Genomic DNA, 242,265 nt, shown 5'->3' with positions numbered 1-242,265 from the left:
GTGGTCTGACACCGGCTGCCGTGCTGACCTTTCTTGGCGTGGTGTTGCGGACCGGAGAATTGACGCAGCCATTGGATTTGAGCAACATGATCTTGTGCGCAGAGACTCCGTGACAGAAGCATCATGCAACTCTATATTATGGATTTACAGCTGGTGTTGTTTGGGGCTAACTTGAGGTGCGTGTGGTTCGATGGACGGCCGTGCTTTGTGTGTCCATAAGAGGTTGACTGACGACTTGTGGAAGACTCCTGTAGAAGAGGCGTAATTAGTTCTTGTAGACCTTTTCTGATGTTTGACACATGGCATGTACATGTATGTAGGACAGAAGAGATGACACATGCAGTGTCGCCCCAGCGTCGATTCTGACAGGCAAAAAGCAACAGGAGGCGAGCCGAGGGCGTGGCATCGTGGGACTGTGTGGATCGGACAGAGCCAAGCGGCAAGATGAGACTGAATTCGGATACCGCGACTAGCGTATAATGGTATACGATAAAGAACGGTGATGAGGGAAATAAATAAAAGGCAATATTAGCTCCATTGTTAATGGTTGATCGAGGTTGGAAGGTAGATGGTGGATGTTTGAATGGATCATCAGGCTGTGTGCCTGACTATTGACTGGGCGTTTTGGCGTAGAGCGCTAAAAGGCTCGTACCGTGCGGGCCTTGGTTTAGGGACATGGCTAGCGGACCCCACAGCACTGCGCTGAGCAGCTGAGGTGGTGTTGGATTCTGGGTAACTCTGGTTGTAAAGTTGGCACATGGTACATTGGTGCAGCAAGTGACCCATTGGAGAATGCAAAGTGGCATGAGGCACAAGAGGACTCATCAGTTGATGATGAGGGGGAAAAAGCAAGTCAGTAAAACGTGAGGTGCCTGGTATTACTGGACGCAACGATGGTGAGGTAACAGGCGGCTGGAAAAACGGAGGCTCAGGTTGTATTAGTACAAGTAATGTAGGATGGTGCAAAGGCAAGTGCTGTTTGTTGTTACATTTTCTTTATCCCGTTTACTTTATCCCACGCGGAACGTCTCCCGTCTGTTTCTGTCGGTCCTGCCTGTGCTGCTTGTGTGATCCGCAGCCTGCAGGTCACTGGCGTCAGCTGCCTGTGGCGGCTTGCACAGCCGTGTGAGTGTCTCGCTGTCGAAAAAGGGGTGCAAGGTCAGGTCAGGCCAGGCCAGGCCAGCAGCACAAGACAAACAAAGACCAGACAGGCAGCCCGTCAAGCCACAATGCAGCGTGCAGATGGCGCTGGTGGCCTTTTCTCCCCGAGGCATCTTCGCCTTCTTGTATTACGGGGGCTTTGTGTTCAATCTCCGGGACTGCGGGCTGTCGTGTCCTGACCTGTCAGCGTGCGCCGTTTCATTCCTGCGCATCCCGTTGGGTCGAGGACCGTACATGTGTGCGGCGGTGTGGTGGCACCATGGCAATGGTTGTGCGCCGTCTAATTATATCTGTTAATCCAGGAGTTGGATGGTGCACGACAGAAGCCAAGATGCATGCGCATCATGGTCGGTACATTTGAGGTGCTACCGTATCGGGCAGATTATCAGGTTGGACAAGGCAGGGCTCGGGCATTGTTGATGTGTGGTAGCTGAGCAACAAACCGCCAACTTGGCGAATAATAAAAACTAGTTGGGGAAGATCTATTCGCAGATTGACTAGGAGCACTGACCTGACACCGTCCGAACGCAATTATTACCCGTTTAAGGGAATTGATTAGACGCCGCACTGGAGCATCATCAGCATCAACATCAGCAAGCAAGCAGATGTAACTGGGGAGAGTGCTGCCCCTGCAGTACAGTGGGTGCGTGCCTGGCTGGCCGTCTTCAGCGCCGGCCGAGATGCCAGTACACCACACAAGCAGGTGCAGTTACAGGAGGAGCCTCCCTTCAATGCCAGGGTCACATGTACCTGCAACCGGCCGCCTTGCTGGGGCACTGGCGCTGCAGCCCACAAAAAAGAAGGCGATGCAAGTAATTCAAGTACCAGTGCAGTCAGTGCAGTCCCTCTTTGCTCTTTGCCCTTTACCCTTCCTTTCCTTTGCCCTTTCATTGCTGACTCCTTGCCTTGCCAATTGTCTGGGGTTCGTCTGTAGTGGTGGTATTATCGACTGCCGTATAACCACCTAGTTATATTTGTCATGTCTACTGGTGAATATCTGCCCAGCGGCCTCCCTGTATGTAACTATTGGTAGAGCCTGCATTGGCATGCGACTCTCAGTTTCCGGTCGACACAATCTTTCATTCTAGTTGCCATGTTTAACAAGTCATTGTTCAAGTACTAGAGGTACCATCTGCCCTCCCCAGAACGGCTGGTCTGCGCCTAAAGTACAGAGGGGCCTTCTCCTTGAACCAGTTGCCAACCCGGGCAAATCGAAGGAGACGCTCCCCACAATCGTCTCCACTGGCCAACAAACAAACCCGGCCTAGCGCCACATGGCTGCACTTGGTTACTGGAGCCTCCTGGAGGTACACCTGCTTTGGCCTCCCACTGGCCGCCGGCTTCCTGGGCCATCTGTCTTTGGCTTGGCTGTGTGTCTCTGGCTCTCTCACTCACTCACTAATAACTCTCACTCTCGCTCGCTTTCGGCCGCTCCACTCAGCCTGCCTGGCCTCCTAGCCTGCCTGGTCTCTCCCATCCATCCCATTCTTCTTTTTACCCGGCCCCATTTCCCTCTTCCTTCCTCCATTCCGCATCTTCATCTCTTCCCCCCAACTTCAAACGCCTTCGTGCGCCTCTTCAACTCGCCCCTTGGTGCGATTCCAGTTGCTCCTCGAAATTCGAGTCGGCGCTGGTCTTGACCGTCCGCTCCTTTCTTTTTTACCTCATTCGTTTTTCTGCCTTGATTGTCCTGCGCCAGCATTTTGCCCTGTTTGCTTTTCCCAAGGTGCGTACCGACTACAGTGTATGCTGTTGCTGGGACCAGCATCCCCCGCCGTCGCGAGACCGCATTCGACCCATCCTCGTCTGCTGCCCGTCAATTTATCTTTGCTTGTCCTAACTTACCCGCCCGACATCTAGATACATTATTTATGAAGCAGACTTTTCGCCCTCACGACTTTCCCCCTCCGCATCTTACGACTTGGAATCACGACTCTCCCCCATCTCTACGCTCCTCCCCACGCATCTCGCCTCCCGCGTCGTCCTATGACCGTCCAATAGTTCTAGCTTCCATCATTCAACATTTTGCCGCTGCGCGGCCGAAGGAATGATGGCTGCTACCTTCGGCTCTGTCACGGGCCGTGATGAATCGTCCCCGACGCTCCAACCCTTGACCTATGATGCTAGACAAAACTCGCGCTCGCCCGCTTCATCACGGCGAGATGCGCCTCTCGCCATACCCGATTTCGTCTTTCCTACCCAGTCCGCTACCCCCGATTTCGCTCCCGATTTCGAATCACCGATGCAAGCTTCCGCTTTTGCCAACAACCAAGAGTTCAGCTTTCCTTCACGCGACAATCTTCCTCACCGGCCAGCCGCCCTGCCTGACTTTAGCTTCAATCCTGGTGCTTCGATCCCTCATTGTCTCCATTCGCCTGCGCTTCTCAGCCCGCCCACCTCGCCGCATTCCCCCAACCCCACGCCTTCCTCCAGACCTGTTCGCCATGGCCACCGTAGAGGTGGCAGCGAGTTTGTAGGCGGAAGCATACGCGATGGAAATTCTATTGCCGTCATGAGTACAAGCCCAACCAAGGAAGCCGGCTTCCCCCAGTCGCTGCAGCCTCCGCCACGGCGAAGAGGCCATAAAAGAGGCTTGTCTGGTGCTATTTCCACCAACGACCTGCCTATCCTGCAACCCCCCACCATGGATTGGACACCCAAAGGTAGCAGCGCTCCTAACAGCCCAACCAACTTTGACCAAGGAATAAACGCCACAATTCCGCTTGCAGACGACTCTACAATTCTCACTGCTTTGCCCGAACCCGTTCATCAGCCCCCCTCCCCTGCAGCCCCGGCCCCGGAACCAGACGTGTCCATCCCGCCCAGCCCCAGACCTGCGAGAACGACAAACAGGGCCCGCGTCGGCTTCTCAGATACTCTCGAGTTCATTCCTCGGCCACTGTCTTTGGTGTCTAGTGATACATCCAGCACCGTGACCGCGCGACCAGGACACTGCATGTCTGAGAGCATCTCTTCTGTTGTTTCCCCTGCTTCGACGAGTGATGATCATAGCCCTTCCGCTCTCTCACGAAGCCCGACTAGAGAGATGCCGGAATCGAGACCATCGACTGCTGGCGCCATTCTGGAGACTGTTGCTGGCACCGAGCCCGAGCAAACAAACACATCGCCTAGGCGTCGAAACTCCATCCCGGCACTGATTGGCGCTACTGAACCTTCAATAGCCGACTCAGCATTGCCGAGCCCAGCAAGAGCTTCGAAACGATGGTCCTTCTTCGGACTAGAGACCTTCGGCCCCTCGAGCATGTCATCGAGAACCCGGCCTATTAGCTCAAGTTCTTCTGATTCTGTTTCTCGTACCCACACAGTCTCGTCCTCCGATCGAGAATCGGACTCTGACGCTGCCAATCCCTCAAAATCAAAACATAAGAAGAAGAGCAAGAAGTCTCGAACTCGGACTGTGAGGGGTTGGGCAGGCGCAATTTTGCCCATCAAGGGCAAGGGAGAGAAACGCAAATGCAAGCCGAGTGCCGTGCGACCACCCACTCCGCCGCCGTCTGTTACCCCTTTGGACGAGGACGAGGATGACGAGGACGATTGCGCTGGACAAGAGACTTTCCCCGCCCTCTCTGCTCACATTCAACCTCCCCAGTTACCCACATTAGTGACGCAGCAGCCACGCCGACCAGATGAGGTCATGTCACCTATGATTGATCTTGATGCTGCACTTGGCCCCTTCAACACACCACTGCCACATAATCCGGAGTGGGAGGCAGCACAGCGTGCGGCTGGTGGTGCTGGCAGGCGTCGTCTGCACAGTGCTCAGGGGATGAAGGGCTTTGGGGGTCCTGGTATGCACTACCATCGACGAGCCGAATCGGCGCCTGATCTGCCACCGTTTGATGCTGGCCGAGCGGGTATCAATCGATTTAGTAGCAACTCTACAATGGCTGATGTCTTTGAGGAGGAAGAGGAGGAAGATGATGGTGGCAGCAGTGACGGCGGCAACACCACAGCTACGCCGGGGGTGGACGTCCCTTTAGAGTCCAAGATCACAAATGTTTTCTTTAGCGATAGTGGCTCTGAAACCACCAGCCTTCGTGGTCTTGCTATGCGGCGAAAGAGCTCGGGACTTAGCGACAAGGACCAGAGCGGCGCTCGCTCTGTGCGTGCTGAATGCTCGAGGACTTCTCTGCATGAAAGCGTCATCGTCGAGGAGCCGTCTGGGTCGACTTTTGTTTTGCAAAGCCCTGCTATGCTTTCCAGTCGCAGGTATTCGTCAGATTCGGGTGCGCATTCGCCTAAGAGGATTCTGCCCATGGCAAATAGCGAGCCCTTGCCCGTTGATGCGGTTCCTCTGACACTTCCACAAGGCGCCATCATGCCACTTAGCCCCTACTCGATGAGCACTGCGTCCTCACATCCGTCCCCGAGGTCACCCATGTCTGATGCGCAGCGTGTTTCGACCGCTCCCTCCTCCGTGGCTGAAGACAACTCTTTTCAGTCTCTCCTCATGGGCGAACCTGGCCCCGAAGTTCGTATTTCGATGGATTACGATATTCCATCTATTGCATCTAGCACGTCAACCATGCCGGGAGAGGGCAGTTTCAATCCACAAGCTCGCCCTCGGCCGAGCACACTGCGAGATCAGCGACCAGTGTCTGTTTCATCGGCAGCGTTTGGTCGTCGGCGGTCCAGCTTGATCAGTCTCAGTCGACTTATTAGTAGCTCGCATGGAGAGCGTAGTAAGCTGTCGACTGAGCTGACATTTGAAGAGACCGAGACCAGAGCCGCACGCAGTAGCAGGACGAAGAAGTTGGGGCGAATGATACAATTCTGGAAGCCAAGCAAACCCGGGCCATCTACATGAGAGCATTTCAGCATGCATAAAACGACCCAGAAAAGAAGTATCACATCTTTCCCGGCCCGCATAGGCCTCGTGCGCCACTGCAGCTTCTTGCTTTCCCGCTTTGCCGTGTGGCGGGATATTGCACATACTATGCAGGAGGGCGAGTTTTTGACTTATATGCAAGAGGAGGAAATATTACTTTTGACGCAAACACCGATGAGCCGGGCGTCAGAAATGACTGCACAGAGCGGAAATATCTCGTGGCAGCATTGGTGACTTGTGGACGAAGAGAGGAAGAGGAATGTAAGCACTTGCCCATGATGATGTATATAACATTTTCTTTCCAGTCTCCTATTTTTTCTAGTACAGCTCATCGCATGAGGACTTGGGAACGGTTGCCATGTTGATTTTTGCGGTTGTCCTTGCCCAGCCTCGGTTGCTTATTTGCCTTTAGCGGAAGGGTCGAACGTGTTTTGACGGTGGTTTTTTTGTTTAACAGACAGTTTCAGGTTTAACTACGTTTTTTTTCTCTTTCTTGTTTGCAAGAATAAAACAAAGACTTTGCATCAAAGGAAAAAAAGCCCCCTAAGAAAAGGAGGACAATTCAGGTTTGCAGATAGCACATCACATTCAAAGTGTTGTAGAATATACTACATTAGGCATATTTGATTTTGGAGGTAGTGCATGACTTGAATATGGTAATTGATCACGACGAAACTGGCGTCATGTCCATTTCATGCATAGTCATGAAGCATTGGGATGCGGCGCTGAAGCTTGTCCCATCCAACTTGCACAAACTGACCAAGGTTTGCTAGTGATGGGGACCGAGAACGGCTTTACACGACTGTTGCTCAACCCGCTCCGGAAACTCTATTAGCCAACCGTTTTTCTGCCTACATTAGGTTGTTCTGTTCATGGAGAAGGGCGGAGCCAACGACTGCCCTACCCATTATCGGATTTACGCCATCCAGCTAGCACACCTTTATTCCGATGCAGCCATGTCGATCTTTCTCTTCGTCCGACCCGCGCGGGGCTTTGTCATTATCAGAATCTCTGATCTTTCTGGCCTTGTTTCTCGATTCGGATCTAGCAAGGTCAGGATTACCCCGAGGGTGGAGAAGAAGCGAGCGTAAAGTCATGTTGTGGCTGGGCTGAAGGGGAGTAACGGCAACGGAAGCCATTCTGTGGTCATTGCAGAGTCCGAAGGCTTGGTTTTGGGTAGCGAAGAGGAGGAGAGAAGATTCCGTGTAAAGGCTATTTAAACAGCTCCCCCCCCCCTCGCCCCCCTGACCCTGAGTCTCTATTCCCCTGTAAGGAATTTACCTACCTTTCAGCTTCTCGCTTGAAACAACTCTCGCCACCACAAGCCACCAACCAACAGCCCACTCACAGGCATACCAACACACCCACACATCAAAACACTCAAGCAATGTCTCTCAAAGGCAGGGTCGCGCTCGTCACCGGCGGCGCCAAGAATCTCGGGGCCGAGATTGCGCGCGAGCTGGCCGCACAGGGCGCCGACCTGGCGCTGCACTACAACTCGGCCAAGTCCGCGGCGGACGCGGACGCGCTGGGCCGGGAGCTGGCGGCGGCGCACCCCGGCGCGCGGGTCAAGTTCTACCAGGCGGACCTGACCACCGAGGCGGCCGTGGAGGCGCTGTTCCGGTCGGCAAAGTCGGACCTGGGCCGGATCGACATTGTGGTGAACACGGTGGGCAAGGTGCTGAAGAAGCCGATCGGGGATATTACCGAGGCCGAGTACGACTCGATGTTTGCGTACGTTTTTTTCTTCTCTCCCTCCCGTTCTTTCCCTTTGATTGTGTAACTAACGATGGGGTGAAAAAGCATCAACTCCAAGGCGGCCTTCTTCATCCTCAAGGCGGGCAGCAAGTACGTGGAAGACGGGGGCAAGATTGTCACCATCGTGACGGCGCTGCTGGCGGCGTTCACGGGCCTGTACACGTCGTACGCCGGGTCCAAGGCGCCGGTCGAGCACTTCACGCGGGGCGTGGCCAAGGAGTTGCAGCCGCGGCTGGTGAGCGTCAACGCGATCGCACCCGGCCCGATGGATACTCGTAAGTTTCCTCCTCGGTCTCTCCCCGTTTTACAACACCGCGAAACAATCAGCTGATGAATGATGAGCCTTCTTTTACCCGCAAGAGTCGCCCGAGGCGGTGGCGTTTCACAAGAGCCAGGGCCTGGGCGGGCGGCTGACCGAGGTCAAGGACGTTGCGCCGCTGGTGCGTTTCCTCGTCACCGAGGGCGGCTGGATCACGGGCCAGACGCTGTTTGCCAACGGTGGCTACACTACCCGATGAGGGGTTGGGTAGAGAATGGAGATGGTGTTTGTGCCCGACTTGGCCGAGCTCGATAACAATCATAAGCACGCTATTTTGAAAAAGGAATTTTGTGAGGCGATGTGTGAGTGTCATCTGGTGTTGCTGCGTCGTGACGGAGCAGTAGCGCACGGCCGGTGGTTCTATCCATTGCGCCGCATGCCAATATCTGCCCAACGGGACCCGTATTGGTGCCTGGTGATGTTTCCATCTCGATGGATCTCTGTAGAAGCGATGCAGATGTGGATGAAAACCCTAGTTGCTGTTTGTGGCGGTGACTTGATGTCTCCATCTCCACCACCATCTTACAGGCAGGAGATTGGAGGCGACGCGACGCGGCGCTGCTCGTACTCGGTTCGGAGACGCAGCACTTGTTCGCTAAATTGGTCGTGGACTGGAGGTCTGCAAAACCACAACTTCGGGTAGCTGGTGATGATTTCGACTACGTATAGCACGGTGAAGACGAGGCGGTGCGGCAAGTTTCCCGTTTGTGTGACGATGTTGGTTGGTCTCGCAGCTGGCAGTTGGCAGCTGGCAGGCATCTGTCCGGTCGAGGCAAAGAGAAGCCGTTTGTTTGTGTCACACTTTTTGCGCATCACAGAATATAGTTATGTTTTCTATACCTTTATACTATCTGTTCTGAGCTACTTTCAACATGTTTTCACATTTATGCTTTTTATATGCCTGGTTCTGCTTCTCCCTTCCTGTTCCTACAGATTACTATATTTAGCATTTCTAATTTGTACTAACCATCTCTCTTTCCGTAATCTGTTACATGTAATGTATAATTCGGCTCGCTGCACCCACAGGGAAAAGCGACAACCCCTGCAGTAGATTGCATCCCATTCACTAACAGACCACAGTACTCTTGCCCAGCGAAACCTGCTAGTGTCCAGCCTCCCCCGCCCATCCCCATCTCCCAGCCACTCGAATTACGGTATTACCAGTTAGTATCACCTGCAGGTGCTGTTGCTGCACCTCATCACCGAACAAGTCAGCCAAGTCCACTGTCCATCCACTGGCACTGGCCGCTGCCCTCCACTTCTGGGCAGAGAGACACAGACAACTGCCATGGATTGGCCCCGACTCGTACCAACTCCTCTTGCCTGCATCTTGCATCTGCACGACAACCCGTTCTCCATCTCCGACAAGCATCGCACAGGTTTTTTTCTTCTGTTTGAGCAATTGCATCCTCCCTAGCCTGTCTTGCTTGCCCTTTTTTATAACCGAACAAAAAGGCACGGCTTCCGCCTTGCGATACAAAAACGGCCTCCCTTCACATGTCATCGGCAACTACCAAGTCACACACAATCACCCAAGACTTGCCTCACCACCAGCTTCCTTCAGCGGACCAATTCGGTGCGTCTCTGGTGTCGCAAGCTGCAACATCGGAGACTTGACTCTGCTTAACGGCGCATCAACACTCGTCGGCCTTTCCTGAAGCGACGCTCGACCTCCTTCCTCCCTGTTGATCCATCCACAAGTATACACACACACACACATACGCCAAACAGGACCCCCCAAAACACCATGCCCTTCTTCCCTCCCGGCCTCACCGACGCCCTCTCGGTCGCCTCGACCGGCAACCACCGTCGCTCCTCCTCGCGCCATCGCACCAGCAAGCGCCGCCGCTCCCGCTCCAACTCCCGCGATCGCGATCGCGACCGTGACCGCGACCGTGACCGCGGCGCTGGCTCCTTCGTCAGCGACCTCTTTGGCAAGGACTCCTCCTACAGCAAGCACAATGCCTCGCGCAGCTCCTTCTTTGGCATGCCCCTCGGAAACACCTCGCGCAGCAGCTTCTTCTCCTTTGGAGGTAACAGCTCCCCCTCTCCCTCCCCCGCACGCAACCACGTTCACTGACACCAACAAGGCGGCAACTCGCGCTCCTCGTACTACAAGCGCTCCCCGCGCAAGGGCTTCATGCAGCGCGCGTACAAGCAGCTCAAGCGCCTCATCCGAGACCTCATACACTGGTTCAAGCGCCACCCCTGGAAGGTCTTCTTCATGGTCATCATGCCCCTCGTCACCGGCGGCGCCCTGACCGCCCTGCTCGCCCGCTTCGGCCTGCGCATCCCGCCCTCCCTCGAGCGCGCCCTGGGCATGGCATCGCGCGCCGCGTCGGGCGACGGCTTCGGCCTCGTGAGCGACGCCGTCCGCATGGCTGGCGGTGGCGGTAGCGCTGGTAGCTCCCGCGGCGGCTTCGGCGGCGACTCCTACTCCCGCCACGGCGGCAGCGCCTTTGACGCCCTTGAGGGCCTCGGCCGCGCTAGGAGCCACGGTGGCGGCGATGACTGGACTAACGGCTTTGTTAACGGCGTCGCCAAGATGTTTAGATGAAAGCGCTGCCATTTTCATTTCTCTTCATTTCCTCACCCACACACTTAACACAGCCAGCGTACGCTTAGCCGCTTGTTCTGTCTTTAACGTTACGGATACGTTTGATCGATTTACACGATTTTGGAAAGAGCTTGGATATCTTTCTGTCTTTTATACATACTGCACGAGAAAGCCGCCTGTCATTATACACTTGCTTATACCGCATGACTATACACATAAACACCCACGGAGAGACATGTATATAGACACTTACATAGTCATGCCATCACAAATACGTCGGAGTCACGATAGTTTTTGTTTAGCATGCAATGATAAATATGCTTGTCCTCAGCTGCCGCAGTATATTCAAAACATCGTCCCATCTCCCGTCCGCCGCGCAGATGCTCACCCCCATCTACCACTTGCCCTCACCAACCCGACTCTTCAGGACCTCGTCGAGCTCGACGTGCACCCGCAGGCCCTTCGCCGTCATCATGCCGTACACCGACCGCAGCTCCTCCTCCGGCATCTCCGCCGCGAGCGTCCGGAACGCCTCCATGAGCACGGCCTTGGCCCACGGACAGTGCCGCAGCGCGCGGTACAGCACCGCCACCGCGGCGCCGCCGTGCGCGTGCGCGAACCGCACGTACCACGTCCAGAGCGCCGCGCTCGCCCGGCCGGCATCGTCGCTGCGCACCGCCTGCTCAAATGCCTCCCGCGCCGCGTGCGCGCCGCCGCCCCGGCGGAGGAGCTCGTGCTGGACGGCCAGGAGCTGGCCGCCCACGCCGCCGCCTTCGGCTGCGTGGTCGCGGAGGAGCTGCCGGGTCTCGTCCACGACACGCAGCCCAGAGTCGGACCACTCGAGCACGGACAGCAGGATGGCGTTGCCGGGGAAGCTGCGCAGGTGCTTGCGCATCTGTCCCCGAATATAAGCTCGCCGATGCGGTCTGGACGATGAAGAAGAGAGTTAGTTTGTTTCCTTGTTAAGATGTGTGTATGAGCGACAGCTGTCAGAAACGTACCCTCTTGCGGCGTGGAGATACAAAAGATGCGCGCCGAATTGGACGAGCCGCTCGCACGCGGGACTGCCGCCGTGTCCGCGCACCACCAGTTCTTGGCTTGCAGTGTCTAGCGTCTGCATGGCCGCCGATATGCTGCCCTGCGAGAGTGACATGGGCTCCGATGCCTCGCTGCTAGTCAAGTAGCTGTGTAAAACAAGGCACTCTGCCGCCGTTTCTGCAGACTCGACGTCACCGACAGACAAGGATTCCGACATGCCGCCTGAAAACGCTGAGCTCGCTTTGAGCACGTCGGCAAAGGACACCTCCGCCTCCGCCTCCGAACCGTCCCCGGCGCAAAGGGCCTTTTTGGACGAGGCAAGATGTCCGTTTTCTAGTGCCATCCAGGCCGCCGTGTGACGGAGCCGAAGGCGGCTGCTTTGCTTTGAAATCTGCTCTTGTGTTAATATTCGTCAATTCCTATAGTAAAGCACTGGCGGAACTCACCAAGGTGGATGCAAGTGCCGATTCGATGACGTTGGCTGCCACATCACTGTTTCCACGGGAATGCTCCGCGAGTGCATACGCGTTGTACAGAGCGGCATTCTCCGGGCCTCGCCTCAGCAGTTTCTTGGCCGTCTTCTTCACAGAGGACGGATCCCGTGCGGAGGAAACGGCCAGGTAATACTCTGATAGCTCATCGCATCCCGCGGAGAAGATCAACTGCCCGAGCGTGGCCTCTAGCCAGCTACTATCAATCAAAGTGCCGGACAATGGCGACGGGAGATACGAGAACCACTCCTTCCCAGGGAATAGCAAACGTGACGATATCGAAAAGGCGCTGTAGGGCCGACTGAAGAGCGGCGGGCTGCGCACGATGGACTCATCGTCTTGCAACGCTGACGTTGTCCCGGCGCCGATGGCAACGCTTGGTACGTCGCCCCAGACGGGAGCAAGTAGCTGGTCTTTATAGAGCGTTCTAGCCCAGTCGTTCGATGAAGCAGGTGGTAAGCCGCAGAAGATGAGAAACGCATCGAAGAGCGAAGTACCGATGCTCGAGACCAGGGCCAGCGGGATCATGAAGAGGAACGGTTCAACGTCGGTATACGTGACGACTCGAAAGGGGTCTTCTTCCGTGCCATCGTCCATGGTCCTCGCCGGTAGCTTGGCCTCGTTGGAATGTTCGATCTCGAGCTGCGACCAGGCCGTGAACGGGTTCTTCGACCGGGCCGCGGCCGTCGCGGCAATGGACTGTGCTGGTAGCGGCTCGGGCGGCTCGTCTTCTCCGCCAGTCTCGACGTAGTGCTTCCACCCAGACGCGCCCAGATCGCCAATGCGCGCTACCTCGCTTTCCCAAAACTCCTGGAACGAGTCCGGCACAGACACAGCCGCGCCATGGACATCTGGTCGGAAGAAGGTGAGCTCCAGAAGGGCCTGCCACGCCGCAACCGCCAGCTCTTTGTATCCGGAATCGTGCACAAATCTGGTCGCTAGCAGAAAAACCTCAATCACTTGCAGATAGGCTTCGGTGCTCTCAGGGTTGTTGGACAGTACATGGCGCAGACGTTCGACGAACATCGTCTTGACGATGGTATAGTCAAAGTCAGCAATGCTCGTCATGGCAAACTCCAGTCGCACGCGCCATAGGCCGTGCGAGTCTGCTTGGCTGCCGACCTCGGCCCATTTCTTGGCCGCAACCTTGCTGCTCCAGACCTTGGCACCCTCACGCATCAGCGGCACGAGGATGCGCTCTCGGTCCGCGGGGTCTCGCGCATTCTGCAAGGCCTTTTCCAGCATGGAGACCTTGATCTCGCTGTAACTGTGGGATTCGTTGTCCGGAGCCGTGCCTTCTGCGGTGCTGGCGCGCAGCAGTTCGTTCTGGTGCTCAACCAGTTCCAGCCACGAGTTTGTATCCTCCGGGTTCTCCTTGACGCGGCGCGTGAGTTGGATTGACTTCCACTGAAGAGGATTGTTCGATTCTACATAGTCAGCGTCTTCAGAGGCATCCGAGTCCGAGTCCGAGTCCATATCAGTGTCGTCAGTTTTGGGCTTGGCTTTGCCTTCTATGGATCGATACGAGGGCCCTTGGTCGTCATCGGAAGAGTCGTCTTTCCGGCTTTGCTTCTTGGAGATCCTCAGAGATAAGAACCCTTCATCATCATCTTCTTCTTCCTCTTTCGCTGCTGGCGCTACTCGGCGCCTTTTAAGCGAAATGGGGTGCGGGTGAGCCATCGGCCGTTTCGAACGGAGCCCATCTCGGTCTCTGTACCGGGCTATGCCCTCTCCCGGCATACGTAGACTAAAAGTGTCGATGGGACCATCACGATAGATGACGAGTCGACCAGAAGTCCCTAATACTCGCCCATGACCGTCACGATAGTAGGCAGGTACCTTTGACCTGTCTAGCGTTCCGTATCTTCGTATGAGAGGATCGCCTTTTGTGTCAACCACGTACAATTCCGGCCCTGATGCGCGCGCGGCCGATTTATGCGCGACTGGTTCCCTGTCCGTGTAACGTTCGCGCTCATGTGACCGAGGACGCTCTCTTCGTCTCTTGGGCTCTCTGCTGCCATCTCGTCGATGCCGCTCCCGCCTGTCGTCGTGGTGGGACCGCCGTTTCCCGTCGCGGCCTGAGTCTCGCTTCCGACCTTCCTCCGTCTCTTTGGGCTTCTCTTGCGTTTGTTTTGATTTGAACGAGCCAAATTTCGGAACCTGCAGCTCGTCTGCTCCGCCGCTTGCCATGTCGTCGCGTCCCGACTCCAAACTTGCCAAGCTCTTGCGCGGCGTGGAATAACGACGTCAGCGCATTGAAAATTGATGAATTGACGACGTCATCCAGTTCAAAAATCAGTCGTCAGTAGATCAGCCCGCACTGATAGCTCGCCAGGCGATGTGCAGGATGTTATAGTGCGTTGCATTCGTTGTGTTTGAATTCACGTTGAGCAAGGCAGCCGCGCTGCTGGCGGTTTATTTTTAGCGGGGAGCTCTGGCGCGGCCGCTAAATTCGGCAGCTCCAGGCTCCCCTCCAACAAACATCCAACGACAAACCCTCCTCGTTTACACCATCCAGCAAGCAATCACCTCCAATCCGAAATTCTTGCCCTGGATGGCCCTGCTGCAGTCGCCGGTTCTCTGGGTCGCAGTCACGCTGGCCATAACACTGGTCATTGCAAACACAATGGGTCTCTTTGGTGCTAACAGGATGCCAGTGGACGGCAAGGTAAGGGATACCCCATGGACCCTGGATTCTCGCCGTCTACCCGGCTGCAACGCAACAAATGTCCTAACCGCTTCTTCTCCTACAGACTGTCCTGATTACCGGCGGATCAGAGGGCATGGGCCTCGCCGTGGCGACGCAACTCTCTGCCAAGGGCGCCAACCTCATCCTCGTCTCACGCAGCGCGGCCAAGCTCGAAGACGCCATGAAGGCCGTCAAGGTACGCTGTCCCTCCCAATCTTCCTGCAGCGCCCTGTCTGCCGCCATAGCTAACCGATCTGCCCTCTCCTTTCCCCAGGCCGCCGCCAAGAACCCCTCGACGCAGCGATTCCACTACATCCCCGCCGACGTCTCCGTGCCCTCGTACGCCGACACCGTCGTCGCCGCCGCCACGGCCTGGAACGGCGACCGCGCGCCCGACGTCGTCTGGTGCATCGCCGGCGTCGCTGTGCCCAAGCTCTTCATCGAGACCGACGCCGCCGCCCTGCGCCGCCAGATGGACATCAACTTCCACGGGACCGCCGACATGGCGCACGCCATCCTGCGCGCCTGGCTCGCCCCCGGCCCCGACACCACCTCGTCGCCCAAACACCTCGTCATGACCTCCAGCGCCGCCGCGCTCTACACAATCCCCGGGTACGCCGGCTACGCGCCCTCCAAGTGGGCGCTGCGCGGCCTCGCCGACACCCTCTCCCAGGAGGTCCTGCTCTACCCGGGCCGCGACGTTCGCGTCCACGTCGTCTTCCCCGGCACCATCCTCTCCCCCGGCTTCGTCGCCGAGGAGCGCACCAAGCCCGAGGTCACCCGCCAGCTCGAGGCCGCCGACCCCAAGCAGACGCCTGAGGAGGTGGCGCGCGCGGCGATCCGCGGCCTCGAGGCCGGCCAGTTCATGGTCGTGGTCAACTGGCTCGGCCACCTCATGCGCTTCGGCGTCATCGGCGGCTCCCTCCGCAACAGCTGGCTCCTCGACACCCTCGGCGCCTGGCTCGTGCCGCTCATCTGGATTTTCGTGCAGCACGACCAGCTTAGCACCGTGCGCAACTTTGGCAAGAAGCACGGCCATCCGAGCACATACGCCAAGACCCAAGAGTGAAAAAGAAAGACGACTGCAAAACGAAACGGAATCCCTAATTGGCGCAACAAGGGCCATCACACGCGTGTATATATCTATATAACAGTATTTGTATATCATAATGCTTCATGTACATCCCCCTTTTCCCTTCTACTACCACTATTTTTTAAACTCCGCTCCATTTCCCAAACTTGACATATCGCTTGAACATTTCTCGCAAGATGGCTCGCCCGCTCGCGTCCATGGCATCGTTGAGAATCTTGCGCCCCTCCGGCGGCGTGATGTCGAAGATGGAGTTCATCGCCGGCTCCAGCGCCTCGCGCAGCGGCCGCGGCACGTCCTCAGTCAGTTGCAGCTGGACGTACCGCATGAGCACCAGGTGCATGTGGCGGCCCGCCGAGCGCTTGGCCACGTCCGTGGCCGAGTCCAGCGAGCTCTGGTGCTGCGTGCGCGACACGGCGCCGGCCGTGGGCTCGCACACCAGCGTGATGAGGCGCGCGTAGGCGTGCGCCTTGGCCTCCCGCGACGCGTCCCCTGCGCCGCCCGTCTCGCCGACGACGAGCCGCTCCAGCAGCGCTTGCAGCACGGTCAGCAGCAGGTGGTAGTGGCCCTCGAGACGCAGCCGGTGCTTCTTAATGATCACGTCGGTGAGCCTGCACAGCCAGACATACGGCAACCCCCCGGTCCCTTGGACGGGACACAGCTCGCAGATGGTGCTCAGCGTGGCTTCCACGTCCCACTGGCTGACGGCCTGCGGTTTTCGCTCGAGGAGGGAGTGCAGCGTGCGGCACAGACTGACGTTGCCCGGCGCCGGGGCTTTGCTGAGCAGCGTGACAATCTCACTGTAGGCTGCGGCAAGGTCGTAGCCTTCAAACTTGCCCTGATACTCTGGCGAACTAACAAGCTGGCTTACCACTTCTTGTATTGCCAGGGTCTGGCTATCTGTGAAGCAGCCGGCGCGCAGTGCATCGACAAGGTCTCGCAGGTACGCTAATTTCTCTTGTACTCTCAGAGACTTCGTGATTGAGTTTGTCAAGTCGCATAGGAGCCTCGATTGAAGCTTCCGTGGGAGTGGCGAGAGCGCATCGAATGTCTTAGGCGCTGGTAGCTGTAACGCGGCAGGCAATTCATTGCGCAATAGAATCTGGACTTTCCAAGCGAGAACATCTCCCTCTACCATCTTACTGCTGCAGTTGTTGGCAAACGTCTGCAGGGGCGCAGGCTTGCCGTTGTAGAATTGTGCAAGCGGAGCAGCGGAGGGCGCGGCGTCTGTTGCCGCTAGAAGTTCAAGTCTCTCTTTCGAAGAGGCCGCGGATGGAAGCGCCTTGGCCGTAATGAGAGGGTTGATGACAGACATGATGGCCTTGGCCAGCATACTTTGACCTTCAGCAACGAGCTTGGTAAGCTCATCGTTGTTTTGCGTATTTGGTGATCGTGAGACAACGGAAAGCAATGACTTGATTAATGAGTAATGAAGACCATGGAGTTGCTTGAAGTTGCTTGTGGTCGTCGCAGTAATATACTTAGAGCACTCGCCAAAGTATTTTGTACTTCTCTCGTCCACCTGATCCGCCATTTGGCGAATAACGGAAGATGCCATCTGAGAGAAGCGCTCAATCATCTCCAAAGTCTCCTCGTCGCTAGTAGAAGTTTTTGCCATGCAGACAGAAACGGCTTCAGCCAGTATGACAAGATGATCAAACGTCATCCCGTCGTAGAATGTCGCTCGCGCCATCAGTTTGGTTACCAGGCTCAGTATTTGTTTCCAAGAAGCCAGAAGCGTCTTCTCTGGAGACTTGATCATTTTGCCGCTGCTTTTATTCAGCGTGTTGACGATCTTTTCGCGCTGCCACCGATTAAAACTGTCGAGCGGAATGCGACTCAGAATCTGAATAATGAGGGTCGCGTCGCTACCCGGCCAGCCTTTTTCTTTGCCCAACTGATCTAGCGCGTCGATAACTTGATCAACCAGCGTTCTCGCAAGCTTTGCCTCGTTGAGATTTATGTCGTTAGAGAATACTTTTTGCCAAAGAACCCGCTTATCCTTGGTAGCAAGCTCGGAGGTTGTTATCGCATTTTTCAACGGCTCAGGGACAGTGTCATTCGACATTGAGAACAACCGGTTGAATCGACTGCCCCCGGAAAGGAAGACGTCCAAGTAGCAAGCTGCTGGCAGTTGATTGTCAAAGGCATAGACCTCAGCATCAGCCCCATCCAGGATTGTGATTTTCTGGATTGCAGATTCTGACATGACTTTTTTGGCGAGGCGCTCAGAAAAGTTCTGTATCAGCTTGGTTGGCTCCTTGACTGTATCAGCATCTGTCGTTAAAGCATCCCAGGCACTATAGCAGAAGCGGAAACACTCGAACGTATCCTCGGCGTCTAATGAGCCCTTTTTTAGAGTCTGCTTGACCTTGTCCTTCAACGACTGCCATACGACAGTTCTCCCATCTGGTTTTGCCCATGCCATTGTTTTTGAGCTGATGCGCCATCTAGCCGGTAAATCAGCCAACTCGGCGCAAGCCGTCCATGTCATCTGGAAGAGCCGCAGGTCAACCGCGTCGATAAACGTCTCTCGTTTCAAGCCCTTGGATATAGTGTCATTGATTGCACAAAGGGAGTTGGGACTGGATTGTGTGGGTTGTGACTCGAGCCAGGCAACAAATTCGGAAAGCTGAGATGCGCTCAACTCTTTCTCGATCAAGTCGCGCAAGTACTTGCCCTTGTAGTGCTTTGGCCCTTCCCCGAACCAAGGCGATGTCTTCGCTTGCCCCTTTTCTTCGGCCTTCCTTAGCTCTGTGAACCATAGCTGCAGAAACGCTACGAGATCGCGTCGAATTACGAAGCTTTGTCGTATCGCGCCCAGGACCTCAGCGATTGGCTGCTGCGACTCGCTCGAAGTAGACTTTGAAATTTTGTCGCAAATCGACACCAGTAGATCGCTGCCGTCTCCACTGGTTTGAAATACTGCAGGGTCGCACGTCACGATGCTACCAAGCAGTGTCCAGTCTGTTCGCCGCTGCTCCAAAACATACCCGCGGGCAATCTCTCGCAAATTTTTCACGTCGACGGGTGTAGAGTTTCCGATCGCTTGGCGAAGTATGAGTTCGATGAGGGCGTTGCGGTCTGGGTTGTCGTGCACAGCTTTTTCAATCTCTTCAAACACTCGCTTCATCCATTCTACTGCATTTTTGCGCCTCTCGCCTTCAGCGTTTGTGTCTGAGGACCTTGTGGCCAGGAAATACAGTGAAGGTGCCGTAAAGTGAATCTTTTCCTCCGATGCACCCAATGCGACGGTAATGGCGGCAAAATCTTGTCGATTTAGGAACGTCGTTCGACAGGGAAGGATCAAGCTGCGCTGGAGGAACTGCTGCAAGTCCGCGCTCCATTTCGACTTGAGCGTGGTTGGTGCATTGCTGGGGCCCTTTCCCGATAAGTTTTCTAAATCACTCAAAATGGAGGCCGGAGTAGTGAACAGCAGGCCAGCAGCCTTGGACATGTCGTCGTCGCCCTGCATATGCAAGCTCCAAAGCGACGACGCCACCGCAACCCATTCTTCGGCGCCTTCGGTGTCGTACATTTCAGTATCGATAAGGAGCTGACAGACGGAAAACACGGGTACCAGAAGCGCAGCCGTATCTACAGCCGACATGCAGAACAAGGACCTGATATGCTCAGCACCAATGTTGTCTCGGGCGGTCGTAGCCGTCGCGTCGTCGAGACGGTCCAGTAGTGACTTGAGCGTGTTCAACAGTGATTTGGCAGTGGAAAGGCGGCCGTGCGGCTGTCTCGTCTCGTCGCTTCCGAACGGCGCTGGCGACGATCGCTTTCGCTTCTTGGTGGCGGTGTGCTCGGTATTGTCGCCGGCGACGGTCGAGATGTCCTTGAGCGTTTGTTGAAGGACCGCAACGAACTTTCGATCAGCTAGGGATTTGGCGAGAGAGAAAAGGGGGATTCGTGCGAATACGCAGTCGAGCATAGTCCAGGTCAGCGGATGGCGGCGCATGGCTTCGGCGGTGGTCGCATTGCCGTTCATGACCTTGAGCAGCCATCGCAGCGTGCTCTCCTCGGCGGCGTGGAACGATTCATCCGATGACGCGACTAGCTTGGACCATAGGAGATCCAAATTCTTTCCATCCTCGCCTGGACCGCTCTGGTCCAGTCCTCGTACAATCTTGATGAGATCGTCGGCGTCCTATTGAAAAGAGTCTTAGTTTGCTGCTGTTCTATAGCAACAGCTGTAGACGCGACCTACCATTGTCATGATCGCATGGACCCAATCAATACATGCCAATTACTTTCCTCCCCAAAGCACCAAATTTATGCAAGAGAGAGACACAAAAACGCAAAGCTGCAATGCAAAGCTATGAAAATGTTCTGGTAGTTGGAAAACTGCCCCCACATGCGAAAGTCGAAAGCCCAAAATTTCCAAATTCTGCCAGTTCAGGCCGTCCCAGAATGGAAATAGGCTCTGCCCACCGCCTTCGGGTGTGGACGCCAAACAGGCTGCCGGCTGCTTCTCGTCAGGTTTGGCGTCCAAAGTCCCGTCATTGAAACCAAGCTTGTGAGCGAGCTCCCATTGCGCACCCCTTTGCCCAGCTCAATTGCATTACATATAGGTGCGTGACAGCCCAATAAACTCCCTCGTGTTTCCTCTAACGTCTCTCGCGCCCGACTGCAGACCTTCATCCACAATGGCCGAATCCAACACCGCCGCCCCGGCTCCCTCGAGCGCCATTTCCCGACCCGTGAGCGAGACTCTCCTCAACGAAAAGGTACCCAGACCGCACGACCGAGCAGGATCCAAACGGAGGAATTGACGCAGAAACGCTAACATGGTTGTCGCGATGAAAAACCAGTGGGACCGCTGCCTCTCGAACCTCCTTGTCAAGTCCAGCATCGGCCTCGGATTCGGCGTCGTCTTCTCCGTCATCCTGTTCCGCCGCAGAGCTTGGCCCGCCTTCATCGGCGCCGGCTTCGGTGCCGGCCGCGCATACGAGGAGTGCAACTTTAACCTGAAGCAAGCCGCGCGCGACCTCAAGAAGAGCTCATAGACGAACTGGGGGCCGATACGCCGCCTCGGACACCATACATGGCATGTACAAAATTAGAGGTTGGTTAGGGATGGGAAAGGGCCGGCAAGCGATACACACGATCCTCGACATACGGACATTCACGCTGAGCAACGACGCTTGGGGCGACTTTCAACTTCGGTAGTTTTTTTTCTAAATGTACAACAAGACCCTCGAACTTGCACGACCGTCTCCAAATCAATTCAAAACGATGACACAGTGGCTATAACCATTATTCCTTTTCAACTCCTTGCCTTTGCCCCCTTCCAAGTGGTATCAGTCATATCATAACAATTTTCTGGCCAGTTTCTTCATGGCGTGCGTCGTTTGCAGACGACGCAGTTTTCGTCTCTTCGTTGGTCTAGGTGATGGTTACTTGTGTCGGTAGATGGCACAAGCTTGAAGCGCCTCTGCTCCGATTGCGGCTTGACGTCTGGACCGCTGGCTGTCGTGTCGGCCGAAGCGGACAGCGTGGCGCGGCGTGTCAGACTGGCGAGCTCTGTCTTGCCGTTGTCGGCGAGCGAGGCGCTGCGACGGCGGACCGACTCCGCGAAGGTGTCTCCGTGATCGTCAGGCTTCGCCGTCCCGGCCGGGAGCAGGCCGCTCTATGACGACTCCCACTTGTCACTGAACCGGGGCTTTTCATCATAGACGTAGTCATCGTGCCGCCGCTTGGGTTCGTCGTAGGATTTGAAGCGGAGATTGATGAAGACAACGAGGCCGAGCATGGAGACCAGGAACAGGACGCCGATGGCGAGAATCATAATCTCGAGTCTGCTCTCCTCCAATGACCGGTTGATGGCTGACATGATTTGATGTGGAATTGCACAAGAGCAAAGAGTAGGGGAAAAGTTGTATAGAACAAACAAGGGTCCAGTCGCGTGTCTTTATTTTCACGGCGACAAGAAATGTGTGGCCTGGCTCCCCCGGTCGGTCCCTGAAGTCGGTGAAGGAGCTGGTGGCTGGTCGGTAGGTACCTAATACAGATGCTTGTGTAGTAGTAAGTACTAGTTAGGCAAGGGTCTGGGAGAGACAAGCGTAGGAGAGATGTTTCAATTTATAAGGTAAGAAGAAATTCGTAGGATGCGTTGCGGATAGTTCGAAGTATTTCTTGGGGTATCGTTCCTATTTGAATAGAGCCAGGCGGGGAGGAGCGGCGGCATCACTCGTACAAAGTTCGTGAAGCAGGAACCTTTATGGCATTTCTTTACATGTGCCTGCCAGTCTAGCAACCTAGGCAGGCTGTAGCTTTGTCCATGTAACTCTAAAACATTTACTTTTACAGGTACGTATACCGACAAATTAATAAACACTACCTCAGTCGCGAGGTAGATACCCAAATAGTACTTCACGTTCCCCGCCGTCTTGTGTCTAAGAAAGTTTGCCGGTTTTCGCGAGACACATCGGGCAGCGAGCTAGATGTACGAGCACAGTAGTGCGTACAAGAGACAAGCCAATGGTGATACCAATCAGATCGTGCCAAACCGGCAATTGGAAGGGCATTTCTCGCACATGACGAAGCGGGGGAGGAGGAGGCTTGTGAAAGACCGCGAACAATAAAATGCAGCCAGTCCCAAGGTAACACAGCACATCACGGCAAGCCTCGGTATTCGCAGGGCAACAGAGCCATCTGCTACCTATGTATGTACTGTACCTACTTCCCAAGTACTGAACTAGTACTGGCAATGACAGAATCCAGAACCTAGGTAGGCCTGGATACCTGAACTCTACAAGACCTGCCAGAAAAGACGCGAGCTACTGAGAGGCCAGGCCGAACAAGTTGGTCACGCGGTGGATTGAGAAAGAAATAAATGCCATGGGAACATGTCGGACCCTCCATCCCGAACCGATGAGAATCGCCGAAAAAGAAAACTCGTCGAAAAAGAGAAGAAAAATTCCCTTGGTTAGAGAAAGCCCGTTCTTCTGGCACGCAAATATGACCGGCAGCAAGTTGGTGAAGTCACTATCGGTTGATTAATCGTGCGTATAAAAAGTGTAAAGAAGAAGGGGAGAAAAGAGAAAAAAAGGGACAGAACTTTTGGTCAGGCACAAGGTTTCTTTCACTGCGGACCCTCCCGCAAGCCTCCTGAGCATCACGTGCAAGCGACCCACTTCACTGGCTGGGTTTTTGCTGAACGGTTTTTCTTCCTCCTTCTCCCAGACCAGATCTCTTTTCTTCTCTTCCTCACAATCATCACACTCGTTTCCTTTTCCGTGTTGCGCCCCGTCGCCTCGTTGAACTCGTGAGATCCGGTGTGTATCTTTCGCAAGGTGGAATTGCTGTCCAGATCCAGCCGACTCCCTCCTCGTAGCCCAACAGGGATCGTCGAGCGCGATTCTTACCTCGGCTTCCTCTTGCACAAACGGTAAGCAAATGCTCTTTGGTAACACATGTAGCCTCCCTCGTGCCCTTGCAAGCAAACCCACAGAATGCCTACACCTCGCGTTTTCAATGCGCAAGCGTGTCAACTTTACATATTCGTTCGAAAGTGGGAGAACAAACCTCTGGTCTAGACAACCAGTCCGCTCCACCCTGTTGCCATAGAAGTATAGTGTGGCACCAGGACTAAAATCGGACAAACATTTTGTTGTTTCTGTTTCTGTATATATATCGTATCGTATCTATCGTTGCATTCTACATGGCCATGCCGTTGCCAAATGTCTGAAATCTAGGTGGGAAAAAAAGCAAAACAAACGCTCTAGTACACTCTCCCAAACATGCACGCCGTCCCTCCCTCATATCTTTCCGCCGAAGATGCGGTCCTCGTCCAGGAAGGATAGCAAGAATTTCGACACCAGTCTTCCCGTGTAGAGGTGAGCTGTGTCTATACTCGCAGGATTTTCGCCCCTGTTGAGCAGCAGATCGTCGTCTGCCAGGAATTGCATATCTTGCCCTATGCACGCACACAACGATTAGCAAACACAGTCACACCTATTATCGATACCCTCCTCACTTACAGTCCTCGCCTTGATACAGGTCCTGCAGCTGGGCAACCAGTTCCATCGCCGGCCCGTCCAGCTCGCTCTGCGCCGCGAAGCTGTCGTCGAACAGCGGGTTGAACGGCTTCGTGTTGGGGTCCCGCGAGTGCGTCTGGTAGATGTGGTGAAACTGGTACGCGAATTGCTTGAACGGCATGTTCTCCACCTCGCGGCACATGTCGAGCGCGAACGAGCGCTTAAACGACGGCGCGTCGCCGTTCCTCTGATTGACCGCGTTCTGCGAGATGACAAAGTTGTCCGTCGTCGTCTCCACGGCCTCCATGTACAGGCAGAGCACCAGGAACGCCACGAGGCTCGGCGCCCACTCGCGCCGATACTTTGGTTTGAGCGCCTTGGTGAAGAGCTCGAACAGCTGCTGCATCTCACGCGCGCACACCTCGTCCGCCAGCGACTTGACCTGCCGCGCCAGCACCCGCGGCGTCACCCACCGGCTGTTCTGCGGCACCAAGCCGGACGGCTGCAGCGCCCGCACCGTGTCGCTCGTCAGGCACAGGTGCCGCGTCATGACGTAGTGGATCGCGTATATGGACAGCGCCTTCTTCACCATGGCGCAGTCCGTCTTTTGCGCGTACGCCTGCGCGATGGCCAGGATCTTGGCCGGCAGCCGCGTCGACCGCAGCGAGTCCGTCACCTGCTCCGCGAACACGGGCTCCTCGATAAGCTGCCGCACGTACGCCTTGACCTTTTTCCGCACCTCGTCCCTTTGGCCGCCACCGCCACCGCCGTTGCCGCTGCCGCCCGTCATGTCCAGCCCAATCGGCGCGGAGCCGTTCGAGTCCAAGTGGACGCCGTTGCTGCCAGAGTTGAGGTGCCAGTGTTGCAAGACGTCGCACGTCTTGGCTGTGAAGAACTTGGCCTCGATGTCGAGAGTCGTGACAAATCGTGCGCCGGAGAAGAGCTTTACGGAACACGATTGCGGCGCGCCTCCGATGAGGAACCCGTCCACGTTGTCCCGCAAGAACTTGGTCATCTCGTCCTTTCTCAAGTGGGCGCTGATGAAGTCGGGAAATAAAATCGTCAAAAAGTCCTGAAACTGCCAGCAGACCACCTGCGGTACCTGCACCATGAGCTTCTTGCAGTGCTTGCACGGCCGCTCGGTGTCGCACTTGACCTTGCGGCTGCGGCAGCAGAAGCAGGCGCCGCGCCGGCGCACCTGGAGGGCGTCTTCCTTGGTGGCGTTGGCGAGCGGCCCCTTGCGGCCGCGCTGCGTCGTCCGCATCGCCTCGAAGCATTCGTAGGGGTTGGGCCGGCCGGCGCTGGCGGAGATGGAGTTGGGCGTGACGATGTGGAATTTGCCCGCCTGTTCCGCCTTGCTCTTGCCGATCCTCCCAGAGTTGACTTTCAGAATCGCAATGGGTGATGTCTTGCCGCTTCCCTCGGACTTGACCGACACGGTCGAGCGCGGACTGGAAGATCCGACGCTGTGCTGGCTTGGCGACGACATGTACTTGGCCACAGTCATCGAGGGGCCCTCCCCCGGTGACGGGGCCCCAGGCCCATGAGGATCCCATTGTACAAACGTGCCCTCCAGCTGGAATTGCTGGAAGCCGCCCAGCTCCAGGTTCGGCGCGGCCGCAAGCTCGGGGGGCTGATGTTGCGCCTGGCTCATGGCCGGCACAGCATCTATCTGAAAGCCGGACGTGCCGGCGGGCAGTCCCAGCGCCTCCGGCCGCCACTCCGACAGGGCGTCCTGCGCAAAGAGATACTCCTGCGGCGTCATGAACATGCCGTCGGCCATGAAGTCGCCGGCCGTCGTCATCGCAAAGGCACCGGCCTCCATCGCGCCGCCCAAGGGCAGCTCCGTGGCCGGCGGGAGGAACGCCTGGTCGCCCTCCCCGAGCGGTGGCGGTCCAGGCGACATTGAGTGCAGCGAGGGAGACGTTGTCGTGGTGGTGGTGGTGTTGTGGCCAATGATGGCGAATCCGTTCAGGCTGCCGCTCGCGGGGCTGGGCAGGAACCCGACAGATCCTGGCGCGGAACCGCTGCTGGTGTAGTCAATGTACTGCCATGATTCGTCGGTGTCGCCGTTGGAGTCGAAGTCATAGGGCGACGGATGCGATGAGCCGTTGTGGGAGGAAACGGACGCCATTCTGGAGCGTTGCCTGGTCGACGCGGAAGGCAAAGGCAAGTCGATGCGAGACGCTCTAGCACCCCAGCTTGAAGTTGTTTGCGAAAATACTTGTTTTCCAGGGACGACTGCGTCAACCGGGAGACAGCAAACGCTGGTCGTGTCGTGTAATCAGCCAATAGTGGACTCTGCCAGTCGTTACTCTAGTCGTCGTCGTAGTGATGATGATGACTGCGCTGCGTCGATGCAACCACGTATAGTAAGATGCCGCTCCTGGATGCGATGGAAAAGGCCAAAAGCCATTAAAAGGGTCGGTTCAGCACGCGACATTGTGTCCCAGGCAGCAGCGCCTCAGAAAGTGCCTTCGGCCAGAGAAAATGAGCATGCAAGTGACAGTGGACGCTAACCAGAAAGAAACACCGAATGGCACGGCTGCCCACTAACAAGCCGTTATACGCCCACATGCACCCGCGCCGTTGGCGTTCCTCTGGCCAAAGAGATACCGAGCGCTCCAGCAGCTGAGGCGGTCCTGGAACTCGGCTTGTTGCCATTTCGGGATTGCATTTATAGTTAGTTAACTATTTGCTTCTTCGCGAAGCGATCGTACCTATTCAGACGCCGAGGCGGGGGCTAGTGAGGCATACTCGGCAGACATACGCTACACTATCTACCTATACGTTCAACCTGGACAAGCATCATAGGTGGTAAACTGACGGGCATTATCCTATTGACTCTTCCTACCGAAGCAGTAAGAGCCGTCGCTCCCATCAGACCATTGATCAGTTCATTTGTCACCCCATCATTGGGCTGGCTCTACAGGTACAGTTGGGCTCCAGCTGCTACTTTAATACTGTATATTCGCAAAGCTATCAACAAGATAGACAAGATTGAAAACACAAAAACCGCTCGACTCTAGCCCGGTTAACGCCATAAACAACTCGCGGGAAAAAATATAGGCCCAATGCCAGACTTGCTTCCCTCCCATGCCCCAAACACGGTACAACGTTGCCATCTTATGCTCGTGAAAGGGTCTTTTCTGTGATAGTTTGCTCTGTGTTGCATTCATTGTATTCATCATGGCCATTCAAATAAAACGCTGGTCGTAGTAAAGAAGTCCTCGGCAGGAAGAGGGTGCGACGGATGAAGGTGAAGAAAGAAAAATTGCAAAGGGGCTCGAGGCAGAAGTAGAGCCCAACGCTGTGTCAAAGATGCCGCAGGTAAAGTGTGGCTCGGGCAGCCACAGAATGTCATTTCGCTCATCGGGATTTCGCAAGACGTTGAATCCCACCTCGACAGCCGATGGAGACTCCTCTGATGATTTGCGCCGGTCGGCACCTCATTCCGTAACAGCGGCGCTTGTTTAAACGTATTGTCTGTCAAAAGTTTTGCCTGTATGTTTCCAAGGCAAGATTATAAAAAACGTGAATAATTTGGCCGTGTCAGGTTTCCCAGTGGCCGTGGTCGTTGGCATCGACGTACTAAGGTCGAAACCTCGACGCAGTACGTTCCTGGATCTGCTTCTCGGTCGAAATGTACAGACGGTCAAGATAGTCCATTGCCGATGCATCTCGCAGTATCTTGGCAACTTGAATGCCCGCTGAAATGAGCTGCAGAATGTTCCTGTCGTCCTTGAGTGGTCGGCTTTGGTGTTTCGAGGCGTGTCTCATTTCCAGGGAATTTTCCAATATGGTCACAAACTGCTTAATTTGACCATTATACAAGACGCGAGCAGGAATCCGTCGCTTAGTTGCGAGTCTCTTAAGCAGATAAACCCACTCGGTCCATTCTCGATCCTGCGGCCGTTCGACCGGTCGCATGTTCTGCGACAGAGGAATAGGGAACTGGTATTTGGCGACAAAGTCGTAGGCGCATTGTGATAAGCGATCGTTGACCTGGCCCAGCACCATGTCTTGCTCCTGCACATGGAGGTTTGTCGGAAGATGAGGCAGCTCCCGCTCCTGCATGGCAATGACCTCTGGAGGAGGGCGCTGAAGAAATTGATGAGGCCCGTCAAATTCATCACGGTTAGAGGGACGACGCTGGGGCCGGCTCCTAGGGTTGGCGTTCGCGTTGGCATTATTTGGCTTGGATCGTCGTCCGGTATAGGCGGAATCGGCTCCGTTCTCCAGCGAGTACTCGGACAGGTTCGGCGATGCCAGGATATCATCCACGGATTCTGTCGGGGAATGTTTCTCTTGCGCCTCCCATGAAGCCTTGGAGCTCTGGTAAGATCCGTATGCGGGCAATTGGTTCGTATTCAGCCCACTCTGTGGTGGTGGCATGAAGCCTGGCAGGCCCATCGACGGCGTTTCCGTGCGAGGAGCATACGTGTTGCCGGCGCCAAAGCTATTCATACTTGAGGATCCGGAAAGACAGTGTTACCATCGGCTGCGCGAAATTTGCATATCCAGGCGAGAAGGCAAAGGAGAGAGAGCAGCAAGCTTACCTCGAAGTCGAGTACATTTCATCCCGGGGCCAGTCGTGCGGATTCGAGTTGGGCAAGTTGCTTTGGGGGCGAGGGTCAGTCAGGGAAGGCGCATGGCAATTGCACGCGAAGTGTTGTGGCATCTCGGGAAGCTCCTACCTCCGTCTTGGGTTCCACGGTCCAGAGTCGGGACCCGAGCCAGAATACATCATAGTCGGCCGAGCCATCTGTGCAGGATCCATGCTTGCAGAGCTCAATCGGTAAAGAGCGACCACCGGAGCAGCACGGGAAAAAGCAAAAAAGGAGCAAAAAGAAACGTGAATAGCAACAGGGAAAGCCAGGATCCGGACGGCCAAGTCAAGAAATGGTGGTTTTCACTGAGTCCAGGAGCTTGGAGATGATGCAACTGCCAAAAAGTCCGCGGGGAGCGCCCGCCACGTCGGGCATTGACCACAAAAACAATGTGAGAGGAATAACTCGACCTTTCACAGAGCTTGAAGGGCAGAGATGACTCCTGGACGGCCGAGATCCTTCGCCAGACGATGTCGTCGAGTTATAATTTGAGTGTGCCGGATGGCGGTGTGGTGCTCTTGGGCAGGTGACCGAGAGAAGCCAGCTTTAAGTTAGGCCGACTTATACAACTCGACGAGTGAGCGGTAACAATCACACACTATCTTTTAGTGCCGGTCGGCTAGTGGCCCAATGGGCCAGTAAAGAAACTCAAGGCGCTCGTTGATGGAACAATGTGCGGAAGGAAGATGGAAGCAGCGGCAGATTGCGTCTGAGGGCGAGATGTGAGAGCCCCTTTCCCCCTATACGATGCGAGATGCATTCTCAACCTTGGACGTCGTCGACGAGCATTTCCTTGAGATTGTTTTACATGCCTGGCGAGGCAGGATGGTGGATCAAAGCGGGCGATGTAACTCGTTTTAAAACTGCCCTTTTGGCAGTCGACACGTCGCTGGTGGCACGACTCAGGGCTAGCATTTCTGGCCAAATGACAGATGTGATGGGCTGGCCAGCCCTGCCCTGGGTCCTTGCGCCCCCAGAACTGTTTAGCAGTGAGAGAGAAAGTCAGAGATGTTGTGCGAGCGAGGGGCATTGCGGAGATTTGCAGGTGGGACACGGCGCAGGGGATAGGCTCAGCAATGTCGAGGCAATCTCAAGCGCTGGTAGGGAAGTGCAATGGACCATGGACCATTCCCTTGGATCAGACCAAGAGTCGCTGGTGGGAACTTTGCCACAGCAGAGTCTCAACGATCCACTTGTTCATAGGCATCGTCGTGGGGGCTATGAGCTGGTCTCATTCAACAGGCCGTTGATACGAGCCCTGACAAAATGGCGAGATTGACTTTTTTTTTTGCAAGCGAGGCTGGCACACAGTCTCAAGTGAGTATGGCGGGCGTGGCAAGTTGTTCCGAGATAGCAGACAGCAGCCCGTTGCCGGCCGCCGCGAGAGGAAAGGAACTGAGCTCTTGGAAACGACGCCGTTGAACCTGGCCAAGGTAAAATGAGCATGACCACGGTATTTTTCCTGCTTGGTGGCGTCGAGGCGTCCCTCTCTCTGGAGCGCGTGGGGAGGACTGCGGGCATAGCGTGAAAGGCGGTGTACCACATGAAGATGTGCCGAGGAGGGGGGAAAAGGGTTTGCTTGGGCAGCAAGGGGCCAGAGGGCCTCACAGTCCCACCAAGAGCCGAGATATGGCGAGCTAGCGAGAAGCGAAAGCGGATTAGAATGCGTAATTACGTAGCAGGAGATGGCGTCTGAAGAGCTTGTGTTGTCATATCCATAATCAGCGCCGATCTGGGATTGGCTCTCAATGACGACGGTTTGCCTGGTGCATCATCTGGCGGCGCGAGCGCAGGCTGTCGTGGTGCGTGGTGCGCGATGCCAACGCCCGTCGGCGGGATGGTTCGGGTGATCTGACTGGCTACGCGACGAGTGCTCTGTCCACACAGGTCCAGTTTGACACTGTTCTAGCCTGGAGCAATCTCGGGTTTCGCAACGATGCGAGGGCTGCAGTGTGACGTCTGGTGAGCGTAGCTAGATGGGTGAGTTTGGGGATATGATTAGAATGATGATGGCAGTGGCAGCCCAAGGAGCGAACAGCCCAGGGAAGTGCGATGTGACGAGACGTTTCTTTTCCGCGAGCAGTAGGTCTCAGATTCCGGCACTCAGGTGAGAATGCTGGCATCCGGGTATCCTGCCGGCCTGCACGCGCAGGGTCGATATAATAAATGGCGCGTCACGACAATTGGGAGATGGGAGATGGACGTTGTCGCAAGACACAGGGTGACACCAATAATGCACACCACTGTCTGTTTTGCGTTCGAGCTTTGAAACGAGACCTGAGATATTTTCCGTTCAAACGGGCAAGGGTTCTGCGACAGCCTCGGGCTATTACCATGCTGTGTATATGCCGGCGTGACCTGCGATTGAGCATTGTCCGGTTGACGAGCCATGGCGATAGGCGGCACGGTGAGCGTTTACAACTTGTCCGAAGTCCTGGATGCCCCAGGCATGTACCGATTGGATGGTACCTGGCCTACCCAAGCGGACAGAAAGACGACGCATGTACCTGAGCTTATTACGGATAGTAGCTAACAAGCGAGCGAGGGTTGGTTACCTGTCCAAGTGTAAACGGCCTACCCGGGAGTCTCCAGCCAGCCTATCCTCCAGTCAGGCAAGGCACATCTGCAGTTGACCCTGGCAAACGCCGTCTAGACTCTCCCTTCCCGCTCAACATCGCACATCACGGCATTTCCCGCAGCCGCAGCATTCATCACCCACACCCGTCGTTGTCCCTTTCCTCCGAGGCACGTTTCAATTAACAACACGCATGCCACCACACCTCGGTATCCCATCACCGCATGCTCCGGTAGAAGATACCCTCTGCATCCATCCGCATCCAGCTGTCGGAAGCCGCCGTACATGTAACGCATGCCATCTGCCTGATTCCCATTCTCCCCAACGAGACAAAGTGATGGGGACAACATCATGATCATGGCGTGGGAAACCGAAACGCGGGATTGGCTCGCAGCAAAGCACAGCAATCACGAGCTCATCCTGTATACTGATGAAGAGTGCGTCGACGTGGACATTGCTCCGACATCAGCTTGCGAGAGACTGAGCACCAACTATGCTGCCAAGAGCCTCTTGGCTGACTGGCTAATAATAATGGTGGCCACATCATCCACACCACCACACCCTGGCGTCTTACCGAAAAATCAAAAACGACATCAAAAACGACAGCAAAAATAGGAGGAAACAAGCACCCCAACAAAAGATCCCAAAAATGAGGCTGCGAGAAAGAATGCTCGGCTTCTGCACCATCCCGCAGCCGGCAGGTCAACTGACCACGCGCCCAACTCTCGCATCTTGAAGCAGCGTGACAGCTGCCGTATCGGCCCGCGCACCTTTGGTCCAGACTGCCCCCTTGGCCAGCTGTCCTGTCGAGCTGTCGACGTGGCTGATGGACGGATGTGCAAGCTCATCGCCGACGATGCTGACTTGCTGATGGTGTTGCAGCCATGTCACAACCTTCTCGTCTCTTCCCGCAAGCCATTCTTCCGCGCTCTGGGGCATGATTGGCTCAGCCTTCCTCCTGCTAGCCACCAGCTAATGAGCGGCCCGCAGGCGACCGGCGCGGGCGCTCCCGTATGGACAGTCCAGTATCACCGCTCTTCCGGTCCACCACCTTCTGGTGTGGTTGTGTGGCTACATGGCGCTGCACTGATGAGTTGTCCTGCAGCAGACACTCTTTCTCGTCACGTCGTCACCGTCTTTGAGTGCTCGCTTGCTCCACCAAGCCAAGCCATGATACCCTGCTGCAGCCATCCTGTGTCCGCCCTCCCTGCCCCGGCAGCCTATCACAGCCTCTCAGCCAGCTCCCACTGCGCACTAGAACTTCATGCAGCCCCTGCCTGCGTCGGAACCTGGTTCTCTCGACGCACATTGATTGGCAAAGGCAAAATGTGACTTGCCGTGTTGACAAAGCCATGTCTCTTTCAATACAGCCATGACTCCTTCAGAATGTGTTAAAAAAGCGCATGCCCCCCCTTCACCCTGCTGCCCAACTCTTTCTTCTCTTTCCCTCTCAGATTCATGCCCAACTATACACTGCCACACACAACCAAGTTTTGCCTACAAAACCTGCTTCTCTTCTCTCATTATCCACCACACTTCTCACTCTTCTTTCCTGCAAGCACTTCCTCACCAAGGCCGTGCTACAGTTGACTAAGAGAGACTGCACTGTACATCGCGAGTCAAGGTCCGCAATACTTGTGGAAACTCGTGTAACCATTTCTCTATCCTTGCCCTTGGATATAATGACAGTTGCTTTTGTGTCGCGCTCGGCAGCCATGCCTCGCTTCATCAAATCTGAGCTGGAAGACGCTCAGTCGCTTGTCAGGTACTGTTTTCTTTTCTAAATTTCCGGGATCCATTTTGCTTTTGCGTTTGCTCCTTCACTTGCTTTCATTTCCTTTTGGCCTGCACGCGCTTGCGTATATGCCTCTCTTGCACTCTCGGATCATTTCAGTTTCTGCGCCTCTGGATACCATGGATACCTTGAACCACACTGGATTTCTCCCACCTGGATAAACAAACAAACATTCTGGATCAGGCCTTGTCCGAGCCGGACAAGGGATTCAAAATCAATGAAATCTTTCTTTACACTGGCTTTTGCCTACGGTGAGTCTTCTTTTTTGAGCGAACGAGTGATCTCATCTTAGCCCGCGAGCTCCTCGCTTGGTTTTTGCGTTCATCTACGCGTTCATCCTGGACATTCTTAAGGACTTGGATTTTTACCGGATATGGACTACCTGGACTATGATCGGGATTTCTTTTGCATTTGCATTTCTCCTGGACACTGTTTTATCAAGCCATTTGGGATTGGACATGAACCAGCACTCGGACTCTTTTGGACCATTTTCTTTTCTTTGCACAAGGACCGTTTTCATCTGGAGAAGCCCATTGCTCCTTCGCCGCTGAAGCATCGGGTCATCCAATCCGTGACCACGGATAGGGACTCGCAGTTTGACTACTTCTGAATATTATCACTGTATCAACTGCTCAAAGGTAAATGATCTCGCGCTTCCGAGATGGACACTGCTTTGAAATCGCCACGTCACCCGACATCATGGATCACCTGGAGATCGTTGCACTGCTACTCAAAAGAACCCCAAAATGGAGCCACATGCAACCGAATCATCACACTACCACGGACTGCTCTCTGCCACGACAACTTGTAGCGTTCGTTGCCGCTTGTTTGCCACCACTGGATTTTGCACCCCGACTCATTTCACTGCATGACCACCATTCATACATGACGGCTGCCTCAAACCTGCACTGGATCTCTGAAATTGCGCTGCCACTGATCGCCTCCCTGATACGCACCTTTGGACTTCGCTTTCTTTTCATTGCTTTTTTCTCTTTTGCTTGTTGGCGTTTTTGCTTTCCTATACCGAGTAAGGCTTTACTCAACCGCATGGTTTGTATTCACCCTCACCCCTACAGCTGAGATTAAAAAACTAACGACGAAGTAGATCCAAAGTTGGATTTTGCGACTTGAACGCCTCTCCTTTCGTTTCACTTCAGGCGCTGGACATCCGAACTAACCCAATACAGCGACTACAGCTTCCCTACCACATCTGCCTCATCAGCAGCCGCCCTCTTTGCCTTTTCCCAAGGCGAAAGCTCCACAGATCTCCTCACAAGCCCGTCGTGGTGCCTGCCAGGAGATGGCTCACAGTACCTTACCGAGATCCACGATGGATCAATAAACCATGCGGACATTGAGGAATCCATGTTTACTTCCGGACACACCACACCCAAGGGAGCCAGGATCGCTCACGCCCACCAGCCGGTGGAAACAACATGGAATACTGTCAGACCAGTTCCAACCTCCAAGAGCCAGGCTATGTCTCGGATGAGCTCAAGCACATCAGGCTGCTCTTCTGCCTCAGCCAGATCCCATCTCGTGCAGCCTACTCCCATTATTACCGCAGCCCAAGGTTTCCAGGATGACACAGTCCAGGTCATGGGTGCCATGCACAGCATGACCGGATGCCAAATGTCAGAGCCTGTAGGCTCACCTATCTGCTGGCCCGGCTATGGGCTTGATATTGGCCTGAACGGCGACTGCACCCTTTCCGTGGAGGAAATAAACTCGATGAACGTTGCCCCTTCCCAGGTCAGCATTGGATTGGACGGACTACCAGCCCATTCTCCCTCCAGCTCTTGGGACGTCTCAAGTTCCATTTCCCGCACATCGTCACCGAACACGATCGATGAGCCGTGGCGGGTAGCCGCAATGGCAAACTCACCAATGACTTTTATGGGTGAACCCACAAGGTATGTGACGAACTGCCGTCGTATATGCTTTGCAGACGTCAATTCTCACAGTCTTGGCAGCCCCGAAAACAAGCCTCTTCATCTCATCACTGATGTTCAAGACACCATGGTGCCCTTTGGCGGTGACTTGGGCATGTCTGCCAACTACCAGCAGCGCAGCAGTGTTGAGTCGGACTCGCCTCGTGAAGACCACCGTTACAAGAATGCCGTGCGAGGGGCGGACGGCCTATTTCACTGCCCCTGGGAGGGCCAGGCAGGTTGTAGCCACAAACCCGAGAAACTTAAATGCAACTATGAGTAAGACCTCCTTGATTGGGCTACTATTACCACAGTACTAACATTTCAATTTAGCAAATACGTCGACTCTCATCTGAAGCCATACAAGTGCAAGGTCCCCAGCTGTGAGGACGCTCGCTTTTCCTCCACTGCTTGCCGTCTGCGCCATGAGCGGGAGGCACATGGTCTACATGGGCACGGAAACAAACCATTCCTCTGCACCCATGAAGGCTGCGAGCGAGCCCAGGAAGGAAACGGGTTCCCCAGACAGTGGAACCTTCGCGATCACATGAAGCGAGTTCACAACGATGTCGGCGATGTTCCCGCACCCGCCCCCGCCCCCGCTGTTAACCCTGCCAAGGGCCGCAAGCGCAAGAACGAGGTCCAGGAGCCTGTCGTTGTTGAGCGCAAGGCGCCAACAAAGCCAACCCAGCAGCAGAGTGCTCGCAAGAACTCGACCAAGCCGCTTCTGGATGAGTGGCAGGACCACTACCAGGCCCTCAAGGGCATTCTCCAGGGAATGGGTGGGCCAAGTGACCAGAGAAACATCAGCCAGCTCACCGAAGTGCAGAACCGCTCCGTTGAGATGTCGAAGATCACTTCTCAGCTCGTGTCTGCCTCCAACAAGCTGCCGCGGGATGCCGACTCCAAGAAGATCTACAACTCTGGCGACTGAGTAAAGCGGCAACTGGACCACTCAACCTGTGTGGAAGTACCCTCTCTTACCCAATACCGTATTGCACAATCATCAGGACGCCGACCTAAAGCTGGACTACAGTGAGAATAAAGCCAATTCACTTTTCCTGGTCATGGCATGGTCAATTTTTTTGGATGTTATTGCAGAGGCGTGTGGATCCATTCTGATCGTTTCATACTTCTCTGCTTACTTCTGGAGGAGTCCGAGGTCTCCTATGTGCACGGTTTGCTGAGAATGCCCGGTGTCTTTTATCTCACGGCTTCCGAGGATGGAAGCGGTGACGCGAATGACTTTTGCAGAGTGTTTTTGCAACTCCACGAGGTGGACAGCAACACTGCAGAGTAAGAAAGAGATGGAATTGCGTGACAGTTCTATGACTGGGGGGTTTCTTTCTTTTTGACAAAGTTCCTTTGTGTGAATCGATGGGAGAGTCAAGTCAGCGCCGTACTTTCATGGCAGCGCGGCACCAGTGCTCGTACTCTCCCTTCATGAAGTGCGACGCTCCTTTGTCTATTTCAAATTTGTATTTTAATGACCTTGCTTGAATAACGTTTGCCAATGTCTGGATGCGCCATTTCTGGTGAAGTGTTTGTGAATTAAATATCCAAAGGGAGTAAGACGAAGCCGCCGAACAAGTCACAGCCACCCCGAGTAGGATTTAATCGTAGTTGACTTGGTAGGGTAGAGATGCACAAGGATAGCAGGCACTGACTCAGGATACCTGAAGGGCCTCGACAGCACAAGTCGGTCAGAACTGCCGGAGCGCTTTGATTCAAGCACAGAATTGCCGATAATGACGGTGATGATTGTAGAGATGAGGACTTTGACTGTGTTAGCTCGACACTTTCTCGATTTTCCAAATCCCTTGCTTGATTTACAGTCAACTTACGAGGTAGTTGTAAGGTTACCCTCCAGTGGTGCAGTGGGAAGAGCTTAACCCCTCCAAGGCTCAACGCGCGACTTTTGGCTGCCCCTCCCCACCTCTTCCGCCATAACTCGAGCTCTTATCATCGCTGCCGCTTTTTCTTCTATCATCCTATCCGCCATTCTTGTACTGTTTATCTTCTAGTCTAGACCTTCTCAACCTCTTTCAAAATACTCGCCTCAAGACCAATCGCAAACATGGCTCGCAAGTTCTTCGTCGGCGGCAACTTTAAGATGTACGAGGCCTAGCTCGGCTGCCCGCCCATCTGCTACCCTTATGGAGGAGTAGTCGGATTCCGTTGATGAAATGCTAACCGCTGGCTTCTTCGATGTAGGAACGGCTCCGTGTCGTCCATCAAGGAGATTGTCCACAACCTGAACAAGGCCAACCTCGACCCCTCCGTCGGTACGTCGACGTCGACTCTCCTGCTACCTCCCCCTCCCCCCGCGTCCGTCCGCCGCCGAGCCTAACCACGCAAGTGCCGCAGAGGTCGTCGTCTCCCCCAGCGCCATCCACCTGGTGCTCGTCCGCGACTCGCTGCGCCCCGAGATCGGCGTCGCCGCGCAAAACGTCTACGACAAGCCCAACGGCGCCTTCACTGGCGAGCTGTCCGTCTCGCAGCTGCTCGACAGCAAGGTCGAGTGGGCCATCCTCGGCCACTCGGAGCGCCGCACCATCCTGAAGGAGGCCGACGAGCTCGTCGCCTCCAAGACCAAGTACGCCACCGAGAACGGCGTGAGCGTCATCTGGTGCTGCGGCGAGTCGCTCGAGGAGCGCGAGGCCGGCAAGACCATCGCCGTCGTCAGCAAGCAGCTCGCGGCCCTCAAGGCCAAGGTCGCCGACTGGTCCAAGATCGTCATCGCCTACGAGCCCATCTGGGCCATCGGCACCGGCAAGGTCGCCACCACCGAGCAGGCCCAGGAGGTACACAAGGCCATCCGCGAGTGGCTCAAGGCCAACGTCAGCGACAAGGTCGCCGACGAGACCCGCATCCTGTACGGCGGTAGCGTCAACGAGAAGAACTGCGCCGAGCTCGGCAAGCAGGCTGACATTGACGGCTTCCTCGTCGGCGGTGCTTCTCTCAAGCCCGCCTGTAAGTTTCTTCTGCTTCCAAAGGTGGAAAGCACTGCTAACTGTTCTCGTAGTCGTCGACATCATCAACTCCAGCAAGTTGTAAATTGCACACACATGTGGACTGCTAAATAACTGCCTACCTACATGTCAAGATCACGGCCGCATTGAATAAAAAAAAGTTCATGTTATTTGTTGTTGATTGAAAAGTGATATGGAAATTCATTGCTAAATGTGTAGATGTGAACAGTCGTTCGACCCTATATAATTAGGGGATATCCCAATGCTCCAGTGACGCACGTCGAAAACCGCTTGATCATGCGCACAATAAGTCTCAATACAAGTTAAAAATATACACGGCACGAAGCCTCTCCAGCCCCGTCCCTTCTTGGTAGGGCTGTCTCCTCACCTCCCTATACAACCATGCCCTTGCCGTGGTACGGCGACCAGATGCCTCTAACGCTGGGCTTGGTGCTGACAACGGCCTTGTTCGTGCGGCGGTTCTTGTTGCCGCTGGCGTCGCGCAGCAGCTCGACCTTTTGCAGGATCTCGTACGGCGACAGGTTCCGCACGCAGATGGGCTTCGTGCGGCCGTTGATATAGTGGCCGATGATGACGGGGTGTCGTCCGGGGCGCGGCGAGACGGCGAACTCGACCTGAGGGTTGGAGGCGGCGATCTTGGGGAGTAATGACTTGATGAAGCCGCTGCAGTAATTGCGTTAGAAAGGAGGAGTGGTCGGGGGTGTCGGACTGGATGCAACGTACTTCATTCCCTTGGAGCTACCGGCCCAGTCGCAGTAGTGAAAGTCCATCTTCTTGCATTGGAGGATGAAGGCGCCGACGCCGTTCTGCGTGCCATGTTAGCGGGCCGCCGAGCTGCGCGGTGTTTCGTCGGCTGGGTGTTGCAATGCTTACATGCGCCCTCGCGATTGACTTGATTCCCTTGATGGTCATGGTGGGCTGAGCTGTGTGTGTGCATGTACATGAAAGTTTGTCTCTTTTCCGCAGCCGTCGCTCGCGTGGACCATTCATCGTCACACGAAAAATCAGGCCTGCGAGCATCCGCCACAGGGGCGCCCGAAGCAGACTAGCGCAAAATGCGGCACAGTATCGGCAAAATTACTTCTGCCAGCTCACAGCAGTTGCCGCGCTGTGTCACCCACTGAAACCATTAAAACGGAAAGGCCTGGAGGGCAAGTAATTTCGCCAGGCAACCGCCCTCTTCAGCCCTTTCCCATCCAAGTTTGCGCCGACGCGTATCTTGTCGACCTTCATCACCCAACAGCCTCATTTCATACTAGCCTGTTGCCTGTTACGGTCGAGCCCCTTTTTCATCAGCGGTTTCTTCTGTTCTGCTGCTTCGCGTCAAGCCATGACGGACAAGCTCCCACCGAATTTGCTGGCGCTGTTTGCGCCGCGGCCGCCGCTGCGATGGGTTGAGCCCCCCGACCATGCCCCCGAGAAGCGCAAAACGGCACACATCGACGGACTGGCTGCTTTCCTGCCTGACCTGGAGGCATACAAGGAGAACGATACCAGCGTTCCGACAGAGAGCTGGCTGGAAGCGCGCGATCGCAAGAAGCTCGAGAAGAAGGAGGCTGCCGAGGAGCTATCCGCAAACGCGCCCAAATACTGTATGTGGCGATAGTTGTATCGTAGTTGTTCTCACTAGAGAAGTGCTAACTTGTTTTCTGCACAGATAAACCCAATGAGGATCCTCTGATTCGCGGTGATGCGTTCAAGACCCTTATTGTTGCGCGCCTAAGCTACGAAGCTGACGAGCGTGATTTGGAGCGCGAATTCGGCCGCTTCGGACCCATCGAGCGCGTAAGTATTGTGGTAGTGCTGTTGCCGGATCAATGAATACTGACTGACTTGTTCTATAGACTCGCATTGTCGTCGACACGCACGCGGCCGAAAAGGGAAACAAGAAGAAGAAGCCACACCGTGGCTATGCATTTGTTGTCTTTGAACGCGAAAAAGACATGAGAGGTAATTTTCCCCATTGCTTTCATCCTTTAGGACCATTATATCGGCATTTCCCAGAGCTGTGGCCCTCAAGTCTGCCCTCTCTACCCTGTGTGCGCGACGAGACTTTCACGGCCCTCAAGCTTGCCTGTCTCAGCGCACATTCTGTTTCCCATCCTTCAAGTACTATATTTCGCTGGTAAGCATTGCTAACAATTGCGCTCTGTTGCGCGATGCTGAATAGCGGCCCTGGATGCTTGTGATGGAATCCGCATCAAAGATCGACGGATCAAGGTAGACGTCGAGCGTGGCCGAACTGTCAAGGGCTGGAAGCCAAGACGACTGGGTGGTGGTCTGGGAGGCCGAGGGTATACGAAAGCTCTACCCGCTCGCCCTGGTGGTCCTGGCGGCTTTGGTGGTGGTTTCCGCGGCGGTAGAGGCGGCTTCGAAGGCGGTCGCGGCCGGGGCGGCTTCCGTGGTGGTTTCGGTGGTCGTGGTGGGGGCTTCCGAGGCGGCGATCGCGACTTTGGCGGTCCTCGTGGTGACCGCGGTGACCGCGGTGACAGAAACGGATTCGCGCCCAGAGACGCGCCATCTGGCCCTGGCGGTTTTGATAGGCGCAATGGCGACCGCGACCGCGGATTCGACCGGGGCAGCCGCTACGATGACCGGCGCGGAGACCGGGATCGCGACCGTAACCGCGACCGCGACCACCACGACAGAGGCGACAGACCGCCCCGCGATGGCGGCCGATTCGGTGATCGTGACGGTGGCCGTCGTACCGGGAGCAACAACGAGCCAATCGGCCGACGCGACGGTGGGTTTCGCGAGCGGGACAGAGACTTCGACCGGCCTCGTGACGAAGACAACCGGAAGCGAGGATATGACGGCGGCGGCTACGAGGATCCCCGGAAGATCCGCAGATACTAAACGGCCTCGTATTCTTATAGGCTACTTCGATACGACACCGCTTGCATCCATTCGTCCTTGTTTGGTAGGCGAGGAAGCGATGCGTGTTCATGGCGGCCCGGTGGTATCATGGGAAGGTAACCGTTCCTTATCTTGTCTCTATATCTCTGTTCCATAATATGCATTTCAAACCACGGCGTCTAAGGGGAAGTATCAAGAGAAAATTACTGTCTTAGGAAAAAAAAAGAATCAAAACGTATCACGGAACCGGCTTTCCTTTGAAGGGTTTCAGGTAAGGCAGAGAGGTAAGCAGACTCTGGCCTCGAGTGTACAGAAAAAGTTGGCAAAGTGCTTCTCCGACCCGAAGCTGGATGAGAGAGAATTTAAGGGAGGTTTATTAAAATTCCAGGTAGTAAGCAGGTAGTTAGCTCTTCCTTGGGCTGTCCGGGCAGTGTTGTATAATTAAGCATGATATAAAAGTGTCACACGTAGACTCGACGAGGGTGATGCTTTACTTATTGGAAGTGGCGTATTCGCTTTTTCTCTCTTGACTGTGAAGAGAGAATGTCTTGTACTCCCCCCCCTTCAATCATCAATCACCACCAATACAATCGGAAAACCATGAGCGTCGTGCCTCAGACCGGAATAGTCCGCAAGTACTGCGAACTTGTCTCGGAGAACATCGAGTACGGGGCATCCGCCTTCTGGCAGGTGTGGCTGCAGCGAGAGTTTGTGCAGAACGACTACGAGCGCGAGACATACGCCGTCACGAGCGAGATGTCGCCGGACGGCAGCCTGAGGAGGGTCGACCACGTCGTGAAGCGATACGAGCCAAACCATCACAATCTCTCGTCCATGGTCTGGAACGAGTGCAAGCGTCCAAAGGGAAGCGCAAGAGCGGCCGAAGATCAAGCTCTCGACGCCGCCATTCGGTGCATCGACAGGGAGAAGCTAATATATATATATACGTTGACAACTGTCGGCACCACGTTTCGCGTGTGGGAAGTCACCCGCCGGGACCGGAAGCCCAGGCCGTTTACACCAGAAACAACAACGGGCACGCCTTTCACACCGAGCGGGTTCGTGGATGTTGACTCGGGGTTGGGATATTCCCTGCGGGACGCTATCCAGTATATGAAGGAGAAGGTCCCGCTGGGAGAGGCGCCCATCGTCCCAAGCCAACCTCACCTGCTACAGCAAATGGTCCGGGTTTTACGCCGGAGACGACGGCCAGAGTAGCGTGCAGGAAACGCAGCAAGGGATGCATGCCCTACCTCTCAGAGGTCATGTCCCAGCAAGCCGCGCAATCTTCCACGTCCCTTGGAAGTCACGGCCAGCCGAATATGCCGCCGGTCTCTTTCCCCGCAGACAGGGGACATGACGGGACGATGACGCCTCCTGTGGAGGGCTTGGAGAGCAACGAGCAACGAGCATGGGCAGGGCTATGGCCAGGAGCAGGACTGTGGCGAGGAGGATGGAGGATCAACCGCGGCCCAGAAGAAGCCTGAGAGATGGGAAAAGACCTAGTTTCGCAAGAGTATCCATGTGTTCCGGCCGAATTAGTAGGAGATCCAGACGGAAAGGGGCCTCAAGACTATCGAGCACGGCGATTGGAAAACCGCCCAGTACAAAGGAAAGCTAGCCTGGTACTATCGTCATCGAGGCGTCTATTATTATACTCGTGAGAAGCTAAATTAGCTATACTACATATACTCGAGTTTGACGCAGTGAGGAAAACCATTCCAGGCTTCCACTCTCGCGAATCTCTATCCAAGATACGTCACCCTCGTTGTTCGTCGGGCGAGCTATCGTAATCTTCGTTGCACAAGGGAGTCCCAGCTTGTTCCTCTAGCTACCTAGATAGAAGACCGTGGCTCCTTCAACTTGAATCGTTTCAATGAGTTTGTCAAAGCGAAACCCGCCTACGCATGCCCCGTGACCCCCTCCGTACCGAAGTTGCATTCCCAGGATATGTTTGTGGTCATCAACCGACGCATTCCTGCAAATAATAAGCTCCATGACATATCCATGTCGCAGCAAAAAAATGCAATGGTTCAGTTGGTCCAGTACCAGGAAATGGAGTAACCGGTACGAGTGAGTTGGATGGGACCGGCCAAGAACAGGCTGTGGACAGTGATCAAATGCAATGTATCTTACATCCCTGCTTGGTATCGAGTCCCATTGGTTGAACCAGAGGCGCAATCTTGTAATTGAGGCAGACATACGGTCCGAAGGTTTAAAAAAACACTAGAGCATAACATGCAGACCTGGTGTTCCGCCCGCGGTTTGTAGTAAATTGTCATCTGTAAGAAAGGCTATTTCACAGCAAAGATACAACTTACCATGGTGTCAAACATATCCCCCCCACCATAGTAACCACTCCATGTACTGATCTCTGTCAAGAGCTCTCCGTCGTCCACCGGAATATAGATCCATCTAAAGGACTGATGGACATCCTCGTAAGCCGGATTGTTGCCCTGTATGTGTGCATTTATCATGAGAATATCGATGCCATCGGTGACCATAGAATACCCTGTGGTGCCGGGAGCATTGCAGTCGAAGTAACTCATACGGAGCGTGCTTGGATGGCAACTCGATCCACGAAGCGTCTTCAGATTGTAAACCCCTATCGGGGGGGGGGATAGATTCTGCCCCTTATGGTCAAGCAATGACAGGACTTGCACCTCTATCTTTGATGGTGAGTACTTGACCAGCGAATGTCGGCATTCCTATCTTCGTCTAGACCAACAATGTCTCTTGGTTTAACCGACTGATAGCAGTTAGATGCGGCCAAAGAAGGAGAGTACTCCCTTTACATCTGTCAATACTGCAACCCTTGCAAGAAGCATTGGCTGTGGAAGAGGAGCGCGCGGACTTCGCTGATTTTGCAACCCGAGCCGCATCTGTGAAAGCGGACGTCAATGTCTACGTCGTGATAGAAGATGATGGATTCAAAAATGAAACGGACTGGCGCCGCCCATCAGGTAGATAGACCTTTACATGTTTGCGAAGAGAGAGAGAGCGATAGAAGTCATACAATAGCAGACATGCTATAACTGAGCTTTCATCTTCTATCTCGATTTGGCATAACAGACAGTGATTTAGCTGGACGCAGCAACATAAAATCGTCAGGGCTGCTCTGGGGTGAAGGTTCTGGTCTGTAAGGCGGTGATGCTGAGGCCAACGGCCGACTGACGCCATTTCCGCCAGTTCTAGAGGTACGTGATATGAATACCTACCCTATAGCCAACTTACCTACAAGTACCTACCGAGTAACTCACCAGTTAGTTAGCGGGGTCGGACCCCAGTGCAATTTTTGCGTGGCCAGAAAAATCACCACCCCGAATTTTTTTCCTGCCTTATCTTATCAGTCGACTTTTTGCCCATTACTTTTTTCTTGCCATTCGCCATCAACACCGCCATTGTAACGACGACGACAAGGGGAAGTATTTTACTTGATCCCACAGCTCCCTTTTCCGAATCAGGACATACGACCAAACAACACAAACCGCCAAGATGCCCAAGTCGAAACGCTCCAAAACCTTCAACCTGACGCAGGTCAGCAAGAAGGGCCGCGGCCAAAAGGACCTGCTCTTCCAGAACATCCGCGCCGCCGTCCCCGAGTACCAACACTGCATCGTGTTTAACGTCGACAACATGCGCAACAACAACCTCAAGGCCGTCCGCCGCGAGCTGTCGCGCGCAGACTCTTCTTCGGCAAGACCAAGCTCATGGCCAAGGCCCTCGGCCAGACGCCCGAGACGGCCGTCGCGCCGGGCATCGACCCCCTCGCGCGGCTCCTCGCCGGTAGCGTCGGCCTCGTCTTCACCAACCGCGACGCCGCCTCCGTGCTCGCCTACCTCGGCGACGTCGCGCCCGTCGACTTTGCGCGCGCCGGCGCCATCGCCCCGCGCGCCTTCTCCATCCCCCCGGGCGTCGTCTACGCCACCGCCGGTGAGGTCCCCGCGGAGGACGACGTGCTCGTGCCGCACACCCTCGAGCCGGAGCTGCGCCGCCTCGGCGTGCCCGTGCGCATGGTCAAGGGCCGCGTCGTGCTCGGCAGCGACGAGGAGGGCGAGCAGGCCGGCGAGCCGTATGTGGTTTGCAAGAAGGGGGATGTCCTGGACTCGAGGCAGACGAGGCTGCTCAAAATGTTCGACGTCTGCCTGAGCAAGTTCCAGATCAAGGTCCTGGGGTGAGTGCTAACCCCCCCCCCGCCCCTTTCCCCGCCCCCGGTCCTCTCCTTTTGACTTTACACCGTTCATTGGCAATGCTGTGATGGTGCAAGTTTGGCTAACGTGGGGTTTCGCAGGTACTGGAGTGCGGCCACTGGCGAAGTCACCGAGGTGGAGGAGCCTGCTGAGGAATCTGCCATGGAAGAGGACTAAGAAGCTCGACATGCTAAGGGGAAAAGGCAGGCAATTAAAAAGTTAGAAAACTTCTCGCGAGATGATAAATCACTGCATCATCGCTGGCATGACATTCATGTGGGGGTCAAAATTTCTTTGTATCGGCGTTGGCTTGGATGGTTTCTTTTTTTTTTTTTCAACGTCATGGGCATCTACAGGGTGATGTATACAAATAGCGAATGTCGCAGGAAAAAGACTCAAAAATATATATACTTGAAAAGTCACGCGACTAAACTCGTCCAGCTCAGGACTGGCTGGCAATGTCGGCGACCAAGGTCTCCCAAGAACCGCCGTACCCATCGTTCCCTCCGTTGCCGAACTGGCTGCCGTTGGGCAGGCGCATAATCTCCTTGACGTTGGGCCCCGCGCAGAAGCCGTGCAGGTGGGCGTCGCCGACCGCGTCGCGGATGACGTTCATGATGCCCTGGTCGACGCCCGTCAGCGACTTGAAGTTCCAGCTTCCCGCCGCGTAGTGGTGCACCGCCGTGTTCTTGCCCGAGTAGAACTGGCCGAGGCTCATGCGGCAGGTGCCGTCCCCCCCTCCGCACCAGGAAAAGTCCGGGTCGGAGGCGGCGAGGGTCGAGTAGGGCTGCGGGTTGACGGGGGCGCCGTGGGTGGCCTGGTTGTAGCTGGTCTCGCTCTGGAGCATGCCGACGAGGACGTTGGCGGCGTCGCGGTAGGAGACCTGGTAGAGCCAGTTGTGCTCGGAGCCGAGGCCGGCGAGCCAGGTGCCGGCGGCGGACTCGACGAGCACGCCGCCCTTGACGGCCGCGCGGGTGCCCTTGCCGCTGTCGTCGACGGCGTGGTCGGCGACCCACGACCAGAAGTTGTCGACGTAGGCGGACGAGCCGGCCGCCAGGTGCAGCCCGAGGTAGGCGGCCTTGCAGTTGGCCTCGCTGCTGCAGTCGACGTTGGTGTCGCGGGTGCCGCCGATGGTGTTGAGGGAGTTGAAGATGGCGACGTCGCCGGGGCTGTTGCCGGCCATGTTGACGCGCAGGAGGATGGCGCCGGCGAGGGCCTCGTGGACGGTGAGGCGGACGTCCTGCACGCGGGCGGTGCCGCGCTGGCCGGGCGTGCTGCCGATCTGCACGACGGGGGTCGGGTTGGACTCGGAGGCGAAGGCGCTCCCGGAGCCGGAGATGGTCGACCAGGCCTCGCCGTACAGCTCGGTGCCGGGCGGGATGGTGATGGTCGATGTCACCTTGTAGATGCCAAAGGGGAGGTAGGCGATCTTGCCATTGCTGGCGGCCGTGTCGAGGGCGCCCTGCAGGGCCTTGGTGTCGTCGACGCTGCCGTCGCCGTGTAGGTTGAAGCCGCCGTTCTGGTTGACGTCCTTGAGGTTGACGACGTCGGAGATCTTCTTGTCGGCGTACTGGGGCGCGCTGAGGGACGGGTACCTGCCGCGGGGGGCCAGCGCGGCGGGCCTATTGGGCGCCCTCTCCGTCGGGTTGCTCTGGTAGATGGGGTTGGCGCCGCGGGTGTTTCCGTAGATGTAGGTGCCGAGACTGCTCTTGCCGCCGACCTTGACGGTACCGCTGACGGTGACGAGGTTGATGTTGCCGTTGTCGTTGGAGATGTTCTCGAGCATGAAGTTGGGGTACTGGACCCTGCTGGTGAAGAAGTCGCCCGAGTTGGTGTTCTGGCCGTCGATGACGGCGACCCAGGGGTTGCCCGAGTTGAGGACGATACAGTTGCCGACGGTGCTGCAGGACGGGGCGAGGACGCTGATGGTGTTGCCACCGTCGATCAGGATGCCCGTGGTGCACTTGTCGAAGCGCATGCCCTTGAGCTGGCCCTGCTGGTGGCCGGACCAGTGCAGGCCGACGTTGCCGTAGGTGAAGGAGACGTCCGAGGCGGAGATGGTCGACCCGGGGCCCATGATCATGCCCGTGTGGACGCCCTGGGGCATGTTGATCTTGACGTTGACCAGGGCGCAGTTCTGTGCGACGGCCCAGCTGAGCGCGGTGAAGCTGTTCTTGCCGGCGTTGGACGTGGTGTCGAGGACGACGTTCTTGATCATGATGGAGAAGTGCGTCTCTCCGCCGAAACCACCGCAGGGACGGTCAGGGCCATCGCCCTGGCCGCCGACGATGAGGTAGTCGCCGTTGAAGCCAGAGGCGGCCTTGATGACGGGCGGGTTGGAGGCGTCGCCGATGATGACGGTGTCGGTGTACATGTAGAGAGTAGACGAGAGCGTGTATGTGCCTGGTAGGGTGGGTGCCGGTCAGCATGACAGACATGACTGAAACAAGACAATTCGTTATAGAGACGACTTACCCGGAGCGAGGTAGATGACACGAGGCTGGCCCGCGAGCCAGCAGTTGTTGCGGTTACCGCTGGGGCCGTCGGCAGTAATGGCATTGGCGAGACCCTGAGAGTCGCCAGACTTGACAGCCTTGTAGACAGGATAGTCGTAGGTCGGCAGGTTGGGCACGTAGCCTCGGACCGGACCCGAGGTATGATCGAGGTTGGGCAGGAACCAGGACGAGGCGGATTGACTCTCCTCGAGGGAGGCAGACTCTCCAGCAGCAGGAAGAGCAGCAGCCAAGGAGGCCAGCAGGGAGGCCGAGCAGGCCAGGAGGGTAGATATCTTGATCATCTTGTCACGACAGTGAGATCTCGGAGATGTTGACAGGCAGCCAGGACAGTGGGCTAGGGGGGGACTTTTATTATCATGGTATTATCATGGTGTCTTGTACGGGCCGGACCGTTAATTCCTGGGGATCCTCATGAGCGTCCACATAGCCATCAGCTAAAGACTATCGACATTATCGGCGCCGGCATCTCGCCGCAGAAGCACCGGAATAGACCTGCATGGCTGCCTGGGTATACCTGGACCGGGGGCGCCTTTCCGGCTTCTCCACAGGCAGCATCATGCCAAGGCCACGATCCGAGGGGAATTGGAAAGGCATTGACGGAATAATTAGCCTGTAAATGGTGCGGCTCTATCTTGCTACCCGATCTGTCCATGGTACCTAGTCGTGGTATCCCGGTAGTTGACGAATGGAGGCCGCCGATGTGGCAGATGATGGCAGTGTCCAACATTACAGACACATGCTTACCCTCCTCACCTCGCAGCAGTCAGATGCTTCTTCCCGACATGACATGGCTTGCCCCTGGCAAGAAGCGAAACGCCAGCGCGGGATCGGGCTTATTAGCGGCAGCGCTGACCTGCCCGTTGCAGTATAGCGAGTAAGCAGTGAGGTATCATGCCCCGGCAGGTGCCTGGTTTACTAAACTGCAGCGGGCCTAGAGACCAGTAAAAATATGCCCGAGCTGGGGGCTTGTGAGATTTCGGGGTTATTAAATCCTCGAATCGCTCGATGCGATTCAAGGGTGGTGAATGATGGGTGGCGCACCAGCCGGGCCGGAAATGTGGGAGTCACAGGTCATTATTATTCATTGTCAAGGGGCTTAAGAAATCTCAAATATTTCCGAGACAAAGTATCAGTGATTTATTCGGTACTGAGTAACTCACAGCCAGCTTGAAGTAGTGCTCGCCATCTCTCCTCCCATCTCCATCTAGGTCTCCTCCAGCCTACCCTGTACCGGCCATGCTTACACCCCCGACCAGCATCGTTTAGTATGCCTACCGCTTTAGGATATCTGATGATATGCCGTTTAACATCGACAAAGATGACCTGTAGAAAATCCCATAATCACTGCTGCCAAAAACATATTTTAAATGTACTGCGTATAGTCTGATACATTCGTTCTCTTCTGCTCGTATATCTTGCCAGCCCTTGGCCGGGTGCACGTACATGCGTACATCAACTACGCCTCAACATATCATACATCTAGACCGTTAACTTTCCCTAAACCCCTACTTTTACTCGAGTCCAATTCATCCTACAACATCTACAAGCCACCCTAATGCCCAAATACAACTTCAAAGTCGTCGTCGTCGGCGGTGGCCCTACCGGCCTGGCCCTCGCTAACATGCTCGAGCAGCTGGAGATCGACTACATCCTCCTCGAAGCCCACGCCGACATCACCCCGCGCATCGGCACCGGCATCTTCCTGTCCAACTCTCTCCGTGTCCTAGATCAGCTCGGCTGCCTCGACGCCTTCTACGCCGGCGCCGACGAGGTTGACGATCTGAGCGTCACCGTTGATGCTGTAACCATGTTTTCGCCCGCGACCGCCGAGCACTTTAACCAGAGGTACAGACACCTTCACATTCTCTATTTTTGCTTCTACCTTGATGAAGTTCAAAAGAAAAAAAAAACTAAACAAGAAGTTATCTAGATATGGCTACGTGACGTGTAGTTGCCACAGACAACACTTGCTCAACGTGCTCTTCAACAATCTCAGAGATCAGTCCAAGATCCTTACGAATAAACGAGTCGGCCAAATTGTCGAGACTGAGACCGGCGTGGATGTTATCACCACAGATGGTGACGTCTATTCAGGGCACATCGTCATCGGCGCCGACGGCGTCCACAGCATCGTGCGCAAGGAAATGCGACGCATGGCCGCCAAGGCATCTCCGAATCATCCACTCGTCACTGAGGAAGACGGTAGGTAGTCCCTCCTTTTGCTCCATAGGCAGTAGCTCTTCTCTCTCTTTCTCTATTTACCTCTCTCTACTAACGGACGCACAGATGTCGAGATCCAATATGCAACCTTGTTCGGCATAGCATACATTGACAAACCCTTCCCGCCTCGCCTGCTCGCAATGGCAGCCAACCAAGGCCGGTCGTACCTCACATACGGGAATGCCGAGGGCCGTATATTTTGGGGTCTGATGGAGAGACTTCCAGAGCCCATCAAGGGAAGCAAGGCGCCTCGATACACCCAGGCCGAGATGGACGCGCTCGTAGAAAAGCGCTTCGACGACGAGGTGGTAACCGGCGTCACCCTCGGCGACTTATGGAAGGGCAGCAGCGAGACCAACGGCATGCTGCCGCTGCAGAACTGGGTATTCGACACATGGCACTTTGGCCGACTGGTCACCGTGGGAGACTCTGCGCATAAGGTATACATCTTTATCCCCCCTTGCCGAGTTCCGCTTTAAATATTGAGACTGAATCCAAATCTCTCCTAGATGGTTCCCATCACAGGTCAGGGGTGCAACATGGCCATCCAGGACGCCGCCGCCCTGGTAAACGCCCTCAGCCGACGGCTGGACCAGCTCGGCGACCGGATTTCAAAGTCGGAGCTCGAGTCCGCCTTCCGCGAGACCGAGACCGCTCGCCAGACACACGTCGAGTACTCGCGGAGCGACGCCTTCGAGATGCAGGAGTCGCAGGCGATGCAGAACGGCGTCTTCAACCGCCTCTTCCCGCTCCTGGCCGGGTCCCTCTCTCTTGACGCCAAGCACGAGGTGAACCGCGCCATCATGTTCAACACGGCGCGGCTGGACAAGCTCCCGCTGCCGCACCGGCCACACTTTATACCGTTCGCCGACGAGCTGCCGGCAAAGAACATCGACAGCGGCCTTTGGAACGCCGGTGCGATGGCGGCGTATGCGGGACTGTGGGTTGCTGCGAGGATGCTCTGCACGACGGATGACGCGCCGGCCTCGTTCACGAGAAGTATTCTGCAGCATCTGACAGGAAGCGGACAAGATGCGTGGTTAGGTTCTAGGGGCACCGCAACATCCACCCTGTACAGCACCTCCCTCCTCACCACAGTGACCATCTACTGGACACTCGAGAGATACCGCCGTTGCAACAGACAGGCCATGCTCGGCCCGCTGATGAAATAGTAAGTCGGCCTGCATATCCGAGGCATCCTTCGTATTTCACCTTGGATCCCCTAACTCCTGTACAGCACTGGACTCTACTCCGTGGCCACCGACGTCCTCGGCGCCACCGCCGTGGTCCCGGCCTACCTCGGTCTCACCGAGCTCAAGAACACCGGCGCTGTCGCCAACATCATGGTCGGGCGTCCCGTGCGGCCAGCCGTCATCAAGTCCCTCGCGCCCGCCGTCGTCATCAGCTTCGCCGTCGCCGCGGCTGCCTTTTGCGTCGCCGCGCGGACCCAACACCCGGCCTCGGCGGCGAGTCTCTGGAGACTCGCGCCGCTCCTGGTCGCACCCGTCACGCAAGCCCTCTACGCGCGGACCAAGGACGAGCAGGCCCTGAAGAACGATAAGGAGGGCTTCCTGGACGTCCACAACGGCGACCTCCCGTCGCTCAAGGCCCTGTACGCCGTCGTCACGGCCGCCGCGGCCGCCGCACACGTGGGCTTGGTCGTGCTGCCGTGGCTGAGAGGCTCGGCGCAGGCGAGCGAGGTTTTGGATCTGTTTAGGGCCCGCGAGGCACTCGTCTTGGCCGGCAGTCTCGTCGGCGGCGCTCTGACAAGCATCGTGAGCACCCGGGCGCAGGGCTACGCGACGACGTGGAGTGCAGTCCGCGCGGGACTCGCGTCCTTGATCTCAGTTGCGATGTTCGGACCTGCCGCTGTCTTTACGGCGGCTCGCTACTGGAAAGAAGTCACCACGGCCAGGTACTGCTTCTGGAAGCATGAGAAGGATGGCTCTGGGGCATAAACGGGATTTGTTGGACCTTTTCTAACTTGTTTGTTTTTGCGAAACCAGAGAGAGCGACTAGATTATGATTTAGAGCATTAAAAATAGCAAGAAATACAAGAGCAAAAAGAAAGATGACAAGTATAAACATACGGCAAAAAGTATTTTCAATGATTGCCCCGCGAGAGGAGGCCATCAGGGTTCTAGCGCCGCGAACATATACACACGCAAATCTACTACCAGCTTACGTTTACTTTTTGCCTAAGAACGTCAACGCACCGAGGACGTAACCGTCGAGTCCCGTCTGCAATGTCGGCATTATGGCAGGCGCAAACATCGGCGAGTGATTGGCCGGGATGTCCTTGGCAATAGTGCCCTGGGCCTCGATCCTGTCCCACCTCGACTCCTCGATGCTGCCGTACATGAAGAAGCAGTACGGCCTGTCCACCGCGGTGGCCAGTATGGAAAAGTCCTCGCTGCCACCTAGGCGCGGCATGTTCCTGTCGTACTCGCCCCTCCCCTCCCCAAAGTGCACTGAGAACGTCTCCTCGATCCTCCGCGTCGTCTCCTCGTCGTTGACCGTCAGCGGGAAGGACCTTGTCGTCCTGAACTCGGGCCCCCGGGGGGCCTCGGCGCAGGCGCACTCCGCCTCGACGACCGCCTTGATGCGGCGCATCATGCGCTCCCTCGTCGCGGCGGTGGTGGAGCGCGTGTCGATGCCGAGCACCGCCTCGTCGGCGATGACGTTCTCCGCGTCGCCGGCTTGCACCGTCGCCACCGTCACCACGCTCGCGTCCGCCGGGTCCGTCTCGCGGCTGACCAGCGTCTGCAGCTTCATGATCGTGCTGGCCGCCACCACGACCGGGTCGACCGCCGTGTGCGGCATGCTCGCGTGCGACCCGCGCCCGTGGATCGTCACCTCCAGGCTGTCCGCGCTCGTGGCCACCACCCCGCGGCCGGTGCCGACGGCGCCGGCGCGGAACGGCATCACGTGCGCGCCGAGTACCACGTCCGGCACGGGCACGCCGTGGCGGGTGTACAGGCCGTCGTCGACCATGGCCTGCGCGCCGGTGCCGCGCTCCTCGGCGGGCTGGAAGAGGAGCACGAGGGTGCCGGCCCAGGTGGCGCGGGAGGAGAAGAGCGCGGCGGCGGCGCCGAGGAGGCAGGTGATGTGCATGTCGTGGCCGCAGGCGTGCATCACGGGCTTCTCGAGGCCGGTGGCGGCGTGCACCATGCGCTTGGTGCTGGCGTAGGGGAGCCCGGTGCGCTCCTCGACGGGGAGCGCGTCAATGTCGGCGCGAAGGAGGACGGTCGGCCCGTCGCCGTTGGGGAGCACGGCGGCGAGCCCGTGACCGCCTATGTCGGTTTTGACGACGAGGTCCTCGGGCCCGGTGGTCCTGAGCTTCTCCGCGATCAGGGCCGCCGTTTCCGACTCTTGGTTGGAGAGCTCCGGGTTCTGGTGTAGGTACTTGTACAGCTCCTGCAGAGGACCCAGGTCTGGCCTGTGTTGAGCCACGATTTGAGATAGCTTGGACGCCATTGGGTGACTGCCTTTTGGTGAATGAGGTATTGCTATGTGTTTAATCTCTAGTTTCTGATTGTGAGGACGCGGGAGATGACGGCCACCGGCGATGTCATGGTTCTAGTACATCCATCCATCCCCGCCTTCAACGTGGGGACAAGATAACAAGTAGCGTGCGCCCTACCGGAAACATCACGAACGGTGCGGAACTGGGAATAAGCAGAGTTAATAGGTAGGAATTGAGATGATGACGGAATCGGCATTTTGTATTTTCCGTCTTCAACTTTGCCCACCTAGTCCGAGATGGCCCTGGCTGACAATATCATCAGCCTAACTGGTGGTGATAAGTTGAGGGTTCGTGGCGGTGCGGCCGTGGCGGTGCGGCCGTGGCGGCGTGGCTAATGCAAGCCTGGGGTAGCTGTATGCTGTGCAATTGTAATTGGTGCCGAAGAAGATGGATTCGGATGATGTCACAGGTTAATCAAAACCGACGCCTCTTGGTCCAACGTGGCGACTGAAAATGGATTTGGTGACTTGACAAAGTTGGACAAAGTTTCAGCGCAGAGGAGGTGCGACGATGATGGCGCCAGTTGTGCAGCGAGAATTGCTCATTGCCTTGGTAAAATAATATTTGCGAAGAATACCGTAGCACCGCATAATCCAATACTGGTCTTTGTCAAACCAATATATGTGCTTGCAATCCGTATCAAGATGTTTGCTCTTTGGTCCATGGTTGTTCAAGGCAGCCAAGGTGCAACGTCTGTGACTACTAAATAAAGTGGCAACGCACGGACCAACCCTCCCTCACAGTGATCAAGTTGCCTTCCTTTTTTTTTTCTTGCCGCCCAAAACTTGTACTTCCTTTACCACCTTACCTAATAAAGTAAACCTAGAAAACCCACCCTCTCCTCTCTCCTCTTGCCCACCAAAAACCCCAAGATCTTTCTCGACGACACACTTCATCAACCAAACGAAGCTTTTGTTTCCATCTCCCTTCCTCCTCGTTCTATCCTTCACACGAATCCACCCTCGATTCACCCCTATCACGCAAAAGTTTAACTACTTTTTCCTCACCCCAAACCCTCTCTCTCCTCTCGAAAACCTCCCTCTGGTCTTGCTTCTCTCAAGCCGACTCTTTTTTTCCTGTTTGGCATCCCAGGCAGAAGCATTCATCACCCCATTCGACACTGTGTCAAGAATCCATCTAGGCCCAGCCTGCGACCAACTTCTCTCGACTCACCTCCAAATTTGCACCCAACTTGGGATCCTTGTTTTGCGCATTCCCCCTTCGTGCCGATATCGCCGTCCTCCACACAACCGCAGTGCATCCCCTTCGCACCACACACACACGCACATCACCATGGCTACCAACGGCAGCTTCGCTCAGCAGGACCAGCACAAGGTCGCTGCTGACCAGATCACCTCCTCAAACGACAACAGCAACCTGGCCAAAGACGAGGTTGGCTGGTACTTCGTCGAACAGTACTACACAACTCTGAGCAAGTCTCCTGAGAAGCTTCACGTGAGTCCATCTGGCTACGCTGCCCAAAGCGAACCGAGCTAACCCCCGGCACACAGCTCTTCTACAGCAAGCGATCCCAGTTGGTTTGTGGCAAGGAGGCCGAGGTTTCCAACGTCTCTGTTGGTCGTCAGGTACTGCAGCCTCTCGCCGTCGTAATTCGATCTCAACGAACAATGGCACTAATTTAGCGTTGCGTCCATAGGCTATTCAAGAGCGTCTCAAGTCCCTCGATTTCCAGGACTGCAAGGTTCGCGTCTCCAACGTCGATTCCCAGGCTTCCGACGAGAGCATTGTCATCCAGGTCATTGGCGAGACCTCCAACAAGGGTGCCGAGCCCAGAAAGTTTGTCCAAACTTTTGTCCTCGCCCAGCAGCCCTCTGGATATTTCGTTCTCAACGACATGCTGCGATACATTGACGAGCAAGATGAGCCGGAGACTCAGGAGGCTGAGGAGCAACCCGCCCCTCCCGCCGCCGAGGCTCCCGAGACGGCTCCCGAACCTGTCGTCGAGGCTGCCCCTGTTGAGCAGAAGCTCATCTCCGAGGTCGCTGAAAAGGCCCCTATCAATGGCCAGCATACCGAGGCCGAGCCCGTTGTCGAGGCTCCTGCTGCCCCCGCCGTTGAACCTGTTGTGGAGCAGGTCGCCGAGGAAGTGATCAAGGAGGAGGAGAAGCCCAAGGAGCCAGCCCCGACCCCGGCCAAGGTTGAAACTCCTGCGCCTGAGCCTACTGGCCCTCCTAAGCCCATGACTTGGGCCAGCCGTGCTGCCGCTGCTGCCGCTGCTGCAGGACCCCGTCCCGTCGTCCCTCTGCCCAAGACCGCAACGCCTCCCGCCACCACCCAGAGCCGAGCTCCCGCTCCTGCTGCTGCTCCTGCTGCTGCTCCCGCGCCTGCTCCTGCTGCTGCTGCTACCCCGGCTCCTGCAGTCGCTGCTCCTGCCCCCGCTGCTCCTGCCCCCGCTGAGGCCGCTCCCAAGGAGACCTCCGGCTGGCAGACAGCTGGCGCCGACTCGAAGCGCCAGCACCGACCCCAGGCCACTGCTACCGGAGGTGAGAAGGAGGGCACTATGGGCTATGTCAAGTATGTGACGGATAAGGTTCTCGATGCTGACCTTCGTGCCGCCTTGACTGCTCACGGCGAGCTGACCTACTTTGACATCAATCGCCAGAAGGTATGTCGTGATTTCGCAGCGGCATACCATGCAACTCAAAGTTACTAACTGTTACAGAATTGTGCATTTGTCGAATACAAGACGCTTGAGGGATACCATGCTGCTGTTTCCAGCAACCCCCACGTTGTGAATGGCGAGAACATCGTCGTTGAGCCTCGTCGCCCCAAGGCCCCCGGCCACAATGGTGGTGCCAGCTTCGGCGCCGGTCGCGGCAATGGCGCCCCTCGTGGACGCGGTGGCTATGAAGGTCACCGCAACAGCCAAGGCACTCGTGGCAATTTCGGCCAGAACCGTGGCCGTGGCGGCGCTGCTCGAGGTCGTGGCGGCGCCCAGGTCGCCAGCAATGCCTAAATGGGCACCAAACGTGCCCGTCTTCCCGAAGATTGTTGGCAACAGCAATAGCTCCGCAAAAATGCGAGCATACTGTACTTACAGAAAGATCGTGGTGATGCTTGCGTTTCAACTGGGGACGTAATGAAAGGGCTAGCATCGAAATACATAGTGCACCGTGCAGCTAGATCGGCTGCGTGGATGCACTGGAGTCTGGTTGGGAGCGAATCGATTTTTAATTTGGACCGGGAGGACAACTCCCTGCAGCAAGGCAGCATCTATCTGTCTGGTGGTCGCACGTGTCACCCGGGGATGATTTTGGCTTGTTTTGTTTTTTACTTCACTGCATTGCGGGCGGAAAAAAAAAGCTGCATCTATATACCATGACGGACATGTATGAAGCCGGAGAGGAATGCTCTGAACCGGGATAATATGTTTTCTACAGAAAGAAGTACGAGTATATGGGCGCGTGCATGGAGGGAGCCGGATGGGACTGTGGTCTATGACGAGAACTCATAATTCAAGCGGTGTATCACAATTGGGAGGAGAATGGACGGGGGCACAGGGACATAGAAACGGGGGAGGAGGCAAAGGGAGCTGTACAATACAATTACCAAAACGACTTCTCAAGGGCTACATATGAGTCGAATAACAATAACCATGACGATCCAAGTTCGGGATGTCACTTGCTTGTTATCGTGACTTGATCTGAAGCCCTGCGGGTTGAAGCGATGCCGCTGCCGAGTCCGGGCGGCCATTCCGCGGCTGGTGGCTTCGGATCCGCCGCTTTACTTGATAATAAGAGAGTTTTGGAAGAGGAAAGCTACTGGACATGGTAGTGGAATAGGAAGCCGCCCGAAGGTCTCTAAAAGGTTTCATTCCAGCCTTTTCCTCTGTCTGTAATCTCTTCGGATTCGTCTCACCTCTTCACTTTCCTGATTTTTCGCTCTACGTTACATCCTGACAGCACGAAAATGGGAAACAGCAGCCTTTGCAGAGGCCGAGTTAGCCATGGCCGTCGAGGAGCTGCCTCATCGGACCAGAAAAACGAGTTCGTCGGCTTCCCTCCCCCACTAGAGCCGGACACCTTCCATATTCGGGTGATGCATTACTCCCTGACCTTTTTTTTTTTTCTTTTGGCTCACAACCAAGCCCATCCGCATACGAACTCCATGCGGTACATCTTTCGCAATCGGCGTCGGGGCGTGGCGTAGCAGTCGATCGTCAACAACGGGTGTCTCCTACGTGTAGGGCCGAGGCCATACCCGGTCGCTCACACACTCCTTTGCTCGCGCGAATCACGGGTCGTTGGCTAATCTCCAATAGGCAGGTTGACCGCGCAAGAGTCCAATCTTGCGTCGACAGCTACTGACCTTCCTCTATGTAGCACTCGTTTTATTGCCAGGATGGCGGGCTGGCGGTGATCATCTACACACCATGGGCTTCTCGATCTGCGTTTTGTTGTCGGCAAAGCCCACCGGACGGGACACACAGGTTATGGCTCCGTCGTTCAGTGGTCAGCGATGCGACAAGATCCTTGATACGATACAACATGGGCCGGCAAGGATATAAAAAGTCGTGGCTCCCTTACCGTCGCCTCCGCTGCACGTTCTTCTGCCTCAATCATCGTCTTCGGCGTCTTGTCCTTGTCGCGCCCTAAACAACCCTCGCGATGAAGGTTACAGCCCTCTTCGTCAGCGCCTTCGTGGCCGCGTCCCTGGGCATGCCGCTGGAGACGCTCGTCCAGCACGAGAGGCGCTCCGACGCCCACGGCGGTGCCGGGATGGTCAAGCTTCGCGCCGCGGAGCCCTCCGCCGCCGTGCCTGTCCGTATCGCGCTCGCCCAGCGCAACCTGGACCGTGGCATGGAGCTGTTGCTCGCCGTGGCCGACCCGGACTCGCCCACGTACGGCCGCCACTACACGCAGCAGCAGGTCGCCGACACGTTTGCGCCGACGCAGGAGTCGATCGACGCTGTCCGACAGTGGCTCGTGTCCGCCGGCATCCCCGATCGCAACGTCCAGCTTTCCCAGAACCGCGGCTTCCTCGACTTCGAGACGACCGTCGGCGGCCTCGAGGCGCTGCTGCAGACGTCGTACCACGTCTACGAGGACAAGCGGACGGCTTCACAGCACCTCGGCGCCGACGACTACCACCTGCCCGCCAGCATCGCTGCCCACGTCGACTACGTCTGGCCGGCCGTGGCCTCGCGCAGAGTCAAGTCCGCGCCGGCGGCCGCCGTCTCGCCCAAGGACGGCACCGGGTCGCTGACCCCGGAGGAGATCAAGGCGATTAAGGCTGACCCGCTGACTGACTGCACCAAGTACGTGACGCCTGCCTGCATCGCGGCCATGTACAACATTCCGCCCGCCCCCAGGACGGTCAGCCCCAAGAACGCGCTCGGCGTCTTCGAGATTGACTACGAGATGTACAAGCAATCCGACCTCGACCTGTTTTACGAGACGGTCGCCCCGGACATCCCAAAGGGCACCGGTCCCAAGGTGGACCTGATCGACCTGGCCAGCGCCCCGTCGCCCGACCAAGCCGGAGGCGAGGCGGCCATGGACTTTGACATGGCCATCCCGATCATCTACCCGCAGGCCACTGAGCTGTACCAAGTCAAGGAAGGGTTCCATCAATTTCTCGAGGCCGTCGACAGCAGTTACTGCGACAAAGGCACGTCGGATGACTGCGGCACCTTCACGCCGACCACTGTCATTTCTTTCTCGTGGGGAGGCGAGGAGGACCCCAGAACCGTACCCGAGACCAAGGCAAGTTAGACAATAACAATAGGAGAATTGTAAAGAGCCTGCGGCTAATCTCTTAGCAGCGTCAGTGCAACGAGTTCATGAAGCTTGGCCTCCAAGGCACCACGGTCGTGTGGTCCTCGGGCGACACCGGCGTCACCCCTGAAGGCCAGGCGTGCCTCGGCGACTCGCAGCAAATCTTCAGCGTCGACGACCCGGCCGGCTGCCCGTACGCGCTCTCCGTCGGCGCCACCATCCTGCCAAAGGGGCGGAAGCCGGGCGATGCCGAGGCCGTCACTGAGTCTTTCTCCCCCGGCGGCGGCTTCTCCAACATCTTCCCCGCGCCCGACTACCAGGCCGCCGCCCTCGACACCTTCTTCACCGCGCACGACCCGGGCTTCCCCTCGTACAACGCGACCGACCTCAACATCCCGCTCTCCGGCGACGGCGTCTACAACCGCGCCGGCCGCGGCTACCCGGATGTCTCCGCCGTCGGCGACTTTGGCGTCTTTGCGTTCAACGGCCAGGTCGGGCTCAACGCCGGCACATCCATGTCAGCGCCCATCATCGCCGCTATGCTCACGCGCGTCAACGAGGAGCGCCTTGCCGCGGGCAAGACTCCCGTGGGGTTCGTCAACCCGGCGCTGTACAAGAAGCCGGACGCCCTCCGAGATGTCACCGAGGGTCGCATGCGCACCGACGCGCCGTACTCCTGCCACGGCAAGAGTTATTCGGCGACGCCTGGGTGGGATCCCGTCACCGGGCTGGGTGTGCCCGACTACAAGGCCATGTCTGCGTACCTGAACGGGCTTCCTTGAGCGCCCAGCGGGCCAGGTGCGATCATTTTGAAATTTTCCCTCCCCTTTGTTGCATTTTCCGACAAATATACAAAGTCACCGATTCGCTCCTTTGTTTCGTACTCCGTACCTTATCACAAAATGAAGAAGACGTTGGCCGAGGAAGCGCAAAACAACTGTGAGACATGCAGAGAACCCCTGCCCAGTAACGACGCCTCTTTCGAACCAGGCTCTGGGCAAATCGCTTGGGATTTCGGCTCCGATGTGCCGCTGTTAAAGAGAAGAAAGCCTTTGAAAGACGCCACCGCCAGAAAGAAGGACGCTGACAGGGGAGAGACGAGACATGCAGATGGAATCCATTCATGTGTATGTAGGGCGGCAATAAGACGCCTCTTATTCGTAAAATCAGACCAGTTCGTTTAGTCGATGCATATACCCGTATATTGGAAGATCTCTCACCATGATTGGAGTGCTCTTTGTTCTTCTCGATCGTCTTATTCCCTTGCATCCGTACGTCCCTTGGAATTGTTTGGAAAGCCTCACCGTACGTGACGGGCTTCGGACCCCCCACTATCCGCCCTGGCAGCCCTGTTGCTGCCCGCTTTGCATTCTGGTCTTATTCCCTTGTGGCAAGTAAGTCCCTTGGCCATGGGACGCGCGCAAGAGCCTAATTACTTCGTACTGGTACATGATATGTGACCAGCGCCAGCCTTGTAGAGATGTGTTCGAGACCCCCAAGTGTTGCGCGTGGTGGCCGAGATGGCCGAGCCGGGTCTCATCAGCGCTGCCAGGAAAGGAAAAATAACCGAATGCGCACTTGCGTGGACGGTGATCAGCGCTAGGATTTGTGCAATTACGCCCGCCACACGGCTTCCATGGGGCATTTGGGAACCTTGCTGGTTATTATGACAAGAGCGCTCTCATGTTCGGCACTTTGTGCTCAGGCCGAGTTGCGAGACCTTGCTTGTTGTCTTACGATGTGTGCAGGTGGCATGTTTTTGGCCAATGCATTTGTGCGTCACAAAAAGTCCCTCGCGGAATTCAACGCTGTATTCTTCCCTTGGCGACTGCTCTCTTGAGGTGATTCTGACGGCCATGCGACTCTGCAATTGCACAATAGGGGTGAGCACGAGTCTTATTAGCTGATGTTTCTATTTTCGTCACCTGCCCTCCGTGAGATTCCAGGCTAGAATGAAAAGACCGAGATAACAAAGCTTCTTGTTCTGGGGACGGCCAGCGCCGGTAATGGCGCACTCTACTTGACACAGCGCCCGAGGACGGTTGCAGCGCCGGAGGGGAAGGTAGGATCGTCGCTGAGAGCAGCACACCACCGCAGGTCGTGTTTGGTGATTTATGTACCGCCGTAGTCGTTGCTGTTTCGTTCCGGCACTGTGACGGCCTGTGAGTGATATTCGCATCCATGACTGCGTCTCCTGGAAGCGTCTCGGTATGCTTGCTGCTTTCATCACCATGAGAGATTTTGAGGCAAGCAACCCGAGGGACAGCGGGGATGCCTCGGTCAACTTTCATGACGGCCCGGGGTAATTAACGAATGAGCAAGTTCATGGGCTCGGTCGCAAGGACAGAGGGTTTGCAAAAGTCCCAGTGGGTGAGTGGATTTTGCAGGCGAGTGGAGGCACTCAGCATTGTGGCACTTGCTGGAAACTTGCCCAAAGTGGCAATGCAAAGTTGCTTGAATGAAAATGACCGTCTCAGATGCCTTTCCTTGTAGGAGGTATATGGTTTGTTGTCGTGCCAGGCACTATGGTCTTTCCTGTGTGGCTGAATGATCTCAGTTCAAGAGACTTTCGGCCAAATGTGACTTTGGTGTGTAGTTGCCATACATGGGAGGGCAGAAGATGGCTGCCTCGGCGGCTCGATGACTGTCGATACGCTGAGCGACTTCATCGTGGTGGCTGTAGATTCGCTGCATCATCAGATGACGCCCAGTTACGATGTCGTTGCCAAAAGGGCAGTTCACGGATAACTAAGGAGTGAGTGATCACATCTTGCGACGTAGGGCAGCGGAAGCAGCCAGCGCCCCCACGACGCCACCAGCAATAAAAAGCTCGTTATTCAGGGCAGCCAGGCCAATTGGGTGACAGTGTGTAAGCCAGGGAGCACCCCCCTTGAAAGAGCCTCGTCAGTTGGCGGCACTTGGACGGTGAGGCTAGGCTGTTGTGTGTGCATTTGTAATTGGCTGATTGTTTGTGAGTCGCCTTCTCGGGACCTATTCGGCGCTCTCATAAACGAGCCCAGTAGGGAGTAGTGTGGTTGAGCCCTTCGGATTTCTGCCCGTAACGACAATGCGCTCGGGAACAAGTAACTGCACCTGGTATTTGCCCGTGTTAGTGTGTAGTTGGATTATCGTTGCAGGTTACTAACCCAGGGGAGCGAACATCCATCTATTCTTGGCCAACAGATATCAGATCAGTAATTTGCGGCCTTGGCGATACATATCCCACTTGGCTACCACGGGCCGCACTTGGAAAATGGTTAGCTTGTGTAATTGGGGTGACTAACTTGTTGCTTCGAGCTAAACAATTGTCAGTAGAACGGACTAGTCGAGCCAGAAGCCATCTATCGCTCCGTCGCTTGGGCAGAGAGAGAAGATGGCGCAGACGTCGTCACCCAATGCGCAGACACAGCACATCACCAATCCCATCACCTACCGCTGCGGGCCTAGCGCCACGCCGATGGTGTAGCTTGAGGCATCGGACTCATGGTCATGGGCGCCCCGGAGATGCATGGCTAGCTCGTGGAGGAGGGGGGATACGCTGGCTGGTCTGACTGGCTTTGCTTGGCCCCTCGACGATGGACGATTGAGGAAGGCGTTTACTTTGTCGGCGCAGTCCGATGTGAGGGGAAGACAGGGGGGATCTGAGGTGAGGGTTGGGTTACTGGCAAGTGGTCTGGCGAGGATGCGACAATGATGACAAACGGAGGCTTGCTTGCCTATAAGCATGAGGGTATCGCGCGATTGTTTGATGTACAGTGGGAAGCTGCAAACCTGGGTGAGCCACAAGGGGTGGACAGTGCGAGATTTTACGCACAAGCAGGCGCCTGCCCTGGAAGTTGCACCCGACAGACCGACAGCTGCTCGACTCAGGCACATACAGGCGGCGACCCCGTAACTGGTGGGTTGATGCTGCGCAAGCATGACATGCGAGATTTTCGAATATGCATACAGCATGAAATCCCGCCCCTTGCTATAATTCAAATACACTGTTCAATGCCAAGAATGGTGGACTTCGGTCCAGACCCGAGCCGTTGGCCTTGTTGGCCGCTGGCAAGGCGCGTCAACTTTGCTTCTGGCGGGAGGGTATCTGTGGCAGCAGCAGCCACCAAGAGGCCACGCACTGTAACCTCTGGCAAGTCAACTGCAGTTTCTAAGCAGGCTGTGTGTGTGTGTGTGGCTGGTGCGACAGACAGCCTGGCAAGCAAAGGTTCCCAAAGGTTCCCACCACGGGGCCAAAGGTCCCCCCCAGGGGCCTCCGCAGTCCCAGCTTTTTAGCGGACTTCGGAGCCTTTTTCTGGCACTTCTTTCAGCCGCCTCCAGCGTCTTGCGGCACCGAAAGGGGCCCTGTGGCCGCTAAAGTCTTGGTCCCACAGCCAGTGCCATCATCAACGGGAGTTTGTAGACGAGTCTTGTCACGAAGGCCTGGAAGTACATACATGGCAGCGACGTGGCTGTCTATAATCTGATCATCACAATTGTCTCTCACATCTATCTACGAGTTAGTCTTGTTAAAAGATCTTCTTTACCTAGTTGATCCTTATTTTCCCCTAGTCCGACCCATTCCGGTTCCAGCGCTGATTGCCCTCGCCAGCCCCAGACTCCCAGACAGGTAGACCCGGCCGGACCTAACAAAAAGTACCTGGGTACTTTACTTTTCTAACCAAAACCCACCCTGCAAAAGGTCCATCATCCACTCTCGCTGCTCCGTTATGACCGGTTCGCTGTCTCCATACTAAACTAACCCTCCCAATACCCCCTCCAAGCCCGTCCATTCGCCATCCAAGCCATGCCAACCCAGCCTTTGCCATCTCGGCCGCTCGCCCAGCCCAGATCCAGGCATCCTTGGCAGTCCTGCCCGTCTTCGTCAACAGACGGCCCCCAAAAATTTCCAGCTGCCCTTTGTACTGGAACTAACGCTTATTAACAACCAACCGTTCTTCTGAGCCATCTCGCCCGGCATCCTTCTCCCGTTAACAAACGCCATCCTCTCGCCCACGTTCAAAACGCCAACCTCGACCCTCATCTCACCATCACCGAGCGCTGCTCTCTACATCCAAAAATAGCAGACCGGAATACACCTCTGGCTTCTACTTTTTACTGGCTGACGTCGCTGCAACCCCCACTATCATCTGCCGGACGACTCGCTCTACCAAAAGGTCCCTGCGGCTCCACCAGGTGCCCATCATCAACCACCACTCCTCCCACTGCGACGCACACCACAGAGAGAGACACAACTAGAAAAGTCTCTCCCCAGTTCAAATCTCGTCCTACTCGCTGCAGCTGCTGCTCTCACCTGCTTTCTTTCCGTCATCCCCTGTCGACGACCATCGACATACGCCCGGCTCTACGTCCGCAGCCTTACCACCGACTGCCTCTACTCATACTCGGCTTCTGCACGACTGCGCTTTATCCGGCCATCCGGCCATACCCCAGACGACAAATCTCGACTGTCCATTCCGCTGGTCATCTTGTACTTGCCAACTTGCCCCCTCAAACGTCACCTGCGCCAGTCCCCGCGCTTTCCGGCCCTTCCAAATCTAACTACCTCCAACGACACTAAGGCTACCGACGAGTCCTTGTTCACTGCAACACTGCCCACAGCTCTTGGTCCGCCTGTTATTACCTTTGATACGCCCCTCCCGTCTGCGATCGGCGCCTCCCAGCTTCTTTTGCTGGCCCTCCCCCTTGGCATCAACTCACCCGGTCCTTCCTTTGACTCACCACCTCCTTCAACCTGTCAACCTCACCATGCTCCAGTGCGGGTCGCTATGAGCAGACTTTGGCCCGACCAAACCTGAACAACCTCTTCGCAACTCTCAACGTCCAGTGTCCACTGCCTGACGCTATTCGACTGGACGTCTACTGGCCCGCGCCGCCGAGTGACGTCTCGGGCGTTGCTGCCGTCTATCCGTCCTCGTCCATAGCCGGGCATATAAGCCCAACCAAATCACCATGGACGAATCACAAGAGCCTCCGGCGGACGACGGCCATGCTTCTCGCGAAGGCTCACCGCCGCCAGGGCGCCGTCTATCCATAGACGAAGATTTGTTTTACCACCGCATCATGTCAGCTCCGCCACGCCGCTCGTCACTACCTCCGCCTTATGTGCCCAGCGAGTCTTCCCTCTATAACGCTGTCGACTCTGTACAAAGGAAAGCCAAGGGCAAGTCTAGATGTACCTCCGACGGCGAATCTGAAGAGCTGCCCGCCTATTCCAATTCTCTTTACATGGAAGGAATCTTTACCAAGAAGCATGAGATCGAGAATACGACAAAAAGAGCGGAAGATCGCCGGTGGCACAACGCTTTCGTGGTTCTCGACGGAACCGCTCTTCACGTCCATCACGTAAAGAAAGACTGGGGATGGGGAAAGGCGAGAGACGGCCCAAGTATATGTCCGGATAATCCTCCGTGGGTGAGGAAGGGCAAGTTGGAGAAAACCTACAGTTTGCTACATGCAGATGCGGGCATTGCTGCTGATTATAAAAAGTGAGTTGAAATCTGCACATTTGAGCCAACCGCGCTAACCTCTCTTCTAGACGACGCTACGTGATCCGTATACGAGCAGAAACAGACCAGTTTCTTCTTTCGTGCATCGAGCTAGGCACTTTTGTGAGGTGGCTAGAGGCGTTATTCGCTGCTATTGACATTGCAGCACCTATCGATGAACGCGACTTCCCCCGGGACATGTCCATCCCCCGAGTTCAACGTATACGTTGGTTCCGTGGGCAATCCCCAGTACGGATGCCAAGTCCCTCAAGAACGCAAGATGCAGAAGAGACGACCGAAGCGGCGTCTTCTACTTCAGGGCGACGCAACTCATCTCCGCGACGGCCACGGAGTAGCTGTTCTCGCAACGAAGAAACAGAAACGCTTGCACCACACACGCCGGTGTTTCCTGACCACGAAATCGAACACGCCCAAAACGCCATCGACTCAGATTCTGAGGAATCCGAAGATGAAGACGACGGTGGCTTTACCAGAGGACCCCGGCTGGCACACCGATTAAGCACAACATCGTATCACAACGCCTCGGTAGATCCATTCTCCGGCAAATGGTTTCCAGAGCACAAGTGGTCAGAGGCTCACGACATGCTTTACGCCAAGCTATGCTACAGCAATCTGCTATTCCGAAGCCCGAGAAGATCAAACTACATTATCAGCAAGGGAAAGCAGTGGTTCGTCGACTGGGCCACCGGGCGCATGGTACGAGTGCTGCCACCACCCTACGGCGAAGATCACTTTGGACCATGGCAGGTTGTCCACACGGAAAACCCGCGCATTTAAGGGGTCGATTTCAAGCCACTTCTATTACGAACATTTACGACGGGGGAATTTACATACATTTGAAGCCAAGGTGGACATTTATCGATTCGATACCCACCTGGAGCAGTATCTGCATCTCGGGTGCAGAAGGGGGACTTGTACACGATTATGGTTGCATTGGTTGGGGGGTCTTGGCAGACTGGGCGTTTTGGTTTTGGTTTATATGCCTTTGCGACATGTCGCAGGGCCTTGCATCGGTGGCTGGCGTGATTTATAAAAGCTATCAGATGGCAGCGCAGATGGACGCACGTTTGCTGCGCCTAGCTGCTGCTGACAGGAGTACGTGCGCCGTCCGCTTTGGATAAGATGCGAACGCTACTTTTTTTTATTGTACATAGCATTTCAGTTTCCTACAGAAACGAAACACACCATCTTGGACATATCACACACGCTTTGCTCGGCTTCGGTTCCCGTTCCCGGTGACTCACACCGTAGATTGACATGTTAAAGTGTGGATGCCAGATGCCGTTGATCTTTGCTGGCAGGCTCGGGTATTGGAGCCGTTGGCGGGCAAGTGCCGTGCTTGTTCAAATGGACTAACTACCTAACCAATAACTTCCCGAAAGAAGTGTAGCGATTCACGGGGCGACGTCTTCCATGCCGTTCCGTCTAGCGCGCCACCAAGACTCGGAACGTGAAGAGCCCTGGCCTCGACATCCTCTCCCCGCGGCATCAAAAGCTGCACCTGAGACACGTCCATCATCTCAAAAATACGGTGTTTATTTATTCTTTTGCTGATTTGGTGTTCGTCTGCATTGCTGCGCATCTGTCGCTGCTTCTCTGCCGTTCCCTCTCCGCACCATGTTTGCCCTCTCCTCCTCCACCTCTTCAGCTGCGGTGGGTTAAATATAGCAGAAGCCCGTTCCGCCCTGTTGTGGCTGGCGTTGTGTGTGCCTCGTCACGGAGCTGAACACCGCAAGGGAGAAAACCCAAACGACACGAAGAAGCGCCACAAGTGTGTTCGGTGGGCGGCGTGGCCGGGGGGGGAGTTGACTAGACATTTCGGCTCAACTGTTCTGAACCCTCAGGGGAAGCCCCATGTGGCGTCCGCTGTCCAATGCGTGCGCGCCCTCTCTGAGTTGTTCGAGTTGCGTTTTCGCACGTCCAGGGTGTGCGCGCTACCGCGCACCGCGTGGCGGAAAAAAATCTCTTTTGCCACGCAGGGCCTAGTTCCGGTGTGAAGGCTTGTTCTCTTCCGCGCGCGGAGGAGGGGGATGATGCCAGGTTAGGGCGGCGGCCATTTTGCTGCTGCCAGAATTCGTATGGGCATTCGGCTTGCCGCTTCCAGCAGGGGGGGGGGGGGGGGGGGTCGTTCCCAGCTCCCAGCGTCAACGTCCGGTTCCTCTTTTCGCTGTTCCTCTTCTTGCTGTTCCCTCCCTGTCCCTTTCCGTGACTTGCTCAGACATGCTCCGCGTCCAGGCGCGTCTCCTCCGCGACCGCGTCCGCCACGCCCGCCAGCGCCTCGTTGGCCGCGCGCACGTCCGCCGCCGCGCGCGCGCTGCCGGCGCACCTCGTCCGCCAGCAGCGCGTTCTGGCTCTGCGTCGCCTGCAGCCGGGCGTGCAGCTGCGACTGGTGCCGCGCGAGCGCCGGGTGCGTGTGCGCCGCGAGGATGGCCTGCGGCGGGAGCGTGTGCGGGCTGCATACCTGTGTTAGCTGTAACTGCTCCGTAGAAGGGGAGAGACCGGGAAAAAAAGCAAAACTCACGGCGTAGGTTCCTTCGTCTCGCCCGCCTTGAGCGCGTCCTCCCTCGCGCGCTCCGCCTCGCCCACCAACACCTCCAGCTCGTTGAGCTTGGCCACCACCTGCCTGCTCTCCATGATCTTTTCAAATTCCTTCTACGAGACGTCATTAGCACACATTCCCCCCTTCTCTCTTTTGGTTCCTCAACGTACCTCGCATCGACTCTGCAGCTGGCTCGCCATCTGCTGCTGCAACGTCCGCAGCACCCCCTCCGCGCGCCGTGCCACCGTCGGGTAGCAACCCGCCACGTTGACCCAGCTCAGCTTCTTCAGCGTGCCGCCGAGGGCCTTGGCGTAGATGTCCTGCAGGCGCTCCGCGCGCGCGCCCGGCACCAGCTGCTGGTCGCCTTGCCCTTCGGCGTGCGTCGTCGTCGTCGTCGTCGTCCCGTTTCCTGGTGCTGCTGCTATGGCGGACGGCGCGCCGCCTTGCTGTGTTTGTTCCGCCATGGCAGGGGGGCCGGCGCGGGCAAAGGCTTCTCCTTGTAGATGCTGAAAAAGATCTAAAACAGGAGTTGCGGGGGGAGGGGGGTCTTTGATTCGCGATTCGTATCCCCTTGTTTTTGTGGAGGTTGTGCCGTTGAAACCGACGTTCAAATGCCAGTTCGGTCTGGATTGACGTTGGGAAAGACGCGACGGGAGACGCGATGGCGCGGCCCACCACGTGATGGACTCTAACTGCAACTCTACAGTTGCAGCCCGCCTACCAGATATGTTATTAGTAGCTATGAGAAATAAAAAACATCTCCTTACTCTACTCATTCTTCTAGAAAGTCATCTACATTTACTTGAGCCAATTACAAGGTAATAATGAGTTGAGATTTATGCACCCATCAACCGCTATGTTGAGTATATCCAAAGTAGGGAATTGTATTACATAGTCTATCAGGGTATCACGGTTTCTCCTCTTTCCCTTATCCTCTAATTGGCCGACAAGCTTTCTACATCGTCTACTGCCTCGGCCGCCGGGCTGCCGTCGCCGGCACTGCCACGTGGGCCGGAGCGCCGGAGCTCCTCCTCGTCCTCCTGGCGCTGCAGCTCCTGCGCCTCCCGCCGGCGCTTCTCCTCCTCCTTGCGGGCGTCCTCCTCCTCCTTGCGGCGCCGGTCCTCCTCCCTGCGTCGCTGCCGGTCCTCCTCGCGACGCTGCTTGGCCTCCTCGGCGCGTCGCTGAGCCTCTTCCGCCTTGCGCACGCGCTCCTCTTCCTGCTTGCGCTGCTTCTCGTACGTGGCGAGGCGCAGCGTGCCCAGGGTGAGGAACGCCATGAAGATGATGCCGAGAACCGAGCGCCAGATGAGCACCCATCGGACACCCTCGATCTCCGTCTTGGCGTCAGACGTCAGGTCGATGCTAATCTTGTAGCTAATCTTTTGAATCTGTTCCCGCGTTAGACGTCATCCGTCACAGCCAGCACGCTGAGAGCGACTTACAGCACTGTCCATGGCCTTTTGTTCCTCGCGCACAGCCTGCTTGCGATCGTTGTACATGCCCTTCACTGTGTCGTTCAGCGTCGCAACCTCTTGATTGAGCGACTGCGTCAAAATGTCCACTTCATGCTGAAGATGTGTCCGCTGCTGACGCAGTTCCTCTTCCGCGATGCGCCTGTTATTCTTGACCTCGGTGTTGAGCTCCGAGCAGGCGGCTGAAAATAAGTACGTCTCCTACGAGGCTAGTCAGCATAACGAGCAACGCTCTTCTGAATAAATGCAGAACTTACGTTCTCAACGTCGCTTTTGCTCACGAGGCTCTGCTGCGCCACGTGCAAGTTCTTTGCCAGCAACTTTCGGATGGCCTTCATCGAGATCACCGCCTGCTGCGTCGTGTACCCGCCCTCCTCGAGCTGCTTCACGAGCGAGTAGCTGTCGAAATGATGCTCATACGGCGGCGGCGACATGGAGGGATGCTGCTGCGCAATGTGCTCCGGCGGCTGCATGTGCAGGACAGCCTCGAGAGGCCCGCTCGATTTCGCCGCCTCCTTGGCCTGCGCAGCCTTGGTCTCCTCGGCCGTGGGTTCTCTGGTGCTCGTTGAGGTCTGTGATTGTTTCGTCGATTCGCCACTGTCATTCTTGGTCTCGCTCATCGTCGGTGTCGTGTCCTCTGCTGGCGGTGCTTGGGGCGCCGCCGCCAGGATCACGTCAGGAGGTGCACCGCCCTCTTCGCTCCCTGTCTTTGGCGCCGCTGTCCCTGGTGGCCTCTTGGCCACCGTGTCGGCCTGCGCAGGTTGCTCATTTCCAGCGGCATCCTGATTAATTTCCGCAGTTTTCTTCTCGGCGACGGCAGCGCTGTCCTCGGCAACGGCAGCGCTGTCGAGCTGGGCAGCGGCAGTACCTGCTTCGTCCTTTTCCTTTTGCTGCTCGTCCCATTCCTCTGGCGCCACGCCTTTTCCATGCCTCGGCGCAAACGAGCTCTTGCCCCGTCGCATGACATGCGCAGACCGTTTCGAGTTGACGGCGGCCCAGGTGGCGCGGTTGCCCGCGGTCGCAGACCATTGCTGCGGTTGGGCCCTCGAAGCTGCCCGCAGCAGATGCGGATACAGGAACGTCAACCGCGTCGCAGCCGACATCTTGGACGTCGAACGCACAGTCCCTTGGGCTCCTCTTATTCAAATCGATTCATGGACCGTCTCAGCTTCGGGAGCGATTGTCGCTGTTACTGTCGCCTTCGTGTCGGGCAGGAAGAGTAGAGTTTCAGGTGGGCAGGGGAGTGTTGGGGGGTTCCCTTGTTAGCCCGTTTCTTGCCGAAGTTCGACGGAGCGTCTTCGTTGTCCAAGTGAAAGATTGACAGGCGAGAACGCTAAACAAAACTGACAAGACACAAATGAAATGAGATGAAAGAGTGGAATGTGAAAACGTCTTATTTGTTGAGGATTGTGTTGAGAAGGAAGGAAGAAGGTCGTCGTGTCATGGCGGTGGAGGGGGAAGCGCTGGAGGCTAAGTAATTATTAGGTAACCAGACGAGACCTTCTTGAGGGTCCAGCTTCTGTGGTGCCCGCGGGAAGCCTAACCTCAACTAGTATCCAGAGCGAAAAGCAGATGACTTCGAAGTCATGGCCTGGTAGATCAGACACAAGATATAGAGATACCAAGCATATTTCCATCTTGGTATTGATGAAATCACTTGAAAAGACAATGATGCATAACTTATATGGCCTCTTGGTTCACTGTGGCTGCTCTGTTCAAGTCATTCTCACCCGGCAAGCACATTCAAACTTGACTCGCAAGACAAGTTGCCCAAAACCAATAGAATTCATGGAAATCACTACATAGCAAACTATATAAAGCAAACCCCATGCTGCCATTTAAAGAGACCGAAAGCCAATCCACATTAAGCCCGCTTTCCTCCCGCAACACCAAAGCATATCCAAGCCCCGTACAGCCAACTCATCCCCCTCCTCCCGAAACGCTGAAGCCCCATCAAAAGAATTTGTTCCAGTCAGCAAAACACGTCTTTCAAGCGCAAAAGAATACCAAAACGCTTGGCTTGTATTCCAGGCTGACATTATCTGCAAAATCGCTGCTCGCGCTTGTACAGCAAAACTAGCTAAGCGCGGGCTGGTAAAGTAGTGTGACACATAGAAGGTCTTGGTAAGACAAAAGTAACGAAAACGCCCCTGTACACTGTGACAATAAGAGAAAGAACCCAGCAAAAATTGTACGAGAAGAAGAGAACAAGGCAAGAGCCGACGTGTCGTTCAGTGGCCCTTTCCCAGCAAAAAGAAATTCTTTCTTCCATGGCATCAAGACTGGTTCTCGTTAAACCGCCATTCCCATCTAAAGCCATAGCAATATTGCGAAAAGAATATCCTAAATTTACCCATATGAATGATCTGAAAAAATGTGCAGTTGTGAAATCGGCAAGAGGGTATGGACTTGAGCGAGCTTCTTTCCCTCTGCCCTTGGCGTATTAAAATGTCGTAGACGTGTACCATCAAGTGAACTTCTTCCAAGGGGTATAAAGTCGGTCGTGAATCTATGCGTATTCCTTATGCTTCCTCATCGTGCACCTGGACGGCCCCCGGGGCTGCGATAGATGCCTTGTTGGGTGCATCCGCCGCGGCCAGGCTCACGGCACTAACGTGGGTGCTTGGCGGGCTGCTCGTCCGAGGGCTGCCGGTTTCATTGGTCAAGGCAGGAGTAAGTGTGTCGTGGTGATCACCCTGGTCCCGGCCTCCCGTGTCGGTGTGATCATCCTGGTCCCGGCCTCCCGTGTCGGTGTGGTCACCCTGTTCCCGGCCTCCCAGGCCCAAGAGCTCCTCGAGGGATTGAAGCTGGCGCATGTTGCCATTCTTCTTGAGAGCATAAAACTGAGGCTTGACCAGTTCAACAAGATTATCCTTCTCGGTGCCCGACAGGTAAGCCAAGAGTTTTTCTAAACAAAAAAAAAGGAAGGTGTTAGCTTGTGTTGAGTAGAGACAAATGAAAAAGATGAGACTGCTTACGGATAACATAGTTCCCGTACTGGTCGCGGATCATAACCGGTAGCGGGTTGGTGCCGTCAGAGCCAGGAGTGGTGAGCTGTAGGCGGATGGCGGTACGCTGCTCAGCAGTGCCGAACTGAATGCACTTCTCTACAACGTTGGAGGCAAACTTGTGCTTGGAGAATGTGTGCAGTTGAGACATGACAAGCTGAATGAGCTTCTTACGGTCCTCGGGCTTGCCATTGCGGATGACGTGTTGGGTGACGTAGTTGCCGAACTGATCGGTGAACAGGATCTGCGCAGATGCGTGCAGCTCGGTCATAACCGCCAGCTTGTCAGCTTCGGTGCCATTTTCAAGCACACGCTGGATAATTCGGCAACCGAAGTTGTGAGAGGAGAGACCGGTAACCTGACCGCGTAGGGCCTCATTGATGAAGCCAATGTACGGTCTGGGAACGAGCTCGATAACCTTCTGGACGACGTGGTTTCCATTCGCGTCGCGAATGACGCGAAGAATTTCAGGGGCGAGCTCCTGGGCGAGCTCAGCTTGTTGCTCAACAAGAATATGCTCAAGAGCCTTCTGTACGACTCGGCAGGCGTAGACTTGAAGGGAGAGGTCGACGACCTTGCCGCGCATCTTCTCGGCCAAGATCTTCTTCTGAACCTGGTTGCCATGCTCAAAGAATTTTTGGACAACATAATTGCCAAAAACATCCTTCATGAGTTGAACGGCATTTTGCTCAATTTCGCGGAAAACCTGCTCCTTCTCGTCGCTGTTGGCGGTCTCAAGCTTTGACTGAATGAATCGGGAGCCGTGTTGGTCGCCGCTAAACTCTACAACATGGTCGTAAATATCCTTGATCTCGTATCGCCTATTGGACTTGTTGCTCTGGCGGAACTCCTCAAGAAGATAGCTGCGAACAGCCTTGGAGGGGTCTTGGTCGCGCGAGGATCGCAGAGAGGGGCTGCCGTTGTTGTGAGGGTACGTAGCGGGCACTGGAGGAAGGCCGTAGTTCTGGATCAGGGATTGGCGAAAGTGCTGCTGCGCATAGTTCGGCTGGGCATAGTGGTCGACAAAGTTGGGAGCGTACTGCGGTGGCATCATGCCGTAGCCATACTGGTTGTATAAGTTTTGAGGATAGGCCAACTGAAAATGTTGATGTTGGGCCTGAGAGCGACGGTCACTGTCGGCTGTGCGAGGATCGCGCGAGGAAGGACGAGCGGCCCAGATGCCAGAATTGACGGCTTGGCTAAGGCGAGGGCTGTTGTTAGAGTCCAATCCGTTGTAGGTGGGCGAGGGAGTGATTCTATCAAGGGAGCCACGCCTAATGGCAGAGACGTGGGATCCAATAGCCTCGGCCGGTGGGTAGTCAAGTCTGGCAGGTAAACGCGAGCCGTCAGCCATCCAAGAAGAATCCGGGTTGATCTGGAATGGCTGCGAGGCAGGGTTGAACGAAGAAGTGGCGGGGTACTCGTCCAGGCTCATACGTTGAGAAAACTGGGCTGAAATATCTTCGTCGAGCCTGGTGTTGAATTGACGCTGGTGGGCGGTAGCCACAGAAGCGGCATGACTCGGGAGACCACGCTGGGAGTGGACAGAGTTGCTGTGCCCATGGGGTTGGTAGGTGCCGGCGAATGAGCTCGATCCCTGATGCTGGCGCATGGCAGGCAGATTCTGGTCGCGCGAGGCGAATGCTCCGATGGTATCGAAGGGGGCATCGTGGGTCGCGCGGTTCTGAGTCGGGTAGGCGTCGGCATCGAAGGAGGACCTCTGAAGGCCAAGGGCGCCGTGTGCCTGAGAGTGCTCAAGGAATGAGGCGCTATTAGCAAGAGTGGCCTCGTGGACTCGGTTGGGAGAGTTGTTGACGGAGCGAGCAGGATGGCCATTGCTCCAAGGACGGCCAGACCAGACGGGTTCGGAGTTTGCGTTGAGAGCGCTGGATCCTGCGGCTGTGGGACTGTGTTCGGATTCTGCGATGGAAGGTTAATCAGTGTGACGATGTTGCGGCGGCAAAGTGGCGGGAGATGCAGGATCTTTTCTTCATGCTTGCCTATTTTCCAAGAAAGAAAAGAGGGACAGAGAGGAGAGCGAAGGGATGAAGAAAGCAGGGCAAAGAAAATCAGAGTGATGGCATACCTTGATTGGAGACTGCAGCGGGACGGTCCCTGGAAATAGAGGCGTTCCAGATGTTGCTGTTCGGGTAAAGATTTGAGGCTGGAAAGCCAGAGCCAAGAGGCTGCTGAGCCTTGTCGTTAGGCCCGGTCGGCGGCATGTTCAAAGGTGAGAAGATGTTCGTCCGCGCCTGTATATGTGATGTTAGAGGGGGTGATATAGAATAAAAGAAGGCGAAAGATGATGGAGGGGAAAGAAGGGGAGCGAGACAAGGAAGAAGAGGAAGAAGAAGGGAAGGAAAAAAGGTAGGCGATGATTCAAGTGCAAGACTTGCGCTGGCTGCGTCAAGCGTGCGTGGGGAGGCGAGGGAGGTCCAGGCCACCCTAGGCGTACTTGCTGGTGGTGGGATCTGGCGCTGGCAAGACTGAGAATGGAGGATGCAAAGCCAAAAAAAAATGGAGGCCACAGCGCTGCGCGAACTCTGTCAAGAGTGCACTGTACCTGTACCTTTAGCGGTGCTAGACACTAAACGTCCGGGTACAGGTACTACCTTAAGGGCACCGAAAAGAGGGCAAGGGCGAGGGCGTGCCAGCGAGGTTGGAGCCACCGTTGATCAGTGAGTGAGCCACTGGGACGGGTCCAGTCCAGCGAGACAGGACGGACAGCCACACGAGCCCCCTCAATGCGATGCAGTGGGCAGCGAAAAAGGGCAAGAAAACAAAGTAGAAGGAAAGAAAAATTTGCAGAGAATTGGGGAATTGGAATCTTTGGATTCTTTTTTTTTTGGCTGTTTTTTTTTCTTATTCTTGGGTAAATGAAGCGAGGAGAAAGAAAATATATAAAAATCAAAACTTACCTTTGTCATGATGTTGCTCGGAGAGTCGAAGTGAACACTTCAACAAACAGCAAGCACAATGTTGATCAGTGGAAGCGATAGACACACGACAGCCTGACAAGGGTGAGAGTGATGTCAATAATTGAAAGAAAAGAGAGCTGGCTCGTAATAAGCAGGGCCGCTGGTAGGTATGCGCTAAGCGGATTTGCGCCCTCAAAGTGGCCTGGCCTAAGTTGGCGCCCTAGAACAGTGGATTGGGGAGGGAAGAGAGCCGAACTAGTGACGATCTGTCAGACGATGGGTTTTGGATACGCAGCAAGTTGCATCGGCAGAGCAGTTTCGAGGTTGTGACGGGGGACGGGGAGAAGCAGAGGCCAGTGTGAAACAAGATGAAGACGAGCATGAAGCGGGCGGAGCAGGACAGGGGAGGTGCGTGCGGCAATCGATGCGTGGCGGAGGGGGAAAAAAAAAAAAAAAAAAAAAAAAAAAAAGAGTCATAGAAAGGCAAGGAAACTACCGAAGCCACGAGGGGACATCGAATTGACAGCCAGGCCGGGGGAAGGGGGGAGGGAAGAGGAGGAGGGGGTGATGGGATGTCGTAAACGGAGACGCGATGCTGCTGCGATGCAGGGTGGCGCGGGAGAAGGATAACTCTACTCAGATATGGCGGTGGCGCGCGCCAAGTGGAAGGGGAAGTAGGGGTGCGAGATGGCGTAGGTGATGAGGAATAGGCAGAGCCAGGAAAATGAGTCGAGTACAGAGGACACGATTCTTCTAGAGGGAGATTCTCTTTGAACCGAGTCTGTCTGCAAATTGACTCTTGCAATCGACTCGACTTCTCTTGATCCCCGAGAACTTGGGATTCCAAGACTTTTTGGAGGACTTCCTTCAGTGGGCAGAGATAAAAATAAAAGAGGGGCCGTATGCAGTGAAAGAGTGAAAGCAGTAAGGCTGATCGCCCTGACTGCAGCACGCTGGCAAGGATCTGGGGGCTGTATTCTCATTGTAATCGTCACAGCGCTTTCTCGTGCAGTCGACGCCGACTCTGGGATTCTTTTTATTTTTTTTTTTCGAGTTTTCCCACTGAATAAACGCCACCGAGGCAACCAAAAGTTACTTTTTTTTTTCTTGGTGGCGGCTTCGAGCTTCGACGCGACTTCGACGCCAACACCTTCAGTGGATAAGGTACCGATGAGGCGGCGACGCTTGTTTTGCTGGTGGAGGCTTGGGGGGACCAGGGAAGGAGATGGATGGCTGCAGTAGATGGATGGACGGCAAGGAAACAAGGAGACGGGCAGGGCAGGGGAGAGAAGGGGGGCCGCAGGGAACAAGAAGCAGCTGCTTCCGATTGGTGACAGCCAAGAGAATGAAGATCAAGATATAACACGTACCTGGAAACAGTTCAAGTGTTTCGTCGAGAGTGTGTTGAAGGAGGAAGTTTTTGGAATTTTGTTGTGCGGTTGCAGAAGATGGGTTGAATGTATGTATGTATGTATTTGTCTCCTTTCGTCTTTGGCCGATGGCGACGATATAAACTTTCCTTAGCTAAGGAAAGTGACTGGGCAGAATGTACCTTGTGATGCGTTGTTGTGTATGCTTGGATGGTGGTAGAATAAGTACAAGCTATAACGGCATGTACTAAAAAAAAGCCGGGTCGAGTAGGTAGATGATAAATAATAAAAACCGTAATTTGCAAGGGAAAAATTATAATGATAAATTCGATGACAATATATACCAGATGGTGGTGAAGCACAGGTGGTGTTGGATCGGGAGGTGGTGGGCAGTGAGTGAATCAGTCAGTCGGTCTTGCGGTTGTCGATGCCGTGTATCTTGCCGTCCGATGTCGTCGCACTCGGTTCCGATTCGGTGCAAAAGGCAACAAAGGATAGAGAAGAGAAGGAATCGATCCAAGAATGAAGAGTTGCGGCGGGAGGGTATTATAACAGGAACTCGCGCAAGACAAGGCAAGGTTCCCACAAGGGGGATGCGACGTTGGCCTGTGTTGCCTTGATCCTTTTTTTTCTGCCCTCTGTCTTCCTGAAGCAAATGGCAAAGTGCAGCAGCGACGAGCCGGCCTATGGAGCCAATAAAATATTTCGCCTGGCGAGGGATTGCGGAATGTTGGCGCAGGCGACTTGAGGCGAGGGATAATATCACATAGGAATGAGATGGGAGACGGGCGAGACAAGATTAACAAGACGCCAGGGAGGTGGGGGAGCCAGAAACAAAAAAAAAAGCCCTCGCTGCAGAAAATCAGAAAATACACAAGGGAAGCCCGGGACCCGGGGGGCCAGTCGTGGGAACTAGACGGGTGTCGGGGGTTGGACAGCAATATAATACTAACCGGGCTTTTGCTCTTGCTTGCTTGCTTGGAGATGAAGCAAAGGGCAAACTCTGGCTTCTCCATACAGAGCTGCTGCACGACAGGTTCGAGGGACACAGAAGGGGGGAGTACAAGGGTGGGAGTGTTAGAATGTCTGACACCAGTACAGATGGTTACAGATTCACAAGCCACAAGGATGAGAAACCATCCAATCTACAGCCAAGACTTGGAAGAGGTAAAAAAAAAAAAAAAAAAGTATTCGCATTGTTATCCCCCAAGACGATGATGGATGTGACCGAAATCTCGGATTGTGGTAAAGACGTCACCACGGCCCGAGGGGAGGGACGGGAGGCCACTGCACAACCAGGACAGGGGAGAGAGGGGTTGTATCAAATGGGCTTGTGACTTGGATCAGTTCAAGAGTTCTTCGCCCGGCAGTTTGGGGGGGGGGGGGGGGGGGCGGAGGCGAGAGTGAGCAGGGTTGCAGCAGCAGCATAGTGCAACCACACATGTGCTCGATCAACAAATGTCTCTCCCTCTCTCCCATCTGGGGGCCGACGGTTGTAGGGTGTAAGTAATGCAGCTGCAAAGTCCAAGGGAGAGCTCAGGGGGAGGGGAGCGAGCGGTTCGGTCATCCGAGGCGAGGAGGCGGGGAGGCGGGGAGGGATTACTGCATTTCGATAAATCATTTCTCTTACTCCAGCCGAACCGCGAGCGACTTTGACAGGAAACGAGAATTGGGGGATACTCTACCAAGGGTATGGCAGCATATTCGGACTTGCCGCGCAGAGGGGAGGGTTGTTTGCCTCCATGTAACCAGTAGACAGGGCAGCTTGGCTGGTTCACTGAGGCAGGACCGACCAAAAGGGCCGACAAGCAAACAAGAGGGAAAAGAAATAACCAGGTAAATTGACTAAATAAATACAAATCGAAATTGGCAACTTGCCTGGATAAAAGGCAGTAATTACATGGAAAATAATAAAGAAGAATCAGAATAACCGAGCAGGCCCGCTATGCGTAACCCAGGCTCGGCCACTATTCAATCGACATATAGCGAACCTGTTAATATTAGTAGGCAAGGACTAGTGAATAAACATAAACATCAAGATATAGTATTCTCTGGATTTGCAAAACTTTCCACATGCCATTTGCAGGAGATGCTTTGATTAAATCTTTCTCTTTTCCCACACGCTTCATTATAATCACCTGTATATACCTCTCCCCGCGATAGAATGTCCGATGCAACTCTTTGGTCCCTATAAATAACAGCATCAATCAGTTCGTGCCTAGGCGCATTGCAAATCGCCCTTGTGACCACACCCCACGAGACAATGTGCCTGACAAGCCCTTGGCTCCCTGCCAACCCAATCTAATTTAATACTAATTAATAGCATCATCCGGCGCTCTATACCTACCTGGAAGTAGCCCTCCCTCCTCCATCACCGCCTCTCCCGTCATCCGGCCGCCGAATGCGACACATCCCTTGCTATCCTCCAGACGCTAATGCTTAATTAATCGCCCTCTCGATAGAAAAAGGGCCTGCTTACCTGCATCACTAGCTACCGTCTCCCATCATTCCCTCAGACCAAATACGAGGTCGGTCATGCTCGCCCTTTCTTGCTTTCTTCCAGCAGGAGGCTTACTCGGGAGGTCGTCACATACTCTCGCACCTCGTTTACATTTTTCTTTTCCATCATCCTCCTCTTCACGATCCATCGTCACCTCCTTCTCCCTCTCCACCCGTCACATCCTCCAGGTGAGACCAGACAGTCTTGTCCCCGTGCCGCCTAGCTCTCCCGACCCCGGATCCCGCGTCTTCCTACATAGCACATTGACTTTCTCGTACGTATGACTGGTGCTCAAATGGCATCACGCGCCAGGACTATCAGCTCAAGCTTCACCCCTTCCCCTTCTCTTCTGGTCAGTATGGAGGTTATGCTCTGACGGCTCTGCATGTTAGTCCTTGCCACCTTGGCATAGTGACAAAGGCTTCTCATCGACGACCCCTTCCGGCCTCCCTCTCTGCCGTCGGTATACCGTCCCGCCTATTCAATTAAACCCTTGTCTCACCCATCCCGCCGTTCATCTCACCCACAATGGCTGTCAAAGGAACCGACTACCAGATCCAGCGACAACTAACGAAAGTGACTACATAACAACAAACACCCCAACGCGCCCATCCTCGACGCCAATTGTCCACGTCTTACAATATGCAAGCTTTACTCGCCGTGCCATTTCCCCTCATGCTACATCTCCCGTCTATGCATTTCTTACTGCATAGTTCAAAGCGACGTCCCGTACCTTGAGAGTTGCGCGGCCATCCATCCACCCATCTAATCTGCAACTGAATCGTCAACCCTTCCCGGGGAACTCGACCGGCCCCATTTCGTGCCCGCGGCCCTTGTCTCTCCTTTGTTTCTCCCCTTTGCATTACCTTGTTTCGTGTTTTCAACTGTTTTGGCGGGCTGCTAATAAGCTCTCACTGTCCCGCATAACGTCGCCTGGAATGCATTGCTTGGCGTGATGCAACAAGTCCTGCCTGTCACGGCTTGGAATGCGACCCTGGACGCCACCCTCATTGCCCAAATACCACTTGCACCTCTTCAGAAGACGTGTCGTCGCTTTTTACTCTCGCTATTTGACTGCCGATCGTCATCTTTTCTTCATCGCCTCCCCCCTTGCAGTCGCCCGTCTGAACTCCAATCGGCACCTATCCCGTCGCCTTGCCGAATCGTGGCTTGCGAAATGGCATGTGCCAAAGTGAAAAGGAAAAAAAATCACTCGTGAAGCCGCTGCTACACAGGCTAGAGAGCTGCGCGGCGCGGGCTTGAGTTGTCATGTTCTGCGATATGATGTGTGCGTGGCTGTTGGTGCTCAGCCTAGGCCTTGTTCAATTTGGTCGCGTGCCTCGATGTGACTCACTGAACCTGGCTGTGTGTGTTTTCCTTCGGATAAGGTTGATGCTTAAATCACTCGATTGTTGCCTCAACTCACACAAACCATGCTTCTGCAAAAGCTTCCGCTAGTCGTCAGGCCCAAACACCGTGGACAAGTACAGTACATAGGTCAGTCGCTACGTAGGGGCCAAGAGGTATGTATGTAAATGATAAGCGATATTCGGCAACGTAGCGCGCGCACACGCACAAACGCACTTTCAGAGAAAAGGGAAAAGACGGAATAAATCTAAAAATGGCTCACCAAGAAAAAAGACAAAGCACAGGCTCACAAAGTGGTGTTGGTCGTCCAGACAGCACAAGCTCCAGGGTAGGAATCAGCATCCAGCTTGATCGTCGCTGTTGCAGCAACAGCCAAGCCAAGAGCCACCAATATGCAGGGACAGAATAGCCGTACGCCATGGTAAATGCCACCTGTTGTCTACTGTGATATGTAATTTATTCAGATTGTATTACACATTCGTGTATGTTCTTTTTTTCTTTGCGGAGAACCCCTGTTTTGGGCTTTATTTACAGCTAGTCAATAACGATGGCGACGGCGACGGCGATTTCGATGAGCCAGATTGGCCGTTCAGTGAACATCCATGCGACCCCGAAAGTCAAGTCGAGCCCCGAACAAACCACTTGAAACGGGTGGCATACGTGTACTTTTTATGTGATTGTCATTTTCTCGGAGCACGGGGCTCGGCCGATCCGGCTCGTCCCTGACACGCACGCCGAAGATGGGGAGGGGGTCGGTGCATTGTCAAACGGGACGGAGGTGAAACGCTTTATGGGACGAACGTGGCTGATGGGGCAGCTTAGTAGTCTGATATCATGCTTTGAATCTTGTACGTGAACGGTTTCTTGTTCTTTGTTGCCGTCGTATTTTTTGCGCTTTCGACTCCTACCGTGGAGACTTTGGCCTTGGTCGTCGCGTCTGTGTGGTTCCGGCGTCGTGGCTGTGATGTAAACACGAGTTTTGATGGGGAGTTATCCGTTCCGGAACTCGCAGCGGACTCGTTGGATGGGCCGCAAAAGTGTATCAAATGGCCACCGCAGACGAGCATGGCTTCTCGATCTCTTCTACGGAGTTGCTGCTATCAAACTGGCAAGCGGGCTCGAAGACCTGGTCGTCCGCAACTCATGCGCTGACGACAGCCGCTTAGACTAAGGGAAGGGCAATAACAATGCATCACAGTTCGATATCGAGAGATGGAATGCCAGGCAGTGCGTCGTGTGTTTCGGTAGCATGAAATTCCATGGCCCGGCTATGTAGGGACGCATTGATGAAAGAAGGGCCGAGAAGCTTGAGTCGCAGTTGGGATGCAGTCAACAGCCAGCCGATGCAGGATCATGGAGAGAAGAATAAATGCAATGACATCCCGTTCCCCCATCCCCCTAGTTACACGAGATTCTACACAGGGGTCGCACTTTGTCTCTGGGCCAGGTTGGCTTGGCCGCCACGCAACCGTTGCCAAGTGGTTACTCAGGGTGTGGCTCACGTCCACGACAGATTTGCGGCGCAGCTGGAGACTCGAGACTCAAGACGCAGCATCATCTGACAGAAGCCACTGGCGACAAGGTGGTGTCGACAGAGCGGTTAGGTGCCGCATGCCTGCATGTACACAATAAGCGCCCTGAGTCTGTAACGAGGCTCTATGCTACTTTGGGCAAAATAGAATGGGGAGAAATCTGGGGAAAGCAGGCAACTGGCAGGAAGAAGCGAAAGAAAAAAGCAAGGGACAATTGCAAGGGACAATTGCAAGGGACAAGCGCGTGGCGGTGCGGTGTATGAGCTGCATGGTTAATGGTTCGATTGGTTGGTGCTTCGTATGCTGGTATGGATGGATGCACGTCATGCTGGTGGGATGGGGAAAGAGGTGGGCGAGTGGATTGAAAGCCTCGGCTGGGATAATGAAATCAGGTGTGAGTTGGATAAATTTGGTGATTTTGGGTGGGATGCGGCGGTAAAGTGAGGGGCTCATGATATGCGTCAAGTGTCTGTGTGCTGCTTCCAGAGCTTGGTCGATGGCTGACGCTGGTGAAGTGTCAGCGTGTAAAATGTGAAGCATCCTCTGTTGAATGGTGGTTGGCCCTTGAACATCAAGAGGCTCGCTCTACTAGGAAGTAATAATAGTTTGTCTTTGATTCTTGATAGTCAATAGCTCATGTTATGTACCTACTGCAGATTAGGTTGGCGAAACAAAAGGGGCCAACATCGCTCAAGCCCCTGCATCGCCCCTCAGCTCCAGTAGTGTAGCCAATGATGAACGGTTGCGCCCAGTTTTCCAACGACCATGCTCATTTCCCATGGACCGGCGCCAGAACAATCCGGGGCCTTGTATTGTTTTTCATTGTTCTTTTTTCCTGCGTTTCTCTTCAATCCACCAATGCTGCCGTTCAAGGATCTGCCCAGGTCATGCACAAAAATAAATTGGGTTGTGGAGAGGGCAGCTTTTGTTATACATACGCGGCCCGGTGCGTCGGGAGCGTTGTGTGATCAGTTTTCGTTTATTTTCTGGGTATGCTAGGGTAGGAGGACAAAGAACCATCCGTTCCATACCAGCCTATCCGTAATCGATGGCGGAAGGATTCTAGGCAAGCACACAAGCACACAAGCACACAAGCAACATGCAAAGTCGAGCCAAGTTTTCGGCCCCCTTGTTCACTCTTTCTGCTAAGACCAGGGGAACGGACGGCCGGGCCCCATCGATGACCAGGGGGATCAGCCAATCGAGCCGCGGCGGGTTCCTACGCTAAGCCTGTTCCTGTCAAACGGTGGCCGTCAGGTGGCTGCAAGTTGGGAGCTTGGCAGTAAACAAGCGCCCAACAGGAGCCAGACAGACAGCAAGGAAAAGCACGAAGCCGCCTGCAAGGAAAGAGGCACCACTCACACCAAATCGCTCTACTACCTGGAACAGTTAGTCTGCACGGCAAACTACCAGTAATAATTCGCTGTTGCAGTTCACTTGCCCTGCCTCACCCAAGCCTGCCCCGTTTCCCTTCACCGTTCCCTTCCATCCACTCATTCTCATTCTCATTCCCTCTTCCCTTCCCTCCTCCCTCCTCCTCACGCCTCCTCAACGGGCAATCTCGACCAGACAAATAACCCTCGTTCTTTTTCGCACCCAAAAAAGGCCATCACTCATTTTTGCGCCTTTCTTCTTTTCTGCTATGCTTTTCTAACTCCATATTCACTCACTCCCTCCTTCAAACTGGACGTTCGTTGATCTGAACTCCAACCACTCCTTTGGTGCTGCTCAGCTTCATTCCTTCAGCTGGCGCCCGTCCTATCCTTCCTGCCACCCGCTGGCTTTCTGAACTAACCACGACGCTCATTCAATCCGAAAAGACCGAAAAAATCTATCCCGCTCCGAATACTTGACGTACGTCTTCCAATCCATCGCACGTCCCTTTTTTTTTTCTTCTTCGTTTTAGCCCGCGGGTCCTTGTTCTGCTGTCGCTCGTCCCGCCTAACCACCGACTCCCTCCGCCTCGCGCGTGGGCAGGAATGCCTCAAGAATGCAGCTTCCAATATATTCGTGAATGTCTCTCGATTCTCCCGCGTTTCGCCACCACACTCGCTGTTCGCCTATCTACGATTCTTGTTCCTTCAACTAACCCCGCGCTTTTACTCAATAGCCTCTTGAAACTATCTGTCTCTCATTTATAACATTGAGCACATCTCGTCTCGATAATATCGACGCCAAAATCATGGCACCTACTGTCCGCCTCAACGACTTGGCCACGCGTGTCACCACCAGAGCTGAGGCTGCTCTGGCTCTTCGCCCCATTATCCTTGATCGCGATGAGACGTCTGGCCCGGGGCCCCTCCGTCGCCTCGTCTCCCGCGCCTCTGGCTCCGAAGATGGCTCCGATAACATGATCAATGCTCTCATCGCCATCCTCGTCCTCGTCTTCGTCTCCATGATCCTCACTTCTACCCTCTACTTCTTCCGCCGCTCCCGTCGCATGCAAAAGCTTCGCGACCAGTCCCTGCCTACCTACAACGACGCCAGCAAAGAGCCCATGCTTCAGCACAGCCTTACCATTGAGACCAAGCACAACGGTCGCTCCAGCGTCGTCGTCATTGGTCGTGATGGCCAGCCCATGCTGCAGAACCCCAATTCGCCTCCCGACTCCCCCGACAATGTCCCAGAGATTCACATCACCTTCCCCGACGAACAGGGCGACGATGGCCGTCGCAAGAGCGGCCGCGTCCTCATTGTTAGGGTGGGCGACAATGCCGCTGTTGGTCTCGAGCCGGTACGGGAAGAGCAGCTCCCTGCGTATGAGAAGGAAGCCAAGGGCCAGTTCCAGTCCATTGACATGGACAAGATTGGTGGACTCAAGGAGAAGGATCGCAACATGTTTCAATAGATGACGACAAATCATCGCTTGATCAGCCAACAAACAACCATCCTGTCCCAGTTACTTTCAACACCACGACCTTTTTGACGACCTTTTTCTTTTTTAGGATACAACAGCCACATGGGCGGCAGCACATACTATCCTCATCATTCTTTCCCCCTTTGAAATGCCTCTTTTTCTTCTTAACCAACAAACAGCAGGGTTACTTTTTCCACTAGCCCGACGGAGCGGGAGGGCAGCCCATGAGCCTGGCCCTCGATTTACAGCCTGCGTTTTTATTTTTTGTTTTTCCTGCGAGACTTGGGCTCTGGCTGTGGCAAATCCGTGATCAGAGCTGTATATTTGGCATAGTGTATAATACATAGTACAAGTACGTTGATGCATGTTTGATTGCCTTCGGTTGCGTGACTTACATCACCACTATGCCACTTTGGCTGTTTAAATCGGCAAACTCCACTATTGTGTTTTAGCAAAGTGTGCAGGAACCCAGTTATTCCCTGTTTTAGTCACAAGCACTCTCTTTCCCCTCAATTTATTGGTGCCGATGACAGGTCGGGGTTGCTGGATAGCATTCCAGTCGCCATTAGCGCGCTCAGACACGACGCGCGGATGCAACACGCGTTGTGCAACTCCCACGGCTCGGCTTCAATAGTAGGTAGGTATGGAAGGAAAAAACGCGGTCACATTCACAGCACTAGCGAAGGAATTCCTGGATCGAGACACTGCTTGTTGGTACATGTTTTCATTGACAACAGCCTATCTAGACTTGTAGAACTAGAGAGAAACAGACGGCCCAGGTTAGCACTCTTCTCGGCCTTGCAAGGGGAGAATTGGATGGGATCGGATGAGATTGGATGGGCTCTTACCTCTTCGGCCTCTTCGGCCGTGACCGTGGACACCTCCGACTGACCGGCCTCGACCAGGCCGAGGCGCGCCCAGCGGACCTTGAGCCAAAAGTCGCGGCGGTCGCCGCCGAGCGCCCCGGACAGCAGCCGGCCCTTGAAGCCGCGCACGAACGCGTCGTACAGGCCCGGCTCCTCCATGGCGACGAGCTCCTCGCGCAGCACCCCGAGGCACTCGATCGCGCGCGCGTACCGGCTGTCGGCGAAGCTGTCAGCGACGAGCGACTCGACGATGTCGCCCATCTGCCGCGCGGCGGCCTGGATGTCCGACATTTCGCGCGACGTGGCCATGGCGCGCTTGAACTCGGGCACGGCGTTCTCGAGTGTGATGGGCCGGGGCTGGTCCGCGGTGTTGCTGCCAGCGTCCTGGCTGAGGAGGAGGGCGTCGACGTCGAGGCCGGACATGGGCTTGACGGCTTCCCTGCGTCTTCCTTTGGCTTTTGGAGGTACTGAATTTTCATTATTAGCGTGGGCCAGTTTGCGAGTGAGAAAAAAAGTCAAAAGCATACCTTTCTTGACATCCGCTTCCTTGATGAGATCTTCTATGCGATCTTGTACTCGGCCAATCAATTCTTGCGGCGGTTTAGCATATCGTAGTAGTACTGCAGGAATGTCTTGAACCGGCTGGTCCGAATGGACGGCCCGCTGCTTGACGGCGTTGTTTATGCGATGGATGGTTGGGTTGTATGTTTCGTCTACAGGGGCGAATTCTGTGTGTTTCCTACCGTCTTTTAGCATGGTGCTGCTGCGGGGTTACCGCATGAGTTTGCGACTTACCCTTCATCATCCATGCCATACGAGTCGAGGTCCATGGCATCAACGTATTCACCCATCGCCTCGGTCAGCTCTTCCGTCGGCAGCAGACGGTGGGAGGTCAAGGTCTGGCCCGTCACGGTGACGACCTTGTCGAGCGGCGGAAACTTGTACGCCCTGACGTCCTCGGCAAAGGGAAGCGGAATGTCGTAGAGGCACTCGAGCTCGGGTTCGAGGCCCGGGGCGAGGAGCACCAGGGCCGGGTCCTTTCCGTCCTTGGCGACCAGCCGGGCGACCGCGTACGACTCGAGCTCGTACAGGCCCCAGACCAGCGACGACATGGCCAGCTCCGACTTCTCGTCAAACTTGCGGGCGGTGGTGATGCAGACCTCGCCCATGCCGAGGAAGGGCTCGTATCGGGTCCACGGGATGAAGCCGACTATGGAGAAGCTCTTGGTCGTCTCCAGCTTCGTGATGTTGTGCTCCGACTCGCTGATGTGGACGGCGGTGCGGCCGTACTCGAAGCCCTTGGCCAGGGCTTCGAACTCGACGTCCTTCTTGCCGCCCGGGGCGTCGGGCGCGTTGACCTTGTACGTTCTCGCCTGCTTGACGGCCGAGAACTCGACGCCGTCCGCGGCCTCGTCGTCCAGCGTCTGCGTCGACTGCGTGCCCCCTTGCTCGGATTTGAGCACCACGGTGCTGGCGGCGAGTTGCCGGGCGGTATGCGTCTTGAAGTAGCGCTCGACGTTGATATTCAGGGCGTGCGGGAACTTTTCTGGGTCGCCTAGCGTCAGGGTGCCCTCGTAGCTTTTATACGGCTTGACTTGCTTCACACGCGGGGTGTCAATCTCGTCAATGGCCTCTACAATGGATGCGAAGACGCCGTCGGTGCATTGATCCGTCAACGCCTTGAGGGTCTTTTCATTTTCGGCCTAGAGACGGTAAGTGAGTGCGAATTTTGACAAATTGTGGCTTGCTTCCTACCTTGGTTGGAGACTTGTTTTCCTCCTTGAAGCCATATTCGGGATCATCAAAATCAACGCCACTAGCCAATTAGATTCCGTCGCTACCATGTTGATGGAACACTTACAGAACAGTCAGATTAATATTGGCGTCGTTGATCTTGTGAGCGATATCTGTAATGTCATCGGGGTCAGTAGCGCTTTGCGCGTCCGTGATCATGACAATCTTGCGGTTCCACTTGAGCTTCTTGGTGAAGATGTCAATCATGTCAACGGCGACGACGATGGCGGATATCGCATCGCCCGAAAACGTCTTGCTCGGCTTGATGTTCGTCCGCAGGGCCTTGAGCGACGACATGGTCATCGGGCCCAGCTCCTGCAGGACCGAGATGTTCTCGTAGCCGTCCTCCTCCGACAGCCTGTTCGCGGTCTCGTCGGTCCGCAGGCCGACGACGCCGACGCAGAGCGTCTTGCGATTCGCGGACACAATGTCGGTGACCTTGTCCCAGACGTAGCGCATGCTCCAGTCCATATCAGACTCGCTGCGGCCGCACTCGGCCTTGGTCTCGCCCATGGACGCGCCAAGGTCTAGGATGAAGACGGTGGCCTCCTTCTCCGCCATGATGAAAGAAGACAAGGCGACTAGATGAAGCAAATGACCAGACCGGTAGCCAAGAATCTAAAGGACGTTTGGCTCTTTTATAAAGGCGGAATGTGAGCAAGGTTATGGAGGGCCTGTATTAGGCAGACGTGGGGGGGCAACAGGGTGCGCGCAGGCACTGCCATTGGTGCCTCTGCTGCACTCCAAACGCGCAGGCGTCGCGACTGCACGTGATGCACTCCTCGGTATCATCGTCACCTCATCTTTTGAAACCTGCCCTGAGCATCAAAGTTGCCCGTTCTTGCCATATTTCCATCAAAGTCTGTCTTTGCAACCAATTTGTTCATCATGGCCGGCTCAATCATTGCGTCTCCCGCGCCCTATCACATCCTTGCGTAAGCCCGCCGCCGCCGCCGGTTCCGACGACCGCTCCGTTATTAATGGTTCTACTACAGCTACGGCACTCTTGTTGGCACATCATTTTTCCACGTATGTCATCATACGTAGCCCCGAGAAACTCACGAATTGGAGCTTACATGGCCGCCTTCTATAGACCTTTGTGAACAGCCCGATCCTGTTCAAAAACACCGAGCGGCCCGTCTTCTCCGCCATCCAGGCCAAGGCGTTCCCCGTCTACTTTGGCCTGCAGACCGCGCTGCCCGCCATCCTCGCGCTCACCTTCCCCGGGAACGCCCTGCTCGCCACGCCCGGCGGCGTCTCCGCGCTCCTCGCCGAGTCCAACCGCTGGGGCTCGCTGGTGCCCATCGTCGCCATGTTCGTCTCGGGCGCGCTCAACCTGTTCGTGCTGTTGCCGGCGTCCAGGGAGGTCATGAAGCAGCGTCAAGGTCAAGGTTTGTGTTTCGAACCCTTTTAAAGCGGAAGAAGAAGAGAAAAGCAAAAAGATTGCTAATTATGCTGTATAGCCAAGCGCGACGGCAAGCAGTGGCACGAGGAGGGTCCTCACTCGGAGGAGATGAAGGCTCTGAGCAAGCGTTTCGGCATGCTCCACGGCATCTCGTCCCTGCTTAACCTGGCAACCTTCATCGGCGCCGTCACATATAGTTTCACGCTCGGGGCACGCTTGTGAGGGTATGGGTTTTGAATTAAGTTGCATTCGATGTAGCGTGCCAGGGCTCGTCTTGGTGGCTAGTGCTATCTAATATGACAACTGTTCCCAACTCCTGCCTAGTCCTCGTTCGTCACCGCCTCAGCGGGGGTATCATTCGCGCATCGAATGGAGAAAAAAAAATGATTGGAAGTAGATTGCCCGGGGGCGTTTCTTGCCGCTATGTGCACCGTCTGTCAAGTTTCTTCACGTTCATCCGCTTCGCGTTCGTCCGCTTCGCGTTCATCCTCTTTGCGATATCGCGGAGCAACTCCTTGGCCATGGCCAATTCCGCCTTGACCTGGGCCTCGGTGAGGATACGAGGGCGAGCCTCCTTCTCCGCGATTGCTTCCCTCTTCAAGTTCGCCTTCAAGGCGACCTGGAAGGTCCACCGGGGCGGCTTGCTGTTGAGGGCCTTCTCGATGTCGACTGGGGAGGTAGGCTCCGGGAAGTTTCGGGCCCAGGCCGGCAGAGGGTGCTGCGGGCTCTGGGAGACGAAGGGGGCGCCGGAAGAAGCCATCGTGGGGGTGCTGGGTGGCTGGATGATCTGGGGCGGCGAGGGCTGGGAAGCTGCAGGCGAGATCGACGAGATGGGGATGTGGATGTGGAGAGGTTCAAAGGTCGACGCCGGCGGAGTGGGCGGCACAGGCGTTGTTATAGCCAGCTCTGAAGTGGTAATTGGAATGATTGCCATGTTGCTTCTCTCTTGTGCGAGTGTGACTGTCCGTGTGGTAGGTTGGATGCTCGTGAGCGGATGTGTTTGCTGTTTTCTTCGGGGTTTGGTGGAAGAGGGCAGACCAGCGAGGCCTTGTTTTATAAAATGACAGGAGGAAGTAACTTTGGAAAAGGACGTCATACTTTGGATTTAAAAGATGACTACGTGCTTGATTCTTGATCACGCGTTGTTGCCACAGTCCGTCTGTCGGTCGGTCGAGAAAAGAGTTTTCTCCAGTTATCTGCTAAGGTGGCCGGCGGCGAGTCGCGTGCGACTTCAAAAGTGGCTTGCAAAGTTTTTGTGCGTAAAACTATGAGAAGTATGGAGAAAATGTAATTTAGTAGACTAGACGTCGGGGTGTCTTTCTGATTCTTTCCAAATTTAAAGAAAAGAGTAATGCTGGCGATAATTGCGTTGGCAGTCATGACAGTCATGATCGTGGTGGTTGGTAGTGGTCGCTAATAAGCCTAGATATAGGCAAGGCATGTGGCTGCGCTTGATTTCCAGATCCCGTGCTTGAACTAGCTGCCTTGCTCGACCATGGCTACCGTATCGCGCAGTAGCATTTGCTTGTTGCAGATGATGGCATGGCGAGCCGCGGCCGAGGCCGGGAGAGCCTTTCCACTGATGCACCGCTGCGGTTCCAACGCCGGGACAGCGTCGCGACCCAGCCGCGGCTCCGTGAGCATGTCCAGGACGTGAAAGTACTCATCATGCTGGTGCGTCTGCCAGGTCCATTTCGCCGTGACGAACGCAGACAGCGCCGTCAGCTTTTGCTGTTTCGCGCAGCCGCACCTGGGAGGCTCCTGGTGCACCGGCAGCCCCGAATCGACGTCCAGCCCGTTCCTCAGCCAAAACTTCAGCCCTTCCGTCGGCGGCAGCCGCTGGTCCGCCTCCCAGGACGTGATCGAGTCCAGGTAGATGTAGACCGGCATCGGGGCGCCGCTGCTGTACATGTTGGTCTGCTTGTCCGACTCGTGCGCGCGGAGCTCGCTGTCCAGCGCGAGGGGTTTGCGCCGGCCGCCGCGCACGGAGACGTCGGCGCAGTGGTTGGCCTTGATGCCGGCGTCGAGGAGGCGCTGCACCACCTCGGTGCCGTGCTCGTGCATCTGGCGCGCCGCGGCGAAGATGGGGATGTGGAACCACTTGAGGCCCAGGTTCCTGGGAATCGCCTTGCCTTCCATGCTCGCACCGTGCTCGCGCAGCAGGTCCACGACCGGGCGGTTCCAGATGACGGCCAGGGCGAGCGGGCACGGGTTGTTGCCGCGCTCGCCCTGCAGCCTGCTCGGGCTGGCGCCGCTCTTGAGCAGACACTCGACCGACTCGACCGAGGCGCCGGATCGCAGCGCGTTCAGCAGGCACTGGTCCAGGAAGGACGTCCCGTCGATGGGCGGCATGGTCCTGGCCGCCCCCGACCGGACAAACACCCGCAGAAGGGCCGCATGCTTCTTCAGGGACAGGGACTTGGCGAGGGAGGCGATCTCGTCGTCCGCGTGCAGGTACTCGTAGCGGTTGTTGTCCGTCACCTCCCTCGGCAGCCGCACATCGGTGGTGGCGCCGAGGTCGAGCAGCGCCGCGAAGGCGCCCAGGCTGCCAAACTTGGCCGCGATGCGCAGCGACAGCGTCCTGTATACCATGGAGTCCCAGGCGTGCCGGTTGATCTTGCGGATGGGCGCCGAGGCGTGCGCGCCGTTGGCGACGGCGCGGCGCACCAGGCTGGGCAGGTCCTTGCGGCAGGCCCAGCGAAGAGCCCGGTCGCGGGCGAGCTCGTCGCGGAACAGGCGCGGCTCGAGCCGCAGGTGCAGCGGCCGGCAGCAGCGCGACAGCGAGAGGATGTCGGCCGTGTCCAGGTCGTCGAGGATCAGGTAGAAGACGTCGTCGATGAGGTCGGTGAAGCGCAACGGCGACGCCATGAGGGAACGAGGCCGCCGGGGGACGAGGCGGGCATGCGTAAGGCTTTGATTTGGGCTTGAATTGAGCCGTGTTTTTATGTGTGTGACTTGCACGATAGAGGAGTTGAAAGGGCAAGGCGTTTGAGGCGGGGGGATGGCGAGATGGCATCTCCCTGTCAGCCTCATGATGGGTGGCTGAGCTGAGTCGGCCTGTTCCTGAGATATCCACCCAAGCCACAGTTGATAGACGCTGATTATGCGAGCAAGAAGGAACAGGTGAGGAAAAAAGAGAGAAAATTCTATCAGCAAAAAGGATGGGTGGTTCTAATGGTAGATCGTCATTAATCTGCCAGCTGATTTTCGTTGTCGCCAGCTACAGCCGTAACAGACCGCCTTACATTCACGACAGGCTGGCTTGCCAGGAAGTTTCGAAATGTTCCATCATACGCAAACGACCTGCATGTTAAAAGGTGAACAGAGAAGTTGAATGCATTTGTGATCGTTCGAGCGCACCGTGTATCGGCGTGGTGTAGTGAGATCAACTCACTCCCGAGCTTCGTCGCTTTCGCTTCTCTTCGACACATGAACGGCGTTCCCTAGATGAAAATCAAACATTAGCCAACGGCAACTCTCCAAGCCTAGCTTTCTATCTTCCAATACATACCGAAATCTGGGACAGTTCATGCAAAGGTTGTGATTACAAAAGCCGTCGCCGTCAAACTCGTTACACTTCTTCAGATAGTCGGGTACTTGGGCCAACTTGTACTTGCAAATCGTGTCCTCGTTGGGCCCCCCGCCGCACTCGCAGCACCGCCAGGGCTCGAATCTGGACTTTTTGGGACACTGGGGTCGGAAGCAGGCGTGGGCTCTCTCGATCTCGGCAGAAGGCAGGGAGATGTCGACGCACGCGACGGCGTACGAAGGGTTGTGGCTGGCAGCGGCCAACGCCGACTCGCAAAAGCAGGTGCCTGTGACTTTGCAGCCACAGCCGTAGGAGATGAGGTGCAAAACGCACATGGGGATTCTGCCGGGTAGGTAGATTTGGAAATATGAAGGGAGATTATGGCCGACGACCTGTAAAGGGAGGGGATGTAGTGTCGATGTACATGCATATGTGATGGTTACATTGGTTAGTGGCTTGCCATAGGACTGTTGCGCTTATATGCTTTGGATTCGCCTCTTCGGTATCCGGGCATTAAATTCTGTTCCCTAGGATTTATTTCCCTAGGACTCGCAAAAGTTTCACCACAGAGCTTGTGCTGCAGCCTCGAATCGGCCTGTCGTCAGCGTCCTCATGACTCGGCCCTCCCTTGGCGTACAGCGGACGGCGCAGGGCGTCAACGAGGACCAACGGGCATCTACCGGGAGCTAGACCACCGGTCTAGCAGTGACAGGTAGCCTGTGCGACGGAATCAAGTGAGCGGTGGGTGAGCTAAGGTTGAGCGACCTTTCAGATGAGCACAAGGTCCGTCTGAGTAGCCGCTGTGGATGCGGCGCGTGGCTCAGCGTATTCCGTCATTTTCTGCGTAACCCGGGGCAAATTTGCATGAGGCTGCATGCCACTGATCGGGTTGGTGTTGCAAGATGAATCAATTCCTGTCGTACAAGATGGCCGGTGCCGTCCCGGTATTGGGTTGTGGTTGATATCGACGGGGTCACGAGGGGGTGAGGCAGGATGCATGCATGGCTGGTCTCAGGATAGCAAACACTTTTGTGAGGTGAATAAGTAGGTGCTCACCTACTCCCTACTGAAGTAAAATATGCTCATGGATTCAGCATGTACGGCCATAGCCGAGTGAAGAGCCTGGATCCCCTCAAGTTCTTGTACATGGCTCAACCGCTGCCAATTTTGGAGCCCCGTTCTTCCGATTCTCGCCCACACTGACCTCTGGAAGCGGGACGAGCCAAGGTCTAGTCGAGGCTGGGGATTTACTAATTACCCTCCCCTGAAGCCCTACACGCGAACAGGGGACTTTTTCCTCTCTTTCTGCAACGTACGCAAAGGCGCTTCAGCAGTTGAATATCTTCTCTCCAGAGGAGTTATTCCAAGTATTGGATGGCCTGGCGCAGGTCGAAAGGGAGTGGGAGGAGGGGACTTTCGTCATTAATCCAAAGTCCGACGAGGATATACATACTGCGAACGAACGACGACTCTCCGAGATCATCGGCCCTGTCGTTGGCAAACTCCACACTGGACGCTCCCGTAATGATCAAATCGCCACAGACCTGCGACTATGGGCTCGAGATCAACTGTCGGATATCACAGCGTCGATGAAGACCTTGCTGGGAGTTTGTGCAGACGTCGCGCAATCTTCCCTCCCTCTCTTGATGCCTGGATATCCACACCTCCAGCGTGCACAGGTAGTCAGGTTCTCGCACTGGCTTCTTTCACATGCAACGTTCTTTGTCGGGGACTTGGAAGGGCTGCAGGGCGTTCAGCAAAGGCTAAACTCGTGCCCTCTTGGCTCTCGCGCCCTGGCTGGCAATCCGTTCAATATTGACCGCGAGTTCCTGGCTGTATTCCTCAGTCGAATTCGGGTTTATCCAGGTTGCCGATGCTTACAGCTCGGGTAGCAGCCTCATGCCCCAGGAGAAAAACCCAGATAGCTTAGAGCTCATCCGGGGTAAAGCTGGTCGTGTTCAAGGACAGGTTTGGCTCGCACAGCTCCAGCTTCTAGACTTGACACTAACACATCACAGGCTTTCGGTGTCTTGACCACTGTCAAAGGACTTCCCACGTCATATAACAAGGATCTGCAGGACACAGTCGAGCCCCTTTTATATTGTGTGAAGACAGTCAACTATTGCTTAGCAATCATGCAAGGCGTTATCGGGTCGATGGAAATAGATGGGGATAAGATGTATGCTACCTTGACAGCAGATATGCTTGCCGCCGACGTTGTAGAATACCTTGTTCGAGAAGGGGTCCCGTTTCGGCAGACACATCATACTGCTGGAGCTGTTGTACGCGCAGCTGAGGATCGGAAGATTTCGATTGCGGAACCGTCACTCGAGGATCTCCAAGAAATCTCGCCATTGTTCGACAAAGACATATCTCAAGTGTTTGGCTTTGAAAAGTCTGTCGAGAGGAGATCCGCCATAGGTGAAACTAGCCAAAGCGTAGTGTGGCACAAATTGAGTCCATCCAGGCTCTCATTTCCTAGCGACAGCACTTGGTCGGCAAGCGCTCTCAGATATTCAAGGCGTGAGAAACTAATAGAGAATCTACCTGCCAGTTGGGTCTTGAGCAGGTAGTTTTGTGTACTTCTCGTGGCGGCTATGCTGAAGGTACCTGGCGATGGTTGGGGGGGTGGGAGCCGAGAGCGTGAAGAAGAGAATACAGGATCGTTTTTGCAGACCTTTTCCAAGGCCTACTAAAGCGACCTTTAACGGCTTGCAACTTGACATGTCTGTAGTATAGTGGTCATGGGGTCTGATATTCTTTATCGTTGTCCCGCGCCAAACCGCTGACCGTCTCCGTAATGAACGACAAGTTATTGCGGCATTATTAAATTTATAAGTTGATGCATTCTCGCAGAATACTACAAATACATACGACCATACCTACCTACATAGCAGAGAACACGGGATCCCGTTTAATCTCCGAGCGACAACCACTTGAGCGCCAGATCACTAAGTGGTTGGGTCGGTGACGACCAGCAAACACCAGGTGCTGCACATTCTGTTTTTTGCCTTTTCTTTTTGCCTTTTCTTTCCTTCGCGGCGGTGCATCTTTTTTGTGTGTCTGCCTCTGTGCAGAGGGGTGAATCTTTTGTCTTGTGAAGCGAACGGATGGATGCGGTGATGACGGATGCACTCGTTTCATCTCGGCCAACTGCATCGAACGATTACACCAAAATAACGAAAACGCAGGCAGGCGGATTGGCTGGCTGGATGGATGGATGGATGGATGGCGATCTAACGGGCCGCGACAGGGTTAATAACAATAAAATCGGGTGCTCTCCATTTCCGCCAATGACCCGGACCAGGAATTACACGACATTCCCGTCGCGACTGGCCTCACTTTTTTTTGTTACATTGGTCAAGCGTGGATGCAACGCGCGCAGGCTGGGCGCATGCGTGCTGCGGCGACCGAGATGATCCGCAGGTGCACAGGGGATACAGGACACAGGGGCGACACAGTGAGCTGCGTAGGGGGATTTCTGGCGCCATCTTGTGTCTGTGTCAATCAAATCAGAGGCAGCCCCAACGGAACGGTGTCTGCTTTCGAAATCGCACTGTGATTTCGGGAGACGGAATACGCGCTCGAAAAGTGGTATGAGCGGCTTCGAGTCGGCTTCCGCTCAAGCCGGGTCCTGGGCAGGGCTGGGCTGGGCAAATGAGCTGGTTACAAACATACGTAGTTACTCCGTAGACTGAGAGTGACGATGAAGGGAAGAGGCGAAGTGGAAAAGTGGGCGCGAGGGTACCAGTAGGTGGAGCGAGAGCAATGAAAGGACGGCTTATTAGCTTAGTCAAAAATTCAAATAAGTTGATCTTATCTAACTTGCACTCCTCGCTTGCCCTCCTTCACAACCACCACACCAACACCAACTTCTTTTTCTGGTTCCGTCTGTCCCTTGCCGTGCTCAAGGCACACCAATCCAGTCGTACAACATGGATACCGCTCTCGAAATCCTCGACCCCCTCGTCTTCGACAAGGCCTACGCCTACCTCTTCCCTGGCCCGTCAGTAGCCTGTGACGCTGTCCGCGCTGCCTCCTGGTCTACCTCGTCGCTACTCGACGCCGTCGCCGCCCACAATGCCACCGTCAAAATTGCCACCTCGGCCGTCGACTCGTGCGTCGTCTCCTTTCTACCCCGCGACGACATCCGCCGACAATGCGCCTCCATCCTCTTCGTCGCTGGCGTAGGTGCCGCCGCCATGTACTTTATCTTCGCCGCCTTTTCCTACTACCTCATCTTCGACCGCCGTCTCGAGTACCACCCGAGATTCCTCAAGAACCAAGTCCGCCAGGAGATCCTGTCCTCGCTCTGGGCCATTCCCGTCATCGACCTGTTGAGTCTGCCCTTCTTCCTCGCCGAGGTCCGCGGCCACAGTCTGCTCTACTCCCGCATCGACGAGTACGGCTGGACCTGGCTCTTCGTCTCGACCCTCATCTACATGGTCTTCAACGACTTCTTCATCTATTGGATTCACCGCCTCGAGCACCACCCCAGCATCTACAAGTACGTCCACAAGCCTCACCACAAGTGGATCGTTCCCACGCCCTGGGCTGCCATCGCCTTCCACCCCGTCGACGGCTTCCTTCAGTCGACCCCTTACCACATTTTCGTCTTCATCTGCCCGATGCACAAATACCTCTACGCCGTGCTCTTCATCCTTGTCCAGCTCTGGACCGTCTTCATCCACGACGGCGACATGATCACCGGCACCTGGACGGAAAAGTTCATCAACAGCCCGGCTCACCACACCCTTCACCACATGTACTTTACGTGCAACTACGGCCAGTACTTTACCTGGGCCGACAACTACTTTGACTCGCATCGCGAGCCGCGCCCTGACCTCGACCCCATCCACGATGCTCTCCGCGTCATGCGCGAGAAAGGCCTCATTGACGAAAAGGGCAACAACATTCCTCAGAAGAAGAAGAGCGACTAAGTTTCGGACAAACACATACTGCAAGGGAGATTTCCCCCTTGATTTACGAGCACTGCGGTTTTTATTTTAATATTGATATTGATGGGAGTCATACTTTTAATGTAATAGACGACGACGCCGAGGGGCAACGCTTTCATTGTTATTCTTTGGGGGGGATACGGCGGGCTTGCACCCCTATTTCAGGACCCCCCCTAGACTGTCGACCGACGAAATCCGAGCAATTGGGCGAGCTCTTGTATTTTTTTTGGCTTTTTTTTTTCCCGCCTTACAAAAAGGATATGGATAGAATGGCTCTGTTTCAAAAGTCAAATATAGTGGGCATTCATTAATGCTGAATTAAACCTACAGACATGCGTACATAGCAATTCAAAACTTGAATGAAATCGAATCGAATCCGGGTCCGGGTCCGAGTACGGGGTGCCCTCCCCGAATACGAGTGCGGACACTGGTTTCGGCCGGAACCCCGCCGTAGCTTGTCAACTTAGCAAGGGACCAGGGGCCGCTCCGTCTTATTCGCGGAAGTAATGAGGACCTACTACTGTAGGTTGGTTGACGCCGTCTATATCCATATCGTATGAGTTTTGATCCTTTATATCCATAGCCGTAGGATTTTCTTCTTCTCAGTCGACACCGGGTTTACGGTGCTCTTTCTCTTTTTAGCAATGGCCGAGGACCTGAAACCAAAGCCTGCCTGCTACGTATTACAACGTAGAATCGGGTGCTGAAGCCGAGCGCTAACAAGCTCGCCCGACTCCGCTCACCATGGCCGGCCAGCCTGCCTCCAGCCTCAGCCTCTTGCGTCTCTGCTCTTCTCCCGTTTCCGCGAGTCCGATTTTCCGCCCGAATCACGCCACAGCAGAGCGAACAACTGCAGGGGAAGGAAAAAAGCGTCCCATCCTTTCGAAATGAGATACGTAACCGCCGCAGGAGTCGCGGCGAGCCTGGCCGGCGCCCTGGCCCAGCAGGTCGCCGCCGCCGCCGCCGGCCCCGCGAGCAGCAGCAGCAGCAGCAGCAGCAGCTTCGACTGGGACCGGTTGCCCCCGTCGACCGTGCTCTCCTACCGCCCGTGCTACGACGGCTACGAGTGCGCGCGCCTCACCGCGCCCATGGACTGGCTCAACGCCACCTCGGACCCGCGCGTCGTCGTCCTCGCCCTCATCCGGCTCCCCGCCGTCGTCCCCGCCTCGGACCCGACCTTTGGCGGCACCGTCATCACCAACCCGGGCGGGCCCGGCGGCTCCCGGCTCCGCGAGACGCTGGACGTGCCCGGCCGCCGCCACTACGAGATCCTCTCGTTCGACCCGCGCGGCGTCGGCAGCAGCTGGCCGCGCGCCGACTGCCTGCCCGGGGACGACCTCGCGCGCGACGCGTTCGCGTACGAGGAGCGCGGCGTCGGCGTCGTGGAAGGGGATGCGGTGCCGCGCTTGCTGGGCTTGTATAGGAGCTTCCTGGGGAGGTGCGCGGAGGGGGACAAGGAGGGCAAGCCGGGGGCGGAGATTATGGGGTACATGAGCACGCCGAGCGTGGCAAGGGACATGGTGCACATCGTGGACAAGATTGACGAGCATCTCAAGGCCGAGGGGGTGAATGTGCAGCAGGAAGAGGAAGGGGAGGCAGATGGGGAGGAGGACCGTCTTGAGCTGCGTAAGAGAGGCCACGGCCACAAAAAGGACGCCCCGCGTCTGCAGTACGTCGGCTACTCCTACGGTACCGTCCTCGGTAACTACTTTGCCTCGCTCTTCCCCGAACGCGTCGGCCGTCTCATCCTCGACGGCGTCGTCGATGCCGAAGACTACTCCTCCGGACCCGTAAGTTGCCCCCCCCCCCCCTTCTCCACATCTCTCCTGCATCGTCACTAATCCCCTTTTCGCAGGGCTGGCTGACGAGCACCGTCGACGCCGACAACATCACCTCCCACTTCTACAGCGGCTGCCACTCAGCCGGCCCCTCCGCGTGCCCCCTCGCGCAGCCCTCCGACACCTCCGGCGCCGCCATCGAAGCCCGCGTCGAGTCCTTCATCGCCTCCCTCGCCGACGCGCCCCTCCCCATCACCATCCCCAGCGGCTCCGGCTCCGGCTCCGGCGGTGGTGGGGGCTTCTCCGCGCTGACGCCCGCCGACGTGCGCGTCGCCGCCGCCATCAGCAGCTACGCGCCCGGCCGCACTTTCCGGCCTCTCGCCTCCGCGCTCGCCGCGCTGCTCGCCGGCAACGCCACCTCCTTCGTCGCGCTTCTCGACAACATGGGCGCCTTCCCGCACCTCCGCGACGCCTGCGCCGCGCCCCACCCCGGCGCGCCCGCCGTGCCGGTGATGCAGCTGACCGTCAACGAGGCCAGCATCGCCACGCGCTGCGCCGACGGCGAGGACGTTGCCGGGCGGGACCCGGACTGGTGGCGCGACTTCGTCACCGCCCAGCGCCGCGCCTCGCGCACGTTTGGCGGCTTCTGGAGCAAGATCCGGCTCCCCTGCGCGGGCTTCCGCTTCCCGCGGCACTGGGCCTTCAAGGGGCCGTTCACCACGCCGCGCGCGGGCCGCGGGCGCGACCCGAAGAGGCCGGCGGCGCCGCTGCTGTTCCTGTCGAGCCGGCTGGATCCGGTGACCCCGCTGAGGTCGGCGCGGCGGATGGCGGCGATGCACCCGGGCGCGGCGCTGGTGGTGCAGGAGTCGATGGGCCACTGCGCGCTGGCGTCGGCGCGGAGCGAGTGCACGGCGCGCGTGGCGAGGGAGTACATGCACACGGGCAAGGTGCCGAAGGCGCGCGAGACCGTCTGCGAGTCCGACTTTGACCCCTGGAAGGAGGAGAAGGAGGGCGAGGCGGAGGCGGCCTTGGTGATTGACACGCCACGCTTCCTGTTTTGAAAGTCTGCGGCTCGCCATGTGCGTAGCGAATTCTTAATTCTTTCTCTCATCATTACCATGCGTCACGTCATTAAATGTACAAGAAGAGAATCATAAAATGAGTAGCATGATTAAATCATAATGCAAAGGATAATACAAACAACCGTGAATGCAAGCTTCTCCAATACGAACCCATAGAAAAAAAGACGAACCCGCCCCAAATCCATGCAAAATGTGCGTGTACAAGAGCGTCAAGAAAAGAAGAAGACCCTAACTCCCAAGGCGCCAGTTCGCAAGGCTTTTGTTGGTATGCTGCTGTGCGCTGTCCGAGTTCTCTCTACCACTCGTTCAATTCCTCTCCGTTATGTCTCGGAACCCACGAATTATGCGCTATGATGTAAAATAGAGGAATAATGAAATAAAACAAGGGCTTGTGCAGAATAAACCCCGTCATGCATCGTCTTGTTTTCGTCTCTGGCCAAGCCTGCGTCGTCATGAGGACGGCGCCTTGGCGATATCATCTTCCGGCGACCAAAGCATGGGTTTTTGGCAGATATTCTCTGCCGCATATGACCGATACCGGTCCAGGATATCTGTTGTGGGCAATTGCTCAGACTGCGGACCAAAGCTGTAATGCGCGACAATGGCTCTACCATCTGCCACGGCAGCGCGGCCCGACCTCTCCGGCATGGTGACGGAAAAGTGCTGCTCGTCGTCCTGGCCGATGGGCTTTGCGCCGTTGATATCTTTGCCCATGACGGCCATGAATTGGATGCCTAGACGCTTCAGCTGGAAGTCCCAGACATTGAACTTGTACTTGTGAAGCTGCTTGTTCTCCAAGTTCTCAAAGAAACTGTAATGCTGCTGGGCAGCAATCTGCCAATGACCAAGGCCCTTGCCAAAGGCACTGTACTCGGTGTTGACAATGGGAGTGCCGTCAAGAATGTGGTCCTTGCGATTGCGAATGGGAAGCCATCGGTGCTTCTTTTTCTCAGGCGAGTTCCACTCGAGTATGTTGAGGTCTTGGGGGCCCTTGTAGTCAGGCAGGGTGGAGGCGCGCCAGTTGACACGCTCGCCGGGCTTGAGCTTGGGGTAAGCACTCTTGGTGTCGGGCAGGTAGGGAAGAACGGCGCCGAGGTTCCAGTGCAGCCAGCTTATCATAGGCTGATTGACGACGTTGGCGGAGACGATGTAGTACTCGGGATGTGTGAGCTTGGTGCAGATGAGGGAGAGGAGGGCGTTGTCATCGATAAAGACCTGCGCATGGTGGTTAGAAGGAAGAGCAAGGGGAGGCGGGCAGGCGCATCAAAGTATCGTCAAGGCGATAGTGCTTACCACGTCATCGTCAATCTTGACGTAGAGCGTGTCGTCGTCCAAGTCATTGTAGGCGCTGGCAAAGCCCGAGGCTTCCGTGCGGTCAACATCTCGTTTGCTGTAGCGAGGCTCGGAGTCGAGGAGTTTTTGGAGAAACTCGAGGTCCTCTTGCTGTTCGGTGCGACGCAACCAGATGACCTCGTCGATGAGACCGCCGTTGCTAGCAAGATTGCGCTATAACGAGTGTTAGTTGGCATTGTCCTCACTACAATTGCGATTCGGATATGTGCGCGCTTGGCACCTGTTGGTGCTGGGACGTGTCTGTCCGTACCTTGAGGTAGCAATCGAGAATGGAGACGGTGCTGCGGCGGCCATAGAATATGAGGACGACGACCTTGGGGACGGCGAGAGTCTGGCCGTGCGTAGTGCTGGAGACGTTGCGGCCGCGAACGACGGGGATGCGCTTCGAGGGGAGCTGCTCGCCAATGGGTCCTGGGCAAGTCACATCGTGCATGCGGACGGCAACGACGGGGACCTGGTCGTGGCCGCCGTGCAGCAGGGGCGCGGGCAGCAGCGATTCGAGATTCAGCGAGTGCCAGGTGTAGATGAGTAGAGCGATGAAGAGGACCGAGGCAAGAGCGGCGGTCCGCTTGTTACGATGGATTTGCGCCAGCATGACGGGTCGGTTCGGTCGGTCGTGGTGGGTGGCGGCGTGGTACGGGATCAGTTCGGTTGGCCCCAGCAGCACCCTTTCGCTGTTCTTCGTTCGATGGGGTGGGGGGTTCTGTCGAACAGGGGAGGAGGACAAAGGCGAAATGTCGCGCTGACGGGAGACGAACGGGGGAAACAACGAGGAGAGAGAGGAATAAAGAACGAGATGGTACCGTCCAAAAAAAGGGGAGGGTGAGATGGTCGCGTTCTTGGGCGGCCGAGGCGGCTAAAGCGAGCGACGGGTGAGACTCCAAAAAAAAAAGAAACCGGCCGCCGGAGGGAAGAGAAGAAACAGAGCTAGAGAGCCATGTAGTTGGTAGTTGTCTGCCCAATGTGTCGAGAGAGGCGAGGAAAAGAGGCGGGATGGAGTCGATGGATGGAACGAGGACGGAAGGACGGAAGGATTTGGCAAGGTACAGGAAATGAAGAAAAAAGCAAAAGCAAAAGCCTGGTTCTGGTTTGGGCGTCGGCGTTGTGGCTGAGAAGGGAAGGAAGGGAGGGGGCTTGACAGGGCAGACCAGAGAGGAGATGGGGCGAAGCATCTGTCAATTTTGTTCTGTCGCTGGCGACTGATTAAGCCACAGGACAGGCTGCGGTCTGCAGGGGAAATGTGATTGATAAGCCTGCATATCTGCACAGACTTGCATCTATTTTATACTTATTTTACATGCATAACCATCAAAGGAAAACTCGTCTCAATGCCCTCGCCTGATCGCCCGCCCGTCCGTCCGTTCACCGGTACCACGGGCGATTGTAGGGCTGTGCTGGGCTGGGCTGGCACAAGGTCCACCCCCGTTTGCCAGTGGCTTTGCCCCTCTACTGACTGGTAATAGCACCACTCGCGCACTGGCTACTGACACTGAGAGGTTTCCAGAGTAAATTAAGAGATGCCCGAGTGCATGGATCCAGATTAATTACATCCCAATTAACTATAACTATCCAAAAATGCCCTGATGCATTACTATTACTTGATTGTTTATTAGATCCCCCGTTGGAATCCGCACGTCTCTGCTGCCGCACAGGTGCCAAGCTGCGCCCACCCCATTGGTCGGGTCCCCTATCGACAGCATTGCCGCGAACTGAAACTTGGATTCTGACACTAGGTAGGCAACAAAACAAAAAAGGAAGCGCAGAAAAAAAAAGGGGCGAAGGGAGATCATGGCCAAGCCGTCTTGCATAACAAACACCTGGTTTTTAGACCATCCGCGTGTACTGGGTATATATGTACACACATACACACCATCATCTCATCTAAAACTTTGAAGCCACCTTGGCAGCGCCGCTTTTGTGCACTGACGCCACATTCGGTAGGCCGGAAGCGCCGCTAATAACATCAGAACATGACACAAAGAATGGGCCGCAATTTTGCCTACAAAACAGCACTGCCATTATTGCCAATAGCGTATTTCTGGGTTTGCACGACTCTTTGGTTTCTATTCTCGCTCACAGTCGTCACAGAACGTGTCAGTTTAAGCTTGGCTCATCCACATTGTATTCCGTCATCCGTCACAATCAATCACGCTGCTAGATCGGCCTGGTAGGAGCACTGCCCCTCGCTAACGCCATAGAACTAATAATTACAACAGTGATAATATTAACTGGTGACAAGAATAATGATCATGATGATAATGATTCAAGAGCCTAGATACAGCTGTGATTGCTTTTCAACGTCCTGCGCTCGATCGAGCAGTCCTCTCCCGACACGCCCTTACACTCATGGGGTATCATCTATTATTACCCAGAGGGTAGAATGTTAGAAACCGAGACCAAAACCAAGAAGGAAGAACAAAGTATACGCCAAGATCCCCCCTTTAAGGATCTTTAACGCCAGTCATCATCGCATCAACTGCATGTCATCCCCACCAGACACGTAACCCAGATTTAAACTTGTGACAAGTTCCCAATTGGGGTTCAACAACCATGTCCCTCAAAACCGTCCTGGATACGGATACCGCGACGGATCCGCATGCCCATTCACATATTCGTTGGAGTATCCATTCACCTGACGCTGCTGATGCCGCAGATACGCTGAAACATCCTTGTCGCTGTACGTGCGCTCCGGCATCGTCGGATGCTGCCAACCGGCTGCCAGCCGCTCGTCTTCTCGAATCACCCTACCCATGTCCCTCGAAAAATCCGAAAGGGGAGAGTGCTCGAACGAGTTGTCGCCGTCGTAAAGGCCCAGTCCGGTGTCCTCCAACGGCGCAATCCGTGCCTGCTCCAAAAACAACGGTACACCCGGCGGTCCGTTCTCCATCTCGAACCCAAGATTCACCGCGTCATACGGTGACCCATCCTCTGGCGAACCCGCGGCCGCGCTCGCACCCCACTGCGTATTGACGGATTGGTCTCCGCTCCCGAGGATGGACCCTCCGGCTGGGCCCGAGGTCATGCTCAACCGCGTCGCCTCGATCAGTGCCGAGTTCGGCGTCTCGTTCAACTTGCCCGTCTTGTAGTAGTGGTCCACCATGACCCTGTTGGCCTCGTATGCCTGCTTGGTGATGCGAGAAATGTGGCTCCATGGCTCCATGACCTTGAATAGGTTGTCAATCATTTCCCTTATGTCAGCCTCCGTCACCACCCGCGAGTTGATGCCCCTCCATGGTGGACTTGTCGTCTTGCCCGCAAGATCATGATACAGGTTGTGGCATAGCGCAACTACCAGCACTCGAATGGCCTGCGTGCACATGTGCGTGATGGAGTAGTCTCCCGTCAATCGCATTGGCAGCAGCGAAGGATGCTTCTCGTGCTCGCGTCGAACCACATCGCAAAACGTGGCGACGCTGATGGAGTGCGCCACGGCCTGCTTTTGTGATGAGAGCACGAATTCCCTCGGCAGTCGCTGCAGAAGGTCTGGCGCAGTACCGTGCACCCCTGGCAGAGCAAAGCGGTACAGGTCTACATGGCTAACACCAATGTGGGAGTGAAGGTAGATGTAACCGTTGCGCTCCTCGGTTCCCATAATGTGTTCAACCACTTGATCCGTCAGTTTGTACTCTTCAGGAAGCGACATGTGGAAGCGTCCTAGCTCATTTTGGAGAGCTCTAATCTCCGACATGACCGTGGATGGTTCCGGTCGCGAAATGTTGACTTGAGGGAGCGTCAATCGCTTGGCCGCTCTACCATCGGTTGTTAGCGCAACTGTATGTAACAGATATCAAGTTACACTTACACTTGAATTCGGTGCCGCAAGTCACATAGCCGAAGCTGCCAAGCATGCAAGCCGGCATTTTCGATGTGTGGAGGTGGATTATCGTGCAGCCGGTCCACTATCACCGGGTGATTTCCGCGATAGGCCGCTTCCTTGCACGGCAGCCGGAGTTTCCAGGTATCGTTGCGATTAGCAAGATACTCATCGTAGCCTCCGGCAAGTAACCGATCCATGTAAAAGTTCTGCCAGACTAGCCGACGTAAGCTCTCTTGCTCGATCCAAGAGCGTCCTTTGTAAATTCCGGAATCCCAATTCGCCTGCAGCCCGACCATGACGCGGGAGCCGATACCAAGACATGTCCAAACTCTGGCATAGGAGCCGAGAAACAGGTTGAAGAGAGTGTTGAGGGTGGTGAGCATGAGAGATTCTTCAGAAAACCGGTCAATGCTTCGAACCAGGTATGCTTCGACCTGGTTACAGCATCTCTGGCCAAAGTCGCGGCCAACTTCGCCCGGGTTGGCAAAAAAACATGTAACCGAGCATATTGCAGCGGCTTTAGCTGGATGAAGGGCCATGTCCTATGGAGGATTTGAGTTAGTTCCCGTGGCATGCATGAACTGAAGGGGATATGGGCGTACGTCTATTTGGCGCCATATTGTGGGAGGGTGGAGGAAGCCCAAGCTGGGCATCCAGTAGAGACAGTACATGTACACTTCGAAATGCCGTGAAATAATGTCTCTCTTGATCATCTTGTCCCTGCAGTGGCAAGTCAGCACGGGGATGGGCGGCTGGATATAAGAAGGAGCAACGTACTCAGCACTTAGAACGTTGGGATCTAAGAGCATGACATGATAGCCTTGAAAATTGTTGGTCGTTGGGCTATTGGCTGACACCTCTTCGATGGATTGGACACTGACGGTGGTCTCGGATGGTGTGGGCGCGCCGTCGGCAGCATTGGCGGCACTGTAGCGAACACTTGTGAATTTCCTTTTGGTGGGTGTATATTCGCAGACGAGGTTGCTAGCCTCGCAGCGTCGACAGCGGGGTAAATCGCCCGAACATTTTGTCTTGTGGGAATGGCATTGGCCGCAGGCTCTCTGTGCGCGTTTGCGTAGGGTACCGGCCTCAGTGTGGCTGGCGCTTGGTGTGGTTCTCGACACGCGGTCTGTGAATCATGAGGGGTCAGTTTTGCAAAAAAAATCCAAGACAGGGACTCTGCGATGGTAGATGTGCGCGTGCACTACAAACCAATGCAGCGCTGGTCGCTCGTTATCAGGAGAGGATGGTCGTACCTTGGGAGTCGCCCGGGTTATCGGCGCTCTGAAAGCTACAGGCCAGCTCGAGCCGTGCGCAGTTGGTGCAAGGCCCGGTAGCCGACTTACCAGTACATTTTACCTACAATAGAACAAGATACAGCATTAGAAAGCGCGCGATAGGTACTGCGTGGCGAGCGGCTGCAAGTCGCGCCGCGGCCGTGCGTTGGGGGTTGAGCGTAACCGTTGCAGCGGCTGGAGACGAGCAACCGGGTGGCGGGCGACGTCTGGGGTGCGTGCCGGCCGTCCGAAAGTTGAACAACGCTGGGAGGCCGCTGCAAGGCGAATGAATGAATTGAGTGGCTACAGGCTGTTGCTTACCTTGCGCAGCCTGCAAGTGCGACAGCAATCAGGAGCAGAATTGGTTGCCCTATAGCGTTTGGAAGCGGGGGAGGCTGCCGACGCCGAGGGGGAAGACTCGCTTGATGATGGCGATGGGTGTTTGCCAGACGACGACTGGCCGTCAGCATCGGTCTGACCCGGAGTATCCATGAAGGGCAGTCGGCCGCAGCATCAGTCGGCAAACGGCCTAAACCAAAACGATGAAAATAAAAAGAAGCAAAGAAGATAAAAGCAGGCGGAACCGCCGTGATGGCCTTGTCTAGGCGCGAAGCTGGCACGACAAGAGAAATAAAGTTGAAAAAAAAAAGGCAGAGGGAGGCGAGCCCGGCAGTCGTCACGGCTCTCGAAGTTTAGGTTTGGCAAAGGCGCTTGTGGTGCGACGTTTGGCGGAGACCGCGGAGAACCGGGGAGAGGACGGATTTAGTTCGAGTTCGTCTTTCCTGCGAGGTCGAGACAGGCAAGCGAGAAGCGGCGAATGTGAAACGTCGGAGAGGGCCGACGAGGACAATCAATGGATGGGACGGATTGCAAAATGGGGGCCGGCGGGAGAGAAGACGAGGGTAAGAAAGGACCTGGGGAGGGGAAGAAAGGAAGAAAGATGGAAGAATCAAACAGAGTTTGGCGGTTGGAGCAACGATGGCTTTTCGCTAGTGAGGTATCCGTCGGGTGGAAATTGATTGGAGGTTAATCCGCACCTTGAGGTAGTCGAAAGAAGAGAGACTGAATCAAGCAGAAAAAAGAAAAAAAGTAGCAAACGAGAGGTCGGGCCGGCTGTCGCGCGCGATGGCCGAGGACTTTCAATTGGGTGGGCGTGTTGTTTTACAGTGGATGGGGGGCAATTTTAGGGGGGGAGGGGGTCTGGGGCTGGCGTTGGCGAGAGCCATACAGCCATGCAAGATGGTAGTAGTAAAGTGCCTGCGCAACGTATCTCACTTACGAAACACCTAACTGGGTAACCAGATGGTAAGTCGACCATTTGAGTTTTGCAAGAGCTTGTTCGCACAAGCACCTTGTATAACCTTACCGGATACTCGACGTACAGAGTACTGGCAGTGGCAACGGGGCGCTGCGCCAACCTGGACGGCGGCATCGCTGATGGCCTTCAAGCAGCGGAAACAAGCCGGCCGGTGGTAGTGCACGATGCATTTTCAGAATCTTTCTGAGTTGACAATTTAAATCCAGCCCTTGATTGTTTCTAGTGAGATACACAGGCGGAGTACCTCTACACATAGGCACTCAGTATACAAATGAGCTACGGACACTTGTGGTAAATTCAAAGGAAGCCACCGCTACCAGTACAGCGAACCTCCACTGCCCCTCTCAGCCTGCTTTGAACCCCTGTCCAAATCGTCTGCCTCCCCCAGCACCATGCATGCACGCTGCAACAACCAGCCATGGCGCTTCGGCGCATCTTGTTGGACTCGTGGCTGGGCTAATAATAAGAGTACGGCCTATATTGATTGAGTTTTGCCTCGCATTACAATGTTCCATTCAAAGGAACACAACATGGGCATTTCTGTAATCCTAGGTGCCTGCCGGTACTGTCTACTTGCGGAGTAACATTGCCCTCTGAACAGGCCAATTTACCCCATTTACCTATTTAGGAAACTCCGTCTGTTCTCTTTCCTCGCCCCATCATGCTCCGCTTCGTGTGGTAGCCCATCACGATGCTCACAAACAACTTCACCTCGTCAATCCGCCTCAACCCTCGTCAACCCACCTCAACCTCCAGTCCTTGGTCCCTTGTTTACTGGAAAAGTTACTAGTGGTGATTACTTCCTTCCCAGTACTACTAACTTGCAGCAAATACCTCTAGCGGGGCCTTGTGCACGACTCAGCCAGTCCTGCAGCCATTTTCCTCTTCTCCTGCACGAAAAACTCTCTGCGGTGTGCACATGCCTCCTCCTCCAGCCGACAGCCGAGCTATTGTGCTTTCTTTTTGCTTTCCCCTCTTTGACCCCTGCATTTTCGGTCGCTGTACATCCTCTCAACGGCCAGCCGTCGCCGCCTTTTCGATTCACCTCCACCAATTCCGTCATCATCCTGCTAATAATTCTCTCCATCGCCTTGCGGTCCACCGAGTCACCACTCCCTCGAAGAGCTCCAGTTAACAGCGTTTCAAAGTCGCCCTAGCATCTTCTCTCGCAGGTCTTCCTTCGGGCTGAACGACAAACATGCAACGGTTTCAAACCTTTGGGGCTGACGACACTCACCCTTATATACTATCCTCTCTGCTCTCAGCAAGATACCAGGACCAATAGCTTTAAACCATGTCTTCTCGCAAGAGAAAACCGTCAGATCGGATATCAATGGCTGCCTCCAAACCGACCTGTAGCGTGGCTGTTGTTGCATCTGCTAATTACCTACCGGTAGTAGCTTTGCCTTTGGCCATCACACTATACTCGAACTGCTATACGGCGCAGGTTTCTTGTAGATCTGTGGTGCATGTTTTTGTCTATGGCTGCCTCAACCAACCCGGCTTCACGGCCAAATGTCACATCAAATGGATTGCCAATAGACATGCTCGTTCTTATCCGCGCCGCACCTGCCAACGTCGCAGAGGTGTGAGCAGGTTCGGGGTAAAAGGAAGTACAGGTGGACTTGAAATCACGACTAGATACAAGACTGGCGAATCGTGGCGGTCGCCAAACGCCCAAGGCGAGCTTACCCTGGCGATTCCCGACTGCCACGCCCGCTCATCACCATCGCCGTTGCAACACAACGGCAAGCGAAAAGTGGCGCTCAGCTACGCCCATCACTACCTTCGATACGCCATCGACGGCTAAGCCGTTCTGCACGAAGTCAGCAATTGCTCAGCTCGGATACGGCCTAGAGACGAAGCGAGCAAAAGATCCATTTCAAGATCAGCTGCTCTATAATACCTGCGTTTGATAAGAAACAGCGGAGCTACCCAAGCCGCCATTGCCGGCTTACCAGCTATTGCCTCTTAAACGATTCGGCATAATGAAACTCAGCCACATATCTATATCCTGCTCGGCCCGAGCGTTTTGATCTGTATAAGGCTCCTGCCACTACTTTCGTGGCCATCTACTTGGCCGCCTCTTTATCACCCCGGCAGACTCCTCGGTGCTCCGAGAGTGTTGCTGTATTTGGAGAAATGTGTGATGGAAAGGCGACGTTCAGCTGCCTGCGACTTTGACTGGGCTTCCATCTCCGTACAGGTGATTGGGCCAAACTCGGCTGTCGCTGCGACGGCTCCATGCATATGCTGCACTCCGTTCCGTCATAATAGCCCATCATTACTTTATTTGAACAGCCATGCAAACTGCAGAGGCCACTCCTCCACGGTGTTGGCCTGGCCTTGGGTAAATGGCAGTTGGCGAAGCTGAACGTGACGCTATTGAAGCTCCCCCCGCATACGCCAATGGTTGCTGCCTATTTTTTTTCTTTTGCCATGCCGCCCTTGAACTGCTATTTCGCGACTTTTTCAAAAGCAGAGAAGAGGCTACGCCCAGCCCGGGTCTCCAATGGCGACCGTTTGCTTGTTATTTGCCACAAGATGGCGACGATCAAGCTCTTGGAAGCTTCCCACGATCCCCCCTCAATATTAGCCAGAACACAGAACAACCTATTAGTGAAGTCCATTGAGCTAGAGAACTAGCGGGAATGCCATTACGGCCAGCTCTCCAGTTATCAGATGTCACCAATGATGGCGTCTCACACATAACGACATGCCGTCTTGGCGGAAATGACACTGGTTGGCCTAGACTGCTCACCAGCGCACTCCCAGATCCAGGCTGCGATTTTCTTGCCCACAAATACAACAAGGACAAGGTAGCGATTTGGCTGATCCCTTGACCCAGCTCGCACCATTGCCCATGTGCCGATAACTATTGCCATTGAAATGCCACGCTAACTAGCCTGCAAACTTTGAAGGCCGCTTTAATAAAGTGTTGAATCTAGCGCATGCGGGCCATGGCGGAAATTGCCGATGCTATTTGCACCCATGCGACAGCCTGCTGCATCTTGACAACACAAAACCAAGACATGCGCGTCATTGAGTTGGAACAAGGGCAAGAGCGGAACATGGTAATAGACAGGTCAACACACAAAGACCAATGTGCAGATACCAGATGCAGCCGCCAAACGGAAGCTGTCAATGCCGCCTGAGTCAGTCCCATACTTTTTACTGTCGCGGTTTCGTCTCCGTCCTTCGTACTTGGCGGAACCCGATTATTCAGCCAGTCCCGCACATGGCCGACTCATCCGGGACTTCGAATTGGAGGGAGAAGAGCTTCGTCGTGCATTTCCTCCCCTTCTGATACTTGTAGTGCGACGACAAAGTCCTGCCCCAACGGGCCAAGTATTTGCTGCAGGCTGCCCCAGAAAGGCCGACAGGGCCGGGCTCGATTGGAGCCCGATAGCCGAGTGAATGGAGCAGAATAAGCTCGTATGACCACCCTTGATGGGCAGAGGTGGGTAGTGAGTTGTCGGTGTGTTGCAGGTACTTTGGTCGAGAAGAGGGGAACGAGCAAAACAAGTTGATTGGGTGAGATATATAACATGTCTGGCTGACGGGGAGGTCGGGGAGAGGGCGGGAAAGCGAACAGCCAATTCAGCCAGCGCGGGGCTCGTCGTTTACTCTCACCCCGCATGGCCGATGCCGAACATTTACTTTGATCGGCTTTGTTCGATGCCGTCTGCGGCAAGACATATGACTACGTAATAGCAGTTTTTACCCAAGCCTTAGAGTACCAAAGTCGTCATGTTGAGCGTTGCAGAGAGCGCACGCAGCCACACTATACCCTTCCCCCGCCGCGAGGGTGGCCCTACGCTCGTTCCAAAAGAGGCAAGGGAAGCCGCCAGGCTCGGTCTTCACTGCTCGTGGCCTTTTCTCTATTTCTCTTCTCTCCATTACCGGGTAAGGTTGCAGTGGGAATAGTAGTCCACAAAGTTCTCCAGATTGAGAATAGGTGACCCCCGTTGTGGTAGTATACCTGGCGTCTCAGTGCCTACTATCTACAAGGCAAGGTAAGGTCACTAGGCCGCGCCGGATTCGGTGCCCCAGCGCGGTCTCTCTAAGACTGCATGTGTGGTGGCCGGTTGGAGACAGGGCCCGGCAAGTCGTCTATCAATGTCTTGTCGTTTGAGCAGTCGCACCACCGTGGTTCTCACAGACAAGAAGGGAGCGGACGGAGCCTTCGTACTACGAGTCTTCCGCAGCAGGTACATATCACCGAGTCGTCAAGATCAAGTAGAAGGTAGGCGGTTGGATGATCAGAGTAAGGATGTGGATTCAAGAAGTAGAGGGCGGCAAATTTACATCGTGGCAGCGCATCTTTCTGGCGCGCTATAACTAACTAGAACTGTCCAGAGTCACAAGATTCAACAGGAAGAATAAAGAGACATGTTCCGGTTCCATAAAACTCCTTATCCCGTTCCCACGCAAAACAAATTTGAGCTGTCCATCCCGCATTAAACGCCAAAAAACCATCAACAAGAAACTACAGAGCCACCGAAGCTCAAGAGCCGGGGACGGGAAGGATGGGATACAGAGAGTTGCCCTCCTTGCCCTTGCCGAGCGCGCGGGGAGGCATCTGAGGGCTCTTGACGTCAACATCCATAGCGTCGCCGCTGGGGCGATTGGGCTCGTCCTGGACGTACTCCCTGCGCTCCAGACGGCCGCGGATGTACTCACGCAGGCCTTCAATGACGCGCATGTTCTCCAACCAGCGGTCGTACTGCTCCTCGCGCTCGCGCGTCGTCTCGCTGGCCTCGGACGAGTCCGAGGAGGGAGACGCCGGGCCCTCGGCGCCGGGAGCGGCCTTGGGGGTGGCGGCTCCGCTGGAGAGGGGCTCGGCGGAGCGCACGGGCAGAGGGCCGCGGGCGCGCTGGAGAAGGCCGCCCGAGTAGCGGCGGCGCTCCGTCATGTCAAAGCTGGGACCGAGTGTGGCCGTGGCCGACTGTCCGTAGCCGTGGCTGGCGGCAGGTAGGCTGGTAGGCAGACTCGGGTACATGACGGCGGCCGGGCTGTGGCGCGACTGCGGGGAGAGGCCGGCGGCAGACATGCCAGAGGCAGACGGGCTGGGGGAGTGACCCGATGTGTAGGACATGGAGCTGGAGGGAGGAGTGACGGCGGGCGTGCCGGTGGAGGAGATGGCGGTGAGCGGCGAGGCCATACTGGCGGCCGAGACGGCGTAGCCGTCGGCCATGTGCGTGGGCGATCCGCGGTGCATGGTGTTGGGCGAAGGTGTGTTGCGGAAGCCGCCGCCGTAGCCGTGGTCGCTGCCGCTGTGAATGTGGACGCCGGCAGTGGCGTGGTTGGCGTTCTCGTAGATGGTGTCCTGCATCTGGCCGAGGAGGTTGTCGATCTGGACGAGGTCCTTCTGGGTGCGGGCGCTGGGCATGGGCAGGTAGTACTGCTGCGCGAGAGGGTTGTGGGAAATGGGAGGGTGGACGCCGGCGCTCATGCCGCCGGAGACATGCGCCGGCTGAGGCATGTAGTGCTGCTCAGCGGCCATCGGGCCGTTGGGGACGGACAGGGAGCCGTGGAGGGGGAGAAGGGAGCGGCCAATGTCGGCATATGACGAGGGGTCAATGTGGCGGCGCTTGGCGCTGCCGAAGAAGTCGTCAACCATGTCGTAGGTGCGCTTGCGGTCGTATCCGCCAGCGGCAGCGGCGCTGTAGCCAATGTGTTCCGCGCGAGGGGTGTTGAGAGGCGGTTGGTTGAAGTACATTCCGTAGCTCGCCGGCTGTTGAGGAGCGTAGTAACTACCGGGGTGGCTCGGCTGAGGGAAGCCGGCATGGCCAGAACGCATCTGGCCGTTGTGGTCATAGTAGCTAGGGGCTGCCGAGTATGTCAGTAGGTTGCTCCGCGTGTGCATAGCGCCGTGATATAGAAGAAACATACCCTTAGACTGGGTTCGGTAGTTAAAGCCGTTATCCTGGCGGGAGAGGACGGAGTCGTCGGCATGCGTCTTGACGTGCTTCTTCAGGTCCTGAGGGCGCTTGAACGACTTGCCACAGAACTCGCACTTGTGGGGCTTGAGAGGGACGTGGACTCGGATATGCGAGGTGATGTGGTCACGCTTAACGGTAGTGGTGCGGCACGAGTTCCATTGGCAGGTGAGGCTCAGGTTGTTGGTGCTTTTGCGGCCAACATGGCGATCGCAGATGTGTTCCTATAGGCGATGGGGTCAGATACAGGCGGGAATAGAGACACAAAATTTGGGCGCGGCATGCATACATAAAGAATCTCGGGGCTGGCGAACTTTTGGTTGCACTGGTTCCAGCGGCATGTGAGGTTGTCTTCGGCCATGAGAGCCAGGGAGGCGGCGCTGGAGCTGGCGCTCGACGGCGCGGGGGTGGCGGATTTGGAGTCGCTGCTGCTGCTGCTGACCCCAGAGGTGACCTGGGAGATATCGGGGAGTTGCGACATTGCAACGGTCGAAGGATAGAGTGAAGCTGTCAAGAGGTCGGCCGGTGCGGTTCCGGGACGGGATCGACTTGTATTAGCGTGCAAGAGACGTTTGTGGCGATTGGTAGGTGAGCTGTTAGCGGATCAAGGTTGTTGAGGAAGTAGGTCCAACGGAGCTGGGGGAGGTTGTAGATTAAATGTCGATTGAGACGAAAATAAGCCAAGGAGGGTCAAGAAGCGAGACTTGGATTTTTTAATAGAAAACAAAAAAGAAAAAAAGAAAAAGATAATGTTGCGGGGAGGGCGGTTGGCTTTAGATGCTGATACTTCGGTAGGTACCAAAGCCAAGTTGCCATGTCTTGGCGCGACGACTGAAGGGGCGAGCGGAAAGTCTTGGCGGCATTGGCATGCCAAGACGAGGTATCTCTTGGCAAGAGTACCTAATATTACTAAGGATTTATGTTGCGGATGAGGTATTGCAGCATGCCTGGACATTGGGATATGCGGCGGAGCAGAGTTTGCCAAGACCGCCAAGAGCTTGGCGGTCTTGGCAGGATACCCATCGACAGCGTTCGATTGGCTGTTGTGGTGACTGTGGGGCGCGGGCTCAGCACTCGCCTTGTACCAATGGGCGTCTTCGGCGGTCCAGGCTCTTCTGTTTCTCCAGCCCAACCTTGGGCAGTGTCCGTTCCTGATCCCCGTTTGCCAATTGCCAATCGAGGCCAGCGGCAGGAATGAGCTCATATCTCTTGATTTCTTGTGCGATGGCATGGCATCATGGTGCTTTTATCGTCATCGGTGATACGAAAGATTCTCAGCTGCTCTCGGCAAGGCGAAAAAGCAAGGGCATCCCTTCGACAGCTCCCTCTCTTAGCAGCCGAAAACGCTGAAGGCGCCGTACCAGTGGAGCGATCGCCTTGTTGCCAAATCCAGCTTCGTCAGAAGCCCCGAAAAGGACCGCATGGCTGGCTTGCCTGCGCAAATTAAAAATACTCTTCGTCGTCTCGTGTGCAGTTCCTGTTTGTTTATCGCTGACTACAACCTGACCACCAGCCAGCCAGTCAACGAGTCAGAATGAAAGTGTCGCACAACTGCCTCATATTGGCATGATCGGCAGTCCGTGGCTGTTTCGCTGCGGCTCCTGTCAAAAGAGGCGACTGACGCTGCCTCACTGCTATTATTGATTCGGCGAATGTCATTCGCTCACTTTTTTATTATGGTCGTCCTCATCAGGGGATACATGACCGTGGCCATGGCTTCCGCCACAGCTGCAAGAGCATACCAAACGGACGTACAGCCTTCGCAGTCTCTGCCATGACAGCACCACTACTCGAAGCCGGACCTGCCGGCTCATGACGCTATCCATCCGAGCCCGACTCTGCCGTATGACCACGCAACTCATCTCCTGTTTTTCGTCCCACGTGAAGTGGCCGCCGGGCCCAAACAACCGGGCCTGCGAACAGCCTGGTGAGGCCATCTCACCCTTCGCCTCGCCAGCAACCCAGCGATCGCCCAGACTGAACAAGAAATGAATCAAGCTTTCCGCTGGGCGCCCAGGCTCTGTGCCCCTCCGCCTCCGCCGCAGACTAAAGCATGCCGCAATCGCTAAATACGTGGGGCTTGGCCGGGGTATGCACGACAAATTGGAGAGTCCAAGACATTTGCTGCAAGACAAGGAAGGCCCTGCCTGCTAACTACGAGGAGCTAGTTTGCCGATGGTGTTGTCTCTGGACTGCACATGGAAGCCAGTAACATTATCTGCCGTCTTTCTCTTGTTTCTTCCAATTTCGCTCTGGCGTGGATGCTGGCTTGGCCTGTGGCTGCTTCCTTTGGCCCGCCATGCATCATTTGCTAAGCTGACGCGGAATCCATTACAGCCATCGTCACACAAACTGACATCCTCTCGCGCCCAAACTTGGACAGGCGACAGGTCTAGGGAAGTATTGGACGAACCACCCAATTAAGCTCGTTTTCATGCGTGGCACATGAGCTGATCCCAGGCAAAACGGCGACGCTACAGCAGGTCAGGTCTCGGCATCGTCTTCAGGGTTTGCGAAGGTGACATGATTAGGGCCACATAGCCACCCATTTGGCTCACGACCGTTTTATTACGAGTAAGTTTAATAGCTCAGCCATGCCACCCTGCGCCATCCCCCTCCACGTGTTGCTTATTTCAACGCGCCGTGGCTCGAAATCCCCGGCCCTGGCCCTAGAAGGCTTGGAGGCCTTTTTCCCTTTTGCTTGGCGCTTGGCGTCGCTACACAATCAATATGCCAAGAAACGCTGCCAAGCTCCCAGCGAGGCGCAATGCCGACTGCCAATGTTGATCAGGACGCGACTCAGTTTTGTCTTTCACACAGGCGAAACCAGACAACGGCGACCACGGCGACCACGGCGACTTCGCCAGCAGTAGTGCCCCTTGGCCAAGCAGTTCCCAGGCAGCGCAGCCAAGATATCTGCCCGTTGCCTGGTTCCCTCCCCGCATTTCGATAAGGGAGCCATTCATTATACTTTCCAGCTGAGGCGACGAGGCGGCATCCCAAGGCTGGGGAGTATCAAGTGAGGCACCCAGCAACCAATCTCGCGGTCGGTTGTAACAAAAGCTATCACCCGTCAATGCTTCGATGCAAATCTACGGGGAATCTCACATCCCGAATCAGGAAGGAGGACAGCACAAGGATGCAGCTCCAGGCCCCTAGTTTTAGGGGCTGGTTAGTGACGACGCCAGCTTTTAATTTAAGCTTGTTCAGGGTGGGTGGCTGCCGCAGATCAATAATACCTCGTCGTGCAATTTTCGGCATTCTCTGTTGGCCCCCGAAGTACACGTACGCGTTCTCCTGATACACACGGAGGTGACTGGCCACGTACGTATCTCGACAGGACGGCAAATCTGACGCCGGTCAAAGCTATACATGCCAAGCCAGGCAGAGTCTGAAGACGGCTTCACATCTGAGCATGCCGCGCATGCGCAAGAAGTCTATCACAAACCCTTGAAATCCCTTGGCGGTAGTGACAGCATTAGCCACGGGGCCAAGACGGCAGTCGTCAGCGACATCCAAGCCCAAGAACTTGGCACCCCTAGATGCGGAGGGCTCAGATGTTTACTCGATTTTTTTTATCGTCGGCAATCTTCCGACCCTCGCTAGGAGCAGCAACTTTGCCAGCACTTCTGCTGCCGCCAAGCCTTCATCTTTTGACGTTTGAAGAAGGGATTTGTAAAGGAAACGAGGACCTGAATAATTGTTTTATGCTGTGACTAAGTGTTCGTGGTTTCGCTTTCGCTTGCATTAGCACATTTAGCGCATGCTGCCTCTGAATGGGGAGCAGTGTTTCTAATAATGGCTCTCCTGCGGCACCGTCAGCTCCAGGCTGCTTCTCTGGCCGAAGTGATTTGAGCAAGGGCTTGAGGCCGCTTCTTCAACCGACACGCGCTCCGAATACTTGGTGACAGTTAGCTTGGGCTGACTAGAATAGGCCTTCTGCAGTACTCCTTACGCTCATCAATGTCCCAAATGTCTGTAGCCGAGCAGCAGATGGGATCTTCCTCACAGTATTGGGAGCAGCTGAGCCTTTGAAATGGGTTCCAGAAGCGTTACAAAAAGAGCTAGAATACGGTATATTGAGGCCCGTCCAGGCGCTGTCCGTCTCTGCTTTGTCTTCTGGGAGCAACAATCCTCACTGCGGGGATGATGACGGCGGGAAACAGTCAGTTACAGGTCAGTGAGAAGCCACGGTGCTGTTCTGGGCATCATTCCACCCCAAACTACGCTGATGACGGCGCTGACTCTTGGTAAAGCGAAGACTGCAGTGTTGCCGCTCCGCGTGCGCGAGCAAGAGGCCGGCTTGGCTTCATCGCATAAGACTCGGCGCGCTTCGATTCACGGCTCCTTCCTATTTCTCCGTGGCACAGGGTAGCAAAGATGACTATGTGTTCGAGATGCTGTCACGAAGCAAGACATGGTGATCAGCAATTCTTGGTCCAAGGCCTTCCTGATCGGTGTGGCTGTTTTCGGAAGTCGGAAGGGGCATCCGGGACACGTCGAATGTGGGCGTCAATCGCATGGTCGTGGGGTGCCAAGGTGAGATTGATCTTGGGCCAGTGATGTTTGTTGCGGTAATGCGAGACATCGAACCCCAGCGACCGACCTTCCAAAGAAGAAGCGCGCATTCGACAAAAAATCGACAATGCAAATTAGTATCGCTGGACAGCATCTATTTATCTCCTTTGTCTCTTCAGCGGAACCCTCTTGCGTCATTCCGCCTGAGACTGAGGCACGGCCCTACACTGCGTCCGCTACGAGTCATTGGAGACTGAGATGCCACCAGCATCTTTTCTTGATGGAAAACGATACCACGGCGTTTTATTACAGGTCCCGAGACATCCAAACGCCGAGTACGTTTTTTTTTATCTATGGCACAGATATCCGTAGGGCGTTCAACCTCAAGGAAGAACTTCTCGCATTGATGCACGACAGGGATGGCGGCTTCAGCTGCCCCGGTTGTCGGATCAGGCTGGCGAATTGAAGAAGGGCTTTGCCTGACAGGGCCGAACAACTCCTGTCAGAGCAGGCTGACAGCCTGGCAGTGAACAAGGGACCTCCAGAGAAAGGGGACAAAGCTGGACAGCGGCGCATGAAATAGTAATCCCAGCCCAGTCGTTCTGGTTCAATCAGGCTGCGATGGTCGTCAATTTCCGCCCCCCTTCTTGACTCCTTTCTTTTTTTTCCCTCCTTTTTGTTCCTCTCATGGCCAGCGAACTACCATGTCACTCCTTTGCTGAGCTCTCTTATTCGATTTTTTTTTGTGCAAATCGCTAGTAAGCGACTTTGTGTTCCATTGATGACCGCCGGGAATAAAGTCATCCAAACACCTGCCGAATTCTCTCTCTACCTAGCCTTGCAGGCCGCTACCCGTAGAATCGATCCTCAGCATGGAAAAGGCGAGCAGCTGGCGCGACCTGCCATCGTCGCTGCTCGGCGGGGGCCGCTCGCGCCTCATCCGCATCGCTGCCTTTGCCTGCCTCTGCCTCGTGCTTACCTTCCTCTACAGCAGCGTCAGCCGCGCCAGCTCCGGCGCCGGTACCTTTGGCGGGCGGCACAAAACATACACTGGGCCGACATCCAAGGCCGGAGTGGCGCGGCCATCGTCGGCAGAGCGACGGCTCATGGACGCTGCAGGCAATGCGACGCTCGGCTTCGGCTCGATCCAGTTCATCAACCTACCGCTGCGGTTCGACCGGCTCGACGCGGCGACGCTGCAGGCGTGGCTGTCGGGTATCGACATGACCGAGGTGCGCGGCGTCTTGGCGGACGAGATCAATGACGTGGGCATGCCCCCGGAGCACCTGACGCGCGTGAAGAAGGGGGAGAAGGGCTGCTGGCGAGCCCATGCTAACGTATGTTCTCCTCTGTATATATGAGTCACCGAACAAGACTCGAAGAGCGGTGCCGCTGATCGCATTACCCACAACTTGTAGATCTGGAGCCAGATGCTCCGCGACAAGACCCCCGCGGTCCTCGTGCTCGAGTCCGACGCCGCCTGGGACGTCGAGGTGCGCGACATCATGCGCAACCTCAACCAGCACTTCACCTATCTCCTCGACGCGCTGCAGTCCAAAACCCTGCGCAACCCCTCCTTCCGCGACCGCGGCGAGTCCGGCGGTCACCCGCTCGCGCTCTCCCCCAACGACCCGTGGCACAGCACACACTGGGACCTGCTCTCCCTGGGCCAGTGCTCCGAGGACCCCGCGCACAAGGACGAGGCCCTGCGCTACCCGGACGAGCACGTCGCGCCCGGCTCCGATTACTGGGGCGCCGAGCTCGGCGCCGAGCGCGTAGTCCGGCGCTCCGGCGGGCCCGTCTGCACCACCGCCTACGCCGTCTCGCAGACCGGCGCCGCCAAGCTGCTGCTGCGCACCGCCGTCGACCTCGACAACCCCGTCGACCTGGTCATGCGCCGCATGACCATGTCCGGCGACCTCGTCGCGTACAGCGTCGCGCCCACCGTCTTTGGCCAGTGGGAGTACGTCGACGGCATCGGCATGCACGAGCGCGGGGCCAACTCGGACATCCACGGCGGCAACAGCGACGGCGAGCGCAACATGACGGGCTGGGACGAGGTCAAGCGCACGGGGAGCATCTGGCGGAGCAGGCAAGACCACGCCAACGTCGTCTCCTTCAAGGACATGGCGCTGCAGAGGGCCTGGGGCCTGATACTGGGCGAGTCGCCTCTGGAGGCGAGCCAGTTCAGCGAGGCGGCCGGCAACTGATCAGGGTGGGAGGCGTGCTGGGGAGGGTGATGGGGGGTCGCATGTGTAAGGATGAAGTTGCATTAGCGATTTTTGGGTTTGTTTATTGTATTTGCGCATTTTCACGGCCGAGTGTAGCGGCAATGGTATGCATTTTCTTTTACCAGACTACATAACATCAATATCAATCTAAACAAGAACAAGACAAACAAATGGACAACGGCTCTAGGTAGACTGGTAGCCCAGGCATAGTGGCAAGGACATCATCCGTCAAGAAGCATGGTCTAATTGTAACCGACCAAGACATCAGTCAGGACATGTAACCAGTCAAGATATCAGTCAGGACACGACGCAGGCATATTGGACGACAGCATTAGGGTCAAGAGTTTCCATTGGATCGAGGCATGGCCTGGGTACGGATACCATAAGGAAGACTACCTAAACAAAGAGCAAGTGCTCCTGACATCCCAAAATAAAAAAAAAGGGTCCTATTTATATCCCCGTCTCTTGCCTTGTTGAAGCGCAAGAGTGTCCTCGCCATTCGAGGACGAGTTCAGAGTCACACCCTCTGAACCAAATATATTCAGCTACTTGTAAAGTAGCCATAACCTAGTGTCCTCCCATTCACATATTCCAGAGCTCCCACGGAGCCACTGCTCAATGTCCTTCTATATAAGTATATGGTTTTCCCTCCCAGTTCGCCCAAGTAGGCGAGTCGGAGGGTGATTATTATCTTGTAGTGTCGTAGATTGTCGAGGCATCCGAAGATTCACTGTTCAACAGCTAAGCCGGAGCAAGATGCCAAGGGTGAAGCCTCAAGCAGATGATTTTCGACGACGATTGAAAAAAAGAAAAATTGTTGAACTGGTTCGAGACGGTTGCCAGCAGAAGGGTATGTGCAAGAAGATAAAAAGTAGCGGAAGCGAACGACAAAAAGCCATTAAAAAGTGTACCAGGAGAAACGTAGAGTGGCAAGAAAGGCCACAAGGGTTCCGCCAGGCAAGGGGTTGAGCTTCGCGCTGCGGGGGTATCTGCCCAAATGCCAGCTATTGCCAGAGACCAGAAAAATGATGCGCAAGAGTTGAGAGAAACGAGGAAGAAAAAACCTCCAAAGCAAATGTTGGAAACCCGTGTCATCGTAAGAACTGGTCATGATGTGATGGTTTCGCAGTCACATCACTCGCGTGTGACACGCAGTCCATTTGGCCCAGCCAAGTTGGCCGAGTGTATGTTGATATCCGGACCCAGTTGCATAAAGCGATAAGGAGAAGAGAAGAGAAGGGTAAAAAGCACCGAAAAAACGCCGCGCATGCATATCGTATTATACAGAACCGAGTCGTAGAAGAGCCTCGACAGCCTCACGCTCCTGAGCGCCAGAGGCACCGGCGAGCGCAGTCATGTCGAAGAGGGATTGAGGGGGACGAGCCATGCCGGACCGGCCGGAAAAGGCACGCATGCCCGTCGCACTATAAGTGTGCGGGATGGGCAGGTTGGGACTGGACAGGGCAGCGGCCATGTTGGGGTAGGACTCGGCACGCAGAGCGGCGGCTCCCATGGCGGCCCAGTCCTCGTCGTCGGTGACGTCCTCGGGGTCGTCATTCATGATGACATCGTCGTCGGGGGCCTCGGAGCATGAAGCCGACTCGTAGCCGTCCATGGACATCTTGTCAGCCTCGTCCTCCATCATGGGGATGTCGTTGTGGTCATCGTGGGAGAAGTGGAAGGACTCGCCACTGGAACCAAACTTGTTTGCCCTGGCCCTCTCCTGGGCTCTCAGGGCATTTCTGGAGATGGGGATGCCGCCGCCGGGCAGGGTCTCGGGGGGCGTGGCCTCGCGGTCACGTCCTGGCAGTCCTCTGCGTCGGGCGTTCCACCGTCCCCAGCCGACCTTTTCAAAATCCACTTCGCTATCGCCGTGCGCGCCGTCTCGGCGGCTCTCGAGGGCACTCACGACCAGCCTGCGGGCCTTGCTCGGAGGGATGCCGGAGAAGCCGGGGACAGACGTCGTCAGGTATCCGATTATGTGTCGTATCGCGAGAGGCCCGTGATTGAGCAGGATCTCTGGGAGGTGATACGTAGCCAGCATGGCGCTGGTGATGGTACCGGACGCATCGTGATGCGGGGAGACGGAGCGCTTGGGGTCGCGGGCGTCTTCGTGGAGGTCCAAGTCGGAGTCGATGGGCTCGAGCTTGGCCGCCTTCTGAAGCTGGGCCTTTAGACCGTGAGCGGGAAGCGCAGGGGAGATGGAGTTGGGAGGAGTCGGGAGGTTGTGAGATCGTGCCACAGTCGCCGGGTCGCTCCGATCCGCTACAACAGTCAAGTTGTCTCGGTTCAAGGAGGCCTGGGGGATGTCACGAGCAGCTGCTGCCTTGGAAGCCATGATGTTATGTACCAGGTGTATAGGAGAGCTTCAGAACAATTCTGGGAGGACAGGCGAGTTAGCGCGGGTGTTCCGTAGGTGTGATGGCAGGTATAGGGCTGAAGTGTCGTTTGAGAAGAAGAAAAGATGAGGGATAAGAGTATGACGAGGCAGAGGAGCGAGGGATGATGTGGAAAGTGCCCGCCGCGAGTCTCGCGATGCAGGAGCTGGTGATGAGGTGCGGTTGAGTCACTGCCTAGGGTACGGAGGTACCTACCTAAATTGTCCCAAAGCGGAAGTTGGCGAAGCTGGTATAACTGAAGCTAGGAGGGAAAGAGATGATGAATAGCTTGGATGGGCAGGCGGGCAGAGCTGGCGCGACTCTCTGGACTGTGACAGATGACTCTCGATGATTATAATAGGATGGGATTCGTCGTTGTTGTTGCTTTGAAGAAGGGAAGAAGGGAGGGTGGGAGGCGCGGCGAGACGGGGAGTTATGTATAGCAGGGGGGGAGGGCGTTGGAGGACGTTGACAGACAAGGTGATTAGAAGGCAGATTAGGCGGGCAAAGTGCCCTGTAGCGTGACGGTGGTCGTGGCGTTTGGGCGTGGCGTTTGCTCTTTGGATTTATCGTCGGTATTGTCTCGCCAAAGTATACTTTACCGTGGTCAGCAGCGAGAGGGGACTTTACGATTTGCCGTTGCCAGTCAGAGCGAGCCCACGCCAGCCCGAGCCCGAGCCCAACTGGAGCGCGGCGAGGAGGTACACGGTAGCGCAGGTACCCTTTGTCCTCGGGAGAGGCGTGGCAGGTGACAAAGACGCCGGTTTTGAGTGGCAGCCTTTTAAGAGCATGTACTTCTTTGTTCCGTATGTCTTTGCTGCAAAACACAAGTACCTCGACGCGACATGGTGTCGTCAGTGTGGAGGGTGTGCGCTGAGAGCCCCGCTATTTCACGCCGATGCAGTGGGCTCGTTGCGACGCGAGATACCTGTGAGGAATGTACCTTTTTTGTCGGTTGCACTTTCTTAGCTGACTCACTCACATGGAAGTCGAGTTATAGGCAGGTATCCCATGACTCCAGCCGCAAAGCTAATAAGCAGCCGGCGCGCGTCGCGAGTTCGGGGAACACCGAGCGCTTTGCAGTGACGCTTCCTTTGTCGAGTCCTTTTTGACGGGTTTCTTGAGCGCGTTGAACAGCTTCAGTAAATGGCCCATCGTTGCCGTCTTGTGCTGCCTCTGCAAACGCTCTGTGGCACCCTCTGTTCCTTTCAGGTAGTGAGGGGGCTGTGACGGGCAAGGGCGTGTCCTGCGGAAACAGCGCAAACGGTCTCTCTTCGCTGACCAGTAAGCTGATCTGATGGCAGCACACTACTTCTACCCGCAGCCTAAATGGCAAAAATGTTCAAGTGACGCGACTTGTAACTTTTGCCCTACTAATTTTCGTGCTTCTCATGTTTTTTCGTTCTGTGCGGTGGGTTTTGACGGAGCCCATCGTTCATCGGGTTCGCGTTGACGTTTTGGCCTTGCTTCCCCGCGCGCGGCGAGATCGGAGCTTCTCGGCCAGCAAAGCGGGCAACGTGGGCGCATCAGTTGATAAGAAGAATCGTGGGGAGACTCGCAAGCCCTAGTGTGAGGCTACAGTTGCAGCTGCATACATACATACATACTAACGACCGCCTACGGTACTACATATTTATTTTAGTGCGCCTTTCGGTTTGCCCGTCTCAAGCATGACAACAGCTGCCAGCCTGTCTTGTACGCATCTAGACCTATGTATGTACAGAGAGTACAGACGCCGTATCATCCAGAAAACCGGCAGTCGGAGTTGGACAAGACCCATCTCTCCGCCTATTTCGAATACACGTCAAGAAAGGTGCGCCCAGGTATCACAAGACAAGCCATGCATTGTGTCTATAAAGAATGAACTTACATCCGCGCATCTTGCGGGTCAAACGGGTGGGCTCGACGCCTCCAGGTACACTCCCGGCCTCCGCTAAAGGCGCTAAATTTACAGTGGGAATGCTGCTACGGAGGTGCCCACCCTAGCAAGTTACAGCGCACTTTACAGCGTCTGGCGCGCCGCCCATTGGTTTGAGCACATGCTCCTCTCGGTTCGCCCACGATACACAAGACCGGACCGTCGTGTTCATTCGCCAATTCCTGTTTTGTCACAGGCCGAAAAAAAAAAATCAAAATGATCGTTTGCGTCATTATACTTTTCGTGCGTTCTGAAAACTTTTGCGCGAGTTCCTGTGCGTCCGCTGCCACACAGATATCGTTCCCCCTTGTCGTGTAAGTCGAGGTTCTCCTTAATAAGTCAAATGAGCCTTCATTTTACTACAGGCCAGGCTGTTCTTTCAGCCGGTCCTCCCTTTGCATTCATTCATTTTCTTCCTTGGGCATTATTATAATAAGTGAATTCTCTACTTATATGCCTAGTATTATGTGTCGGGACTTGACATCGCTTCCTCTCGCAGCCCACTCTTGCCTTTGCCTTCTGCCTGGCCTGACTAAAAACTGACGTGCAGGGAGGATCCTGCTGAAAATAGCACACCCAACGCGTTACCTATGCCAAGTTGATATTATTCCCTGTCCGAGTTAAGGTCAAAGGGGGCGTGTGGCTCGTAATAAATCAAACTCCCCAGTCCCAGCTGCGCCAGTCTTGGCTCCTCCCTCGGAACAGCCCAGCAACTCCATTGCCAACGCGCGTGGCCGCTCCCACTGGCTCATGGCGTTGCCTTGGATTGAATTGGGTCCATCTTTCGTTTACATACACTTGATTGAGGTCATTGCCGGATTGGATGGTGAGACGAGAAAGAACGCCCAACCATCAAATGACTCTCTCTTTTCAAAATCCGTGAGCCATTTTCTGATCCCAAAGCCTGTATTACCCGAAACCCTAGTTTTGGTGCGCGTTGATATCATGGCTGCCTTCTTATCATGTATATACATTGGTTCAATTTACGCCGCGGTCTATCAATGGACTTATCGCGTTCTTGGCCATGACAACAGCTTCCCCAGCCCACTTCCCCGCGCCACCGCCGACCAGGCGAGATAACAACCCGCGCCTGAGCGTCATTTGTTTGTTTCCATTATGCCGGTTTTGTGCGATGACGACAAAAAGCCCTAAACCTATCGCCAAATTTTATCACTCCTTGATTCTGGTCTCATCGCGATCACGATAGGTCATCCGTGAGGTCGCCCACGCGAATCGGGCTATGCCCTCACAGAGCCACACAGCCCCAACACGTGTATTATTTCAAGCCCAATTCCGGCCAGTATTATCATTACCAGTATTATTTCACGATAGTAAATAGGGCAAGTAAAACTTTGTTGCTTCCCAGTTGTCCAGTTCTCCATGTGTGCAAAGCGCCTCTGTACCATCGTGCTGCCTGCTGACCCTTCATTGGCCGGCCGTCTTTGCGACATACAATATTCAACTCCCCGCATTCAGACAATCACGGCAACTCATTCCTCTGTCATTGACGAAATGCATACCCCGCTCTGCAATACACCCTGCTTGCTACCTTGCATTGCAGGTGAACAACGCCGAGCTTGTCCTTCTCCCTCATGCAGCTTGCCCCTCCCCCCTCCCGCTGCCCAACCCGAACAAAGCTGGTTCCGTCCTCCAGCATCGTCACAACCCACGCGAGTCCACCAACCCATGCAATCCAGAATGTTCGGATGGTGGCGTAATTTTCCTTCAGACCTACGTCTATCCATGTCTTTCCAGTCCCAATGGTGACTATAGAGAGAGCGCCCTATACGGGCTGACCAAATACAAACTCTCGACACGCTCGCTTCAACACGTTCAGCCTCTCTTGAGACTGCATAAAGACTTCTCGGTATTGCGAGATGCTCTCCCGTAGCATGACATCCTTGCTGAGCCGGCCATCGCATATCGCCTTCATCTTGAGCTCCATCTCCTTTCGTAGAAACGGCTTACCCAGGCTCGTCTCAAAGTTCATCCGGTCAAAGCCGAGAATCAGCGCGACGCCAAGCTGAGTAGGCACAAACACCTTGACGCCTCCTCTCCTGCCTCGTCCCGTCGCTCTGCCGCCGCCACGTCCAGCTCTTCCGCGGCCGCGGCCACGCCCACGGCCTCGTCCGCCTCTACCCGCCTCCGCGCCGTCCGAGTCGTCCTCGTCATTGTTGCCGGCCTCCGCAGTACCAGAACGGTCAATCGTCGCCACGTATTCCCGGTCCTGGATTTTTTGGATGTGCTCCGCCATTGTTGCGTCTGTGCCAATGCCATTGGCATCCATCAACGCAATGAGATCTGCTTCGGTAAGATATGATGGCGGTCCCGTCTTGCCCTCTGCCATAATAGCCTCTGTTGGCTCGAATTGCTCTCCTACGGTGAATTTAGGCAGCTCTGCCGAGTCATTCCATGTCTCATATATGTAGACGTCGAGGTAGTTTCTCTCAAGCACCCTGACGCCATGAGCGCTAAACAACTCCTCGCCGTACTGCAGGTCGATTTCCGTTGCAGAACCCATGGCATCTTCTGAGCAGCATGCGAGAAACCGTCTCACTACATACTCGTACAGCCGGCCTTCGTCGTAGCTCAACACACTCGGTGCGGCATAAGTGATGGGGTGGATAGGCGGGTGCGCTTTATCATCGTGTCTCCCTTCGCGCGGCTGCTGAAAACCGCCGTTTACGAGGTCTTGCGCAAATCCGCCCCAGCGCTGGTCCGGTGTCTGCTTCTGCACCAATGCTCGCAGGTTCATGCCCTTGTCGAAGCGGTCCGTCTCCGTCCTTGGGTAGCTTATGAATCCTTTGTTGTATAGCGTCTCGGCAATCGTCATAGCCTGCTGACCATTCATTCGGAGCAATCGAGTAGCTGCCTTCTGAAGCTCAACAGTGGTCAGCGGCAGTGGCTTGTACTTGCGTGTTGGCTTTTCCTGAACCCTGGTAATCTTGGCCATTTTGGCATCCAGGCATCTTTCATAGAGAATGACGGTCGTCATACGGTCGAAAAGTCGAGTGCGTGACCAGGTAAAGAGAGCCTGCTTTCCTTCCCTGCTTTCGGTAACTTTGATGCTCCAGAATGGTTCTGGGACAAAGTTCTTAACCCGAAAGTAGCGGTCCACAACGAATCCAAGAGTAGGAAATTGACATGAACCTTAGAAAGCACAAGTAAGCACAAGATGCAATCTTCAAATCAATACAAACAGACTTACCATAACTCAAAGTCAGATTTTCCATCGGTCCACCTAGTGGCCGTAGATTGTTGGTCATGAATCGCGTGAAGGCGTAGCCGATGCGCAAGTCCAGCTCTATTCGTGCTGCGACGGCGTTTACTTGCTTCTCGTCGAGATTTATAAGTCGAGTAGCAGCAGATAAAACGTGTCTGTTCCAAGTCAATCAGTGCATGCTTGGTTAGGAAGGGGTAAAGGTGTGGTATCCTACGCCCTTTCGACATTGCTGAAACGAGCACGCTTGACCTGGATTTGACTGTTGCCTTTTTTCGCAGCATCAACAATTTCCTGGCCAATGTGCTCTCCTTCGCGATCGCAATCCGTCCAGATGACGAGGAGGCGGGCAAACCTGGCTTGTTCGGCCAAATTTTGCGCAATATTCTTCTTGTCCTGGGAACAGTTAGAGCTTGAGTCTCTAGTCAGGTACAGGGAAGTCACATACATCGTATACACTGCTAACGACCGGCGCATTGAAGAGCGACTCTGGCGGCGGGAAGCTCCAATTCTTATGCTCGGCGGTGAACTCGAGATTGGTGAGGTGCCCAGTTACACAAGTCATGGTGACGGGGCATTGGCCGTAGGGTGGCCCAAAATCAAAGTCAAAAGCGTAATTCTTTATGTATTGGTTGCGAGTGTTGTGCTGGAGGGCGCAGCGTGCTGGTGTTAGTCGTTCCCCTGTCTGGTGCAGCTGCGCATGTAGACTCACGGTCTGGAATTGGCCACCGGAGAGATGGCCAGCCACAGCCTTGGAGATGGATGGCTTTTCAGCCACACATAGAACCCGCATATTGAATACATGTGTGTTTGGATATATGTTGAGATTTGTGCGATTTTGTTGGTGTCAGTGGCTGTGACTGGGTAGACTTGCTCATTCACCCCGGCGTAAAACGCGTCGCGTGATGGCAATGGTGCAGCTGTACCGCCCCTGTGGTCCAGCTATCTGGTTCAATTGCATCGTGATGGTTGGAATTTCGGATTTGAGGGCTTTAGGGCTCCATTAGTGGCAAATCCACAGACTTTCTCGTGATCTTTTGCTTCGTGTCAAGGATGTTTGCGATTTGTCTGAGGAGAGATTTGACCATGTCGATAGCAGATTTGGTGGGCAACTGGCAGCTACAGTAGCTTCTGGCGACCCACTCAAGCTCTAGGCATAAGGTCGCTAGCTACCTGTGACGGGGAAGGCAAGCAAGCATTTGCGGCCTAGACAACGACATTATTATTATTTTAGAATTACTACCTAATTGCGCTCAAAATCATAAACTCTTACCTCATCTGTTTAATTGCCATACTTAGTAGCTATTTCTGCTGCCACCCCTAGCAACAGTCCGTTGCGTGTAGCGTCGGATCGTGTCCCACCCGAGCTAGCCAGCACCGCAGTGAACTTGGCCTCTCTCTATGACGCGTGAGCTCTCCTTCTTACCATCAACAACAACTTGCCTTTGGCCACCCAAACGCATTCATCACTCGCCAACGTGCAGCGTGATCTAGGAACCATGATCCCTGCCATCCTGTCCATCGAGGACTGCGCCGACTACACCAAGACGGTGCGGCCCTTCCTCCCACAGCTCTATGCCCTGCCACAGCTACTCATAGCCAACGGCGCCGACCTCGCCGGCCTCAAGGAGATCTACATTCAGACCAACCCGCTCGTCACCGGCTTCTCCGTCTCTGTCCTTCTCGGTGCCGTCTTTCTCGCCGTGTCCGAGCTCAACCGCAACTACTCCCAGGTCGACCGCTTGTGGAGCATCCTGCCCAATCTCTATGTGGTTCACTTCGCCGTCTGGGCCCGTCTGGCTGGTCTCCCGTACCACCGCCTGGATCTTGCCGCCATTGCTACCACCATATGGAGTGTATGTCCTGTTCTCGTGGCCTTCGCCGATCCTTTTTCGCTGACCGCAAACTGCAGGCCCGCCTGACCTTTAACTACTGGCGCAAGGGCGGCTACAACATTGGCTCCGAGGACTACAGATGGTGAGAGACGCTCCCCCTCTGAACTCTATCGTCACAGACCAAGCTGACACTCTTTTAGGTCCATCATCATGAAGCAGGTCCCTAAGCCCGTCTTCTTCCTCTTCAACGTCACCTTCATCTCCTTCATTCAGAGCATCCTGCTCTTTGCCTTCTCTGCCGCCCCCGTCTACAACATTCTTCTCTCCACCCGCTTTGAGCCCCAGATCACCGCCGCCGACTGGATGTACTTTTACATCATTCTCGCCCTGGTTCTTAGCGAATGGATCAGCGACGGCCAGCAGTGGGGTACGCCTTTCTTTTCCAACTCCTCTCACCAAGATTTTCCCTCCTGCTAACCTACGCGCACTTAGACTACCACCAGGCCAAGCATTCATACCTCAAGACGGCCAAGGTCCCCAAGGGCTGGTTCCAGGAAGAGCTCGACCGTGGTTTTGTCACCAGCGGCTTGTGGGCATACAGCCGACATCCCAATTTCTTCGCCGAGCAGGCTATCTGGTTCGTCCTCTACCAGTGGAGCTGCTTCGCCACCAACACCCTCTACAGCTGGGCCGGTGCCGGCTCCTTTGCCCTATTTGCCCTCTTCCAGGGCTCAACCTGGCTCACGGAGCTCATCTCTGCCGGAAAGTACCCCGAATACGCACACTACCAGAAGCAGGTCGGCATGTTCATCCCCACCTCGTTCAAGGGCTATACGCCGCCCGCTGCCAAGACGCCCAAGATAATCCGTACCAGCGAGCTTGCTAAGCGTCAGCAAGAAAAGGAGAAGCAGAAGAAATAGACGAGTAGACTTTTGAAGGCGGACGGGTGCTATTTTTCGTTTTATAGCCAGTGGAACGCATTCTAAATTGCAAAAGTATACACGATGACGACAGAGTCGTTGGCAGTATTGGCAATTTGTTGGAGGAATTTCAAGATACCATTTAAAATCTGTCTATATCTATAAAAGCTTCAGGTCTAGTAAGTAGTCTAGGTTGTTTCTAATGCAAGTAATACCATTTCTATTCACAGTCTCGCAAATCGCTTAGCTTGTCGGCGTAGAACGATGGCACGGCCACTGCGTTCTCGGCCTCCCAGTCGGCCTTGGAGTTGACGCCCGTCAGCACGTGCAGCGTGCCCCCCAGCTTGCCATCAACGCCAAACTTGATGTCCGTGTTCAGCCTATCCCCGACCATGCACGTGCGGGCGCGGTCGAGGCGGAACTTGCCCTCGACCGCGTCCATCATGGCCTGGCTCGGCTTCCCCAGCGACAGCGGCTGCTCGCCCACCGCGCCCACCAGCGGCGCGCTGCACGACCCCGCGCCGAGGAACAGGTCGCGGTGCATCGGCAGGGTCGAGTCCGTGTTGGTCGCGAGGAAGCGCGCGCCGCGGCGCAGGTAGTGCAGGCCGTGCGCGAGCTTGAGGTAGTTGACGTGGAAGTCGAGGCCGCAGAGCACGGCGCCGACGGCCGGGTCGAGCAGCGAGCCGTCGGCGAGGCCCGCGAAGTCGGCGGGCGTGATGTCGCGCCGGAAGGCCGGGTCGGTACCGCCGAGGAAGGGAACGCCCTCGGCGGCGAGCTCCCGCTCCACGCCGGCCTCGCCGATGACGAAGACCTTGTCCTTACCGGGGGGCAGCTGGAGGATGCGCGCGATGTAGACGGCGGCGGAGTAGGAGGAGCCGAAGACGTCGTCGGCGCCGGCCTCGATGCCCATGCCGGCGAGCTTCTCGACGTAGTCTTGCCGCGTCTTGGTGGAGTTGTTCGTCACGAAGACGATTCTCTTGCCTGAAAATTTGTGAGATACGGCTGTCAAATTGCTGGAAGAATGTGCTTCTACCTTTTGACCGGAGGAGCAGGAGGGTCTCCGGGACTCCGTCAAAGACGTGGTCTCCAGACCATAAGACACCTGCATCATAACGGTCAGCCGCCACTGGCCAGTTGCCTCGCAATCAGCGGCAAAATCTCACCATCGCAATCAAACAGAAAGGTCTACAAGTACAGCGCGGTATTCTTGAATTAGCCATACGCAAACAGTGACCCGGTTGCCAAAATAACGCACATCAAACTTGTCGAGAAACTCTTTAATAGCGGTACCATCGCCAGTGAGATATTTCGCCGAGGAAGCCATCCTCGTACCAATTTATGAAAATGAAAAAAAGATGCAGAATATTGGCTATCAAGCCGTGATAAAATTCGATTTGGAAGGATGCTTGGTATGATGATGAAACTGTCAGACTCGTGTTTTGGACACGATGAAGGCTGGTGATTAGTCATGAGTCATTCAATGGTGGGATACCGAACATCGCGGTATCAAGTGTTGGTATAGGGTTGCTTTAATGCATGGTTTTTATTTAAGAAGCTTCTATCTGAAAATTAGCAGATTCATATATTCTGAAAGGTTCACGGGATGAATTATAGCGTCTCGCTACGCTGGCCTGAGCTGAAAACACAGATCCAAGCAGGGTAGGAACGAGGATAATGGAGAGGGTCGCGAAGATGAAGATGTAAATGAAAGTATAGAAATATAGGAAAGTTAAGAAACGGAAGATAAGTAGAGAATAGTAAGAATATATGGGGAATATATGAGACATATAATTCATTGGTTTATTGCATATGTAAAGTATGAAGCATAGGCTCCCGTTTGCACGTCGTGCTCCGCGTGACGGCTGTCATAGTCACACAGTCGGTGCGCCAACAGTAACTTCCAATGTTCCGCAAAGAAAAAAAAACCAAACGCAGATAAATCTTCTTCATCATTCTGTAATATTGAAGTGCCCCTCACGATTCCGTGAAAATGCCTGCCTCTCCGATTGAATCACGCCTGCAGCAGCTCGAGTCCATTCTCGGGCAAATGGTGTTTTTGGCCGACGAAGAGGAGAACCCCGAATGTTTGCCCAAAGACGAAGTAGCGACATGCGTGGTGGTACAGAAGGAGAAGGAAGAGGGGAAGCCGCGTTCATCAACAGAGGCCTCTTCGCTCGTTGGTGTGACTTTGCCGGGAGATGCTCCTCCAGCAACGTCAGAGGTGGACTCGGACGAATACCTCATCGAGATGGCCCGTTTTCGAGACCTCAAGCCGCAGGATCTGAGCGACGAGGATTTGCGTTTCTGCCCGTGGAAGGTGGTCAAGAGCTACGCGGATGCCTACACCGGCAAGGGAAACCGCGAAAGGGCATGTAACCCCATCTCCCCATGGGATCGAACCGTCTGCTAACGAGATCTAGGTCCGACCCTTCTTCGATAACGCGCTGAACAGTCAAGACTGGTATTTGTACGCATACATTTCCCTTCCACCCGCAAGCCCTCACTCATTAACTACGCCCTCGACGAACTAACCGCGAGCTCTCGTAGCTTCTACATCCGAGACACGCACGAGCCAAGGAAGACGCACCTGCTCGTCCCAACCACCGGAGTCGAGCACCTCCTCCGCTACATCAACAACCGTCTGGACACCGCGCTCCGCGTCCCGCACGGCGCGGCCCGTCACACATTTGCCCTGCGCTTCTCCGGGTGCGGCCCATTTCGCCCGCGCTTCCTGATGCACCACCGCCCCCAGCAACGCGGGGCGGGTGACGGCGTCTTCAACATCGAGGACCCGAGCACTTGGCCCCGCGACGATGACGTCGAGGGCGGCGTGTCGTCGCTCGCGGGGGAGGCGGCCGCGCGCCTCAACGCCAACATGACGCTGCTGCGTCGCGACCCCTGCAAGGGCACCGTTAAGGTGTCGGCGGCGGAGCGGGCCGAGAAGCGCAAGGAGCGGCGCAGGAAAGAGATGCGGGCCATGCACAGCTACTTGGGGCTGAAAGACGGCGTGGTGGAGGAGGTGCCGCCGTCGAACGTGGTGCTCTTCTGCGTGGACGTCGAGGCGATCGAGGTGCCGCCGGGGCCGGTGTCCGAGATCGGCATCGCGATCCTCGACATGCGGAGCGTCGGGGAGCAGTCCCCAGGGAACCGCGGCCGGGACTGGTGGCCGCTGATCGAGGGTCACCACTTGCGCATTAAGGAATACAAAAGCCTGACCAACTACCGCTACGTCCGGGGCTGCCCCGAAGACTTCCAATTCGGGTGCGTCCAAAAAGAAAATACTAACCCTCCCACCCTCTCTTCTACTAACACGCCAAAACGTAGTCAGAGCACGTTCCCATCGCGCAGCGACGCCTGCGAGGCCGTCCGCTCCATCCTCCGGCCGTACGTCGACGCGGGGCGGCGCATCGTGCTCGCGGGCCACGACGTCGAGCAGGACGTCAACTACCTGCGTGACGGCGTGGGCGTGGACGTGCGGGGCGAGTACGCCGCCGCGCTGGCCGGCACGGTCGACTCGCAGACGCTGTGCCAGGCGTGGATGGCGACGGACACGGCGCGCTCGCTGGGAGCGTTGCTCGGCGAGCTGGGCTTCGAGCACGCGTACCTGCACAACGCGGGCAACGACGCCATGCACACCCTGCGCGCGGCGATTGGTGCCGCCTTTGCGGACGCGGAGCCGGCGGACTCGCCTGAGTAGAGGGAGGAGGGGGCGGGGATTGGGTGCACCGAGAGTGGAAAGGGAGATGAGGGGCGAGCTTTGAGGAGAGAGAGACTTGGGGAGAGGGAAAATTGCACTGATATTGTCTAAATTGCTTCCTTTAGTAGCAATGTACTGCATGGCTTCATAGAATGGACTTCAGGTCAGTCGTCACTCTTGTGATACATATAGTTCTCCCTCTCCTTGTACTCCTTCTACTTTGTTTAATTATTGATACCGTCATCTTCGTTAAATTCCTTACGATCCCGATAGTTTTATATCATTTTTTTTTCTTCATTTCTCTTTATATACCTGGTCTATATTATGTGAACCCTCGCACCCGTGCGTAAGCCATGCTCTAGTTATACACGTTTTGTTTTTCCCCTTCCTTCGTCTGTAAAATCATGCCAAATGGGACGCTATCGCTTATGAGGGGAGATATAATACAAAGGGGTCGGTCTCGGTCGTCGTAGGCGAGGTTCGGCTCGTCAAAAGTTTGCTCGCTCTCCCAGCGACGTCCTCGTCGCAAACCGCGAGGACCGTCGACTTTCCTTGTTTTTGCTGTTGATGTCTTCTTCGTCGTGTTGCATCTTCAGCATCGGTTGGTGGAAGGAAGCCCACTATGCTTGCTTGTCGAGCAGCTCCTTGGCCTCGTTGACCTTGGTGGCCAGGTACGGGCTGCCGCCCCGATCCGGGTGGTTGAGCAGCATGATCGTGCGGTGCGCCTTGCGCACCTTGTCCTTGGAGAGCGAGCGCTCACTACCCGAGCCTTGTTAGCCGTCCTTCGTTTCCTTCGAGGTCACCGTCGCGAGTCGATATTGGGAAGAGGGGCATACTTGAGAGATAGGATCAGGGTCGCCTCCTTCTTGGTCATCTTCTGCTCGAAGCCGCCTTTGTAAAAGGCCTTGCCCATGGCTCCAACGCCACCGCGCGAGCGGCGCCAGGCGACGAGACCAGCACGGCCCTAGAACAACCCTTCAGTCAGCATTTTTTTTTTTTTTTTCATCAATGCGTGTGTGTGTGCAGAGCGTTTGCGCGCCGGCGCGGCGAGGTTGTGGTTGGTTCGCAAAGTCGAGGGCGGCGCATTGTGGGAGGAGACGTACGAGGAAAGCGGCGACGGCGGCGCCAGCACCGATGGCAAAGACGGAGGCCATTTTTGTTGGATGTCTGGATCGTAAATTGGAAATTGGATAGCGAAGCTGGGTATTGAGGAAAATCGGTCGGCAAGAGCTTGAAGTTGTTCGCGCGCGCGCAAGCAGGGGATTGATCGATTGCCTTTAGCTGGGGCGACTTTTTTTGCCTGGGCTATGGTCGGGGGATGTCGGCGTCTCCGGCGGCCGGAGAAACCGCCTCCGATAATTGGCCAGCATCACCAGGCGCAAGAACATGAACACGCATAGTACTAGAGAAAGAAATAAAATAAAAAATCTTGAAAAAAGAAATTGAACTATGGATATCTCTAAATCTTTCTCGCGCAAACTTCTATGGGGTATTCTTCGCTCTTTTGGGGTGTTTGCCGTAATAAAAAAACTGCACGCAGGATGCTCGCAAGAAACAAGGCCCTCCTGTCACCTTTGTAGGCTGTGAAACCAACTCCGTCTCTCATCTATATCGAAAAATTTCATAACCACATCAACGAGACCTAAATCAAAAAGTTGTTGCGGACAACATTCGAATCGCTCCTCAACGAACGCCGCGTCGCGTACATGATGGCAGACTCGTCCCTGCAAGATTTCTGTCTGCTGTACGGATAGTCTGCAGGCCATCGCCGTGGTCCATCCATCACATTTCAATGACACACGTAACGCGAATGGCGGTCCATGGGGCCGATATGGTGGGCCGCGTTTCGCTGTCGGCTGCGTCGTCGTTGTCAGCGCGACCAGCAGCAATCAGAGGTACCGGTTGAGATGGCGCTCGTTGTCCCGCAATCTGATATACGTCGGTTGCAGTCGGCGCTCGCTGTGCCGCACCCTGGTATGCGTCGGCTCTGGTCTGCGCAGCTCAAAGTTGACGTGAGCTACTATCGCCCTGCGCGCCTCGGCATCCCGCGCCGCATCCTCGTCCTCGTCCTCTCTCGTCGCTCTGGTGTCGCGCCAGTTGCCCGCGCCGCCACGGCCGGCTAGCATATTGTGGTCATGGTTGCTCGCGGCGGCAGTCCCGATGGCCTCGAGGTTATTCAGCCGCTCCTTGCCCTCTGTATGCGCGACGGCGTTGGACCCTGAGAGGATATTTCCTGCGCCTCCACGACCCGTCAGCGCGGGTGCCGAGGCGGGCTGTGTGGCGCCAGCGACTTGGCTCTTGCCGGACGCGTCTTTCTTCTATCCAAGAGCAGTCGTTAGCTACCTCATGATGCATATGCGCTCGCTCCATCATTGTCGTCTTCGGCCGCGCACATTCCAGGTCTAGTCTTCGGGGGCCAGGGGAGCATACATTGACGGGGGCAGAGTGGTAGTTGCCGGCGCCTCCACGGCCTACTCTGACCATGGAATCAGAAGTCATGATTGTGAATACTTTCTTGGCAGCAAAGCGTGAGCGTCGGGATCGGTGTGAATATTTCGTCCTTCGCTTCTATTCTTTGAAGATTTGGGACGCCAGAATCCGAAACTAGGACTGTTTTAATACTTGCCGCAACTCTAAAAGCCTAGCCAAAAGTTTCTTCTTGTTTATGCCACGTAGCGCGTCACAGAAAAAAAAAGCGCTCGCTTGAGAAGGCACTTGCCGCGCATTGACTATTGACTATTCTGCCAGTGGACAGTGGAGTGGCCAATGTGGTGATTCGGTGGCTGACGTGGCAAAGGACTAGAGCGCTTATCAACTGGATTGTGACGATGAAGCCTGCGTGCAACCGCGGTTCTTCAATGATTTGCAATTTTGGCTGTTGGCAAGGTCACGGGCTGGCGTGTGCTGTTCTTGGATGCTTTTGTTAGAGTTTGTGTCCTCAAACAACGAGGAATCGGCGCGTTTCGCAAGAGTTTCGCCTGGCGTCAACGAGCAATTCAGTGATGTTTGTCATGGTGTGGGAGAAGAAAAGAAAAATTGAAAAGAGAGCGTTATAAAAAGCTCGAGATATAGGATGGATGACGAGGACCAGTCCGCAAGTACACAAAATAAATATTATCCAAGGCCATGGCTTTGCAAATGGCAGGTGCAGGTGGTTCCTGAAACGGCTCTCGCCAGATTTGGACATGATCGACTTGGAAGGCAACGCCGTGATGCGTGACGGCCGGGACCAACTTCCACCGTTGCAGCCAATCACGATAGAGATCTTCTGTTGTCATCTTCTGTTGCATCGTCCACTCACTTTTGCCGTGTCGGAAGGTATTGTACATTAAGAGAAGGTTATTGTTGAGTGCTTGCGGCGACGTAGTTGACTGGTAGGGCCTGGCCTCTGTCCAAGTGCTACTATGAACTTTGTCATATCCGCTTACTCATCGTCAGGCGGCTCGGAACTAGTTTACTCGGCCAGCATAAGACAGCCCTCGGTGCCTATACTGTTGTTGTCTGGTCGCTGTCTTGTGACGGCTAATAAGGATCTTAAGCTCCCGTTGTTAGTTACAAGATGAAGGGCTCATTTTCTCGCCAGTATACTTGTCGCGGGGCGCTGTGCGGTTGTCGAAAAGGAAAACGCCGTGACAGGGAGAAGAAAGACAGAAAAAAGAAAAGAAAAGAAGGAAGGAGGCGTGCAGCACTTGGATAAGGCAAAAGGCAGAAGCGAGAGAAGGACACGAAACTTGGGTTGAAGCCCTAACAGGTTGGGAAGGATATTACAGGGTAGGACGTTTATGCGTGGTGTGGTCTTGCCTGCATCAAGGAGGGCTGGGGTTATATCTGCCGGTTTGCAGCACAGAGAGAGGATCAAAGGTCCGAAGCCTAATAAAAAATACAATGCTGGTCGAGTGGTGTATTGCCGCATGAGTGGTCAATTCTCATCCCTCCCTCAGGTCATCCCTCGCTGTCAGCTTGAATTAGTACAAAATGCTCTCAACCCCAAGGCCTCCATCTAGCCCAGCGAGAAGAGTGTGTGTGCCAATGTGAGACCTGATTGGCCAGTTCAGCTGCATTGTTTCATTCCCTGATTTCTTTTGGGTTTCATTCCCAACTTTTTTCTTCTCCCTCCCTCCTCATTCCTTGGCCCCCAAAGAGCCCAATTCGGTCCATGTTTAATGCAATAGTTACAAGAAAGCCCTAACTCGCCGAAAAGTCTTGGAACGACCACACAATGAATATTTGACTCTATGCCGAAGGAATCCGCATCAACGCGGCTGCCTGTACACTTAGGGTTGGGCTAAACAGCCTCCTCAGGCAGTATTTTGACATGTATTGACTCGTTTCAAAGATTTATTTAGACATTTTTGTCTTATTATTTCTTGTTTCACGCCCCGGTTGACCGCGGGTCCTTGTTGCGATCGGCAGTGTCATCGAGATTTGTGACCAGGGCGCATCCGTCTTTCTGCTGGCTGCATCGGGGACAGGGCCAGCAAACGCACATTTGACTTTGTATTCTATATATAGAGAAAAAAAAAAAAAACTCTCTGTGTACTGTTTGACAATGATCGCAGGTTTGGCCGTGCAAATAGTCAACATCATAGTGTCATCTAGAGATGGTTGTAACCAACGCTGGGCCCTTGCGACGTTGGTTGACTGAGATCGGACGGGGATCAGCCCAGATGGAATTGCGAGGCAGCAAGACCGATAAAAAACCCGTAAATTTGGCCCAAATCTTTCGACATACTGGAATTCGCCCATCGTTTCTGGCGATCAGGAATACTGCGATGAGACGAGTCGGCGATCAAACCACGTTCTCATATCCCACGTAGACGTGCCTGGAAGTGATTGACAGGCAGCTCAAGGTCCGCCCCCTAGAGACCCCCCCCCCCTGGCGCAATTATTTGCTGGTCTCCCGACTACCTGTGTTCTAGACTGGTTGATCGACAATGGCAGATGAATAAATCAAGAATCCATGTTGAACGTCGCCCGTCTTACAACGGTCAACAACGGTAGAAATGGGTATGCATTTGTTTAATCCGGCGCAAGCTACTTTTACAATGTCTTTTACTCTGTCGCTTGTCACCAAATTGAAGGGGAAAGACAGCATTGCCGTGTATGCCGAGGGTTGGGAGCAGGACACAGCTTGCCGATTCGTCTCATCTGGGACCGCTTTGACGGGCACGGGGTACAGGCCTGAGCGATCACCGCCGCACCCGAACTTTTGAGGGGAGAATTTATTATCTGTCCGCGGGAAAGGAGACCTGGTGTATGCAAGTCATGTGGTCCCCTCTCAGCAAGGAAAAAAAGGAAAAACCTTAGTTCGGACCTCGTGGCTTAAAGCGCATGGCAGGCTGGGTGGTCGTCCTGGGGAGGGGGTGCGAGAAGCCTATTGCAATAAGCTGTCAACAAAAAGTAAGTTATTGCAGTTAGTTATCCAATCTGGCCTCTCGCTTTTACACGCTTTTTTTTTATCAATAGCCAAAGAAAGCCTCCAGCCTCGGGGCAAGCGTCGGCTGAGGCCTCCGTAGTAAGTTCTCGCCCGTCTTTCTAACTGAAATAGTCAAACTCCGGACGGGAGACCTCCTTCCGCTCCACGCAGTACGGCGAGACGAGTTGTGGGAATTGGTGGGGGAAGGGAAAGGTGACGACGGGCAAGGTCAAGCTACTACATATTTCTGGTGAGGTATGGATGGAGAGACAATAGTGTGATGTACAGAGGATGCCGCGTACTCGTAGTCGAGATACCCCAACTTGTAGGTATAGGTGACTATTGTGCAAAGAGGAACCGCCAATACTTTGCAATGCTACCTTGTAAAAGAGATCACAGGAACAATGATGTGGGGGAGGGAGGCGCCGCCGGCCGGGCGAGCGAGTCTGCATTGGTTCGTGTGGCTTGCGGGATAAAGGCACGAGGCTTCTTCAGCTTGGAGAGGGGTTGCGAGAAGGGGGAAGAGATGTCAGCCATGCAGAAAAAAAAAGAAAAAATAAAAAAAGAAGAAGAAGATGGTTTGAAAGGATTTGAAGCGATCAAGGAGCTGACACGGCGCGATGGCACGTCGCCTGGCACCAGGCTGTGTAAGTGTATGAGAAGAGGCTCGGAAGAGGGGAAGCCGAGGCGGGAGCGCTGTAGCGCTGTTCGCTGCCGTTCTGATGCTAAGGAACTGGCACCGTGGTTGCCGTCTTCTGTATAAGTTCCTGTGACTTTTAGTCTCGACTCTGAAGATAATATACTGTTAGTTCAATTGGTTGATAACTCCTCGCTTGTTAGAAGCAAGCCTCGGAATAATTCGACGGCATGAGTAGCTCTGGCCCCCTGTAACGTGCTGCTAAATTGATTACCCTCCTTTTTTTTTTTTTTTTTTTTTTTTTTTTTTTTTTTTTTTTTTTTTTTTTTTTTTTTTTTTTTTTTTTTTTTTTTTTTTTTTTTTTTTTTTTTTTTTTTTTTTTTTTTTTTTTTTTTTTTTTTTTTTTTTTTTTTTTTTTTTTTTTTTTTTTTTTTTTTTTTTTTTTTTTTTTTTTTTTTTTTTTTTTTTTTTTTTTTTTTTTTTTTTTTTTTTTTTTTTTTTTTTTTTTTTTTTTTTTTTTTTTTTTTTTTTTTTTTTTTTTTTTTTTTTTTTTTTTTTTTTTTTTTTTTTTTTTTTTTTTTTTTTTTTTTTTTTTTTTTTTTTTTTTTTTTTTTTTTTTTTTTTTTTTTTTTTTTTTTTTTTTTTTTTTTTTTTTTTTTTTTTTTTTTTTTTTTTTTTTTTTTTTTTTTTTTTTTTTTTTTTTTTTTTTTTTTTTTTTTTTTTTTTTTTTTTTTTTTTTTTTTTTTTTTTTTTTTTTTTTTCCCCCTTTTTTTTTTTTTTTTTTTTTTTTTTTTTTTTTTTGGAATTTCCCTTCCCCGCTTCGGAAAAAGAAACAATGAAGAACTGGAAGCGAATTGAGTCTTTTCCCCAATTTTCCCGAAAATTGGCGACTTGTTACCCCTGCAACTGAGGGCAAGCCTCGGGCGGGTAACCCCTCACTTGGGAGCAGCCTGTAAATTGGACGACCCAGCAGTCCAGCGATCTGTTTCTGCGGGCGCCCGTCAACGGCAGATTGGAATCGTAGAGCGTCAAGTCAAGCAAGGAAAGAAGGCTGCTGTCGAGTATACGGGAGCATGGACTATCCAAGATCATCATCATGGAGAAATTCAAGGACGGAAGCTCTGCACCTGGCTGGCGACGCAGGCTGAAAAACGCCCCGTAGTTTATGCATCGGCGCAGTCGGTGCGGGGGCGGGGACAGGCTGGCGTGATCTGCTGGACGGAGAGTAGTAGTTATTATTCCAGTTACTTGGGAGTGAGAAGAAGGAGGTTGTGCGAGATTGTACATGTATGTAGATGCACTGTAGCAAGATGTCACGGCTACTGGAGAGATGAATCAAGAATTATAGGAGAGCGGTAAGGACACATGGCTCGTTCTACTATGATTCATTCACATTCTTCTCGGCCGATCCGAAGAGGATGTTCCGGCATCGGCGCCGGCTCGTCACCAACCCAGGAACAGCAAACCCAAATTCTTCGTTGCGGGTTGGGGTTCTGATTATCTGATTAGGGTTTGGGGCTTAATCCTTATGTACCCTTATCCACGGTTACTCAAATTGGCCATGACGGCAACTGCGTGAATGGCAACACTTAGCAGTTTTTCCGAGTTCCTTTACGTCTTTTCGTGGTTCAATGACGAATGATTGATAACCGCGCGTCCTCGTACAATCGTCACGATGCTGTTTCTATTACTGCATCATGTCATCCTAATGGCTAGAAAAGCTAACAAAAGTTTAAATGCTAAGCTGATTGATACCTTTTTTTTCTTGCAAGTAAACATGCCCCCTGCAGTGGTTGTACAGTAAACAGGCCGGCCGGAATGTCGCAGGGATGCATCACGAGACGGGCAAGTTTATACGGCGCGTCCTCTCCTTTTCCAGTGGAGTGAACTATGTATGTACAGAAGCCGCTAATAATGATCTGGCGATGGTACAGGGGGGGGTGGGCGACTGGATTGTGCCACGCAGCGTCAAAAGTCGTGCTTATTGGGCGTGAACCATGCCGAAGCAATTTAATCAGTTACTGATGATTCGCTAAATTTTTACAACTTTTTAGAAGATGGTTTTTATGAAAATTACCGCTAGAACAAGTTCAAGCGACACACCCCCCCTTGTAAAAGGAATTTGGCGGGCTTTCAATGTCCTCCTCCCTTGTGTAATCCGTCCACCGGCCCGCAAAGGCGGTTCGCCCTGCCGCACGCACGCGTGTTTGCTGCAAAGTGACGGCGGCAAGGGAAACGTGAAAGGAGAAAAAGAAGAAGAAATTTTCAACGAGCAGCTTTCGTTAGGAAAATTTTCTGCTCCGCGCTTAGGACAGGGCCCTTTCATGTCCTCTCCTTGGGCATTGACCTTCACCTGCCAATGGCTCAGGCCCGAGGTCTTCGCGACATGGCCCGCCATCGAACTTGAATACATTTTTCACTTAGTACTCGCAAACTTTCTTTTCGGGGTTTTTTTTGTAATAAGATCCGAGGCGAGCAACTAACTAGAAAGTTAGGGCTGTGTTTAGTTATACACGGGACGAATGTTTGACGACTACCAGAAAAAAAGCAACATAAGGTTAGTAGCGCTGAACAGAAAGATGGCCAATTGTCAAACTGTTTTGATGGCATGTATGGTTACCACGGATATTCAACTTGAAACCACCTTACCTACCTACACTCACCTGTAAACCCCAAGGCAGATGACCTCTCTCGCACTTCCTTTCAGGCACGAGAAAGCACGGGTGCCTTGCGCTAATGCTTGGTCACCCCCCTCGTCAGCCTGCTTGGCTCACCAGGGCAAAAGGCGTGTGCGTTGCGTGTGTGTGCTATGACAAGGCAGGGCATCTCTCAGCGCCCCCGAAAGCAAGGCCTCGTACCTACATGCGGCCCATACATGCATAACATGTGTTTTTACCAAGTAGAGTCTAGTAGGCCACCGAAGTTCTATTATTACTTCCCACACATTGTTTCCGTTTCTGTCGGCTGCCTGCTTCCTTGCTTCTTCTTTCTGTAGTCGGCTGTGTCGTGGCCTGGTGATCAAGTTGTCGAGGCCCCCCGCCGTTTACATTCATGCCTGGTACCCAATCACATGCCGGTTTTCTCCTCGGCTCCACCTGCGACCGTTCACCCCGAGCCCAGGCTAGTTACTCACTAAAAAGCGCTGAAAGCGACAATAGAGGAACTGGAGAGATCAATAATTATCAGAACACGCACTTTGTAGAATCACGAACAAAAAAAAAAAAAGAAGCGAGCCCCCGAAAAGGGAGGGGAGGGAAGGAAGAGGGTGTGGCCCCATCAATGGGGTCACTCCAGAATTTATTTTACTCCAGAACAACTCTCCCAGAGAAACCTCGTGGTACGCTCGTGCCGGGCAAAGTGGCCTTTTTGGCGAGAGAGAGGCCCCCTTGCGCTGGAAACTGGTCGATGCTAGAAGAAAGGCCCAACGCATTTGTGGAGGCCACGGTACTTGTCTTTGGGCGGGGACTGGCTGCGGGAAGGCCTGTATCTTTTTGCTTGGTCCTTGTGAGCGGGCTTGCCGTCTTTTTGGCGGCCCCCGCCCCAGCGAGGCCAGGCGCCCTCCTTCCATCCTTCCTAGCGACGCCCAGCTGCGCTTCCTGCTCCGTTGTCGCCACCAGAACACAGTCATCCATCATGCCAGTCAAACTGTCGCCCGTATTTGCTGTCGCGGCGGCTTGCTTCGATGAGTTGAGTTGAAAATGCTGTGTGTACTTACCACATCATGCAGCAATACAAGCACCGCTTCCCATTGTTTGCCCTGGACAGCTCTGCCCCCATACCAAACCCATAATCAAACCGATACCTTTGAGACTCCGTCTCTCGCTCTCTCTTTCTCTTTTCCCGTCCGCCTCTCGTTCTCCGTCAATTGATACGCTCGCGCCCCCCCTCCCCCCCTCCCAATGTTGGGCCCTTCCCCCAGCTTGGTGGTGCTTTGCCTGCTGGGTGGGCAGTGCCACACGCCATACGCCATACGCCATGCGCTATACCACTTTGTCACTCTCCTGCTCTCACTCACTCGCTCGCTCAACTCGTAGGCGCGGACACACACACACCACGTATCTTGGACGAGTCTTGTACCGACAAGGCCTAGCCCTCTACCAGACCAGGACAGGCAGTACCTCTCCCTCGCCTGTTCGGCCCATGTTCACCCATGTACTGGTCGGTCGTGTCTCTTGTCGCCCTCCCACACACTCTCACACACGCCCCTCCTCTTCGTTGCCCTACTGCATTGCTCCTCCCAAAATATTATTTCTCGTCTCAGCCTACTCTTTCTCACGACACATTGCCTTTTTTTCTTCCCAAAACTTTTTTTTTCGTTGCTTGCTTCCACATTCTCCTTTCTTCACTCACTCTCGTCCCTGCCATCTCACACTTGCTCAAACGCCCGATCGATCGTTATTGTCCGGAACTCTCGCTAGCGTCATCGGCCTGACTCCCTCCGCATCGCTGCCTCGGTGCCTCGTCTCGTCAGCCAATTTGCCGCCTCGCCTGGAAACTCGTCCGTTGCCCCTAGTCTCGCGACACGCAAGCAATCCAAAAGTCGTGGGCAATGGCTTCCTCCAAAGTATGAATGGCCATCCTTCCCTCCCACCGCTGTCAACAACTGGATTGTTTATGCCGCTGGGGAGTGACCCCTCTTGCTGACATGGCTCAACCCAAAGGAGATACAGCAATCGTCGAGACCGTTGGCGCACCAGCGTCCCTCGCTTTCCGCTGCCCCTTCGTCATTGCCGACACGCCATACGCACGCGAGGAACTCGTCCCATTCCCTCCTGACCGGAGCTCTCAACCCGAATCACCGAGTAACCCGACGCAAGTCTGTCACCAATCAGACTCACAATGTTGCCGCCCTCACCGCCGCCATTGCCGACAGCGACCCTGCCACCGCAATCCCCATTGCTAACGGCTCCGCCCGACGAAACACCATTTCCAAGGCGGCGAGGATGTCCATAGCAGCTAGCCTGCCCTCCCCTCCTGCTAGCCTGCCGCTGCACCGTTCCCTCGCCGGCGCCAAGATGCACCAAGACAGTGCCATCGACGACGATTCTATGTCGGGAGAGGAAGTCGAAGGGTCCGTAGACGGTAACCGTGCTCGTCGCGCCAGTGATGGGCAGTCCTTGACAAAGGACAGCAAGAAGAGCAACCGCGTGGAGGTGCGATGTGAGACGTGTGGAAAGAGCTACAAGCATAGCAGTTGCTTGACGAAGCACTTGTTAGTCTCTCCCATGCTAAAAATGGGTGCGCTAGCCTTGTACTAACTTGTCGCCTTGTAGGTGGGAACACACTCCGGAGTGGTCGCTGACCTCGAAGCTGCTCATCTCCAAGCACCAGCAAGTCCAGCTTCTCGAGGCTGCCTCGGTTCTGGTGGCCATGAACGGTCCAAACCAGGAACCCGAGGTTGTCACGCCCCCCGACTCTGCCAGGGACTTTACCAGCGAGCCCGAATCCGCCTCCCCGACTGCCTCGGGCTACTCGGAGCACCAAGAGCGACACAGCTCTGCCGACACGACCCCACCTCCGGTTGGCGAACATCTCGGCTTCAATGGCCTGGCATATCGTGAAAAGCGTCTCAGCGGTGGTAGCGGGATTGCTCAAAGTCTCCGATCGCCCCCACTCTACCCCGAACACCTTTCCAGCAGCGTTCCGCATGCGCAATGGAACACCGGCCGTCGACCGTCGCTAGGTCCTGCGGGTACGGGCAACGAAGACCGCGACTTGGCCGCTGCTGTTGAGCTCCTGAGCTGCAGCTTTGGTAGTAATGGTGGACATGATGTTGTTGGTGTGGCTGCTGATGCTCCGCCCGTGCCTCCAGTCCCCGAGCAGTACCGTGATCAGGCGCGATCCTTCTCCACCGCTGGTTTCCTGAACAGTTTCCCCGCAAGACAGCCCGAAAGCTTCACCCGAGGTGAATTTCGACGCGGGAGCCATGACGTCAAGATGGAGGACAGCGGCGAGTCGGCGGCAGACGAAGACGATCTCGAGTCTCGGGCTCGGGCTCGTAGTGACGAGGATGACGACGGCGTCTTTGGCCGTATGGAGGAATAGGCGTAGAGTCGGCAGCCTATTTTGTTTTGTCTTGATTTTGGTTGGAAATGCGCGGAGCATCACGGAAGTTGGGAACTTGGACCTGGGATTGGATTATAATCATTGGGAGGAACGGCGCGAGTGTCTCTTTTGTATAACGATAAACACACAAACCTGTATGAGGTGGTTCAGCTCCGCCCGGACGTTTAGCACCGAAGAGTGGAGGGCCCGTCTGAGCAGTCATCTTGGGCTGGGACGCGATTGCTCCTCCACGAGGTTAAAGTGAAGGTCTGGAGGCGTCGAGCCGACACCCGAATAAGTACCAAACGAAGCGAAGACATTTTGACATGAACAGCCGGGTGTTTTGTTTGATGCCTTTTTGCGATGTGATGATGTAAGAAATGGCGATAGGAATCACGGATGGTCTCGCGTGTGGTGGTGATGGCTGAAGTGCAAACGGGGACACGAGTGTGGAAGGGTGGGTGCTGGCCCTGATAAAGAGGAAGCCGAAGCCATCCGTCCTTTGCCACGCGGATTGGCTCCTCGATCGACAGCTAGGCATGAATGGAAAGTGCTTTGAGATCATCGTAGAAAATCGTCAGTATTGTAAGATTGTGCAACCCAGGCGGGGGTTTCGGGGAACTTTTGGAGTGCAGATCGACCAAGGCAGGACATGGATGGTGGATGACATGGCTGACATGGATGTGATGGTTTAGGGAAATCCTTTGACGGCTGAGGATTCAACGGTGAATCTGCCTTGGTACAGTGTGGAGAAGTAGGGCTTGTATTTGCCTTGACGCGTTTGATTTTCTGTATCCTTACTTCATTGCGCCGCAACTGTGGCTCTGTACTGAGGTGGATAATCGACCGCTGATGGCCTGTTGGTTGTAGCAGCACAATTTGTTCCGAAGCCCCTTGAAAAAATCAAAAGAAAAATTTTCATATTTATGTAGTTGTCTGAGAAGGTGATCTGGGGTGGTTTGAGCTAATAAAGACTGCCGCACAAGTTCTTTGCAAGAACTCGTGACCGCTGAGCCGACCGTATCGCTAAGCGGCCAACAAAGGGTTGGTTCCTCGCTTGTGAAGCGAGCACCAGACTACGTGCAAACCCTAACGGTCAAGAGTGTGTAAGCCTGAGGATGCGAAGCAGATGCACAAATATCTCGACCTTTCCGAGATGGTGCTAAATCTCTAGGCAGTTGCTGCGTATAATCGTGGCGGCGCGCTTTCATACGGTGTATCAACTTGCCGTTTCTCGAGATGGATCAGCCACTTGGCTATTAGTTCGTGCTGAGAGTACTCGGGTGCTTGCAAATGGGTAAAAGATTCATCTCCAACGAGTCACTGTTGATTGAGAGAACTCGGTTCCTAGACTAGGAGAGGGTCGCTGGCCGGGTGTTGAGCCCTCTGCTTGACATTTCCTTGCTCATAAAGGTTGTGGTGGTTTGGTCTGCTGAGACAGCAGCACTATTCGAGAGAGGGAGAGATATCGGCAACCGGGTCATCGGGACCAAATTGTTGTTTCTAAAAAAAAGAACAGAATTAAGAGGGGTCATTTCGTATCTCGATCTTTTTCTAAGGCTCTTGGTTGCATGCGGGGCGTCGCGGCTCTCCTAGTTAATCGCCGTTGAAAATCAAGCACAACAGAGAGCCCATGTCCAACTCGTTTTTGGAGTCATGTACATACTCCGTACACTGCCTACGGAGTACTAACTATAACCATCTACAAGGTAGCTACAAATCTATCAGTGATGTCACTGCAATTGGAACTGATGATACCCACCCTTTTGCCCCATCCCAGCTGTCAAACGCGCCGCAGCCGTTTTCAGCAGCCGAGACGCGCCACCACGCTAACCAGAGCTCTTCATAAACAAACGAGAACCAGCGACGCGCGATCTCATCCACCCCGCCATTGACATTCGCCTGTAAAAGGACCCCAACCTAGCCCTAGTCTTTTACATCGAGTCCTCGCCTTTTTTTCCAAGTCTCCAACAATGGCTCGAAAATCTGTCAAGAGCGAAGCCAGCACGGCCTCGCCCGACCCTGCCGCCGCGCCGACCCCGGTCAAGAAGGTTTCCAAGAGCAAGACCAGCAGCAGCGGTAGCGGCAGCAGCACCCCCGCCAAGAGCGCCTCCAAGAAGAACAAGGACAAGGACGTCGCCGGCACGCCTGCCGGCACCAAGACTCCCAAGATTCCCAAGACTCCCAAGACCCCCAAGACCCCCAAGGACAAGGACGCGCCCGTGAAGCAGCGTCGTCAGAGCATCAAGACGCCCCGCGCGTCCGCTGAGAAGCAAGCCAGCGGCAGCACGGCGCCGCCGCTCGCCAGCCTGCCGCCCGCCGCCAAGCTCGTCGCCGTCGAGGCGGTGACGCTCGCGCTGCTCTTCGCCGGTCGCCTCGCGCTCGCCGCCGCCACCGGCGACGAGCTAGGCGGTCTACGCGCCGCCTTCCCCGCGACCCCCGCCGAGCTCGCGCTGCTGTTCGGCTGGCGCGCCGCCGAGGTCGCCCTCGCCTGGGTCGCCGACCTCGACCTCGTCGACGTCGGGCTGCTTTCCTTCGTCGCGCACGCGCCCGCCCTCTGGCTCGTCGCCACCTTTTACCGCGTCCGCCCCGCCACCGCCCTCGCCTCCGCGCTCGTCGACGTCGTCGCGCCGGCGGCCGCGTTCGCCCTCGCCCGCCCCCGGCGCTCCCTCAAGGGTCCGCGCCTGCACGACCGGGAGCTCGCGGCCGCGCCGTCCCTCCGGCTGCTGGTGGCGGCGCTGGCGACGTGCGTGTACGCGGCGGTGGTGTCGCTGGCGCTGCGGTTCGCGCTGCCGCGCGTGCTGGTGCTGCACTTCCGCGGGGTGCCGACGGTGGCGCCCGCGTACGCGGCGTCCTTTGCGAGCCTGCTGCCGACGGCGGCGCCGTTTGGGCTGGCGGCGGCGGGGTTCCTGTTCGCGCCGTACGCGACGGCGGGCCCGGACGGGAGCGAGCGACAGTTCGACCCGGCGCGGGCGACGCTGGGCGAGACGCTGTGGTGGAACGCGTGGGGGTACACGGCGCGCGGGCGCGTGGTGATTAAGCGCGCGGCGCTGCTGACGGGCGTGACGGCGGTGGGCACGGGGCTGACGTGCGCGCTGGGGGTGGACGGCGTCTCGGGGGTCGGCGCGGCGGCGTACGCGGGGGTTTGGGCGCTGGCGACGGGCCTCACCGGCTTGGCCGTGGGGCTTGTCGGCCAGGAGTGAGATGGGCGGCGGCAATGTTTTACGAGGCACAAGTAATGGGCGGGACGGCTCGCAACAAGCCGTTGGAGGCTCTGGGATGGAAAGAGATGTGCTTGATGATGGATAAGCGGTCGAGCGCTGTCACACCTTGACCTTTGGCACGGGGCTTTCTTGGGACGACGACAAGGTATATTATTATCACGGAAAATGGTGCTACCGGTGTATTTTCTGCGGGCTAATGCAAAGGGCGGAACGAGGAAGGATTATACCCAGAAGTCTATTTCTTTTGCGGTGGAGTAATGGGAATGAATGTGCCTGTACTGGGAATCTTCTTTGCTTCATTCTTGGTTATCGTTTTCTTATTGGTTCTTCTCGAGTATATTGCGCAACACTTTTACGTCTGCCTTCTCTATTATATTCTCAGTCTGTACAACAGTAGTTGCCCGAATTGACAAATCCGAGCTTCTTGTTCCACTGACGTCCCTTTGCCGGATTCGAGAACTCCCAGCTTCTTTTCCCAGCGATGTTCCCTCTGTCAAGCCTGTCCTGTCTGCCCCCCTCAGCCCTATGCCCGTTTATTCTCAGCCCTCCTCGGCTGCAGCAAAATCCCCTGAATAAGCCACCAGAGCAAAGGCCAAGCTTGTTCATGCAACCTTGTCGTTCAGCCTCGCCCAGAGCTGGGCCGCAAGGGGACGGCAGCATGCTCCTATTGGCCCCCTTTGCTAGTGATCTTCTGCATGCTGCATCGAGGAGGAGTCAGACGGCCAGTCCAGCCTGGACCATTTCTTTCCTCTTCTTTCATTTGTTCAAAGCTGATTTACATGGCGAAATCTTCTTTAGCTCGGCCAAGTCAGATTCTGCACAAAAGACCGCCTACCATGCATTTCAAGCACTCCATAGCAGTACACTGCTGGCAAGGGCTACATACGCCGCTCACGGTTGGACAAGTCCAAGTTCAGCTGCCTGCCAGGGGTATCGGAGCCTATTCTGCGACACAAAGCGGGGTGGCGACAGCCGACGATGAGGCTGAAGGGTCGGTTGAGAGATGGATTCCATCGATTGCTGATTGGCTGGAAGCTTGCATGCCATGGGGGGTTTCCTCCGCCCTTTCGTATTTCGCATAGGAGTTGTGCGGTGCGCGATCGAGTAGCGTCGACAAGGGGGGTGGGTTATTTCTGAAATATTTTCCTTCCTTCTTTCCCACAAAGCTAGACGACAACAGGTAAACAAGATCTACAGTTGGGCTGAAGCCATCCCAGACAGATTACATGGGGGGGGACCGTATAATGACTTGGTATCGATTCGTCGGTCAAGACTGCGCGCGTGCTTCCCGGAGAAGCCAAAACCGTTTCGGTGTTGGGGACCGCCGCCCCGGGATAGTTACAGTTAGCCTTGGCTGAAGTGCCGGGCCAAAGAAGAAATTGTAGTTTTGTAAAAGGAAGCAAGACGCCCTTTCGGTTTTAAAGTGGGAATGCAGCATGACAAGACTGTCGTTTTCTCTGACTCGGCAATTTCTCACATTGACTCATCTTCTTCTCTTTCCTTCCTTTCAGTCAGCTCGAAACAGGTCGTCCTTCTTGCCTCGCGCGCTATTCTGCCTAGACAACAGATAACACATGTGACCGGAGTCCAGCCTGAAGCTGTCGTCCGTTGCTCCTTTACATATCTGGACGACTTGAAGAGAAGTCGGGGGTCCTCAGCCAACGTCACCGCGCAGTGTGACTCTACAAGGCAGCTTGGCAGACGTCTTGGCCCTTGACCGTGGTTTCTGTCGTCTTCCATGGGATATTGCAACTTGATGCGGAACCGAGCATAGCGTCGAGGAATCGAGAGCACCCTCCACGATGGACTCTCCAGAGCCAAAGCCATCCTCGCCGCCGAGCCAGCCCAACCCGGCAAAAGCCTACCCGTCACCGACCTCCCTCCCGAGCCCTGAAGTACCGCAATTTCAAGAATTCTCCCGCATACCGCCCCTCGCCCTCGACAGCTACACCAATCCACTGCTGCTGGCCCGGCCGCCGCCGCCGCCACCGCCGCCGCCGCCGTGCACGTGCGCAACGGCGGCGGCGGGGGCTGCAGGCGTCTTTCACCACGCCGGCAGTTCCCGCTCCGGCGCCGTCTACGGGCTGGACTTTGCGCGCTCGCGCAGCGTCCACGACGAGTCGCGCCCCCGCTTGGAGCTGGCCGGCCCGCTGGACGTGGCCGGCAGCGTGCGCGCGCGCAGCGTCTGCTTCAGGGGGGATTTCATCGTCAGCGACGGCATCGACGCGTACGGCGATGTCGAGATCAACGGCAGCATGACCGCAGAGTACGCGCATGGACGTTCTTCCTTAGAGATCTTTCTTCTGGCTAATGCAATGTTTTGGATGTAGAGGCCGGATAAGGGCTTTCGGGGACATTTCGGTCAACGGCAGCTTGACGACCAGGTAGGAGACCCCCGTCTGAAAGGACCTGGCTGGTAGAAAAAAACGGCTCGTCTAACTGGGGAGATGGTAGTGGCAAGGTTCAGGGATCTTCGAGGTTGAAGCTGCGAGGCACCATTCGCGCCGCCGACGTGGAGATATACGGCAACGTCATCCTCCGAGGGCACTTGTAAGTTGATGCCTCCCAGCTGGGAACATGTCGTTTTTCTTCTCTTACCGAAACTGGGAGCAGACATTGTCGTCGGCTCGTCGTCTACGGCTCCCTCCTCTTGATTGGGCCCGACTCTACCTATGACGTGGCAGGTTACGAAATGGTGACTGGTTTACGTACACGGCGTGACCACGAGCCAGATTGGGACATCTGATCCAGTCCCCCCTTTTTTTCTTTTTCGTTTTTTCTTTTTCAAAATTATTTTTCTGGGCTTGTTTAGAGGAGCGTTGCTTTTTCGTTGTCTTCTTTATTTTCTCGTCTTTTATTTGTGCATCCGCTGCCTCGACACTGCAGCGTCCTTTTGCATCACGCCTCGGTTGAGCGTCTTGGAGCCAAGATTCGCCTCTGGAAAGGCTAGCTATAGATTCTATCCGAAACAGTTCCATCCTAGCATTCTTCATAGAATCATCAATACGGAGACCCTGCTGCCTCTGCTAATTCACAATGGGCATTTCATGCCCTAGATAATCTCATTGGGTAGAGCCAAGAGCTGAAGGCTAACACCCGCGCTAGCAAATGCATCTCGTGTTGAAATTTCCAAAAGTAGAATACAGGGGTTATTATGTTCAGCTGAGAGAATGGGTATCAAGGCTAGACCAGTGATCAGCCAGCTCCTAGTTGGCTCGATTACAAATTCGCAACTCTTCTCGCAGACATCTCTGTAGCTGCTCAGCCCAGGCCTTGGCGCTGCGCTCGCGTTCATGTGTCCAGAAGCGGTAGCATCTTTCAACAGGCGACGGGCGTAAAATAGCCGGAGTTAGGCCGTTATGGATACAACGAAATTTGTGAGACTGTCATTTGGCCGCCCTCTCCTCCGAAATCGAATCCGCGTCATCGTCCTTGGGAATCCGAGCTCGAAGCAGGCGGCAAAGAATAGGCACCAGTACGGCCAGCACCATCCCTGCGCCCAGGAAGCCCGCCGTCGCGCCGAACCCGACGTGGTAGCCCGGGGCGTCCGTCTTGGGCCAGATGCGGCTGCCGTAGACGCTGGAGAAGTTGCCAAAGGCGTTGACGAGCGCCAGCACGATGGCGCGCTTCTCCGGCGGCTGGCTCACCGCGCCGCTCGTCCAGGACAGGATCAGCGGCAGCGCGGACCAGATGCCCACCGCGACGAAGCAAATCATGACGTAGCGCACCACGGCGTTCTGCACCGCGACGCAGACGACGCAGCCGACGAAGCCGACGGCCAGGGCGCCGGCGACGTGCCAGCGGCGCTCGACGCGCCGGTCAGACGACCAGGCGACGACGGTGAGGCACACGGCGGCGACGGCGTAGATGGGCACGGTCATGTACTGCGCCTTGACGGTGTCGTAGCCCAGCGAGAGGGTGATGGTCGGGATGAAGTAGGAGATGGTGCCGGCGCCGACATCGAGCATGTACAGCAGAATGAACATGTACGTGCGGGGGTCCGAGACGGCGGCCAGGAAGGCCTGCCAGTGCGACAGTTGAGGCCTGCCGACGGCGCCGTTGGCGACCCCGTCGTGGAGGACGCGCAGGGCCGCCAGCCTGCGCTCCTCGGGCGTCAGCTTCTTTGACGTGGCCGGGTAGTCGAGCAGGACAAAGTACGAGACCAGCGCAACCGCAACCGTCGCGGCGCCCTCGACGATGAACAGCCAGCGCCAGCCGGCGATGCCGCGGGCATCGTGCATGTTCTCGGCGATGGCGCCGGCGAGAATGCCGCCGAGCGCGCCGGAGAGCACGGCGGCGGTGTAGAAGACGGCGAAGCGCTTGCCGAGCTCGGCGCGCGTGTACCAGCAGCTCAGCACGTAGAGGACGCCCGGGAAGAAGCCCGACTCGACGCAGCCGAGGACGAAGCGGAGGGCGAGCAGCGCGGCGTACGAGTGCGCGGCGGCCATGCAGGCGCTCAGCGCGCCCCAGACGAGCATGAGGGTGGGCAGGAAGACGGAGGGCCGGCTGCGGCTGAGGGCCATGTTGGAGGGCACCTCGCACAGCAGGTAGCCAAAGAAGAAGATGGACAGCACCCAGGCGAACCCGTCGTCGGTCAAGCGCAGGTCCCGCTGCATGCCGGCAATCTTGGCATTTCCCTGTGGTCGCACGGGTTAGTGAACGGTGCTGGGGGTGGCTGGATGGGCAAACGGACAATGTTGGTTCTGTCAATGTAGTTGAACACATACTTGATCCAAAGAATTGGCATCAAGTAGAGATCAATCTTGCGAACGAGTCTCTTCTCTTCCGGGGAGCCGGGTACAAAGTGGCGCAGCTGCTCTTCCACGGTGTCGGCCTCGGAGGCATGGGTGAGGTGCGCCGTGTCGACGGCGGGCTCTTTGACAGAATCCATGGCAAAAAAGACAGCGAGCTCATCCGTGCATCGAGGAGCGTGAGATTCGAGCAGCAGCGCCGTTGCCTGGATATAGATAGGATTCCGACAAGGTGAAAATATGCTCCGTGCGGCGGGCGGTGAATAAGTAAGTCAGTCCCATCCACATCCATTTCCCCCCTCTTTGCTTTGCGTTGCTTTGCTTGCATCTGCAGACCCCTGTACGGGGAAACGGCGGCAACCTCTGCGGCCTGGTACGGCCTCCTCTCCCGGACCATTCGCTGCAGAAACGCATGTTGATGCTATACCTAGCCGTGGGCAATTGCTTTGCCAACAGCGGCGGTCATCTGTCCTACGCCGGTGGGAAGCCAAGGAGTAGTAGTTTGTTAGTGTAGATGTCAAAGTCAAAAAGTTGGATTGGCAAACGGCGGCACGTTGACCACCCTCCCTCCCGTCGACCCACAACCGGCAGCTCGAGAGAATTGGGGGCATCCTTGGCCCTCATAAGGCACGGTGTTCTTTCCGTTGGTATACACTTGGTGAGAATTGTTTTTCTTTTCAGACATTTAGAGCTTCTTTGTCGTACTTTGGGCACAAGGTCAACTCGTTAAAGTGTGGCTGGCGCGGCGAGGATTGCGCATGCCATGACTCGTGCGCACTCACGAGGAAATGCGCCAATCCCAGCGGAACGGGTACATGCTCGAGAATGATATTCTCCTGGGCCATCCTATACGGGTTCTCGACGGGATTGTTCCCGTGTAAAGAACTTTACAGATGGTGTAATTTGGGATAGTCAGCTTGGCCGAAACAAGAGTACAATGACACCACACCACCATTCGTGCGGGGAATAAAGAGCCCATGTTATTGCATCCAATAGTGTGACAGTAAACTGCAGATATTGATTTACAATTGTCCAATGAAAGCCTCGCTTTTGTTATATACTTCAAAATCCAGCTATAAAACAGGGCAAAATGTTTCGCAAGCAAAGAGATATACATGGTAATGTTGGAACAAAGATGGCCAACCATTTGTACTCGGCAATTGGTTTCCCGACTATTTAGTTCCTCTGTCCATCACGGCGCCTCCGTGAAGCAAGAGTCGTCCTTTCGTGTCTAGTCGACGACGTGACTACTCCATGGTGGAGAGCCCATGTTGATAGACCCTCTTCCCCTCCTTCCGGAGATCAGATGGAAAAAAGTTTATCAGGCGGACTTCTTCCCGCTCTCGATACCCCGTGGGGTACACGGGGCTCGTTGTCTCGGCAAAGGTCGGTCTGCATAAACTGGTGTGACGTGGCTTGGTGTTGCGGCGCGATAGGCTTCCTTCTGTTATTGAATGTTGCGATTTGCTGCTAAATGCCGGGCTGAGCAAATGCGGCGGGCAACGCAACCCCGCACTCAGCCCGGCATTTGCGAGTTGAGAGCATCCAAAAAGTTTAGCCCAAAATTGTCCTGGTTCAGCGTCGTCTGCTGTGCCAAGTCGCCGCCGCCGCCGGCGTTGCCAAACATCCACGCGTTCCAGTCCGGCCACATCTCGCCCTGCTGCGCCCAGACCTGCTGCGCGGTGGTGGCCGCCGCGGCCGCGGCCTGCTCCCCCTCCTCCATCTTGCGGTTCTCGAGGTGGTGGCGCTCCTTGAACTTGTCCAGCATGCTGCCGAGGCCGGTGCCGAGGTAGTGCGCGACGTGGCGGACGCAAGGCCGGGTGGCGTCGAGGACGGCGATGGCGCCCTCGATGAGCGGCACCACCTCGTCGTAGCTGATGCTCAGGTTGGCCGACTGCCACTGCGCCTGGCACTTCATCAAAAACAGGCACGCGTACGCCATGGTCGTGAGGAGGTAGAGCGGCACGCCGATGATGGAGGCGCGCATGTCCGGGTCGTTGAGGATTAGGTCGAGTGCGGCCGTGGCGCTGCTGATGGCCTTGTTGACGAACTGCCGGCGCTCGGGCGACATGGCGTACACGCCAGAGGGCCGCAAGCCGCGCAGGCAGATGGAGAAGAGCAGGAGCCGGGCGAAGTGGTAGTGCAGATATACCCCCTTGGCCGGATATTGCGACACGTATTTATTTGGCTCTATCGTGATTTTGTTAGTTGGGAGTTGTGTTGGTGTGCAGCTTGAGCATCAACGTACGTAGCTTGTCCTTCCAGCGGTCGCGCCAGAACCCCATGTCGGCATCAAAGCGTCGTAGAGCCTCAAACTCGTCGTTGCCAATCATGCGCGACCGATCGGGACCAAAAGCGTGAAAGACTCGACTGAGGATGATGAAGATGCCAACCTGGCTGTGCAGCCGATAGTCCGACTGCGTCGCGTCCGGGCGCTGCAGAAAGTGCTCATGACAAGTAATGGTCGGCGTCTCGCTGATGACGGGCGGGCGGCCGTACGCGATGCTGAAATGGTGGTCGCACACGTACAAGAAGTACCAGAGGCGGGCCTCGTCGCCGTAGTTGGCGCTGTCGCGCAGCGACTTTGCGCAGAACTGGTGCAGGTTGAGCTCGGTGGCGATGCGGACGGCGAGGCCGGAGAGCTTCCAGCTGAGGTCGGAGAGCCAGAAGGCGCCGATGCAGAGGCCGCGGACGTCGTCGAGGGTGTGGTAGCGGTCGAAGACGGCCTGGCTGACGAGCTGGAGGAAGACGGGGTAGCAGACGTCGAAGGCGCGGCCCTCGTCCTGGGTGTGCAGCGAGGTGACGGCGAGGATGGCCGCGGTGAGGATGGAGGAGGAGGCGCGGGCGGCGTCGAGGGTCTCGTGGACGAGGGCGATGCCGCCCCAGAGGTAGGCGTTGAGGGTGCCGCGAAAGGTGTCGAAGAGGTGCTCGGCGTCGCGAAGGGCGACGCGGCCCTGGGCGATGAAGTCGGCCTCGACGGGCGATGAGGCTGACGATGCGGAGGGGTGCTGGCCGCGGCTACCGCGGTGGTGAGGGGCCTGCTGCTGCTGCTGCTGTTGCTGCTGCTGCTGCTGCTGCTGTTGGCGGCGATGGTGGTGCGTCCAGGGGTCGCTGCGGATGTTGCGCAGCTTGGTCGCCTCAAACAGGCTGGCCATGGGCGCGTTGACGATGGCCTGGGGGTCGCCGCCATCGGGCGCCTCGTCAGGCTCGATGGAGTTTTCCCGGGTCATGGCCGTGGCGGTCCGGTGAAGCGAGGGCGAGAGGCTAGACTGCGTCGCGCCGCCCTGGGAGATGACTGGTGATGGCCCATGTTGCTGCGACAGCTGAGGCTGAGACTGAGACTGCGGCTGATGCTGCTGCTGTGACACAGAGGCGTGACGACTGTCGGCTGCAACCAAGGTCCCGTTGTGATGATGATGATGCTGCTGATTGACGTTGAGGACGCGCTGCACGTCAGCCAATGCCGTTTGCAGGGCCTCGACCTTGGCCTCCATCTGCGTCTTCCACTCATTCTCGCCGTCCAGCAGCGTCTGCAGGCTCTTGTTGACGACGCACTTGAGGTCGAGGCGCGTGCAGCGGCTGCAGCGCTGCTGGCCGTTTTCGAGGTCGCACTTGACCTTGCGATGTTGGCAAGCCTGGCCTGATGAAGCGATGCGCGCGTGATTTATCAGCATGTTGCTTCCCGTTGGTTGTCATCCACCACAACTTCCCGTGTGACAAAGACCCTTGCATCGCGAACGAGCAAAACAGGAAGAAAATTTTTTAAAAAAAAATACACCAAAACACTTACAGGCACGTATCTTGCGCGAAATCTTGGGCTGGTGACCACCGCTCTCGGCAGCATCACCAGCTGGCGGGCTTGTCTCCGGCGACCTCGCCCGCTTCATCGCCGTGGTCGCGTTTCCAACGGCTGTGGAGTCGGCAGAATTGAAGGGATTGATAAGGTGAGTAGATTGGGGGAGGTCATGAGGAGAGGAATAAAGGCCGCCCCTTCGGACTACCTGTCTGTTAGTTAGTTGTTATTATTATGGCGGGGAGAACAAAGAAAAACCCCAGGTCGCATGAGCATTTGCGGGTGCGACGGTGGAGAAGGGCTTATTATTATGGGAGGGACCCCCCCTGTCAAGAACTCCAAACCAGCCTCTCGTAGCCTCGATATTACCTATCGGGATGATCTCCGCGGCCTTGGCTGAACTGCGTGACAACTCGATGAGACTATTGCTCAGTGTGGAAACAAAGTGGCAACGTACTAGGCAGCTAGCTGGCCTAGTCTGGCTATAGTGAAGCCTATCTCGAGCGTGAGAGGGCGACGGCGGCTGCGGCTGATGCCGTGCACTGAATTTTTATAAAGCCAGCGCTGCTCAAGTCGATGGACGCCAGGCATGTACGAGCAAAGTGACTCGGCTCCAAGAGCTCACTCGTTTCTTTTTACTTGGTTGATCCCTTGTTGCGTATACAGCAAGCCACAATGGCTGGTGCTAATACCACTGTCGTCGCCGTCGTAGCAAATCCCAGCACCGACATTACCTGGTACAGTGATGCGCTGCAAAATTCAGCTGTCACAGTTCAGTACCATTCAGCTGCTTCCTTTACGCCCTACGCTGCCTCCAAGACCGAGTTGCACGATACGTTGTCATGTACGAGCACGACCCTGCTTGCTGCCCTGCCTGCCACCGCTGGGTATAAGCTGACCAGGCTCTATCTAGGCCTCCCTCACGACTCTCTAATTCTCGTGGCCGAACCCGTCCCGGACACTCTCTACGAATCCCTGGAGACTGCCTTGACGGACTGCGGTCGAGGCGACTTGCAGCTGATAGCCGCCTCGGTGTCTCAGAGCGACGTCTTTGTGGCTGGACCAAGCCATGCAATCGAGTCCCGATTGGCACTCCTGCAGGGTCCAGGCGCACCCGTTCATCCAGTGTCCTCGAGCTTCGGCTCTTCCGCCGCCAAACTCCGGCTCGTTCACGACCACCTGTTGGGCGTGCATGCCGTCGCCGCGACAGAGGCCATGAGTCTCGCTGCCAGGGCCGGCCTGAACACCAACCAAGTCTACGACATCATCGTCAACGCCGCCGGTAACTCTGCAGCATTCGAAACACGAGCCAGGAAGATCCTCGACGCCGACTCGACTCCGCACTGTACCTTGGGCCATACAAGGGACAAGCTGGCAAGTTTCCCCTCTCTGCCCCCTGCTGTCTGTGTCGCGGTTGTTTTTTGCTCTACTTTTGCTCTACACTTTCAGCTCGCCTCGGTGCTAACATGAATCGGAAATTTTTCAAAAATATAGACCGATGTGGTAGTCAGAGCCCGAGACCTACGTTTCCCCTTACCACTCGCCTCAGCCGCTGAGCAGCTGTTCGTCATGGCGTCCTCCCTGGGCTACGGTGCGCTGGATGACTCCGCGGTGGTGCGCGCCTATCTGCCTCACGGCGGCGGCGACGTCATCAAGGAGGCGACCAGGCGGCCGGCGTGTGCGAACGAGCTCACGCCGACCAGCAGCCCCGGCGAGATCGCCTCGGTCGGCATGGTCGGCCTCGGCGCCATGGGCCAGGGCATGGCCGCGTCGCTGCTACGCGCTGGCTTTACTGTGAGTGGCTTCGATATGAATACCGAAGCCGTCAGCAAGTTCGTGTCCAACAGCGCAGGGGCGCGAGGAGCCTCTTCGGCGGCCGACGCCATGAGCGGCGCGGCCGTGGTCATCCTCATGGTCCAGAACGCGGCGCAAGCTGACGACATCTTGTTCGGCTCGGGCAACGGAGCCGACGCCCTGTCTGACCAGACCGTCGTGGTCCTGAGCTCGACGGTCCCGCCGTCTTTCGTGAGAGAATTAGCAGCCAAGCTGCAAAACCTGGGCCGGGGGCTATCTCTGCTGGATGCTCCCGTAAGCGGAGGCGTCGCACGTGCCACGAATGGCACACTCGCTGTACGTTCTCTCTCTTTTTTTACTACTTGAGTGGTGGTGTACGTCACCTTGTCTTACCTCTCAGCTAACCGGTTGACCGCCTGGACAAACAAAAACAGATCATTTGCTCAGGCGAGGACTCATCCCTAGCCAGGAGCAGGGCTGTCCTGCTGGCCATGGCCGGCCCGGCCACGAACCTGCACGCGGTGCAAGGGGGCGTCGGCGCGGCCTCTTCCGTGAAGCTCGTCAACCAGCTGCTCGCAGGCGTGCACATCGCAGCCGCGGCCGAGGCCATGGCTCTCGCGGCGCGCCTGGGGCTGCCCACCAGAGCCGCGTTCGAGATCCTCGTCCAGACGGGCGCGTGGAGCTGGATGCTTGCGAACCGGACGGGTCAGATGCTCGAAGCCGACTGGACGCCGCACTCGGCGCTGGCCATCTTCGTCAAGGACCTGGGCATCGTCCTCGACGAGGCCCGGCGCCTCGGCTGCTACGTGCCCATCGCCGCGGCCGCGCACACGCTCTACGTCAGCGGCGCGGCGCACGGCTGGGACGGGGATGCCGACGCCGGCGTCGTGCGACTCTGGGAGGAGCTGAGTGGCGTTTCCGTCTCTGACAGCGCCCAGAAGCAGCAGCAGGCTGAGACGGTGCATAGTCAACAACGACAACAACCATCAGACAGAATGAACCCGCCACGTCTGCCGGCAGCTGAAACGCTGCGGGCCCTGCCGCCCGAGTATGACGCCGACGACGTGCTCAGCTCCATCCGACGCGTGGTGAACGGCGGAGGGGTGCCGACGCTAGTAATCCTCGACGACGATCCGACCGGCACGCAGACGTGCCACGACATCAACGTCCTCGCCGTCTGGGACTCCGATACGTTGGCGCGCGAGTTCCGCGACAGCCCCGCCGGCTTCTTCATCCTGACCAACTCGCGCGCACTGCCGTCCGCCGAGGCGCGCCGGCTCATCCACGAGATCTGCGAGGGCGTCCGAGCCGCCGCCGCCGCCGCCGGCAAGCCGTTCGAGATCGTCCTCCGGGGCGACTCCACGCTCCGCGGACACCTGCCGGACGAGCCGGAGGCGGTGGAGGCGGCGCTGGGCCGGTTCGACGGCTGGGTGCTCGCGCCCTTCTTCTCGCAGGGCGGCCGCCTGACCGTCGATGACGTGCACTACGTGCGGGAGGGCGACGAGCTCGTACCGGTGAGCCGCACGCCGTTCGCGCAGGACGCCACGTTCGGGTACCGCAGCTCGAACCTGCGCGAGTACGTGCTCGAGAAGTGCGGCTCCAGGTTCGACGACGGGTCGTTCGTGTCCGTCACGCTCAACGACATCCGCCTCGGCGGCCCGTCCGCGGTGGCGAGAAAGCTTCTCTCGGTGGCGAGCAGCCCGGACCTGGTCGTCATAGTCAACGCTGTCGTTGACGCCGACATGCACGTCTTCGTGGCCGGGCTGCTCGAAGCCGAGCGGCACGGCCGGCGCTACCTGTTCCGAACGGGCGCCGCCTTTGTATCCTCCAGGCTCGGCATCTCGGCGATCCCCCCGCTGACGCCGAAGGACCTGGGCGTTGCCCACCACCCATCTGCAGCGCCGCGCCGCGGCGGGCTCATCCTGGCCGGCTCGTACGTCCCCAAGACGACCGCGCAGCTGCGTCGGCTCCGCGAGCGCCGGGGCCCCGCGCTCCTGCACGTCATCGAGCTCCCCGTTCCGCAGCTCATCGGCCCCGACACCTCTGCCGCGGACGCTCTCGTCGCCGCCGCGGCGCGCGAGGCATCGGCGACGGTGGTCGCCGGCAAGGACGTGCTGGTGATGACGTCGCGGACGCTCATCCGGGGCGAGGATGCGCTCGACTCGCTACAGGTGGGCGCGCGGGTGGCGGCGGCGCTGGTGGCGCTGCTGCGCGGCGTGGAGGCGCGCCCTCGGTACGTCGTGGCCAAGGGCGGCATCACAGCGTCGGACGCGGCGACCAACGCGCTGGGGATGCGCCGCGCTCGCGTTCGGGGCCAGGCCGCGTCGGGCGTGCCGCTCTGGGTCTGCGACGAGGAGACGAGCAGGCACCGCGGCGTGCCGTATGTGGTGTTTCCGGGCAACGTGGGCGATGAGGACGCTCTGGCGGACGTTGTGGAGGCGTGGGCTGTTTGAGAGCAGCGAGGTGAGTTTTGGGGTGGCGGGAAAGAAGCTGGTGGGAGGAATATTGGGATTGCATATATGCTTCAGCGACAGTTCGATAATAATGAGTGCGTTCTTTCTTGACTGGGTGACAAAGTCGACGTATCTTGTCTGTTGATGCCAATGTACAAGAACCAACTCAATCCCTTGCTAAGCCTGGTGGGCATCCATAATCTGTGCAACAGTTAGAACAGGACTCGTCTCGCCCTCTCCATCCCCGACAGCCGGGTATTTTTCCAAGAAAGCCTCCTTATCCCGGTGCATCTCACTCAGCGACTCCTCGAAGCGCCGAAGCGCCTCAATCTTCTCCACGCCGGGCAGCGTCTTTGGCCGCAGGATGTCCCTCGCGACAATTGCCGCATTCCATGACTTGGCAGTGTTCCACTTGGCCTTGTCCTGGTCAGACAAACCCGGCGGCTGCCGCTCAAAGTCATCCGTCATGACACGCGAGTACATGGCCGGGGACAAGGCGCGCAAGCCGCCACCCACATCGCTAAAGCTGGCAAAGTAGTGCTCCTCGATGGGGTGGTTGACGGAGGCAAAATCGAAATCAAGCAGAGCGGTGACTCGCTTGGATCCCCTGTCGAATAACACATTGTTCATCGCTGAGGAGTCGTATGAGTGAGCTGCGACACTTAGCAAGATGCTGTTGCGACTACTCACTAAAGTCAGAGTGGACAAGGCAGCGCTGTGTGGCATCAACGTCGTGAAGAACTTTGGCAACGCCGCCATCACGGAGAAATCTTTGCACACGACTGAGCAACTGCGAACCGTCCTTGTCCGGGGTGCGGAGAAACGAGGTTTCCATCGCGCAATCAACAATAGCTTGCAGCTTCTCGGTCCAGTAATCCGGCAAGTTCGCCCAAGGACCGCCTTTTCTCATGGCTGTCTGGCCGCTAACCATTGTTCCGTGGCTGTCGAAGGTCAGCCCGCCAAATTTATCCGCAGCCGGCGGGATAACCGCTCTCTGCAAAGCGCCATAGATGTCCGCCAGTTGCAGAATCACATTCGTCTGCTCCTCTGCCGACAACTTGGGAAACTCGACATCGAGATCCTTGCCAGTCTTAAATTCACAAATTGTCCACCCAAAGTTTTCTTCTTCAGGCTCTTGCTCCAATGACTTGGGCGGCCTCCAGGCGTAAATCTCTGGGACCACTGGGTCGAGACCGGCCTTCTTGAGGGCGTCCCGCGCCAGGGCAGAGCATGCCACTTCATTTTCCACCCGGTTTGTGTGGTTCAAATCGGAAACCTTCAAATTGCTCATACGAATGATCAAGGCAGTGACACCGGCTGCCGGGGCTTGGGTGGTGCCGGGCTGGGTGCCAGGGAAATGAGCTGGCGATGCTGGGATCTCGAGGTCAACTTTGTAGATGAAGTTGTTAAAGGGCCACGGAAATTGCAAGGAATAAGCAATAGGAGTGACAGCTTCAGACTGTGCAGTAGAGGGTCAGTCAGCTGAGCGTGCCTGTTGGCAGGTAGTTAGTTGTTACCTTGAGCCCAAATTTGCCCAAAATGGTCTGAATCACGGCCAGTCGCCGATCATATCCAACCTGGTTGACATTCATATTGCATGTATATGTCCGTAGCGGTGCTTTTTTTTTTCTGTAGTCTGCAGCTTCGACTGTAAACAACGCCGCTGTGACAGCTATTTATCATTCAGGGACCGACCCCAACTCGCAGCTAGTTTGACGCCAATGTACATTAGTGAATTCCTTCACTCTTCCTGCAAGGCTCGGACACTTTCGAGGATACGGGTCCCTATTTCGGTTTGCTGATGACGGGCCTGCTAGTGCGTCGATCCGAGTTACGCCACACTAACGGTCATGTTCAACCCTTCACAGCGGTACAATGCATCGACACTCACTGTTTTCACGCGCTGTAGAGCTAGGCAGGCCATCATTAGGTAATAGGCTTTGTTTGCTCTGTTTTGTTTTGCTTTCCAACGCCGTCCGCTTCTGCCTCTTGCATAGCAACCAAGCATCACGAATGTCATCGACTTTGACTTTGCGTTGCAGCAGTCACCTCGAGCGCAGTGTGCTATGTGGAAATTCCACAGAATGGCGACGGAGATAGTGAGCAGCGGGAGAGAGGAACGAAAATCAGGCCAGACGTCGTTTCCCTTGCGAAAGTGCATTTTCCACCACAAGGTAGATCCTTGCCAGTAAGTGATTAGCTAAGCCGATGCCTAACCTTAGTACCTTATTAGCACCGTACAATCCAGGATCCAGAGCACAATCTAGGGCGCGACAGCCTACCAGTTACAGGCGAAAGATGGCCCCACTCAGCAAGGGTAGCGCCGCAACGCGACAGCCCATGTCCAACTCGCGAGACAAGCCATCGAGAAGCTAAATCCAGCTGCCAGCCATCCTACGCATGCAGATGGCATCTAATCGGCCGGCTTGCAAAGCGCATCATTACTTCGCGACGCTACCGTGTGCTTGGTAGCCGCGCAGAGCGGCCATGGCCGACGGAGACGATACCGCAGTCGCCAAGGTCGAGGTCGTTTCACCAAAGGACACCTCTGCCATCAGCGACGGGCCTGTCGCATCACTACGTAGCTCGCTCGAGGCACGCGCCGATCCAGACGCCCAAAACACCGTCACCGACTTCATCGACTTTACCGAGTACCTGCCAGCTGATATTGTCCGATCCCTGACCCTAATCGGCAAACTTGACGAAACGTATCACGAAGCCTCGCTTAAGGTCGATGACTTGACAAAAACATGGGCTCGTTTGCCCACGATACCGTCGCCCGAGCGGCCGGCACCCCTTCAACTTCGTGCCGATATTTCAAGGCACCTCAAACATGCTGTGGACTCGCGTACCTTTGCCCATACCGAGGCAGTTCGTATGTCCGAGAGCGTTGATCGCCACTACTTCAAGGCAAAAGTTCTACTTGAAAAGCTGCAAACCATGATGGACAGTTATCCGACCGAAGATCAAAAGAGCAGCCCGACAGAGGCCAAGTCGCCGCAAATGACCCGCGCAAAGCTCGCTGTTCGTCCTACCGGGGAGGACGGCAAGAAGATCAGCCGACGCAGAGTGCCCAGGATCACGGTTCCAGGCGAGGTCCTCGCGCCTTACGATATCGAATACGACACATTCTCTGACGACAGTGACATCAGCACCGACGAGGACTCCGACACCGCCACCAGTCGTAGAACGCCTGGCCCGCCCAAGATCAAACTCATCACCAGTAGAGGGGTGCCCAAAACGATAAGCCGGTCCGCACGATCGCTCTCGTTTTCTTCTCCTGCACTGACTGCCGCGGCTGCTGCGAATGCTGCTGCCTTACTCCATCCTCCACCGCAAAATGCTGTCGTCGGGAGCAAGGATGCGCCTTGGCTACAGCTTACCCAGTACGAGTTAGCTGTGCTCAGGAAGCGCATGAAGAAGAACGCTGCATGGGCTCCCAGCGAGACCATGATCGCGAGGGAGCTCAAAGCACTCGGTCGTGGACCCGAAGCCTACCGGGAAGCCAAGAAGAAAGCCGAGGACGAGGGGCGTGTATTCGACGCCCAAGTCCCAGCTCTTGTGACGGATGATGAATCTGGTTCCCAGCAGCTACCCGCTGGAGCCATCAGTGCCGAGTTGCTCGATGCCACCGAGGTACCCACTAGTAACAAGGGCATGAAGTTGAACGAAGCCAAGAAGCTAAAGCGGGAGGCCTTGGCAAAGCAGGCGGCCGAAGAGGCGGAAGAATCTGAGCGAAAGATGCGCGAGGCTGCTCAACTGTTCCTACACACTGATAAGTCCAGTAGTGAGAAGAACCAAACGAGCAAATCACGGTCCGGCTCACGGAATCAGCCAAAGCGTAAGCGCGATGGCGATGCGGAGGAGGACAAGGAAACATCTGCGCCCGCAGAGACCCCGCGCAACACAAAGCGCACAAAGATTGAAACACCTGTGCTGCCACCAAGGCATCCAAGCTTCAATAACGAGACGTCAACGCCGTCGAGCGTCGCCACACCGTCCAGCAGTCTCCCCCCGCCGGCTACGCAGACACCGGTCCCCATCCCTATTTACACACGATCGGCGTCGGCGGCATCAGCCACGGACCATGCTACTCCTACAGTTACGACATCAGTTCCAGTAAAACCGCCAGCGCAAACACCCGTGCCGCTTCCCAAGACGGAGCAGAGGCATACTGTTACGCCAGTCTATCCACCAGTGCGAGACATCCCTTCGCGAGAAGCCAAAAAGACGCAACTAGTAGCTTTGCAGCCCCAAGCGCAGCCGCAGCCTGAGCTTGGCTCGCGGCGATCCGTATCGCGCGGCGTCACGCCGAGCGCAGAGCCGACCCGGCGCCCTGGATCGCGGGGTAAGACTATGAGTCAAGAGCCGCCGTCTTCCCTGGCATCGGACCGCCCGCGCCGGGCGAGCACAACTAGGAACACGCCGGTGCCGGAGGCCAGGCCGCCGGCACGGCGCGCGAAGCGCCCTGCTCCCGGCATAGTAAGCACCACTAGCAGCGGCGGTAACAGCGCCGTCGGCAAGCGGAAAGCCGCGCCGAAGAAGAAGGCCCGCGCCCTCAAGAAGGACAGGGGCCACGGGCTGGAGACGGAGATTGAGATGGAGGAGGTGGACGACGAGGGGAACCCGATCGACCCCAACGAGCCGCGTTACTGTGTTTGCAACGGGGTTAGCTTTGGTACTATGATTCTATGCGAGAACTCGGAGGTACGTGCTGCGACGCCGACTTGCTCCAGCCTTTCTTCGCCGCCGCCGCATCACTAACACTTGATTTGTCAGAATTGCAAATATGAGTGGTTTCACTTGGGCTGTGTTGGTCTTGACGAAGTCCCCGCGCGAACTACAAAATGGTACTGCCCCGACTGTCGCCGGCTCCTGAACATTGGCGAGAGGGGTGAAGTGAGCGCACGTGGCGTTCGAAAGTAGCTGCAACTGCCAAATTCTGTACGATTATGTACCTTGGAGGGGCCCCAGAGTCTCAGAACAAGACAATCCAGGTCGAGTTCACAGATACTAGTCATTGAGTGCGGCTCGGAATATCTTACCAGCCTCGAGTGCGGTACTTGGAAAGGGCCTCGAGAATTTTCTCTTGAGACGGGACTGAGGGCAATTTCCTCCTATTTTTGCCTCTTTTTTTCTTACTTTATTTCTTATGGATAGGGAACTGGCTGGACGGCGCGGGAGGGGTTGCTGCTTTTTCTATTCTTGCCACCTTCACCTGAGTTTTGGCGTTTTCATTTGCGATTTGTAGGTCTAGTTTTCGTGCAAAGCCACGAAAACAAATTTCAACTTGAATTTCAATTCAGTTCAGGTGTATTATACAAGATTTGCCCCCCCCCCCCGTCGGAATGATGCGGGCGGTCGGATGTGGGGGTGGCGGCCGCGGCGTCGGGTATGGGAGGAGCCCCGCCGATGCTGTCATCCGCCGTGCCGCGCCGAAGCTCTTCTGCCCTCTCTCATCAACCGTGACTTCATCGACATTCACACCAAACGACACGCACTTCTTCTTCCATCTTCCCCCCCTCATCTCCAACCCAACTCCCCTTGAGAAACATGGCGTCCTCGGTGCAGGCCGGCTACTTCCCCGTCTACCCCGTCCAGGACCTCCTCCCGGACCCGGAGATCCGCACCTTCCTCACCAACTTCTACCGCATCTCCGACAACCCGGCCTCGGACGAGCTTTGGGTCAGCCACTTCACCGACGACGCGCACGTCACCATGGGCGCCGACACCGGCCCCCCTTTTTTTTTTCCCTGGGACTTGAGAAACTGACGGTGAAGAAACAGAGATACGGGAGCTTCGCGGGAGGATGTGGAAGGTGGTGGCGGAGAGGAGGCACACAGTGGAAAAGGTGTTCCCGGCAAGGTTCCGGGAGGACGAGCAGGGGGAGTGCGAGTGCATGCTGTTCGGGGAGGTGCGGATCAAGACGAGGGACGACAAGGAGATGGTGGTGCCGTGGGCGGGACATGCGACGTTGACAAAGGTGGTTGTTGATGGGTTGAAGGAGGAGTGGAAGTTTGCGCAGTATCGCGTTTGGCTTCAGAGGTGATTCATTCATGCATTCTGTTTATGTTGCCATAGAGTAGAGTTCACCCTAGTTCCCATGATTCTGCGGAGTTTTTCAAAGTCCACCGATTGTTATACAATATGCAGAAGCTTAAAGGCTTTGTCTCAACGCCTCTAGGCGCTACTCGACCTTCGTGGTCTCTGAGTAGGGCCCTTTTCTGAGCTCTTCAACCGCAAGCCGGTTTTCTGGGCCCTTTTCGAGCAGCTTGAGAATCACAGGCACGTACCGACACTTCGTATCCTCTGGAAGCTCGTTGATAAGATGGTCTTGGCCCGTTCGCAGCTCATCCAGGGCTAGACGCTGCGATGTGGAAGGAGGCCATCTGCAGCTTCCCGGCAGGCCCTGGTCAAGAAACGAAGAAACGTTGCACGATGGGATTGGCCGGCCCGCGTTGTTTTCATCAGGTAAATTTTGGTCATGAGTTGATGCTAGTGTTACAAGTCGTAACGGTTGCCAGGGCTTAAGTGCGTGCCAACCAACCGTCTCTATTGGTCCATAAGTTACTTTGTTCTGCGAGGAAGTTGCTTTGCTGTGTTGTGGAAGTCTATGGTCGCGGGGCTCACGGGTTGGCACTGACAATCCTTCCAGTATTTGGTACTACCTCTATGAGTGTTGTACTTGCTGGTAGTCTGTGTAGAGGTGGTTGTGCTGCGGAAGTCCGTGGTCACGCTGGAATAAATACCTGTGTGTTTGACGGTGGTTATGGTATGAAAGTCTGTGGCCCAAGGTCCACGGCCTGACACAGATAATCCTTCCAGGTAGCCCAAAGGAATCACGGGGATACTTGTATCCAACTACAAGATTTCACAAGCCATGCCTTGTACTTCATGAGGGCGAATGCCGCTCCCAAGTCATTCGTAGAAATCATCTATCCCAACATAACTACGAGACAACGGGCTTCTGTTCCTATCCCGATGCCTTCATTAAATAATCCCACTACATAAGCAGCCCAGGATCAACGTTCCTTCTTTCATCGCCAAAGGTGGCAAGCACATCAGTGTGTATGAGGGGACGCAGTGCGTACCACCGAGCAGGCCTGCTGCGTTGGCAGCCTCATTCATAAATGGCTCCAAGTGGAAGGGGTACGACTTCATTCGCATCCAGACCGCTATTTCCACAGAAAATTCAACCGTTACGCTTATGAGACGAATAAAATTGTCAAGCCTCGCAGACCGGAGTGCTCAATTCTCAAGTACCACACAGTCCACGTCAGCGGTTATTTACCCGTGTCCAACTTCATGGGACACTCAGACAGCGAAGCCCATGTTTCGAACAACGTTGTCCAGTTCGACGCTGATAAACGAAGAAGCACCACCGCCATGGTCCCCTGCTACGATACTGTTGGTGTTATTTGTCTTGAGCGACTGTACAAAGTCTTCAGTCCACCGATGACAGTTCTCCCATGCGCTTCGGTTATTTGGCTTCCTGGAGCTGTATGTCAACCACCAGGCAGACCAACATCATCAAAAAAATTACTGTCAGAAAGATCAACAGCGTCCAGGGCCACAGCACTGCGTTTGGACTCGAGGCAGCGCTGGATCTCGAGTACGGCGTGAAACTTGGCTACCGCCACCTGCTATGCTGCCGCTGCCCACGGACCATCATCAGGCCTGATGGGCCGCTGGTCCGACGCAACGGGTCGGGCAACGAGTTATCTTTAGACTTTGCCAACGGTCTCCGGGTAAGCCTGGATACGAGGTTGCGCACGTCTTATTTATGTCATGTGGAGAGCATCATCAGCGCGTGCCTAAGCAGTGCGAAGCCTGTGTGATGCGTACGGCCTCTTGACGAAGACCGCCACCACTTTCCACGCATGCCCATGGTAGCTCTGCTGCTGGCCACAACGGCAGCTGTCACACCTACCCACGTTGGCAAAAAGAAGAACATGGCCATGCCAACTTGCCCTGCCGGCACTTCCTTGGTCACGACCGTCGGCGGTACTGCCCACAGAACCAAACACCACAGGGCTGCAATCTTCCGCTCTTATGATCTCTCATATTGCTTCAACCATTCCTCATGACAGAGAGACGCGATACGCTCTCGACGGCCGACTTGAGAACGATACTACAACAAGAACATCCTGGACATCTCGGTTGTCGCAAACAGATGGTACATTGCCTTCGACTGCAGGTCTGGACACCTCCCGGAAACCAGCGCTTGCCGCCATGATCGCGGTGGTCAGCGACACCTATCTCCGCAACGGCAAGCAATCCATCGGCCGACTCAACTAGATGCTATATTCCAAAGAGGGCATGGCCGCACTCAGTGATGTCACCAAGAGGACGGGCTGTCGGTGCATGTTTGCCACTCGTGGCTGGCCGGCCACGGAGGGTTGGGACGCCGTGTCTCGCCCGACAGAGGCCAGGGACTTTGGCAAGCCTATGAGATTTCTGTGCGGCGTCGAGGTGCGAGAATGCAGAGGATTACGGACGATGGGTTCATGTTACTCACGACGCGAGACGGTGTTTGCGATATGTCGTCGGTTGAGGGCGATTAGATAGGAGCGAAACACGTGCCTTCTACCGACTAGTCACACGTCTGTCGCTTTTCAAGGTTCGATTGAGCGTTCCGAAAGCACCATACTAACACCCTCCGGTCTGTTACGGCGTGTCGTCATGGCTATAAAGATTTGACCCATGGGATTCGGAGCAGGCAATGTTGATGACAAGAGATGACGGTAGGCAGTACGCGGAAGTGGCTTGGAAGCTAGAAGCTCCACGTGATGGAAGCCAGCTGGAAGGAGGTTAGCGGTTACTCACTGGCCGGTGGCGCTCGCTGACAGATGGGTATACCTGCGCTTGTGTGGGAATGTGGTGATGATAAAAGTACCTGCTGGTACGGCCTCCTTTTCGAGTACCTGGTACATGCATCGAGAGGCCATTTCGGCCAAAGCTGCGCCCCATGTGCTCAGAATCCCTGCCAATGGACGCGCCTCTACTTGGCGACGACATGCAGCAGGCTGCAGCCCAAGGCGGTTGTTGATGAGGTATCCAGTACATGCCCAACCACCAAACCATTCTCATCTTACCCACCCAGTCTTTCAGCAGTCTTCAGGCGGCCCACGCGGCCTCTTCAGCGTGCTCTGGCGTCATCCAGCAGGCCCGAGAGCCTAAACGGCAGCAGGCCAGGCACCTGATAGCCCCCCGTTGAGTGCCATACAGGTGACATCAGTCACGCCCTCGCCCTCGCTCCCGTTTGTTGGCCTGCATCACAGACAGCTCTCTCACTCTCCTCTTGCTTTGTCTCTTATCCCTTGACAACCAACTCTCTGACTGTTTCCAAACGTTTCCAAACCAAACCTCTGGCACTCTTTTACTACGAAAACCGCGTTATTAAATAGATTTCTCCTTACTTGTCCATACTTGTTTCCTTTTTCTCCTTCCTTCCTTACCAACTAATAGACGACTCCTCGCCGCGGCTGCGCCATCTGCCCCGCCATTTCGACTCCTCCAAGCCCGCGCCGTTCCGCAACGCCTACCTCCAAAGGTTCCAATCATTCGCGCAGATCCAATCTTGTATCGCGTACAAGAAGAACAACCTCGAACCGTGTATATAGTTGATCGGGCCCCGTCGACCTCTTTTCGAACACTACACCGCGTCCTCATCCGAGCCGGCCAGAAGCGTCCAGCCTACTCTGCCCCGCCATAGGTACATCGAGGTACGGCTGCATGCCCATTACGCCAGCTAGGTACCGCGTCGCGACACCAGCACGGCCGCCTCGGCCTTGAAGGCCGTCCAGCTTCTGCTCTCTGTGCATAGCCTGCGACAATGGGATCTACCAAAAAGGACAAGAAACGTGCCAGAGCCGCCGCCGGAGGCATCGCCACGTCGATAACCGACGACCTTCGTGCCGCCCAGTTCTCGTGAGCTTGCTTCCCTCTCCTGCCCCCCTCCCTTACCTAGTTCCCCGACACCCCGCCCCGTGACCTCCAGTCTGCCGCCTGCCACCCTGGCTGGGCATCTTCAACCGCAGCATATTCCCTCATGGAAAAGCTTCCCTCTTCGCCATGCTGACTGCAATACCGTCATGAATAGCCTTGATAATGCCAACAGTACTCCTTCGAACCTGAGCCAGCCGACCTCGGACGCGTCGTCACCCCCCATCAACACCCCGGATCTCAATCCCAGCGCCGCCCCAAATGGCCACCCCGAGGTGTCGCCCATGCTCGATGCCATATCCGCAAGCACCGCCCCCAGCATGATGAATGAGTGGGCGCGTGGTGCCATGGCCGGCTCCCCGGGCAATCTCATTAGTCTGATGGGCGAGTCGCCCCCGACGCAGCCCTCCTCCTACGAGGACTCCGGCCGTCTTCACCAGGGCTGGGGCCAACGCAACTTCATGACCCCGTCGCCGGCGTCTCCTTCCCCTCCGAACCGCCGGCCCCTCAGCTACCACATGGATGCCCCCTTCCCCGCCGAAGAGACGCCCCCGCGTGCGGCAGGTCCCGCTGCAAGGCCGACATCCATGTACTCCCCCTTCCCACACAGCCGACGGGTTTCGCAGCCAGCGCTCCCCCACCAACCCCAGGCGCACTTCTACGGAGCCCCAGATATTGACATGAAGTCGACGTCGCAGACTGGACTCAAGGCCGGCGAGGCTGGTCTCTACTTTGGCTTCGACATCCTGCCTCGATTGGACGACGTCTCTGCTGGCTCAGATGACGTGGTACTGGCTGGACACAATGGTGGCTTGGACGTTTATGCCGTTACCAAGCGAGGACTCGAACCTGCTGCATGTCTCAGAGGTCTGCGTGGTACAGTGCATAGCGCCAAAATCTTGCCTTGGACCTTCGGTCCGAGGCAACAGGACACTATCGGACCTTTGATTGCCGTTACTATACATGGACCCGTGCTTCCGGCCCAGAATACCGGTGATGCAGCAACACAGGATGCATCGGAAAATCTCAGGAGAGATGGCACAGCCAGTCCTGCATCAGTAGCAACCTACCAGGATGGCTTCCACCGGACCGGACCAAGCATCGACTTTTACCAGACCACTGTCGAGGTTTATTCCCTCAAAACATCCAAGGTTATTGATGTGCTTCTCGAGGCGCCGAAAATTGCCATCAATGCGGGCGTGTCTATTGCAAGCACTCTCTTCAAGCCCCCATCGCCAAGTGGCGCTTTCACCATCAAGGCAGACGGAGGATCAGTCCTGATCTGCTCCGGTGTCACGGGCGAGTGCTGGACTTACACCCACCTTCCGGAGCCTCAAAACGGACATGCCTTTGCCTGTATTGGAAAATTCTGGACATGCCTACAGCACAGTCATCGGAGTGAAGTTGTCGAGGAGCCGGGTAAGGCCACGCTGTCGACAACCGAAGTTCGCTTCAATCCCCACACTCCCATTGTCGCTCTCAACGGTCGTTGGATTGCCTACTGCCCTGCAGCACCGTCGTCACAGACCTCTCTTCGTGCCCATCTGCCTGTTCCTATCCTTGGCCGCGGGCCTGGCATCGGGACAATGGCGCCGCCCCATGCACCTCAGTCAAGCCTGTCTGTAGAACTGCCAATCTCCGACAGCATGGTAAACAAGATCATGCGTGAGACGACGCAGGAGCTAATTCAAGGTGCGAAATGGGTGGGCAAGCAGGGACTTCAGGCGTGGAATGCGTATTGGAACAAGGGAAACACAGCACAAACTCCGCAGCAACAGGCGCGGTCACCCCCTCAGCAGCAATGGGCCGCCACGCACGATGCGACGCAGTTTCCGCCCACCCACGGTACAAATGGAAATGCAGCCTCCAAAGATCCTGGGCTGGTATCCATCATGGACACCATGTCGCTACCCCTATCCTCTACTGTTCATCCACTGGCCACATTTGCGCCTCCTGGAGGCTGTAGTGTTCTATCGCTGTCCCCCTCGTCTTTGAGTTTGTTCACCGCCAGCAGCAAGGGTGACGTCCAGACTGTTTGGGATCTGCTAAGAATTCAGCACACGCACTCGAGTCCGCTTCAAGCTTCCGTCTCGCCAAGCGCCAACGTCGGAACGCAAGTGAGGCAGGTGGCGCAATTCTCACGCATGACCGTCGCCCGCATCGTTGACGTGTCCTGGACAGGGCCGCAGGAAGATCACATTGCAATGGTGACTGAACGCGGCACTGTGCATCTTCTGGACATGCCGTTTAGTGCATCCATGTGGCCTCCTCCCCGCCGGCGTAAGATTGCCCCAACGGCAGGGGCCGAGTCGTCAGAGCCCGCTAGCTCTGCAGTGTCAATTGCTTCTGGAGCGATTGGTGCTGCCTATCAAGCTGCGAAACCGTTTGTCGCTCGTTCCCGTCGCAGCAGTAGTAACAGTGCTGTGGTGACGACAAGTACATTTAGGGACACAGCTGCGCAGGGCGGTCGAGTCATCGCCGCGAGCATCAGCAGCTCCTTGGGCAAAACTGGCTCTGCCATCAACCAACTCCGGCATACTGGCGAGAACCGGGTATCTCTACCTCCGATTCTGAGTCTCCCGTCTTCGCAATGTGTTAGATGGCACTCGACTCGCAAGTCACAACACCTCTACGCCCTTGGGGGTGGCATCGTGCGAAAGTACCCTAGCCGAAGTCGGCGCGCCACTTCAAAGCGGAACAAGAGATTGTCCCGCACAAGTCGGTACAAGGACATGAATGTACCCATTCTTCCCCACGATAGGCTTGCGCCTATTGTTCGGCGATTCCTAGAGGGTGACACTTCGGAGGACCACTTGGACTTGTCCGATCTGGAGATGGATGCAGGCAACACGATGACTCTCAACCGCCACACTGCAAAGGCCAAGCGAAGCCAGGGTATGATTTCTGCTATTCCGCAGGCCGAGATAGAGACTAGTGCCCCCTATCAACCCTTTCACTCAGACCGCCGAGTTGCTGTGTTTGAGTACGCCAGAGCTGGACAGGTAGAGCCGTTGGCAAACCTTCTCGCGGAGACCAACCTTGGTGATAATCAGTCGTCATCCAAGAAGAAGAGCCGACAGCAGAAGCCAAGCGCGATTAGTAACGCGGACTCCGGCGTCTGGGCATTCGGCCTCGACATACCCGCGAGTATGTTGAACATGGGCATGCTGGCGTCGGCTGACGATGACTTGAACGGCATCGACGACAGCCAGGCGCTACCACCTTCGGCCATGGAGAGACTTATGCAGATAGGTGACCAGGAGCAGATTGTGGTAACAACAAGACGCCGACGAGGTCGCCACGGCGAGCCGGACGAGGACGGGTTCTTTGAGGACGACTGTGAGGTGCTTGATTTTGCCGATCAAAGGGTCTAGTTGAGGGTTTGAATTCCTTGGTGCGGGGATGTTTGGCGTTTTGACACTTTGGTGCATTTGCTGCACTCGTCTTTGGCCGTGCCACTTCTCTCAGCTCTTTTGTTAGTTTGGTATTGCACAGACGTTATACAAACACCATGCACTAGTTCTGAGATGCTATCCTCGTTGCGTGGATTTTGTTCTTAACTTGTTATTCTTGTCGTTTCTATCCTTGAGATCCGTAAGACCTTCGTTTTTTGTCGCCGACTTTCAATCGGCAACCTCTGCGCCCCCCTCATTAACGAATAGAAGCCATATTAGATACCCCGATAGTACCAATTCACCTTGGCCGCCAAAAGAGTAAAAGCCCCCACGTACTTTGTTCTTGACCCCCCTCAGCTCGTCAGGTGTAGCCCCAGCATTCTCTCTCGCGATCGTAGCAAAGGTACTTGTTCAATCGTTGCGTCGGCTTGTCTCTTTACGCCTTCTTCTTGCTGGCGGCGGCGGCCTTGGCCTTGGCGGCCTTCTTGCGATTGCTGCGAATCATGACCATGCCGAGGAACGAGCCGACGACGGCGGAGCCGAGAAGGATGAGGATGACGGGGATGCGAATGGCCCAGACGCGGGGGAGGAAGAAGTTTTGGAGCGGGTGGTCGTCGTCGACAAAGGGCTGTTTTTTTGCGAGGGGGTGTTAGTCGGCAATGCGCTCTGGCGCAGAACTTCAAGAGGGGAGAGGGAGCGTACCATCAACAGCGTCCAGACGGTATAGTACAGGAACACGACGGTGGCGGCCACGAGCATGGCGAGGCCGACGAGTCTGTCAAACTATTTTCGCCAAGGAGTTAGCCTTGAGTGTTTCTCTTGTCCGCGCAAACAAGAAGTGGTTTGGTTCGATCTTGTCGGCGACAAGAGGATTGCGCAGCGCCGACAAGGGCCGCTGGGGGGGAGGGGGGTAAGAGGGAGGAACAGGTTACGAACCATTGTGGTGGGCAGGAGAGAGGAGCAGGGTAGTGCGACTGCGGTCAGTGATTGTATATAGGTGTATAAGAAACGAGTCTCGTTGAAGGGCAAAAAAATGGGAAAATGAGCGTGGTTGAGAGGAGGGAACCCAGGGGTGGAAGGGTCGAATTGGGTGTCGTCTCGCAGCTTTGGTAGCTCTGGCGGGCTTCTTCACACGTAGCACCAAAAGAATGGTCACCACTTGGTAATTTGGGTCAACGCGAACTTTCAGGAGGCGCGTGCGGGAGCTGTGGCGGTGCAGGGTGCAGGAGGGGAGCCACACGTGGCGCACCCAGACTTACAAGATGCAAAGTATGGAACTTGTTGGTTTACTTTAGCAAGCTATACGAAATGCGCCGCAGAAAGGCACAAGAATTGTACAAGAGAGCTGCTTCTTTGCGTTTAGCGTCGGTTTCTTTGCAGATCTGCTCAGCAAGTCGTCCTCGTTTGAGAGGCGGCGTACATCTTTCAGCGAGACTCCCTATGGAGGCGGCGAGTATTCGGGGATTTCCAGGCATCATGGCATTGTGCCGTCGTCTTCCTATTGGCTTTATTTTAAAGGCATGGTTACTTGATTAAAGTTTGTGCATTTAAACTTCACAGCAATAACCGCAAAGCTTGATATTTCCCAAGCACCAGATGTCTGCCTGTGTCCAGGGCGTCTTGGGCCCGCTTTAATTTACTCTGGCGCGTGCGCTCGACTTTTTCCTTGTCTGCCTGCGTATTTCCAGCCTCGCCTCACAGCTTCCCTCTCTCGACACAGACCAAACACCATCACCACTTAACGGGCCCTGCTGCCTTTTCAACACTTGCGTGCGGCTTCCGACTGCCAGTATACTCACCCGCGCGAAAGAGCACTGAGTTTCAGCAGCCGAAAACACAGCTCCACACGCTCCTCCCGAAGATCCCTCCGCATCTGCGGTTCCCCGACACAGCTCAGAACGTCAGCATGGCGTCGGCCGAGGTGGGAATCCCGCGCCGCGAACGTGATCGTGATCGTGGCGATCGCGGCCCGCGCGGCGGCGGCAACCCTCGTCGCGAGGGCGGCGACTCGTACCGTCCCGGCGGCCACGCGCGCTCGCGCGCTCGCACCCCTCCCCCGGTCCCGACCGAGGAGCAGAAGCAGGCGGCCGCCAAGGCCGAGTACGAGAAGCTCCTGACGATGCGCTCCGGAGGCACGTACATCCCGCCCGCGCGCCTGCGCGCCCTGCAGTCGCAAATCACCGACAAGACCAGCAAGGAGTACCAGCGCATGGCGTGGGAGGCGCTCAAGAAGAGCATAAACGGTCTCATCAACAAGGTCCACACGGCCAACATCAAGCACATCGTCCCCGAGCTCTTTGGCGAGAACCTGATTCGCGGCCGTGGCCTGTTCTGCCGCTCAATAATGAAGGCGCAGGCGGCCAGCTTGCCGTTCACACCCATCTACGCGGCCATGGTCGCCATCGTCAACACCAAGCTCCCTCAGGTGGGCGAGCTCCTCGTCAAGCGCTTGGTAATGCAATTCCGCAAGGGCTTCAAGAGAAACGACAAGTCGGTCTGCTTGGCGTCTACGACATTCCTCGCGCACCTGATCAACCAGCAGGTCCAGCACGAGATGCTTGCCGGCCAGATCCTTCTCCTTTTACTTAACAAGCCCACGGATGACAGCGTCGAAATCTCTGTCGGCTTCTGCCGCGAAGTCGGCCAGTTCCTCGAAGACATGCGGCCCACGATTGCCAACGTCATCTTCGACCAATTTCGCAACATCCTGCACGAGGCCGGCATCGACAAGCGAACACAGTACATGATCGAGGTCCTCTTCCAGGTGCGCAAGGACCGCTACAAGGACAACCCGGCCGTCAAGGAGGAGCTCGACCTCGTCGAGGAGGAAGATCAAATCACGCACCAGGTCGAGCTCGACGGCGAAATCAACGTGCAGGACAGCCTGAACATTTTCAAGTTTGACGAGCAATATGAAGAGAATGAAGAGGCATACAAGAAGCTCAAAGCAGAAATCCTGGGCGAGGCCAGCGACGACGAGGACGACGAGGACGATGGCGATGATGACAGCTCCGATGATGAGGAGGACCAGGAAACCAAGGAAATGGAAATCAAGGATCAGTCCAACGCCGACCTGGTCAACCTGCGACGCACCATCTACCTGACCATCATGTCGAGTGCCGACCCGGAAGAAGCCACGCACAAGCTCATGAAGATCAACCTGCCCGTGGGCCAAGAACCAGAGATGCCCTCCATGATTGTGGAGTGCTGCTCGCAAGAAAAGACGTACACAAAATTCTTCGGCCTGATTGCGGAGCGCTTCGCCAAGATCAACCGCCTCTGGTGCGACCTGTTTGAGCAGTCGTTCCAGAAGTACTACGAGACCATCCACCGCTACGAGAACAACAAGCTGCGCAACATTGCCATGCTGTTCGGCCACATGTTCGGCTCCGACGCCCTGGGCTGGCACTGCCTGTCGGTGATCCACCTCAACGAGGACGAGACGACGTCCAGCAGCCGCATCTTCATCAAGATCCTGTTCCAGAGCATCGTCGAGGAGATTGGCGTGCCCAAGATCAAGTCGCGCATGGCCGACGAGGTGCTGCGCCCCAGCCTCGCGGGCCTCTTCCCCCAGGACAACCCCCGCAACATCCGCTTCTCCATCAACTACTTCACCAGCATCGGCCTCGGCGCCCTCACCGAGGAGATGCGCGAGTTCCTGCAGAACATGCCCAAGCCCGCGCTCCCCGCGCCGGCGGCCGCGGCGCGCGGCGACGACGATTCGGACTCGGACTCGGTGTCGAGCTACTCATCGCGCACCGCGTCCTCGTACTCGCGCTCGCGATCCCGATCCCGCTCGTACAGTCGCTCCCGCAGCCCGCGCCGCATCGGCAACGATCGCGGCCGCTCGCTGTCGCGCACCCCGTCTCGGCGCAGCCGCGGCGAGTCGTACTCTCGCAGCCGCTCCCGCTCCGCTTCGTACAGCAGCCGCGGCCGCACCAGGAGCCGCTCCTTCTCCGACGCCGGTGACCGCAAGAGGCGGACACCCTCCCGGTCGGCAACCCCGCCTCGCCGTGCCCGCCGCGGGGCTCCCTACAGCCGCTCGCGCAGCCGCTCCTACGACTCGTACAGCGACGCCTCGCGCTCTCGGAGCCGCTCCCGCTCGGCCCCGCCTCCTCGCCGCCGCGAGCGCGACGCCAGCTCTCCGCCGCCGCCGCCACGGCGCGGGAACAGCTCGTCGGTCAGCCGCAGCCCTGCCCCCCGCAAGCGCGGTCGTTCACCCTCGCACTCCCGCTCGCCGTCCCGTTCGCGCTCGCCGCCCGCTCGTCGCGTCCGGGCCGAGGATCGCAGCCTGAGCCGCAGCCGGTCACCGCCGCCGCGACGCGGCGGCGACGGTAGGCGACGGTCGTCGAGCCCCGCGGCGGCGAAGCGGCGACGGGCCAACAGCTCCAGCGTTTCCCGGTCGCCGCCACCTGTCAAGCGTGGCCGTCGTGGGAGTTGAGGGGGTCAGGGATGTTAGAAGCGGGGGAAGAGAAAAAGAAAAGAATTATAGCATTTTGGAGGGCCCATACGGGCTTGTTTATCTGTACGCTTGATATCTATCATCAGTTGAGACTTTGGGGCGGGGTGGATATGAGGAGGAAAAGAGAAGACAACGTGTCTTGTGCGATTTTTATGTATCAATAGCGAACTGAACAGGAAAGGGTTACCTACTGAATTTATACATACCAGGGACCTAATCACGGCATGGCACATCTTTGACACATTGCGGGTTTATACAATTGAATAGGTGCTATGTAGGCCTCAGCCCACCAAGATTAGGGGCATTCAAAGCTCCAAGTCATACATATGCGCCATGCTAAGCACAACTGTATACAGGCAATACAGCAAGGGCCCCGTTAGGCCAGCGGCATCATGTCCGGCGGCATACTATCCTCGCCGAGGAACTCGCTCCAGTCCATCTCCGCCAACTGCTCATCGCACCAGCCAAGGAGGTCGAGGCCGCTCCCGTCGCTCACCGACGGCGTCCGCCCGACGACAACGTCCGCGTCGGCGGTGAGCGCCTCGTACATGGCCGCCACGATGTCTGGGGAGCGGTCCGAGGGGCGCATCCACGCCCGCATCTCCGCGAACGCGCCCAGCGCCTTGGCGAGGCTCTCCCGCCACTCGACGAACCGCGGGGGCGTCGCGGTCACTACCGCGGGTGACGACGGCCCGCCACCGCCGCTGCGTTCCATGGCCATGGCGAGCAGCGGGACGGTGGAAGCCTGGAAGAGGTACCAGGCGGCGCTCCAGACGAGGAAACGGTTGGGCGTCCAGCGCAGGGCGACGGCGTCGATGGCGTCGGCGGCGACGGCACAGCAGCGTGCGAGCGTGCGGTCCTCCTCGACGACGATGGGCCGCCGGCGCCGGTCGTGCGCCGTGAGCAGCAGGGCGCACCGGGCAAGGACGACGCGCGCATTGAGGTAGCGCGTGCAGATGAACTCGCGCGCGATCCGCAGCCGCGGGTGGTTCCGCGCCGACGCCGCGTCGTCGTCCCGCAGGACCGGCGGCAGCGCGGTTTCGTGCCAGTCCAGGAGCTCCACGTCGAGGGCGAGAATCTCGTCGTGCGCGATACGCGGCCCGACGCGCGCCAGCCGGTCCTGCACGCGGTCGCAGACGCGGCACAGAAGGGCGCTCGCGCGTAGTGACGCGGCGGCGTGGTCGTCGTCGTGCAGCGGCGCGGGCAGCGCCGTGTCCATGGTCGCCGGGTCCCACCGGCCGAGCGTCGGCCGGCCCTGCGTCATGCACGCCCATGAGTCGAGGCAGACCAGGCTCCACCACGTCCGCCGGTGCGTCTCGGCGCGCCGGGCCTCGTTGGTGCCGGTGCCGGGCCGTGGTTCGCGGTGCAGGCCGAGCGCGACGGCGACGCGGTGCGCTGCGCCCAGGATGCCGTATGCCATGTTGGGCGAGTTGCGGTAGTGCAAGTAGAAGCCGCCGAGCAGGCACAGGGCCTGCAGGCTGTAGATGTTGCCGGAGCCCAGGCTGTCAAGGCTGAAGGATGCCCGCGCCGCCTTGTAGTACTCCTGGTGGAGGCTATCACTGCCGGAGGCGATGCTGCCCAGGGCGAAGACCATGTTCAGCAGGCCGAGCCAGGAGCTATCACGCCGGACACCCATGGCGTACTGCTTGCGAAAGTCATCTTCGTCTATCAGCGGCGTCACAGCGTGGAAATGGTCAAAGTAGAAGTCGATGCAGCGCTGCTCGCGCAACAGACTGAGCGCCGGGTCTCGCGTGAGGAACGGGGTGGCGAGCTGGCTGGGCGGTGGTGCGGCAGCGCAAGCCCTTGCGCGAGCGGCCGTGTATTCTTTGGTTGGCGGATATAGCTTAAATATGGTGCGAAAGGCAGCACTCATGGACGATATGCCGAGATAGGATCTCGCTTGCTTGTCAGTAGCCAGCCCGATGGCGTTGATGTCGTCGGTGGCTACGGCCTCACGCTGGTCGAGTGATTCGTCCCACTGGGGCTCAGGCGCAACGTCTCCATTCTCATTCTCGGAAAGCGCTGCCGAGTCGTCTTCTTCATGAGTGGAAGCGTCTTTGCTTGGTAACGGTATGGGATTTGGCGGCTGGCCCTGTGATGGCTGACAGTGGATCGGAAGACTGGCGATGCCAAGCCTATCTAAAAGCTCCGGACGCGACTTGGTTTCAAGGCCTAATAAGTCGTATCCAGGGAAAATCTTTCCCAGTATCTCCTCGTGTCTCTTGAGCTTGACCTGGACATCCTCATAGGCGCTGCAAGAAGTTGATGCAGTTAGTGGCAATGAGTCCTACCCGGCAGCAACATTTCAACTTACCTCCTGCTGACCGCGTTTCTCCTGGATCGCTGACGGTACTCGCATGCTTCAGAGGCTCTATAATATACGCAGCTACTGCAAGGATAGTGGCCGTCGCATTTGATTTTGCGTCTGGTGCATTCCATGCATGAACGATTGACCCTGCGGCCAAACGTCTGGACTGGAGCTGAGACGGGCGACAACTGCAAGCCCTGCACAGTATCTGCGCTACTCCTTGCCGACGACATTACCCAGAGGAGGCAAAAGTGTCCGGAAAAATGAACCAAGAGATGTCTTCAACTGAGGAGCGAGGCAATTCAACTGCACAGGCAGGGTCCGTCGCTCGCGGTTGCTAGGAACTTGCGACTGTCAGTCAAGCCACAAGCGCCACAGCAATAGGGATGGGATGATAGCCCACGGATTGCTGTGGCTGGACCCGGTATGTGGGGGTTAGAAGCATTGGTGGGACAGTAGCAGAGAGCCACGTTCATGGTCAAATAGAAGGACAAAATCATTCAAGACTTTTGCAACTATGAGACAACGAAATGAGAAACAAGTTGATAGTGCCGGTACCAAGACAGCCAGCTGAGAGGTGTTACGGCATAGTAGCTACTTATGTCACCCACAACTGGCACCGAATGGATCCGTACGCAGAACTCAGAAGCAATGCTATTATTAGGGGAAGCCTCATTTCCACAGATACATATTCCCGCCTTCACAATTATATAATCCCGTGTCTCACACATCCTCGTGGCTCCTCCGTTACCTCCGCTCAACTGGGCACCCCCACACAGCGGGGGCAGGACTGTGGGGGAGCAACAACGTGGAGAAGCCATCAATCAAGTTGGGGTATTTAGTTGCTTAAAGTCTGTATACTCTGCTCATCGCTCTTTTTAGTGTTTCTGCTCATTTTGGGAATTGGCCGCTCTCGTCCTTATAACTCGTCCAACCATGTCTCTTGTAAAACAGCAATTAGCCCATGGATGGACCTTTCAGCAGCAAGGCTGGGCCAGTGATAACTGGCTACCTGTGGCTCAGGTCCCAAGTCAGGTACATATCGACTTGCTGGCAAACAAAAAGTAGGACTTCAAGACTTCAATCAGGTACCTTGATCGTTAAGAAAGCTAATTTAAAATTTCTCAGAATCCCTGACCCGTTTGTCGACTTCAACGAGAGAGCTGTACAGTGGGTTGGCGAAAAGACATGGATCTACCGCCTCGAGTTTGTCGCCCCCGTCGCCCCCGATGCCTCGATGACTTCGGATCTTGTTTTCGATGGTCTCGACACCTTTTCTACGGTCCATCTCAACGGGAACAAAATCCTCGAAACTGAAAACATGTTTGTCTCCTACAGGGTCAACGTCTCACAATATGTCAAGCCTGGAGAGAACAACTGTCTTGAGATTGTCTTTGACTCGGCTCTGCTTCGCGGTCGCGAGCTCATCGAGAAGCATAGCCACGAACACAACTTTCTCGTTCGTCAGACAGAGGCGGGCCGAGTTCCCGTTCGCAAAGCACAGTATCACTGGGGTTGGGACTGGGGCCCTATCCTCATGACCGCCGGGCCGTGGAAGCCCGTATTCTTTGAACAGTACATTGTCAGAATCTCTGACATATGGGCACAAAACACTGTCAGCAATGATCTGAAGGCTTGTACCGGAACGATCTTTGCCAAGGTAGATGGCGCCGTCTCCGCCGACACAAAAGTTAAATTCTCTTTGGAACTCGACGATACTGTCGTCTTCCAAGGCGACGCGCAGGTTGAAGATGGCACTGCGAAGCTGCCCTTTACAATGGAGAACCCTCATCTTTGGTACCCTCTAAACTACGGACCACAGACCAGGTACAAACTTACAGCCCGCGTCGTTGGTACGGGCGGTAAGGAGTTGGACGCCGTTTCACGACTCACCGGCTTCCGGAAGACGGCTCTTATTCAAGAACCTGACGCATATGGAAAGTCATTCTATTTCCGCATCAACAACATCGACGTCTTTGCCGGCGGGTCTTGCTGGATCCCCGCAGACAGCTTCCTCGCCCAAGTCCCGGCCCAGCGCTACCACGACTGGGTCAAGCTCATGGCCGACGGCAACCAGGTCATGGTCCGCGTCTGGGGCGGCGGCGTTTACGAGGACGATGCCTTTCTGGACGCCTGCGATGAGCTCGGCGTCCTGGTCTGGCACGACTTTCAGTTCGCGTGCGCCAGCTACCCGGCGTACGACTCCTTTCTCCAAAACTTTGAGCTCGAGGCCCGGCAGCAGGTGCAGAGGATGCGATGGCGACCGGCCGTCATCATCTGGGCCGGGAACAACGAGGACTACCAAGTCCAGGAACGGTACAAGCTCGACTATGATTTTGAGAACAAGGACCCCGAGGCTTGGCGCAAGTCGACGTTCCCCGCACGGTACGTCTACGAGCACTTGCTGCCCAAGATTATGTCTGAGGAGGACCCTCACAACATCTATCACCCGAGCAGCCCTTGGGGCGATGGAAAGCCAACTGCGGACCCGACCGTCGGCGATATCCATCAATGGAACTGTGAGTGCCACTTACTACTACCTGCCCTGCGCACACACGCTTCTTCAGTCGAACTTACACGCCCATCTCTCCAGTGTGGCACGGTGCCATGAACAAGTACCAGGAAGCCGACCAGCTCGGCGGCCGCTTCGTCAGCGAGTTCGGCATGGAAGCCTACCCTCACCTGTCCACCACGCGCCTCATGGCCAGCCAGCCCTCCCAACTCCACCCCGGCTCCATGGTCCTCGACTTCCACAACAAGGGCATCGGCCACGAGCGGCGCATGATGACCTACGTCGCCGAGAACTTCCGCGTGCGCCGCGCCGACGACCTCGCCGCGTACACGCACCTGACCCAGGTCGTGCAGGCCGAGACGATGCGCGCCGCGTACAAGGCGTGGCGCCGGGACTGGGGGGCAGGCGACGGGCGGGGCAGGCGCTGCGGCGGGGTGCTCGTGTGGCAGCTCAACGACTGCTGGCCGACGGTGTCGTGGGCGGTCGCGGACTACCGGCTGGTGCGGAAGCCGGCGTGGTACGCGGTGGCGCGCGCGCTGCGGCCGGTGGACGTCGGCGTCGCGCGGACCTACCACGACTGGACGCAGACCGGGTACGACATCGACGCCAACTCGGCGCTGCGGACGGGCCGCGACGTGCGGCCGGCGACGACGCGGCGCGGGGTGAGGCTGCGCGCCAACGGCACGACGGAGATTGTCGTGGACGAGCCGCTGGCGGCGTCGATCCCCGAGGGCAGCGCCGAGGACGAGGCGCGGCCGTTTGACACGGAAGAGTACGACCCGTACGTGGTGCACGCCCGGCTGATGCTGGACGACGGCGCGGTGGTCACGGACACGGCATGGCCGGACCCGGTCAAGTTCCTGGACATGGCGGACCGCGGCGTCTCGTTCGAGGTCGCGGACGCGGAGGGCCGCGTGACGGTGGCGGCGCGGAGGCCCGTCAAGGGGTTCGTCTTCGAGGAGGTCGAGGGGTTGAAGCTGAGCGACAACGGCTTCGACCTGCTGCCGGGCGAGGAGCAGGTGGTCACGGTGGCCGGGCCGCTGAAGCCGAGCGAGCTGCGGTGGACGCACATCGAGGCCAGCGGGCCGTCACTGCCAATTGAATAGGTGGTTTGTACAAGTATGATTGCTGGGCTCAACAAAGAAGAAGAAGTTTTAGAAGTTATTTCATAGAAACAAGAAGCAGGTTATCAGCCTTGTTTCTATGGCTGCTCCAGGCTGTCACCACAATGATGTCGATGTCTGATAGAATACATGTGTCATCCAGTCACTGTATATCTGGTTATGGATGAAGCTCGTCAATACGTGTAATCGAAGCAGTCGCAACAATGTGCATGATCAAGGCAATGCCGCCCTTGGCTCATACTTGTAAAAGACCGTCCATCTTTTGCACTCAAGCCAGAATACAACCACGGCCTCAAACGCCTCGCCTTCAGCTCCGAAGCACCATGGTGATACCATCTACCGTGCGACGGACTTCAATGCGCAGCAGCCACGTACGCAGTTGACTGGCCACCCCATCCTACGGCAAGTTCCAGCAGCTTCACGCCACCAAGATCAACAGCAATCCATTCGAGAGAAGGGCGGCACAGAGTGCGGTCACTCGCACTGGATACGGATCTGTGCGACGTTTCGACAGCAGGAGGACCCAAGCGGTCGGGACGGTCGTTTCATCGCCCTCGTCTCGCGATCGCTTGGCACCGGAGACAGAGCCCAACTTTTGGTTTTGCCACCACGCCCTCCGATACGATGTCCTCGTTGGACATGACCGCGCTCCGTTTTCGGGACTCGATCGACCGAAGCCGTTTTATGCCATTCTGAGATGCCACGCTGGTTTCTGCCGAGGTCATCATCAGACAAAAAAAAAAAAAAAAAAAAAAACCCCCGACATCGTCGCCTTATCTAACGGCCCCGAGAAGAAGTCGAAAACGCCATGGCTTCATGTGTGTGAGTTGTCGCAACCGGCGGCTGGGGGAGCCTTGTCTCAGACAACAACCCATAGTCGTGTCGCAAGCGGCCGTTTGAGCCGGGTTATCGACAGCCCAAGCCCAGCTTGCACCGAGGTTGCATCTGCCAAAGAAAGAAGACGAATCACCTTTGACCACGGCCCGTCTGCCAATGGGAAATACATATTTAAAAAAAAAAATCGTAACCCGGGATTCCTTGTTCCGTTGCACCGTCGGCTGCTCATGGTAAGAAGCGACGTCGATCTAAATACGGCGTTTGCTCTGTGGCTAATTAATAATAGTGGCCAATGGTGGCTAAATCCTCAAGAGGCTAAGTTTGGTTGGTGGTGTCGCAAGCAGTCTCGTCTCACCAAAAAGACAGCACAACAACAACACCACAACAAAGCCACCGCCATAAACCAAGTGCCACCAAACCTGTCACCGTCTTGTCTGTCTGTCTTGTCTCAGGCACAACAATGTGCCACCACAAGATCGGCAAAAGGCGAAACCCTATTCTACTGGAAGCGCGGCCAACGCGGCTCAAGGTTGTCAACCAGACCGCGCACCATACATAGCGTACATAGGTAGCATCATGGCCCGGATTTGATGACGTGAAAGAATGAGGCATCACTGCACCCATCTACACATGACCCCCGTGTTGCGAGAAACAGCTCGTTTGCCGACCCCAGCTTTCCACGTACTCCGTGCAGAAAGACCACCTTTTTTTTTCTCCTCTTTGTGGCGCGCTACCCTGCTTGCCTGCCTGGGTCCCAATTTGTGGCTCTTGGAGATCACCACACCAGCTTTGTTTATTCAGGTAGCGACGGCTAATAACGGAGTTGAGGGCTCCTCCTCTTGTTACGCGGCCTTGTTACACAGCCAAAACCTAACCATGGTCCGAAAATGACCTTGGACGGGCGGCCAACAGGAGTTGCCCATCGCCCTGGAGACTCCAAAAAAAAAAAAAAGAACCCGACGCCAGGTTATTTGTGTGGAGAAGGAACACGGGCATGTCTTACATCTAGAACCAGACCCGGCAGTACCGGGGACGAGTCGAACCTGGTCAAGGTCTCGATATTATTAGGATGGGCCCAGGGGAGTATCCCCTTGCTCTCGAACTGGCAGGAAACGAGTCCAACAAACGCAGAGCAAACACTGCATACCGGTCAGTATGTCAGTATATCTTGAGCTGCCTTTCCCGAGCTGAACTGGCCAAGTTGGTTTCAAATCTGTGGAGGAAGGGTCTGGCAGGGGGTTGACGAGATTAAATCATCTGATATTACTTCCTGCCTATCCTGATCATGCTCAGCGTTTTGTGAAGCGAAGTTGCAGGGTCCCCTTTTTTTGCAATGTCGCAATGCCAACTGATATCTGATACGAACTCACAGCCAAGACAGGGTCCCTCGTCAGGAGGTGACCGTCACTCTACCAGTGTTCGTATGGTAGAGCGGCGAACAAGCTCTGCCGTAGCGTAGCCCAGGGGATACAGGTCGGACAACACATTCATATACGTCAATGGTCAATTACAGTCAATACCTGTGTAATCGACATGGTGCATCAATCATGTGAAGGCCTGTTGTGTCGTCGACCTCTCCTATTATGCCGAAAGGGGTGCTGCTGGGCCTAGTCCAGGGCGGACTAAAAAACAGCACTACCAAAAAAGTCAAATTATTAGTTATTTCCACGCATTCGTTGAGAAACGAAACAAAAGGGGAGCTGATGCGGTATATCTTTGCCTCAACCAAAGGGGCAAAAAGTTTAATAAACTGGGCAAGAAGGTGCTATGATGCGTGGGTTCGGGAATTTTAACTTGGCGGTACGACGGGTTTACAAGATGCACTTTCCGAAGAGGGTATGAGATGCAGAAAGTTTGGTGACATTAGAACAAGGGGAAGAGCAAGAAAAGAGAGATCAATGCCTGCATAACATTGGGGATGCTTGCATGCAGACGTTTCAAGTTGATGACCTTTGCCACGGCAGGCAGGAAAAATTGGCAGCGATCCCTCTGGCCGGCCGGTGCATGAGCGGGCTTAATAAGTATAAGACGTCGCGTGCATCATGCATCATGTGCAAACCCTATCTGCCCAGCGCATGCCCGCCCCATCCCGACAGAAGGCGACAGCTGGTACGGATACTCGCTCTCCCAAAGCAGCTGAAAGGCATTGCGCAAAGCAACCACTGTGAAACCAACGGCGCTGGCCGACTCGCCGCTTGTCAAATGGCATCCCGGGTGGAGGCCAATCAGCTTTGTTGGGTTTCATTAGTTATTAGCGGGCATCATGGCTTTTGAGGCGAGCGTGCCCAGTACGAACAAGTTGTGGTTCGCCCTCCAACGCGGCCGGCCGCAAGTCCGTCGCCGAAACCGAATGCGGCCTCGGACACGCCTCGTTCTGCAACGGCGCCTTCAGCTCCTCAGCAGGCAACTCTGATACGAACATGTCTGCGCCTTGTACTTCACCTGTGCCAAAGGCATGCCTGCTGCGGTGAACCGGTTGTGATGCCTGGCAGGCTGTGGGTTCATGCAGGCTGGACAAGATCATCATCGCATGTCCGGAGCCGGGCTTGGGCCGTGAGACGATGCACGACAGTGGTGCTATCGTGCAACCAGACGGAATGAGAGCGTTTGGGAAGTAGCCTGGGTGAGCTGTTCCTGTGGAATAAGGACGCTGTGAGTGCCTGGACGCCATCATTCCAGCTGGGCCGCGACCAGTCTCAGAACGGCCGCAAGGGCGCGCGGGTTGCCGGGAGTTTACTGGTAGCGTCGTCGAGGTAATAACACGAGAGAGATGAATAATTTCCTCATGACTCTGCATCTGTGCAATTGGCATTTTCTACGCCCAAAAAGTCAAATCGGGACCCTATGGTAAGCTTAAGGGCGTAATTTGGCTGTCGTTATGCAGGGCAGCAACAATTATTAGGGGAGCCACTCTAGCAAGTCAGGGGAAGATAATAAAAGAGGCATGCTACCATACGTGATATAGGGTCGAAAAGAACGCAAGGGAAGGGACGAGAAACCTACTTATTGGCTATTGTCCATCCTAACTTGAAATGGTTGTCTGTGCTTTGATGATTCGAGGTCGGCTTGAGTGTAGCCAGAAGTAACCGCACATGGCCGGTTGTCCGTTGTATCCGACACGCTGGATACGTTGCCTGTTGTAGAACGGATGAGCCAAGAAAAGAAAGTTGGCGAGGCGTTGCTTTTCGTCCATATCCCCGGGCTCCTGATGTGCCCCAGCTGGCTCGCATTCGATCAGCCTCGATCACCGTAGTTCCACATGGAGTTCCAACAGGCTCGCGTCCCAAGTCTGGCGGTGCTACCAGCAACTACTTGGTAACAACTAAGTTGGTGGTGAGGCTAGCTCGGAAGGTCTGGCATCCAGGTTGTGCAAGCAACTTCCTGGGCTTCCTGGGTGACACTACAGCCTGGCTGCCAGTACTTTTAACTTCCAAAGACGGACTGACGAGAAAACGCGGATGGGGACAATGGCGTCTTCGAGCGGGAAAACGCATACCGAGGCTTGCTTCCCTGCGTCAGATGTCGATCTGGCCAGCGACTGCACAACTGTGAAACTCTATAGCGCCATGTAGCCGTGCTGCTGGGCGAAGCTCAAGCTCCTGCAGGTTGCCGTTGGTGCGGATGTTTTATCCACCACCTGCCTGGTGGTATTATTGCTCGCAGGTTAATAGCAGGCAATGAATGGATGAAATTCATGGTCTTGGTGGCTCCCAGTCGGTCCCCTCACCTCCCCTGGCTAGCGCGGGACGGCTTGGATGGCAGGCTCTCCAGCAGGTAGTCTGAGGCCAATCAGTCGCGGAAAGAGGCTGCGCCATTGACGAGACCCGCCAGAGGGACGAGCCCATGCATGCAAGAAGTGCATGAAATGTCTGGGCAGGCCAATGGGATGGTGTTGAGAGGGTGGATCGCTGATGGGCAGAGGGAGTGTCACCGTACGAGCAACCAGTGGCAAGAAGATGAGGATGGTGTGTCTGTGCAAGGAACAGATAGAACGACGGTTATCCTGCAGCGGCCAAGCTGATATTTTGCGTCGCGGTGAGTGATGGCATTCGTAGATGGCATGCGCGTGATGGGTAGTCTATGTGTGATTGTCTAGAGGGGTATGGTGGTCTAGATCGGCGGCGGTCGGCGTGGGAGTTGTTGGTATGAGGATGATGGGTAGACGCAGTTCTCTGGTGTCTGGGTAGGGTCTCACCCAGGCGTAAATGTGGCTTTGTGGGATATGTATGTCGATGGAGACTGCATCAACCAGAGAAGCAAACACGCGCTGCACGTGATGGTTGTATTGATGGTTAGGTGGGTTGGGCCCGCGACAGAAGGTAGATAGGACGGATGAGATCGGAAGAGAGAGCATCATGCTTGATGGAGGAGGCTTTGTCGAGTACGCATTTGGTGGGTTACTCGTGCAGATGTGTGTATCGCAGCTCGTGAAGCTTGGTGATGCACCAACGAATGAACTGCGCCTACCTAGGGTAGTAAATCCGGCGGAGGGGTAGCCTTCGTGCTAGCACAAGTTGGCTGCGCCGACGCCAGGCTACTGCAGGCTGCATGCAGCAGGTAATCACTGACCTGCCAGCGTCCATCCCCAGTTGCGAGGGCTTGTGGCAGCGCCCGACGAGCCATCCAGCCGTACCAAGCCATCAAGCCGGACCAGTTCATGCGGGAGATTTTGCCACTCAGCACGAAAGTATCGCGCACAAATTTTTTTTTTAGCAATTTTCCCGGGTTTCCGTTCTAGGGGTCTTTCTAAATTGTTTTCGATCAAAATATATCCGTGGACGCGGGTCGACATTTCAATGCTTTCCGTGATTCACCCTGATGACCACAGCGGACCAATGGGCGCACCAAGCAAGCACAAGGCAGGCTGTGACGCAAGGCCTTCTCCACGCGCAGAATTGACGAGGCCAGCAATACCCTGCAAAAAAAAAAACGAGGGAGCTCATTCTCACCAGCTTGGCCGCAAAACCTCGTATTTCTGACCCCCCTCAGCCCCTCCAGCCCCGATAGCAGAGTAGCCTTGGCTGGTTTGCCAGTGGTCAGAATGGCGCGAGCGTCCTGGTCGTGGCCCGCTCAAGCCGTTCGCTGTGGCTACGTCAATCTGCGAATCTAGTCCACTCACGGCCCTTGTTGCAGGCGCGTTGGCAGGCGTCGTTGGAGGGTTGAGCCGTCCTTTTGTTAGTGCAGTTATAGCGCTGTTAGTACAACAACAGCGCCAGCAACAGCCCGTTCTTCTTCATCGTCCGTCGTCATTCTTTGTATCCGTTGTGGCTACACAGCGCTCACAGTGCTTCCTTGCAACCGCCTGTCCCGCGGCGTCATCCTTTTTACTTGGCAAGGTATTGCAGGGAGCTCGCGTTTAATTCGTAAATTCTGTCAATGTGTATGTATGCCTCTTCTATTTTGATCGTCCACCACTTCTCTACCCCCAACCCGGCGCTGCACGCACTGCTTCTCCTGTGTCTTGCTCCGGTGCTGGTGCTGGTGCGTGCTTCTGCTAGTGCAATATGGTGTTGTTGCTCGTTGCTGACTGCTTGCGTGCCTGCTCTATCCCGCAGCTCCTCCCGGGGCGGGCTCTCTCATCACTCTTTTTTTTTCTGCCCACCAATTTTCTTCCTCACCTCTCACCTCACACGCCTGGCCTACTCGCTCCTCTCTCCTCCTTTGTCCCCCCAAAAACTCTCCACCACCACCAACCATACCTGGACACCTCCCGTCTTGATCCTTTCGTTCTCTTCCCTTTCCCTCCCCTCTTCTTTCTTCTGTTTCTAATCACCTCTATTTCGACGCTGGATCTTTTTGTTTCTCTTTCCTTTTCATCCGTTTCCTTCGTCTTTTCGCCTCTCTGCCCCTGTTCCTGACGACTTTTCCCCCTGCTGCGGAGGACTCCTGCCTGTCAGCCAGCCTGATAGCCCTCTGCCCCTGATTCCAGTCAACCCCGTCAACCCCGAGCCCTCAGCCGACTTCGTCCTCGTGTCTCTTTTTTCGTCCTTCGCCATCATTTCCATCCCTTCAGCCACTTTCGTACCCTGCTCATCGTTGTTATCGAAATTATTTGCATTACCTCACCCTGCACATTTCGACTCATCGTTTTCGACACTCGCCTATCTCCTCGCCCGTTACTGACGTACGTGCACCGAACCAACGAATTCCCTGGCCTCGACTTCTCTTGCCAATAGACACATCACCGTTTTTACGAGACACGTAATACATCGGAGTCTTTATACTGTCCATTCAAGCCTCACGGCGGCTTGTCTGACATCCATATCTGATCCCATTAGCTTGGTGATCTGACACTCTCTGCTCCTTTGGATTTCTAGAGCCTCTTTTTATCCTTTGCCTCAGTTGCCAGTAGGAACGAGTTCGCATTGCAACGCTGCGAGCTCTGATATCCGATCATAGCAATTCCTTATACTTGCAGCTGCTGGACTCCTCTCGCTCGCTTGTATATTGCCTGCTTGATTCTCCCTTGACCAAACCTCAACCCTTGGCCAAGCAACTTGTCCTGCCTGCTCCTGCACAAGCCCATTAAAGGTTCGCTTTTCTGTTTTCACTACTACTGCATTCGTGTTACACCCACTCGTTTTATCCTGTCGTTTCTAGTTCAGCACAGCAACCTCGAATACTTAAAGAGAGAGCCACTGCTAACATCTTGTCAGCTAGTTCGAACGACTCGCAGTCTCAAGCCGTCGTCGTGGTTCTTTCTAATCTACATCGGCTACGAGTCGAATTGCACGCCTGCGACCCAACATATACACTGCTCTCGGAGAAAGTATGGCTGCTATCACTCAGACATATCCTCAGCAAACCTCGACAGCCACTATGCTGCAGACGCGTCCTGTCTCTGCCACCGCGATGCTACCTGCCAATCAGAACCGTCAGGGCAACCAGTACGGGCACACGTCCCGAGCGTCATCGTATGGTAACGCCCCTACTGGTTACCGAGGAAGCACTGGCGCCGGCCAACCTCGAAGCTTTAATCAGCTCAACCACAACATGCAATGGCAACAGTATGCCGCCTACCGTGCCCACTCAGCATCCGCGGTTCCCACCACACATTCATACGACTCAACTGGCTACCGAGGTCATTCCAGCACCGGCTCAGGCTACAACTTCAATCTCACAGCGCCCAACGTCACGCGAGACGATTCTGCCATAGCACGAAACCTTTCTGCCCAACAGTCACCATATTATAATGCTACGGCCAACGGCAAGAACGCCCCGGACAGGTACCGCAGAGCAACTCCCCAGCCGCTTCAGCACAACCGCTCCCAGAGCACCAACCTGCCTGCTGCCACTAGCATGTACCAGCTACAAAACGGTTCATTGTCGGTGCCTAACTTGTCCAACGGCATGAACGGTGCCGCTCCGCATTCCGCGGGAGAGCTGTATAACCGCGCTGCTCAGGATGAGGCCACCAGAATGCGTCGACGGAGCATCCACACTTTGGACACGCAGGGACCTCTGCCCCCTGTCGTACGACCATCATCCGCTGGTCGACCGTCTTCGGCGGGGCGACGTACAGACCAAAGCGGCAATCCTACTTCGCTCGCACCTGCTGCTGTCGCGCACACGCGCAAAGGAAGCTCCGACAGTGTCTCCTCCATCCGAAGCAGCAGCTCACGACCGTCCTCGGTAAGTCACTCTCATTTTCCAGACATCAGTCGGCCCTGGTCCGATTTTCCTTGGCACGACTACGCTACAACTTATTGGCTAACAAGGATGTCATGCAGGCTAACCGCACCACGCCTCCCCCCACTGGCAACCCCTCTTTCCCTGTAGACAATATCACCAAGACTGAGCAGGCTAAGCAGCTCAACGTTCCTCCCCGCGTAGCCTCTGGCGACGCCGTCAAGCGCACACACAGCCCCTCACCGTTGTCCAACCCCGCTACAATGCCTACTGAGCCCGCCGAGCCTCATGCAGCTACCGCGTCTGGCCCCGCCGGCCCTAAGGTCGAGAGTCCGGCTGCAAAGCATCTGGCGGCTATCAACCAAAAGGGCACCAAGTCTAAGAGCAAGACATCGAGACTTCGTCGCGCGTTTTCCTTTGGCAGTGCCGCCGAGCTTCGCCGGGTTGCCGAAGATGAGCCCTATGTTACCCCGACATCGCCAACAAAGCTTCACAAGGATCCCTCTCCTGAGCAGGCCTACGATGCGGAGCAGGCTCGCATTGCAGAAGCCCAGGAGGCTGGTGGACTTGGAAACAGCATCTACGGCTCGCGTTTCTTCGGGTCTACTGACAACTTGTCCATCTCCTCGACTGCCTCGTCGGCTTCCATCATGATCCGCAAGATGGGCCGTGGCATGAAAAAGAGCACTCGTTCCCTCGTCGGCCTGTTTCGTCCCAAGTCTGTTGTCGGTGTTCCAGCCGCTGAGGCAGCCGTACCTGAGATCAGCCAAGCAGCCGTATCCATGATTACTGTGGAGGCGGAGACGCAGCGTGTCAATGTTACGGCGGATCCTGCTGCCACCAATGGCATCACTGGATTCCCTCATCTGGAACGAAACTCGATTGACGCTGCCCATGTTCCGGAGATGGCGCCCGAGCAAGTGACAGGCACCGGCAATGATCAGCAGCAAGGACCAAGACGCAGCATTGTTGGTGGCGATAGGGAGCGTGCTGAAGTGTTGGCTGCCGTGCGTAAGGGCATTCTCAAGCGACCTGGCTCTTCCAGCCCATCGACCAGACCCAATGAGATGGCGTCGCCGGAACTCATCCTGCCGAGTGTGCCTGCTATCAGTGACTCGCCGAATTCTAGTGCACCGAGCACGCCCAATGATGAGCTCCAGGGTCATAGAAGGACTGGGTCTATTGCCCTTGGCAACGAGGACTACTTCATGAACGCCCTGCGCATGCGTTCGGATAGCAAGAGTGCTCCTGGGACCCCGTCTGCGGGGAAACGATGTGCCACATTTTCCCCTCGCATCATCTTCCACGACACTTGGCCTCCACAGGAGTACGACCGTCGCGGCGAGATTGCTACGTGCAACCGTCTCACGCCCATGTTGGCTCAACAAATCAAGGAGGAACTGAATAACTTCAAAATGGTGAGTACTGTACTTTGAACGCTGGGGTGAGCAGAGGGACTATGCTAACCAACCATGGCTATAGGAGATGGAAGTGCACGAAAACTCCAAAATTTACACTCATTTCTTCTAATGACGGCGACTGTGACATTTTGTTGTGCAGTTGGCTGGAAACTTGGATGGTTTGACGAAGGCATGGCAACATGCGGAGTCACATTGTATTCAATCATGTTTTAACATTGGCGGCGTTTGGGAACTGCATATTTGGTGTCTATGGTGTCTTGCTTTTGACCTTCATTTATCCTTAGTATTTTATTTGTCGTTTTATGCGTGGAATTTGTCATATGGAATTTAGCGCAGCAATCATACAAGCGTGTAATCTGTTGAGCGGCGGAAGAGAAGGGAAGTTGGCTCGCGGTTTGTTGGCATGGTCTCTCTGCGAAGAGAGTCGAGTGAGTGAGTGGACAGCTTTCTGGCAGTACCGCACAAGCTCTATGAGTGAAGACACTGGCAGATGTGCCTGGCGTCTTGCGTTTAGTCTGATTAGAGTGATGGAATTGACATTGTGCATTTTTAACATGGGACACGTTGATATGATGCCAGACGCTGGTGACATGCCATTTTAACGTGCCAACGAAGAAGTGGGTACAGCGGGTAACGACAAGTGCCCCCACAATCATTTTTATTTTTGGAATTTCTCCTGGAAATTCTTTTCTTTTTTCGTCATACCCTTTTCCCCCGACAACCCCACGCCACCTCCCCCGGATAATTCTTGCGACAATAGCCGAGCTGATAGATAGTCTTGATGCTTGGCTTCGCGCATGGAAGAAGACTGTCTTGCTGGCGACCCTTGATCACCAACTCCCAGTTGCGACACCTCGCCGCCATGGCTGCGGCGCCCGAGACACCGCAGCCCGTGGCCGCTCCAGCTGGAGATGCGACGGCCGCTGCTACCACGACTACAAAAACGACAAAACTACATGGAAGGGCATTCTATGAAAGCATAGGCAGTCCCAAGTTTATCGTTGCCCCCATGGTGAATCAGTCCGAATTTGTGAGTGCTCCCACCAGAACCCGTGCCTTTCAAACGCGGCTGACTGACTTGACGCGAATCTACCCACCAGGCCTGGCGCATGCTTTCCCGATCCTTCCTCTCGGCCGAAGAAAAATCCAAAATGCTCGCCTACACGCCCATGTTTCACGCCCGCCTCTTCTCGCAGGACCCCAAGTACCTCAAGGCGCACTTCCAGGCCACCCGCGGCAGCGGCAGCGACAGCGGGCCCTGGCTCGACGGCAACCCGACGCACGACCGGCCGCTCTTTGTGCAGTTTTGCGCCAACGACCCGGCGCACCTCCTGGCGGCCGCGCAACAGGTCGCGCCGTACTGCGACGCCGTGGACCTGAACCTGGGGTGCCCGCAGGGCATCGCGCGCAAGGGCCACTACGGCGCGTTCTTGCAGGAGGACCAGGACCTCATCTTCCGGCTCGTCCACCGGCTGCACACGGAGCTGTCGATCCCCGTGACGGCCAAGATCCGGATCCTGGACACGCGGGAGCGGACGCTGGCGTACGCGCGCAACGTGCTGGCGGCGGGGGCGTCGATCCTGACGGTGCACGGGCGGCGGCGCGAGCAAAAGGGCCACCTGACGGGCGTCGCGGACTGGGCGACGCTGCGCTTCCTACGCGACAGCCTGCCGCCGGAGACGGTGCTGTTCGCTAACGGCAACGTGCTGCAGCACGGCGACGTCGAGGCGTGTCTGGCGGCGACTGGCTTCGACGGCGTCATGAGCGCCGAGGGCAACCTGAGCGACCCGGGCGTGTTCGCGCGGCCGCCGCCGGCGGGCGAGGAGGGCCGCGAGTACTGGCGCGGTAAGGGTGGTGAGGGCGGCTGGCGCGTCGACGCGGTCATGCGCAGATACCTGGACATCATACACCGGTACGCGCTGGACGCGGAGCCGCCGGCGCGGCGCCCGCTGTTCGTTCCCGGCGACGACACGGCCTGGCTCGCGGCGGACGACGACGCGGAGGCGGGTGAGCGTGAGGCGAAGCGCCGCAAGACAGAGGGCAACGGCAACGGCAACGGCGCATCACCGCAGGCGAAGAAGAGCGAGGCGTCGTCGCCCAACGTCGCGGCGATGCAGCCGCACCTGTTCCACCTGCTGCGGCACCTGGTGAGCCGGCACACGGACGTGCGGGACATGCTGGCCGGCGCGCGGCGCGCGGGCGCGGCGGGCTTCGAGCGGGTGCTCGACGCGGTGGAGCGGCGCGTGGCCGAGGGCTTGCTCGAGTACGAGCGCACGGCCGGCCGGAGCTTCGAGGAGGAGCTGGCGGAGCTGGCGGCCCGGCCACGCGCGACGACGACGACGACGACGACGACGGAAGAGACCGGTGATGGTGGTGGTGGTGGTGGTGGGGAGAGCTCGATGGAGGCGCTGCTGCGGTGTCGCAGGCCGTGGTGGGTGGCGCAGCCGATCGTGAGGCCGCTGCCGAGCGAGGCGCTGGCAAAGGGGTCGATTCAGCTGAGTAAGAAGGAGCGGAAGGAGCAGGAGAAGAAGAAGAAGAAGAAGACGGGGGAGGGCGAGGAGGTGAAGGAGACGGCGAAAGAGGCGGCGAAGGTGGAGGCGAAAGAATTGAAGGAGGCGAAGGAGGAGGTCAAAGAGGCCGTTGCAACGTGAATGCCGAAGAAAACGGCCACCTTGACGAGAGAGCATAAATAGAGCTTTATATACCATAGAGATACTCAACGCAGATACATTGCATCACCATTTTGCTTTATAGCACGTGGAAGTCCCATTTTCATCGGGTTTCGGCAAGCCACCGTCGTCACTATACCCTCGACTGTTGGAATGCCATCATCTATTTGGACGCATGAAGCCCGAGGTGGACATGACCCGCAAACATTCACAAAGACAAGCAGAATGGGGTTGGCAAGAAGTAGGCACAATAGAGCTGGTTTCAATTGGACTAGAGTGCCACTGCCTCTAACACATGATAGAGAGCCATGGATTTCTCTCAATAACATCAATCACAGCTTGTTGGGACTCAAAACCGTGACGTCCTGAAAGGGAATGTCGAGGAACGCGTAGATGTGGTTGAAGCTTATCTGCAGTCAGCAGAATGTTCACCAGTCTGGCCAAGAAGCAGACAAAAAGAATCGTCAGGACTTACCGATCGCTGCCGAAGAACGGCTCCTCCTCGCCCTTTGCGTTGGTCACCCAGATCCACGGCGCACCGAACGCGCCCTTGCTCAGCGCCACGTCCGTCTCCTGCTTGACGCTATCCTTGAACGCCGCGCGACCCTCCATGATGGCCTCCACCTGCTCCGTCGTAAACAGCTTCCGCCCGCCCTTGACGGACTCGGTGGCCTCGCCGAGCACCTCCCGGAGCACCTCGGGGTCGGCGATGCGGCGGTTGGGCGGGGTCCAGGCGCGGTCGATGAGGAAGTGGAAGGCGGCGAGGAAGACGGCGGGCGGGTGGTGCGCCTTGACGTAGTGGATGGCGCGCAGCGGCTGGACGGTCATGCCGAAGGACATGAGGTCGTCGGGGGTGCGCAGGTGGCCGAGGCCGACGCGGCGCAGGGCGCGCGGGGTGTCGAGGGCGAGGTAGGAGGCCTTGGCGGGGAGGGACCAGGGCGGCTTGTTGCCTGGGGTATGGTCAGTAGGGTGGGAGATGTCAAGCAGGAAAGGGGGGAAAGGGGAGATGGTACCGGAGGCGACGTTGATGCCGCCGAGGAAGATGGGATGGTATCTGGAAAGATGGAGAGGTTAGCTTTGGACGAGGCCGCAAGAGGGCGGGAGGGGGGGGGGGCTTGCTCTATCGTGACGCCATTGGCAGCGAGCTTCTGCCTGTTGGCTTCCAAGTCGGCAAAGGCAACGTAGCTAAAGACGGACGCTGGACGTGTTTGGGATCGATTAGCTACCCGCTTGCGCAGTCAGTCGCAAACGACGAAGGTCTCGTGCTGGACATACCAAAGTCGAGGTAGACGTCAATGCGTGCTTCAGGCATAATGTCGGGAGGCTGCGTGCGCTTTTTGCAAGGTTGGGAAATCGCGTCAGAAGGGTTCAAGCAGGCGCAATCCGGCGTTGATGTAGGGAAGCAAGGTGAAGGCAAGCTGTGGCTGTTTTTGAAGGGTGCAGCTCCAGTTCGGGGCTGATGACGAGAGCAGACCGGGAAGCTTGTGAAGTGGGGGCAGCAAACGAAGATCCGGGGGGAGGCACAAGAGAGCGAGCGGGGGAAGTAGGGAAAACGGACTGAAAGGAAATATGGATTCAGCCCCCCCCCCCCCCCCTTCCCCCACGATAAATAATCAGAAGAGCCGTGGAAGATCCAAAAGCCCAGTCCGCGGATGCGGCAAGGGGCTGCTAATTAAAAGAGCTTCGGTGGAGTCCCAACCTCGGTACCGGCACCGGCCGGCCCCACTTCCCCGGAGCTTGATCATGTCATCCGAAATCTTTTGACCTTGACGAATCCATTCCGCCAGTTCCTTTGAAAAGACTCTTCTTGTCCTCTTCCAAAACATAAGCTACCATTGAACACTCAAGAATCTACACGTCGCTGCGCCAATGCCCCCATCCACCAAACCCGTCGCCCTCGTCATCGGCGCCTCGCGCGGCATCGGCCGCCAAGTCGCCGTCGACTTTGCCGCCAACGGATACGCCGGTATGTTCTCAAAGGCTTGTCACGATGCCAGAATCGACCGTCTGCAACCAAGTCGTCGTGAACCGAAAAATTCTAACTGTTCTACGCGCAGTCGTCGTTGCCGCCAAGACGGTCAGCGACCCCGGCCAGCCCATCACCGCCATCCCGGACCCCAAGTCCAGCGCGTCCACAATCACCACCGTCAGCCACGAGATCCGCCTCGCTGGCGGCGACGCCCATCCCGTACAGGTCGACGTGCGCTCCGAGGAGAGCGTCGACTCGCCCTCCCCTCCCTCTCCTTCCTTCCCCTCCCGCTAACCCGATCCTTCTCTTAGAAATACGGCCGCCTCGACGTCCTCATCTACAACTCCGGCGCCATCTACTGGGCCTCCGTCGAGGACACCCCCCTGAAGCGCTTCAAGCTCATGCAGGCCGTCAACCCCGAGGGCCTCTACGCCGCCGTCCAGGCCTCCCTGCCGCACCTGCGCGCCGCCCCCTCCGGCCGCGTCCTCGTCGTCTCGCCGCCCATCTACAGCCGCTTCTTCCGCGGCAAGACCGCCTACGCCATGGGCAAGGTCGGCATGTCCGTCCTCACCAAGGGCCTCGCCATGGACCTCCGCCGCCAGGGCCTCGACCGCCGCATGGCCATCACCAGCCTCTGGCCGGCGGTGGCCATCGAGTCCGCCGCCACGGAGCGCATGACCAGGTTGAACCCGGGGGAGGCGCGCGACCTCCGACGGCCGACCATCTTCTCGGACGCGATGCTGGCGATCGTCAAGGCCCCCGCGGCGGAGGTCAACGGCGAGCTGCTGCTGGACGAGGACTTCTTGCGGGAGCGCTGCGGGGTGACGGATTTCGGGAGCTATAGCGTGGTGGAGGGCGCGGAGCCGCGGCGAATCATGCCGGCGAAGTTGCCGGACTTGCGCGTGGCGGAGCAGGACGACGAGGGGAAGCGCGTGGACAGCACAAAGTTGGCGAAGCTGTAACGGTAGACAGGGGGGGGGGGGGGCAGAGGCTAGGAAACGGAATGCACAACGTGGGATGTGTACAACAGGGTTAATACTGTCATTAAAGTATACAAGGTTAATACTGGGTTCATTCAAGTTTCGAGCATCAATCAAGTCATGACGCCCGGAGAGCGCACCCAGCTACCACGAAGCAATACGACATAGTAGTCAGTGGACGTCGACTTGCGCAATATGTAATTCTGTCTAAAATTGCACATATACCCGCCCTGAGCATCCAAATGATGGTTAAATGGAAGCCCGCGTCAAACAAGGAACAACTATAAACAAGGCAATAAAGACTCCAAAAGAACGTTGATGATACAGTCTTTCCAAACAGCAACTCCACACAAAACACCCCTTTCCCACAAAAGAAATAAAAAGATAGCGACCGTACACTGAAACATCCCCAATCTCGACCCCTCCTCAAGGGCTGCCGAGTGGTGCTTGCTGCATCGAATCCATGGCCGCAAGAGTCGTGTCGAATACGCCCTTGACGGAATAGTACACGCTGAGTCTATTCCACTCATCACGCGTCTGCCAAACCCTGTCCATCATCTCGCGGTTGAGCTGCTCCAGTTGCTCCACGGCAAAGCCGTCCGTTTGGTCCGCCACCTCGTCTTGGAGCTGCGCCACCAACGGCACAAGTTCCTTGGGCTGCGACGGCAACGGGTTGTTTGGCTTCGCTTCGCCCGAGCTCTGTAGCTGTGAGCTCGACACCGTTGGTTGCGCAAGCGAGCTTGCCCCGCTGATGAGGTCAGGCTGGGAGTGTAGCCAGCGCTGGTTAGGGCTATCCCTAGGACACGTGTCGGGAAGATGGGGATCCTCTCCCCCCCTCAAGGAGCCATTTGTCTGAGGAGTACCCCAGTTTGATAACCCTTGTTTGGACGAGAGATCCGACGTCTTCGTGGTGGATGCGTCGTTGGCTACGGCTGACGGCGGCACACCAGGTGGGAGAGAGGTGAGAGCGGATCGCTGCGATGGCTGCGTGGGACCCGGGGACTTGAAAGGTGGAGGGCCCATCGCTTGCGATGGAGACTGTGTTTCCTCGCCTGTGCCACTCATTTCTACATCTGCATCCTTGGCCGAGTCACCATTGCTCAGAGCGTGCGCATCGGCGACAGGTTCGGGACTACGCAGTTGGAATCTTGCCGTTGTAGTGTTGTCCTCGGGAACCTGCACACCCAGGGTCACGGGACCTTGTGAATCGCTCTCGTTGCCGCCACCAATGTCCGACTGTATCCTGTCCAAAGCCAGATTCGTAGCCACGGCCTTTCTTTGTCTCTCTTTCTCGGCCTTCTCCTTGGTTCGTTGTATCTGTCGCTGATAGAGTGCTTCCCAGTCGACCATAGCTGCTGTGCTATTCTCAATGCTGGCGATATCGACTTCGACGTTGCTCAACAGCTCATTTGCCTTGAGTGTCCTCTCTTTGTCGCCGATGTTCTTTGCGTCCTTGGCAAGGGCCTTGATGTCGAACAAAAAGTCCTTGGGCCGAGCGTAGTAACCGTTTGACAGTCGCTCCTCGATGGTCGTCGTTTCAAGATTGTAAAATGTCTTTCCAGTGACGGTATCACGAAGCACATCGACACTGTTTTTGTCTTTGACAATCTCGAAGGGACGGTTTTCAGATGACCCAATATCGGGTCGCACATAGTTAGGGTCGGTCTCGGCAAAGAGATAGTCGATCTGCGCCTGCGGAATAACAGGCTGGCGGAACTTTTTGTACTTGCGATTGATCTGATCCATGATGGGTTGCAGCTGAATCTTGAGGGCGTTGAGAAACTGATGGTCCTTCTTCTTCAATGCTTTGATTTCCGCCTTGGTTGGGGGCGCGGGCTCAATCTTCGGTGCCGGGGGCAGTGCCTCCAAAATGCGCTTCTCTCGTTTCTGGGGGTCAGGAAACATGCTACAAGGGAGCTTGATAAGGTCCAGCGCCTTGAGAAAGAAGGCAAATCGGGCCGGCCGCGCTGGCGGCGCAATCTCGACGCGGCTGTTGTGAGAGTACCCGAAAAAGTCGGAGAGGAGGCCTGGACTGTCCGTAAACTGCTCCTTGGTGCGTTCTGCCGTAGCAAGAAGAAGCACCGGATCAGTTGGCGGAATAGATTTGAGCATCGTCTTGAATGTGACAAGCGCAATTGTACCAGCTAGCGTTTCATACCAGACATCAATGTTTGGAATATAGATGACACTCGGCTTGTGGCGTCGAACTTCGGTAAAGAGGCCGACAATAACTTGCTCCATGGAGCGACCGTCTGCAAGCAAGCTGGGCAGGTCAAAGTTTTGTACATGGACACCTTCCAGATAATGCAGAATACCAGCAGCAATGTAGTTTTGGCCCATCCCTGGGCTACCGTGGACAAGCAGGCGGGGACGGAAGACGCGGGTGCGCTCAAAGTCTTGATGAAGTGTTTCGCGTTTAAACCCGTTATCATCGTCGGCATAGGGCTCATACATGGCCTCCTCCAAAGCAGTCGTTTTCTTCCGGCGCGGCATCACAAGATCGAGGGCCCGCTTGATGTTATCAAACTGGTTCTGCAATAATGGCTGAATGGTGGCCGGTAATGGACTGGCGCCGGACGTGGCTGATCTCTCAGAGGATGGGATCAACTTCTTGATCGAAAGCATGAAGTCGGACGCATGCACATTGATCTTGGAAGGATCGACCAGGAGCTTTTCCTGTGAGGCGTAGATCTGCGGGTAGGTTCGCTGGATGGCGTTGAGCGCGGCCTCAGTGCAGAGTGCGCGCAAATCAGCACCACCATAACCCTTCGTCTTGTCAGCAAGCGAGGCTTTGAAGTCTTCGGCTAGACCCCAGTCTTTCGTATGGATGTCAAGGATGGAGCGTCTGCCGTCAATATCGGGGAGAGGAAAGTAAAATTCTCTGTCAAACCGACCGGGACGGCGAAGCGCAGGGTCAATGTTGTCGGGTCTGTTGGTGGCACCAATGACAATGACCTGGCCACGACCGTCCATGCCGTCCATCAAAGCCAGAAGTGTAGAGACAATGGAAGCATGAATCTGCTCTTGCTTGCTCGACCGAACAGGGGCCAGACCGTCGATTTCGTCAAAGAAGATAATACTGGGCTGAGTCTTACGGGCCTCTTCAAACAGAAGACGAAGTTGCTTTTCAGCTTCACCAACCCACTTGCTCAGTGCGTCGGCACCCTTGCGCATGTAAAAGGAAATTTTGCGACCTCCGTGACCGGCCGAATTAGCAAGTGCTCTTGCGAGCAGTGTCTTACCAGTACCGGGAGGGCCATGGAACAAGACACCCCGAGGAGGCGTGACGTGGAATCTGGTGAAGAGCTCTGGGTAGAGCAGGGGAAGCTGGACCATTTCTTTCAGCTGATCGATATGACCTTGCAGGCCGCCAACTTTGCTGAAGTCAACATTCATGTCGACGCCAAGGGGATCGGCGTCGGCCAGTGCCTTGCGATCCTTGATCTTGCCAACATTCGGGGCACCACCGTCCGCATTCATGCCTTGCAAGCCAGGGAGCAGGCCGCCTGGCGGAGCTGACGTGGGAGTCATGCCAACGTTGCCAGCAATACTGGATCGATGCACCATTTCGTCGTCACTGCTATCAGAGTCGACACCTCCGGTAGCGCCAGTGCCCCATGGACCGTTGAGCAGAGAACCAACCGCACCGCCGCCACCAAATGGCCCAAATGTGGTGTTGAGATTCCGATCCCATACGGCGCTAGCAGCACCGCGACGTCGACGGGCCGGAGTGGGAGCCTGGTCTTCGCCATCGTCTTCGATGTTTGCAGAGGTGAGGGGAGGCATGTAGTAGTTGACTCTGGCGCGAGAGCGGCGTGTGTTTTCCTGATATGCGATGGGAGTCGATTCTCGGCGCCGACGTGGTCGCGATGATTTTCTCAGTTCGCGGGCTTCTTCGTTTAGCTCATCCAAGTCCAGCTCGGCGTCTTCATCGCCCGAGTCCTGGCGGGAAGCTCCTGCCGAGCGAGACTGGCGCCCGCCCCTAGCACGCGGGGTGGGACTATCAAGCTGATCATCCGCGCCGTCTTTGCCCATATCAGAGGCGGCATCCTCCGAGTCGTCGCCAGGTTCAAAGTCACTACTAGGCTCTTGAGTCGACTTGCGCGCACTCGATTTACGGGTCAGTCGTCGGCTGGGCCGTGAAGTGGCATCTTGGTCTTCCTCCTCTGCTTCCGCAACAGCCCCAGAACGCGAAGCTCGTGTTCTGCGACTGGTAGGGATATCGTCGTCGTCATCGTCATCGCCGGTACCGGTCACCTCGGGATTTTCGTGCTTTTCAACATCCTCCATCTCTTCGGTTTTCTCCTTATTTTTCTGCAGATCAAGAATATCTTTATCCAGATCGTCGAGATCTTCATCGTCAAGACCCGTAACCTTGGGACTGCTCTCTTGCGTAGCTTCCTCAATAGTCTCGGGAGCAGTCTTGACGCCTTTGGAAGCGCGAGAGCTCCTGCGAGTCACGGGCTCTGGGCTGCGACTCATGGAGCCGCGGGAGGCGACGGCGTGGCGCCCAGAGTTGGAGAGCTCGACGAGATCCTCCTGGTCATGGGAGGTGGCCCTGGTGGCACGGCGTGGAATATCGGAGAGGGCGGAGCTGGGAACCTTGAGCTTGACAACGCGGCTAGAGGAACGTGTTGCTTTTTGATCTTGTGCCTCATCGGCAATTTCCTCTTTGCTCTCATCACTAAGCCGCGCTTCCTCCTCTTCGCTGCCCTCGCTTTCAGCATAGTTCTGGGGTTTGACGGCTACCTTGCGCGTCCTACGACCGGCGGCGTTGATAGGTGCATTTTCGTCCTCGTCCTCGTCATCATCAATGAATGAGCCTTCTTGACTGTCGGAGAGCTCGTCTTCGTCGTCATCGATATCAGAGCCTCCGTAGCGACGGCTGCGCTTTTTCCCGGAACGGCTTCCAGTGGAGCGCGCCTTCTTGGAGCTCTTGTGAGCGCGCTGTTCCGTGGGATCGAAATTTTCGTCCTCGGAATCAGACTTATTGGGGTCAAAGTCCTCGAGGACCCTCTTGCGTTTGCTGACCATGTTGTGGTACAGGAATGCGGGCGGCTGTGTGAAAGGCTCGGGTGCTTGGGTCGGGAGCTGTTGTCTCCGTCTCAACTAGATTTGCTGGATCTGGACGCGCGAGAGAAAATTAGTGGCTGCAACGAACTGCACGGAATATGGAGCGTTCTGGGAGATGCAGAGGGGTTTTGGATGGTATTGACGTGATGGCTGGGTAAAAGCACGAACCGTGGCCGTGGAAAACGTCGGGCGCAAAGCTGACGCTGTCGGGGGTGAAGGCATGCAAGTCAAGGCACCGTCCACGATGACAGCTCCAGAGCCAGAAACTATCAAGCACGAAGCACCGGCGCAACGGGCATCGGTGCTGATGAAAAAGTTGCGATCGGGCGGGCTACGCGACGTGTAAGTCGAGCCTTTTTCGTGATGGGCAGAGAGAGATGCAGACGGGGGCGCGTTTGGCGTGTCGCGAATCTGGCGTCAAGGGAAGCTGGGTGTGCGCCAGTCAACGCCCTCACGTGCAAGGGTACAAAGGAATACTAGTGGGGCCACAGCTTGAGCCATGTACCTCAGACCCGGTCACAGGGAGGGAGCTCTCCACACGGGGATTGAACGGGTGGCACGATCTATCGCGAAGAACGTCTTGATGAATAGTTTTGCGATGAAAAGGACGAGGCATGCCGATGGAGGAGATGGTCTGCTACGGATTTTATTCTTGCATCCTAATATTGTCTTTAGTCGTCGCAGCCGTTCTACGGGATGAGTTGCAAGGGATAAGGAAGCATGGCGTTTCAATTGATGATGGCAAATCTCATGAATCGGAGGTCCCTTGGCCGATTTGATAATGAAATTTAAACGTTTCGGAGCCTCAAGTTGGAGGACTGCCGGCGCCGTTGTTGAAGTGGGAAGTGGGAGGGGAGCCGGGGCGCCGTCGAGTTTGTGGCACGGAGGTGCTTACATAAGCTGAAGCTGTGACACGATCTGGGAGGGGGTGGGGCAGGTTCGCAACGCTGCTTGAAATTGTTCTTAAAAGAAGGATAATTTGAAACGATTTACGAAGTTTGGATAATTTACTACAAAATACAAAGGTGTCGTGTTATTTCTCCAAGGCTGATGGCATTCCTGATGGGGATTCATCGTTGAATGGCTCCCCACCACATTTGGGCTCCGGGCAGTTGGGTTCGGCGAGACCCGGCGAGGCCGTTGGCAAGGCTCACTGGCAGTGGGCGGTGACAGGGGCGACAGCAAAGACCAGGCCTGATGAGTACTGGTATAATACTGAGGCTGACAGCCTGCGAACAAGGAAAATTAGAAAGACAAAATAAAGACGCGGTAAAAGAGGCAATAAAATTTAATGAAGCATAAGAACGAGGAAGAAGCAGAAACCATGGAAAGAAGGGAAAAGGAGACGGATGAAAATAAGTAGGTGTACGTATCTCAGTATTGCCTTCAACACTTGCGTTATACTTTTTCTTGTAATGACAGCCTCCTCGTATCTGGATGACGAAGGCGAAACAGCTCGTGTGTACCTGCCGGCAAACGAACGAGTAGCCCAGACCGAGTCGATTGTTTTATTCCTGTAACATCCCTCATCCACGGTGACGTTGCCTGGCACGGATCAGCATGCAACGATCTACATATTGCTCAAGGGCTCGTTCTGCCGTGACGGGCCACTTTCTCGTTTGCCAGGAGAGACAGAGCGGAGGGGCAAGGCAATGGAGTGGCCATGCCCAGGCTGTCGCATGCCGCATGAGCGCGGCGATCCGTCAGCATTTGTGTGGGTTTTGAGTGCAGGGCGCGCTGCGTCTCCGCCGCCACACTTTAATAGTAAGGCGCCGCCGGGGGCATGCACAGGCGGCATGTTTATCGAACCGGTGAGGACCTTTTTTTCTTTTTTTCTTCTTTTTCTTTTTTTTTTTTTGAGACAGAACGGATGGCGAGCGGTGAAGGGAGACAAAGACGGATAGGTAACGGATGAGCAGTCAAATGTGACTGGCGCTGTGAGCAAGCCATCGTCGGCTTCCTGGTAGAAAAAAAAAGAAAACGGACATCAGAACGGGCTCGGATGGCGTCCGGTTACAGATTATACAACGGCGGAGGCTATCGACGGTGTCGTTTCGCAGGTGGTGCGATTGGACGGGTCGCGTAAAAGCTTAAATTGGTGGCCTTGGTATGTATCGATCCTCTGAAGGGCGCTGACGTGTGCTGTTGGTTGAGATCCCCACTTGAGCATTGTTGTTGCTGTTGTTTTTCGTTGCTTGATCTTCTCTTGTTGTCATGTCATTTTTCCTTATTTTCTTGTACAATTTTCTATCCGCTACCAGGGGATGTGTCTTTGCTCCTCGTGTCTGTAGGGCCGGCCTCCCCTGTCATCGTATAAGCTCGGTACATGGCCGCGGAACCGAGCTAGACCAAGCCTCTCTTTTTCTGTTTGAGACAGGAGACTTGTAATCAGTTTAGGAATCCGTTTCCCTTGGCTTGCCCAGCTGGCTCGCCTTGTGGTAACTTGAAATCTACCGATGTGACGCACCCAATCACGGCAACCGGTGAGTGGTACGTATGCCCTGTGGGGCGGCCCCGACGAGAATCCCAAGACTATCGACTATCAATCATCAATCACGGTTGCATCAAGGGGCAGCAACCAAGGCCATGTGTCGTTGCTAGTACCGAGTTAGCCGGGGGGGGAAACCACCCGGTAAGGATTTGCAGGGCGGGCATTATTATTGAAGGAGCGACGCCGGTTTGTGAGTATGCGAATATGTGCCCGTATCTGGACGCCGAGGCAAGGGTATGCGCATATGCGCATCCATCATGCCTTCGCTCTGCCTTATGCCTCATGCGGCCAAGCTGTATGATGTCCCGCGGGCCCCCCAGAGTCATTGTTGTCTCCGCCTTTCACGGACCAGCCGCTGCACGATGCACCTTAATATATGACGGATGGATACCTATTGTAGGTCGAGCATCAAAGCAGAGAACCTTGGGTCATTGGGTCAACCCCCCCTCGTTCGGTGTCTTTTGCTGGCGGACGCTTGCAGGCTACAGCTGGGCGTACAGTGGGGACAGTCTAAAAGTCTCTCTGTCTCTCCCACAATTGTTGGACACGTTCACCACATTATCCTGGGCTGGGCGCTGGGCCATCCACCCCTCCCCCCCCTCCTCCACATCCAAGGCCCAGCCGAGTCATCGGCCAACCACACCACAAGGACGCGGACAACAGACCTTCTTTTAAACCTCGTTGCCTGCTCATCTGGTTTTTTCTTTCTTTCTTTCAATCCACTCTGGTTCCTCAATATCTCAGTTCTTATACTCGTCCTTTCCGTCTCTCGTTTCCCGTTGACACCGCGACCCTCTCCGCTCTTCCAATCGCCAAGTCGCCTTCTCTCCTCATCTCCCCGCCCTGTACAACACTGCTTTCAGCGCCGCAAGCGGCACGCACGAGCAACTCCCCAGACCAGCCACGAGAAGCGACAAACAACTCAAAGCATCTACAACCTCGCTCTATCTCTACCTATACCTATACCTATACCTATACCTCTCCTCGGAACGAAATAGAAAACACACATCAATCAAAATGAAGAACTCAACCACCTCCAATTACCCCTTCGATGAGGAGGACACCCGTGGCCGCCCCGGCTACTACGACTTTCATGCACCCCCCGAGCCTCTGACCCACGATGTACGTTGGCGACAAACACCACGACCCTTTTTTTCCACTTCTACTTACTAACTCAACATCTCTAGAAACGCACCCTGTCCTACCCGAGCACAATCTCCTCGTCTAGCACGACATCCTCAACCTCCACCACGAAGCGCGTCACCTCCTGGCTCAAGCCTTCGGTCAAACCCGCCCAGCCCAAGGTCAATGTCCACACCACCTGCGGCCGCCATACCGACCAGCTGCTCTTTGGCGGCCCTTCGCTGACGGACATGGCCCGCGCCGTCTTTAAGAAGAAGAATTAAGCCCTTGCCGCATTCCTGCATTTTTTCTTCTTTTGGCTCAGCATACTGTTTCTCGGCTTCTGACTTTTGGGCGTTCTTTTCATCTTTCTGGGGGAAGGCGCTGCTCTTTTACGATACCATTCCAATTTGCTCACGTCTTTACGATTTTACACCTCGGCATTTTTCACCCACAGCCTCTGCAACAGGCGCCAGTGTTCTTACTCTTCATTATCGTTCAAACAACGTCCACTGGTGGACTAGACTTGTTTTTATATACAAAGAAGGACAGAAATTTAGCATTAGTAATTATGATACCATCATGTATACTATACAACTAGCACTTTTGTCGCGCCTCCTCCCACATTTGTGGCAATGCTCGACACGCGACGCATGACTTGTCCCGGTTCAGGTCACCCCATCCATCAAATCACCGATAGCCCTTGTTATCCGTCCGCATGTCCGGGTAGGTCTGCTTATCCGTCGCCGCGTACGTGCTCTTGAACCGGTCCAGGCAGCCGCGGATCCACGCCTGCGCCTCCGCGTCCGCCAGCTCGTACGCGATGCGCAGCGCGTACCCGATCCTGTACGGCCCCAGCGGGCCCTGGCTGATGTCCTCCACGGAGCGCAGGATGACCCGCGTGTACGCCTCCTGCGACGTCGCGAACGTCTCCGGCGGGCGGCCCAGCCGCTGCAAAAACTCCTGCAGCAGGCACATGGTCGCGTGGTGCGACATCTGCAGCGTCGCCGCCCACCGCCGCTCGTACCACAGCACCACGGGGTACGGCGACCGCGGGTCGCGCGACGGCGCCTCGGCGGGCGCGGGGAAGAGGTGCCCGTAGGATGACCAGAAGGAGGACATGCGCGCGTGGCAGGCGGCGGCGAGCCGGAGGGTGGTGGCGGCGGCGGCGGGGTCGATGGGCAGGCCCTGCTTGGCGGCTTCCATCACGGGGTAGCCGACCTTGACGACGGCAGGGATCTCGGCCAGGCGGTCGTTGAACTCGTCGACGGCCTCGATGGCCTCGTCGTTGAAGTCGGGCGCCTGCAACAGGTGCCTCCCCCGGTCACGCATCACAGTACGCCATTCCGGCCGCGTGAGGAAGCACTCGTCTCCTCTGGGGAAGAAGAGGTCACTCATAATCTAGGGACTTTCGCGTGAGTAGATTCACTTGATAAAGCCCGTGCAACGGTAAAAATGCTCGGGCAACCTTACCAGAACGCCTCGGAAGGACAGCAGCATGGCAGCATCCCAGCCATCTCGATGCGCCTTTGCGCCGCGCTGCTCCATCAAGATGCCGATGCCGCGGGCATGTTGCAGCCACGAATCCGACGATGCCGTGCCTGCAAAAAGCTAAAAGGGTGCTTGTCAGCCAGCGCAGACTCCGGAACGCGCAACGCATGCATACCTCAAAGACGCAGAGCAGGATCGCCGTGCACAGCGTCTCCGACGCCCGCCACCGGGTCGGGTGGTGCAGCGCCTGCTGCAGGCTGTGCAGCGACCGGCCGTACATGGTGCGGCTGTGCGCGACCATGTCGGCGTTGCCCACGTCCTTGCCGACCAGGTGCGTCGCGAGTGCGCACAGCGCCCCGTCGAGGATCGCGTACGACCCGACCGTCCCGAACCGCACCCAGCTGAAGTAGCCGCTCGCGTCGCGCTCCTCGATCGCCGCTCGCGCCGTCTCGACCATGGTTGACACGAATTGGCCGCGGTGAGGCGTTGGTTCCAGGACGAAGGAGGGTGATGACGACACCGGGCTGGACCGGCCGCTGCCGCCGGCCGTCACCACGGACCACGCCGAGCTGCTGCTCCCCGGCGACGATCGGTTCCTCTTTGTGCGGACTTGGTGCTTCTCGCTCACGAACTTGAGGCTTCTCTCATAGCCTGGGCATTCTGCGCCGTATTTCGCGCCTGGAAGAAAGCTGGGTTAGTGACCGCAGTAGGGCGCAAACGGGTGTGACGTACAGTTGCCGCATGCTGGCTTCACTTCATCGCATTTCACCCGCCTCTTGCGGCACAAGTGGCAGCCGGTGCTGCGTGGTACGCCGACCATGATGCCAACGTCTGGTTCATTGCACGATGTGCGCGTATTTTGGTCGTTTTTAACTTGTCGTGGGCAAAAGGCAGCGATGGTATGAGGTTGAGAAGTGCGGCTGAAAAGTTGCTGGTACAAAGGTACCTCTACTGCTCCACGTAATGAGTGGCTTATACGAGAATAAGAAGGATATCAACCGATGCAAAATCTATAAAGCTGTTGAATAAATAAAGTTACGGTTCTGAATTTTACAGAATAAAATTCCTTTCAATATTGTTTTCATTAAAAAGATCTTTAACCCTTTGGTAAGTGCCCCTGTACCTACTCACTTGGACACTGGAAAAACTACCGTCAAGAGGTTCTTCTTTCTAGCTAGACATGTCTCACTTTTGGCGAATAAATGCGTCAATCAAGTGACTTTTGAAGTTCTTTCATTAACTCGACTATCTGGTTTCAATATCATGAAAATACTGGTAATTCTTGGCTGTTTTTTTGACAACGCAACAACCTTTCATGAACTCATCATAAATAGCCAGCACCATCATTCATCATGTTATCATTAGAGTCGGCATTTTTCTGCTCACTGATTAAAAACCCGATAGCTGCACCCAATTCATACCAATATTTCAGCCCGTTATTTCTGCCATTTCTGCCATTTCTTCTGTCTTCCAACGGCCGTTGGCTGACCTGATAGCTGATCTACAGGCACACAGTCGGCCCCGCGTCCCACTTTCGTCACGTAGCAAAGCCGGCTCCGATTTCCAACATGACATCTTGCCCTCGACAAGCCCGACATACCTCCAACCCTCCATTAAAAAAAATGCAGCCTCTCGAGCTGACCCTGGTCGTGGCCGCTACGCGCAGCATGGGCATCGGCGCCGGCGGCACCATGCCCTGGAAGGGCCTCCGCAACGAGATGAAGTACTTTGCGCGCGTCACCACCCACCTCCCTCCTCATGTACGTTTCTTCACCACATCCCACCCAACCCAACCTCCCGCCTCTGACCGGTTTCACGCAGTGCCCCCCCGGCGCGGTCAACGCCGTCATCATGGGCCGCAAGACCTGGGACTCGATCCCGCCCAAGTTCCGGCCCCTCAAGGACCGCCTCAACATTGTCATCACCCGCTCCGCCGGCCCGGCACCCGGGAAGGACGAGAACCCGGTGCGCGTGCCTTCGGTCGAGGCCGCGCTGCGGTACGCACGCGCGCACTGCGCGGGCGGCCGGGTCTTCATCATGGGCGGCGGGCAGGTCTACGCGACCGCGCTGGAGCGGCCCGAGGCGCGGCGCGTGCTGCTGACCAGCATCGACGCGGACCACGACTGCGACACCTTCTTCCCGATCAGGCTGGGGACACCCGGCGAGGGCGGCACGGAGCCGGGGTGGACGAGGCGCTCGGACGGGGAGTGGAGGGCGTGGACGGGGGTGGAGGAGGGGGATGGGCGCAGGGAGGAGGCGGGCGTCAAGTACGAGTTTCAACTGTGGGAGAGGGAGTAGCTGGCAGAGTTGAATAGTCAATATTGTAAAATTAAGTTCATGGGACAGGATGGTGAGATGTTGAGTTCATTAAGAGAAACTGTGATGGCCTCTATAGGGCGGGATACCAATCCTCGCGGTATAATGTACATGAAATTGTATGCCCTCCTCTTTTCTGCCTTTTTTTCATAGTGATACAGTGATACACACACACACACACATGCTTGTCCCAACGCATGTCGTGTTAGATTTTTTTATCGTTACATTATCTCCTCCTCGGGTCTGTCTCGCCCTCTCGTTTTTCCTCTTCTTCCGCAGTGGCCATGTCTCCCTACGGAGCAGCAGCCACCTTCTCCGCCGCCGCCTGCTTGGCCTTGGCCTGCTCCGGCGTCTGCTTCTGCCCATCGCCCTGCTGCTGCTGCTGCTGCTGCTGCTGCTGGTCGCTCAGGAACGGCACCTCCAGCCTCGTCCAGAAGACGTCCACCGGGCGCTCCAGCACCTCGGCCGCCTGCTGTGCAAACGTCGCGTCCGACGCGGCCTCGAGCGCCGCCAGGCTCGCGCGCACCCACCCGACCACGGCGACGAGCGCGCGCGGGTCGGCCTCCGGGTCGCCCTTGAACAGGTTGCGCCAGACGGCGCTGGCGAGGATCGCGTCGCCCTTGACGAGCCCCTCGTCGTAGGCGAGCAGCAGGCCGCGCCACTGCACGAAGATGTCCTTGAGGTAGCGCTGGCGCAGCGCGCTCGAGGTGATGTTGTGGTCCAGGTGCATCTTCTTCTCGCACTCGAAGAAGAAGTGGTCGATCATCTGCTGCGACCAGTTGCGGTACTCGTCCCGGTCGAAGCAGCGCAGCCGCGCGTTGATTAGGTACAGGTGCAGCATGGTGACGTGCGACCACGTGCTGAACGACGGTTGCAGGCCGAACGCTGGGAACCGTCAGTCTGGGAAGGGGAGAAAAGGGAGGGCGGCTCATCGTTGGCGCTTACTCTTATGCCATACGTTCTCTGGGTCTTTGGCTTTGCCAATCTCCTCGCCGTCGTCCCGCTTCTGGACGAGGTCCTGCTTGCGCTCCTCGTCCGTGATGCGGTAGTCGGCCGGCTTGGCGCAGACCTTGAACAGCCGCTCCGAGGCGCCGACGACGCGGTACGAGTCCCGAAGCCCGAGTATCTGGCGCGGCGATGAGCTGCTGAAGCTCCGCACCGTCGTTGTTCTCGTCGTCGTCGAGTGTCTGGTCGTGGCGGCGGGCGTGGCGAGGTTTCGCGCGACAGGGGAGGGAGCGGCTGCGCCGGCGCGGAGAGCTGAGCGCAGCATGCTCCTCGTTTGTGACCGGCACGTCTGGCAGGCCATGACTGTCGATATTTATCGGTGCTGTGTTTGAATTGGCTCCAAGTGGCCACGAGAGCCGTTGTGTAATGACTTTGCGCGCCCAAGGGGAACCGTGAGGTAATGGTGATGGCTAAGATTGGCTAGGAAAAAAAAGTTGCCGGTTGAATGTCGGTGGAGCAGGTTGCCTTTTTTTTAGGAGGCAGAGATAACCTATCCCAGCTCCGTTTAGTTGACCTATTTTGAAATGAATGAAATTATAAATAAAACAACGGTTATTGAAATAAATTTGAATTACTTGATAGTATCTTTGTTGTTACCAGAATCGCCAAATTAGTGCCTGCTCGCGCAAACGGCGCTTATATAGTCTACCTCATGGTACAGCCTACTTACAAAAGATCACGACACAAACGCTAGACGAGTACGAATCATCATACAACTAAGGAAAGAAAATAAATGGATTCAAACAGTGCACTCTTTTTATACTATACTCGCTCCAACAGTTCCTAGAAACAAGTATAGGCGGAGCTTAAGGGATTCTCTAAGAGTCTCTCAAGCCGCTGATGATTAACCGAGATGTTGTACTAGATTTATATATTACCTACATCCATATCATCATCATCCTCATCATTATCATCATCGTCTTCGGCATCATCATCCCCATCATCCCCATCACCATCATCCCCATCCACATCATCACGCTTACTGGAAAGACAAAAAGGCTTTGCACGCCCCAACCGCTTAACCCCCTCATTCCTCAAACACCAACTCCCCCTCAAACCAGGTCCTGCGCACCTTGACCTCACGAAAAGCGCCCTCCTCGCCCGCCGTCAAGTCGCGATCCAGCTCGATAAAATTGGCCCGCTTCCCCACCGCGATGCTGCCCGTCCCTTCCCCGCTGCCCACCGCCTCGGCCCCGGAGAGGGTGAGCATGCGGAGCAGCAACTTCGCCCCGCGGCTCCGGTCGCCGCCGCCGACCGCGCCGACGAGCTTCTCCACGGTCCACAGCAGGTCCGGGTCCTCCGGGACGCCCCAGTCGGAGCCGATGGTCATGTGCGCCCCGTGGCGGGCCATCTTGGCAAAGTCCCAGGCGTTGAGCGTGGCCTCCTCGCCGGTAAAGGTATGGTTGAAGAGCGCGGCGGGGGACATTTCGGCGGTGGCGTTGAGTTGGACGAATCTGGGGTAGTCGTCTGATTTCACTATTAGCTCTGCCAAGCACGAAAATAAACATAAAAAAATAAAATTTCCGTCGGAGCTGCCACGTACCGTCGTGCACACCCGAACAGTGGGCAATCTCGTGCCTGGGCCCGTTGGGGTTCTTCTTCCGCGCCGCTTCGATGGCATTCAGCGCCGTCCTCGTGGAACCCTGCCCGGTGCAGTGCATCTTGATCGTCATGCCCATCCTGTCGTACTTGGAGACCACATCCTCCAGGTCCTCGACGTAAATGTCCTCCGGATCCACCCCGCCGTTCTCCCCGAGGTCCGCCTGGCTGAAGAACGGCGCCAGCGGGACGCCGTCCAGCATCATCTTGACAAACCTCGTATTCACGTGCTCCGACTTCAGCGTCGCCGCCTTGTCCAGCAGCCGGTGCAGCGTCTCCGCGGGCTCCTGCGCAATGTACTCCGGCGCGTAGACGATGTGCGTGTACACGTCCAGCTTGAGGTCGTTCTTCCCATCCAGCTGCCGAAACGCCTCCACCATGAGCGTGTTGGACGCAGCCTCCTGGCAGGACGTGACGCCGGCCCTGTGCAGCCGCCGCGCGGCGTGCCGCAGCGCGCGCTTGACGTGCGCCAGGCTAGGCTTGGGGCAGGCCAGCATCGCCTTGGTCATGGCGAGCTCGCCCACCTCGCCGGTGAGGCTGCCGTCGCCGCGGCGCGCGAAGAAGGAGCCCTTGGCGGGGGGCTCGTTGTCCACGTCGTAGCCGGACTGCGTGAGCGCGGCCGTGTTGAGGAGCAGGCTGTGTCCGGCGCCCGCTTGGATGACCACCGGCGTGTCTGGAAACGCTTCGTCGATGGAGGAGCGGTCGTAGTTTTCTATGCCAAAGGTATCCCCGAGAAGCCAACTAACGCGTGTCAGCTTCATATTTTTATTTTTTAAAGAAAAAATAGTAGAAAGTATTAAATGAAGAAGAAGAAGAAACTTACTCGTGGAAAGCATGTGCATAGCTACAGTTGCAAGAACTGCCCTTCAATCTCTTGACGGCTTCCGAGCTCGTCACGAGATCTTCCCCGTTTCGAAGGTTCACAATGCTAAGCTGCATCAGACCAGCCATCAGGAGATGCGCGTGAGCGTCATGGATGCCCGGCATGATGAACTGATTCTTCAAGTCATAGACAACCATCTTGTTCTGGCGGGCCTGGCTCAGAATCGTCTCCGTTGTGCCGACGGCAGTGAAGAAGCCAGCTTCCGAAACGATGAAGGCCTCCGCCCATGGTTGGGCGTCATTGACGGTATAAATGCGTCCGTTGATGTATGCAGTAGCATTTTCCAACGCTTCAGGATGAGGTGATTGATTCATTGTGCAAGTCTGTCTGTGTAGATTTTAATGTAGGTGGTACCTAGATATGAAACTTGATCGAGAGATGGGTTGAGACAGGGCAGACATGCGACGCTGCCTGTAAATAGATCAATTTCGACGGTATTATTCCGAAAATGTAGCTTCCGTCGGAAAGCGGCGGAAACGATCTCAACACATTTTAAATCACTATTTACGCTGGCTGTAATCGTAATTCACCTGTGCTAAATCGAACAGCCGTTTCCGGACCCCATGTTCCCCGCGCCTTCCAACTCCCTAGTGCTATGATGCTGTCAAAATCCGCTGACTACTAATCTCTGCGAATCTCTCCGCTGACTACTAGTACTAGCTAGGAATGCTAGTCAAAGGTAAAAAAGTCCGCAAAGTGACCACTGATGTCTCGGCCATTTGTGTTCGTCTCCGTCGTCGTCACCATTGGTTCCCACAGCGTCTATATCCTCCAACAAGGCGACACACTTCCTCGGTAATTTATCGACTATTTCTTTGACCTGCTCGTCATTAGAATAATTTAGGCACATGTGCATCTTTACACCTACATGCGCATAGTCGGGGGCAAGCTAGTGGTGAATGCGTACCTTTGACACAGTAGTTCCTTACTTTGATACCTTTGTCATATATCTTATTACACTTTATTCTTTTTATTCTCTTTGTACTTGACAGGTGTATTTCCCCATTTCCACAGGGCGTATCCAGGAATGAGTGAGGCTTCACATCGATACTATACAATCGTGAAATCTTACAGCTTTCTAAACCTTTCCAAAAACCAGCGAGCTGTTCGTGCCGCCAAAGCCAAAGCTGTTGCTCACCGCCACGCTGATATCCTTATCCTTGGCCGTTCGCGGCACGAAGTCAAACTCCACCCCGACATTCGGCGACTCCAAGTTCAACGTCGCCGGCACGATCCCCTCGTGAATCGCCAGGATCGTGAACATGGCCTCGACCGCACCGGCCGCGCCCAGCAGGTGCCCCACGGCGCCCTTGGTGCTGCTCACCGTGACCTGTCCCTCCTCCGCCACGCCCTCCTCCCCCATCATGATGCGGCGTATCGCCATCGTCTCCGCGACGTCGCCCACCTCCGTGCCCGTCGCGTGCGCGTTCACGTAACCCACCTGCGCCGGCCTCACCCCCGCGCCGCGCAGCGCGCGCCTCATCGCCAAGAACGCGCCGTGTCCGTCCGCGCGCGGCGCCGTCATGTGGTGCGCGTCGCCGCTGCATCCGTACCCGCGGACCTCCGCGTACACGCGCGCCCCCCGCGCCTTAGCGTGCTCCAGCTCCTCCAGCACGCATACGGCAGCGCCCTCGGCGACGACGAAGCCGTCGCGGCCGGCGTCGAACGGCCGGCAGCTGGAAGCCGGGCGGTCGTTGCGGGCGGTGGCGAGGGAGCGCGCGCGGCCGAAGCCGGCAAAGGTCAGCGGGTGGATGCACGACTCGGAGCCGCCGGCGACCATGACGTCGGCGTCGCCGAGGGCGATGAAGCGCGCCGCGTCGCCGATGGAGTGCGCGCCGGTGGTGCAGGCCGTGGTCGCGGTGTGGTTGGGGCCCTGGAAGCCGTGCTTCATGGCGATGTGGCCGGCGGCCATGTTGGTGAGGATCTTGGGCACGAACAGCGGCGACACCTTTTTGTATCCCTGCGGTTTCCATGTTAGAAGATGCTAATCCGCACATCGTCGAGCGGGTTCAACTCACCCCCTTATGGTGCTCCAGGCTGGTCGTGTACATGTCGTCGAGGTTTCCTATCCCGCTTCCCAGGCAAACGCCCGTGTTTTCTTTTTCTGATGGCTTGGCCGCGTCCCATTCGGCGTCCTTGAGCGCCATCTCGGTGGCCGCGACGGCGTACTGGGTGAAGAGCGACATGCGGCGCTGCTCGGCGGCGGTGAGCCAGTCATTGGCATCCCAGCCGCCCTTTTCGATGCCACCGAGGGGTACGACGCCCGCTACTGTGCTCGTGAGCTCCTGCCAGCGCTCCTTGGGCTCACGGTCGGCGACGCTGACGATGCCGCAATCGCCAGCAAGGAGGCGATTCCAGGTGCGTCGCGCGCCGACGCCCAGCGGCGTGACGGCGCCGAGGCCTGTCACGACGACTCGTCGCATTATGATTCCATCTCCTGCGTATAGATAATGCGGAGTTGTACGAAGTGTGTGAGAGTTTGGGGTGCACGTGCAGGTGCAGCAGCTTGATGTGGTGAGAGAAAGTTTGGATGTTCCAGCAATTCTCGAGGGACAAATTAGCTGCGGCAAAGGTACATACATACAAGGTAACGTTAGTAGCCAATCGCCCCCACAGCGGTGCTAAAACTAGACTGCTGGGTACGGTGATGTATGTATGTATGAGGGAGATCTTTTGCTTCTTTTTGAAGAAAAGAAAATTCACTTGTTCATTTTTTTTTAAAAGAAAAGAAAAAAGAAACTTCAGATAGTGTAATAAAAGACAAACTACCACTATGCCGAGCCGTATGTAAATATACTCAAGTCTCTCCTAAATTATCTTATGCATACATACATCCATACATAATTCGTACATACCATACACTACATACATATTTAACACTAGCTGCATATCCTCGGCTTTCCTGTAGGCATTTACCAATCTTTCCGAGTTCTTTCTTGTGCACTTCCCTTTTAATCATTGTCTTTAATAAGTCTTCGGGGATGTTACATTCTGACGCACATTCGCTGTTGGCTGGCAGCATGCTTTTGCTGTCCAAGTGTCTAGAGACTGACGTGCTGCGATGGGAACACCTGCCTGAAAGCATTACCCATCTGTATAGGCAATAGCATTGAGACGACGTTTCAACTCTTTGTCAGAGGCAGACACATGATAACCCCAAGCACCAGGGCACAGGAAACTATTCGCCAGCTGCTCAAGTAGTTGTATTTGCACTTCCCAGCCAAGGCCGTCCGGAGCGACCGTGCGTATAAATCCGGCCACTAGTTGTACGTAATCGTTGAGAGACACACTATGTTTGCGAAGCTGTCCAAACGCTGACAAGTTACACGTGTTCACGAAATTCCCACCCAACAACGTCCTTGCCGTGCCGTTGGTCGGCCGTAGATGCGGCTGCGGCGTGAACGACACCAGCGCTTCTCCCGGAACAAAGTCCCAACAGACGTACTCGTCCGCGTTGTTTGCCCAGCTCCGCGCATCGTCGAGGATCTCGATCGAGCTTTCCAGGCCAGACTTTCTGAGGAATCGGAGCATGTCCCTCACGCGCCATACGTGAAAGCCGCGTTCCTGGATCTTACGCACGTCCAGCACGGCCAACCCGGGCGTCTTGCCGTCACGCGCCGCCATCCCCCAGACCTCGCAGAGCCGATGCGTCGCCCAGCAGAGATTGCCGCTGAGGGACACCATGCGAGATCGGTAGTAGTTTCCGCCACTGTTCCTCTTGATACGAAGTTTTCTCAAGTGTTGGCTGAGCTCAAGAAAGACGTCTTCGGTGGGCGGGGATTCTGGTTCGAATTGACCGCCAATTTTCAGGTTTCTTTCATACTCGGCCCAAGAACGGTAGTCGGAAACACAATCTCTGTCCAAGAAACTGTCCGTCTGGGCATCATCGTATCGAGGATATGGGTGGCCGTAGGTGTGTGCTCGATAGAGGTACTTTGGATACGACGACTCACGCTCTGACTGCATGAAACGGATGACTAGGGCCGTGAGTCAGTCGTCATATATTAACCAGCTTGTCATTCGGGGACCGTACATTCTTTCCAAAGCGAGTTATCAGATCTCGGTAATAGTTGTTGCCAGTCAGCCTCTGGGTAGCTCCTCCCTCCGGATCTCCTAGCCACACGAGTCCAAGGAGCAGAGTTGGAAGTAGAAGAATCATCTTGGAGGTCTTTTTCTTCCAAGTTTGGAGCTGACTGAATTTTTTTGACAATAGCGGCCATCTCGAACTCGGGCCCAAAAGGTAGATGCTTATGATGATTTCATGTGAAGCTTCGCAGGTTGTTCGGGGGATGGCAAGGTTGGGTGCTGGGTGCTGTGTTAAATGCATCGACAATGTCGGGTACACTGTCGGCTGGGCAAGTACCTACCCGGGCTCACTTCACGAAAGGCGTACACGCGACTATCAAGGCAATTTTTTGGGAACCAAAAGGAGGGGGCGTGTGCATCTGCAGCAAGCTGCCTTTCTGCAGGTCGGTGTCTCAAGACCAAAACAAAGCCTCTGCAACGATGCCGCAAATGATGTTATAGGCCGGAAGTCAAATACAAAGTATAATCTAATACAGACAGAGTATGATTCGCGAGGAATATTGCTACGGATTCTTGTCCGCGACTCAAGACTTGATCTACCAGATCGTGCCGTGCTGAACGACAAGGGACGAGGTCGAGGGACAAAGCACAAGGGCATCATGGGCCACACAATTCTGATGTGCATGCATCAACGGCCCGACGCCGCGGTAGGCTGAATCTCAGTAGGCAGCACAGGAGGCAGAATTGTTGGGCAAGTTTGGCTAGCCTAAGAGTCTTGTCACATCTCTTGTCTTGTTTATATGTTCACCATTAATCGGAAGTGTACTAGTTATGTGTGTAGGTTCATCTAGTCGGCTCATCCTGGGGTATAAACGGTATTTATGATGCTACTCTAGAGTAGGCATACATAGCTGTGCTCGTTTTGAGTCATACATAAATGCCTACGTAGGTACTAACATAATTCGCATGCTTCCCCGTCTAGCGGCCGTTGATGTTTTTGGCCGCCCTTTGTTGTTGCTGGCTGCTATTCATGCCCAAAATCGGAAATGGAGACAAGCCTCAGCTTGCCTGGCGCTGAAGTAGCTACACTGAGCGAACGGCCTAAATACTGGGGACAAAGTTATGAATAATATTATTAAAAGCTATGACTTGATCAATATTTTTGAAAGCAATCATGTACGATTTTTTTTATTCCTTCCATTGTCTGCCCGCCTGCCGAGTTGCTGTCCTGCCCATCCAGGTACGTACTGTACCCTACCTAGTAGTACCTACGGATACTACTCTCAGCTACCAGTACAGCTGTTTCAGGGTCCAAGATCCGCGACACCTGAACCCTTTGTCTCCCTCACTCGTTTGGTGCTGTGGTCTCAGTCTCAGCCATTGACGCTTTTCCGACTTCCAAAATCGCATCTTAGCCAGATCAATCAACCTTCACTAACCCAATTCCCCAAATTTTTTCATCCCAGGGCATCCCAGGGCATCCCTTCCCCCTTGCGGCCTCGCCCCCTTCGCGCAGGGAAGCGCGCGTACTTTTAAGCTGCGCTCCTCCGTTTGCATGACACGCAACCACTCGTTCCCAGCTGCCCGCCTCATCTCACCCCCTCTCTCCCGAGGAGGTCATGAGCGACCCGAGGCGTGACGGCGCGTCGTTCGCCCAGGCGCAGGCGCACACCAGCGGCAGGGACCAAGACGAGGGCGCCGCAGCTACTGAGCGCACCCCGCGACACTCGTTCCAGCACGATGACGACGGCGATGATGACCTTGACAAGTGGTCTGACTTTGACGCCGACGATCCGTCTCTGCATCCGTCCGGCTCCGAGGAGCGCGGCCGTCTGCTAGACCCCGAGCACGCCGGCGCCGAGGCGTTTGAGCTGCACGACCTCGACCTCGACCTCGACCTCGGCGCCTCACCCTCCCCCGGCGGCTTCAAGGACCCCGAGGCCGAGGACTCCCCCTACCCGGAGGTCCGCGCGGCCGTGCGCAACTACGACGAGGACGTCCCCGCCGGCACCCTGCGCGCCTGGACCATCGGGCTGGGCCTCACCGTCGTCGGCGCCGCCATGAACGCGCTCTTCTCCCTGCGCCAGCCATCCATCTCCATCGGCCCGCTCGTCGCCCAGGTCGTCGCCTACCCGATCGGCCACGCCTGGGCGCGCCTCGTGCCCGCGCGCGAGTTCCGCACCCTCGGCGTCCGCTGGAGCACCAACCCGGGCCCCTTCAGCATCAAGGAGCACGCCGTCGTTACCGTCATGGCCAGCGTCTCCTTCTCCGTTGCCTACTCGACCGACGTCGTCCTCGCGCAGCTCGTGTTTTACAAGCAGAACTTTGGCATCCTCTTCCAGCTGCTGCTGACCATCTCGACGCAGTCGCTGGGCTACGGCATCGCTGGCGTTATGCGCAAGTTCTTGGGTGAGCGAGCCTCCCCTCCCCCCGACGCACCTCCTACATCCTGATCACTGTCACTAAACACCAGCCCTTCCTTGTAGTGTACCCGGCCTCGATGATCTGGCCGGAGAACCTCGTCAGCGTCACCCTCCTCAACGCCATGTACGAGCAGGGCAGCGCGCCCGACCCCCGCGTCCTCGGCGGCTCCATGCCTCGCCTCCGGTGGTTCACCCTCGTCTCCGCCGCCTCCTTCTTCTACTTCTTCATCCCCGGCCACTTTGCCCGCTTCCTCAGCGTCTTCGCCTTCCCCACGTGGCTCGCCCCGGACAACGCCGTCGTGAACCAGCTCTTTGGCGGCGTCTCCGGCCTGTCCCTGCTGCCCATCACCTTTGACTGGACTCAGGTCGCCGGCTTCATCGGCTCCCCGCTCATCCCACCATGGTAAGCTCTCCCCGTCCTCAACACCTCAACACGCATGGGGGGCTCATCAAACGTGAAAACAGGCACGCCATTGCCAACACGCTCCTCGGCGTCGTCCTCTTCTTCATCTGCCTCTCCTCCGTGCTGCACTACAGCGGCGCCTGGTACTCGGCCTACCTGCCCATGAGCGACGCCGGCACCTACGACAACCGCGGCCAGCCTTACAACACCACGCGCATCCTCACGCCGCAGTTCACCCTCGACGTGCAGGCCTACAAGGAGTACTCGCCGCTCTTCATCAGCACTACCTTTGCCGTCGCCTACGGCCTCTCCTTCGCCTCCATCTCCGCCCTGCTGGTGCACACCTGGATCCACAGCCGCAAGACCATCTGGCGCCAGTACCGCAACAGCACCACCGAGAAACCCGACATCCACATGAAGCTGATGCGCAAGTACCCCGAGGCGCCGGACTGGTGGTACCTGACGCTGTTCCTAGTCGTGAGTTGTCACCTCTTTCTGTGCGGGAAATTTGCTAGGGCTCATCCCATCAACTTACTTAGATGCTCGCCATCGGCCTGTACACCGTCGTCGCGTACCCGACCAACTTTGCGTGGTGGGCGTTCCTCCTCGCCATCCTCATCTCCTACGCCTTCTCCCTACCGATCGGCATCATCCAGGCCATCACCAACACCCAGATCGGCCTCAACGTCCTGACCGAGTTCATCTACGGCTACATCCAGCCCGGCCGCCCTCTCGGCCTCATGCTGTACGTCCTTTCTCGCTTCGCTCGCGCAAACTCTCGCACTAACCAGATGCTCCTCCTTCCAGCTTCAAAACCTTTGGCTACGTCACGATGTAAGTCCTCGAAACCGTTCCGCTCAGCCAAAGCAAGACGGGCAGCCACTAACCGTGTCGTGAAAACAGGTCCCAGGCCCTCGGCTTCATCGCCGACCTCAAGTTCGGCCACTACATGAAGGTGCCCCCGCGCACCATGTTCCTCGCGCAGGTCGTCGCCACCACCATCTCCTGCCTCGTCCAGATCGCCGTCCTCAACCTCGCCCTCGTCAGCATCGACAACGTCTGCGACATCCGCCAGCGCGACCGCTTCACCTGCCCCGGCGGCCGCGTCTTCTTCTCCGGTACTCCTCCTCCCCCACCCCTCTCCCTCTCCCTCCCATCAACACTGACACACAACCGCAGCCTCCATCATTTGGGGCCTCATCGGCCCGGCGCGCATCTTCTCCCCCGGCGCCGTCTACTCCGGCCTCTTCCTCTTCTTCCTCCTCGGCGCCGCCGCGCCCCTCTTCGTGCACCTCTGGGTCCGCCGCCGTCCCGCCTCCGCCGCGCGCCACCTCGTCACCCCGCTCATCTTTGGCGGCGCCGGCTCCATCCCGCCCGCCACGCCGCTCAACTACTTCTCCTGGGGGGTTGTGGGCTTCGCGTTCCAGTTCTGGGTCCGCCGCCGGCACGCGGCCTGGTGGTCGCGGCTCAACTTCTTGACGTCGTGCGGGCTCGACTTGGGGCTGGCGCTGGGCACGCTGGTGCTGTTCTTCGCGTTCACGCTGCCGGATGTCAAGCCGCCGCAGTGGTGGGGGAACACGATCGTGGAGCGGACGATGGACTTTCGCGGCACGGCGGTGCAGGTAGTCTTGCCGGAGGGGCAGACTTTTGGTCCGCAGAGTTGGTGATGTGTCTCGGTACCATGTGTGTGGCCTCGGATTTCTACTGTGAAATGGCGTTCTGGATAGATATATTGAATTTAGAAATGGTCATGCGGAAATACTAATTCCAAACAGAATTGTTGGTTGAATTTCTCATTCAACATTAAAAAGAATAGTCATACGAAAATACTAATTCCCAATCGAATTGTTTGCTTCAATTTCTCTTCAACTCCTTTAAATACCAACGCAGGTATATAGACAGTGTAAGCCGTGATGTGATTTTTTCCCCATCCGATGCCCATGAGAAACAATGCTGTTACTTTTGCTGCTGCTGCTGCTGTTGCTGCGGAAAAAAACAAATCATTATACATTACGATAGATATGGTTGTTGTCCCGGATACGCCGCGTACTGCTGCGTCACCTGCATGGCATCGCCGTCGTATCCGTCCTGTTGCATCGCGAACGAGTAGCATCCCGCGTCGGTCGCGCAACGGACCATGTTCATGCTCGGGAGAGCGACCCCGCCCCAGGCGTTAAGCTGCGCGATGCCGCCGATCGGCGCGGTCGCGCCCATGTAGTCCGACGCCGGCGCCGCAGAGTAGCGGCGACCGTCGGGTCCGCAGTACGTCGTCGAGTCCACGCACGCGACCGCGAAGTCGTGTGTGGGGAAGACGGGGCCTCCGATCCCGCCGTCGCCCGGCACGTCGTAGCCCACCGGCACTGGCGGTGCTCCGTAGGGGCCGGGGGCCACTACCTCGAAGTAGACGGGCGTCGACCGCCGCGGCGCCTGCTCCTCGACGAGGCAGCGCAGGGCGGAGAGGCTGTTGAGCTCGGCCTCTTCCGTAGGGTTCCGTGCGTCCCAGAGTTTGAGAATGGAGAATGCCTGGTCGACGACGTTGCCTGCAGTATGATACTTGTGAAAGCCAAAGAACTGGTTCGTGAGGATGATCAAGACGGCTGTATAGAGACATGGTCTTTAGAGCCCACCAGTTGTCAGCGAAAATCATTCTTCCGTTTTTAGTGTTTCAAGGTACGTACCGCCATATGTAATCGTTTCGAAACTCCGGGGACTGGTTGTAGGCCTTGAATATGCGTTCAACGGCCTGGTGCGCGGTGGCGACGCAGGTGGTGGACAAGTACTTCCACGTCGTGTCGTGCTTCTGTTGCGAGGACGCCTGGTACAGCTCCTGGGTGAAGAAGGGCCGCGTGAGCAGCATGGCCGCGTAGCTGCGGAACAGCATCGCGTGCTCCGTGGCCAGCGCATCCGCGCCGTCCTGGGGGCTTGCACTCGGTGGGAGTAAGCCCAGTGTCTGCTGCAGCATCGACGACGCCCGCTCGGCCGGGAAGTGTCGCTGGTTATAGACGAGCTTGATGGTCTTGCGGATCATCTTGGCCGATGCCACGTTGAACGTGAGATGGTCATCACGGCCGGTGGTGCTAGAGGGCGCGCATTCCGCCCCAACGGTCGGCTTGCTCTTCTCTTCCTTGAGGGCTTGCGGCTTGCGTCCGAGGAGCGCGGCGACGAGGGAGTCGAGGACGAAGAGGCACCTCCAAAGCTTAGCATGGAGAGCGCTGTTTGCCTTGACCTCACTTGGTGCACGTGACGAGGACCCCGGGACGTGATTGATGCCCAGCACATCAGCGGCCCTGACTGCCAATCCTGAGACCAAGTTAGCTGGTGTGTGAGGTCCAATTCAATAAATCGAGAGAAACTCACCTATATAGGCATCGGCAGCGTTCCACTTGGAGACCGCAAGGGAATACGTCGTCATGAGCGCCCATGCTTGTATCATCCACACCTCAAAGGTCTCGTAGCCCCCGATGCGCATCAGAGTCGCCTCGGCATAGTCAAAGTACTCATCTGAGGATCTGAGAGAGTCTGGGGGGAAGAGGCCCTGGTCGGGATATTCCGTGCCCTTTTGCGATTCTACGCTGAGTGAGCCGGCGGCAAAGAGGAGGTAGAGTAGGCAAGTGCTGCCGGGGACTTGAGAGTCTTGTGAGGGTGCGTTGGGGTATGATGACTGTAGCAGCTCCTGTATCGTGGATTCTTCTAGGATTTCCACCAAGTGGTTGCTCTGGGGAGATGGATTTAGCAATGGCAATTAATAGTGAAGTTTCTTGCGCAGGAGCAAACACGTACATATTGGCGGGCTCGATTGACGAGGTGCTCTGCAACCTCTCGAGGAGGCAGGGGCACCGTGTTTTGTAGTCCCTGCGAACGAGAATTACTCCCCAACCTGCTGGGGGTGGTTTCGCCTTCAGTAAAGGGACACGGCCCAGAGACTTGAAAGACTAATTTTTTGATCTCTGTGAGAAAACTAGCCGATGAGGAGCCCCCTACATTGCAATCGCATCGTGTCAGCCTGTTGAATATATACAAGAAAGGACAAGATGAGTTTGGGGGGTTCATGTACATACAGAAGGGTAGACCAGGTTGGCCAGGGACTCTGGTAGCAGCCAGTTGCTCGAACCTATCTAGCTGGGCATCGGGCGGGTTTGACGGGCTTCTCCATTCCGACATCGCGGACGGGGAGTCGTACTGTCCATGCTGAAGGTACATGGGCGAAAGCAAGGGCGGTGAGTTTCCCGGCTCCGATTTGATGATGCCTTGCAACGCGTACGGGTTGGACTGGCCCACGGGGGAAGGCGCGGTGCCGTCGTGCTTGAGGAGGCGGGTGACGCTCTTGCGTTTCCGAGGAGGATCGTAGGAGCAGTTATGTCCTCGCTTCTCGCAGCCAAGACAAGGGTTCTGTCCATTACACTGTCTCGCCTTGTCAATACTTGCCTTGGTCTCCCTTGCCTGGGGTTGTTTGGGGGCTTGGAGTTGAAGGGCCGGGGGAGGGGTTGTCTGGTGGGCATATTCGATGGAAGGTTTTTTTCTTGTTCTTCTTCTTCTGAATTGGTTGGTCTCTATCGCACCTTTTGTTTGCGGTTCTGGCAGCCCTTGCATGCCTGACCAATTCGCTTTCGCTGGTCTTCGAGAACTTTGGAGCGTGTCATCGTGTAGTTCGTAGTTCGAAGTTCGTAGTTCAAGGGTTCGGGATAAGGCGTGGGGGTTCGGGTAAGAGATAGTCGGGACAAGAGTTGACAAGTCGTCTGTGAACGGATAATGGCAAGAAAGTGGAGAGAGAGGAAGAAGGAGTAAAGAGGGCCAAGAGCCGTTCTCTCAGGAGAGGGGAGGGGGGAGATGCGAGATGCACGATGAGGTATAGTAGATAGAAGAAGGAGCTGAACGGGTGGTTGCACAATGAAATGGAGACGGTCTGGAGATTTCAAGATCTGCGGGACGTGGTGGCATTTTAAAGCCCTCCTCTTCGTTCCGTTCATTTATAACTAATTTGATGATGGAGGTTTGACAGGCCAGCGTCAGAATGACCTTGTACTGGGTATCTAATCTGCAAGTGGACACCCTCTCTCTCTTGTTAAAACATGCAAGAGTATGTCGAGCATTTCGTATTCCAGGAGAAGGAGGGAGGGGACTTGAGTGACTGGCTTCATTGCTCACTACGCCACCAAGACGCCCGTTTTAGCTCTTCAAGTCGAAAAGAGTAAGAGGCTGTTTACATGAGAAAACTACTTTGCTGATACAAGTGGCAGTACCTGGTAAAAAGAGGTAAAAAGAGGTCAAACGAGAGGTCAGATTGTGGTCCGATGGCCACGATGATGGGCCGCATGGGCAGGTGGCTTATACTGGGTAATCATAATGGCACCCCTTGCCCTTGCCAATACTGGTAATCTGTACCAGTCAGTACGCAGTATACCCAATAGTCTGTAGCCATCATCTTTCCCTTGCGACCGGTGTGCACTTTAGACACCAAGTCTCAAAGAGACCACGTCTTTGTGTGACGCCGACGACTGGGCTCAGTGAGACCATGATTATGATATCGGGCTTGGCTCTGGGAAATTGGGTGTGACTTTTTTTTTTAAAAAAAAAATGGCGACTCTACCCAGTCGTCTTGTCTGAAGAGGCACGATTTGGAGAAGGAGAGGGGAAAAAACGAAAACCCCAAAAAAAGACCAACTGACGGATCTGCCAAGGAGGGAGCGTGTTGCCGGCCGCCTGGATCCCAAGAGAAGGTCTCTCTAAGACAAGACGAGTTTTGACCCCAGTCACGCAGTCAGTCAACCATCTGATCATTATCTGTATCAAGTATTAAGCAGTGTAGCCACCCAGACACCCTGGTTACCCAGATTCTCGGCTGCACATCCATCCGAAAGAGCCACACAATCACCGTCAGGGAGCTTTTGACCAAGAGCGGCCGTTTTTGATTCATGAATGTGGGCTCATGCCTGCTGCTTGCCTCTGAGCCAGCCGGGTTCTTGGATGCATTTTACGCGGGAGGCGCCAATCCAAGGGGATGGAGGGCTGGGGGATGAATGGGCTCTCAGCCAAGACCAAGATGTCCAGGACGTCGCCGTGCATATTGTGGTATTGTGGCGGGGGGGAAGACATGCACAAAGGGCTGACAGTCGACCCCTGTCAGTATCGAACGGTCATTGCCACACGAGGATCATCATTGGATCGATTCAAAATGCCCGCGTCTTCCCATCTCAGCCATCTCCTCGGACGCAGGACGTGTGTCTCTTGTGTCTCTTGTGCCTCCAGACCCCCCTTCCTGTAATCTGTACGATATGGCAGGCAGGCAGCATGAAAACTCGGTCGGGCATCGCTGCCTGCCTGCTGTCTGTTCCCCTCCTCCCTTCCCCAAAACCGATCTCACAATACTGGCACTTGCTGGTTTAAAAAAGGACTGGAACTTTTTCTGGAACATGGCGCTTGCCAGCAGCCCTAATAGTATGTCGAAAGTTCCAAAAGATCCTCAGCAGACAAACAGGCAGGCAGGCAGGCAGGCAGGCAGGCAGACAGACAAGGGGCAGGCAGGCAGTGAGCAGAGTCTCAACCCGAACTGTTTCTCTCTCTTTCTTGACTCTCTTGTGGCATGTTAGTGTTGCTGCTGCACCGCCTTTTCCACCTGCAGTCTCTTCTGAAATCTGCGAGTTGTCGTTGCAGCAAGCACCACACACATGCGGCGCATCGAGACGACGATCACACACAAATCCAGAGAGAGAGCAAAAAACGTGAGATGATCGCCAGGGTGAGAACTTCAGAAACAAGGGCCCTTTTCTGCGACTAACCAGTTACGGGATGGGCGACCGAAACATCGGACCTAGAAGGGAATCCAGAGAATAGAAAGGAAAAGAAATCACGATGCTGCATGGGCCCTTGCGCCATTCTCCCCGCATCCCGGCTTGCCGGAAAGTGGACGGGGCCTAAGAGAGAGGCCCAATGACGGATCCTCGTTGCCAAAAAAAGAGGCTTCCTTTCAAGTCTTTGTTTAGCCTTCTTCTTCGCTGCTCTCGTCCTGCTTGCCGCTTTCGACGTGCATCATGTCCTGCCGCTCCATGCAAAAACCAGCTTGTAATCCCATTGAGAAAAGAGACAACAAGGACGAAGACGGGGCTTGCTGGATGAGATACGCGGTTACACAAAGGAAGAGGATCGACTTGGAATTTACTTTTCGCCTTCTGCTGCGCCCCTGGTCTCTGGATTGCGATCAATGACACCTTTTCGTCCTGCCCTTTCTTCCCTAACCTACAATTCCGGAGAGTCCCCCGTGCATATGTATGATCGAATGGGATGATATCAGTGTGCTGAGTCCCTTGGAAAGACAATGTATGTAGCAAGCCAGCACGTCACCGTGTGACGACATACCAAGACGTCAAAAGTCAGAAATATCAGGAATTTCCAAATATCAGGGACAGAACCTATTGTCAAAGCTGTCGTGATTTCCAATCGAGGAAAAAATGCCTGCCGATCCCCAAATACCAAACTTCCCACTTCTTGGGACTCTCGATCGGCTCGACCGCCTTTCCAGCGATGAAGCCTCAATCACAAGCAAGTTCCAAATCGGCGGCGTCCCGTCTGCAGGGAAATCACCGAATGTTTATTGGTAACCAGGGGGGGAGGGGGGGAGGACCGGGGTATGATGGGCCCCGGTTACATGGGTCAGCAACTCCATTTCATTTCAATCTTTTTTATTTCTTCCTCTCTTTATCCTCTACTGAGTCAAAACATGGGCCCTCCCGTGTTTCTCGATTACGCGGTTTCTGTAGGCCAAACCAGTTCTAATTAGTGGCACACACTCTCCCTCTCTTCGCTGCGATCTCGGCGGGCAAGGATCTTTTATTCTGAGAGATGCCAACGTTATGGTGTGTTGCACAATGGGAAAATAGTCTCTCCTTCAACGGCTGAGGGCCAATTACTCGTTTCCCGTCAGCTAGCCACAAGTCTATCAGCCCGAGACCTTTTGTCTTCCCCCTTCTCCAACAAGCATCCTATCTATTCGTATAAGTCTGTATGTTTGACTCGTTAAAGATGGGAGTAAATTATGCCTAAAATAAACCCACATTTTTACATGTTATTTTTATCTCCCGCCATGGGAGAGAGAGAGAGTGGGAAGCGTCCCAGCCGCCCGGCTGACTTCAGCCTCAATCGCACTTTTTTTTTTCTTCTTCTTCTTCTTTTCACTCTCCTTCTGAGTCTCGGTGGCTTTTTTCCCAACCGTCTCTCTAACGCTAGGCTGGCAAAACACACGAGGTCGCATCCTCCTTTGTGGCGGCGGAATTCCCATCCGTCGCGCCCAGCTGCATACACAGGCGCATGAGGATGGGTTGCACAACAGCGCCTGGACATGCACTGTCTCATGCAAGCAGCCTGCACCGTCCGCCTCGACGATGCCTAATTCTCCGAGACGTGCGCTGCAGGGCGGTGGGAAAGAAGAGCCGGGCAAGGCGGATGGGTAATTGTTAGTCTTTTGATGATTGTCTAGAGTGCGTGATGTACAGATACAGAAAAAAACAATGGTGATGGGCGGGCAATAGTGCAAAAAAAGAAATGAGAAACAGAAAAAGGTGGTGTTTTTGATCCATTGGCTGCAAATCATCCATCCATTGGCTTTGAAATCTGATGTTCTACAGCACCAGCCTGCCCGGCTCGTCCTCCAGGATAAACTTGCAGCGCTGCAGGAAGACGTACGCCCTTTCCTCCTCCGTCTTGGGTACGGTCAGGGTGAACACGTTGCCACCCGACGAGAGGCCAGGCACCGTGTCGATCGTCACCATGCTGGGCGTCCGTGGCGCCTGGGCCGGCCGGCCGGCGAGCTCATCGATGATATCGTGCTTGACGTGCAGCTCCGCCGCGCCGCCCTTGGGCTTGTACGTGGCGCCCGCGGGAATTGCCGACACCTGCGGCAGGTAGATGCCGCGAGAGCTGCGCGCCCCCTTGACCTTGTCGAGGCCGAGAACGGCGTCGAACAGCTCGCCCGCCGTCGGCTCGCGGCGCGCCGGGGGCAGCTCGTCGTTGGCCACCTCGGCGGCGCGGCTGATGAACGTCGACAGCGGCAGGAAGACGCCCAGCGTGTCCTGGATCTTCCGCTGCACCTGCGTCACCTTGGCCAGCGAGACGGGCACGTTGACCTCGAGGGGCAGCTCCTCCTCTTCCACGGGGGGTGCCGGGACGGCGGCGGCTGCGGCTGCCTCCTTCTTCTTCTCCGCGACCTTGATGTTGCTGAGGTCCAGGTGGGCGAGGTGGTCGAAGCGGGAGGAGACGGCGGCGGGCGTCTCGGCGCTGATGCTGCCGAGGAACGCCAGCACGTCGCCCTTGAGCAGCCGGCCGTTGGGGCCCGTCGGCTTGATTTTGCTGACGTCGGCCTCGCTGATGCCGTGGGCCTTGACGAGGTGCTCGACCGAGGGCATGAGGGGGTGCTTGTGCTCGTACGACTGGCCGCCCTGGGCAGGCTTTTGCTGCTGGCTGCTGCTGCTGCTGCTATCAGGCTTAGACTCGCTCTTCGTCTCCGACGAGGCCGGCTCGGAGGTGGCGGCCGCGGCCTGCTTGGGCTGTTCGTCGGCGGGGATCTCGAGCGCGGCGATGTCGTCGCCGGCCTCGGCCAGGACCGCGATGCGGGTGCCGACGGGCACGGCCTTGCTGCCGTCCTGGGACATGATCTTCATCATGATGCCGTCCTCCTGCGCCTCGACGTCCATCGTCGCCTTGTCCGTCTCGATCTCCAGCAGCACGTCGCCGGCGCTGAAGCTCTCGCCCTCCTTGACGCGCCAGCTGGCGATGTTGCCCTCGGTCATGGTCGGAGAAAGGGCGGGCATAATGAAGTTCTGGGCGGCGAGGCATCGTGCAGAGGTCGAGAAGCCTGGAGGGCGGCGGGCCCGTGGTCAGCAACAACGTTAGAAAGTGAGGGTGATGATTGAGGGCGAGAGTTAGACGTACCACGAGCAGAGGCGCGGCTACGAGCCGCACGCATAGAGGCACGGCATGCCGTTGCTAGAGACGCCATCGTGAGGCCCAATTGAGCTGTGTTGGCGACGGCAAAGGATAGAGGAGGGCGGCGTTGAAGGGGGGGAATTGGTTGCGACAAAAAGGTGAGAGCTTTCTTTTCGAAGCTGTTGGGGACCGCCGATAGAGGCGGACGAGTCCGTTGTTTTTTTAGTGGGGCGACGGCGGTACGTACCGGAAGATGAGACGACAAATCTTACAGCCAGGAGAGTGAACTTGGCCATGATTCATCCATGAAATGTAATGTGTTTTTTATAGAAAAACAGTCTATTCAAATTAAACAAGTATCGCCATATGAATCCGTCTGTTAGTCGTGGATTCCCAACTTACCCTCTATCACTTCATCACCCTGCTGCCCCTTTTAGGCATAGCCCTATTTACCCCTGTCAGTCCCTATCTAACGCTACCCATCAACCAAAATGTCAAAATTGTTAGCAACCAAAACTCCAGCAGGGGTCTCCAGAAACGAACTCAATGGCTCTGACGGCATAGCCATTATTGCATTGTCTACTACGCATGTCGTTTTCTTGCTTTGTGTCATAACCCGACTCCCCTCCTCCTTCTCCCACCATGGCCAGCCTCGGTCTCGGCACGAGCACATCCCTCGTCAGGAGGCAGCTCCTCATAACGCCGTGCCGAACGGCCACGACCCCCCGACTCCTCGATGCGACGCCCACGACCCGGTCTAGGCTGCTCAGCAGCTCCGCCTTCCGCCTCCACGCCGCCGCAAAACCGGCGCTCAAGACGATACCGAAGCCCTCCGCACCGACGGCCAAGGCGCGGGGGGCGCAACCTGCTGCGCAACCGCGCCCGCCAGCGACGCCGACGCGATACGCCTTCGTCAAGAGCCTAGGCTCCAAGACGACGCCGACGGTGCTGTACGAGTCACCCTCGCACTTTTGGTTCTACTTTGGCTGCTGGACGAGCGGCGTCTCGATCCTGGCGTGGACCGCGCTGACCGGGCCGACGGTCGTGACCCAGCCCGAGGGCACCCCCGAGTGGGTGGGCTACGTCTTCGAGGCCGCCTACGTGCTCCTGGGCTCCATGGCCTTTTACCTCCTCTCCAAGACGCCCAACATTGTCCGGTCGATCCGCCTCCTGCCACCCGCTGCTGCTGCTGCGGCGACGTCCTCCCCCGCGGCGCCCCGGGTTGCCGCCATGCCCCGGCTCGAGGTCACGGTCAACCGCATGGTGCCCGTCCTGAAGCCCAGGGTGCTCGTTGTGAGCCTGGACGACGTCGCGCTCAAGTCGCGCTTCTCCCTCCCGGACAAGTACGTGCCGGAGCTGCAGCGGCGCGCGGCGGCGGCGGAGACGCGGGAGACGCGGCGAAGGTTCGACATGCAGCACCTGCTGACGATGCCGTTCCGGCACGTTGGGCGCGCGGTGGCCGGTTTCTTCCAGGGCGTGCGGGCGGCGTGGACGGACATGGGGTTCGCGACGATCAGAGTGCGGGGCAAGGAGTTCAAGGTGGACGTGACCAGGGGCTTCGCGCACGAGGGGTTCAGGACGCTGGAGCGGCTGGTGTCGGTTGGGTACAAGAGCGGTTGAGGTTCGTTAATGCGTGAAAAGGCAGCCGTGGAGGGGGGTGCATGAGAACAAGGCCGAGTGGCTAAGAAGGAGTCTGCAGTCGGGCACATTCTGGAAAGGACTGATAATGGGCGCCATCGGATGGATGGCGGCATTTGGGGATGTATACTACTGGCTCGGGACATGGCGGAGAGTGACGTCAATGTAAGATAGTCCTTTAGAGATGTATCATAAATCTGTTCCAACTATGGAGAGGCCAAGTTGCTATTCGCCGTGGACGACATTCATCTCTCAAATCATGCAACGCATCCAAGTTTCGACTTGGTATGCTCAGGTGAGCGATCAACAAACCACTCCGCTTACATTCAAAGCACACGTAGTCGGCGAATCGCGAAATTTGACAAATCTTTGCGGGATGGCTGGACTTGCAATCTGAGCGGTGTGAAGAGCACGATTCATGTCCATGCGTGTGTGGTGGTGTGGTACTCGCAAACTACCCTGTACTTCAAGCCCCAATCTGATTTGCACGAAGACGGTCACTCTGGAGGGGTCCATTACTTTCGTCATCCTATTAGGCTTTCCTTGGTAATCCTAGCAACTTCCGATATCTGTGACAGTGAAACGTCGTGCTGGGCGGCTTGGCGTTTTGGGTTGTTCGTCGCGTATTGCTGCGACACGAAACCTGCGACAAACTTGTTGCTGAGCTTACCCTGCATGGGTTAATTGGGCAGCAAAGAACCCGAGGAGGCTTTGCTTAGACTTCTCTCTCTCGACCAATAATAAATCTCATGGATGCAAGATTATTATTTTTTTTGCCACACATGGGTGCGCATCTCGCAGCCGCGTCCTTCCTTTGTAACCGAGTCCCACGTACAACAGATCTACAAGGTCAGGATGCGTCACGTTGTGCTGCAAACAGCGACGTAGCACAACCCCTTCGTGGCCGCCAAGATCGACGGCGCGGCTCTCTTTCTTTTCGTACAGCTATTCATCAGACAAGTTGCATTTTTTCCCTTTGGGGTGAGGTTTGCCTTTCGTGCAGCGTACTAAGAGAGCCCTTGTGGTTGCTTTGCTGTAAGCCCAGGGTCCAAGAACCTTGGTGGCGCGACACCGAAGAACTTTGAGTACCAATGTTTGGTAACAGAAGCTTCCGGTCCTCTGGGACCGTGAGGGACCCTGAAGTGCACTACCGTACATCTGCGAAGCTACTCTAGATAATGTATCGGTGCGCAGGTATGTAGGTGTATACCCGAGAATCAACTCGCCCAAGGGCAGCATCGGGCCGGATCAAAAAAACAAACTGGTACGACAAGGGAAGCCAGAAGCGCGTACAACCAGCTGAATGAAGAGCGAGAGTGAGAGCATCGTGGAACATCTGCCGAGACACCGACTATTTCATACAGCTACACCAGCACCACCCTTGGGGGCGACCAGCAGGCTTGGTGCATGTTGGCGGTGCTGCTTTGTTTATGACTTTTGACCCCGCGAATAGCATTCCAATTCTGACGTCGAGGTGGCGCGGGGTCCTCGAAGGTTTCCCTGAATGAGCAAGGTGGCGTTAAACTTGCCAAGCCGGTGCAGAGTTGGCACACGGGGGAGGGTGGAAGGGCAAGGCTCGTGGCGGCGCGCGCGTTCGGATATCGCAGACAGAAACCCAGTGGTTAGTCAACTAGTATATGCCATTTTACGTCATAATCTTCAACAGGCGGGGGAAGGGGGCGGCACGTCAACTAACCGGCTTCCCTTGTTCATGCGGCGAGATGGAGTGTGATGTGGGCTGGATGGGCAACTTCTTCACCACATGAACAATCATCGTCATTTTTCTCTTGTCTTGTCGTTTATGACGGGGCTTCGGCGGCGGTGTGAAGTTGGAAAGGAATTTGAGACCAATGACGAGAATTGTACAATAGCCCGCCAAGCTGGTTCGGGAATAGAGTGTAGATTGGAGGCGGCGAAGGGATATCAGGCGGGGCTGGGGGACCTGTTGGAAGAAGCTGAACAATATTCGCCATGTCATTATGGAGGGAGAAGAAGAGTGCTAACATTCTTCTTTGCATAAAGTTGGGATCAAGGTCTTGGCTAGAGGTGGTTGGTTGGCTCATCTTGATCAAAGCACCCGAGGCTCCAACTCTAAACGCGAACGGATAGACTCGCCTCATCGTCTGACATTTGTCGTTTTGAAAAAGATGCTACTTTTGACTGACAGACTACCCCACGCTGAACTTGCCGCTCGAGGTAGCAGGTTGTAAGTTAGTTAGTCTTAGTTTCGGACCCCCGCGCCAACGCCCAAGTCAAACGGGATGGATGGATGGATGGATGGATGCACGGATGGCGGATTATGGTTGGCTAGCGTTGCCGAAATCAATTGGTCAAGATGCACGTCCTGTACGTAGGGTTCCGCTCGAATGAACCTGGTCTACGGAAGATCACGGGCGACCCCGGCTGGCAGTTGGCGTTAGTTAGCAGTGAAGCTGGTGATGCAGCAGACCAGGCTTGCACCAACAAGACAAGCTCGGTGTCGATCCCTCCCTCCCCGATAGCGGCGGTCGAGGGGCAGCCCTGTACATGTGCGATTAAACTCTTTCCTCGCACATACATGGCATCATGTTTTCTTCCATTCTTAGAAATGGAACGTTTTGGCGGATACGGTAAAGTCGAGTTGCACCGCATGCACGGCGATAGTGCTGACTAGCGAAATGAGGCAAACGTGAGATGATCAACAGGACTACCAGTAACTAACGATGTAGGTTGCCATGTAGGTTGCCATCCTTTTATTAGTGCAAGGTGGGGAGGGTTGGGGGTGGTGCCGCTTGTATCTGTAGATTGGAAAAGCAAAAGGTTGTTGCCGCTCCCGAGGGCACCAAGTACAGCAACCCTGAGCCACACGATGTAGAGGCTCAACGATGTTGATGAGCGGTGTAAGAGTAGGCAAGAGCGTGACAGGTTGCAATCCTCGTCGGAGAGGACTGGAGCTCAAGGCTGAACAAGGGAGGGAAACTCAATGTAGGACGGACAGAACCTTGATACAGGATAGATAGAAGCTTAAAGGCGGGAAGCGGAAGAAGGAACCCACCACGAGCACGGAGCCCCCTCCCCCATCAGCAACACATTTGGCCGTGTTAGTTGTTAGTTACTGGTAGTCTGAACGGGAGCGTACTGTAGTAGGTTCCACAGCCGGGAATGCAACTCTCCAGCGGTCCATCGACACGGACACTAAGCTGCCTTGGCTGTAGTTGACGGCGGTTGTTTCTTTTTCCACCTTTGACTCGACATTTGACTGCCGAAGACCAGACACCAGAGGAGAAAGAAAAACCGACAATGACCGAGTTGCATCAAGGCCTTGGCATACACTCAACACACCCCGGCAAGAAAAAGCTGCACGTCGCACACGTAGCATGTAGATGTATATGCAGGACAAGGAGACACGTTGACGCGCAGGAGAATCACCCGATGATGTGCATTGATCGTTGCCAGAAGAGCGTCAACTGAATGAACGAATTGTTTCAACACAGCTCAGTCAACCCCCGCGCCGAGACCCTTGTCTAAGCAGGTTTCCGATCTGTCCATGTTGGTTGATATTAACTCTTTGGAGGTGGGCTGAGCTCTTGGACCACTTGACGTCTGATATTAACGAGAATGACTGCTAAACATGCGGAAAATCGCGACATGAGATGATCGATGGAAAACTATTCCACTGGTGAGCTCGCATGCCTTGTAAGAAGCGGTGTACTTGAAACGCGCTGCTGCTGGAGATCGTAGCGCCTTTTTCCCCCCTCACTGTCAGGCTATGTGCATGGGATCACGCGAAAATGAGGTGTGGCCGATCCACTCCAACCCACGCAGCCATCTATCTGTGTATCTGTAGTTAGTGGGAAAAAGTTGTACACGCTTGTGTCTCTTTAGGATAGCAGCGAGACGGGTTGGATGGGCGTCTTCTTTCAGTGCTATGTAAGTGAGGGAGCCATCTAGAACTAGGATTTCCCGCCTCAGCGGCTGGGCTGGCCTGTAGTGCGTGAATGTGCATGCATGCATGCATCTCCAGAAGAGGAACTGCCGTACGGAGGAGGGACAAGGTCAGGTCAAGGGTCTAGTTGCATCTCCCGGCCTACGCTCCGTTGGATCACGGCGCCCGGAGATTGGAGATTCTTTTCGGGGCAAGGGAGTGAGTGAGTGAGTGAGTGAGTGAGTGGTGGCTTGCACCGATGCACGTCCAGGGAGTCTGGGGATAGTCAGCAAAAAAATATCCATCTGCGAGATGGAAGCGGAAAGGTCGCGGAAAGGAAGACGACGACAACGACTCAAGGATAGATTGCCAGGGTATCATCGTCCTTGGTTGAAGCCATGGCTGATGTCACTCAGCGGCAAAGTCGAGTCTTGGCGGGCGGGCGGGCCGGGCGTGGTCGCAAGCAAAATGGAATCAGCCGATTCGTGAACTTGTCGTCAAGTGGCAAGGACATGAGATGTGAGAGAAAGAAGGAAAGAAGTAACTTGTGCTACTTGGGCGAGAGAAGGAGAAAGCATGTGGGCGTCTTGTCGGTGTACCAGCGGATGCCATCCGTAGTTATTGAACAGACGTGTAACCGAAGAAGGCAGAGGCCAGATAACCGCTCAAGGGTACATCTCGACCCGTGCGGTGCGTGGGAAGGCGGCGGTGATCAAGATGGACCAATGAATCTGCAATGGAAATGACGAAAAAAGGTATCCTGGTATAGATACATACATGTCGGGCTGGGCTGGTGAGCACGTATGCATCCTCATGACAAGAGTAGCGTCACGCTGGATGTGGAGGGGGTGGGTGGTGGTGGTGGTGGTGGTGGTGGTGTGGTGTGGTGGTGAAGGAGAGGAGGCGGGGTATGTATAATAATTGGATGGGAGGGAGGAAAGAAGGATAACTATAAAACAAAACAAAATAAAATAGGATACTTGGTTATAACATAACATGCAAAGCGAGCGAGCACGGCTAATGGCAGTGGGGCTTGAACAATGAAGATGAAGGGGATTGCCATGTACATGAAAGAAGATGGAAATAGAAGACGGACTTGGGGGATATCAGAGAGCTCGGGGCGGAGTTTGCAGCGGGCAAAGAGCCGACCAATACCAGAGGTGTCCTGGTGGGTGTCTCACGGTGCACAGAGTATCTGCGCCACTGCCGTGCCGTAGGGGTATCAGCTCAGCGGAATAATGGTACATAGTTACACAGTTACAGCAGCAGCTAGAATAGCTTCACAAAGAAAAGGGGAGCAGGACCCGGAGGGACGGAGAGTTTTGGGCTAGTGAGTTGCCAAAGCCGATGATGTGCAGTGGAAAATGGGCAACATCATATCATATCATATCATAATAGCTGGTGATATGGTGATATGTGAGATGTATGCATGTCCCGTGGCGCATCTCCCTTGTCCTCCTCCGCCCGGGAGGCGTCTTACGGCGCAGGCCCGTGACGAGCTCGTCATTTGCATCATGACAGGGCGGCAGCGCCATCAGCTGGGCGACACTACTCCGTACTACTGGCAAGTTGGTAGTTACTCCGGTTAAGCAACTAGTTACTGAGTAGTTTAGTTGCTAGCGGGCGGGTTAAGGTGGCGGCGCATCTACAATCCATCATTATTGGACGCCCAAAGAACAAAAAAGTGTCAAGACCAAGCAAAGACGCAGGTCAGTGTGGCGGCGCATCTGATCCATCACTATTGGACGCCGAGTGGGAAGGAATGTCAAGACCGAGATGCAAGCAGGGCTTGCCTGCGCAGATGCACATCTCAGCA

The 242,265-nt window shown here is 55.9% G+C and overlaps 74 protein-coding genes across 74 annotated transcripts; 38 read left to right on the top strand and 36 right to left on the bottom strand.

Annotated features, from left to right (window-relative positions):
• Positions 1-3,211: 3,211 nt before the first annotated feature.
• On the top strand, positions 3,212-5,568 carry ISF_00879 (cell wall proline rich protein; the record flags this gene model as incomplete). The annotated part of the gene is made up of 2 exons (XM_018844486.1): positions 3,212-5,284; positions 5,512-5,568. The coding sequence occupies 2 exons, from the start codon at positions 3,212-3,214 to the stop codon at positions 5,566-5,568; spliced, it is 2,130 nt and encodes a 709-aa protein (XP_018708936.1).
• Positions 5,569-7,397: 1,829 nt separating this feature from the next.
• Positions 7,398-8,286, top strand: ISF_00878 (NAD(P)-binding domain protein; the record flags this gene model as incomplete). Its single annotated transcript, XM_018844485.1, has 3 exons — positions 7,398-7,744; positions 7,814-8,043; positions 8,129-8,286. The coding sequence occupies 3 exons, from the start codon at positions 7,398-7,400 to the stop codon at positions 8,284-8,286; spliced, it is 735 nt and encodes a 244-aa protein (XP_018708935.1).
• Positions 8,287-9,834: 1,548 nt separating this feature from the next.
• ISF_00877 (hypothetical protein) lies at positions 9,835-10,644 on the top strand (the record flags this gene model as incomplete). Its single annotated transcript, XM_018844484.1, has 2 exons — positions 9,835-10,120; positions 10,178-10,644. The coding sequence occupies 2 exons, from the start codon at positions 9,835-9,837 to the stop codon at positions 10,642-10,644; spliced, it is 753 nt and encodes a 250-aa protein (XP_018708934.1).
• Positions 10,645-11,038: 394 nt separating this feature from the next.
• Positions 11,039-13,853, bottom strand: ISF_00876 (hypothetical protein; the record flags this gene model as incomplete). The annotated part of the gene is made up of 3 exons (XM_018844483.1): positions 11,039-11,570; positions 11,646-12,073; positions 12,129-13,853. 3 exons carry the CDS (start codon positions 13,851-13,853, stop codon positions 11,039-11,041), a joined length of 2,685 nt encoding a protein of 894 aa, XP_018708933.1.
• An 874-nt stretch (positions 13,854-14,727) lies between these two features.
• On the top strand, positions 14,728-15,931 carry ISF_00875 (3-ketodihydrosphingosine reductase; the record flags this gene model as incomplete). Its single annotated transcript, XM_018844482.1, has 3 exons — positions 14,728-14,841; positions 14,927-15,058; positions 15,137-15,931. The coding sequence occupies 3 exons, from the start codon at positions 14,728-14,730 to the stop codon at positions 15,929-15,931; spliced, it is 1,041 nt and encodes a 346-aa protein (XP_018708932.1).
• A 145-nt stretch (positions 15,932-16,076) lies between these two features.
• On the bottom strand, positions 16,077-20,174 carry ISF_00874 (Nucleolar 27S pre-rRNA processing protein; the record flags this gene model as incomplete). The annotated part of the gene is made up of 2 exons (XM_018844481.1): positions 16,077-20,105; positions 20,166-20,174. 2 exons carry the CDS (start codon positions 20,172-20,174, stop codon positions 16,077-16,079), a joined length of 4,038 nt encoding a protein of 1,345 aa, XP_018708931.1.
• A 430-nt stretch (positions 20,175-20,604) lies between these two features.
• Positions 20,605-20,964, top strand: ISF_00873 (DUF543 domain protein; the record flags this gene model as incomplete). The annotated part of the gene is made up of 2 exons (XM_018844480.1): positions 20,605-20,685; positions 20,770-20,964. The coding sequence occupies 2 exons, from the start codon at positions 20,605-20,607 to the stop codon at positions 20,962-20,964; spliced, it is 276 nt and encodes a 91-aa protein (XP_018708930.1).
• Positions 20,965-21,293: 329 nt separating this feature from the next.
• ISF_00872 (hypothetical protein) lies at positions 21,294-21,791 on the bottom strand (the record flags this gene model as incomplete). Its single annotated transcript, XM_018844479.1, has 2 exons — positions 21,294-21,541; positions 21,611-21,791. The coding sequence occupies 2 exons, from the start codon at positions 21,789-21,791 to the stop codon at positions 21,294-21,296; spliced, it is 429 nt and encodes a 142-aa protein (XP_018708929.1).
• Positions 21,792-23,718: 1,927 nt separating this feature from the next.
• Positions 23,719-26,071, bottom strand: ISF_00871 (Fungal transcriptional regulatory protein; the record flags this gene model as incomplete). The annotated part of the gene is made up of 2 exons (XM_018844478.1): positions 23,719-23,876; positions 23,941-26,071. The coding sequence occupies 2 exons, from the start codon at positions 26,069-26,071 to the stop codon at positions 23,719-23,721; spliced, it is 2,289 nt and encodes a 762-aa protein (XP_018708928.1).
• Positions 26,072-27,528: 1,457 nt separating this feature from the next.
• ISF_00870 (hypothetical protein) lies at positions 27,529-28,404 on the bottom strand (the record flags this gene model as incomplete). Its single annotated transcript, XM_018844477.1, has 1 exon — positions 27,529-28,404. One exon carries the CDS (start codon positions 28,402-28,404, stop codon positions 27,529-27,531), a length of 876 nt encoding a protein of 291 aa, XP_018708927.1.
• Positions 28,405-34,789: 6,385 nt separating this feature from the next.
• On the top strand, positions 34,790-35,782 carry ISF_00869 (C2H2 finger domain-containing protein; the record flags this gene model as incomplete). Its single annotated transcript, XM_018844476.1, has 3 exons — positions 34,790-34,830; positions 34,882-35,127; positions 35,182-35,782. The coding sequence occupies 3 exons, from the start codon at positions 34,790-34,792 to the stop codon at positions 35,780-35,782; spliced, it is 888 nt and encodes a 295-aa protein (XP_018708926.1).
• A 1,143-nt stretch (positions 35,783-36,925) lies between these two features.
• Positions 36,926-37,905, top strand: ISF_00868 (triosephosphate isomerase; the record flags this gene model as incomplete). The annotated part of the gene is made up of 4 exons (XM_018844475.1): positions 36,926-36,963; positions 37,063-37,133; positions 37,216-37,821; positions 37,874-37,905. The coding sequence occupies 4 exons, from the start codon at positions 36,926-36,928 to the stop codon at positions 37,903-37,905; spliced, it is 747 nt and encodes a 248-aa protein (XP_018708925.1).
• Positions 37,906-38,212: 307 nt separating this feature from the next.
• On the bottom strand, positions 38,213-38,753 carry ISF_00867 (Thioredoxin-like fold protein; the record flags this gene model as incomplete). The annotated part of the gene is made up of 3 exons (XM_018844474.1): positions 38,213-38,504; positions 38,565-38,647; positions 38,715-38,753. The coding sequence occupies 3 exons, from the start codon at positions 38,751-38,753 to the stop codon at positions 38,213-38,215; spliced, it is 414 nt and encodes a 137-aa protein (XP_018708924.1).
• A 418-nt stretch (positions 38,754-39,171) lies between these two features.
• On the top strand, positions 39,172-40,697 carry ISF_00866 (U1 small nuclear ribonucleoprotein; the record flags this gene model as incomplete). The annotated part of the gene is made up of 4 exons (XM_018844473.1): positions 39,172-39,433; positions 39,499-39,626; positions 39,686-39,791; positions 40,012-40,697. 4 exons carry the CDS (start codon positions 39,172-39,174, stop codon positions 40,695-40,697), a joined length of 1,182 nt encoding a protein of 393 aa, XP_018708923.1.
• A 600-nt stretch (positions 40,698-41,297) lies between these two features.
• On the top strand, positions 41,298-41,915 carry ISF_00865 (hypothetical protein; the record flags this gene model as incomplete). The annotated part of the gene is made up of 1 exon (XM_018844472.1): positions 41,298-41,915. The coding sequence occupies one exon, from the start codon at positions 41,298-41,300 to the stop codon at positions 41,913-41,915; it is 618 nt and encodes a 205-aa protein (XP_018708922.1).
• Positions 41,916-44,192: 2,277 nt separating this feature from the next.
• ISF_00864 (60S acidic ribosomal protein P0) lies at positions 44,193-45,064 on the top strand (the record flags this gene model as incomplete). The annotated part of the gene is made up of 3 exons (XM_018844471.1): positions 44,193-44,357; positions 44,399-44,871; positions 44,989-45,064. 3 exons carry the CDS (start codon positions 44,193-44,195, stop codon positions 45,062-45,064), a joined length of 714 nt encoding a protein of 237 aa, XP_018708921.1.
• A 265-nt stretch (positions 45,065-45,329) lies between these two features.
• Positions 45,330-47,684, bottom strand: ISF_00863 (glucan endo-1,3-beta-glucosidase; the record flags this gene model as incomplete). The annotated part of the gene is made up of 2 exons (XM_018844470.1): positions 45,330-47,290; positions 47,363-47,684. The coding sequence occupies 2 exons, from the start codon at positions 47,682-47,684 to the stop codon at positions 45,330-45,332; spliced, it is 2,283 nt and encodes a 760-aa protein (XP_018708920.1).
• Positions 47,685-48,958: 1,274 nt separating this feature from the next.
• ISF_00862 (Monooxygenase, FAD-binding protein) lies at positions 48,959-51,581 on the top strand (the record flags this gene model as incomplete). Its single annotated transcript, XM_018844469.1, has 5 exons — positions 48,959-49,248; positions 49,355-49,605; positions 49,690-50,063; positions 50,133-50,794; positions 50,861-51,581. The coding sequence occupies 5 exons, from the start codon at positions 48,959-48,961 to the stop codon at positions 51,579-51,581; spliced, it is 2,298 nt and encodes a 765-aa protein (XP_018708919.1).
• Positions 51,582-51,810: 229 nt separating this feature from the next.
• On the bottom strand, positions 51,811-53,100 carry ISF_00861 (hippurate hydrolase; the record flags this gene model as incomplete). The annotated part of the gene is made up of 1 exon (XM_018844468.1): positions 51,811-53,100. One exon carries the CDS (start codon positions 53,098-53,100, stop codon positions 51,811-51,813), a length of 1,290 nt encoding a protein of 429 aa, XP_018708918.1.
• Positions 53,101-54,442: 1,342 nt separating this feature from the next.
• Positions 54,443-56,126, top strand: ISF_00860 (NTF2 and RRM domain protein; the record flags this gene model as incomplete). Its single annotated transcript, XM_018844467.1, has 4 exons — positions 54,443-54,604; positions 54,661-54,735; positions 54,807-55,775; positions 55,833-56,126. The coding sequence occupies 4 exons, from the start codon at positions 54,443-54,445 to the stop codon at positions 56,124-56,126; spliced, it is 1,500 nt and encodes a 499-aa protein (XP_018708917.1).
• Positions 56,127-57,777: 1,651 nt separating this feature from the next.
• ISF_00859 (Peptidase S53, propeptide) lies at positions 57,778-58,884 on the top strand (the record flags this gene model as incomplete). Its single annotated transcript, XM_018844466.1, has 1 exon — positions 57,778-58,884. One exon carries the CDS (start codon positions 57,778-57,780, stop codon positions 58,882-58,884), a length of 1,107 nt encoding a protein of 368 aa, XP_018708916.1.
• Positions 58,885-58,952: 68 nt separating this feature from the next.
• On the top strand, positions 58,953-59,669 carry ISF_00858 (Peptidase S8/S53, subtilisin/kexin/sedolisin; the record flags this gene model as incomplete). The annotated part of the gene is made up of 1 exon (XM_018844465.1): positions 58,953-59,669. The coding sequence occupies one exon, from the start codon at positions 58,953-58,955 to the stop codon at positions 59,667-59,669; it is 717 nt and encodes a 238-aa protein (XP_018708915.1).
• A 5,170-nt stretch (positions 59,670-64,839) lies between these two features.
• On the top strand, positions 64,840-66,173 carry ISF_00857 (PH domain containing protein; the record flags this gene model as incomplete). The annotated part of the gene is made up of 3 exons (XM_018844464.1): positions 64,840-65,375; positions 65,426-65,595; positions 65,755-66,173. 3 exons carry the CDS (start codon positions 64,840-64,842, stop codon positions 66,171-66,173), a joined length of 1,125 nt encoding a protein of 374 aa, XP_018708914.1.
• A 1,437-nt stretch (positions 66,174-67,610) lies between these two features.
• ISF_00856 (Nnf1) lies at positions 67,611-68,399 on the bottom strand (the record flags this gene model as incomplete). The annotated part of the gene is made up of 4 exons (XM_018844463.1): positions 67,611-67,673; positions 67,723-67,849; positions 67,918-68,048; positions 68,106-68,399. 4 exons carry the CDS (start codon positions 68,397-68,399, stop codon positions 67,611-67,613), a joined length of 615 nt encoding a protein of 204 aa, XP_018708913.1.
• Positions 68,400-68,870: 471 nt separating this feature from the next.
• Positions 68,871-70,510, bottom strand: ISF_00855 (hypothetical protein; the record flags this gene model as incomplete). The annotated part of the gene is made up of 3 exons (XM_018844462.1): positions 68,871-69,323; positions 69,378-69,608; positions 69,665-70,510. 3 exons carry the CDS (start codon positions 70,508-70,510, stop codon positions 68,871-68,873), a joined length of 1,530 nt encoding a protein of 509 aa, XP_018708912.1.
• A 1,419-nt stretch (positions 70,511-71,929) lies between these two features.
• Positions 71,930-74,637, bottom strand: ISF_00854 (Armadillo-type fold domain containing protein; the record flags this gene model as incomplete). The annotated part of the gene is made up of 3 exons (XM_018844461.1): positions 71,930-72,315; positions 72,386-74,335; positions 74,502-74,637. 3 exons carry the CDS (start codon positions 74,635-74,637, stop codon positions 71,930-71,932), a joined length of 2,472 nt encoding a protein of 823 aa, XP_018708911.1.
• Positions 74,638-84,285: 9,648 nt separating this feature from the next.
• Positions 84,286-84,951, top strand: ISF_00853 (hypothetical protein; the record flags this gene model as incomplete). Its single annotated transcript, XM_018844460.1, has 1 exon — positions 84,286-84,951. One exon carries the CDS (start codon positions 84,286-84,288, stop codon positions 84,949-84,951), a length of 666 nt encoding a protein of 221 aa, XP_018708910.1.
• Positions 84,952-85,698: 747 nt separating this feature from the next.
• Positions 85,699-88,181, bottom strand: ISF_00852 (Spen like and like SPOC, protein; the record flags this gene model as incomplete). The annotated part of the gene is made up of 6 exons (XM_018844459.1): positions 85,699-85,716; positions 85,809-86,293; positions 86,354-86,565; positions 86,622-87,529; positions 87,582-87,642; positions 87,688-88,181. The coding sequence occupies 6 exons, from the start codon at positions 88,179-88,181 to the stop codon at positions 85,699-85,701; spliced, it is 2,178 nt and encodes a 725-aa protein (XP_018708909.1).
• Positions 88,182-88,508: 327 nt separating this feature from the next.
• Positions 88,509-89,247, top strand: ISF_00851 (hypothetical protein; the record flags this gene model as incomplete). The annotated part of the gene is made up of 4 exons (XM_018844458.1): positions 88,509-88,555; positions 88,616-88,649; positions 88,714-89,011; positions 89,084-89,247. 4 exons carry the CDS (start codon positions 88,509-88,511, stop codon positions 89,245-89,247), a joined length of 543 nt encoding a protein of 180 aa, XP_018708908.1.
• A 199-nt stretch (positions 89,248-89,446) lies between these two features.
• ISF_00850 (hypothetical protein) lies at positions 89,447-89,959 on the bottom strand (the record flags this gene model as incomplete). Its single annotated transcript, XM_018844457.1, has 1 exon — positions 89,447-89,959. The coding sequence occupies one exon, from the start codon at positions 89,957-89,959 to the stop codon at positions 89,447-89,449; it is 513 nt and encodes a 170-aa protein (XP_018708907.1).
• A 542-nt stretch (positions 89,960-90,501) lies between these two features.
• On the bottom strand, positions 90,502-91,893 carry ISF_00849 (Ankyrin repeat-containing domain protein; the record flags this gene model as incomplete). The annotated part of the gene is made up of 1 exon (XM_018844456.1): positions 90,502-91,893. The coding sequence occupies one exon, from the start codon at positions 91,891-91,893 to the stop codon at positions 90,502-90,504; it is 1,392 nt and encodes a 463-aa protein (XP_018708906.1).
• Positions 91,894-92,213: 320 nt separating this feature from the next.
• On the bottom strand, positions 92,214-92,889 carry ISF_00848 (hypothetical protein; the record flags this gene model as incomplete). Its single annotated transcript, XM_018844455.1, has 2 exons — positions 92,214-92,328; positions 92,537-92,889. 2 exons carry the CDS (start codon positions 92,887-92,889, stop codon positions 92,214-92,216), a joined length of 468 nt encoding a protein of 155 aa, XP_018708905.1.
• A 3,600-nt stretch (positions 92,890-96,489) lies between these two features.
• On the top strand, positions 96,490-97,494 carry ISF_00847 (lathosterol oxidase; the record flags this gene model as incomplete). The annotated part of the gene is made up of 1 exon (XM_018844454.1): positions 96,490-97,494. One exon carries the CDS (start codon positions 96,490-96,492, stop codon positions 97,492-97,494), a length of 1,005 nt encoding a protein of 334 aa, XP_018708904.1.
• A 905-nt stretch (positions 97,495-98,399) lies between these two features.
• Positions 98,400-100,351, top strand: ISF_00846 (Peptidase S33 tripeptidyl aminopeptidase-lik; the record flags this gene model as incomplete). Its single annotated transcript, XM_018844453.1, has 2 exons — positions 98,400-99,302; positions 99,368-100,351. 2 exons carry the CDS (start codon positions 98,400-98,402, stop codon positions 100,349-100,351), a joined length of 1,887 nt encoding a protein of 628 aa, XP_018708903.1.
• A 471-nt stretch (positions 100,352-100,822) lies between these two features.
• ISF_00845 (hypothetical protein) lies at positions 100,823-102,320 on the bottom strand (the record flags this gene model as incomplete). The annotated part of the gene is made up of 3 exons (XM_018844452.1): positions 100,823-101,587; positions 101,666-101,878; positions 101,976-102,320. The coding sequence occupies 3 exons, from the start codon at positions 102,318-102,320 to the stop codon at positions 100,823-100,825; spliced, it is 1,323 nt and encodes a 440-aa protein (XP_018708902.1).
• A 10,324-nt stretch (positions 102,321-112,644) lies between these two features.
• ISF_00844 (pH-response transcription factor pacC/RIM101) lies at positions 112,645-114,560 on the bottom strand (the record flags this gene model as incomplete). Its single annotated transcript, XM_018844451.1, has 3 exons — positions 112,645-113,969; positions 114,033-114,303; positions 114,369-114,560. 3 exons carry the CDS (start codon positions 114,558-114,560, stop codon positions 112,645-112,647), a joined length of 1,788 nt encoding a protein of 595 aa, XP_018708901.1.
• A 4,909-nt stretch (positions 114,561-119,469) lies between these two features.
• On the top strand, positions 119,470-120,807 carry ISF_00843 (Glycosyl transferase, family 25; the record flags this gene model as incomplete). The annotated part of the gene is made up of 2 exons (XM_018844450.1): positions 119,470-119,934; positions 120,016-120,807. 2 exons carry the CDS (start codon positions 119,470-119,472, stop codon positions 120,805-120,807), a joined length of 1,257 nt encoding a protein of 418 aa, XP_018708900.1.
• A 1,300-nt stretch (positions 120,808-122,107) lies between these two features.
• ISF_00842 (Sin3 binding protein) lies at positions 122,108-123,166 on the bottom strand (the record flags this gene model as incomplete). The annotated part of the gene is made up of 1 exon (XM_018844449.1): positions 122,108-123,166. One exon carries the CDS (start codon positions 123,164-123,166, stop codon positions 122,108-122,110), a length of 1,059 nt encoding a protein of 352 aa, XP_018708899.1.
• A 3,741-nt stretch (positions 123,167-126,907) lies between these two features.
• ISF_00841 (DNA topoisomerase III) lies at positions 126,908-129,137 on the bottom strand (the record flags this gene model as incomplete). The annotated part of the gene is made up of 4 exons (XM_018844448.1): positions 126,908-128,274; positions 128,333-128,502; positions 128,562-128,740; positions 128,793-129,137. The coding sequence occupies 4 exons, from the start codon at positions 129,135-129,137 to the stop codon at positions 126,908-126,910; spliced, it is 2,061 nt and encodes a 686-aa protein (XP_018708898.1).
• A 706-nt stretch (positions 129,138-129,843) lies between these two features.
• ISF_00840 (DUF1295 domain protein) lies at positions 129,844-131,099 on the top strand (the record flags this gene model as incomplete). Its single annotated transcript, XM_018844447.1, has 4 exons — positions 129,844-130,200; positions 130,257-130,321; positions 130,380-130,606; positions 130,672-131,099. 4 exons carry the CDS (start codon positions 129,844-129,846, stop codon positions 131,097-131,099), a joined length of 1,077 nt encoding a protein of 358 aa, XP_018708897.1.
• Positions 131,100-131,319: 220 nt separating this feature from the next.
• ISF_00839 (4-nitrophenylphosphatase) lies at positions 131,320-132,423 on the bottom strand (the record flags this gene model as incomplete). Its single annotated transcript, XM_018844446.1, has 4 exons — positions 131,320-132,080; positions 132,133-132,201; positions 132,263-132,284; positions 132,355-132,423. 4 exons carry the CDS (start codon positions 132,421-132,423, stop codon positions 131,320-131,322), a joined length of 921 nt encoding a protein of 306 aa, XP_018708896.1.
• A 666-nt stretch (positions 132,424-133,089) lies between these two features.
• Positions 133,090-134,796, top strand: ISF_00838 (hypothetical protein; the record flags this gene model as incomplete). The annotated part of the gene is made up of 2 exons (XM_018844445.1): positions 133,090-133,500; positions 133,552-134,796. 2 exons carry the CDS (start codon positions 133,090-133,092, stop codon positions 134,794-134,796), a joined length of 1,656 nt encoding a protein of 551 aa, XP_018708895.1.
• A 620-nt stretch (positions 134,797-135,416) lies between these two features.
• Positions 135,417-135,950, bottom strand: ISF_00837 (Heat shock protein DnaJ; the record flags this gene model as incomplete). Its single annotated transcript, XM_018844444.1, has 3 exons — positions 135,417-135,555; positions 135,633-135,760; positions 135,900-135,950. 3 exons carry the CDS (start codon positions 135,948-135,950, stop codon positions 135,417-135,419), a joined length of 318 nt encoding a protein of 105 aa, XP_018708894.1.
• Positions 135,951-136,685: 735 nt separating this feature from the next.
• Positions 136,686-137,295, bottom strand: ISF_00836 (hypothetical protein; the record flags this gene model as incomplete). Its single annotated transcript, XM_018844443.1, has 2 exons — positions 136,686-137,114; positions 137,227-137,295. The coding sequence occupies 2 exons, from the start codon at positions 137,293-137,295 to the stop codon at positions 136,686-136,688; spliced, it is 498 nt and encodes a 165-aa protein (XP_018708893.1).
• An 8,199-nt stretch (positions 137,296-145,494) lies between these two features.
• ISF_00835 (Zinc finger domain-containing protein, C2H2-type) lies at positions 145,495-146,894 on the top strand (the record flags this gene model as incomplete). The annotated part of the gene is made up of 3 exons (XM_018844442.1): positions 145,495-145,608; positions 145,667-146,061; positions 146,123-146,894. 3 exons carry the CDS (start codon positions 145,495-145,497, stop codon positions 146,892-146,894), a joined length of 1,281 nt encoding a protein of 426 aa, XP_018708892.1.
• A 1,973-nt stretch (positions 146,895-148,867) lies between these two features.
• ISF_00834 (hypothetical protein) lies at positions 148,868-150,097 on the top strand (the record flags this gene model as incomplete). The annotated part of the gene is made up of 1 exon (XM_018844441.1): positions 148,868-150,097. The coding sequence occupies one exon, from the start codon at positions 148,868-148,870 to the stop codon at positions 150,095-150,097; it is 1,230 nt and encodes a 409-aa protein (XP_018708891.1).
• Positions 150,098-151,920: 1,823 nt separating this feature from the next.
• ISF_00833 (hypothetical protein) lies at positions 151,921-152,672 on the top strand (the record flags this gene model as incomplete). The annotated part of the gene is made up of 3 exons (XM_018844440.1): positions 151,921-152,384; positions 152,449-152,502; positions 152,573-152,672. 3 exons carry the CDS (start codon positions 151,921-151,923, stop codon positions 152,670-152,672), a joined length of 618 nt encoding a protein of 205 aa, XP_018708890.1.
• An 832-nt stretch (positions 152,673-153,504) lies between these two features.
• Positions 153,505-155,009, bottom strand: ISF_00832 (Major facilitator superfamily domain, general substrate transporter; the record flags this gene model as incomplete). The annotated part of the gene is made up of 2 exons (XM_018844439.1): positions 153,505-154,755; positions 154,812-155,009. The coding sequence occupies 2 exons, from the start codon at positions 155,007-155,009 to the stop codon at positions 153,505-153,507; spliced, it is 1,449 nt and encodes a 482-aa protein (XP_018708889.1).
• A 1,376-nt stretch (positions 155,010-156,385) lies between these two features.
• Positions 156,386-158,543, bottom strand: ISF_00831 (Transcription factor; the record flags this gene model as incomplete). The annotated part of the gene is made up of 2 exons (XM_018844438.1): positions 156,386-157,059; positions 157,118-158,543. The coding sequence occupies 2 exons, from the start codon at positions 158,541-158,543 to the stop codon at positions 156,386-156,388; spliced, it is 2,100 nt and encodes a 699-aa protein (XP_018708888.1).
• Positions 158,544-159,337: 794 nt separating this feature from the next.
• ISF_00830 (3-hydroxyacid dehydrogenase/reductase) lies at positions 159,338-162,909 on the top strand (the record flags this gene model as incomplete). Its single annotated transcript, XM_018844437.1, has 3 exons — positions 159,338-160,063; positions 160,157-160,792; positions 160,891-162,909. The coding sequence occupies 3 exons, from the start codon at positions 159,338-159,340 to the stop codon at positions 162,907-162,909; spliced, it is 3,381 nt and encodes a 1,126-aa protein (XP_018708887.1).
• A 177-nt stretch (positions 162,910-163,086) lies between these two features.
• On the bottom strand, positions 163,087-164,501 carry ISF_00829 (Protein kinase-like domain protein; the record flags this gene model as incomplete). Its single annotated transcript, XM_018844436.1, has 3 exons — positions 163,087-163,541; positions 163,600-164,368; positions 164,427-164,501. The coding sequence occupies 3 exons, from the start codon at positions 164,499-164,501 to the stop codon at positions 163,087-163,089; spliced, it is 1,299 nt and encodes a 432-aa protein (XP_018708886.1).
• Positions 164,502-165,396: 895 nt separating this feature from the next.
• Positions 165,397-167,835, top strand: ISF_00828 (PHD finger domain protein; the record flags this gene model as incomplete). The annotated part of the gene is made up of 2 exons (XM_018844435.1): positions 165,397-167,616; positions 167,689-167,835. 2 exons carry the CDS (start codon positions 165,397-165,399, stop codon positions 167,833-167,835), a joined length of 2,367 nt encoding a protein of 788 aa, XP_018708885.1.
• Positions 167,836-168,462: 627 nt separating this feature from the next.
• ISF_00827 (hypothetical protein) lies at positions 168,463-168,958 on the top strand (the record flags this gene model as incomplete). The annotated part of the gene is made up of 2 exons (XM_018844434.1): positions 168,463-168,621; positions 168,698-168,958. 2 exons carry the CDS (start codon positions 168,463-168,465, stop codon positions 168,956-168,958), a joined length of 420 nt encoding a protein of 139 aa, XP_018708884.1.
• Positions 168,959-172,744: 3,786 nt separating this feature from the next.
• On the top strand, positions 172,745-176,228 carry ISF_00826 (hypothetical protein; the record flags this gene model as incomplete). Its single annotated transcript, XM_018844433.1, has 2 exons — positions 172,745-172,839; positions 173,012-176,228. 2 exons carry the CDS (start codon positions 172,745-172,747, stop codon positions 176,226-176,228), a joined length of 3,312 nt encoding a protein of 1,103 aa, XP_018708883.1.
• Positions 176,229-176,685: 457 nt separating this feature from the next.
• ISF_00825 (dolichol phosphate-mannose biosynthesis regulatory protein) lies at positions 176,686-177,008 on the bottom strand (the record flags this gene model as incomplete). The annotated part of the gene is made up of 2 exons (XM_018844432.1): positions 176,686-176,877; positions 176,952-177,008. The coding sequence occupies 2 exons, from the start codon at positions 177,006-177,008 to the stop codon at positions 176,686-176,688; spliced, it is 249 nt and encodes an 82-aa protein (XP_018708882.1).
• Positions 177,009-178,155: 1,147 nt separating this feature from the next.
• On the top strand, positions 178,156-180,690 carry ISF_00824 (Armadillo-type fold protein; the record flags this gene model as incomplete). Its single annotated transcript, XM_018844431.1, has 1 exon — positions 178,156-180,690. The coding sequence occupies one exon, from the start codon at positions 178,156-178,158 to the stop codon at positions 180,688-180,690; it is 2,535 nt and encodes an 844-aa protein (XP_018708881.1).
• Positions 180,691-181,087: 397 nt separating this feature from the next.
• On the bottom strand, positions 181,088-183,070 carry ISF_00823 (Transcription factor; the record flags this gene model as incomplete). The annotated part of the gene is made up of 2 exons (XM_018844430.1): positions 181,088-182,944; positions 183,026-183,070. The coding sequence occupies 2 exons, from the start codon at positions 183,068-183,070 to the stop codon at positions 181,088-181,090; spliced, it is 1,902 nt and encodes a 633-aa protein (XP_018708880.1).
• An 885-nt stretch (positions 183,071-183,955) lies between these two features.
• Positions 183,956-186,637, top strand: ISF_00822 (glycoside hydrolase family 2 protein; the record flags this gene model as incomplete). Its single annotated transcript, XM_018844429.1, has 3 exons — positions 183,956-184,083; positions 184,148-185,538; positions 185,613-186,637. 3 exons carry the CDS (start codon positions 183,956-183,958, stop codon positions 186,635-186,637), a joined length of 2,544 nt encoding a protein of 847 aa, XP_018708879.1.
• Positions 186,638-194,263: 7,626 nt separating this feature from the next.
• ISF_00821 (hypothetical protein) lies at positions 194,264-196,651 on the top strand (the record flags this gene model as incomplete). The annotated part of the gene is made up of 3 exons (XM_018844428.1): positions 194,264-195,124; positions 195,211-196,539; positions 196,604-196,651. The coding sequence occupies 3 exons, from the start codon at positions 194,264-194,266 to the stop codon at positions 196,649-196,651; spliced, it is 2,238 nt and encodes a 745-aa protein (XP_018708878.1).
• A 753-nt stretch (positions 196,652-197,404) lies between these two features.
• Positions 197,405-199,193, top strand: ISF_00820 (tRNA-dihydrouridine synthase C; the record flags this gene model as incomplete). Its single annotated transcript, XM_018844427.1, has 2 exons — positions 197,405-197,572; positions 197,643-199,193. The coding sequence occupies 2 exons, from the start codon at positions 197,405-197,407 to the stop codon at positions 199,191-199,193; spliced, it is 1,719 nt and encodes a 572-aa protein (XP_018708877.1).
• A 350-nt stretch (positions 199,194-199,543) lies between these two features.
• ISF_00819 (glutathione S-transferase kappa 1) lies at positions 199,544-200,523 on the bottom strand (the record flags this gene model as incomplete). Its single annotated transcript, XM_018844426.1, has 5 exons — positions 199,544-199,616; positions 199,687-200,161; positions 200,225-200,265; positions 200,409-200,433; positions 200,487-200,523. The coding sequence occupies 5 exons, from the start codon at positions 200,521-200,523 to the stop codon at positions 199,544-199,546; spliced, it is 651 nt and encodes a 216-aa protein (XP_018708876.1).
• A 557-nt stretch (positions 200,524-201,080) lies between these two features.
• ISF_00818 (short chain dehydrogenase) lies at positions 201,081-202,142 on the top strand (the record flags this gene model as incomplete). Its single annotated transcript, XM_018844425.1, has 3 exons — positions 201,081-201,177; positions 201,269-201,411; positions 201,492-202,142. The coding sequence occupies 3 exons, from the start codon at positions 201,081-201,083 to the stop codon at positions 202,140-202,142; spliced, it is 891 nt and encodes a 296-aa protein (XP_018708875.1).
• Positions 202,143-202,586: 444 nt separating this feature from the next.
• Positions 202,587-207,194, bottom strand: ISF_00817 (AAA family ATPase; the record flags this gene model as incomplete). Its single annotated transcript, XM_018844424.1, has 1 exon — positions 202,587-207,194. The coding sequence occupies one exon, from the start codon at positions 207,192-207,194 to the stop codon at positions 202,587-202,589; it is 4,608 nt and encodes a 1,535-aa protein (XP_018708874.1).
• Positions 207,195-210,741: 3,547 nt separating this feature from the next.
• On the top strand, positions 210,742-211,130 carry ISF_00816 (hypothetical protein; the record flags this gene model as incomplete). Its single annotated transcript, XM_018844423.1, has 2 exons — positions 210,742-210,846; positions 210,912-211,130. The coding sequence occupies 2 exons, from the start codon at positions 210,742-210,744 to the stop codon at positions 211,128-211,130; spliced, it is 324 nt and encodes a 107-aa protein (XP_018708873.1).
• A 406-nt stretch (positions 211,131-211,536) lies between these two features.
• ISF_00815 (C6 zinc finger domain protein) lies at positions 211,537-213,157 on the bottom strand (the record flags this gene model as incomplete). The annotated part of the gene is made up of 4 exons (XM_018844422.1): positions 211,537-212,247; positions 212,320-212,457; positions 212,513-213,015; positions 213,070-213,157. 4 exons carry the CDS (start codon positions 213,155-213,157, stop codon positions 211,537-211,539), a joined length of 1,440 nt encoding a protein of 479 aa, XP_018708872.1.
• An 802-nt stretch (positions 213,158-213,959) lies between these two features.
• Positions 213,960-214,635, top strand: ISF_00814 (dihydrofolate reductase; the record flags this gene model as incomplete). The annotated part of the gene is made up of 2 exons (XM_018844421.1): positions 213,960-214,097; positions 214,159-214,635. The coding sequence occupies 2 exons, from the start codon at positions 213,960-213,962 to the stop codon at positions 214,633-214,635; spliced, it is 615 nt and encodes a 204-aa protein (XP_018708871.1).
• A 310-nt stretch (positions 214,636-214,945) lies between these two features.
• On the bottom strand, positions 214,946-215,959 carry ISF_00813 (Ubiquinol-cytochrome C chaperone; the record flags this gene model as incomplete). Its single annotated transcript, XM_018844420.1, has 2 exons — positions 214,946-215,538; positions 215,599-215,959. The coding sequence occupies 2 exons, from the start codon at positions 215,957-215,959 to the stop codon at positions 214,946-214,948; spliced, it is 954 nt and encodes a 317-aa protein (XP_018708870.1).
• Positions 215,960-216,685: 726 nt separating this feature from the next.
• Positions 216,686-218,454, bottom strand: ISF_00812 (Amidohydrolase 3; the record flags this gene model as incomplete). The annotated part of the gene is made up of 3 exons (XM_018844419.1): positions 216,686-217,125; positions 217,202-217,998; positions 218,081-218,454. 3 exons carry the CDS (start codon positions 218,452-218,454, stop codon positions 216,686-216,688), a joined length of 1,611 nt encoding a protein of 536 aa, XP_018708869.1.
• Positions 218,455-219,218: 764 nt separating this feature from the next.
• ISF_00811 (3-oxoacyl-(acyl-carrier-protein) synthase 2) lies at positions 219,219-220,563 on the bottom strand (the record flags this gene model as incomplete). The annotated part of the gene is made up of 2 exons (XM_018844418.1): positions 219,219-220,100; positions 220,159-220,563. 2 exons carry the CDS (start codon positions 220,561-220,563, stop codon positions 219,219-219,221), a joined length of 1,287 nt encoding a protein of 428 aa, XP_018708868.1.
• Positions 220,564-221,224: 661 nt separating this feature from the next.
• ISF_00810 (hypothetical protein) lies at positions 221,225-222,106 on the bottom strand (the record flags this gene model as incomplete). Its single annotated transcript, XM_018844417.1, has 1 exon — positions 221,225-222,106. The coding sequence occupies one exon, from the start codon at positions 222,104-222,106 to the stop codon at positions 221,225-221,227; it is 882 nt and encodes a 293-aa protein (XP_018708867.1).
• A 1,679-nt stretch (positions 222,107-223,785) lies between these two features.
• Positions 223,786-226,659, top strand: ISF_00809 (small oligopeptide transporter, OPT family; the record flags this gene model as incomplete). The annotated part of the gene is made up of 7 exons (XM_018844416.1): positions 223,786-224,575; positions 224,653-224,992; positions 225,055-225,469; positions 225,532-225,737; positions 225,800-225,826; positions 225,896-226,110; positions 226,172-226,659. The coding sequence occupies 7 exons, from the start codon at positions 223,786-223,788 to the stop codon at positions 226,657-226,659; spliced, it is 2,481 nt and encodes an 826-aa protein (XP_018708866.1).
• Positions 226,660-227,002: 343 nt separating this feature from the next.
• ISF_00808 (Fungal transcriptional regulatory protein) lies at positions 227,003-229,632 on the bottom strand (the record flags this gene model as incomplete). The annotated part of the gene is made up of 6 exons (XM_018844415.1): positions 227,003-227,606; positions 227,671-228,292; positions 228,350-228,707; positions 228,773-228,969; positions 229,051-229,480; positions 229,552-229,632. 6 exons carry the CDS (start codon positions 229,630-229,632, stop codon positions 227,003-227,005), a joined length of 2,292 nt encoding a protein of 763 aa, XP_018708865.1.
• A 3,972-nt stretch (positions 229,633-233,604) lies between these two features.
• On the bottom strand, positions 233,605-234,980 carry ISF_00807 (pyruvate dehydrogenase protein x component; the record flags this gene model as incomplete). Its single annotated transcript, XM_018844414.1, has 2 exons — positions 233,605-234,836; positions 234,914-234,980. 2 exons carry the CDS (start codon positions 234,978-234,980, stop codon positions 233,605-233,607), a joined length of 1,299 nt encoding a protein of 432 aa, XP_018708864.1.
• A 569-nt stretch (positions 234,981-235,549) lies between these two features.
• ISF_00806 (hypothetical protein) lies at positions 235,550-236,527 on the top strand (the record flags this gene model as incomplete). The annotated part of the gene is made up of 1 exon (XM_018844413.1): positions 235,550-236,527. The coding sequence occupies one exon, from the start codon at positions 235,550-235,552 to the stop codon at positions 236,525-236,527; it is 978 nt and encodes a 325-aa protein (XP_018708863.1).
• Between the last annotated feature and the right edge of the window lie 5,738 nt (positions 236,528-242,265).

The sequence above is a fragment of the Cordyceps fumosorosea genome (assembly GCF_001636725.1).
Source record: "Cordyceps fumosorosea ARSEF 2679 chromosome Unknown scaffold_1, whole genome shotgun sequence".
NCBI classification, from domain to species: Eukaryota; Fungi; Ascomycota; class Sordariomycetes; order Hypocreales; family Cordycipitaceae; genus Cordyceps; species Cordyceps fumosorosea.
Note: the sequence above shows the minus strand (reverse complement) of the source record. Positions and strands in the feature narration are given on the sequence as shown.